Source organism: Thamnophis sirtalis, unplaced genomic scaffold (genome assembly GCF_051295495.1).
Source record: "Thamnophis sirtalis isolate CommonGarterSnake01/CBP01778 unplaced genomic scaffold, rThaSir2_p1.2 scaffold_1, whole genome shotgun sequence".
In the NCBI taxonomy this organism is placed as follows: domain Eukaryota; kingdom Metazoa; phylum Chordata; class Lepidosauria; order Squamata; family Natricidae; genus Thamnophis; species Thamnophis sirtalis.
This window is the reverse complement of record NW_028261381.1, coordinates 48,768,037-48,981,212: the sequence shown is the minus strand read 5'-3', so window position 1 is coordinate 48,981,212 and position 213,176 is coordinate 48,768,037. Positions and strand designations below refer to the sequence as shown.

The following is a 213,176-nucleotide window of genomic DNA, read 5'->3' as shown; positions in this document are numbered from 1 at the left end:
CTGCAGGGCGGTGCCTGTGCTGTCCCTCGACCACCTCCCCCTGCTCTTAAGCCGGCCTGCCCAGCCCAGCCCAGTGGAGCTCCAGAGGAGGTGGAGGCAGAGCGTCTCCTCAGCCCGGCTGGCCGCATGCACTCTCCACCCACCCCCATCATAGCGAGCCAACTATGGCCTTGCCAAGGCGGCTCTGACGGGGTGGCAGCGGCGGTGTCAGCCTGAGGCGCAGCAGGGCTGGGGAGCCACTGGGTGCCCCATGAGGTGGTGGCTGCAGCAGAAACGGTGTCTCTGGATGGGGCCGCGGCTGGTGGGGGCTGCCTCGCGTCCACGTCACCAGGGGTGGTTCCTTCCTCCTCTTCCTCCTCCTCAGGGGACGCCGGATGCATCCTCTGGCTGCCACCGCTGAGGGAAGTGGGGTCGGGGGCGGCTGCCGCCTCCTCCTCCTCTCCTCCTCAGCCTGGCTGGGCTGACGCCTGAGGGAGGCGTCATCAATGTCGGTGGCATTATCGGGCCTTCCTCCTGCCAGCCCCAATGCAGCAGCAGTTGCAGCAGCAGCAGCTTGACTCAGCAGCGGAGGCGCAGGAGAGGAAGAAGATGGTGAAGCCCGCAATGCTGCCTTGAAGGGCTGGCAGCAGCAGCGGAACCGGCTTGGAGGACTTCCTGCCTAGCCTGCTGGCCCAGCTGACACCGCCTCCCCCGGCCTCCACCTCCGCCTCGGTCTCCTCCTGCCCTCCTGGGGCACCTCCGCCGCAGAGCCTGCCGTTACTCTCGCAGGGAGGAGGAGGTGTCGGGGGTCCGGCGGGTGCCCAGTTGAAGAAGAAGGGCGGCTTCCAGATCACAAGCGTGACCCCGGCGCAGATCTCGGCCAGCCTCAGCTCCAACAACAGCATCGCCAAAGACATGGAGAGCTACAATGACCTGGACAAGTCTCACACCAAGGACTTCTCCTCTGCAGAGATCCTGGATGTCTCGTTCTCCCGGGCTACCGACTTGGGGGAGCCCAAGCGGAGCTCCTCCAAGGAGATGCTCAACAACTTCCACGAGGCTGACAGCCCCGGCGCCGTCTCCCCCAACCAGCCTCACCCAGCCCAGCAGCCCTGAGGCCCGATCAATGGCAGCACCCACCTGCTGCTCCACTACACCCATGGGGGACACCCCCAGCCTCCCTTCCATGTGGGAGCCCCCCCACCCATGTCCGGAGGGGCCCCATCCAGCCCATCATTCCAGAGGCTGCCCATCGCAGGGACCTTGGAGGGCACCAGGCTGGGGCCTGCGGGAGCGTCCTCCGTGATAGCTCTTGCAGGGGCCACTGTGGCTCACTTCCATGCGGGGCCCGCCTCTGCCGGGGGAGCTGTGGCCAGTGCAGCGAGTGGCAGGGCCCGCCATGTGGGCAAGACACTCATGAACCTTGCTGCTGCTGGCAACGGCATGACCCTGCCAAGAGGGAACCACCCTGGGAATGTTTCTTTCTTCGCATGCTTTTGGTAAATGTGCCCGTCCAACGTCTTTCCAGCAATTGAAAATTGTTTCTCACATGGACAATTATATGTTGCATGTTTTAGAGTCAGCAAACCAGACAATTTCTATATCTGCACAGACAATGGAACAACAAAAATATTGTATACCCACAAGGCATTGTGAAATTAAACATATTAGAAACTTGCGCTTTCTCTTTTCTTTCTTTTCCATTTAACCAGACTGGGCCCCAGCAATGTGTGGCCGGGTACAGCTAGTACATAATAAAGAAAAAGAAATCCCTAAACCCAAATAAGTAGTAACTAGCACACATTCCCATGTACATAATATTATGTTACACGGATATAAACATGTTGCACGTTGCGCTGGCTCTGCAAGTCTATCATATTAGACCTAATTATTGTGTTATGTTATGTTCAGAAGGCTGATGGCCCATGGATAAAAGCAATTTTTCAGCCTATTCATTCAGCTGGCTGTGCTTCTATATCTCCTGCCCAATGGCAGGAGAGTAAAGAAGTTCTGACCAGGGTGTGAATCATCCCTGAGGATTTTTCTCACTCTGCTAAGGCAAAGTTGCCTCCTGAAAAAGCACCTTTGGGACAACCATGACCTGGATGACTGAGAATCTCTACTAACATCTTAAGGTTGACATGGGCAGCTCTCTAGCTTCTATGAATAATGCAAGGGAAGTTTGCAGATGATGTCTCCATATGTCCATTAGGTTTGTATAAAGAGAGCATAGTCGACTTTTGTGCGTCACATTTAGAGCATTGGAGGCAACACTTGGGAATCAAAGCTGTATCCAAGAGAGTATCACCCTCATGGACATCAAGGCTGGGCTGAACTATCTCAACCAGCTACTTTGCATTGTGCTAGCCATATTCCCAAAACAACTGAAGGAAAACTTTGCTCAGTCCTAATACACATTGTATTTATTGTGCTTATGTGGGTAAGAATATTAGATGGATGGATGGATGGATGGATGGATGTGGACGGACGGATTGTAGTTATAATATGATATAGAAAACAACTCTTTGTGTTTAGGTTGTTGAATCACACTCTGTCTAAATCAAGAGATATGCTAGATGTACAATGTAGTTATATAATATAGATATAGAAATTCTGTCTAAAACAGAGTAATTGTTTCCAATAGTTACTTAAATCACACTCATGACATTTTATCCCATACTAGGAATCCTCCCCCTGTTCCTTTTCTCCTAGTAATCTGTTTAACCATATTTTTGCTTTATCGTCTAAACTTCCTTAAGCATTAGAATGCATTTAAACTGCAATCAATCTTGTATTAATATACAAATTGTACTGTACTGATTTTTATGTGTTCAGGCCACCCGTAGGAGGGGAATGTAGGTGACCCATAATTGTTCTACCCCAGACCCTTCTCTGTTTAGCTGTATTAAACTCCCCCCCTTCCTTTACCCAGCCTTGTAAAGAGATTAACTTAGTCTCGCCACCACAACACAATGGAGCGAAAACCGTTGGGCCTCCCTCTTCAGCCAAGTGAGCTAGAAAGCTGCCTGTTTCCATAGGAATGATGTAGTTCTGAATACCCACTGGAGGCTCCATTTATTACCACAAGGACTCACAGTTTCATGAGTCGCTGGTCACTAAAGTCAAATGTCTAAACTCTATGAGGCACCTAGGTATGGTTGAATTTGTATAGATTTGTGGCTTTAAGCTAGGCGGTTGACTTAACATAATCAGGAACAGTTTAATAACCCTGCTTGGCAAGAAAAATAAAGACTGATGCCCTCACTTGCTTGTTGTGCTGGCTTCCTTATTCAGACACTGCCAAGTGTCTGAATTTTGATCATGTGACCATGAGGATGCTGCCAGGGTCGTAAGTGTGAAAAATGGCCATAAGTCACTTACAGTCACTAAATGAACTGATGCTGTGCATACATATAGGGGTGAGCTGCTGTGGAGATCTTCTATTTAAGGATCTGCCCAATTAGGCAAATCCGCAAATCCCACCCCTGGCTGGCAGACTCCTGTTATTTTGACAGAATAATACGGTTGAAAGGGACCTTCGAGGTCTTCTAGTCCAACCCCCTGTTCAAACAGGAAACCCTATACCATTTTAGATAAATGGTTGTCCAGTCTCTTCTTAAAATACTCCAGTGTTGGAGCATTCACAACATTAGAGACAAGCCATTCCACTGAATAATTGTTGTAACTTTCAGGAAATTTCTGCTTAGTTCTAGGTTGCTTTTCTTCTTGATTAGTTTCCATTCATTGCTTCTTGTTCTAACCTCAGGTGCTTTGGAGAATAGTTTGACTCCCTCTTCTTTGGATCAGGCCCTGAGATATTGGAACACTGCTATCATGTCTTTCCTAGTCCTTCTTTTCATTAAACTAGACTAGTTCCTGCAACTGTTCTTTATATGTTTTAGTCTCCAGTCCCTTTAGAGACTTAAGGAATAGCACATGTGTTTTTGTACTCAATGTGCCCTTGTCTTGCATGTGTCTATGGAATAATATTATTTTACTTTACTCTGGCCTTCTCTATTTATATTTGGTTTTAAGAAAGGTGCCAATGCTTCTTCCTGCCATGATCCACACCCCTTTGACAAATATTGAGCCTCTGTTAGGAAAACTGCCTCTTCCTCACCCTCCTCCCCACCACGCCAATGTACCTCTTGCAAACGATAAGGCAAATACAGTCCTCAACTTACAACAGTTCATTTAGTGACCATTCAAAGTTACAACAGCACTAAAAAAGTGACTTATGACCGTTTTTCACAGTTACGACTTTTGCAGCATCCCCATGATCCTGTGATCAAAATTCAGATGTTTGGCAATTGGTTTCATATTTGTGACCATTGCTGTGTCCCAAGGTCACGTGATCACTTTTTTTGCATAAGCTTCTGATAAGCAAAGTCAATGGGGAAGCTTAATTCACAATAAATCAACAACAGGTTACTAACTTATCAACTGCAGTGACTCACTTAACAACTGTAGCAAGAAAGGTCGCAAAAAACCCCACCCTCACTTAACAAATGTCTTACTCAACAACTGACATTTTGGGCTTAATTGTGGTCGTAAGTCCACAATTAATGCTATTTAATTAAGTTTGGTCTTCCTAATAGCCCTGGTCCCTGGTTTTGCATTACTGTATCCTTGAACTAATGAAAATATTTTATACAAGCCCTTCACTGAGTCAGGAAATAGCTGATGAGCAACAGTCTGTGTGGCCCGGATGTAGATTCCCTTGAGTTATTTGAACAAGTCCTTCTAATCGCTGGTAGTGATGGAAGATCACCAATAAGCATATTGCTGATACTCTGGAGGTTTCAGGGGCAGGCTGAGAACAGCTGCCAGAGGCATAAACAGAAGAACTGTCCACATTCCAGCAAAACGATAGTACTTAAAAAGAGCCATTTGTCTTTATCCTGTAAAGGGTAACTTTTGAGAAAGGGGAAGAAAATGATGAGCAGATCCCAAATCTATATATGAAAACAGTACTGTCATCTTTCTTCTACATTAGTTTGGGGAACTGATTCTGGAAGCTCTAGATTTTCTTTAACAGATTTTTTTAGTAAAGGCTGCCCAGAATCACTGCATCAGTGAGATGGGCAGCATAAAAACAAACATACATACATACAGAGATACATATATGCATACATACATACATACATGTTCTGACACCTCTCGTTCCACACCCAAGCACACTCTGAGCCAAAGATAAGTTACGGCATTTAATTAACAGACAGACAGGTCCTTGGCAGCAAACTGGCACAGACAAGCTTGGGCAGCAATAAACACAGATAAGGCTTGGCAGCAATCCAGCCTGCCACGCTTCTAACAATGTTCTCCGACATTCGATCCTGTGTTGACTTCTGCAAAGAGGGCCGTGTGCACAAGTAGTCTTTTTATAGTCTGGAGAGGAGCCTAATGACCACCAGCTGAATGCAATTACCTCCTGTAACTGCACAACTGTTCCTGACGCCTATTAGCTCTTCGATGCCGTGCATCCAGGAACATCTCACTACTGGCGTCCAGCTCACTCTCCCTTGTCTCCCCCCCCACTGATCCAAGTCTCAGGTGCCTCCTGGTGGCCAACCAGCCTCTCTGCACCCTGCTCGGAGTCGGAACCCTGTCCAGGGTCCTCCACATCCTCCAGAGCCGATTCATAGGGCCCCTCGCTGTCGGAGTCTAGTGGCAGCTCCAATGGCTCCTGCTGGGTCACAACACATAGATATAAATGGCTCTGTGTGTGTGTGTGTGTGTGTGTGTGTGTTTGTGTGTGTGTGTATGTGTGTTCCAGCATAACTTTGGAACGCCTAGAGCAATTTCAACCAAACTTGGTACAAAGATGACTTACTCTCTGGAAAAAAATAATGTGGGGGTACTGTGTTAAGATACAGCCTGTTGTGCCTTAAAATGGCATCTACTGTACTGCCGTAAAGTGGCTTCTACTGTTCAGTACCGCAGAGTTGCTATGACAATGTCTTCACAGTACTCCACAAAGGGGCTCCTTCTGGTAAGGGGATAAAATCCAACATCAGAAATTACATTTAATCCAGACATTTCCCCCCTATAAATAATACCCGGGCAGCGCCGGGTTATCAGATAGTAAATAAATAAATGCAATTCTGCTTTTGAATTAGGGTACTGGAGGAGACACTTGAGAGTCTGTTGGACTGCAAAGAGATCAAATCAGTCAATCCCAAAGGAAATCAACCCTGATTGTCCTTTGGAAGGACAGATACTGAAGCTGAAATACTTTGGCCATCAAAGGAGAAGAGAGGAGTCCTTGGAAAAGAGCCTGAGGTTGCGAAAGATGGAAAGCAAAAGGAGAAGGCAACGGCAGAGCATGTGATGGTTAGATAGTGTCATTGATGGAATGGACATGAATTGGGACAAACTCTGGGAGACAGTGGATTGCGTTAGGTTGCCTGGTGTGCTCTGGTCCACGGGGTCCTGAAGGGACAGGCACAACTTAGTGACTGAACAACAACAAAATGCAATTCACAGTTCACAGGTGGAAGGGTGTGCATGGGTGAATGTTTCAGTATTATATACATCAACTGTCAAATATTATTTAGTCTGACATGATAAGTTTATTATCTGCATTTTCTAGCTATGCCTCCTTTTCTGTCTTAGTAAAGAAAAGCAGTTTATTGAGTGACTGAATTAAATTAGAAAAAGAATGTGAGCTTTCCCCCCCCCCCAAATTGATCAGGTCTCTTGTTCATGTAAAATATGGATGGGGCAGAACAGATTTTCTTTTCTCCAGGAAGAAGTTTTTCGATGGCTGGCTCAAGTTTTCCTCTTCTAAAGAGGACTACTAACAGAGGTGGTATAAAGCTGGTTCGGACCAGTTTGCCCGAACTGGTAGTGGAAATCACAGGTAGGCCTGCTCTATGTTGTCCTATTTAGGTACGTTTTCAAGCTGTGCAAGTCGCACGTGTGGTCAAAGTGCATGCACAGAAAGCCGAGAGCATGCATGGACATGCCTGCTCACATTTGCGAACTAGAAGGGAAAGTAAGTGAATACCACCCCTGGCTACTAAGCCTAAGCAGCTTTGAAGAACATGATATTAGTCCAAGTCCTCAAGTGTGTATATATCAGTGGTGGGTTCCAGGCCTGGTGTCCTCCACATGAACGTGGTGGTGCATAATGGCTTTCTGTCATGATGGTCTCTTGTGATGAGCTGATAGACAGAAAATGGAAGCAGTATGCTTCCTCCCATATTTGGGCATACCAGGGGTTGTGACACTAAATACATACCTATTTCCCTGGCTCAGCTGATAAAGGAGGAGAACCTTGTGGCTTAGTGGTTAACACAACTGCTTAATATGTAATACAGCACAGGTTCAAATCCCAGTAAGGGTATGGCTAGCTGATGAGAGCTAAATAGCTTGAAATAGATCTATACTAGTCTCCCTTTATTTATTTATCAGCACAAATGCAACAAACACACACACACACACACACGTGTGTGTGTGTGTGTGTGTGTGTGTGTACGTATGTACCTGCTAGCAGATAAATTGTCTTAGACTATTTAAAAAAAGATTCTATCCAAAATAAATTGAAGTGAAACCATTTTTAAAAAATCTATGTACAATACTTTGAAATGTTTTACTTCAACTTATTCTGTGTGGATTCTTTTTTTAAATTGTCTTAGACTATTTAAAAAAAGATTCTATCCAAAATACAAAATACCAGCTGCAGTTATTCACTTAAGAACTGTGGCAAGAAAGGTGGTATAGTGACCAAAGTTACAATGGCATTGAAAAAAGTGACTGATGACTATTTTTCACACTTAGCGACCATTTTCACACTTAGCGACTGTTGCAGCATCCTCATGGTCATGCGATCAAAATTTTGATGTTTGGCAACAGATTCGTATTTATGATGGTTTCAGTGTCCTGAGGTCATATAATCACCTTTTGACAAAGTCAAATGGGGAAACCAGATTCACTTATGCTACTAACTTATCAGCTGCAGTTATTCACTTAAGAACTGTGGCAAGAAAGATGGTATAATGGGCTTAGAGTCCAAAGTTACAATGGCATTGAAAAAAGTGACTGATGACCATTTTTCACACTTAGCGACCATTTTCACACTTAGCGACCGTTGCAGCATCCTCATGGTCACATGATCAAAATTTTGATGTTTGGCAACAGTTACAATTTATATTTGTAAATTGTAGTTATGTTGAAATAAAAAAATATTACAATACTATTTTTGCATTGTATGAAAAATTTTGTTGCTCCGTATAAATTTTTAATCAAGCCCCCCCTCCCCCCCCCGGTCAGAGGTGTCCCTCTTTACCAATCTGAAAATCTGGTCACCTTAAGCTTGGGGGAAGAGGGGAATGAAACTCAGGAGTGCCCCTCTGAATCTGGATCCAATAATTCTCCCCCTAGAAGAGGACAATCTCTAGATCCACTGCAACAATCTTCCCAATTGGCCATAGGGTAAATGGATCTTTTGGCACAAACTGAACCTGTGAGGCAGTTGCTTTATGAATAAGCATATACATCTCAGGTCTAGGACAACTTGCTATGGCCAACTTGCCGCGGCCATCTCACCATGGCCATCTTGTTGTGGCCATGTCATTGAGCAAACTTGCCACAGGACAACTTGCTATGGGACATTAAAAGTTATCCACCACTGTTTCTTTGACATTATTTCCATTTTTAACAATGGAAACAATGCCAAAGAAAGAGTGGCAGATAACATTTATTTTATTGAGTTATCCCATATGGAATTGTCCCATGGTGAGTTGGCCACTGAAAGTTGTCCTGCGATAAATTGGTTGGGGTGAGATGGTCGCATCAGGTTGGCCATGTTGAAGTGGCCATAGTGAGTTGTGCCCTTCTGTGTCTCTCTGTGATGGTCATTTTGTGAAGGTGCATGTGGCTGACCATGCCCATTGACCGAAAAGCTTGCCTTATTCCTGAGACAGAGCATATGGACTTTTCAAAGAAACTGAAATGTTATTGTATAAAGCACTTCTTTCTAATAAAAGTTTTAAAATATGCCTCCTATTCATTTCTCCCTTTAAATGATGCCCTGGAATCAGGGGTGAAATCCAGCAGGTTCTGACAGGTTCTGGAGAACCAGTAGTGTAAATTTCGAGTAGTTTGGAGAATTGGCAAATGCCACCTCTGGCTGGCCACAGAGTGGGGAGGGAATGGAGATTTTGCAGTATCCTCCCCCTGCCATACCCACCAAACCATGCCCACCAAGACCCACCAAGACACGCCCACAGAACCAGTAGTAAAAAAAACCTTGAATTTCACCACTGCCTGGAATGAATTAGAAATAGAGATCAGACTCTGACAGCTGCTCTTACAAATGGATGGGCACCTCAAAAAGTAATAGACAGTAGGATTCCAGAATCAGGTAGAAAGAAATGTGAAAAGAGGACATGATGATGCCTTGTAATGACACAAATGATCAAAAGCCACAGGCCAATTAAGCTGAAGTAGTATAATGAATCAAATAAAACCAGCACAAACACCTTGATATAGTCCATATTGATATCAGCCAACCCTAAATAAAGCAAGCTGAGTGAAATCGTGATTCAGTTTAAAGAATTGGATTGCTGAAATTGTAAGATCTTTTTAGGTATTTGTATCTTAGGAATTATTTATTTCATACAAAACCGAACACACCTATGTAAGAGACTTTATAAATCAGGGAAACACAGTTTTAGTCTGTAGGCTAGAATTGTAGAATTGTAGCTGAGTGATGGAGCACCATCTTGTGGATACAATATGACTAACAGTTTTTTCAAAACCATGTTGATTTAACACAGGGGTGTCAAACTCTATTTCATTGAGGGTTGTATTTGACCTTGTGTGTGTGTGTGTGTGTGTGTGTGTGTGTGTGTGTGTGTGTGAAGGGTGGGCATGGCCAGCTCGACATCACTCATGTTGGGGCACCTGTGGCAACCCAAGCTCTCTGCCAGAGAAAATGGCCTCCCGAGCTCCGTTTTCAGCTGTGACGGCCCCCTGCAACCCTCTGCCAAAGAAAATGGAACTCGAGCTCCGTTTCTGCTGGAAGAGGCACCATGGGCACCTCTTTTAACAAAAACAGAGAACCGGTTCGCTCTCTGTTTGAAGGCAGCACTACCCGTTCGGGAGAATGTGCAACAGCCAGCTGGCCAATGCGTATGCAGCCACAGGAATGTGGGAAAGGAGCCAGTGAGGCCATGCATCCCATGTGAGACGGCCTGTGCGCCATTTCCAGCATTTGTTCCATAGATTCGCCAACATGGACATAGGTGATAGAAGTCATGCTAAAACCATGACAATTTAGAAGGTTGCAGCAATTTCCCTCCCACTCATTAAAGGAAGACAGGAAGTAGAGCTGAAGTTCCATCAAACCAGCAGATCTAGAGTCGAATATCATAGATAGCTGTAAGTCCTTCTGAGATGTTTGCTCTCTTAGTGGAAAAGTGATTGGAGAATTCAGAAGCATTGTGTGTTGATTCCATGGCACGGCCCATGTTGACAGACGTTCTTATTTTTCCTTGCTCTTCAGCTGGACTCAGTATTTGGAAGGCATTTCTAGCCACTGATTATTTAGAAATGAACAATAAAACAAGGGAAATATAATTTAGGTAAGAGAACATGTGCCAGCCTTTTAAAATTATTATTACTACTACAAACTCTTGACTCCCCAGCCCCCAAAAATCATATATCTTAGTCCTTTGAAAATAATTCACTAAACTGAATTATCAGACTCTTCCAGACAAATAAATTTTAGACAGAATTATGCAAAATTATATGCAATGTTATTTAAAAACTACTTTATCATCCAAATTTCACAATCCAGTGCTGCTGGTTCTCTAAATTTCAGGAATAAATATTCCCTGTCAAGACTAGCTATAGCTCCTGAGGAAGTATTCTAATAGAGTTACCTATTTTTGCAAAGAAAAAGGAAAACTCAGAGCTGATTTCAGGACCCGCATTGAACAAGTAAGCAGCCCTGGACAAAAATTTACATTTTGATTTAATTTAGTTGTATCACAATTAAAATAATGAGGTTAATTTAAAATAAAACTATTATGGTGGTCATGGATTCCTATGATTAACAAGGGGGTTGGACTAGAGCAGTGCATGATGGTTTTAACATGTGTGTACTTCAAACTCCCAGAATTCCTCAGCCAAATGGTTGTGACAGGATCTTCATGGGTTTTTTTTTTCTTCAAGTTATATATTCAATGATTCTAGCAATAAATAGTCCCCCGTTGTTTAATTACAATTCCTATTTGTAGATTTGTGGGATGAGAACTAAGTCCTCCTGCAGGCCAAAGGTCTCAGGCTGTGCATCTCTGCAATACAATAAGTCAACCAGAAAATTTGCAGTACAAGGAAATCAGACATTTAGCATCTAGGACCATGATGGCAAACCTATGGCACGGATGCCACAGGTGGCGCATAAAGCCATATTTGCCGGCCCGGCAGCCCTCAGCAGCCCTCAACTCTGGTGCGCACGTGCACCAGCCAGCTCATTTTCAGTCTTCTGGAGGGCCAGAGGAAGCCATTTTCACCCTCCCCAAGCTTCAGGAAAACCTCCGGAGACTAGAGAGGATGAAAAACAAGCCCAACTGTCCAACTAGAAGTCTGGGAAAGCCTCCGGAGCCTGGAGAGGGTGAAAATCCCCCACACGCATGGGGGTCACTCACGCATGCACGGTGGGGGGTTCCTCTCATGCATGCACAGGTGGGGGTAGCTTGTGCATGCGCAGGTGGATGGGCACACAATTTTGGCACACTTTAGAAATCAACATCTCGGATGTTGATTTCCAGGTACAGCTAGTGTCCCTGTTCCAGGCATTCAGAGAAGTTTCAGGATGCTTTCTAGTCACTGAGCACAAAATAAATCCAAAGTGAGGGTTTTTAGTTACTGCTCAGAATCTGGGGATTGCCCTGTCAGTGGTAGCTCAACAGAGCAAGGACACAAGCATGACACAAACAGAACGTGCAGGGAGAATGGCCAAAGTGGCTATCTTCTAAAATAAACATACTTTCCATTTATTGGAAAGGTTGGAATCTGTGTTATCTCACCATGCAGATTTTCATATCACTGCAAAGATAGGAACCAGACTTTTTGAAAATTCTGCCTGTCTGAGAAAAAAAAAATTGAAGCCACCCACCAAGATTTTGAAGAGCCAAATTTAAAAAAGTTTTTGCACTCTGCAGAAGTCCCAAAAACGGCCTGTTTTTCGTCCAAAAAAAGAGCATGCATAGTCTTTAGGAGGCTTATAGATTGCGTCTGGGATCTGGGGGGAGGCACAAACGAGCAAAAAAACAATCTGTTTTTACTCATTTCTGCCCTCCCCAGCCCCCAGAAGCACTCTGGAAGCCTTCTAAAGGCTATGCACAGCCATTTTGGTGAAGGGGGGCGGGGTTTCAGGAGGCCAAAAATGCTGTATTCAGTGTATAAGACGCACCCAGATTTTTACCCTCTTTTGTGAGGGAAAAAGGTGCGTCTTATACTTCAAAAATACAGTATATGTTCATTTTATTTCAGCCACATTAATGTTTAAAGTTCACTGGAAACAGCCACTCACGTTATCATTGCTATGTTCTTGCTCAGGAAAGTAGCCTCTATTTGCAGCTCCTCCTTCATAGAAATTGGTTGGGTTCTCAGCAGTGGCTCTGCTCCATTGTGCCCCATTCGTAGCTCGGATTCTAGGGAAGATTATCCCACTTTCAGCTAAGTTTGTGGCAGGAGGATCTCCAAAAGGATTGTCCAGGGTTGAATACTCATTGCTTATCAATTCTCGATGTTTAGGGTCCTGTTTTCTTTTATATAAAAAGAAAGGGTGATCACAATGACATTCAAAATCTGTCTTCACTTTTTGTGCTGATCTTGGCTTTATCTTCTTAACAAAGGCCCCAGGAGTTTTGTGACAAGAGGCGACAAAGCTAACCATTCATATCAATTTGACTTTACAAATATGTGCCCTGTAAAAGGACATTTAGGGTTTCAATCATGTTAGTAAAGGAAATTTCATAAACCCAAGTCGTCATGTTAGTTCTGATCATTTTTGATTGCCATTTTAAACTCATTTTCAAACTCTGCAATATTCTTTTTGAGTCAAGGTCACCAGATTCCTAAGTTCATTAAGATGCTAGTTGGTACAATAGTATCATTGATTATTTCATTATTATTTCTCTTCATATCAGCCTTGAAGTACACAAGACATTTCTATGATAAAAGGAAAACACACTTAAGCTCTTTTTACTCTAAATAATGAGGGGGACCTTTCCTAATGATCCCCAGTTTGAAACTCACTTTTTCACAACCGCTCTGCACTCCCTTACAGAGCCTTGCCTACCACAGTCTAGTTTCTATTCAATCACCAGAAGTTTTAGCGTGTCTGTGGTTACAAATGTTTGTGGCAATGCACTTCAGTGTATGCTGTTGAACTTAACTTGCCATTTTGATGCTCATTCTCTTTCAATTTGGACAATCCTTTTGTTTCTCTTTGTTATCCTTTTTTGTCTGTAGACACTCTTGCAATTGAATGCGGTTGGCAAATCTGGCAACTTTACTGCTCAGCTCTAACTCCTTTTCTGAACAATTGAGAAGGATTAGTCCCAATTAAGAGTCCTGGAAGAGCCCTCTGGTTTCATCCTTTCCATGGAAGAAATGACTGTTTTTAATCTGCTTTTTAAATTTTTCATCAGTAACCGTTCAATAGAAAAAAGTCTTTTCTTATCCCACGATTACTGTACTGTACAACTGGGAATGTTGGAAAGAGTAATTTGACAACTAGTGGAAACTCGGGGAAAATTCTAAAATGCTAGCTATAACCATGGTGGGATTCAGCCAGTTTGTACCACTTTGAGAGAACCGGTTGTTAAGTTTCTGAGCAGTTTGGTGAACTGGTTGTTGGAAGAAATCATTAGGGCAGAGAACCGGTTGTTAAATTATTTGAATCCCACCACTGGCTATAACTAATTTTGCATGTTTTCTATATTTTATGCCAGGGGTCTCCAAACTTGGCAACTTTAAGGCTTGTGGACTTCAATTCCCAGAAGTCTTGGCTGGCTGAGGAATCCTGGCAGTTGAAGTCCTACAAGTCTTAAAATTGTCAAGTTTAGAGAGCCTTGTTTTATGTGATAGTTTCTTTGTGTAATACTTTAATCCAAGTGGACAATGAACACCTCTCCCATTTTTGTGACTCATGAACACTTCTTCGCAAGTGTCCCACTAAAGCAGGTCCTGAAATGGTTACTTTGAGTGTCACAATATTTTGTTCCTTTTCACAGTAAGGCTTAAAATCGGTGTGTTAAGGTTATTTTGATCTTAATATTGACTATTGCTTAATTTGTTTGAAAGGACCTGGGTGTCTCCCATGCATATGTAACAAGAGTAAGATACAGGTAGTCCTTGACATGCGACCGCAATTGAGCCCCAGATTTCCTCCGCTAAGTGACGCAGTTAAATGAATTGTGTCCCATTTTACCACTATTTTGCCACAGTAGTTAAAATAAATCACTGCAGTTCTTAAGTGAATCATATGGTCACTAAATGAATCTGGCTTCCTCCATTAATTTTGCTGGTCAGAAGCCGGCTGGGAAGATTACAAATGGTGATCACGTGACCCCAGGACAGTACAACTGTCATAAGTACATGCCAGTTGCAAAGCACCCAAATTTTGATCATAGGATCATGGGGTGCGACAACAGTCATAAGTGTAAAAAACAGTCATAATTCACTTTTTAAAAATAACTTTGGATGGTCACTAAATGAATGATGGTAAGTTGAGGACTACCTGTATTCACACTAAAGCTGAAGCTGTGACAAGATTGATATACACATTTAATCAATTGGTCCATTCATGCATCACCTAAAGCAGAGGTCAGCAATCTGTGGCTCTGGAGCCGCATGTGGCACTGGAGCTGCATGTGACTCTTTCATCCCTCTGTTGCGGCTCCCTGTCACTCAAAATATGTGTCACAACCACCACATGTGTGATACCTGCCGGCATGCAATTTATTGAGCTTTTTGACCCCCGGTAGGCCAGCCATGGATAAATCCAAGAAAAGTTTCAGAAGAAAACAGAATGTTTAATTCAACTACATATGCTAGTTCTGTGGCTGCTCAAGAAATAGTCAGGCATGGGAAGGGTATTGTTGCTCCCTGTGTTTTCTTTTCTGTGGGAAACGGGTCCAAATGGCTCTTTGAGTGTTTAAGATTTCTGACCCCTGACCTTTGATCTCCAAATTAAACTATGAAATTCAAACTTATCTCATGTCACAATTTTTTTAATGGCATCTGTTCATACACCCCCAAAAGTCATTTGTACCTGACTAAGACGTAAGTTGTAACACCAATTAAAGCCACCAGAAGAACGCCGCAGAAGGTAGATATTCCTATGATGATGGCCATGTAACCTGAGAAGAGATTTCAAAATTACCATGGATATCATGTCTTTTATGAGGTCCTCTACATACCCTTATTTTGCATGGTTGCAAATAAAAGGAGAATAGAATTTAATTTTCCCTGTCACCTACAGGGCTATTATATCTTGTTTTGTTTTTTTCTAAACTGTCCCCTATTATCTATTTCTTTTTTTAGTTATCCTTGTTTTCATTCTAGATTGTCTCTGTATAGAGAGGTTTTTTACTTTGGATGGAATAGGGAAAAAGTATCAGAGATTCCTCTATGTTTATCAAATTACATCTTGACAGGGAGACAATGAAGGGTGATTGATTGCTTGATTTCATCTGAATTGATTTAATAGCTGCCAGTGGTGAGTTTCACATTTTGTTACCACTGGTTTGCTGTGCATGCACCTGGCCTTCCACGCATGTTCTTTGCTCGCACACGTGCCTTCTGCGCATTCACCCAGCCTCAAAAACATGCCTAAATAGGAACAAAGAGCTGGGGCGGATGGGCGGGGGCGGGCCTACCCACGATTTCCACTACCAGTTCATGTGAACTGGTCCAAACTGGTTGAATACCACCTCTTGCTCCTCATCCCTAGGAATTTTTGGTTCTTCTTTTTCTTTTGGAAAAAGTGAATGGGAAAGAAATGAAGAAATAAATCATCTCTTGGGATACAATATAAGTGGGGGGGGGACCACCACGATTTGAAGACGAATGGAAGGAGAAGGAAATTCAAATATTTTATCATGCTGATAGGCATAAACCTAGATATCTTCATAGAAAGATTTCCTGGAGGCCTTATTTAATTAGCAAGTAGTAGCTTCTTGGGGATCAGGGAGTTTTGGGGGAGAAAGAAAGCAAGAGCCATGGGAGGGTAGGAATTTAATTGAAAGTGAACCAAATGTAAAGTGGGGAAAAGCAGAGCCTTGTGTTAAAGTGTAAAGTGTGAGTGCCAAATTCTGCCACCGAACCTGACGACATACAATTAACTGTGTTCTATAATATAATTTTTATAACATACATTCACCATGCTGAAGTGAAATAATATTCTATTTATTTCAAAATAACACTTCCTGTCCCCAACTCTGTGAGGGAAACAAGGAATTTTAAAACAAAATTAAAACAAGAAATAAACAAATATTTATCCCGGGGGGGGGGGTTGTTTTGTGGAAAGAGCTTCCGTGTTATGATCATCTTAGGAAACACAAAATACATTATTACATTTTAGTAGCAGGATTCTTTTTTGGAAAGCTTAGAATATCCCAAGTCCCTGTGCTAAATTTCAGCTGTGGCAATTGGGTATGTTCAAAGAATTTATTTGGTCCTGAGCAAATCATAAATGGTGACTACTTCTTTGAAGTTCTTCATAATATATATTTATGTGGCATTGCAACAAAGATGTTCTACAAAAATACTTGAAATGGTACAGTGCAGAGGTGGGTTGCTCCCGGTTCGGCCCGGATCGGGGGAACTGGTAGTAGCGGTGGCAGGAGGCTCCACCCACCCTCCCAGACTCTTCTGCGCATGCACAGAAGTGCCATGTACACAGGAACGTGTGTGGGAGCATGCGCGGGAGCGCACCTGAACCAGTAGTTGAAAAATTGGCAACCCACCTCAGGTACAGTGCAACATAGAGGTGTCCACAGAAGCTTGCTGCTTTCATTAGAAAGATAAGAAGCAGTAATATTGTGCTGCAAGGTGTGTGCCTCTTTTGTACATGAATATGGCATCACAAGGCTCCTCTTGTGCACTCCCCTAAACTCACATCCATTGCAAATGATGCTTATGGCAAATATAATCTTAAAAATGGCAGTTTTCAGTGTGGATCTGGTCCAGAAATGGTTCTATATGTATGTCTGTACTGTGTGTGATATTTCTCCTTATGTTTTCTCAAATAATAGAAGTTGCATTTCTGGGCTTTTTTGATACAATTTATATTATAGATGGTCTACCATATACATTTCCTCCCAGAAATAGTTTCCAGTTTTAAATAAAACATTCTCCTTGTAATACATACTGTCTTGGCAGTCTTCTCCAGAAAACCCAATGCCGCACCTAAAAGTAAACACAAAGTATCATTGTGAGTGATCGAATAAAATATACCAATGATGTACCAAGATTCCTCCTGTGCAGATAGCCCTTGACTTACAACTGGTTATTTTGTGACCACTCACAAGTTCTGATGGACCCTTACATAGGTACTTGGGGCTCAGAATCCACAGCTGCCCATCCCTGTGGTCACACCATGCCATTTACAACCCCCACTTTCACGTAACCAACTGTTACAAAAAGTGTTGTAAAATTGGATCAGACATGTGGGTGCTTTGAGTTATGAGCATCGGGACATACAGTGGAAATTCCAGGCTCCATTATGGTTGTAAGTCAAGGACTACCTGTAGAACGATCGTTTTATTTACAGTGGGAGAACATATTGTGTGTAACTTAGGAGCACTATGTTTTTTATATCTTAGATGAGCTTCTTTTTTTTCTTATAATGCATATTATTATCATGATATGATTAAACTGGCTCCCCACATCTCTCTATGCAGCTAATGTCTGCTTAGGAAAGACTTAAGACCACAAATCATCCCATGCAATCATATCAGTTTGGCACAGCAATCAAACTCTGGTCAGTACAAGAGGCAGCAGATAGCCAACCTTGGTCATTCTTGGGGAACAAAGAAGGCTAAAACTTTCTCTCACCTGGAGGCCAAAAGGGGAATAAAACAAAAGGAAGTCAGGGGGAAAGGGCAACAACAAACTGCTTCCATTTTGTTTTTACAAAAACAACATGGGCAGGTCCACCCATTCACAGAAATGAAGATAACATTGGAGGAGGGCAGCTTTCTTAATCACGTACTTACGCTTTACATTCTCCATCCTTTTCCTTGAAATTTGGCAGACATTGGCAACCAGGGATGAGATTTGCTTTTATGAGACAGAATCTATTGTTTTCTGCAGAACAGCTTTGGTTACAAACTGCACTCGGGAGGGGAGGAAGAGATAATAATTTAGGATTATTACTTAGGATTGACTGAAGATAGGTCATATCAAAGCGAGGCAATGGCAGTCCAGTGGTTCCTTTCAATATTTAGATCCAGCCCCCAGAGGCTCCATTTTGGCCTGGAACAGGCCGGGGAGACCCCCGGATGCTCCATTTCAGCCTGGAACAGGGCAAGGGAGGCCTGCAGGTGGCTGAATGGAGCATTGAAGGGCCAGAGTCGTCCCTCGGAAATTCCATTTCGGCCAGCAACCTGTCAGGCAAGGCCTGTGGAGACTCAAACGGAACTGTAGAGGGGTGCTTGTGGCTGATAGGCTGGAGAGGAGACTGCTTGCTAGACCTTCACAAGGTAAGTGACCCGGCTCGGCAGGTTGTGGGGGGAAAGCAATTGTGGGGAGCATGAGGTATTTCAGTGGGTTGGGGCGGCCTTGGTTGGTCTTCAGCAGGTGGCCTTATCATTACAAGACACACACACCCCATGGCCTTCCCCACCCTGAAATACCACATGTGCACTAAACGAGCCTTGCATTTGATTAGCAAATGCATGGGCGAAAGGAGGGAGGGATCGCATTCAAGGTATGAGATTCACTTCCACGAATCCTTGGGTTATGAATGGAATGGGCAGGTTCCATTCCATTTGTAACTCAAGGACTACCTGTATGCACCCTTTGAGCATACGTTGCATAAATGAACTGAGTGGAGATTCACTGATGATATTCTTACTTCAAATCATTTCATAAATTAGAACTTTCTTCGGTTAGATGTATTTCTTAGAACCTAATTTTAAATGTACTTTCTCAAGCATTTCTCAGAAATAAGAAGTACTGGGCTCTGTGGGAACTATACGTATGTAGACAACTCCCAGGTTCCCAGAGTTACAGCGGGAAGCTCCAAAATTTAGGATTCCATTTGTGACTCTTAGTATTTTATTAATGGCTTACTCTAAAATAATTCTTATGTCCCAGTGCGAGGGGACTTACAGATTGAGGCGAGACATTTTGTAAAAGCTAACAGTGTTTATTTCTAACAATTAAAGCTAATTGTGAGCGCTAGTTTAACAGCTGGTGCGGCTTCTTGGCTAACAGGAGCAGCGGCTGTCAGCACTTTTGACAGCTCCTTATATATTAGCGCCAGTTTTGCTTCAGCCAATCAGGGCTCAGCGGCTCTGCATCAGGCACGGACCAGAGTGTAGCCTGGATGCAGCAATAATGTTTCTTACATGCAACATACATGCATATATGTGTGCGCGTGCACCTACAGAGTGAATTCAGTAACTGGTATCATCTTAATTTTTAAAAAATTAGATATGCCCTCTGGCTATAAAAGGTTATGGATTCCCAAAATCATATTTAATAAGAAACTCTGGTTTGTGCTAGACAGCTAACCACAGATTTATCTCAGAAAATTGCCTTCAAAGTCTTACCTCGACAAGCTTTGTCTTCTGAGTTCACCTTATCCAGGCCATTTATACATTCACATTTTGGAATACCACCGTCAACATCCGTGCAGTTTGTAGTGTTTTTATCACAATTGAAAAATTGTATATCACAACCTGATATACCTAATAAAAAGTAGAACAGTGTGGATAAGTAGCTGGAGAGGAAGCAATACAGTGGAACCTCGGGTCATGACCGTAACCCATTCCAGGGCTTCGGTCGGCACCCAATTTGGTTGTGACGGGAAGCAAGACTGACTGCACATGCACACATACCCACACACACAAAATGCTGAAGGGAAAATTGCTACAGCAGGGGAAATCACTGAGGCTGTGATTGCCACCCAAGTATATGTTCTCGACCAGAGTGAAAAATTTAGCGGATTTTTTGGTCTGGACCCGATTTGGTCATGGTCAGAAGCGATCATTACCCAAGGTTCCACTGTACATCTCTCAATAGTAGACATTCAAGGACTTCTACTCAGTGGTAGAGTCCATGATTCTGCGTGGAGAAGGCCTCAGGTTCTGTCCCTGGCATCTCCAGATATGGCTGGAAAAATAATAAAATCTTAGGAAATTGGTGCCAGTGAGTGTGACTGGATTGTAACAGGATTTGGGTTCAGTTTCTAATGACACAAGGGGAGGTTTTTGGAAGGAATGTGTTTTTTCTCTCTATGTCTTTTGAAATTAATAGTAATGTCATTGCCTGGGAAATTTGATTATTTAAAATGCCAGCAGGTTGCAAATGAATGTCTCAAAATCTGATACAGTGGTTAAATATTGAAATATATAAATTCCTATTGAGTTGTGATCCTTAGACACACACTCCTGTACAGCCAAGTAGTAATGATTAAGTTATACAGTGGTATTTATTTTATTTAAATAAATAAAAGCCTCACGAATGCAGACTTTAAGTCATACATTTCCAGGTCTTTGAACTGTAATTCTTCCAAACCTGTAACTGTGGAAATCTCAAAGAGGCTTTTTTCAAGAGGCAACTGGACTTTCTTGTTTTCCTTTGAAGACATCTCACTTCTCATCCAAGAAGCTTCTTCAACTCTGACTGGATGGTGGGGAATTGACGGATTTATACTCCTTTCAGACATATTCTTGCAGTATAAATCCTTCCATTCCCCACCATCCAGTAAGAACTGAAGAAGCTTCTTGGATTAGAAGTGAGATGTCTTCAAAGAAAAATAAGAAAGTCCAATTGTTTCTTGAAAAAAAAACATATCTTTGGGATAACCATGATCTGGATGACTGATAATCTCCATACACACATATCTGTGGAAGCTTATTGCTTCCATTCTAGACATTGTATCTACCTGATATGGTGACTGATCTCTATTTCATTAATAATTATACCAATTGACCTCTGACTTTTGCCTAACCCTAACCCGCAACAATTCAGTTACATCTGCTACCTGTTTTAAGCAAGAACCAGGAAATGCAGCAATGTGCAATATTAAAAAAACCTAATCTGCATCACACTCACTCAATAGATAGAGCTGGATATAAATTACATTAAGATGTCATTGTTTATCTTTGTTTTGTTGAACATAGTTTGGCGTACGTACACACACACACACAGCCCAAGCCATAATTTACACACCACAATGATCTGGATTCGCATTTCATGTGAAACCAAAAATATGTTATGGCTTAGCTTGATGTGTGAAGCAACCTTTGAATTTGGAGGGGGGAGGGAAGTAAAGGAGTTATGCCAGCTGACTACTGCTTTTTAGTGCCCTACCTAGTAGATAAAAGAACTGAACTTAGATGATCCCAAGCTAAGTTGTGCTAAGTCATCTGAAGATGTATAGGTGCAGTCAGTTGATTGTGGTTATGTGATTTAGTTGTTAAAATAATGGCCTAAACCTGTATATAACAGAATAACAGAGTAACGTAATTGGAAGGGAAGGGAGGGCTTCTAATCCAATCCCTTGCTCAACCAGAATGTCTAAAGGCTAGCCATTCTATTGATTAATTGTTCTGTCAGGACATTTCTCCTTAGTTCTAGGTGGCTTCTTTCTTTGATTAGTTGCTTCTTGTCCTGCCTTCAGGTGTTTTGAAGAATAGGTGACTCCCCTCTTCTTTGGGGCATATGAACCAAGTGATAGTCTGATTGGTCAGAATAACTCTCTTCAAAGTAAAAATATCTGTGACTGGTTGGTTGACATGTCAGCTGGAGATAGTGACATGTGTAATCCCACACATTTGGAGAGTCAGCAACTTGGGGAATCTATAATAGTTTTAAATGGACTGGATTGAATCAACCTTTTAATTATATATACATACCTTTAAATGATATGATATTGAATTCATCCAAAAAGGTAGAACTATTTACAGCTTCTTGCCATTGGTTAACTGTCATATTTGCCTTTTCATCAAATGTAGTGATGAGCGTAACTTTAGTCTGATTTGTAACTGTAGTTCCATTTTTGTTTTCTACCTTATTCACGCTTTCTGAAGTTTCTGGAGATAATCTGAAAAAGTAATTTCACAAGGGCACTTGTATGTTAAGAAAGTTGGCTATGGATTCCAGTGACGTGCGGTGACCTTCATGGCCAGTGAAGCAAGCGTGGTGGCGGGGGAGGAATGGGCTGGGTGGGCTGGCTGGGTGGGGAGGGGGGAGCCCTTTAAAGCCCTGCTGCCGCGCCTTCCCAGCAAGACTTCCTTTCGGCTCGCGGTTTCCCTTGCCTGCCTTAACCAAAGCTTGGCGTCCTGCCTCTGCTTTCGCGCTCTCCCTCTCTCAGCTGTGCAGCAGCTTCGGCAGCAGCTCTCAGCCTACGACAGCAACATCGCGCAGGCTGTGGAAGGAGAAGGAGGAGGAGGAGGGAACCAAGAGAGGCGTTTAACGGGTGTGCGCCCCACAGCCAGGACCGTCATTGCCCCTCAAGCCGCGTTTCTTCCTGCAAAGCCCTTTGGGCATCAGGCGGAGCTCTTGGATTGCCCGAAGGGCTTTGCAGGAAGAAACGCGGCTTGAGGGGTAATGACGGTCCTGGCTGTGGGGTGCACACCCGTTAAATGCCTCTCTTGGTTCCCTCCTCCTCCTCCTTCTCCTTCCACAGCCTGCGTGATGTTGCTGCCGTAGGCCGAGAGCTGCCGCCGAAGCTGCTGCACAGCTGAGAGAGGGAGAGCGCGAAAGCAGAGGCAGGGCGCCAAGCTTTGGTTAAGGCAGGCAAGGGAAACCGCGAGCCGAAAGGAAGTCTTGCTGGGAAGGCGCGGCAGCAGGGCTTTAAAGGGCTCCCCCCTCCCCAGCCAGCCAGCCCACCCAGCCCATTCCTCCCCCGTCACCACTGTGTCCAACAGGCCAGGCGTCTCACGTTTATGGCGGGCATAAACGCGAAACACCTGGCCTGTTGGGACACAGCGGCGAGAACGTCCCTGCCACCTCCGCGCTCCGCCGCCTCGCCCCCCCTGCCTCCTCCGACCCCACCGCTGTGAAGAAAGAAAAACACACATACACAGACACACCTCACAATAAAAAAATTACAAATTAAATTACAATAAATTTGAATCCCCCCCCTCCCTCCATCCGATCCACCTTTTCCAGCTGTGGAAACTCTCTCAACTCTCGTCTTGTCCGCCCAATGTAAGCGTGCTTAACGTAAGTGTGCTCCTAAGGCATGATTCGCTGCTCCCCGATCAGGAGGCGGGAGAATCAGTGCCTCTTTTGCATATGAAAGTGTTCGCTTGTTAACTCCGCCTTAACTTTTAAAAGGCGAACAATTCCTTAGGCAAAAGAGGCCACGAGTTCTCTGGCCTCCTCCCATAGTTAACACTGAGAGCAGACACCAAGCCACTGTGACTTTGAATCTGGTAGCAACCACCCTGGCTTTAATTATTTAAAAAAAATTATTTAAAATTCTTTCTTTTCCCTTAGGAGACTGGTGAGGCCCCGCCTCCCCTGCCTCTAGTGACTGCACGTCCCTGTTGGATTCCAGTATTTTAAGTTTATTATGGTTAAAACCAAAGCAGCCATTACAAAGAAAATCTGCAAACTTTGGCACCCAACCAGAAAGAGCTGAGTTGCAAAGGGAAATAAAGATGGAACAGAATAGCAGACTTGGAAATGACCTTAGAGGTCTTCTAGTCCAGCCTCCTGCTAAAGCTGGAGACTATTTATAAGACATATTTATAAAATATAACTGAAGGGAGGCTTTCAAACCAAGACTAATAACGATTGGGATGCTAACTGAGAATACAAATTGATTGGAGCTTTGGAAGGAATATCCGGAGAAATGACAGGCTGCAACTCTTTACAGAGATCTTTTACAGGTAGTCCTCATTTACTGGCCACTTGTTCAGTGACCATTCAAGTTCTCTTAGCTCTGAATAATGAGACTTACGGCCAGCCCTTTGCAGCTATTGCACTATTGCTGCAGTAATGTGATCTCAATTCGGCAACCAATGCAGAGTTCCAGTGGCAAAGTAGCACCACATGATTACCATTTGCAACCTTCCCAGCCAGCTCCTGGCAAGCAAAGTCAATGGGGAAACTGGCAGAAAATCTTAAGTCACAGTCGCATGATTCCCTTAACAAGGAAACTGGAACTGACAAACTGCTACCCTGAGTCAGGCACAGTCATGTTGTATTTCACTTTACAACTCCATCCCTTACTGATGGAGATGCCAGTCCTAATTCCAGTGGGTAAGTCAGCACTACTTGTCCTTAAGAATTCAGCTTTTTTACACACACACACACACACACACACACACACACACACACACAGTATTAATATATATATAGTATACATATCAACAAAGCCATCACATTTACTTCACGCTAAGAATGCATACACACAGACAGACACACACAGAGAATATGTATTAAAATGTATAAGGTATACATATCAACAAAGATGCCAAGAATGTATCGGTGGTGAAATTCAACATTTTAAACTACCAGTTCTGTGAGTGTGGCTTGATGGGTGTGGTTTGGTGGGCATGGCAGGGGAAGGATACTGTAAAATCTCCATTCCCTCCCCACTCCAGGGGAAGGTTACTGCAAAATCCTGATCAGCTGGGATTTTGGAGGCAAAGAATAGATGGGGGCAGGGCCAGTCAGAGGTTGTATCTACCGGTTGTCCAAACTACTCAAAATTTCCACTACTGGTTCTCCAGAACTGGTCAGAACCTGCTGAATACCACCTCTGGAATATGTATTAAAATGTATAAGGTATACATATCAACAAAGCCGTCACACTTACTTCACGATACGAATGCTTACGCTTATGTTCTGAGACTCCACTTTAAATGTCTGTTGAAACTGTAAAAGTTTAAAACAACACAAGTAAGAATCAAACTGAAAATCGGGATTTATTTTTAAAAAATGAATGGGGATGGGAACACCTCAACAGATACAGATACAAAGGTGAATTACAGTACTTTAACAAAGGAGATGTGTATAAACATGGATATGAGTTTGGATGCAACACTTAAACTAAAACAAGGTTTAACATTAAGAGGAAAAGTTACCCTCTAGAGAGGAGTTCTGCTCTGTTGTAGTCCTGCCACAGCTTCTCATGATGTTCAAATCTAGCCAAACCAGGATTACTGGACCTAACTTTAAACTATGACTTGTGCAATTGGTTTAGTTCTACTATCCATATTTAAGAGTAACCATAGTCTAAGATTTGGACATAAGATGTTTCGGATTGCCTTTGCAATTCTTCCAAAGCATTAGAGGAGAGAGAAAGCATGGAGGCCAAAGCTAATACAAGCAGTCCTCAACTTACAACAGTTACAAAGTTAAAAAGGCACTGAAAAATGTGACTTATGACTGTTTTTCACACTTACGACAGTTACAGCATCCCCTTGGTCACACGATCAAAATTCAGACATTGGGCAACTGATTCATATTTATGACAGTTGCAGTGTCCCAGGGTTATGTGACCACCTTTTACAATCTTCTGACCACTAAACTCAATGGGGAAGCCAGATTCACTTAACAACTATGGCAAGAAAGGTCATAAAATGGGGAAAACACACTTAACAAATGTTTCACTTAACGACCTAAATTTTGGGCTCAATTGTGGTCATAAATCAAAGACTACCTGTAAGATGTTGTCTGCATAACACTAGAATTTAGTCTGGCAAAACTGGATTATTCCAAGATATAAAACAATTGATCTAAAAGAATAATCCATTTTAAAATGTTTCCAACTAAAATATGTGAATAGATAGACAGATAGAGATAGATGGATGATGAGAGAGGGAGGGAGGCAGGCAGGCAGGGATGGATGGATGGATAGATAGATAGACAGATGATAGATAGATGATAGAGAGAGTGAGAGAGAGATGAGAGAGAGAGAGAGAGAGAGAGAGAGACAGACAGACAGATAGACAGACAGACAGACAAACAGACATGGAGGCATTTTCACAAAGCTCTGAATTGGTCCTCTTCTGAATAATTTTTATACCAGGTCTAGCTTCTCTGGCATGAAGTAATAGTAATATTTCTGGAGGTTTTCCTTTTCACATAGATCAGTCCATTATCTAGCTCTAGATAATTGCTTGCTTTAACTGCATTCTAAAATGTTTGAAAACTATTTATATTATACAGAAATGTATTATTACTTTACAAATTTAATATGTGTTATTTTTATATTATAACAATGTTTATATCAGTTTTTGAATGTTGTATGTTTTACGTATTCAGGCACTGAGGAGAGGTTCAATCAACAGTCTTTATTATTATTAACAGGACACTTCAGAACGCGAAGAAGAACAGAACAATGCCCGCCTGACAGCTATTTATACTGACAGCTGTCAGGCGGGGAACCAATCGGGTGGCTGCATTCCTCCTGCCAGCCGGCAGCCGCGCCAGAGCCAATTGGATCTTCTTTCGGCTCTGGCTGCGGCTGTCGGCTGATTCCGGCCGGACTCAACAGTATGTGTTAAATAAACTTTTGATGATATGGGATCAATCTCAAGTGTTTAATATCATAGGAAAGCTAAATATCAATTAATCAAGATGTTAAAATGGCAACTCTGAGTATAATGAATATGACAAACGCCATAATCAGAACATTTTTTCCTCTGTATTATTCAGAGGTAGCTATGAATGGGCGCAAGATAGATAGATGGATGGATGGATGGATGGATGGATGGATGGATGGATGGATGGATGGATGGATAGATGATAGATAGATGATAGATAATTAGATAGATAGATAGATAGATAGATAGATAGAGCGATAGATTGATAGAGATAGAAATAGAGATAGACAGACAGACAGACAGACACACACACACACACACTGTATCTGCATCTATATTGAGAGTAAAAGAGAAGTCAGAAAAAGTAAACTTACAAAAGTTGTGAGATTATCATATAATATTTCATAACTTTCACTTCTTGTGTTTTCTATAGACTCATTATATGGGATCCGCAGAATCATCTCTCCTGGGAATACTTTCCCTGAAATTACAGTAGGAATTACAGATAGCTATACAATATCAGGACAATCAGATGCTAAAAGTAAAGAAATCATTATATAACCATATGCTTTGTTTTTCCCAGCAGTGGACAAGAAATGGAAAAAAGCAAAATGTACAAATTCAGGTCTTCTGAGATTCCCTAGAAACAACATTGGGTTGCTAGAGTTCAAATTAGGATTTACAATTTAAAACCACAATAGATCAAGCCTGAATTAAAGACATCTTTTCAGGTTTTTTTTTTAAATGAAGTTATTCTATGGTTTACAGTAGATGTCATCCAAAAGGCACATTGACATTTCTTGGCCATCAGGCAGAGGTGATTCCTTCTTTGCAGCAAGACACACCCAATCCCAGCTTTCTCACTCTTTAAAATGTTGAATTATGTTCTTACAATTCACTCTAGGTTCAACAGTCTGAAAACGAGGCTGTTAACTATGGGGTGTGGCCCTTTATGCCAGATGTGATAGTCCAGTGGTCCCCAACCTTTCCAGCTTTGTCGACTGGCGGCGGCAGCAATAGTGGCAGTGGGGGGGGGGACTGGAAAGGTGAGGAGTGTGGATGTTTTCTGTGTGAACACCGCTTGCACAAATGCAGCTTTGCCTGCTGCTTGTGCGGCCCAGTTCCCAACGGGCCGTGGCCCAATACTGGCTCATGGACCAGGAGTTGGGGACCCCTGTGATAGTCAAATGCATTTTGAATTACTCAGTTATATGGAATCTTAATGAAGAATTCAGCTTTAATGGTAATATGAATGACTATTTTGTCATGGGTTCACATACATAATCAAAAGTCTCTAAGAGTAGGTGTCAGGCCTGCAGCTGGTTCCTTTTAGGATCTTTGTCCTGCCACACTCTATTAGTTTACTATGTTTTTTCATTAGTTGGCAATTGGGAGGGGGAATAGTAAGGAGTAGAATAGTAAGGAGTGTTGTTGTCAAAATAAAAAATTCCTTTCTAGAAGCCCATGGTCATCTTTTGTCTCTGCACCTCTGAGCCTGACTGGAACTGGATGGGTGGAACTGCCAGCGTGGCAGTGGAAGATTGGACCATGTGATGGACTTGTAGGTATGGGGGCAAGATCATGAACTTTCAACTGGGTGGAAAACCCAGGAAGCTTTCAAATTTGGGTTTTCCACAGATGTGCCAACATGTCTCTCTTAATATATTGGAAGTTTGAGGGAAGTTCTGCCTTGGACTCTGATTTAATTTTGGGTGATATTTGGAACACTGACAGTAGGCCTGTGTTCTTACAGCCCTTACTGCTGTCAGATTAGGGTTAGGAACTAGTGTTGGGGTTAGAGTTTACTGCTGAAAGATTAGGATTAGGAGTTAGGAATTAGGGGTGGGGTGGGGGTTTACTGATGACAGATTAGGTCTATATATCTCCTCCACCAGAAAGGCTTCAATACTATTGGCCTTGACTAAAATTGAATATTATCCCAAAGTATAAAAGAGATCTCTGGAGCTAGGAAAGAAATGGGAAACATTTGAAACTATTATTAATGATGGGCAGATGGATATTCCAGGTCAGTCTTATCTAGAGAAATATTATTTTATTCTTGGCCTGCCATTCTAAAAGCAAGCTTCCTGATATTTACTAATAATGGTTAAAGTTTTGGCTTATTAACTTTCCAAGATTCCATATGCTAACCCTATATCGGTAGTCCTTGACTTACAACATTTTGTTTAGTGACCATCTAAAATGATAATGGCACTGAAAAAAAGTGACTTGGGACCATTTTTCAAACTTATGATCACTACTCACCTAGCCTGCAAGTTGATTTATAGTAGAATCCATAAGGACACTGGTAGATAATCTTGCTGTAGAGCTGGAGACACGTAGCACCATAGGTAGAGTTCTGATCACAATAGGATTCTAAAGGAAAAACAAAAATAAAATAAATGTATTAATAAGGTTCATCATCATTTGCCTGGACGGGTTTGTTTTCTTAGGCTTTGTGCTGACTCTGCTGAACAGGGGAATCACTAGATCTTCTCCTGGGTAGCAAGAACCAAAAGTTTCACTTAGAGTGCTGCACACCAAGACAACTAGATACAAGAACAGTTTATTCCCAAACTCCATCACTCTGCTAAACATATAATTCATTCAACACTGTCAAACTATTCACTAAGGTTGCATTACTATTACTATTAGTCTTCTCATCATTCCTATCACCCGTCTTCTTCCACTTATGACTGCAGGACTGTAACTTTGTTGCCTGTATCCTTACAATTTATATTGATATTGATTGTTTTCTGATTGCTTATTTGTACCCTATGACTATCATTAAGTGCTGTACCTTATGATTCTTGACGAATGTATCTTGTCTTTTTATGAAACTGAGAGCATATGCACCAAAGACAAATTCCTTGTGTGTCCAATCACACTTGGCCAATAAAGAAATCTATTATGTCTGTTCTGTTCTATTCTATTCTTTTTTTAAATTTTTAATAAATTTTATTTTGTTTGTACAAACTTCACATCTTTGCAACACATTACATTTTTTTACCTATCTGTTGTGTCTGTTTTATCTATACCAATAAATCTTTTTAACTATGACTTCATATATTTGTGCATTTACAATATTTCATACATTTTTTTCATTCTATATATAATATTCTATATGTTCTATGTATAGTAGTTTTTACTACATTTATGTCATTTTGTAAAGTATATAATATATTAACTCTTTTTAACTATGACTTTATATGTTTGTGCATTTACATTATTTCATACTTTTTTTCATTCTAGATGTAATATTCTATATATTCTATGTGTAACAGTTTTTACTACATTTACGTCATTTTGTGTAATATTTATTTGCTATAGTCTATTTATCTATATTTCAGTCTTTTAATCCTTTTCAGGTTTTGTAGTTGTCTATTGTTTTGTTGATCTTTCTTCCTTTCTTTTTTGCTTTCCTGCTTTTCCCCTCCTTTCCTCTAGCCAATTGTACAATAAATCCCATTTAGAGTAGTATTCAGATTCGTCTTCCTCTTTTAGTTCTTTCGTGAGCCTATCCATCTCTGCACATTCCAATATTTTTTTAATTACATTTTCTTCTGTTGGTATATAATTATTTTTCCAGTTTTGTGCAAATATAATTCTCGCTGCTGTAACGATGTGTAAAATTAAGTATCTAATATTTTTTTCATAATTTCCTTTTATAATCCCTAACAAAAATAATTTGGGTTTTAGTGCAATTTGATGTGTAGTAATCTCCTCTAGCCAATCTTTTATTTTTTTCCAATACTTTTTCGCGGCTGTGCAGGTCCACCACATATGTTCCATGTTGTTTGTTGCATTTCCAGCAGATAGATGAACACTCCAGAAACATTTTTGCAATTCTCGCTGGTGGAAGGTGCCATCTGTAGAACATCTTGTACATGTTCTCTCTATAAGCCGTTGCCATTGTTAATTTGTAGTTTATTTCCCAAATTTTTCCCATTCCGCCAATTCTATACTATACCCAAAATTTATCACCCATGTTATCATTGTTTCTTTCACAGTTTCTTCTTCCATTTTAAATTTTAATAAGTAGTGATCTATTTTTAATCAATTTTTCTTCAGTTCCTTGTAAAATTTTATCCAGCTCTTGCGGCTCCTTATAGAATCCGTCTCTTTCCCTGTCTTTTTTATACCTTGCCTGTATTTTTAAATAGGGCCACCAGCCAATATCTATTCCCTTATCTTTCAATTCTTGCCTTGTTTTAGCCTTTCTTGGTTGTCTAAGATGTCTTTATATCTTATTAACTTGTTTATGTCCAATACATTCGGGTATATCAGAACTTCCATGGTGGATAGCAAGGTTGGGATTTTATTATAATGTTTTGTTTTGATTTTTAACCATGTTTGTAGTAGAGCTTTTCTAATTAAATGTTTTTGGAAATAGCTATGAATCTTGTCTTTCCCATCCCAGATAAAGGCGTGCCAACCCAATTCCAAATTATAACCTTCTATTGTTAATAATCTTCTGTTTTTTAAATTGATCCAGTCTTTTATCCAGGTGAGAGCTGCTGCTTGGTAATAAAGCTCCCAATCGGGAAGTTCGAATCCTCCTCTTTCTCTACTGTCTTGTAACAATTTTAATTTAATTCATGGCTTTTTCCCTGACCAAATAAACTGTGCAATTAATTTATTTAAATCTATGGGGAAAAAATTCCCTAGGCTAATCGGCACCACTTGAAATAAAAATAAAAAAATTGGTAGTATATTCATTTTAATGATGGCAATTCTTCCCATTAAGGATATTTGTAGTTTCCTCCAATTTTCCAGATCTTTCTTAATTTTCTGAATCGTTTTAACATAATTATCTTTTTTAATCGTTGAGCATTTCCCTGTCAGCCAAATTCCTAGATACTTTACTTTTTTTGCTATTTGCATTCCCATGTTTTCCTCTAATTCTTGCTCTTGTTTTTTACTAAAATTCTTCTTAATGATCTTTGTTTTGTTCTTATTAATTTTAAGACCCGCTACCTTACCGAATTCCTCTATTTTTTGGATTAATTTAATTCCTGATTTTAATGGATCCTCTAATATGAATACCATATCGTCCGCAAATGCCTGTGATTTATATTCCTCTTTTTTAATTGTTAATCCCTTTATTTCTTGATTGTTTCTAATTTCTGCTAGTAGAACTTCCAGTGAGAGGATAAATAATAAAGGTGATAAGGGAACCCTGTCTCACTCCTTTCTATATCTTAACGTCTTCTGTAGTGTCACAATTTATTATTATTTTTGCTGTCTGGGCCAAATTAATTGATTCTATCATTTTTATAAATTTTTCTCCAAATCTCATCATTTTTAACTGTGTGGTTATGAAATGCCAATTCAAGTTATCAAAGGCCTTCTGGGCATCTAAGAAGACCAGTGCAACTTGTTTTCCTGGATTCTCTTCATAATATTCTGGTGTATTTATAATTATCCTCATGTTGTTTTTTAATTGACGTTTTGGTAAGAAGCCGTTTTGATCTGTGTGGATAATTTCATTTAATATTTTTTAATTCACTCTGCCATTATTGAGTGCTTCATTAAATAAGTCCAAAATCACTGTCCAAAATCACTGTTTCTGTCTGCTCTTGCATGGCTTTATAAAATTCTACAGGTATACTGTCTGGGTCTGGTGTTTTATTATATTTTTGTCTCTTCAATGCTTCCTTTAATTCTATTACTGTGATTTTTTTTGTTTATCGTTTTTCTTGTCTCTTCTTCCATTTCATGTAGATTCCTTGTATTTAAGTATTGTTCGATATTGTCTTGTAATATATTTTCTTTGCTGTACAAATTCTCGAAAAATTTCTGTACTATTTTATTCTATTCTATTCGAATTAGCTTTGCTTAAGCAACCATCATGTCTGCAGGCTGACTTTTGCTGCTTATTTTATTTCTTTCATTTTATTTCCTCCTTATTCCTGCCTCCAGCTTTCACTCCACCTCCCTCTCTAAACCAGAGATTCGCTCTGGGACTTCATTTTACATTTTTGTCCTCTAAAGCACTTGGCAAACTAACAACCAAAGTGGTATGCAATGATTTTACTCTTTTAAAGTTGCAGTCAAGTTTTGGGAAATAAAGAAGATGCAGGGCATTTTTTGATCCTCTCCTGTTCTCTCACATAAAACCTGCACATTGTGTTCATACTAAGTCCAGTTCTAATTTCAAATATCGTATCCAAACGTTGGGCTATACTTCTTCAGCTATCAGCTAAGAATTCACTTGCCTTCACTAAAAACATGGCAGTCTATGTTAAAGGCTATTAAACATTATAATGAAAAGTAAATTCTCAAAAGGGAGAACACGTGCACTTTTGGTAATCCCCCCTGAATTATGCAAATCTATTTGACAATGAATGTTTTTGGGGAGAAGGGGGGAAAGCAACTTTATAGATAGTAGATTCATTCAGTAGACAACATAACTATGCAAGCCCCAGATAAATAACTCTTACTTACCAGCACTAAGCTCGGTGTTGTATGTCAAATAGTCAGTCATGGTTTGGGAGGATGGCCTTATATACCCTGATAAGAAAACATAAGGTATAGATATGTTTCGGATAAGAAGAGTGTTGAAAACAAAGAAAAGAATAAGTACTGTTGTTTTTGTTCAGTCGCTAAGTCATATCCAACTTTTTGTGACCCCGTCCTGGACATGCCCAAATTCATGTTCGTTGCATTGATGATACTGTCTAACCATCTCATCACTCTGCTGTCCCCTTTTCCTTTTGCTTTCCGTCTTTCCCAACATCAGGGTTTTTTCCAAGGAGTTGTCTCCACTTATTAAGTGTCCAAAGTATTTCAGCTATAGCTTTAGTATCTGTCCTTCCAAGGGACAGTCAGGGTTGACTTCCTTTAGGATTTTAATCTCCTTGCAAATGGCAGCAAAAAAACTTAAGAAGGGGGCTAGTGAATTTAACTCTTTCCTAACACCAAAACGTAATTGTCTTTTCTCTGTAATTATCTCTGTTTGCTGGCTCATCTCCTCTGTGTTTTGCTTCCTCTTTCCTTCTCTTCCCTTCCCTTCTCTGAGTAGCTCTTCCATTTCCTGTGGGTTCCATCTTTGTTAATTTGTTAATGGCAAAACTTTTAGGGACCAAGTGCCCAAACTGCAACCCAAAACCCACTTATTGATTGCAAAGTGCCAACATGGCAAATTTAACCTGAATAATGAGGTTTTACTTCATTATTAATGATAATAGGATTAATGATAATAAAATAATGACAAATAAGGCAGACTTCAGCTAATTGTTCTAAGAAAAACGTGAGAAATACACTTTTATGCCCTTTCATTTTTTTTCTGCTTTTATTGTTTAGCAACAATAAAAAAGAAAAACTTGTGTACTATCATTTTTCCCTTCCCCCTTTCTCTCTATCTCTTTTCTACCCTCTATCTATCTCTCTTTTTCTCCTTCTCTCCCTCCCTTCCTCTCTCTTTCTCTCTCTCTTTCCCTCCCTCCCTCTTTTTCTCTTTCTCTCCCTCCCTTCCTCTCTCTTTCTCTCTCTCTCTTTCCCTCCCTTCCTCTTTTTCTCTTTCTCTCCCTCCCTTCCTCTCTCTTTCTCTTTCCCTCTCTCCCTCTCTTTCCCTCCCTCTCTCTCTTTTTCTCTTTCTCTCCCTCCCTTCCTCTCTCTTTCCCTCCCTCCCCCTCTTTCCCTCCCTCCCGATCTTTCCCTCCCTCCCTCCATCCCTCTCTCTCTCCCCCCACCAGGGGAGAAACATGATGGAGTTGGCTGTGGTGACGGCTCATGTGCCCACAAAAAGGGCTCTGAGTGTCACCTCTGACACACCTGCCATAGGTTCACCCCACTGGCCTATGATATGGCTGCTTTTGTGTATAGCTAGTCCTTGATTTACAACTGTTTACTTATGACAAGGCAAAGTTGCAATGGCATTAAAAAAGTGACTTATGACCAACCTTCACACCTCTGACAATTGCAGTGCCCGTGGACATGTGATTATGATTCAAGCGCTGGGCAAGTGAGATATATTTATGAGGGTTGCAGCATCCCAGGTCCCTTGATAACTTTAAATGACTTTCCCAGCTGGCTTCAATGGGGCAAGCCAGATTCTGTGGTTGTTTTTTTAATGACCATGGAAAAAGGGCCATAAAATTGGGTGTAACCCACTTAACAACCACATTGCTTAGCACCAATTAAGAATAATTAGCTTTGCCCCATTTTACGACCTTTTTGCCATAGTTGTTAACCGAATTGCTGCATTTGTTAAGTGAATAATATGGCTGTTAAGTGAATCTGGCTTCCCCAAGAAAGAAAAAGAAGAAAGAGAAAAGAAATACCTAAAGCCCTGACTTCAAACCTTCATTACAATAGGTATAAATAAATTCAGTGAGTCTTTGCCATCTTTAAGTGTACAAACATCTCTTCATCCCATCTTCCATCTCTTATCTATGAACAAATTCATTAAAAAAACGTCTTTTCATCCTTATGTCAACAGAATATCCAAAATGGATAGCCAGAAGTAACGACATACTTATTTTAACATTGATCAAATAAACCAACTTTATAAACCTTCCTTTTACTTCTAACATTCTTAATCTTTAGTTTATTCAAATATTGCTGTAGGATTTTATTTCTCTTCATTTCTTCTTTATTCAATCACACAGGTTCTTTGAGGCTTTTATAAGCCTCATTTATAAATCCAGTAGGAAAAGAATATTCTCAGAAAAAATTCTCAGAGCCATCTTCAGTTTGCCATACTTACCCCAGGAGCCACATTATTGCATATTACTTGATTTCATTTTAGGAATTTTAATGTTATGTATTTCTAGCATATTTTATTGTGATTATAGGGTATTGTTGAATATGGCTATGGTTTACATACACCTGCAATTGGCAACAGATATAAATTTGAATACATAAAAATACCAATTTGTAGCTTAAATATATTTTGTGGATAACTAGCTCTTGGTAATATTCACATATTTTGTAGTTTCTATTTAACAGAATAGAGCCATTAAAATAGTTTAATCCAAACTCTTTTATGTTTATTTTCTGCCATATTTATTAATGTCTTGGTGGAAAACTATTACATTCAAAATGGCCGAGATAAGAGTGTTGGTATAAAAAGTGATGGTATAGCATTGTACAGATTATCAAATTATGAATTGTACATCTAGTAAAGTATTACTAGGCAACCGATGATCTCGTTTGCAAAGTGGTTTAATATGAGATATCTTAGTTGCACTTTGAATATTTTCAAGAGATTTAATACAGGTCTTAGGAAAGGGGACATTACCTATGGTATTACCGAGTTTGAAATTTTGATATTCTCAAGAGAGCTGTCTATGCACACTGGAACTACCTATATGATTAAAACAACATGTTTTTTCAAGACTGGGCAATTTCTTTAAAAAGTTTGAAAAATATTTCCAAATCTCCCCCTTCAACTATTGAAAAGCAATTAGCAAATAGATTTCAATTACTTCAAAATCATCCACCGTTATCTTACTCAGACAAGTAATGAAAATCTTCTCAAGCTAAAACCTTTTGATTTGCTGTTGTGAAAAATGTTTTTGAAATGGAATTATACCCCATACAAACACTAACACTATCAAATGTAAGAAAGTATTTGGTCCATCAACTATTGTGGGATTAAAAAATATTGTGATTTCGATAAATTATCTAATTTATAAATAAATTGTCTAATAGAAAATATTTGAACAAAAATTAGAATTTAACAATGTCAAGCTGGAAAAAATCTAAGTTTACACTTGATCTGAGTTAAAAGGTTAAGCTTAGTTCAGGTTGGATCCAAAGATGCCCTTTCCATTGTTTTGGATTCTTTTAATGAGAAAAAGGATGTTTTTCTTGTTCTGGAAAGTATTTTCCTAAGGGAAAGATAGGCTTCTTTGAAAAACAAGAGAATCGTGTGTTTTTTAACTAACACTAAGCCAACTAAAGATGGTTGGCTTGATATGTACAAGAAGATTTGCAGCTATATTCAATTAGTTGTTATTCCATAGTTTCTCCTGCCGCTGAGAGTAGAAAAATGGGGGGGGGGGTCCATGCAGCTTCCTTTTCAGAATTCCTGAAGGTTGTGCCATCAAAATTCAGTAATAAATTATTACTGAAAATTATTCCTCCCAATAATTTGGCTAATGTTCCATCAATCAGGCTGGGGGGACACAATTTATACCCCTCAGACAGGGTCCGCAACTTGGGAGTCCTCCTGGATCCACAGCTGAGTTTCGACCATCATTTGTCAGCTGTGACCAGGGGGGCATTTGCTCAGGTTCGCCTGATGCGCCAGTTGCGGCCCTACCTGAACCGGGAGGCGCTCACAACAGTCACTCGAGCCCTTGTGATCTCTAGGCTGGAATACTGCAACGTGCTCTACATGGGGCTGCCCTTGAAGAGCATCCGGCGACTTCAGCTAGTCCAGAATGCGGCCGCGCGAGTGATCGTGGGCGCACCACGGTTCGCCCACATAACACCGATCCTCCGTGAGCTGCGCTGGCTTCCTGTTGGTCTCCGGGTGCACTTCAAGGTCCTACTTACCACTCACAAAGCGCTCCATGGTAGTGGATCTGGCTATTTGAGAGACCGCCTTCTGCCAATTACCTCCCTGCGTCCCATCAGATCGCACAGGGTAGGCCTCCTCCGAATCCCATCCGCCAGTCAGTGCCGACTGGCGACTACGCGGAGGAGAGCCTTCTCAGTTGCAGCTCCGACGCTATGGAACAATCTCCCCGTGGAGATCCGCACCCTCACCACCGCCCAGGCCTTCCGCACGGCCCTTAAGATCTGGCTATCCCGTCAGGCCTGGGGATAAAAATCTTAGTTCGTCCCCTCCCGAATGATGAATGAATGTTGTGCTCTATTTTTTAATATTATGTATTGTCTTATGCTTTTTGTCTTTGTACCCCCTTCCCCGTGTTTTTGTAAGCCGCCCTGAGTCCCCTCAGGGAAAAGGGCGGCCTATAAATTATAATAAATCTACAAATCTACAAATCTACAAATTTCTAAATAGCACAGAGACAATTTTTCCCTTTCCCTCCTACATGGATTTAGGCTTTAGGCTTGTGGATTTAGGCTTTAGGCTTGTGGAAAACAATTTAAACGAAATCTCCGACATCATGAAATCCTGGAAAGAAAACTCAGAAAAATCTAATCACAAGCACTTAGATGACTTCTCAGTTTCATCTCCATAGGCTCTGCTTGCCGAGAAAATAACTTTAAACTTTTCAACTGTCAAAAATGTGGTCCACCCATGGTTTAAACTATCTGGAAAGCCCTGTCCATGGTCTGTTTGCCACTGGTTGTGCATACCAGGATCTTTGTTTTGCCACTCCCAAATAAGGCATACATCAGAAACCAAGCAACAAACCTTGACTCCTATTTTATATTGCTATCCGAGAAGTGATCCTGGTTCAGCCATAATGCTGATAAAAGAAGCAAGATGAAACAGGAGCAGTTCAACATTATTGGAGAGTATTCACCACTTATTGGAGATCATGATATCTGTAGATCAATGGCTAGTCAGATGTGGATCTCTCTATATTGAATCATTTGACTAATAATATAGTTTTAGTTTAGCTTTTATAAATGAAGTGAAGGATATTAATCAGAATTTCCAGAAAAGGTTGCCACTTACCAAGGGCGAGCCATAGCACACCGAAAAATATGAAGCTTTTCATAGCTGCAGTGTCCCCTTGCTAATCCTACAAGGAAATGCTTCACCTCCTTCAATTAGTGTCTTTTAGATCACTAGACTGAGGACAGAGTTCACATTTAAATTGACGTCAGAGCTACAGGTGGATCATAGCAGTTAATGTATGGCTAAAGAAGCCAACCTAAACTGTGAAGTACAGTAGATACTTAATATATTTCTTGATTTGATCCAAGCAGGTGCTTCAATAGATAATTCTAAACACAAGAATGTCAGTTAAGGAGTATAATTTAATTTGTGAACAAATTAGTTGTGAACAGAACCCAGGGCTGTTTCTTGTGTCCCAGTTCTACTTCTGTTCTTAGATTCTCCTCTCCTAATATGCTCACAAATGCTGTGGGATGCATTTAATGTCACCAGAAGTTCAATGGGCCAGTTACCTCACTCGTATGGAAGTTCAAATGCCCCTTGGTATTCATACAGGGGCAAGCTTGAGATTTCCCATCTCTCTGGAAAGAATTAATAGAAATGGGAATTGTTTCTAGTCCAACTTTTGCTTCAAAAGGGCTGAGGTGGTTCCAGAAGCCCAAAAGTCACAAAACTTCACATCCTTCTAGATCAGGGGTGTCAAACTCATGGCCCGCAGGCCAGATGTGTCACGCACTGGCCACACACACCTCGGTTTAGCAAAGGGGGGGGGAGTCACACTATGTCACATGATGACAGTGTGATTCCATGAGTTTGACACCCCTGTTCTAGCTGTATAAGTCTGGATTTTAGCAATCAAAACATATCTAACCAGAGTCTTTTTCTCTACTCTAAGCAACTACAACCATCAAACATTCAGTTAAGCAGTCATTAAGTCTCCATGAATTAAGGAAAACACCACAGGAGTTACTTCTGATTAATTTTTTCAAATACAATGTAGAGAATGAGTACTTTTTACATGTTTTGTGAGATTGTTTTCTTGTTCATTGGAGAATTCTGAAAGGACTCTGAATGCCATCTAAAAGATGACACAGCTTATTTTTATTGTTGCCAAGAGGCATAGTTTTCTCTCTTTTTTTGCAAGTTTTCCTTTCTTCAGGTGGATCGATCCTTGAAAAAAGATGTTCTCTACTAGAAGTCTTCTTCCAGATGCTGCTGAAAAGTTCACTCAACAACTTGGACCTTCATAATAAAATCTATCTGGAAATGGTGAAGGTTGGCATTTCAGTAACAGAGTAGAGTGTTCCAAAGCCCTCCAATGTTTTATTGTTTCACTGCTGTATTAAATACCACCCTATTTTCTTCCTTTTACCCAATATGAACAGTCCCTGGACTCAAGTCTTTCTCTACTTTTACTGCTTCTTCTTGCTGTCCTCCTTGGATTGCTCTCTTAGAATGGTTTAGATTTTGCGAATACAGTAGAACCTCTGATCATGAATGCTTCTGCCCATGATCAAATTGGGTTCTGATCAAAAAAATTCACAATTTTTCTCCACGGCTGATTTCTCCTTCCACACCATTTTTTTTGTAAGCACCAAATTTCTAAAATTAGGTTTGAGTCACGACAAAATCGGTTTGCGACCAAAGTTATGGAACGAATTATGGTTGTGACCAGAGGTTCTACTGTATTACTTAAGCTACTTGTTTCTCTTTCTTTCTCTTCCCATTATTTATAGAAAATAGTATGTGAAAAGAGGACTGGATTAATTTTCTTTATTCCTACCTCAATTTGAAGAAAGGAAAAATAGTGGTGACTGAATGCACCAGTGGGTGTACTTCGTTAATTACTGAAATAGATTTAAAGTGTTATTTTAAAGGTCAATACTTATTTTCTGATTTATAGGATATCCAATGTTAGAGATACTATTAGATTTTGGAAATTCAAACTTTTTGACATAAAATAGGTTGTGCCTATCCTCTTGGCTGTATTTTTTTAAAAAATGGATAAGAATTTGGATCCGCACTGATAATTGTCTAATATTTTTCCTGTATTGCAGACATAAACTATGAATAAACCCTGATTTCCATAATTTCCCCCCACCATCCACAGACACTTATTCTCAGTTCACTCTTTTTTATCTCTCCATATTCAATTTCTGATGATAAAAAGGGAAAAACAGGGAAGTATTTATAGGTACGGAGAGGGAAAATTCTGTTAGATTGACCTGTTCAGAACTCAAAAGCTTTTTCTTCAGTTCCAAAAAAGAGAACTCTGAAACTTCCCCTATCCCTGGGACTTCCTCCCCAGGACAATTAGATTGAAGTCTAGTGGGATGTTTTTAATTCCCTTGTTATGTGATCTTATTTACTTTTATGTGGCAATTTCATTTGATGGATAACATGAACTGTTATTTTAAAATACATATTATTCATATTAATATAATTATAGAGTGTTTGTGCATCTCTATGCCTTTTTAACTGAGGGATGAACTTATGAAGTTTTTGGAAGGCGATTTTATTCTGTTTATGCTTTGATCTCACCAATTTTCCCATTGTTTCTTGGCCTTTAACCAAGTAAGATAAGATTCTGGGTCGGTCATTGAGATCAGAGTTTTAGTCTTTCAAGCTGTCATGGTCCCATCGGAGATTAATCTATAGAGGAGGATGAGCGAGAGGTGAGGCCAGGAAGGTTGAGGGGGCAGCCTCATTGGTTTCGGAGGAACGCTGGGGGAAGCAGGACAAGGCAGCCCTGGGCCCCTTGGGCTTGGGACAGCTTGCCAGCAGGTAATAATAGAGGCAGGATGATCAAGAAAGTGCCTTGAGGCCATTGTGCTAACATCATTTTGCTGGACTACTCGCAGCCAAAGGCTACTGGAGGTGTGTCTCGGAATACTTTGCTCCAAAACTTGCCATAAACCTGGGCGTTTGGGGGAAAGTTGGAACAATAAAAGTTGGACTCATTCTGGAGGCCATCTTCAGGGAACATCTCTCTAGTACTCTAACTTCTCATTCTGATAGGGAGAATTTCCTGAGGCTTGGCTCCAGTACAAGTCCAAAGCTTGGAAGATGAAACCTCTGATCCTGGTAACTGACCCAGATTGGATCCTACACAATTACTTGTGATAAACGTTTGTTCAGCTGAGTCCATGATCCCAGTATAAATCATTATCAGAAGTGAAATGATCTTGGATGATTTGTGGGAAACAAAGGTGAAAAAAGAGCATAAACTAATTAATCCTTCAACCTCCTTCAGCTAAACTCATAGTTTGAATTACAAAGCACTGTTTTTACCAAGATTCTAGATGGTTAATAATAAGTAGAAATATCTGACACATACATTCAGAGAAAGTGAGATCTGAAGATTCGATCATTAATTCTCTACATAAAAGTTGGATTTGTGGGGAAATGATGCTCAGTTACGTAACAGATCTGGTCTTTAAAAGAAACAGGTTTTTCAACCTGTCTGCCTTATTGTCAAACAAATTCCTTGGAGTTTGTTGCTCATTAATTTGCACACCGTCTATCATGACAGCACATCTGTATATGAAGTTCTTTAAGACAGATGAAATAGTAGAAATAGTAGATGCACACTCCAGATGTTCAGTTGGGTGGACTCAAGCTGAGGCCATATGTTGAAAAAAGCCAGAAGATGATTGAAAATGCATAGAAATAATCAGATTTCAAAGAAATGCTGTGTAAATCTGAAACATATTTAATAATTAAGAGGGAACTCAGTTCCTTAAGAAGTATTTAGATATCCATATCTAAGGTATACCTAAAATACAGTTTCCTTTTGATTATTATGTTCATTATAACTAATTGAGCCCTCACTGATTTCAGTGGTTTACTCCAAGTATGATTCATCTGGTTCAAACTCAGAATGGTTACACTGGGTATGCATGGTATAAAAACAAACTATACTAACATGTATGTATGTATGTATGTATGTATGTATGTATGTATGTACGTATGTATGTACGTATGTATGTACGTATGTACATACGTACACACACACACACACACACACACACACAAAACACACGTATATAAAAATTAATTCCTTGTCTTAACATTCAATTTATCTATTTCCGGAACGATATTTCACAATCTGTTGCAACTTTTATTACGAGCTGCACTATTTTAAGCCACTAATGGATGATGAATTGAAGTTTACTTTAGTTAGGACCTTGGACTTTATGGATTATTGTAAACAGGTGTTCGAGTTCATTGACATTATTGTCATAGATGTAATAGACCTGAGCTTATACTATTAAATATTTTAGATTATAGAGCTGACCAGAGTCGCTTTGATTAGTAAGATTTAGATATATGATAGAGATAGATGATATATATATATATATATATATATATATATATATATATATATATATATATATATATATATATATATATATATATATATATATATAGAGAGAGAGAGAGAGAGAGAGAGAGAGAGAGAGAGAGATGATAGATACATTCATAGATACTGTAAATAGCTGATAGATGAGATAGATAATGATAGATTCATAGATAGATAGAGATAGATAGATAGGTAGATTGATGAGAGGGGGGGGATGGAGGGGGGGATGGACGGACAGAGGAAGGGAGGGAGGGAGAGACAGAAAAAGAATTAATTTGCTATTGCTTGTATTGTCCCCCACTGGAGATAAGTAATTTTAATTGAGTGTTGGATTGTCTTTTGAAGTAAATATCTATGGAATATTTTTAATACAATGGGTATGTTATTAGTACAGGTCAAATGACCATAGTAAGCTTGTTATCCACTTTCTTAATATAGAGTTGTTTGGATTTTCCCTTTAGGATTGAGAGGAAGTGTTTCAACCTTAAGGAGAAATTCATAACAGATTCTTTTTCTTCTTTCCTTCCTTCACAGCATTCACAACTTCTTTTTTTCAGATGCCACAAACACACACACACACACCTCAGAGGTTTGCTTAGTGGGGCAAGGGCAGGGTACGAGAAGTTTTGGATCCAAAGCCTTTGAAGGGTCTGGTGATAGTTAATGGACTGAGAGCTCCACCCCATGTGCATTTTGCTCCCTTCCTTTCCAACTTCGATGATTTTCAGTCAATTTTAATGTTAATACTATTTTAATATTTTAAGGTTTTATCTTGTCTTTACTTGGTTGTAAGCTACCTAGAGCCTCCTCTTGGTGGGATAGGCAGCATACAAATTTAATGAATAAATAACATAAAGTTATTCTTGCCTAAAGGGAAATATAGGCCAAGTTAACTTAGGACCTCAAAGCCTATTTTTGCTTCTGCTGTACAAACGTAGAATTACGTTTGCTTGACCTCTACACATTAAAAAAAGTTAGACGTTTACTGGTTATGAACAGATTATATACAGTGTGGAATCAGGCTTTGGCCTTAATAGCCTGTATGGAATGAAGTCTTCTCCAGAAGCACCAAGCTGAACAGGATTCTCTGGACAACTCCTAAAATTCAGTACTTTGGTGCAAAAATGAACTTATGGAATCAAGCAAACCAAACCTTACTCCAAAGTCTCTAGACAAAATGAAGTCAATGTTGATCTATGATAGGTCTATTTTGCTAAATGATTTCCAGCTTGTTCTAGACCAGGGATAAATTAAAGAATTGCACAGTAAGTATTTATGTTCAATCCTGAGATGGCATTACAGGTAGTCCTCGACCTATTATCATAGTTGAGTCAATATTTCTGTTGCTATGTGAGACATCTGTTAAGTGAGTTTTGCCCCATTTTGCAACCTTTCTCGCCACAGTTGTTAAAAAGAATCACTGCAGTTGATAAGTTAGTAGCATGGTTGTTAAGTGAATCTGCCTTTTCCATTCACTTTGCTTGTCAGGTCGTAAAAGGGATCACATGATCTTGGGACACTGCAATGGTCATAAGTATGAATCAAGTACCAAGCCTCTGAATTTTGATCATCAATTTTGAATTTTGATTGCAGCATCTTGGGATGCTGCAAAGGTCATAACTGTGAAAATTTGTCATGTTTTTTCAGTGCCATTGTAACTTTGATTGCTAAATGAATTGTTGCAAATTGAGGACTACCTCTATTTTCACTTTCCTCAAACTGATGTAGAGACTACAGTTGACTCACAGGATGAGAAAGGAGGCTTTGTCCCTCAAAACCTCTGTTTATTTTTTACGATTGATGTGGCTATCATATCACCTTAGAAAGGGATACCTTGCCATGGCCAATTCGTTTCAGCCATCTCACCATGGCCAACTCAGTGGGACAACTTGCCAGAGTCAAATGATTGTGAGAGAACTCACTACAGGACAGTTCAACAAATACAAAAGTTTAATTAATTTCAATAAAACTGTAGCCAATATTAATAAAATAAAGCCAATCCAGAAATGCAAGAGTTATAATTTCAACCAAAATGTGGTCACCAAAAATAGAAGTAACTGAATGAAAAGATTAATATGTTTAATTGTCCCATGGTGAGTTGTCCCACAGCAAGTTGGCCATGTTGAGTAGTCCATGTTGAGTTGGCCACAGCAAGTTGTCCTAGATCCATATCAACTACACCTTACCTGGACAGATGTAGCTTGACTGCATCTACCCATCCTCTGGTAATCTCCTACTTACCTATTGCAATGCAGGGTAGAAGAGACTGTCTTTAAAAATTGTTCTAAAACAGTGGTTCCCAAACTTGGCAACTTTAAGACTTGTGGACTTCAATTCCCAGAATTCTCCAGTTAGCTCTTCTGGCTGGAGAACTCTGGGAGTTGAAGTCCACAAGTCTTAAAGTTGCCAAGTTTGGGAACCACTGTTCTAAAACATTACTGACTCTGACTAAGCTTGTCACTGAAGGTAACAGCACCTGGTTGATCTTGGATGGTCTGAAAGGTTAAGCAGGGTCAGCTTGGTTAGCACTTAGATGAGAGATATCTAAGAAATAGCAAGGATGTTAGCTAGACTGGGATGTCCAAGGTCAAGCTCAGTTTGAAGAAGCCTTTATCATATACCGTATATAGTAAACATATACTATATAGATGTAAATGCACACTCCCAAAGCCCATGCATGTACATAAAAAGAAATGTTATTCATTCATTGTGTGTTTATTAAACCTAGATTTAAATAACTGCAATTACATTTGATATATTATGGACACAATTTTGTGCTAATTTTAACTTTAAATCAGAAATGAATGACCTAAAGCCCTAGTCCTGTCTTGCTTGGACCATGCTATTAAATATTGGCAGAGTGTTGGTGCAGTTTTTTCTTCCCTCCCCTTTGTATTGAGAAAGCATAAAATATAGCATGAACCCTAAAATAGACTTAATTATATGTACAGAAAGGGAGAGACAAAGTCCTGGCCTCACCTCATGTTTATCCTTCGTAAACTGGCTTGCATAATTGGCTTGCCAGTCCATTCCTTCTTTTAAATATTAAACAACTTGGGACAAGGTTACATCATAAGCTACCATACTTCCATATATACATTCTATATATTCTTGAGAAGAACCTCCAATATTTTGCTTTACTCCCATCGGTAATGTTGCCACTTAGGAGAAAATCTTTATGGTAATGGTATTCCAGTTATTGTCCCAAAGATGCTTTTTCAAGAGAAACTGTACTTTCTGATTTTTTTTTTGAAGACCAGAGCTGAAGAAGTTTTTTGGATGAGAAGTGAAACATCTTCAAAAAATAACCAGAAAGTCCAGTTGCCTCTTGAAAAAACACCTTTGGGACAACTGAGAATCTCCATAGATATTCCAGCTATTGAACAACTCCTAGGAAAGTCTGCCTCATGCTGCCTTTATGGTGTTTTCAAATTCAAATGAAGGCCATTGTGTACAAATTCAATAAATGCGCCCATTTCAATGTATCTGCTAAGATTCCTCAACTGTCCCAGGATTCTAGAATTCTGGGACAGTTGTTACTTTTATACATGTGATCTCAAAATCCATAGCCATAGTTATTTGCCTATGTCTACTTAATTCTCCTATATGGAAGGGTAGCTTTGATTAATACCAATTGTTCCAATAAAAACGCATGTTGAGAATATTATTAATACTTTTATTGTAGCCTTTTAAAAACATACTGACTAGAACGCCAGAGTTCAGATATGTTGCAGGCTGGTATAAAAATAATCCAATTTTTAGAAATTATATTTTAGAAACTACATTACTGTATAATTAGTGAAGGTTGCAAATAAGGTACGATTTTAAATAACACTGTGTAGGAAAATTAAAATAACCAAAACAAATCAGAAGATGTGTTCAAAAATATGCAAAGCTGAACAATGTACAATACAATAATTACAAGCCATTGATGGTAAGTAATCCAGGGTCATCATGGAGAAAAACACAAGGCATGATTTATCTTTGAAGGTATCATATGCAGCTTTGAGGGTGGCCTAATAAAAGTGACAAATGTAAATTTTATAACAAAACAAAAAGAGAGAGATTTCATGTAAAATTAACACTAGGTTCAAACTTTTCACATACTCTCAAATTAAAATGTTAACAAGTGATATAAGATATTACATGCTTCTCTGGAGAACTTTCTGTGAAGCAAACTAATTTCATAGAAATCAGTGCTTATTATTTTCTTGCAAAAATATCTAATTTATATATTTCACAAAGAAAAGCAGGACTGGGCAGTTTTTAATGCAACTGAAATGAAGAGGGTCAGCATAGTTGATCACCCCTGAATTAATGTGTCCATATTTATAGATAATTATGTTATTATTGGAAGGCCAGGCCTCCAAGGGAAAAAAATGGTTTGATAGAACTTATTTCACATAAGTACATATATTCATAACCTTAAATATTTTCTCAAAATAGTCAAGCTTGCCCTTTGTAAAAAGTAAATAAATAAAACTCAATTAAGGTTTTTTTAAATATCAGTTTCAGCACACTGATATTAAATGATGATTCAAGACAATCACCTGGAAAAATCCAATTATTTCAGCTAAATAAATTAATAACTACTTTGGCGCCCCTTTATGCAGGGAATGGTTTTTTGTTGCTTGGCAACAAAATTAAATTCCACAGAGCTTTCACGGATATCATCTTTGAAGGATGCATCTGCAGTGGAAATGTGTGCCTATTTATGACAAGATAAAAAATTGTTATGGTTGTCCCCAAGGAAATACTGAGAATGATGGGTTGGCCAAAAGAATCCACCATATGAAATCTGTCCATCTAGTACAAAACCTCATTCTCCATGATATCTAATGGCAGGATTCATTCAATAGCTTGAGCGATGTAATTGGCACAGTGGTGGGTTTTAATTTATTTTACTACTGTTTTGCTTGTGCATGCGCGTGCACTTGCTGCTTTTGCACCTGCGCAGAAGCTTCTGCACATGCGCAGAAGTATCCAGCCAGGTGGGTGGACCCTCCAGCCACCACCACTACCAGTTCACCTGATCCGGGCTGAACCGGCAGAAACCCACCTCTGAATTGACATTAAATTAAGGAATTATATATTTTGTTTAAACTTGTGGTATAAATTGATGGCATAAGAAACAATTTGGTTGTTTAAATTAAGGGAATGATACATTTCTTGTAAAGTGAGCATAGACCATAGACCACCTTTGGTTTTTTTGCTGTTTAAAAACAAAGTCCTGCTTGAAACACTTTGACCCACCATGTTGTTTGTGGAGCTATGAAGTAGATGGTTAGTACGGGCAGCGTTGCTAGCTCATGGTAGTACTGACCCTCTCTTTGAGTGTATATGTGCAATCCTGATGCAGCACAAATACAATTTGGCTGCATGCTGGAAGGCTCCCCTGATCCCATCCTTTTGGCCCCAAGTTATTTTGTGTTGGATCCAGGAATTCACATTTACACTTCTTTTATATTCCCTATCAAGCAGGATCAGAATAACAGAGTTGGAAGGGACCATGTAGGTCTTCTACTCCAATCAGCTTTGGGGGGGGGAAATCTTCACATAATGGAGGGCTTTCTACAGTGTTAAGTTCATCCCTCAGAAAATCCCAATATAGAAGGCAGCAATCTGAATAGCACACAGTTAAATATTGTTAACAATTGTTAACATGTTGTTCCTACATCATTTCATAAATGGAGAAGTTACAGATTGAAACAAAATGGAAGAGACTGCTTAGTACAGTTTTTCCCAACCTGGTGTGTTCCAGGTGTTTTAAGAAAATAACCTATTATAGTCTCTGCATAGGTTGTGGGGAAACTACTTCATCTACTTTGATTGCATATATGCTATCAAGTCAAGTGCCAATCCTTAGTGACCATGTAGAGTTTCTGCAAGACGATTTGTCCCTAACTTGATCCTTCAAGTCTTCCAGTGGTGCACCCATTACTGACTCCATCTACCTTACTATAGGTTGCCCTCTTCTCTTTCCTTCCACTTTTCCCATTCCTGCCTAGTCTATAAATAGAAGAGGACCAATATATGCTTAGAAGTCCAGATGTGGCTGCTTTAGTTTTATCTTAGCCTCTTGAAACAATCAATTTCCCCATAAATACCTTGGACAATTATTATAATTTCTGGACATCCAACATTATGGCCAAGGATAACATTGTGCTTTTTGATGCCCACGAAGCTTTTCTTCCCTATTTTTATTTTTCTTCTGGATTTTAATTTGAAACAATGAATGTGAAGCTAGTCTGCTCTAAAGCAAAGTAGCACCTTACAAAACAACTTACATTTTGGAAAATCATCATACCCCAGAGGCATTCTTAATAAACAAATTGGTGAATGGATGTACCTCATTGCCTTGTCTTTCGTCTAAATGAGTATTTTATTACTAGGCACTTGCTATTTCATGGGTGCCATAGTAGTATGCCCCAAAATATCAATAGTGCTAAACTGTCTATTCCTCTGATTACAGAATTAGGCCTAATCATAGTTCCAGGCACTTCAAAGTTTATTCGATTTTGAATAGCCAATCCTGGAGGCAAACTGGATGGGGCAGCCTCTATTGTGCCTGTTTTCTTCTGATCATGGCATATCTTTCTGTACCATTTTGTGCAGTGTTACAAATAAGGAACTACCGCACAAGGTAAGCACAGTCTACTCCATTGTGACTCTGAAGGGCCAAAGTTGACCACATGATCTTCTGTTAAATTTGCTCACATCCTGTACTGTTCTAATACAAATCATCAATCTGCACATCTGGTCCTTTGCCATTCATGAACTTTTATGATTAAGCTCAAGTTCCACTCAACCATACCTATCAACTTGCCACACCTTGACAAAGATCACTTTTCAGAATACCACTTGTTTAGAACAAAGATCAAACTTCCCCAAAGGTGTTTTTTTTAAAAAAAATATCAGGAAATGTTATAAAGAAGTCTATGAGCAATTAAGTAATATACAATATGAGATTAAGCTGTCTTGCGTTATTTCTCTTTGTACATTTTGTGCATTTACTATTGTCAAATGATGTAGGAGCAACTTCACATACCTGGAAAACTTTGGCCAGGATCTGGACAATGTAATCTATTAGAGAAGATTGCATTACATGCAGATGACCTACAACCTCATCCCAAAGATGCCTTTTCCCCCCAAAAGCAACTGCACTTTCTTGGCTTTTTTTTTTCTTTGAAGAGGTTGAGACACTTTGACCTGCCATGTTGTTTGTGGAGCTATCAAGTAGATAGTACAGGCAGTGTTGCTAGCTCGTGGCAGTACTAACCATCTCTTTGGGTTTCGCTTCTCATCCAAGAAGCTTCTTCAGTTCTAACTGAACTTAGAACTGCTTCAGTTAGAACTGAAGAAGCTTCTTGCATGAGAAGTGAAAGGTTTTCAAAGAAAAAAAAACTAAGGAAGGTCTAGTTGCCTTTTGAAAAAAAAGCACCTTTGGGACAACCATGACCTAGATGATTGAGAATCTCCATAGACAGACCTACACCCTCATTAGATAGAGAAGAGGAAGAAAATCCACAGAACATAACTAAACGTAACTTTTTTGCATCTGGCCTGGAGTGCACAGGGAAGAATGAATAAGGCCAATGAGTTAAGCAGCACTGCTACAAACTTAGGCCATAGCTAAATAATGGGACATGGGGGGCATCACTTTTTTTTTGCCTTTTTGGAGAGAGATAAAACCCCACCTTGGATTCTGCATGAGGATCCCATATCTCTAGGCCCTATTCCCGTACCCATCTCCATCACTCGGTAAGCAACATGCTGTGAGTACCTCCTAGTAGACACCAAGGGGCAAGGATTTGCTCCATAACATTCATTCAAGCCAGCTTTGCATTAAAAAAAAAAGTGGGCAACACAAACCTAGCACACTAGAAGCTATCTGTAAACACAACACACCCTAATGGCATCAGATTTAGCGTGTCAGCCACAGTGCTTGTTAGTTTTGCTTTCACGATCTATTATTAGGTTCACATTATGTGACATGGTTAGTGGTGAGGAACATATGCAGAATGAGCTTCTTCCATGTCTTTCTGACAACCAGACGTATGATGGGACTTGCTTTTCACACCTGTCTTCTTTTTGCTTTTTGCTCAGCTGGAGGTGGCTCCTTGTGCGCAGCTCCTTCCGAGATTTTCCACAAGTTCAAAGTCCCCTTCTGTACACAGTTGTGACCGAGTTGTTGTCTGACGACTGCATACCCGGGAACATGCTGCACCCAAAGGTTCATTTGCCACCCAACTGCCTTTTTTCACCTGCATTAAAAATAATCTCTTCTTCTGGTGTCATCACTAATGAAGGTTGGGTTATATTGTCCAGGGTATATACAGGAGTGTCGAGATCCTGGAAGACCTGTGTAAGGCGGATAGATCCCATTTCTTTCTAGTTCAGGATTCCTTAGATTAGTTGGCTAAAGGAGAGAGATTTACACAGAAAAGAAGGAAAGAATCATTCAACACTTGCCAGTTTGTTGTTTTTTTACACGGACAGAGCTAAATATTGCACAAATGGGAGTGTCTCTGGAAGGCACTTTTCTCCCCAAGCCTTTCCTTATCTTTCAGCTTCGTATACTGCTAGAAACAGAGGGGATTATGCCTCTTCACCGTTCTTCTATTGGAAGCCATTCAATAATATTGAAGATTGCATTCCAATCCCATGGGATTTAAATATTAATATATACAGTAAGAGGAAAATATCATAGTGTCCAAAACAAAAGAGGGAAAAGTGGTTAAAGAAACAGGATAAATCCATGCATATGAAATCAATGCAACAGTATTCTTTTCATTATTATCTAACTTAGGGAAACACCTTTGGGAATTCAATAATGCAAAGGAAATACATTCCTGACCAATTATCAACAACCTGGCAACTCGTTTAAAAGATACTACACTTGATCTTAGCCAAAAGGCCGAGAAGCGATACTTTAAACAAAGTATTTTAAAGGAAGTATTTTCTTCTAGTATTTTCATAGGAAGAAATGAATTCTAATAGATTTTAGACAGAAGCAGTGGCTTCCTACAACCTGCAATACAGGTAGTCCTCGATTTACGACCTTCATTGAGACCCAAATTTCCATTGCTAAGCAAGGCAGGTGAGTTTTGCCGCATTGTATAATTTTTTTTGGGCATAGTTGTTAAGTGAATTGTTCCATTTGTTAAGTGAGTCATGCAGTCATTAAGCAAACCGGGCTTCCCCCATTGATTTTCCTTGTCAGAAGTTGGCTGGGAAGTTTATAAATGATGATCACGTGACCCCTGGGAGAGTGCAACTGTCATAAATATACCCCAGTTGCCAAGCACCCAAATGTTGATCACATGACCATGGGGATGCTGCAACAGTCTTAAGGGGGTATACCACTTATAAGTCACTTTTTTGAGTCCTGTTGTAAATGGACGCTAAATGAATGTTAAGTCGAGGACAACCTGTATATTGAAGAAGCTGCCATAGTCGCCCGTTCAAGTCGGTATGAAATACTATCATATGAACAATCTCATAACCTTTATTTTGTTCATTTCTCAGTGACCGTTTACTGTATTTTCATTTTGGGTTAAACAATTGATAAGAGAATCCTGCTTTTTTATTCTTACGCATCTCTGAATGATTGCAAAGTGCCTATCTTTCAGACATTCATTCAATGTAGGAATATATACCATATAGTAAACATCCGTCATCTGTAATAGGTTTTTAGTACTCCCGTTCTCTTGCATTTCAATGGTTTCTCTGCTCCAGTCCTGAACACGAGGGTTTTTGGGATATTCTGCATACGGTGACATTTGGAAGTCACCGCTTTTGAAGATGAGTTTGCTTATATCATTTTTATTCTTTCTGAAAAGAAAAATACATGTATTTTGAATATTATACTGCAGGCTAAATAGTGTGAAGTGGAAAACGTGGATTCGAAAGTGCCCACTTAAATATACATTGAGTACAGCTGTGGTGGTACAGTGGTTAGAATGCAGTACTGCAGGCTAATTCTGCCAATTGCCAGCAGTTCGATCGTGACCGGCTCAAGGTTGACTCAGCCTTCCACCCTTCTGAGATCGGTAAAATGAGGACCCAGATTGTTGGGGAAAATATGCTGACTCTGTAAACTGCTTAGGGAGGGCTGTAAAGCACTGTGAAGTGGTATATAAGTCTAAGTCCTATGCTAGAGGATGATAAAAAGTTATTTTCTCTTAACCTAATCTACCAATCATGGAATTGTGGCTAGGATATAATACATTGTTTGGACAGAAGGCAGGAAAACAAGAATATCCAGCTCTCTTCTTTAACAACATGTAATAATTATTCTCAAAAAAAATATTTCCTCTAGTCAGTATTGGAACATCTGCTTATTATAGCCAGCACAAGCTTCATGATATAGTTGAAACTGTTTTCTGTCAGCTTGGACCTTCCTGATGTTTGAAAAGCTAACTATTGTTTAAATAGGCAAAGCAAATTGATCAATAAAGATATAATCCATAGGTACCTTTTCAAAAATTTAAAACTACTTTTATTTCTCATTAATGTTATTTAAATAGTTTAAAAACATCAAAGTATGAGACATTTATGGTACTTACTGGCAGCATGTGACTATGAGAGCTATTCCCATAATGAGCAGAAGTCCCCCTCCAGCTCCTGCAATCACGATGGTGATAAGCTGGTATGCTAAAACAAAAAACAGGCCATTTTAAGCACTGTTCCTTCCCCCCCCCCCCTAGAATGATTAGCAACAAGTGGCTGTCAGCTTCCTATTCTCTGCAAAAAGTATCTTAGCTGGAAACTCTGACTTATGTTGTCCCAAAGGTGCTTTTTCAAGAGTCAACTGGACTTTCTGGTTTTTCTTTGAAGTTATTTCGCTTTTCATCCAAGAAGCTTCTTCAGTTTGCGACGAAGCTTAAAGAAGCCTCTTGGATGAGAAGCAAAACATCTTCAAAGAAAAACCAGAAAGTCCAGTTGCCTCTTGAAAAAGCACCTTTGGGACAACCTGGATGACTGAGAATCTCCACAGACATCTGACCTATGTTACAGTCATGGAATGTTTATCTCCATCCAATATCAGAAGGAAAGATTCAACCAATCCAGATCTTGGAGGGAACTGAACAAAAATCAGCTTATGAGGTAATGTTCACATTGCTGAAGCTTTAGGAGATGTTAATAAAAAAAACTAATTAAAATATTAGATTATTATATTGTTGTCTTTGCAAACTTCTCTTCAGGACAGTCCAAAACATTGGCTAGTTCAAAAGGCTGTAAGGCAATAAGATTTGGGAGTCAAATTATTTCAAAAGTCCTGCAAAGGCAGACATCAATCTCTGATCTCAAATAAATGTTTGGGTCATCTTTTAGAATATGAGGCAGGAGGGACCATAATCGTCAATCTATCTTACTCCTCCAATTTAAGATATCCTTGAAGCTATCATTTAATTTAGGGAGCACTAAAGAAAGGATTTTGAAACGACATTGGATTAGAATCCCATATTATGTTCTACCATCTTTCTAGAGTTCTGCTGAATTTATTTTTTTTAAACTGTGAATTCAGTAACTGCCAGGCTCCACTTCAGTTGAGAAATTTGGAAATAATGGTCTCACTGACATATCCCTCAACAAAGCATTTTGCTTCAACTTGAAGGAATTCTGCATTTGTACATAAGCTTATTTTCTCCACCACACTGAAAGGATGGCACCAGTCCTCCAATTAGAAGTGAGTGTGAATTTTGTGTCAAATAAACCTTTTGCATAAGCCTTTCACAAAATGAAAAAATCCAGATCCCTGAGTCAGTTGGAGTCAGTTAGATCCAAACTGAATGAGCAAATAAATAAATGCAGAAAGGAAGATAGATTCTATGGTTATAAATATATTATATTAAACACAATATAGTATACAAGTAGTCCTTGATTTACAACAGTTCATTTAGTGACTGTTACAATAGCAAAAAAGAAAAAAGAGACTTATGACCATTTTTCACACTTATGACTGCTGCAGCTTCCCCATGGTCATGTGATCAAAATTGGTAGATGCCTGGCAACTGACTTATATTTGTGATGGTTGCAGTGACTCAGGGTATTATGATCACTTTTGGGGACTTTCCGACAATCAAAGTCAATGAGGAAGCCATATTCACTTAACAACTGTGCTTTAAACTTAGCAACTGCAGTGATTCACTTAACAACTTTGGCAAGAGAGGTTGTAAAATGGGGAAAACTCATTTAACAAATATCTCACTTAGCAACAAAAATTTTGAACTTATGACTGAAAGAATTGTAAAATTTGAATGTATATTCAATTTAATTACATTTTATATAGATAAATATATAACCTTTGTATATTATATTTAAGATACCTAGGTTAAGATACTTTTGAGGTAAATATTTTTTAAATTGATTGGTTTCATATCATTATAGGTGATTTATCACAGATATGCTTATCAGTGATAATCTAAAATGGAAGGAAATCTTAAAATTAAGGAATGCAAATAAAACTAGATGGAATAGGTAAGAACATTGGACTGGATACGTACGATTCCTGCAGTTGAATCCCCCCAATCCAAATGGACAACTGAAAAGAAAACAGTGGAGATATAGTTTTAGTCTCTTATGTATGAACCCACAACTTCTTCAGTCTGAATCCATTCACCCACAATGAATGAAGTAAAAAAGGATCCCGCTCTTCTGAATTCTAATGCTAACACTCTGCCTCCCCCCGTGAACTGATTCATCTAAGAACCATTACCACCCTGGGATCCTGGGTCATTCCTCTAGGAGCAACAAACATTGTATGCTTTTTAAAATGGATTTATTTGTATCCCACTGTTATTATTTTCACAAATAACTCAGAACGATGAACATATCCAACACACTTTCCTCCTTCCTCCATTTTCCCCAACCTTGTGAGGTGAGTTGGGTTGAGAGAGCTTGACTGTCTCAAGGTCACCCAGCTGGACTTCTAGCTTGAACTTCTAGCCTGATCCTTAACTAGAACCATGATGGCGAACTTATGGCATGCGTGCCACAGGTGGCACATGGTGCCATATTTGCTGGCATGGCAGCCCTCAGCTCTGGCACACCGGCCAACTGTTTTTCGGCCTTCCGGGTAGCCAGGGGAGACCGTTTTCGCTTTCCCCAGGCTTCAGGAAAGTCTCTGGAGCCTGGAGAGGGTGAAAATCCCCCCCACGCTGTGGTCGCTTGTGCATGCATGTTGGTGGGGGTCTCTCGCGCATGTACAGTTGGGGGATCGCTCACGCATGCACAGGTGAGTGGGCACAGTTTTGGCACACCTTTAGAAAAAGGTTAGCTATCACTGAACTAGACCAAAGTGGAAGATAACCACCTCATTTCCTTTCTGACCTCTCTCCCCCACGCAATGGACATGGGCAGCTGAGGACACTTAGGCTTACATTCATAACAGCGTACTGGGGAGCAAAATAGCTCCTTATTTTTCATACCTCACACAAGTGTCATTTTCGAGTTTATACCCATCTTCACATGCTAAAAATCAAGAGAAAGAATGTTGATGAATAAAGTGCCAATGGATGAAAAATTACTTTAACTGTGCAATATAAAGGCTTTCTTTTTAAGAAGCTGCAATATTTTGTACAATACTTTCTCCAATTGCAAATACAATTCTCCAGTTTCAAATTGTATTTGCTACAAGACAATATTAGATTTTTTTGTATGGGTTCCGTAAAAACAACGGTGTCCATCTTTTAATTCCCAACAGTGGCTCTTAGAGAATACAATATAAGGATGGTTTAAGATCATTAAGAAGGTAAAAAGGTGATGGACTTTTATATATGTAAATAAAGGTCAGTTGGTAGTTAAATGTATTTAAACCAACTGACCAGTAGAGGTCAGTATTGTTCCACATAGTGGCTGTGATTGAAGACTCAGTAGAGAAAAATATATTACAAAGTCAACAGGAGTTCAGCTCAACTCCAAACTTCATATGAGGGGAGGGAGAAAGAGGTTTGAAGACCTAAAACCTCTATTTGCAGGGAGAAAAGCAGTTTGGATAATTATACGTAGGAAATAAACATAGATACATTATACGTAGGAAATAAACATAAATTATATGTAGGAAATAAACATAGCTAAAATAGATACATGGCCCAGACTCATATCTTTGCTCAGTTTTTCAATGGTAAAAATGTCATTTGAGATATAGGCACCTATCAGAATGGCCAACATTTGACAAGGAAATCTGGAAGCACTAAGGCAGACTGAAATAAATCAATGAGAAGAACAGAATCCAATCAGATAATTATTACATTTCCCAATTAAGTAGCTAAGTACAGTTATGACTATGTGGCCTTTGGTGCTCCCTCAGCTTGGTTGCTTTCTGGTACACATTTCATTAATGATGCACTGATGATGTTACTTATTTTGGATAATGAAACATCTGCAAGAAAAACAGCCAAGCACCAAAGATCCCTCATTTCAACCCTGAGCTACAGATATTCTCAGCACTATGTGACTAAACAGATGCTTTCCATTTCATTTGTTTTTTCTTCTGATCATTCCGAACATTGATGGTGAAATTGGGTAATGAAATGTGTGCAAGCAAAAAATACAAGCTCAGAGAGCATCAGGGACTCCACAGTTCAGCTGTGAGCTACAGATTGTTTTCTTCTATTGGCACTGATGCAGGGATGGTTTCTGGCAGGCACTATTGCTAGTTTGCTGGTGGGCATGCTGTGCACACACTCACACTTGGTGTGCGCTGCGTACGCATGCACAGTGCAATAAAAATTGTTCTGCGCATGCGCAGAAGCGAAAAACAAGATGGCGGTGCCTATGGCTCCGCCCAGAGAACCGGTTCGGGGGCATGGCAGGCCTGAGTTGCTCCCGGTTCCAGCGACCCAGGCCGCCAAAACACTACCTGTTTGTCCGAACCGGTCTGGACCAGTGGAACCCATCACTGCACTGATGGCAAAATTCATTTAGTTCCTAAATGAATTTTGTACAGTAGAGTCATTCGTTGGAGAAATTACCACAACCCACTGGAGTAAGAGACTCAAATTAGTCTATCATAATAGATCAATTAAGAGGACTCTGGTAGCACCCTTTCAAACTAACAACTTTATCTAGCCTTTCTGCTACCTACAGCTCACAAAAGCTCACGCTCTTTAATGATATTTGCAAAATCCTATCTACAGCATCATGACCAAGTTGCCAGAATTATTCATTGGAAACTTTGCCAGAGGTTTGGATTTGAATATTGTTGCATATTCAATATGCAAATACCAGCTGCGACCTGATTGGTTGGTCGTTTTGACAGTTGGTCTGAGTGCTAGTATAAATACCCTGACAGTTGCAGGGAACGTTTGAATCGCTTGTCATCTGGTACTAATAAAGATCTGTCTTGCACATGGCTCCTGCGTGTCAATTCCCTCACAACAACAACCCACACGAGATTACAATACTGGCGACGAGGGTGGGATTGATATGCGATTCCCGCAGAGCCTAACAACATCAGCCAACGTGAACGCAGGAAAAAAAAAATTTTCTTTCCTACATTGAGGGCCTGTCAGGGCCGCCGCTATGGCCAGCAAGCGACATCAACAGCAGCCTCCGGTTGTAGCCAACCTCAGTAAGCTCCAGGCGTGGCCTCCATCCGTCCGAGGGACGGGCTTCCTACGCTTAACCTCGACTGGAGCAGCCGCCGCTACTCAGGGACGAGCTATGGACCGTGATGGCTAAACTGCGCCAGCTGTGCCTGCCTGCCTGCCTGCCACCAGCTGTTCCTACGGCACTCCAACCGCCTCGTTCCAACCGCTGCGTTCAACAAAAGCCTCGTTCTCCAAGCTGCCACCTAGCACCACCGGCTACGCTCTCTCAGCCTGTCTAAAGCCTCTCCAACGCTAGCACACTCACAACATACACCAGACTGTCCTCTACACCATGAGCACGTCCGCTCCTGTGCAATCCACTTGCCTCCGCTGTGCCTCCCAAGGAGCCCAACCGCTGCTCTACCTTACAAAGCTGCCTGCCTCCCAAGGAGCAACTCTAGAGCAACTATAGCCGATCAGAAGCCTCTAGCCACTCAGAAGCCTGCCTGCTGCACGAGAGCCTCCTTCCGCTGCAAAGGCCACCGCTTGCTTCTCGAGCCTCCCTGCTGCAAAGATTCCAAAGGACCTGGTTTTTTTTCCTGGTTCTAAAATTTAGCTACGAAGGACTCACCACCATCTTGAAACAGCAGAACTGGGGGGAAGGAGAGAGATTGAATATGCAAATACCAGCTGCGACGTGATTGGCTGGTCATTTGGTCTTTAGAACTGGGGGGAAGGAGTGTTGCATATTCAATATGCAAATACCAGCTGCGACCTGATTGGTTGGTCGTTTTGACAGTTGGTCTGAGTGCTAGTATAAATACCCTGACAGTTGCAGGGAACGTTTGAATCGCTTGTCATCTGGTACTAATAAAGATCTGTCTTGCACATGGCTCCTGCGTGTCAATTCCCTCACAACAACAACCCACACGTTTACAATAAATATAGTAAAACCTACTGGGACCATCAAGAGCTGAGGTGGCGCAGTGGTTAGAGTACAGTGCTGCAGGCCACTTCAACTGACTGCTATCTGCAGTTCGGCGGTTCAAATCTCACCAGCTCAAGGTTGACTCAGCCTTCCATCCTTCCGAGGTGGGTGAAATGAGGACCCAGACTGTGGGGGCAATATGCTGACTCTGTAAACCGCTTAGAGAGGGCTGAAAGCCCTATGAAGCGGTATATAAGTCTAACTGCTATTGCTATTGCTATTGCTAAGTTGAGAAGGTTTTGGAAAATGAGTGGGTTAAGGTCTTATGTGAATCTAAGATCCAAACACACAGGCATCTTGTTCATAATATGCCTTGTAGAACAGTCATTGGAAAGAAGAAAATCTAGTGCATTGATGTTGCTATACTCCCCCATGCAAGGATTAAGGATTGGAAAGTTTTAAAAAAACCAAAATACTAGGACTTGCACATCAAAGTTGAACATGTATAGAAAATGAAATCTATTGTTATACCAATTGTGATTGGAGCCTCAGAGGTTCACTACTTGAAAGACTACATTGATATCTGGAAATATTGAATTTTTCAGACATGAATACCCTGATTTTTCAAAAAAAAAACCAGAACAAAACAAAATCCTACCCTGCATGGAACTGCCTATATTCTCAGAAACTACCTCAATAATTTTTAGATCCTGGGTCAGTACTTGAATTATGAAGTTTCCACCAGTCTTGGACTGTGAAGCTAACTGTAGATTACACTCATATAATATCCAAACTCAATTATAGTTTATTTAACAAATCAGACTTACAAAAACCTGGCTTTGCTTGATTTGTACACCCAATCAAAATCTATAATCTAGATCAGTGTTTCTCAAGCTTGGTAACTTTAAGATGTGTGGACTCCAACTCCCAGAATTTCTTGGCTAGCATGGAGGCTGCCTAGGGAATTCTGGGAGCTAAAGTCCTCACATCTTAAAGTTACCAAGCTTGAGAAACACTGATCTGGAATATTTATTTTAGACTGCATTTCTGTGAGTGTTTATATGAGTAATCAATGAGTTCTACGAAGTATTCTTAGAGCCCATAAAAATATTTTTAATGGAGCCCACAAAAATGTCTTCCCTAACAGACTGGATTAGATCCAATTTCATTGCAATATCTCACAAATATGCATTTTTCCTGATTTTCTGTTTTTGTTTGAAATTCAGATTAATAGAAGAGATTGCTATGGCTACAATTGCAAATAAAGAATGGGGTCACATTACTGAAATCTAGATAACATTTGAAAATTTATCTATATTATGGTTCAGTCAGCATAGAATTGAATGTCCCTGAAGATGCACAGAGCGTAAAATTTTGTTTTGCAGCAAATGGAACTTATCCTGATAGGAGCTTCAGTAAATGGCATTGCCTCCACTTGTGGATTATCCACTTTGTTTGGGGCCCAGAAACAATGATTGGACAAACAAGAGATTTGTCTCTGAGAGTATATGCACCAAAGACAAATTCCTTGTGTGTCCAATCACACTTGTCCAATAAAGAATTCTCTTCTCTTCATACTTTTCAGACAACATAAAGACCTGAGAATGAAGATCAATTAACTTTTTTTTTACTTCCCTAGGAAATCAGACAAAACAAAGACAGAAATAACTGCACAATGTACTATCTAAAATTTTAATTTTAATTACGGGTGTAGTGGACTCCTCCCTGGCCTGCTCCCTTTTATTTTATTTATTTTTCTGGCTGTGCAAAAAGATAATACGTATGATTGCTTCACAGAGAGTGGGTATAAGACAATATTCCCAATATCTCCACTCTAGTTAAATAAAAGACCGAGAAACCCAGTAAGCTCTTAATACTTTTTCAGAGAGCAGAGTTCCTTAGCATGCATAGAAAGGCAAGGAATTGTGTTGATCTGCATAAAATCCTTTGAACTGGAACCAAAAGATTAAAAAGACCAGTCCCAGCCACCTAGCTGTGTAAAGCACAATACCTCTGCATGAATGATCCAGTTTGTTATATTTGAAATATCCAAGTTTGCACTGGCAAACGGCAATGCCATCCAAGTCTACACACACAGAAGTCCCTTTGTCACATTCCGGATCTTTATGTTTACATAGACCACCAACTAAAAAGAGAGAAAGAGAGAGGGGGAGGGAATAATACATTTACAGTGTTATCACTTTGCTTGGGAAGGGGGGGGGAAAAGCACCTTTACTGGATTCCTGCCTTGCAAATTACAACTTTTACTTGTTTCTGTACTTAGCTTCCTTTCTGAGATGTCAAGGTAAAGGACCAAGAAAAATTATACTTCTTCATCTCTCAAAGAAAAAAATTAAAATAAAAATCATCTTGTTTTCTTTCGAGTAATACCAATAAAGCTAAAATCACAGCTGGGAGGGCAGAATTTTTGATGTCCCAAAGTGTCTTCTTGTCTTCATCTAAACTGTACGCGACTAAGAGTCCTATCCAAATAAAAGCAACTGTAAGAATATACTGACTCTGCTGCCAAGCAAAATAGGCATTTAAATAAGGAGCTTAACTGAAATGAACTTGTTCTCCATTAACACTTTTTCTGAGTTCTTCGCTCTTCGTAGAGTTGCTGAATTTCGGGGTAAAATTTAGCACACAATGCCAATTTGGTTACTTTTAGAGAATGGAAATGTTAAGCCTCTCTGCTTTTAATTTTTATTATTATATTATATACACCCCATGAGGAAAAACTCTTGCTAAAGATGTGGGATTTTCAGCTCTCTACCTTGGCAATTTTCTACATTGGTATTTGGGGTTTTTGTTTTTTTCTGACTTGTGTGTTTTTTCTGCATGCCTTTCATGAGGTGCCAAGCAGACTAAACCTTTTCATAAAGTATCTCAAGGGCAATTGTGTGATTACAGTAGTACTTTAATAGACTGTGGATCTCCACCAATAGATTAACACTCTTGAAAAAACTAACTAATCGCAATGTCTTTATAACTGCTATCTTTTTCTTTTTGTTTTAAATGCATCCTCCTGTTATTTGATTCTCAGAACTGTGCTCAGGTCATTTGGACCAGCTCAAATGTTGTATCTCTGAGATAAAAAGTCTTCCCATGTATAGAGTATTTTTTTATAATGAGACAAATTACACATGTCAAAACAGACTCAATCTTTGCATTCCAGCCTCTAGAGCAATGGTTCTTAACCTTCAAACTTCAAGACGAGTGGATTTCAACTCCCAGAATTCGCAGCCAGCACGGGTTAAGGATACACTAGGCTGGGGAGGTCTGGGAAGTGAAGTTCAACCATCTTAAAGATGTCAAGGTTGAGAAACACTGCAGAGGTTTTGAGACATTTCCAACTTCAACCAAGACAGCTATGAAGAAAATGTTTTTGTTTGTTGTAAATAAACTCATTTCAAAACACTTTTCTTTTCTTAGAAACTCTGCAATATTTACCTCTATAGAGTTGGGTCAAGTTAGAGATGAATTGGCAAGGTAGGGTGGGAGCTTTGCAGGCTTGGATCCGGCTTTGCACTGTGCCAATTACTTCAGAAAAGGTGATGTTGGAAGCCATGGAAAAGGTGCTCAGGATGGATATTTGGACAGTACCTTCCTGCCTGAAAAGAGAGTGAGCCATTTAAAGTTACCTGCTCTTCCTCCAATTGTGGAAACATAACACAGAATTTTAAGTCGGACCATTGGAATGTTGTGCCCACAGAAAAAAGTGTCCATTTCTTGGGAAGTGTCCTATTTCTGGGCTTCCCAAGAATGGGAGACGTTTTTTCTATAGGCACAACATTCCAGAAAGTAGATAGATAGATAGATAGATAGATAGATAGATAGATAGATAGATAGATAGATAGATAGATAGATAGATAGATAGATAGATAGATAGATAGATAAAGAAAGCACATACACTATATTGCCAAAAGTATTCGCTCACAACTACTTCTGATTATGTGGATGGGTGAGCGAACACTTTTGGCAATAAAGTGTGTCTATGTGTGTGTGTCTGTGTGTATACACATAAACACACATGCTCACACACACATATATCACATATATGTGATATATACCATGTTTTCCCCAAAATAAGACCCAACTGGAAAATAAGCCCTAGCATTTTTCAGAATGCTTGTAATATAAGCCCATTCCCAAAATAAGCCCCAATTAAGTTAGTCAGACAGACAGATGCATTTAGTACCATGTGTTCCCAAAATTAAGACCTAATAGGAAAATAAGCCCTAATGTGTGTGCATGCGCACATACACACAAACACCAGCCGTATCAAGAAGGAAGGGAGAAAGATATAAAATTATACCCCAGTTCTTTCACTGTGATATGCTCCTTACCTTGAGGCTTTAACAGTTGAAGTATAATAACCAGGAAATGCTGAAAGGGATTCATTCAGCTGAAAACAAAGGGAAAAATGTTCAACCAAGAATTCTAAGTTTGGCAATTATGCCTTGAACCCAAGACTTACCCAGGATATCATGCAGCCCACCCAACTGGCAATGGCATAAAGTTGCCCTCTTATAGTTTGCCCATTTCTTGCCTTTCTCTCTGAAGACTGAGAGCATCAGGATATTTTATTAAAATTTCCAAAAGTAGCCTCACCAGTTGTCATTATGAAAAAAAATATTTAAAGGAGGATTATTACACTTACCAGGTTTATGATAACTCCTTCAATTTGATGTAGTTCTGCATATGTCCCTCCAGTTGTGTTAAACGTTAGTGGAAAGTGACCAACAAATGTCCTTACTGTGGATGAGAGAACAACTTGTTAGCTAAGACTAAGACTAGACCCCCCACCTCTCTTTCCCTCATGCATACAGACATATTCACTCTTATGCCTTTTCTTTGCAAAATAAGGTAGAAACATGACTTTTGATATACAAGTCAGAGTTTTGAATTTATGGGCTAAGCTGCATTTGTAAAAAAGATGCAAAGACATAGAAATCATCTATAGAAGGATACAACCAAGAGTGGATATCATCTCATTATTTTGACTTCTAAACTGCCTTATGGCCCATTGGGCACTCCTGGCAGTTACTACCTTTTCCTTCTAATGGTATTTTCCCCCTTGCAAAATTCCCAGCTGCTCTCCCAACAGCAAAAAAAGATACTTTTCACAGCCACAAGAAAAAAAAAGCCACTAGTATGGATTTTTAAAAAAATATTCCATGGACTGGTGGAAGGACATTAAGGCAAGAGCAGCCTGATGCAACCTGGGTGACCTACGAGGATGTGGATTTCAATTGTCCAAATTCCCCCAAAGTCTAGGAATTAAAATTCTGGGAGGGTGCTTTAGTGTGAGAAGGTTACTAGAGAGGCCAAATAATTAAGGTTGGACAGACTATCGGCATTGGGGTGGGGAGGGGGAGGTGATAATCTATGGGGTAAGGAATGAAGGGAAACTAGAAAAAAAACTTGGTTAAGAATTGTGTGGATAAAAGGTTTTTGAGATAGAATGATTTTGCTATAAATACATGGAGAGGTCTAGAATCAGCAAAGAATCGAAGTCCATAGTCTATGGCCATGATCGTTTGCATTCCCTTCTTAGATTGACTAAGAAGACTCTTATCCCCTTTCTGAAGTTCAAAGTCAATTGGACTGCCAAGAATTCTCCTGACTATTATATAATCAAACTGACAATATCAGAAGTCTAATATATATGGTAATGTAATAGGAAATAGAGGGTCAAATTAAGGTCACTAATCAGCAAAATGAAGTTAGGGTTAGGGCTAAATACATTTTTGGTTAAAAATTTTTTTTTTACAATGACAATATTTTAGTTAATATTATTTTGCTCCTTAGCTCTTACCCAAGTTACATTTCCCCTTTTCCATCTGATAGCCCAAGGGACAAATGCATTGGAATGAACCTTGCACATGAGTGCACGTAGACATAGATGGACAAGGATTCGGCAGGCATTCATCTACATCTGAAACAGAAGATAGAAAAAGGAGTGAAATGGCCATTGCAGAATGACCATCTACGTCTTCAATAGAAAGCACTCTGTTCCAGGGTTGACAGAGAAACAGCTGAATTATGACAAAGTGAATGACTGGACCATACATACAGCCATCCAGAAACTCATGGTATAGAGGACACTGAATTTCTGTGGCACAATCTAAGGGATTGAGACTGGCAGAACCTAATGAGATATAGGTTACTTACCTTAGAACTAGCAAAAGGCCAGCTTAGGACTTAGCCTTCTTCCAGCTCCAGATAGAAAAAAAAACTTTAGAGGGATTAATCACTAGCAAAAAAAATCTTTATGCCAATAGACCACAGCTGATAAAGTTAACATCATTTATAGAAGAAAGGGCTGGGCCTGTTTGCAGCCTTGCACAATTATCAAATGATTTCCTTGCTAGTTGTGGCACTACTTTCAGCTTCTCCAATATTGGGATACCACAAGTTGTACTTGGTATCATAGGCATTTATTGTCTGGAAGTTAGTCTATGATATCTAGTAATATTATTGGTGACTTGATGTTAAAAACAAAGGTTCTCTTCTCAAACAATTGACTTGAAATAGCCCTCAAGTACTCAAAATTGTGATTTCAGATTACCTAGTGATTACGTGAATTCTGTAATTGCAAATGCCTATTGCAAACATTTATTAGGAGACTTGAGCACTTACACAATAAAATTATTTTCAGGAATGATAGATAATTTTGAAAAGGTGTCCCTGTGGATTTTACTCTGCTGGTTGTTGCTGACTATAGGGGGTAGTGCTCATCTCCATTTAAGACCATTGAGCCAGCATTGTCTGAAGATGTTTCCATAGTCATATGGCCAGTATGATGTCCCAGAGTGCTTCCCACTGTAGTGGTACCTATTTATCTACTCACATTTGCAAGCTGCTAGGTTAGTAGGAGGTGAGGCGAGGATGGGAGCTCACCCCGTCATGCTGTGCTTGGGTCTCAAACCTGGAATGTTGGCTCCTCGCCTCAGCTCCTGCTAACCTAACAGCTTCTTAACTGCTGAGCCACTGTGCTGCTGTATGGTAAATAATATACTTTGAGATTTCTTTTCACCTTCTTCCACTTAATTAAATTGCATATGTCTTTGTGATTATAGAAGAGAATCAACATTTCCACCATTACATATCATTATGTTTAAGTGTTTCTTTGCATATTTGCTGCTATTGTTTTTAAGAAATTGACCTACACATATTTTTTGTCTAGCCTTTTCATAGCTTAAAGATTTTCCTTCCCCATTTTCAAATAACTTTTAATTCTATATGGCATCTTTATGTCTTACCCTGATCTCCATGAAATTCAAATACTTTTTTTAATCTATGCAAAGTGCTCCCATTGCAGTATGCAATTATCTATCACAAGTTAAATTCATTTTTCAGGCCAATGTTGTTTCCAACATTTGCAAACAAAAATACCTTTTCCATAGACAGTTGGAGATATCTTTGTGTTTACTAGATTCACAGTTGTGGCTGGTCTGGAAGGAGTCAGTGAAGCAGGAAAAGACTGAATGGTGGTTTTTTGAGAAGTTAAGGTGTAAGGAGGAGAAGTAATAACAATCCTGGGCACTGTGGTTTTCACAGTAGTTATACTACTTTTTTCCACCATTTTTGTGGGAATTCCAGGGGAAGAAGATATATCAGTAGGAGAGGGCAACAGAACTTTCTGAAGCTTTGTAGTGAACAAATAATTCATGGTTGATGCTGAAGTAGGCAATCTTCCAGGTGTGTGTGTTATTTCTGTAGTTTTTCTGCCCATGGTTACTGTTGATGAAGGGAAAGTATCCTTTTGAGGGATTGTATGCAACAGTATAGCTGTAGTTGCTTTTGCTGGCTCAGAAGTAGCAGTCACTTCTTGGAAATAGGGTGAGGAGGTAGTTGTAATGGATTCATTCTCAATACTGATTCCTGGGAGAGTAAGTGTCTGTCCCTTAGTTTCCTCTTGGGAAGTGGTTCTTGGCAAAGAATGGTTGGCAGGCTGTTCAGTAATTTCAGTCAGAAGAGAAGTCCCAGTTGCCATCAGAATAGTGTTGTTCGCCAATGGATACACCGTAGTCAGATGGTTGTCTTCATCATGGGAACTTCTTGTCGTGTGTAGTTCTGCTCCAGTTGTTCCTTCAGGCTCAGTCATAGAAACACTGGTTTCAAGACTTTCACTAGGCTGTAACAATGAAGGTTTTGAAGAAAGTGAAGGCAACACAGAGGGAAAGAAAGGCGATGTGGGTGGTTTTGTGGATGGAGACATGGGCGAAAATGTCATTAGAGATGTGGGTGGAGATGATGATAATGGGAATGGGAATGTAGAAAAAGAGGATGGGACAGAAGACTTGGCTGAGGAAAACAAAGTGGATGGGTGAACTGGTGGAAGTGAATCCTGCTCTGACAGCCTTGTTGTAGAGGAAGATGAAAATGACAAGCTGTCAGTGGATGTAGATTCTGATTCTAAGTAATACTGAGTTGTGTGTGGTTCACTCACTGTAGACGAATACTCTGGTGTTTTCAGGGAATGAACTGCCAAAGGTTCTGTTGAATTTTGAGAAAAATTCATGTCACTTGGAAAGAAAGACTGAACTAATTCGGAAGCGCTGGATATCTCCGCAGAGAAAGTGGAACTTCCTGAGAAGTCAGATGATGTGCTGTTGTTTGGAAGAGACAGCAATGTCCTTTCTCCACCCTTGGCAAAGGTAGTTAAGGTGTATGTGCTGTCAGTATGAGAAACAGAGGTTTCTGTCCCAAAGTCAGTCCCACTCATTAGCTGGTATTCTGTTCCAGCGTCTGAAAAAGAAACAAAGCACAATTAACTATTGAGATAAACTTTCTATTCATAAAATAAAAATGAAAGAGATGATGGTCTAAGGCAGGGCTGTCAAACTTCCGGCCCGCGGGCTGAATGCGTAAACACTCTGGTCACACCCACGCCCAGTTTAATGAAAGGTGAAAAAGTCCTGATACGTCATGTGACACTGCCATGACGATGTGAATTTTACTATAGAGAATTCAAGATAAGAATTCACAAACTAGAACATAAAGAAGTATTAAATATTATATACATAACCAATATGGAACTCAGTGCCTATTATCCCTGTCAATTACTAATGGAATAATACATGTCATCATCAAGTAATGTTATATCTGAAAGTAAAAAAAAAAATCATAAATATATTCAGGTGCTTTACTGATTCACTTTTAGATACATCAAATAAAATATTCTCCAAGAAAAGCACAGTTCATTTACATATTAAGGGGGGGGGAACCAGATAGGAATTGGCTTTGATGCTGGCAAAAGAATATAATAGAAAACTAACCTGAAAGTTCACTTTTGGAAGAAGAATCAGTTGATGAGCTAAGTATTTGGAAAGCCTCAGTTGAAGATCGAGAGACATCCAAATCTTTTAGAGAGAAATGTGTCATTCTAGAGTATGTCTTGGACAAGGAAGGTTTTGATCTTGTGCTGTCAAAAGTTTCCATATATGATGAGACACTTTCAGTCTCTTCCATCACTGTAGTGTTAATTGTAGGTGGTGTAGTTTGCTCTCCACCTTCACTGAATGGGGCTGAACTACCAGTACTGATCGTGTGAAAAGGCAGAACTCTTGGCCCACTAGTTGAATTATCAGTGCTTCCAGTAGCTGAAATAGTAATTTGGACACATATGTTTAAAATGGAATAGTATCGTACGTCATGTTATTTATAATATTAAGCACAGTGAAATAGAATTGTAGCCTTGCATTTTGAAATGGAATACTGTACTGAAAGTAATTATATTTGATTGGTTCAGAATGTATTGTGGTTGCCCTTATCATACACATTTACTTCTGCACAAACTAAATCCAAACAAATGATATAGTTCATCACAAATGTAAGTATTTTGATTCTGCATACTGGATATGTCTATAGAAATAGACATGCATGCCAATTTATACAGTATATGCTGAATGTATGTACAATATGTTGTATGTACACATATTTACAATGTTGGACATGCACAATACAAACCATATTGATTACAATCTACATTTTTCCTTTGTTCTTAGCCATATAGCAAACTTACTTGCTGAATTATTTGGTGACAGGGCTGTAGTAACTCCAGAGGAATATTCCAGTGAATGCTCAGTTGAAGGCCCAATAGATTGCACTTTGCTTAGTGAGACATTATGCGTTTCTGTTTCAAGCTGTGAAGACAAAGTCAAGCTTTCCCCTGAAGATTTGGAAGTTTGGGGATTGTAAGGGTTGCTATTTGCTGCATCATCAGACGTGCTGTTATCCGGCAGGGATCGTAAAGTCCTTTCTGCCCCATGAACAAATGTGGTTGATAGATAGATACTGTCTGTTGAAGCCATCGAAAACCTTCTTCCCACCTCGGATCCCTTAATGGTTTGAAAAGGGTCTGTAGAGCCTTAAATAAGATTAAGAATTCAGATTTCATAAGCGCCACTTGTGCAATGTGTTCCAACACTATAAGTCAAATTAAGGGGCATAATAAAAGAACTGACTCTCAGCGATTTGAAGTTCACTCAACACAGCATGATTATTCTCTGTCCAGAGAGACATGCTGTGAATTAAACTTCTAGGCATAATCCCTATATCCTTGTTATATACACTTTGATTTTTTTTAAAAACTATTTTTTATTGTGACTTTGTGCTAATCTTATTACAGCTTAGTAAAAAAGGTGAGGTTTAGTTCATCTGTATTTTACTAGATAATGGTTATAAAGAGAGGTTTGTGTTTATGTAGTATCGTGTTTCCCTGAAAATAAGACAGGGTCTTATTTTCTTTTGACCTCTGAAACAAGACTTGGCCTTATTTTTGGGGAGGTCTTATTATTTTTCAGGTGCAGGAGGCGGTGAGCATGGTCACTTCATGGCTGCTGCTGTGTTGCAATATTTTCAGGGAGGGCTTATTTTCGGGAAAAGGCTTATTTTAGCACATGCGTTCAAAAGCCCAATTGGGCTTATTATTCGGGGAGGTCCCATTTTCAAGGAAACAGGGTATCTGATTCATCCAATAACTTCTCTGGGTGGATATTTTGTATGTGTGGTTTCAAGGCATTGTTGACTATCTGGACTAGCCCTTGAATATTTTTGGAAGTGTTTTAACCTTACATGCTTCCTAGGGCTGAGAGAGAGAGTGACAGGCCCAAGGCCATCCATTTACCTTTGTGCCTCAAGTAGGACTAGAACTCACAGTAACCTGATTTTTGGTCCAGTACTTTAAACACTACTCTAAACTCTCTGAGTGCATCACAAAGTTACTTTTGCTTTTCATTGCTATCACTATTTTCAATTAGTTTATAGTTGCATATAAAGAGACACATTTTTTTTAAAAAATGGAATCTTATAGAGAACATAGTTACCAATAACTAAGTATTTGAATTTTTTCCAGTATTATCATAAAATCAGAAACAATTCAAGTGTCACTTATCACAGTTAATAACATTTTATACTATAGATCCGTGGTGATGAACTTATGGCACTCTGTGGGCATGCAAGCCATTGCCCCAGCTCAGCTCCGCATGTGCGTGCGTCTCCCACCAGCCAGCTGATTTTCAGGTCTCTGCCGTGTATGTGCGGGAGGTTGCGCGGGGGGGCAGGGGCAGCGTGGATTGGTGCAGGTCCCCCGCAGCCTGTTTTTGGTCCCAGGAGGCTGCAGGAAGACCCAATAGGCCCAAAATGAGGGGCAGGGGGAGCAGGGGGGGTCACCCACACATGCGCAGGGCGGCTGGGCATACATGGGGGGGTATCGCACATGCATTGCATTATGGGTATGGGCATGCATGTGTGTACTGTCGTACGCGCACTTTCAGCACGTGATAACAAAAAGGTTAGCCATCACTGCTATAGGTACCTATACTATAAGCTGAAATATCAGTATCACTTTATAAAACCTTAGTAAGGCCACACCTGGAATATTACATCCAGTTTTGGTCACATTATAAAAAAGATGTTGAGACTTTGGGAAAAAATGCAGAGAAGAGCAACTAAGATGATTAAGGGCCTGAGACAAAATGGAAACATAAGAAGAGTTGCAGGATTTGGATATGGCTAGTCTAGAGAAAAGAAAGACCAGGGTTGACATGATAACTGTATTCCAGTATTTGAGGGGCTGCCACAGAGAAGAGGGGGTCAATTTATTCTCCAAAATACCAGAGGGAAGGACAAGAAACAACGGATGGAAACTAATCAAGGAAAGAAGCAACCTGGAATTGAGAAGAAACTTCCTAACTATGAGAACAATCAATCAGTTGAACAAAAGTTGTGGGTACTTCATGACTGCAAGTTTTTAAGAGGAGACTGGACAGCCACATGTCTGAAATGGTATAAGGTCTACTGCTTGAGCAGGGGGTTGGACTAGCAGATCTCTAAGGTCCCTTCCAGTTTATTCTGAATTGAAAGTCCTCGAGTTACAACCTTAATGGAGACTGCCCATTACATTCATAAGGTATAATGGTTGTAAAATCAGTCATGTGACTCACCCGATTTTATGTTTCCTTAACAACCATTTGTTAAGAAAATCACCGTTATACAAATGTCATGGTCATTAAATGAGCCAATGGTTTGTTACATATGTTATTGTGTTCCAAAAACCATCATACAATGCAGTCACGTGACTATGGGATGCTGCCAACCAATGTAAATGTAGCCATCTTTCCAACTGCCCAAAAGTCCAGTCACATGACTGTGGGGAACAGCCAATCACCATAACTTCAGATCTGGATCCTAAGTTCCCTTTTTGGGGCCTGTTGTAGCTTCGAATAGTCATTAAGTGGCAGGCTGTAAGTCGAGGACTACCTGCATTATGTATTTTCATCTTAAATCATTTCAATGAATGACTATTCGAAGAGGTACACAAGGAAGGCATATGCTTGCCCAGCTGAAAAAAGGCCTTATCTTTAATCAGCAGCATGTGCTGCTTCTAAATACATCATTTTACAGCACAATCTTGTTTTCCATATATTTATAAGAGCTTGTATTTGTGTGAAATAAATACAATTATTATATAATTTCAATGGGCAATAAAACTGCTATAATAAATAAAGCATATGTGAACATTTTTGTCAGATAAAAGCATGAGACCTTATCATTTGAAAGCTTCATGTCTGCAGTAGTATACATCAGTGAAAGTAGACTTAAAAAAAATGTAAATAGGAAGAGAAAAGAAAAGAGCAATTTGGAAAGCCTACAGGGAATGAATTAACAAACTGGTCTCTAGTGGATTTATAACCATGGCCATAAGAAGAATGAAAAAAACCTCACTTGAAAAATCTTTTGTAGAAGATGGATAACTTGAAGCTTTTGATGAAGTAGACTGTTTTAGGGTTTCTGTGAAATCCGTTTCAGTAGAGGGGGGATTTTCTTTTCTACTTTGCAATGTGGCAGACAATGTCTGGATGATCACAGAAGAACTAGCATTTTTCAGATCAAACCTTGACAATTCCGTTGTGTCTATGGATCTGCTCTGATTAGTTAAAGATCCAAAGGTCTCATCTTGGATCACAGTAGAAGAGAACGTATTCTCAGTCTGAGTGGCCTTCTTTTCTATATCAAAGTTACTCAAGGCATGTGGCCTACTTTTGGTGTCTGCAAAAGAAAAGGCAATTATTAGATATTTCTATGCATTAGAGCAGGGGTGTCAAACTGGCGGCCCGCAGGCTGAGATGCATCACGCACAGGTGATTCTCACCCCAGCTCCGCAAAGGGAAAAAACATTGTGAAATGTCACAAAACAGCAACGTAATGCTGCAAGTTTGACACCCGTGCTTTAGAATTTCAGACTACTGGAATATATAATGTATATGTTAGCATAAGAATCATTGTTTGTTGAGAAGTTCCAGTGCATTCAAGGGAGTATACTACTTGTTTGTATGTGTGTTTATATTGTAGCCTAATTTTATTTATATTATTACTACACTTTTCAATACAGTTGTCATGTCAGTCTCCATTCAAATACAACTTAAAAAAATAAAATAAATGTTAAGGAGCACTACTGGATTCATCTGGATGTGCAGGTGGTCTTCAAGTTATAATCACCATTGGGGCCAGAATTTCCATTGCTAAGAAGACAGTTGTTAAGTGAGTTGTGCCTCATTTTACAACATTTTTGCCATAGTTGTTAAATGAATCATGGCAGTTAAGTGAATCACGTGATCATTATGTGAGTCCAGCTTCCCATGTTGACTTTGTTGGAAATCACCAGGGATCTCTCTCCCTCTCTCTCTCTACACACACACACACACACACACACACACACACACACACACACACACACACACTGCTGCTACTCAAATATTGATCACGTGATGTTAGGGATGTTGTGACATCCTACACAACTCTATGGACTGTTTAAAATTGAAAAATTAATATTTCATTTTCATTTCTGTATTACTGTTTACCAAATAATTGAAAGCTCTACTATTGCATTTCATATTAAATCTGGCTACTTTACACAGTCAACATGTCATAATTAAACTAATTAATTTTCTAATAATAGTTTCAATTTTAGATCTCATCACATTAAAGACCTTCATGTCCTACTTCTCATGAATGTAAGGGCAGAAAACATCCTTGTGACATTCTGATAAATGATTGTTCTAATATATATAATATTCTATAAATGTATTTAAAATATTCTAAAATATCTGGATATTATCAGATTAGGAAAAATTGTTCTGTAAAATTGTTGTAACATTTGACATTGCCTTGAACGTATGCTAGAAAACAATCAGAATAGAGAATGTAAAATTTGGAAAAGAGAATGTAAGAAAAAGGCCAAAGCATTTTCATTCATAAATTAGTTTATGAATTAAATAAATTACAAAGTCCCCATTATTAAAATGTTTTAATAACAACCCCATTATTGGATTCTTAGAAAAGAAGCTGTTATTTTAATTAATTAAGAGCCAAGGTGGCACAGTGGTTAAATGCAGCACTGCAGGCTACTGCTAGATCAGCAGGTCAGCGGTTCAAATCTCACCGGCTCAGGGTTGACTCAGCCTTCCATCCTTCCGAGGTGGGTAAAATGAGGACCCAGATTGTTGGGGGCAATATGCTGACTCTCTGTAAACCGCTTAGAGAGACCTGAAAGGCCTATGAAGCGGTATATAAGTCCACTGCTATTGCTATTAATTCTTTTTCCCACAAGAATCTGGTTTACATCAACCAACTTAAAAATTACTGTGAAATCTGGCATAACGAGATATTCCTCTCTTTTACCTGTTGTTTCTGATGGAGCCTCAGAATATGTAAGTGCTTCTTCAGTGAAATCATTATTCCCAGATGATGATGAATTCATTTCTGTGGCGTCTTTTGGTGTAATTGTATAAGAAGAATCAGCAACACTGAATGAGCTAGTGATGTTATCATTCTTAGAACTGGATATTTGGGTTATATTAAAAACATTCTTGACTTGTCTTGAAGTTGATAGTGTGATCTCATCATCTCTGTCTGATGAGCCTGAAACAGATGCACTGTCCTGATCAGAATGGGAAAATCTGGTTTTTATATTTGAGCTGCTCCTTGGTGGATCACTGCTTCCTACATCTGAAATATAATAGTCAAATATTAAAGGCATTGTGTTCGTATGCTAAAGGAACACCACAGATAAGCTTCCACAATTACACTCATGCAGCTCTAACAGAAAACATTGATTTTTCAGGGAATAACTACTATGTTATCGAAGAAATGAACAATCAAGTTAGAACACTATAACTAAAGCAAGTTTTTTTTTTCATTTAGAGCTCATTTTTATGTTCCGCTATCATATGGCAGAATGTAAGACTTCAACTCTGTTACTTTAATCTTACTGAAATTAATTTAAAGGATTATATTTCCCCCCCCCAAAAATAAAAGTTTTCACTTTATCTTTTATTTGAGGTCATCTTTTTTAAAACAACTTCTCCATATTTTTCTAGGTGAGATCTTTTACTACTGAAGATCTCTTCAGAACTACTCAAATACTGTAATTGCATCATAAGAGAAAAGTCTTCTGGAATATACTTTATCTAAATGTGGACTAATGCCCCAAGAAAATGTTATTACTAACTAACAACTTTCAAGAACTTTATTGATATGGTCTAGAACTGGAGCTGCTTTTTATAAATTAAATGGTTCTCTTTTTTTTAATAAATTGACTTTACTAATTGAGCTGTGAAATATAACTTGGGAATTTTCTGCACAAGAAATAAAAAATGCATTAAAACAATTGTACACATATCATATTTAAAGAAACTAGTATCCCAACTTTTCACAAATATCCATAGCCATATTTTTATCCATCTACTATAATCCAAATCTAGAAATCAGCCCACATTTCTATGATATTCCCACCCTACCGTGTGCCCTGAGGATTCTCCTATGTATTAGATAACATATTTCCACATAGTTATCTCTCAAAATAATGATAATTAATGATAATGATAATTTTTAAATGATTTGAACCCAAAGGAATTATAACCATGACTCATTTTTATCTTAGCTTCACTTAAATAGAACTACATTGTAATTTTGGAACTGCTACATCTATTGTATTTTACCATATACAACCGATAGAGGATAAAAACACTTGCCTATTAAACTACAAAGAAAGGAGATTCTGATATAGACTCCAATACATGCTCCATTAAAACAAGTGGAATGAAATCTACCTCAATACTAGGGAAAATAGGCGAGCTTTTTTTTCTCACCTTGAATTCCTAGTGCCCTTTAGCCATGATTTCTTTCCTACCCATTGCTATATTAAGCTTACAATGGCAGGATGAAAGAAGGAATATACATTTGACATTTCCTTTAATATTGCAAAACCAAATGAATGGTCCAGAGTCAAATTTTGGAAAAAAACTACAGTATGTTTGGGGAGAGGCTGTGATAAGAGATGAGATTGATGGGCACTAATAATGTAGCAACATCAAGGAAGGAATCCATGGCAGATCATGTGACCAGCAAGAGCCCAACCAATAGAGCTCCTTTACAAGGCTAATGACTTTGACTGTGGCTTCCCAGTTTGCTACTGGTTTGTTTTCTAGAAGCAGCAAGAAGGCTTATCCCTAAATGTTATGTAATTAGTATGTGGACAAGGAAGGGAGAAGTAAGAGAATTTAGGAGAAGTAAGAGGATTTTCTATGTGGCTCTTTCTTCCTAGGAAAAAAGATTCAAAACAGTGGCAAATCATATGAATATACAATATTAATTCTAGCTGCATGGAGAAGACCAGGCAAGACTCTGTCTGCAAGTGCCAAGCAATAATGCAGATGGTCCTCGACTTACAACAGTTCATTTAGTGATGATTAGAAGTTACAACAGCACTGAAAAAAGTGATTTGTGACAGTTTTTGTAACATTCCCATGGTCACATGATCAAAATCTAAATGATTGGCAACTGGTTCATATTTATGATGGCTGCAGTTCCCCAGAATTATGTGATCATCCTTTGTGACTTTTTTTTGACAAGCAAAGTCAATGGGGAAGCCAGATTCACTTAGCAGCCATGTTATTAACTTAACAACTGCAGTGACTCACTTAACAACGATGGCAAGAAAGGTCATAAAATCGAGCAAAATTCACTTATCAACTATCTCACTTACCAACAGGAACTTAGGGCTCAATTGTGGTCCTAAGTCGAGGATTTCCTGTAGTGTAATGAAAACTGAAACCAAATGTCTTTCATTCTTACCTATTTTTTCTGAAGAAGCTTGAAAATGAGCGCTTGCTCTTTCAGTGAAATCAGTGATCTGAGGAGTTAAATCTGTTTCTACCGGAGTTAACAGGTAAGAAGAGCCAGTAAGGCCTGACGAACTAGAGGTTTCATTGTGCCAGGCTATGGATCCTTGTGTTACATCGTGAGCATTACTGACATCTCTCGGGGTTCGTAATGTCCTCTCCCCATCTAAGCCAGATAGAACTGAAGTGGAAAAGCTGTTCAGGTGATAAGTGGAGAAAATGCCTTCTGTACTTGAGCTGCTGCTGTGCGACTGACCATTCTCTTCAACTGAAACAGAATAGGAAGGAATTAATTTTAGTCCTAATTTTCTCATAAATATGTACATGAAAACTTTCTATCAATTTTCATATTAAAAACTTGCTCTTAATTTCCTTTGGAATATTTAAATCAATAAGTTTATAGTATAGCCTTTATTGTCAGTGTACAAAACAAATACAACAAAATTGGTTAAAAATTGCTCTCAACTTCCCTTGCAATTATGTTTATTCCACATGTGTTTGGGAATACTGAACCAGCTGCTGCTGCTGCGTCTGTTTTAAAGAAAAGGGTTCTGGATTCTTATTCAGGTAAAAAAACTGAACCTAACCAGAGATGCTGGGAGTCAGGTAGCATATAAATTATTTTTTATTTAACTTTCATGGCAAGATGTGGATTCTAAGGACATGTTCGTATGCGCCAGCCTGCTGCTCGCGCTGCCCAGTTCCAAATAGGCCACAGCCCATAGTGGGCTGCAGCCTGGGAGTTAGGGACCCCAGATCTAGTGGTTAAGATACCAGGCTAGAAAGAGGAAGACTGTGAGTTCAAGTCCTGCCTTAGCCATGAAAGTCATTCTCTCTCAGCCCAACTCAGGATTGTTGTTGTGGGGAAAACAGGAAGACGAAGCTATGTTGGATATGTTAACCTCCTTCAGTTGTTTGTAATAATAATTAAGGTGAGTTACAAATAAATAAACATAAAAATGGTGTAGAATTGTAGGATGAATACATGTCCTTGTTATACATCATTCCATGTCAAAAAGGATTGGAAGGTATTTCCATGCACACAGTAAGTTTCAAGTTGCTATTCTCTCAGTTTCTAGGGACATAATATTTTGCTTTGTTCTTAATTTGCATTGGACTGTTTAAGTTCCTAACAAACTTCCACTGACATCAGCATTAATTGGCTCTCAATTTCTGGCATCACTGGATTGCTTATGATAAACTCTATCACCATAATTAAATAATATTTTCTCACAACAGACCAATATGTGTCCAAATCTGTAAGCAAACACACTTATTGCCAAGAAAATTAGCACCATTCATTTTCATCTTAATTGCCCTATACTTGAGGACTGTTCTATAAAAAACAGCAGCATCTATCTATATACCACTAAAACTCTTGTGCTGGTTTGTTACCTTCAATTGGGCAAAACTGGAAGGTATTGAGTTAACAAGATAACCAAGATAACTCAAATGGATTAATTTACAAGATCCATAATTTCTGTGGGAATGAAATTTGGAAACATGTGACTGCTGCAGTACCACTGTGCCTTTCAACTATATTTCCCAGTAGATTGCATGGTACAAAGGAAGATGGGAGCCAAAAGATCCCTGCCAAGTTCCCACGAACAAAATCAATGCGGAAGTTGGCAGGAAGTCAGAGATTGCTCCCACTCCTCCTGCTTTTTTGCCCACCTGTGGTCATTCCATTGTTCCCCCTCCACCCAAAAAATGTACCAAGCAGTGATATTCTCCTGCTGAGGAAATACGGAATTCGCTAAAAATCAAACTACTTTAATACTTACACTGTAATCTAAACAAATTCATCATTAGAAAATGTTTTTTTTAATTTCTTTCACATATTAATTATAGGAATTAACCAAATCCATCTTTCTTATGGTCCGTAGATCAACAAAAAATATATGAACCTGTAAGATCTCAAAATGCATAGAAATCTCAGCAATTGCTGTTTCTGTGAGAGTTTTATCTTATCCTATCACTTTTGTATTATCTTTTACACAAACCCAAAACAAACAATTGGGAGGGGGAGAAATTGCCATTGAGTTATTCTTGACTGCTGGCAACCAGCTGGGCAAATCCTGCAGTTTTCTTGGCAAAGTTTGTTTTTGGAAGTATTTTGCCCTTATCTGTTTTCTAGGACTGAGAGGGAGGGCCAGGTCCAATGTCATCTAGCTGGCTTCATGTCTAAGCTGGACTAGAACTCAACCAATACATCAAACTGGCTATTCAAAATAATAAACCTAAATTCAGTCCTCTGAAAACTTTATCCTTTACCTGTTATTTTTGAAGGAGCCTGAGAAGGTGTAAGCATTCCTTCAGTAAAATCAGTGTCTTCAGGTGACAAATCTGGGCCAATCTCTTCTGGAGTTTTCATATGAAAAGAATGAGCAAAATCTGAATTGCTGGAGATGGTAGTATTGGCAACAGCAGATGTTCGTGTGTCACTTTCAAAACTGCTGACATCCCTTGCGGTTCGTAGTGTACTACCTTCATTTCTTTTTGATAGGCTTGAAACAGATACACCATCTCTCTGAAAAGTGGGAATGTTCTCTTTATAAGAACTGCTTTTCAAGTGGCTATCTTCTGCATCTGAATAACAATAGTAAATATTTAGATACACCAGCTGCCAGCATGAAGAATGAATAACCTATTGGTAAAAACTAATTTCAACTGGGAGAATATCTTTAGCTTGAAAAATACATTTTAAAAATTATTATGACAAATAAATGACTATATGTCTGTACATATATGTCTATATGTATACATCTGTTGTAAGGTTTTAGACCACTTTTTCATTAGATAAGTAGAAAGTCAATAAATGAATTCAGGTCCTTTTTTATTTCATAATATGCAAATTATTAATTTTTGGGGGGAAAGTGTTTTTCCCACAAATCATTTTCTCAATAACTGTAAATTTTTCTTGTCCTGAAGAACTGGACAATATGCTGTAGTATACAAGTTTAGATCACTGGGCTATATATAACATTATGCAAATTAATTTCAGTCCATCAGCAGAACTGGATGCCTCTGGTAACTTATTGTGTGAGTTCCTAACCTTCTAGAAGAAATTTGTGGATTGTGGTATAGTGATGAAGAGGATCTGATCCACTGGTTGCAGAAAATGGGCATATTCATATGCAACTTTTTACCTCAGAAATTTATTTTAATTATAATTAAACTCAAATAATTGTACGAAATGTAATGATGAGACATGTCCTATTTCCACACATATTTGCAAGCACTCAGAACTTTATTAACATTTTAATTCAATTTATTCTATGTTCAGACTCACATTCTAAAACCCCTAATGTTCTTACTAATTTTATACCAAGTTTAAATGATTAGATATAAGTATCTTAAAATGTTTTAAGATTGCTGTATCTCTTTACTGTAGTTTTAAAGAGAAAACTGTCAAGAAGATTAATAGTATCATTCATTTTAGCCCTAATTTCGCAATAGAGAGAAAGAAAGAAAAAACAGTACACTTTGACATTAAAAAATCAGTTTAGACTTTCTTTGGAATTATATTTTATTCATAAAGTGGGTATAATAAGAAACCATAAGCAATTGTTCCATAACAAGGAAAGGAGAAGAATCTAAATTATTACCACAGTGAAATTCCATCCAGTTAAAATAGAGTATAAGATAAAAACATTCCAATGCTAGAACGTCAGGAAAAACAGCATGATCCATTGAATTACAAGTGTGCTTGATCCTAATTTTCTACAACAGATGGAGTTAAATTTAGCTGTGGATCATGCTAGAGATGTCTGGTCTCCAAGGTACCTGATTTCCCTGATTCCTATAACCCACTTTAGTTTCCAGTCCTATGATTCTATGATTCCTCACAAGAACTGGATTCAATGAAGTATAGAATATGGTTAACAGAAGATATATTACAGCATCATATAAGGAAAATGGCAATCATCTAGATCTCCCAGTCTAAATTAAAATTATTTCAGATACAATGAAATCTATTTGGGATATATGTTTTCTTTCATCTCTTCTAGTTATTTATCTTCAGGTCTATGGTAGGTAGGTAGATAGGTAGGTAGGTAGGTGATAGATAGATAGATAGATAGATAGATAGATAGATAGATAGATAGATAGATAGATAGATAGATAGATATAGCAATACCGTATATGTATGGGTTTCTCTATGTATCCTAGAATCATTTGGGAATCAGACTGATGGACTATTGGACTACTGCAATGCAGTTTACCTGGAGCTGCCCTTGAAGAGCATCTGGAAGCTGCAGCTGGTACAGAATGCAGTGCTGCAAGCAATCATGTATGCCTCACCATCAGAACATGTTACACCTCTGCTCTGTGAACCGTATTGGGTGCCTGTATGCTTCCAGGATCAACTGGTTGTATGGTATGTAGCAGTGGTGGGTTCCGGATGCCATCACAACCGGTACGCTGCAACAGGCGTCCACCATGTGCACTCGTGCTGCATGTGCATGCGTACTTACCACCTGCGATGCTCCAGCTGCTCAGCGGAGCATCGCGCAGGCACCATACGCTCCGTGCGCATGTGCAAATGATCCAGATGGGTCAAATACAGGTAAGGACGGCCGGCAGGTAGGTTGGCCCTCCGAAGCACCATACCAGTATCTGATGCTCCCAGCAGGCACTGGTACGTCCGTACCAAGGCGTACTGGCGGTAACCCACCACTGGTATGTAGGATTTTGAATGCACTTTCCTGCATCTTTATTTATATTCATAGCTATTTGTTTTTATGGTTTTAAATGTTTTGCTGAACAATGTGTTGCCACCTAGAGTCACAAATGTGAAATGGGTGGCTACATAAAATCAATAATAAATAAAAATAAATTCAAGAGGCTGGGAGTGACCTTTACATTCCTTCGTCGCATGAGGCCAGGTTATTTAAGAAACTGCCTCTTCCCGAAGATGTCTACCCATTCCATTTGGACTGTTAGGAGAGGACTGCTCTGGATCCCCTTCATTAAGGAATGCCATCTGTTAATGATGGACATTTTAATTTTTTTTGCCTCAGCTATTAATTACATGTATGTTTTTATTACTGTGATATGCTTTATGGTGTTTTTAACTCTTGTTGGCTGGTCAGAATAATGAATTTTTTTCCGTTTACCCATCCCAACCCTTTATTCTCGTTTAATGTTTGATCGTGACATTTTGTTTTTATCTTGATACCAGACAAGATTCTGAAGCTCAGGGAAAAAAATTCTTTACCTGTTGCTTGTGAGGAATCCCAAGGATGTGTACTTTCTGCTTCTATGACATTGGTGAACCCAGGGGATAAATTCTTTTGTCTGGTTTGAACTGAAGTCAACACAGAAAAATAATCAGTAAGAGCTGAACTGCTGGGTATTTCACCCTCAGAAGCTGTGGATATTGACTCTGGATGGTAAGAACTACTGGTGTGTCCCAGAGTTTGTATTATCCTGTTCCCACTTCTGTCAGATCTGTTCTCTGTGTACAAATTAGAAGCAATACTCTTGATATCTGAACTGCTCAGTGGCTGACTGTTCTGTTCTGAAATGCAACAATAGAAAATTAACCCATACAGTTGCAAAGAACCCAAGAAATTTTTAATTTACATTTCAGATAGCTCACAATAATGCCACTCATTAAAATCCACATAAAGAAACAATTTAAGATCTTAAAGGTACCATAATTATATGATATATAACAAAATCAAAAAGGGATAGAATACCTTCTCGTACAAATATTACCTACTCAATGGTTCATCTTACTGCCAACCTCTTGTTAAGTTCTTTGGTATCTCTGTCTCTAATGCACTGGTCTGGTAAATATATGCTGTTTTATGATTGGTGGAAGTGAGATTTCCATCATACTTTAAAGAGTGGCTATCAGAATGATCACATTTATCTTTTTCAAACGCATGTAAGATTCTATGGTTGCCAAACTAGAGAATAAATAGAATAGCTTAGGAAACCTATCAATATTTTAAAAAATATGTATAAAAAAATAGAACAAGATTCTAATCTGAAAATAATTACTGTTGGGTATGGTAAATTAGTGCCAATTGTTTTGATCTTAATTTCACTATATCAACAGTACTAGCAACAGTTAAAGCGTAACATTTACATTATACAGTCTCTCTTTTTTCCCCCAGAATAGCTATTTTTAGTGAACTCTGCTATTTTAATAATCAATGTTACAGGAGAATTTGACAAGGTAAAAACATGTATCTTTTAAGCCAATTTAAGATTTAAAACGTCTTTCATGATTTACCTATAAACATATTTATTGAGAAGAATTAGTGAATGGATAATTTTCTTACAAACAACTATCAATATTATTAGTACAGTACTCTGATCTTTTATTACAGGTGAAATGTTTTTCTCTAACCTTATAAACAGGACTTTGTTTTCCTACTGTCAATTAGTATAGTTTTTATCCACAGTTTTTTAGAAGTTTTCCAAATAATCAATGCCATCACTTTCTAATTAAAACTTGCAATAGGAAATCTAATGTATGCATTAATATTATCTTTAATGTTTTACAGGATAATAATTCAGTCTGTCCCAGTGCTTTAAACTTTGTCATACATACTATTTTTGACTAGAGCCAATTTCAAACTAGATTTGGTTGTCCCATTAAAGAAGATGCAATTATTTCATTCATCTTCGTCTCCTAGTGACTTCCATTTATTGCATCTTTCTAAATAAAATGCTTGTTTTTTTATCTTGTTTTCCTGTTTAATAGCCACCCCAAATATTTTCATTTTATTTTTATCCCAGATAGCCTTAGCAAAGCTTGAAATCCAGAAGAAACAAGAGGATTTTCCTTATTTACCTGTAGGGGCCTGAGAAATTGTAAATGCTTCTTTAGTGACAACAAAATCCCTGCGCAATAAATCCATTTGTTCCGTCTTTTCTGATCTGGATGAAAGCCTTGAAAAGTTGGAAGTGTTAGCAGTGGTGAATGTTTGTGTTACATTCTTGGACTTCTCTTCATCTCTGACTAATACTCTTGAAACAGTTACACTGTCCAAGTGAGAACTGGATATTTTGCTCCCTGTGTTTGATCTGCTGTTCATGTGTTTAGTGTCTTCCATGGCTGAAATATATCAATGAAAAGATGAGATGAATCTCCTCCAGGCTGAATTAACATCATGCTTTTTCCCTAATGGATATTCATATATATTTAGTAGAAAACATTAGTTCTGTTGGGAATAGGAGTTTTATTGTTATATAAAAGATCAATGAGAACTTAGATGTAAAAGTTATAATGATGACAATTAAATGTTCCTCTACATAAGCTTTTCAGAATCAATTGATTATTGGAGCAGCATATCAATCTGTGAAAAATATAGAAACAAATAGATGAGGAATATACATACATAAAGAAACCAATCCAATTCTATGCCAAGCTATTGTCACAACTTACCAAAATATTTATTTGCATTTAAATCTCTTGTGGTTTTTTCCCCACATCAAATGGAACATACATGTCTTTTCAAGAAAAGTTATTCCAGATTTTAATATGTCATTTAATGTTTGGAGGTTTTGCTTGTGTTTATTATCTGATATAATCAATTTTTATCATATAGACCAACTCAACTTATCTCTGATGAATATTAACATTCCTAAAATTAAAATGGGGGGAGAAAGTTTCTTCTATTTCTGATCATATTAGAATTTAAAATTAGCTAAGGTAGATAAAATATAGTATATGGAACATATAGTATATGCATAGCACACAGGTCTGGCTTACATACTTTACTTAGTGCTAAATCAATTGCTTAATCATTTGTTGAATAAGCCGGGTTGGGTTCAATAATATTCATAAAGGTTCGTTTAGTAAATCACATCACCTGAGTTTATACAAATCAATACAGGTAGTCCTCAACTTATAACAGTTCATTTAGTAACAGTTCAACTGAAAAAAATGACTTTTGATTGTTTTTCACAGTTACAAGTGTTGCAGCATCCCTGTGGTCAAGTGACTAAAATTATTGGCAATTGACTCATAATTATGACGGTTGCAGTGTCCTGAGGTCATGTGATCACCTTTTGCAACCTTCTTCCAAACAAAGTCAATGGGGAAACCAGCTTCACTTAACAACCGTGTTACTAATTCAACAACTGCAGTGATTCACTTAACAATTGTGGCAAGAAAGGTCGCAAAATAGGCCCAAACTCACTTAACAAAATCTCACTTAACAACAGAAATTTTGGACTCAATTGTGGTCATAAATTGAGGACTACCTGTAAGGTCAAGCTAAAATTGAAACCTAGTATACCACTTTATGATCATAATTAAACGACAGAACACATAATTCAGTATTGTGATGTGGTGTTGGCCATTACCGCAATTTGGATGCCTTTAAAAAGAGTAGTGAGAATTCAGGGCCAGTCAATCTATTGATGGCTCCCCATCATGAATGCTATGTATTACCTCTGGCATAAGACTTGTGATGCCCGTCTATCTCAGTTGCTTGAGAACATGAGCAGAAAGGTGTTTTGCACTTCTCTCTAGTATGTGGGATTTCCGTGGACATCTGATTGGTCACTGAAAAAGGATGAGAATACAGAATGTATGCAACTTCTTTCATTTCATACATTTTTGACAGTACCATTTCTCACAACCTGGACTCTGACATTTAGTTATTTTATTCAACATAATGCAGTATAGATCTTCCATATCTTAACTGCAAACATCCAAAAACCACTAGATGATGGTAATGTGGTCTAGAAAAAGCTAACTCTTTCCTGCATACTAGCAGCTCTCTGTACTTCAGTGTACAGTTAAAATCTGAAAACATTTTTAGTATCCATTTTAATGAAAAGGTGCTTTTTCTACAAAGCTATTCATAGCCATAGCTTCTCGATTAGTTCATGTGAATTTTGTTATAAAGTTTGAACCTTGCTAATTTCAACAAATTATTTTCAACAGATTATATTATAAACAATGAACTTAACAGTTATTGTAGAGGATATACTCAACTTGACCAAAGATTAGAAATATATTTCAAGGATTAGAAATGCAAATATCTCTTTAAGATTGAAAAGAAAATACATAACCCATGGAGAGTTGCTAATAACTATTTATTTTAGTCTTAATTGCATGGAAAATAAAAATCGTAAGCATAATTAAATTAAAGAAAATAGTTTTTAAATTGTTTGGGACATCTGCTATATATTTTGTATAATAATGTTACTAAGGAAACATCAGCAACTGCTTGCATGGAGTTCACTTGTACCAGGTCTTTGAAGAGATTTCTTATACTTTTAAAATGTGCTGTTTACAATGTTCTAGATTTCTTCATTATTTAGACTCTGGACTTCATCATGAGAAAGGGTGCCATACAAATGAAACGGATTATTGTAATTACGAACATGATCATCATTCCATTATATCAATTTTATTTTGGAATGTAGTTCTTATAAGTTCTCAGTATTACCTTCCCTGCATTAAGATAAAGCCAGTGTTGGACATATCTAATTTTCTTAAGAGATTCCACCTAATATTCATATAATTTATTTAAATCCAATAGGATAAAAGGAAGATAATTTTGGCATCCAAATTATCTTTCGTGTTAACATCACTCAATAAAGATGCAACCTTCTGCAACATCTTTACCCTTCCTCAGTATTTGAAATGAAGATTTAATTAAAACAGTCATATATAAATTCTGCTGCTTTTTTTCCAAAATAACTTGTTCCCCTAAGGATAACTTATTTTCCATTTTCTCTTTACTTTTTTTTTTTGTATTCACCAAGAACACCTGGCTTTATCCCGACATGAATAAAAGACTACTTGTAAATCTTGATCAAATGCGAGATCCTTCTCCTTTACCTGTAGTTGCTGAAGGTGACTGAGAATGTCTATCTGTTGCTTTAGTTTCATCAGTGTCTTGGGTTGACAGATCCATTTGTTGGGAATCTGCAGGCACTATCATATAAGAAGAAGCACTGGGGTCTGAAGTGCCAGGCATTTCAAGGCTAGAGATTGTGGATACAGAACGTGGATTTTGAGAACTGCTCTCTCTGACAGTTCGTACCACCTTCTCCCCATTGGTGTACATTTCAGGATTAGAGACTGAAGATATAGAATATGGACTTTGAGAATTGCCGCTCATTCTGACAGTTTGTAGTATCTTCTCCCCACTGGTGGATATTTCAAGGTTTGAGACAGCAGATGTTGACTGTGGACCTTGAGAACGGCTGATGTCTCTGAGAGTTCGTAGTATCTTCTCCCCATTGGTGGACATTTCAAAATTTGGGACAGCAGATGTGGAACGTGGACCTTGAGAACGGCTGATGTCTCCGAGAGTTCGGAGTAACTTCTCCCCATTGGTGGACATTTCAAAATTTGGGACAGCAGATGTGAAATGTGGACCTTGAGAACGGCTGATGTCTCTGAGTGTTCGTACTATCTTCCCCCCATTGGTGGAAATTTCAAGGTTTGGGACAGCAGATGTAGAATGTGGACCTTGAGAATTGCTGCTCATTCTGACAGTTTGTAGTATCTTCTCCCCACTGGTGGATATTTCAAGGTTTGAGACAGCGGATGTACAATGTAGATCTTGAGAACAGCTGATGTCTCTGAGAGTTCGGAGTATCTTCTCCCCATTGGTGGACATTTCAAGGTTTGAGATAGCAGATGTGGAATGTGGACCTTGAGAACGGCTGATGTCTCTGAGTGTTCGTACTATCTTCCCCCCATTGGTGGAAATTTCAAGGTTTGAGACAGCAGATGTAGAATGTGGACCTTGAGAATTGCCACTCATTCTGACAGTTTGTAGTATCTTTTCCCCACTGGTGGATATTTCAAGTTTTGAGACAGCAGATGTGGAATGTGGACCTTGAGAACTGCTGCTGTCTCCGAGAGTTCGGAGTATCTTCCCCCCATTGGTGGACATTTCAAGGTTAGAGTTTGCAGATGTAGAATGTGAAGGTTGAGAGCTGAAGTCTCTTATAGTTTGAAATATCTTCTCCTCACTTCTGTTGGATATGTTCAGAATTGTCATATACTCCATATCAGAATTAGAAATTATTTTTTCTGTGTTGAAGTTTCTGCTTAACTGATGAGTATCTTTCATAAATGAAACATAGCAAAACAAAATTAGATATGCAACCTACATATTGGGCAGAATCTTTCAAATTCATTCATATAGTAATTATATTTCTGCAAATATAATAGAAGGCTAGTTAATTTCCCAGGCTTCTGATCTGACAAGAATTAGAAACATCTGGGAAAGAAGCAATGGTTCAGAGTGTTAATAAAAAACTTTAACCTTGAAACAGGTGCAAATAAAACATTGCTATGAAATATCCCAAATATAGTAGCATAGGAATGCAGAGGGAATGAGAGGAAGACCCAAACACATTGTCCCTTGTCCATGTTGTAATTAACATCAGAACATTCTTATTGCTCTGCTTCAACAAATTGATGCATCAAACACAAGTGAGATTAAGGTTTGAGTAAACTCCTGCATGCTACACATTTTAGGATTTTTTTTGCTGAATTAAAGTTTCACATAATCTATGAGTTGAGTACAAACCACACATAAATTAAGTTAAAATCAGGATATCAGGCAGAATAAGATCCACAGTCTGCTTCACACATCATGTTTGTTATGGCTCAGTATGATGTGTAACATCACCCTAAGAATAAAATCATAGTGGTTTTTCTTTCTATATTTTAGTCCATGAGCTGGATGCATCACGCACAGGCCATGCCCACCTCAGCTCCACGAATGGAGAAAAGGTCACGAAATGTCACGTAATGCCGCCAATTTGACACCCATGTTTTAGGGTAATTCTCAGTTAGCTTTTCTGGAACAATTCTATGCGATCACTCAAGGGTCCAAATACCCAACCCAAATCTTCAAATCTCAAATGATTTCAATGATCTCTCATTGAAACAGACATCCAGCCAGTGTTGGGGTTGAGGGGACATTGTGTTGCAGACTCCAGTATGACTTTTTATATCACTTGCTTTTCTTCTTTTAAATGCAGAAATTGAAATATTCAACAAATCAACTTAAAGAAAGCCAGTAGAAATTAATAAACCCAGAGCAACACACCTTCAGATTAGCTCTGCCCCACAAGTCAGATTTGTGCCAAGAAGTGCTGGCAAAAAACATTCTCATGCAGTGAACAAAGCTGGCATTGTTATTATAACGTTATCCATTTTAAGTTGTAAAGGCGAGTCAGTGCAAGACTAATATGTTCTGCATTGTCTTAATGATCTAATTTAATGGGATGCAATGCCCTAGCAGAAATCATTTGTTTATTTGTGGACTTCATGTATGTCCAAAGAAACTATTTCTCTGAATTCAGCAAGCTGCGCACTCAGACTTTTACAGTGAAGGTTGCCAAGCTACAACTCTAAAAATGCGAGTGAAATGGATTTGAATTATTTGACAACTATGTGGAGTAACTGCTAGCAGAAAAACCTTCACAATACTTTGTTGAAGGCCTCTTCAAGTCCTGATAGAATTTCTCTCACACAAACAGTGGAAAACAGATAAAAGAAAAAGCAACTATTCCAGAGGAAAGAGCAGCTGTAGAAACGCAAATTTAAAAAGATACGATACTTGCCAAACTGTGTTACTTGGCAGACTTATACCTGATAATTTCATGCTCCATTTTGAAAAGAATAAAAGAGACAGCAAGAAGAGCTAAGGAAAGGGAGCAGATCTGAGGTATATATATTAAATGTTGTTGTTCTTCTTGTTATTATTCCCAGTGAAGGTTTTCAGATCTGGGACCTTACATCAGGGGTGGGTTTCAACCGGTTCGCGGCGGTCCCTGCGAACTGGTTGGTCGGCGAACCCGGAAGTAAGTAACTTCCGGGAACGGCAAAGGGCGACCTGCCCACCCGCACTCCTTACCCAGTTTTGACGAGTTTTGCGCTTCCACGCATGCGCAGGACGCATACAGCGCCTGCACGATCCTCCAGGAGCAGCTGGAGCATCGCACAGACGCTAGTACACATGTGTGCGCCGCGCGCGTGCACGAGGACGCTGCCGGTCCCATTCCAACCGAACCGGTTGGAACGGGGCAAGAAACCCACCCCTGTCTTACATCCAATATCAGGAGTGTCAAACTCACAGCCTGCAGGCTGGATGTGTCATAGGCTGGTTTAGACCCCCCTGGTTTAGCAAAGGGGGGGAAGTCGTGATACATCACATGACAACAACGTGACATTTCAAGTTTGACACCTGTGCCTTAAATCAACAAAATGAAAGGCAAAACAGTAACCTATCCACATATGAAAAAAGGTAATCAGTTCTGCACTTTAAATGTATTTCATTTTGACATCTAGATTGAGAAAGTTTAATATTCTCCAGCAATTATTGAGACAAAGATTGAGACAAAGTTTACCTGATAATTATAGTTTAGTTTACTATATTCCATCCTACCCAGTCCATTATATATCAATTGAAGTTCAGGAGGACTGTCTTAAAGACATAAATCTGCATCAAGAAGATTATGGTAAACTATTTTTGACCTAAAGCAGACATAGGTAAGTATGATCTTAGATCACCAACCCAGGAATGACGGCATCTGGCACAGTAAAGACAATAGTGAAAAGTGTTTCACACCACCAATTGCAACATGGAGGATTGAGCATTTTAAACTGTGAGTTTACTCTTGAAGAGGAAATGCAGACCCAACTAGCACATATTGAATCTCTGATTGCCTACTGAACAACAACATATTTGTCTTGTCCAGATTTAATATCATCCTGTTCACTTTCATCTAATCCATTACAGATAGTCCTCAATTTACAACAGTCCATTTAGCGACAACTCAAAGCTACAAAGGCACTGAAAAAGTGACATGACCATTTTTCGCAGCTACAACTTTTATAGCATGTGATCAACATTCAGATACTTGGCAACTGGTTCACACTTATGACCATTGCTGTGTCCCAAGGCCATGTGACATCTTTTGACAGGCAAAGTCAATGGGGAAGTCAGATTCACTTAACAACCAGGTTACTAACTTATTAATTGCAATGATTCACTGTCACTAACTGTGGCAAGAAAGGTTGTAAAATGGGGCAAAACTCACTTAACAAATGTCTCACTTAACAACATAAATTTTGGGCTTAATTGTGGTCATAACTCAAGGACTACCTGTACCAAATTAGAGTTACGTTCTAGAGCAGAATTTTGATAAGTACCCAGCCCTATTATTTATAGTCTTTTTTTAACCATGCTGTCAATTATAGGTGGTAGTCTACCATTGTTTTAAGGCAGATAACCCAAAGAAACCTTTATATGAATTACGGAAAAATAGTTAAAGAAAAGGGGGGGGGGGAAATCTTGCCCCAAAATTGGTGTCACACCTCTATCCATTTGTATGTTGCTATTCTTGCAATCCAAGATTGCCATGAAATATAAAATGTAAACTCAAGGCCACCAAAAGTTTGCCCACCCTGCTCTATAGCATCACCTGCTTTTTCTGACAGTAAGGAATAGAAAATATGGAAAAATACATACTAGTTTGTGGAGAAGTATAAGACCGAGTAAGCATAATCCTTGTTAAAGAATCAGGCTGTTTGGCATTTGATGTCCTACTTTGAAGTATTGGAAATGTTACATGAGATGACCATTGGATCTGACCAGAAGATGTAGCAAGTTGTTTTTGAGTAGCTGGCTCTTTTCCAGTGAAGTTCTCTCTAAGAAAGCGGGAAGTCCTTTCTGAACTCTGACTGAGTGTTGCTGAACTGTCCATGTCTGGAATATGGAAACTGGACATTGTGCTGTCTTCATCCCAGGTATTAGCTGTATGGTAGTTGCTCCCAATAGCTGAAATAAGAAACAGGGTTGTTTCATTATCTCCTTCTTCATTGGTTTATGATTTAAATTTCTAGAGCTGGCCACTTATCAGTTAACTACTTTTCTGTGCCACTCAGAGTCTAGTGGAATTTGATGGCCAATGAATTTAAATACATAAATAATAATTTTTGAAATGATGCATGAATGCAATGAAATCTGTAATAAAAGACAGTTATTCCAAGGAAAGAAAATATCTTAAATGTAAATATAATAGTAGTACAATAAAAGCATATGAACTTTCTATTTTACTTGTTGTTTTTTAATGAAAAGCATTAAATGGAAAAAACATTAATAAACTTTAATCCTGGATAAACACCTTGCCATTGTTTGAGTAGAAGACTATAAGCAAAAAAAAAAAAAAGAATAAAAAAGATAGTGTTACTTAATTCTTTGCTTCTCACCATCATGTCTCCACTCATAAATGAAGCCTCTATCTTATGATTATGTCATCAAAATCAGTTTTCTGAATGAAGCAACATTTTTAAAGTTTTTATCCATGCCAATGCCTAGAGCAAGGGTATCCAAGCTTCGCAACTTTAAGATTTGTGGACTTTGGTTCCCAGAATTGATGACTGAAGAATTCTGGAAGTTGAAGCCCACAAGTCTTAAAAATTGCCAAGTTTTGTGACACCTGGCCTAGAGTATAAGAGTCTAAACACATGCATACAAGAATGGAGATCTGGTCTGTTTCTTTCCATTTGGGATTCAGGAAAACATTTAAATCCTGATTATGTTAAATGCAAGGAGGGGGACATGTTGGAACTGGAAATCTGAATTTGGTACACACATAGTTTTGACAGATTTGTTTATATTTTGTATTTGATTTATTTTGTGGGTGGATTTTTCTTTGGGGGGGGCAAGATTCTGATAATTCGGTACCATGTACCTTCTGGCATCATGGCATACAAATAAATAAATAAATAATTTTTTGTCCTGCTATGCTTAATAAGTAGCCATTTTATTTTTTAAAAAGTGTGTCCAGTTGTGGTATTGATATTATGAAAATATCCATAAACACATTTTCAAAACTCTCATCTGCCCTCTATGGTTGCCTAATCATGTAAAACATTATATTGTTTCAGTGTCTTTCCCCCAACTCACCTGATTTTTTCCCCTCCAAAAATGGAGAATTTGCAGTCTTGGAAAAATGCTTCCCCAAAGTCACTGATTCAGATTCGGCAATATCTGCCATATTTTGTGAGGCACTTGCTCGTTTGGTTTGTATTATTTGAGATAACTGTGGTGTCACAGATCTGATTATTTTGGTGTAAGATGTGGTACTTCTTGTTGCAGCTACAGATGCTGAAGCTAAGTTGGTCCACAACGTCCTTACTTTATTATTTCCAGATGTACTCGTTGCATCTAGATTCCGTATATAAGAAGTGGAAATCTTTGCTTCAGTGTTTGGACTTTCTACATTCTTTTGTCTAGTCAAAACGTCTGAAGATAAAATGAAGAAAAAGAGAACAGAAACAAGGTTGAGGTGAAATCTAATGAGTCTAAGCAAGTCTATGTTTATTGATGGATGTTAGATATTGAGCACATCTGCATTTGAAGCCTAATAAATGACTGCGCCAAAGGAAGTTTGACGGAAAAACCTGGATGGAGACTTATCAAGGATGGATGGAAACTGATCAAGGAAAGAAGTAACCTGTAATTAAGGAGAAATTTCCTGACAGTAAGGACAATTAACCAGTAGAATAGTTTAATTTCAGAAGTTGTAGGTGCTTCATTATTTTTAAGAAAAGACTGGAAAATTACTTGTCTGAAATGGTATAGGGTCTCCTGCTTGAGCAGGGGATTGGACTAGAAGACCTCCAAGGTCCCTTCCAGCTCTATTCCGATTGATATAAGTGTAGCTGTATGCCTGTGTATAAAGGGCTAAGTTTGGATAATAGTTTGCATATATGCTCATGAATGCTAAAAAATATAAGATCCATGTTGGCTATATGCATGTTGGTGGCATAGGATCTACTAAGTCCCATCTTATGCCTTCCCTGCCTTAGCCCTTTGAGTGCGAAGTTCAGTTTACAAAAGTCTCCCATTTATGGAAAGAGTTTCTAAAGTTCACTTAGGTAGCAGATTGATATTTGTAGAGTTTCTTGGGCTTTCTTTTTTTGGCTCTGCTTCTGCTACTATGATCTCCTAAATCTTGACTTTGGTTATGCTCAAGCGCCTTCTTATTACCCCATTTTTCTCCATGTTCTGGTTCTTTTGCAGCTGAGTGCTGGCTGACCTACTAAGCCCCTTAAACCAGATTATATGAACAATATAAATGATTGTAAGTTCCTGTTTGTTTCATATTTCTCATTTCTAGAACATCCATTGGATTAAACAAGCAGAACATACTGGGCTCTAATTAAGTTGATTTTTTTCATAACATACCAGCATGTCCCCCCCCCCAATCCAATAAATACATACCCCAACATCACCAGATCCTTTGTTTTTGTATCTTCTGCATTCTGTGAGAACCCTGACAATTCATGAATGACAGGACTTTGGAATTTATCTTGGTTTTCTAATCTCTCTCTCTCTCTCTCTCTCTCTCTCTCTCTCTCTCTCTCTCTCTCTCTCTCTCTCTCTCTCTCCCTCCCTCCCTCCCTCCCTCCCTCCCTCCCTCTCCCTCTCCCTCTCTCTCTCTCACACACACACACACACACTTAATCTTTAAATATTTTCCCATCCCTACAGAAGGGTGGTTAAAGACCACTTGAGGCAGTCACCAGAAATGGGCATGCTTTGGCAATACTGAGAATTAAAGGTTATCTGATTGGAAAACTGCCTTGACTTCAAACACAGAGGCAGGAAGATGAGCATCCAAGCAACATATTCTCAGAGTCACAAATGTTCAACTCTGGGAATATGTTGCTTGAATGTGTGTCTTCCTGCCTCGGTGTTTGAAGTCAAGGTAAATTTCCATCTGGCCAACTTGGTGTTATGGATTTCCATCCTCCTTTCAGAAGGAGAGGAACACACAAAAATGATCTCCTTGCTCCTCTAAGTCGACATTCTGCAAAAATGACAAAGTAGTTTTATTCCACTGCATGCCTGGTCCTTAGATTAAATAAGTTTAGTTTTAAAAGCACCTGACATATTATCAATGATGAGGGATGACGTTTTATTTTATTTTTCTTGGAGTTCTTTGTCTTTACTATAGCTAACCCAGAATCCTAGTACTGCTAGCACTGATGATGTTACCTAGTTGGAGTAACAAAATCTCTTCAAGAAAACAACCAAGCTCAGAGAGAGCAACAAGGACATTTCATTTCAACCCTCAGAACAAATATTCTCCTTTACTCAACCCAGAATCCATCTGGATTTGGGTGAGTTACAAATACTATTAAATAAATAATTGAAAAATAAAACACATCCCCACTTAACAAACACTGGTTGGGGTCATCTTGAACACTCAGGAATTTGCCTGATACCTGAATCTGGAGCTTAGTATCTGATGTGCAGAGAAAACCACTAGTCCTATCTGCACTCAAGCAGAATCAAGTGGCTATATGGGCACATGCAAAGACAAAACATACAAACCCTTCTCAGGGGTGAAATTCAGCAGGTTCTGACAGGTTCTGGAGACCCGGTAGCAGAAATTTTGAGTAGTTCAGAGAACCAGCAAATACCACCTCTGGCTGGCCCCACCCCGATCTATTCTCTGCCTCCTGAGTCCCAGCTGATCGGAAAGGAATGGGGATTTTGCAGTATCCTTCCCCGGAGTGGGGTGGGAATGGAGATTTTGCAATATCCTTCCCTGCCACGCCCACAAAGCCACGCCTACAGAACCGGTATAAAAAAAAATGCATTTCACCACTGACCCATCTCCCTTCGTTTTGAGACAGAACCTTGATCTCAGTCTGCCTACTGCCAACATCCAGAATGCCTTGTTCCATTAAGTCTTAATAGTATGGTTTCATTCATTTCATTTCATCAATTAAAACCATCTAAGTGGTTTTTATGCAGTTCTAGGGGAGGGTACATCTAATTCAGTATTTTGCCAAGGCTCCAGAATGCTAATGATATTATATACACACCAGCAAATCTACATATCTATCACTAGATTATTTTGTAGTGTAGAACCTTATATTTCACAAAAAAGAGAAGAGTAAAGGTAGCTGGAATGCAGTGGCTCAGTGGCTAAGATGCTGAGCTTGTCAATCAGAAGGTCAGTAGTTCAGCAGTTTGAATCCCTAGTGCCACATAATGGAGTGAGCTCCCATTACTAGTCCCAGCTTCTGCCAACCTAACAGTTTGAAAGCATGTGAAAAATGCAAATAGAAAAATAGGGACCAGTTTGGTGGGAAGGTAACAGCACTCCCTGTGCCTTTGGCGTTTAGTCATACTGGCCACATGACCATGGAGATGTCTTTGGATAGCGCTGGCTCATTGGCTTAAAAACAGAGATCAGCACCACCCCTAAAAATGACTAGCACACATGTGAGGGGGAACCTTTACCTTTAAAGGTAGCTGAGGAAGTCCCCATTTTTTCAGAAGTATAAAAACAACCTAGGGTAGAAGGTGTCAACAGAAAGGAAGTCCCAACCACCATCACAACCATCACTACCCAGGGAAGTTGGTATGTGCTCAATAGCCACATAATGCTGATTAAATGTTGTGAAAGAACAGTAGGGAATTTTTAAAAAGGATATGAAATGGACTGTCCTTAAAAAAAGGGCATGGCTGATCGACAAAAATCCTGAACAGAAGCATTCCATAGGGCAGTATGTTGCTGCATAGTCCAATTTGGTTTGCAAATGTATTTCAGGTTTATACATACATGTTTTATGTGCGTCTCTCTCTTTCCAAGCATAAGAACTGTAACCTATACAACTCCATTTTATTAGTATTAGTTTTCCTTATCTTTGGATTAATGACTTTTATGTGTGCAGCTAAACCAATGGGAGAATTGTAAGATTCAGTGTGGGCCAATTATTTTGCATTTTGCCAAAGCAAATTCCACATGAGTTCAATGATGCATACACTGAGGTTAGTGCTGGGAGATTTTAGTCTTAATTCAGGGATGCTCAACTCACAGGTTACATTTCCTTCCTGATGGTGCCACTTTCATCGGAAAAGAGATACGTGGCCCACCATATCAGATCAGGAAGCTGAAACTGGAGAATGTGCTACAGTGGCAAAATTGAAAGTACATATTCTAGAAGTTTTACCATATTCAAGCAGGAAGGGCTCCCGTTGTATACAATTATCACAGAGCAGGTCAGATTTAGACATCTGGAATATGGTCTTTAGGATTTAAATAGAAACCAACAACAATTACTGTTTGATGCAAAGTTGAAATGTTTAAACTGTGGCTAGTGGTTAGGAATACAAATGAAAGGGAGGACATAGCCCTAGAATGCAATTTATTTTCTCTTATTTTATGCTTTTAAAAACATAAATGTAGTTGGGTTTTTTCATTTTTTGCTTTATCTTGCTTTTTCTTACTTTCTTCGTACATCAATATTTTAACAATAAAACATAGGGATTATTTAAAGACAAAGAAGAAGAAATTGCCACTCTGCGGGCTTCCAAACCCTTCCCTGAGCATGCCACCAACAACTCTGCAAAACAACATTTCTTCACCTCTACTGGCATGCTAGCAAAGTAAATATCCACCCAAAAAAGATCTTTCTCCAAGATTAGAAAAACCCACTCGTGATATCAGGCTTAATTCCAAATCAGGACATAGGATTCTTCAACATTATTTCAGCTACAAAAACTGTTCAAGCCTGATCCCCTACTTAACCCTCATAGAGAAATAAATGGACTCACATTCTGGATCCTGTTCCTTGTTAATCTGTTGCAAAAGCTCAAATTAACTTTAATAAGCAACATTCCCCAGAGTGGGATTACTGAATGGAGGCAATGGAATGCAGCAGTTGTTAAACAGAAACATCACAAATATTTGAAGAACGTTCAACCCTACTTTTTTTTTAAAGGTGGCTTTTTTTTTAAACCACAGAGATGCAAGTATCTCGTTATGAGTAAACTGCTCTTTAGTTTTGCAAACCTAGCAGCATTATTTTCAAACTCCTTTCTGGCCTCTGTGGACCTATCACCTGCCTGCCTTTTGTCCAAACCATAAAATATTTTCTTATTCTTTTTATTTTTATTTATTACTCCTATTTACAGATCATCCCTGCTGCAAAGTTTCTTGCGTGTTGCTTTCTGATATATGATAAAATTGCTGAGCTTCTCTGTTTTTGTTTTTGCTTTGCTCGTGTACACTGCTGAGTTGCCCTAGAGTTTTTGAAGATAAATAATAAATGTGTTACATAAAGTGTTTCTATTACTGTTAGAATATTGTCTTTTTAAAAAAAAAAATTTGTTACAAAGACCAAAACATGAAATAATTTTTATTAGACTAAAATATGAAATTCAATATGGAACAAGGTATTAGGAAAGACAACCCATGCGATTTTAGCTAAAATAAATAACTGCATATATAGTCACAATCTTTAAAGTTTGTATAAGCTAATTATCTTCAGCACCTATCCATTAACAATGAACTTCCCAGGTAAGCATTTAAGGACAACATAGAATCCAAATTGAGTACATTCCTTATCAGGTTTTTTTTTAAAGGGTATAGGAGGGCTTATGGCTGGTGAAACAGCAAGAACCCTTTCCACCTCCTTGTCCTTTCATAACTACTTTCCATTCTAGAAAAAAAAAAAGCAAAACTGTTATGATACCATTATACATTTTTGCATGTAGCAATTCATTTGGCGAAAAGGCAGAATTATAGGGTCAAAGAACAAAGCACCAACCTCCCACCCATCTATTATTTTATGGAATTACATTAACACAAGGATAATACAATTTCAGCAGTCTTATTTGCTTATCTAGATGTCTGTCCAATTGAAAGTACAAGATGCATTTAAAATATTTTTAAATATTTTTATTTTAAAAATATTTTTAAATGCGTTTTAAGAGATCAAATTCATATGAAGTAAACAAAACAACCCAAGCTAGAACAACCATTTTCACAAGCAACTTCAGCCAAAAAATAGGCAAAATCAGAACATGTTTCTAGAAGATTAAGAATTCTGAGAAAATCTACAGAAGAGAGAACTGTTAACAGAGGTCTTCAGAAGAGCCGTTCATGAATATATGATCATTTCCATAAAAGGGAAAAACTTGAACCAACCTTCCTAATTGCTCTCTATTTTTGCATTTTGGTATCAGTGGAAGACAACTGCAAATGTCTACTGAATGGTATTAGCTGGGACGTGGTGGGTACGAGTTTTGGTACTGAGAATGAAGAAAACCTATGTGACGTTTTGCCTTTAAAATACAAAATGATTTATCTGAATCCTTTTATGTAGCCAATTTCTCACTTAAATTACCACACAGATGTCGACTATTGGATTACAAAATGATAGAACATAAGAAGAAAGAAAAGTGGTGTGGGGTGTATTTTATAGATGGGTGTTATGTTTGCCATTAAGACAACATCTAGTTGTGTGGGAGACGCCATTAGAATGGCCTGTTTTATCCTCTGGATCCACGATTTAGGGTTAGGGTTAGGTTTAGAGCGTGCTTCTGTCGGCGCGCTGTTGTCGGCGCGCTTCAGTGCTCATTCGTCGGCGTGGTTTAGAACTCACGGTTTTGTCACCGCGGTTTCATCGGGCGTGCTTTTGTCGGACGCCCTTTTGTCAGTGAACCTCCATGTGACCCGACAAATGCGCGCACAACAAAAGCGCACAGACCAAACCGCGGCACGAAAACTGTCAGTGTGGCTTGTTGGGCGTGGTAGGGGATGGATACTGCAAAATCCCCATTCCCTTTCCACTGCAGGGAAAGGATACTGCAAAATCCCCATTCCCTCCCCACTCCAGGGGGAAGTATATTGCAAAATCTCCATTCCCACCCCTCTCTGGGGCCAGCCAGAGGTGGTATTTACCAGTTCTCTGAACCACTCAAAATTTCCGCTACTGGTTCTCCAGAACCTGTCAGAACCTGCTGGATTTCACCCCTGTATAGCCCTCAATAAACTCAGAAATGGTACAACCTTTCTAAAATCCAAAAGGATCTTCATATTTTGTTGTCAAAAGATCCATATTTAATTTTTAATATGTAATATATATTTAGACTGGCAACTGCTTCATGACCTGGAACCTGAAAAAGCATGCACTACACTACAGCCAGTGGTGGGATTCAAATAATTTAACAACCGGTTCTCTGCCCTAATGATTTTTTCCAACAACCAGTTCACCAAACTGCTCAGAAAGTTAACAACTGGTTCTCCCAAAGTGGCGCAAACTGGCTGAATCTCACTACTGACTATAGCTGAGTCTGAAATTCTTAGGCCTTAAAAATATATATCAAAAGAATTGCCATGTTAGATAAAAATTAAGAAATACTGACACCTCATTTCCAACAGGAAGATACATTTAAATAATGAGAAGGCACATTACTCAACCTGTCAGAGAATCACTGAATTGTAAAGAGCTATTTGCCTGCTCAAGCTGGCATTTTTTTCACTGCAAGAATCCAAATTAAAGTGTTCCAGGCAAGATAGATGGTTTTCTGTTCTCTATTCGAACATATTCAGGGCTGTTGCAGTTGTTCTTTCTTTTTTAAAAATCCATTTCATTTCTATCCCACGGTTTCTCCCAGAGGAGCATAAATTACAATAGAACAGTAGTGCAGTTCTTGTTAGTCTTAAATAAAATCTGTACAATGACCAAAAATAAAACCAGGAAGCCTAACCACATTATATCAAATTTAGCTATTATTTACAGGCATTTCCTCTGCCACCCCTCCTACCTTCTCAGCCCCATGTGATCAATGCAAATATCCTTTAAGTGCTCTCCCCATCTTTAGAAGAGGAGACTCCTGGGGATGGGGGTGGAGGTAGAGCAGGAAGGGAGGAGAGCTTGGAGAAGTCACTTTCCACCTTCTCCATTGAACAGACTTCTTTACCCTTCTAGATTCTAAAAAAGGGAAGTGTGTAGGGTTTAATGCAGTTCCTGCAATGCTGTAAAATTGTTGCCTGCATCTTTCAATCGGATCCTTTGAAAAGAATCCTTTTAATGTTGTAAGCCGCCCAGAGTTTCCTCGCATTGAGATGGGCAGCAAACAAATTTAATAAATACTTTCTCAGTAAACAGATGTCATCCTTTAGAACAAAGATGTCAAACTCAAGGCCTGTGGGTTACATCCATCCCACAGGATGCTTGGATCTGGCCCATGGGTCCACCCTGGAAACAGTGAAGGATCGGCCCATGATGCTTCTGCCAGTGAAAATGAAGCTCAGGAGGGCCACATGAGTGCATCCTGGGCTCCATTTCTGGCCACATCGGCTTCCTGCACCTCTCTGCCAGTGAAAACGGAGCTCGGGAGGGCCACACACATATGTCCTGGGCTCCATTTTTGGCCATGATGGCCTCCTGCAGCCTTCTGCCAGTGAAAACTGAGCTCAGGAAGGTCACACGCATGCATCTTGGGCTCCATTTCTGGCTACGACAGCCTCCTGCAGCCCTCTGCCAGTGAAAAGCCCTGTTTTCACAGGCAGACGGCTGCAGGAGGCTGTCATGACCTGAAATAGAGCCTCAATGAATGACGTTGACCTGGCCACACCCACCTAGGCCACGTCCACCCAGTCCTGTCCCCCCCCCGAGGTCAAACATAACTCTGATGTGGTCCTCAATTAAATTTAGTATAACACCCCTGCTTTAGAACAAACATATGAGTCACTAAAATAAATCTGGTTCGATGAAAAGCTTTGCTCCAATCTGGGAAGAAGAAGATAAAATCTCAAGAGGAAAACCAATGAAAACCTGATGCTGCCCAGAGCATTTGCAATCTGGAAAATCAGCTCCAGTGTTCAGCCCCTGAGAGACCCAGTGCTAGAGGGAAATCTCAACTCCCTCATTCCTGAGTCTGTTCAGGAAGTCTTTAGGAGTAAGATTGAGGCTGAGAAAGAAGAATAACAAAAAGGCTCAGCCTATCCTGCCTCACAGAGAGGGCATAGTCAGCCGGCTCCTTTATCAGCTACTAGGGAAGCGTTTCTGAGCTGTGTTTTTCAAACATTGTTGCGGATGTAATGATTATGGGTGGAGGCTGTTTGGGAGCCAAGGGAGTTTATCCGAACAAAAACTTCAGTCCTAAATCTGGACTGCTTCAGTTTCCTTCCTTGTTCTTTCCCTGAAAAGAGCAGCTCTGAGAAGGGGGGGGGGAGGAACCCCTCAGAGCAGAAAAGCAATTCTATTTGACTGTTAACATGTGGTTTATAATCCATTGTATTCATTAGAAACCAGAAAATAGAATTAATCCCTCTGTTTTTGCCAAATCAACAACATTTTTAGCTGGGCAAAACCTAATCAGAAGATAGATAGGCTATATACAAGTATTTTTATGTGTATGGAAGCTTCCAAATGTGGTCTCATATCTGGCTTGCACACTTATAAACACAACATTTTGTAGTAGTTGCCAATCTAGGATAAAGCTCAAGGTAATGCTATTGCCATTGCCACACAAATGAATACTGTGTCACAAACTGGACGTTGACTCCGGTGCCTTGTGCCTTGTCCAAGGAGCTAAAAGTCATAAAGGTACTATCGCAAAATGTATGTTGTTCCAAGAAAAGAAGTCTTTTGCAATAATTAGTAGTGATGAATCCAGGAAATTTAAAATTTCTAAATATTTGGTGAATCCTTTTGGTATTGCATCAAGAATTCCAATTACGATGAATATACTGTAACAACTGATTTCCCCCGCTCCCCTCTACAATCTTTCCACCTTGGTTTGCAAATCACAATATTTTGTTGCTTTATCTAGTGACTTTGAATATCCCCCGCAACTGAATACATTAAAAACTGCCATGGTAGTCAATCTTTCACTGCTTCTTTGCAGCTTTCATTTGATTTTAAAAGGACAGAGAGGTATTATGCTCTCACTTGAATCAATACCTTCTTTCTTTCTTTGTTCCACACCCATCTCACAAAATCATCCAAGCCAGTTATGAATTTAGTTGTGCTTTTAACTCTTTTTTAAATAATTAAAGAGTGATAAGGTATAAATCTTTATTACAGTCAAAGACCAGCAATACACATTACTTTTTACAATATATTAAAAAAGTACTGGCATTAAAATATATTTTAAAAATATTGACATTAAAGGTGGATAACATACATGTTCTCAAACTGTTCGGGTCACTCCCTGGTTTACGTGGATGAAAAGCCAATAAGTATGGGAGTAAATACAATGATCCAGAAATTGTTAGAGATATGACCAAATAATTGGTGCAAGATGGCAACTATAATTCTGTAACCAATTTTTTTCTTATGGACATTGCAGCAACACAGAATTTTGCCACTGCATATGTGGTAGCCAGGTTTGTGTCCTGGAGGAGAAAGCCTATATAAAAATTGTCTGCCCTCCCTAAAGAGTCCCTCCGGGAATAGAGCGGCATATAAATGTAATAAACCTTGAACCTTGAAAAGTGAAAAAGAGTCAACTTTTCCTGCAACCTGGGGAAAGGGCTTAATTTTGCCCCTCCTCATGGTCCCTACTGAAATCTTCCCACACACATCTGCTGTTCCTGCAAAGAGAAACATGAGTTCCAACTTTCTTGCTTTGCTATCAGAAATCCCATTTCAACAATTATCTAGACATTGCAGTAGCAACTTTATAATACGGGATAAAACGTAAGGGATGAATACTGAGTGGGTGATGCAAGTAGCATTTTTCAAACTAGTGCTTTCAAGATAATTTGATCAGGAATTCTTTGATCTCTCCCAATTCCCAGTTTGCCCAGGAACCTTGAGAATGGGAGTTGCAAGTCCTTATACTGTATATCATATCTGGACAGCCCAAAATTAGCGGCGAAGGCTATCTGAAAACAAACAGGGGGGGGGGGGGAATAATCATGTTGGTAAATATAGTTTCACATTTGTTTGAAGTCTTACCCACTGATTTATTACTCCTTTTTGGAAGTTTTCTGTAAATCTTTCCCTTCTTGGAAAAAAAGGAAAACTGGTAATTTGGGCTAAAAAAAACAACACCCAGTGCTGATATGGGTGTGGCTGGGTGGAAATGGCTCTTGAAAGGGAGAGACCCTATTTTGTCCCAGCCTCAATTCCTGCTCTCTCCTGATGGCAGCCTGGTTGGAGTCTGTCAGACGGCTTGGAGAGGAAGTCAGATTCCACTGGTGCAGAGTTGCTAGGTCACTGGAACAATAAAAAGGCAAGAAAAAAAACATCCTGGCTGCAACATAGACCAGCCGAAATTATAACTGTGGATGTGTATGCATGTATATCTGCATGTGTGTTGGTGCTTTGATGGGTGCTTCATCACTGGAGGTTTTTAAGAAGAGATGGGACAGTCACTTGTCTGAAATGGTATAGGGCTGGGATGGCAAAGCTATGGCATATGTGCCAGAGGAGTCACGCAGCACCCGTTGCAGCATCTCCCCAGTTCAGCTACACCGCACATTCGCCCGCACCTCCCACTGGCCACCTCGTCTTCGGGCCTCTGCCACACATGCATGTGTGGTGTGTGTGGGCGCGTGTGCATGCACGGGGATGGGTACGTGCAGGGACTGTCTGCACATGTGTGGAGGGTGGGGCACATGTGGGGCCACATGCATTCACAAGGGGTGGGGTGCATGCATGGGGGCCACATAGGCATTGCATTTTGGGGGTTCAGCGAGCTTTGGGCACTCAGTCCGGAAATGGTTAGCCATCACTTTTATAGGGTCTCCCACTTGAGCAGGGGGTTGGACTAGAAGACCTCCAAGGTCCCTTCTAGCTCTATTCTGAGTTAAAAATCAATATAGTTCCTTGAGTGTGCAGGGAACAGGTTGACTGGAATGAGAATACCTTCAGGCCTGAGTACACTAGAACATTGACAAGGTACAAATTAGCCTTACAAGTGATCTTGCAAGGCTAATTTGTACCCTGTCTGACTGGGATAACAATAAAGGAATACAGGTACTCCTCAACTTACAACAGTTCATTTAGTGAACATTCAAAGTTACAACAGCACTGAAAAAAGTGACTTAGGACCATTTTTTACACTCGTGACCATTGCAGCAGCCCCATAGTCACATGATTTACATCCCGATGCTTGGCAACGGGCTCATATTTGTGACGGTTACAGTGTCCCAGGGTCCTGTGATCACCTTTTGTGACCTTCTGACAAGCAAAGTCAATGGGAAAGACAGATTCACTTAACAACTGGGTTAGTAATTTAATAACTGCATTGATTCTCTTAACAAATGAGGCAAGCAAAGTCGCAAAATGGGGCAAAACTCACTTACTTAACTGATTTCTCACTTACCAGTAGCAACATAAATTCAGTTGTGGTTATAAGTCAAGGACTACCTGTACACATCTGCCTAGCATGTTCTTTGTCATGAGGAGATGTCTTTTGGAGGCATGCAGGGAAGCCTAAGGGCTGTTAGATGATTTTCAACAGATGAAGATTTCCACTGTCATCCAAATTCCAATCATATCATACTACACTGAGCCTGAGAGTCTGCTCAGGAAATGTCTACATTCTCATAATCTGTGATTGGCAGGAAGACTGTCATTAAACAGGAACAGATCTGAACAATAACAGGGAGCAAAACCTTGCGAGGGGCTCCAGGATCAACCAGATGGCATGCCAAGGTATTCCAAAATTGGGTATTTCAGCGTTCACATTTGGCATGATGAGAGATTCATAATTTTGATCAGAGATCTCTGTGTCACCATACTTGGTGAGAGTGAGGTCCTCATTTAGAATGGAATTGGGCAAACTCCTATTCAGGATCCTGGGAAATCATACCATTGTCCAGAATACTTCATTTTCTTTCTCATCCCAGCCTTACGCTCTATCTTATCCCTTTGAGAGAGTTTTACAATAAGAAAATGAAATTCAGATTAGAAAGCATACAAACACAATTCAAACACTGGGGAAATAACTGTCTCCACTAAGTGGCAATACAGTAACAAAGTTGGTTTGTTTCTTTCTCTTGTTATGGAACTGGGAAGCAAGTGGAAGAATTTGGTCATTATCAAGGAGGCCCAAGGATGGTCCGAGATGCTGTCCTCCTGCCAAGCGCCACCTTTCCCCCATGTGCGTCATTATTGGTCCTCGTCTGCTTTGAAGATAACCATTTCCTCCAAAGATTGTGGATCTGCGCTTGTGTTCTGTTTCTTCTTGGTCATTTGAAAAGCTTGTATATTTATTTTATGGTACTGCTTTTCTTCCATGAACTGATATCCAGACTAGTTAATAACACGTATATCAATAAGACAGCCCGGGGAAAAAACAAAGCAAATCTAGCATTACAATGAACAGAAGCTTAAAAACAAAAATTAAGGCAGCTGTCCACACCCAGGCATACTCCAGATGTGTTGGGAACATGGATTTAAGATTTTCAAGCCAAGAGAGCCATCCAGTACTTGTTTGATATTTTCTCTCCAAAGCAATGGAAAGTTATGTCACTTTTTTTACTCCTGGCAACTGACTTGGCAAATTCCTGTAGTTTTCTAGGCAAGATGTTGGAACTAGTTTGCCACTTCCTGGGACTGAGGGAAAATGACTGGCTCAGGATCATCCACGTTTTATTCCTAAGGCAACAATTGAATTCACGGTCTACAGGTTTCTAGCCTGATGCCTCCATCACTACATCAAGCTGGCTCTCTAATACAGTACACTTGGTACAGAGGGGGGTTGCAAATTCTGGCGCTACTGGTTTGCTTGTGCTTGCACGCTTGTGTGCATGCTTGCATGCACACATGATGCTTCTGCGCATGCACAGAAGCTTCTGTGCATGAGCAGAAGCATTCAGGCAGGTGGGTGGAGCCTCCCACCACCGCCACTACTGGTTCACCCGATCCAGGCCAAACTGGGAGGAACCCACCTCTGACTTGGTAATACAATTCCAGAAGCTTCTGGGAACCACAAGCTGCTCAACATCATCAGGATCACTCTTGCACTGTCACTGATTGGTGGTTTATTTATAATGTGCACATTTATCAGACTTGTTAAGCAGAACAATAAGCTCCCCTGACTTCCAAAATCCCCCGATTCTTTCCACCAACAACTCTTTGTTTATACATAATATGTACCTTGAAGTAAATAATTTGATGCTTTGTTGATATCAACAAGCACAGGACCTATTCACACAATTTTGACTGGGTTGGTGTGAGTCAACTAATCTATGTAATTTTAAATTTAGCTTTAAACAGGCCCAGTATGGTCACAGATTCAATCAATTGTGTCGTGGGGGGGGGTCTTCTAAACCAGTATTTCCCACTACTTCTCTCTTTTTTAGTTTGTTTTATGTTTATTTCTATCCCCCCCCCTTGTTATTTTTACAAATAACCCATTCAAACCTTCCTCCTCCTGTTTTCTCCGCAACAACAATCCTCTGAAGGGAGTTGGGTTAAGATATATGAAGCTTGGCTCCCAGAATTCCCAATTAAGGAATTTGGGGAAGTGGTATCTCTACATCAAGAAGTTATCAAGAATGAAAAACAGGGACCTAACCCCAATCAACTGACCCAGTCTCCAAGGTGGGGCATGGGAGGAGTCACTGTATGGGCATTGTTACGGCCCAATTGCCTGGAGACTGAGGTAAATCTGAGGACACTCCCTTTGTTCCTCCTGGTGACTCCCCAGATTAACCTCAGTTAGCTATTCAGTGACTCTCCAGTGAATAGTGTTAGTTAGGATATTTTTGTAGTATTTTTTTCTCCCATTTTGCATCCACAGGATTTTCTTACAGCTTTTATTTTATTTTTAAATTTTTTCCCATCTCTCCTACCTCAAATTTCGTGCCCTTTCCTGCCTGCCTAGGCGCGATCCGTGCTCGTGCAGATTTGAAGGCCCCACAGCACTGACTCCCAGTGAAAGGGGGGGCAAAAAAGCCAAGCCTCGCAGCAGCTGCCCTCTGGAGGTGAAAAGGAAGCCATTTGAGCTACGAAGACTTCGGAGGCAGCGAGAAGAGGAAGGAGCAGCTCAGCAGAACCGCTCTAGGCATCTGACCGTGTGGTCGGCAGTTGCCATCTTAGAAGCAAGGGCGCACATGCGGACGTGCGCAGAGCACTAAGGAGACTGTTGCAGTCTCCCAGCTCACCAGCACCGCAGGGAACAGCTTCTTCGGGTCCGATTCCTTCGGCCATCCGTGGAGGGCCTGCGCAGGCAGTGCAGCAGCCTCCGATCGATCCGCAGGTCGGCGGGTGCCTAGGAAGACCGCGGAGCCAAGAGGAGCACCGGATCTGCGAGCAGAGGCCTTGTGGAGGTGGAGAGAGAGAGAGAGAAGGACTCACAGTGAGTACTGCGATGGCGGGTGCCACAAGGAGCAAGGGAGCGGTAGCTCCCAGCTCTCCAGGGCCTGCTGATCTGGGCGAGGGAACCTCTAGGGGGGTAGGCCCCAGGCCCAGGGGGAGATCACTTCCCAGGAAGTGTTCTTCCAAATCTTCTAGAAGGGAGAGACCTAGGCAGGACGCCCCATCTACCATGGTGACCAGTAGGAGGGCTAGGGATTGCATCAGCCCCTCCCCAGATAGATCTCGCTCTCCCTGCAGGCTCCCTTCCCTCTCCCAGGAACCTGGATCCTCAGGTCTAGTGAGGCACTCAAGGGAACACAGTCCCTTGTCCCCCCCCACTCTATCTCCTTCCCACTCTCCAGGGGCACGGGGGGATCCGTTTGGGTGCAGGGCAGTGGGCTCTCTCAGGCGCCTTTTGGCCCCGCAGGCCCCAGAGTGCAGGGACAACAGGGGACCTTCTACCCTTTCCCCTGCCTACCCAGAACTGCCAGAGGGCTTCCAGAATGTGCTGGCCAGGGCAATTGCAGATGGCATTGCCTCAGGCATGCAGCACCAATTTCAGGAAGCCAGGCCCCAGTCTGCCCGTGGGGCTCCACGGGATCACACAGCCAGGCCAGACTCTCCACCCCCGAGGGACTCCCGAGCCTCATCACCTTCCACTGCCAGCGAGGGATCAGAGTCAGGGGGTGAGGAGCAGAAGGATTTGGGGTTTTCAGAAGATGAGGACTCCTCAGCCTCAGAAGCTCCCTCCATTGCAGGATTGTTCCCTCGTTATTCAGTTCCCTCCTGCGCTAGGCTAAGGCCACAGCAGATCTGGATCCTCTTCCAGCTACTAGCCAGAACCCCACCCCTAGCACTAGTGGGGAGAAGAAGAAGAAGAAGAAGAAGAAGGAGGAGGAGGAGGAGGAGGAGGAGGAGGAGGAGGAGGAGGAGAAGAAGAAGAAGAAGAAGAAGAAGAAGAAGAAGAAGAAGAAGAAGAAGAAGAAGAAGAAGAAGAAGAAGAAGACGACCACCGAGCGGCGCCATATGCCAGAAGGGCTTCATACCGACCGCCAGAACAGGACAACCATACACACAGGTACTCTGCACCCAGGTACTCCAGACAGGGGGACAGGCAGTTCTCCAGGGAAAGGTTCAGACCCCAACAGGCCGGCAAGCGGCCCTTTTGAGGAGGGGGTGGCCACTCCTTCTGCAGGGGTAAGTGATTTGGGATCGAATCTACCCATCGGCAGTCGCCTTTCCTTTTTCACAGCTCGCTGGGAAGGCATCACCTCAGATGCCTGGGTCCTCCAAACCATCAGGTCGGGGCTCCATCTGGAGTTCCGCTCCCTTCCACCCAGTAGATTCCGCACTTTTCCCTCCTCCAAGAACCCAGCTAAGCGGGCTCTCATGCACGAAGCCATCAGCCACCTCCTGGACATTAGTGACATAAAGCTGGTCCTGGAGGAGAAGAAGGGATCAGGATTCTACTCACACCTTTTCCTAGTTCCCAAAGGTTCAGGGGGATGGAGAGTCATCTTAGACCTTAAGCTCTTGAACTCCAGAATAGTCTACCGGAAGTTCAAGATGGCCTCCCTCAAATCCATCTTGGAGGGGGACAGGGAAGGGGATTTCCTAGCCTCCATCGACCTCACGGAGGCCTACCTGCACATCATGATCGCCCCTGACCATCGCAGGTTTCTCAGATTCTCCTACCAGGGAGACCATTACCAATATAGGGCCCTTCCCTTCGGTCTGGCCTCTGCTCCCAGAACCTTCACTAAGGTAATGGCCGTGGCCATGGCCTACCTCCATTCCTTTCCGGTCTGATTACACTGTTATTTAGATGACATCTTCGTCCTAGCCCCCTCAGCTCCCCGCGCAGAGAGAGATTTAGCTACCACCATCAGTACCTTGTCACCCCTGGGGTTCTCAATTAATTTTGAGAAAAGCCACCTAACTGGGTAGGATCTTCCTATCCCAGGAGCATAGGGACAGCATCGTGGAATTGGTTCAGGAGATTCGCAGGCTCCAATCTGTTCCTGTAGCACTTCTCTCCAGGCTCCTCGGGAAGCTCATATCCTGCATCGGGATCGTCCTCTGGGCTCGCCTCCACGCCAGAGACCTGCAGTGGTTCCTCCTTCCCCACCAGAGGAATGGAACATCCGACGCCAGCTTCAAGGTCCTAGTGACCCCACAGGTAGTGCTCTCCCTCCGCTGGTGGAGGTCTTCCTCCCTGGTGAAGGGGTCTCTTTTCAAGGAACTGGACAGGCTGGTCTTCACCACGGATGCAAGTCTGTTCGGCTGGGAAGCCCACCTGCAGTCTGAGCTGGCCCAGGGCCGGTGGACGCCGACAGACCTGCGGAAGAACAGCAACTGGCTGGAGCTAAGGGCAATCCACCTAGCCCTTCGCCGGTTCAAACAGACGGTCGCCGGGAATCACATCCTGGTTCTCACGGACAACGTGGCGGCAAAGGCTCACATCAACAAACAGGGGGGCACTCACTCCGTGGCTCTTTGCAATGATGCAAAGCACCTGGGGTGCTGGGCGGAGCGGAGCAGAACCTCCTGTCGATTTGAGCGGAGCACATCTCTAGAGTGGACAACCAACAGACAGACTGGCTCAGCAGGGAGATGGTGGACCACGGGGAGTGGCAACTTCATCCCAGCATCTTCGCCCAGATCAGCCAGAGGTTCAGTCATCTGACGGTGGGCCTCTTCGCCACTCCATCGAACGCACAGGTTCCAAAGTTCATATCCCGGTTTCCCACATGGGGGGTGGTGGACACCGACACTACATTGCATGTGGCCAGCAGGCCTCCTGTATGCCTTCCCCCCTCTCCCCCTCATACCAGGGGTCGTGAGGAAGCTAGTGGCAGAGAGGGCAGAGATCTTCCTAGTAGCCCCTCACTGGCCACGGCGACCCTGGTTTGTGGATCTGGTGGAGTTGTCAGTCCTCCCTCCTTGGCGTATCCCACAGGAGAGGGTAGAGCTGTGCCAGGGGAGTCTGATCCACCCAGACCCGGAGTGGCTCAATCTAACCGTCTGGCACTTGAGCGGGAGCAATTGAGGGTGTCCCAGATCTCTTCCAGAGTCATCAGCACCCTGGAGGCTTCTAGAAGGAGATCCACTACCCGCATTTACAACGCGGCATGGACCATCTTTGCCAACTGGTGCCAACCCAGGCAGGTAGAGCCGTCATCAGCCTCCGTCCCTCCAGGATGGCCTGGATAAAGGTTTGGCTCACAACATCCTACGCAGACAGGTATCGGCTCTAGCCACCATACTCCAAGGGGAGGGTTCCCAGTCCCACTCCCAAATCCCAGTCATCAAAAGATTTCTCAAGGGGGCAGCCAACCTCTGGCCTCCGGTGATCCACCGGTTTCCCTCCTGGGACCTTCCCACGGTTCTCCAGGCACTCCTAGAGCCAGCCTTTGAACCCCTTAGGGAGCTTACCCTTCAACTCCTCACCCTCAAGGTTGTTTTCCTTGTGGCAATCACCATGGCCAGGAGGGTTTCCAAGCTTAACACTCTTTCCTCTAGGGCCAGCCTCTGTACCTTCTACAATAACAGAGTCGTCCTCAGACTCGACCCGGCTTTCATGCCCAAGGTCAATTCCCTTCCACAGGGGACAAGAGATCATTCTCCCGGACTTCTGCCCTCACCCTTCCTCCGAGAGGGAAAAGTCCTAGCACTGCCTACATGTAAGAAGGGCCCTGCGCATTTACCTCAAGCGCACAGCCCCCTTCAGACGGTCAGAGGCACTCTTTGTCTCCTACCATACGTCTGCCAAAGGAGCCAAGATCTCACCTACCACCATCAGCAGGTGGATTAGGTTGGCCATATCCAAGGCCTACGAGGCCCGAGGGCTGCCCGTGCCACAGGGCATTACTGCACACTCCACCAGGAGTGCAGCCACCTCAGCGGCCTGGGCTACCCAGGCCCCCATCGAGGACATCTGCAGAGCTGCAGCCTTCACCATTCATCAAACATTACCAGCTAGATACCTATGCCTCAGCTGAGGCATCCTTCGGGAGGTGGGTTCTTCAGGGTGTCCTGGACACTCAAGAAACTCAGGCCCAATAATTCCTCCCATGGACATCTAGCTTGCGTATGTCCCATACAGTGACTCCTCCCACGCTCCACCTTGGAGACTGTCAGTTGGTCCTACCTGAACTGCATGTCTCAAGGGTGGGCGTGGGAGCAGTCACTTCCCACCCATCAGGCGCCTGAGTAGTCAATCACAAACCATTCACACTTCAGGAAGAGAAGCTGCCATTGGTTTTGTTTTTCTTCTCTTCCCTTCCAGGTCCTTCTTCCGAATCATCGGTTAATCTGGAGAGTCACCAGGAGGAACAGGGGGTGTTACCTCAGATTTCCTCAGTCTCCAGGCAATTGGGCATTAACAATACCCATACAGTGACTGCTCCCACGCCCACCCTTGAGACATGCAGTTCAGGTAAGACCAACTGACATTCTACTTACTCATCCAGATGTGCAAAGTGGCTAATTTCTAGGTTTCTTTTACAGAAGTCATATTACTAACCCATACATATTAATTTTAATTACTTCTAGGCTGGTCTGTGACTGTAATAAAGATTTTTATTTAATTACTGAAAAAAATCTCAGAGATCATGAATATCAGCTTTGATGCATAACTAAATGGAAGTCAATAACTATGAAAAAGTATCTGTTTCAGCTGCTACATTCCACTGGAAAAAATGTACAATTAAAAAAAAAGAGCAGCTTCTAATCATTCACCGCTTTACTAGTTTACATTTCCCATTTTTCTTCACAGCTATTCCAAACTGAGATCATGTTGCTGCTTTTCAAATCAGTGGCTGAAAAGACCCTTTGTTATCTGCCAATTTAGCTCCATATCACATCCCACACTGGATAAATGAAGAGATTGTATCACCAAGGACCAGAATTTAGCCATTTAAGCTGGGAACAAAAAACGATGAAATTTAAAAGGCACCTTATAATCTGGTTCTCATTCTACTGAGCAGGTTGGGGGTGGGTGGGCTGGGGTTGGCAGGGTGAATGATGAAGCTGTCAACAATAGCCTGTCCTTCACCTTTGGCTGGCAAGTGCCTGAGCACAGGTGCAGCCTAGGGCAAGGGTGGAGGATTGCTGTGTGAACCTGTGGTAAGGTCCTGTGTATATGGTTGCATGTCTGTGTTGTTTCTGATAAATGTATTTCTTGGGTAATTGGTGGATGAGTGCGGTGAAAGAACCTGTTGGCCTGGAAGAGGTGAGCAAGGGATCAAAGAGGGATGTGGGCAGATGAGAAGTCAAGCTGGAAACAGGATGATAGACAGAGGGAATGCAGGCTATTAAATCTTTGGTGGCCTTGGACACAGTGACCTGTAGTGGTATCACCTTCCTAGAGTAAGGTGGTGCTTCCTTGGCCATTGAAGGAAGGAAAGGGAAGGCAATGAAGAAGACAGTTGAGCTTCAGCTCTATAGAACCTGAAGAAAGAAGATTATCTGGACCTGTTTCAATCAGGTTTCAGGCCAGGGTTTAGTACGGAGACATCATTGAGCATGTTTGTTGATGATTTGTGGCATAGCCTGGATAGGAGCAGTGCATCCACCTTGGTGCTCTTAGATATCTGCGGCTTTTAACACTTTTTAACACCATTATATGCCTTAGGACTGGCATTAAGGTTTGGAGATGGGATGTACCATTTTGTGTGGTTGGCTTTTCTCTATGAGTAGTTTCAATCAATGTTGACAAGTGTGGAGATATCATAATCCTAGCTCCTTATTTTGGAGGTATTGCAAGATTTGATGCTCTTTCCCTTCTGTTTAACAACTACATGAACCATTGGGTGAGGTCATCTATCAGTTTGGGGTCACATATTTTAATGGGTATGTTAAGAAATTATCTGGAAAGTCAGAAGGAAGAATGGCTACCAAGGCAATGGCCAAATGAAAGAAACTTGAATCCAGAACAGAATTATAACCCAAGAAAACATCTCAGACAAGTTCCTAGTTTTAACAAAGATAAGAGACCAGGGAAGCATATTCAGACTTTTCAGATATTGTTACTATAATCTTATAATAAAAATAATATTTTATTAGCCTGCATTATTTTGAATTCCTAGTTTGGTTTACCTCAAATATCAGACATATATTATTAGTATGCTGATCAGTATATACTAATATATATACATCTCAACCCTTGGGCTGGTCAACCAACACTGCCAATATCCTAGCCTAGGGACTGGAACTATGCAGGTCTGAATGGGCAAGAAGAGACTCAGTCTCTTTCCTGACAGGACTAAATGGCTGTACTTATTTGGTCCACCTGGTTCCATTATAACAGATTGAAAGTGTCCACAGAGAAAGGAAAACTGCTACAAAATGGTACACTATTAACTCTCAGTGAGATTGTACTTCCCTGTTGGAGATTGGTACACAATCTCGATCTGGGGGACCTCTTGAAATCCTGCTTTAGGAGAGCAGGAGAACCTGTGCACAGGTAAGTGTACTGTGCCACTTATACGATTTCCTAGACTGGGAGACCCTTCAACAATCATATATGTCCTGGTCTCTTCACTGTTGAAATACCACAATGTGCTTTACATGGAACTATCCTTAAAGATCCTCTGGACACTACAGCTGATCCAGAAAGCAGTAACATAGTGTAAGGAGTGTTGCATTCTATTATACTGATATAAATTTAATATAATGCAGTGCAATTATCAGTCAGCTTCCTAGTGCTGGCTATCACCTTTAAAGTCATTCATAAAGTCTCAAATTGCTCTGTAAACCAATCAACTTGTAATGATGCTATAGAGCATTGCACGCCAAAACAACTAGACTAAGGTGACCAGATTTTCAGATTGGTAAAGAGGGGGGCAGGGGGGGGGCCTTGATTAAAAATTTTGTATTTTGTCAAAAGCTCACAAAAGGCGATTAATGACTCCAGGACACTGAAACCATCATAAATACAAATCTGTTGCCAAACAAAATTTTGATCACGTGACCATGAGGATGCTGCAACGGTCGCTAAGTGTGAAAAATGGTCGCAATGGTCGCTAAGTGTGAAAAATGGTCATCAGTCACTTTTTTCAATGCCGTTGTAACTTTGGTCACTAAACGTTTTCCCCCTCCTCGAGACACCTCACTTCTTCCTTCCTTCATTCCTCTTGCTTATCTACCTTCACCTTATCCGTCTTCTGCTCTTTCCCTCTCTTCCTTCCTTTCCCCTTCCATCCTCTCTTCTTTCCTCACTCACTCCCTTCCTCCTTTTCTCTTCCTTCCTCCTTTCATTCTTTCAGCTTCCTTTCTTTTGCCTATCTACCTTCTCTTTCTTTCTGCTCTTTCTCTCTCTTCCCCTTCGCTTCTGTTCCTTCCTCCTTCCATCCTTTCTCGTTCCCCCCTTCCTATTTCTTCCTTCTTCCTTCCTTCTGCCTATCTACCTTCACCTTCTCTGTCTTTCTGCTCTTTCCCTGTCTTCCCCTTTCCTCCCTCCCTCCCTTCTTTCCTTTCTAGTTCCATCTTTTCTTCTTTTCTCTCTCCCTCCCTTTTTCTTTCTTTCTTCCTTCCTTCCTCCTTCCTCTTGCCTATCAACTTCATCCTCTTTGTCTTTCTGCTCTTTCCCTCTCTTCCCCTTTTCTTCCTACCTCCTTCCCTCTTTTCTCCCTCCCTTCTTCTTTTTCTTCCTTCCTTTCTTCTTCCATCTTCCTCCTTCTCCTTCCTCCTTCTTCCTTCTATTCTTTCTTTCCTTCCATCTTTTCTCCTTCCATCTTCTCCCCCCCTCCCTTCTTCTTTTCCTTCCCCCTCCCTCCTTCCTTCCTCTCCTTCCCACTCTCTCCTTGGGAGGGGACAAAACCCAAGGGCTAATGGGAGTGGGGGTGGGGGGGCAGCAGAGACCAAATAAAGTCAGAAGATCTTATTAAAACTTTCCTATTTGTTGGATCGCATTGCTGCGAACTTATAAACCAAATCAGGGGAACATTTTGCAACCGAGGGTGCTGGAAAGGGGGGAGGGAGGCAGCCCTGCCGTTTCCCCAGTTTTGCCTCCTCTTCCTCCTTTTTAACGAGGCGATCTTTTTAACCAGGCGATCTTTTTAACCAGGCGATCTTCGGCTGCTGCATAAGCCCATGGGCACGCGCTGCGCTCTTCTCTCTGATAGCCGCCTGGTTAAAAAGGAGGAGGAGGTTCCGCTGGTCTGGAGCCCATCTGCAGGGGGAAGGATCCCCTTTGCATTCCTCATCTTCCCGGATAGGCTCCGGACCAGCGGAGCCGCCTCCTCCTTTTTAACCAGGCGGCTATCAGAAAGAAGAGGGTAGGGCATGCCCGTGAGCTTGTGCAGCACCCGAATTCTCGCCTCCTGTTCTTCGGCTGTTGCACAATCCCAAGGGCACGCGCTGCCCGGTTTGCTGAATCTGGCATGGCTTCAGAGAAAGAAGGCATGCGAGAAAGCCCCCCCCCCATCCCCGCTTCCTGAACGTTTGAATGAAGGAGGCTGCAGGCTCCTTTGTCCTCGGCTATGCAATTTTCTTTCGTTCTCTGCTGCTCGAACAAGTGAATGAGGCAGAGGGAAAATGAAAGGAGATTGTGTCCCTTCTGTCTCCCCGTTGCTCAGATAAGCAACTCTGGGAAGGTCCTTTGGTGGCGGCAGGCGTCCTAGAACCTGTCTGCTAGCAAAGGACCTTCCTGAAGTTGCTTTTCTGAGCAACGGGGAGACAGAAAGGACAAAATACCGGCCGGCCGTGATGGATACACAGGGCTGGGGGCGGGGCAGGCTTACTTCCGGGTCCGGTCACAAAAATCGGGACTTTTTAAGAACACCCCAGGACGCGGGACAAATTGTGCAAATTCGTGATTGTCCTGCCAAAATCGGGACGTCTGGTCACCTAAACTAGACATAAAGACAATATTTTCTCCAATGCCATCACTCTGCTAAACAGACACTTTCTTATGCCCTGGGTTGTCAAACCACCTAGTAGGGCTGTATTACTATTATCCTTCTCATCTTTCCTATTACTTATTTCCTACTTTCTTATGACTATAACTCTGTTTTCTGTATCTTATGAATTATGTTGATTGCTTTTATTAGTATTCCATTATGATGTATGTTGTTTGCTTATTTAGTATCCTGTGATTATCATGTTTGAGATATTGGCAATTGGTTCACCTTATTTACTGGTTGCAGCATCTCATAGTCACATGAACAATATTTGCATCTGTTTTGTCAAAGAATTTCCAGCCAAAAGCACACACTTAGAAGAGTGGGTTTAAACCATTGGTATTTACTAAGCAACCACGGATTTGCTCAACTGGTGTAATCCTCTTCACAATTACCACAAAAAATGCTGTAAAATCAAGCCCTCTAATTAAAGCACCAAATTAAAACATCCATGCATTATGACTCTTGTGCAGAAAAAAGTGTTTCTGGGATTTTCTGCCCCAATGGCAAAATAACTCACAGATGATGCACTATGACATTGAGGAGAAGGGCTTCACAGTTACTTCTGCTTGCTTGAACAGTTGCTTCAAGCGCTGTTACTGCTGCTTGCTGCTTTTGGAGCAATATCATGGCCAGGTTTTTAACAACGGAACTGATCAAAATGACGATCAAAACTCCCTGTGATTCAGGTAGCTAAAGGACTGAGATCTGTCCTTTTCCTTAGCCAAGGTGCCTCAGAAAAATGGGAGCTACGTGGCTCTAATGATGTTTGGGACAGGTGAGAATCCACCTTAAAATCATGAAACAAATTCCAATTATAAACTGCAGGATGTAAAAGATGCTTACACCCTCACCTGACAAAACTTGGACTTGGAAGTTTACAACAAGGCTTTGTTTTCTGTTTTAATACTGAGCAAGCAAGCCCCATGACATTTCAGAAGCCTGGATCTGAAGACAGATGGCAGCCAAACAAGCAACAGCTATTTTAATGTCTAAGTGGAATGCTATAGCTTGAGAACTTCCTCACGGGAGATGCATTCTTCTAGGATTATATTATTTCTTGGGCTGACTGCCTCAAGACTACAGCCTCCCATTTCCCTTTTGGGTGGGAAAGTTTTTCTTCTTGTTAAGGGACTCTAATTCTAATTTCAGCCTGAACAGCTAAATTAGACATTCCAACAAGACATGCTAGCTAGGAGTTGTGTCAAATAAGAGGACACTGTGATACAGCATTAAAGTTGTAATCATACATGCAGGGTCGTTTTGTATGCATTTTCGTTTTGTATGCATTTTCACAATTTGTCTATCCACAGACCTTTGCCTGAGGATCTTCCCCATTCACAACCCGTGGTTGTAAACAAGATTTTACATGGGTCACAACTCCAGAATTCTCTAACTTTTGCTCTGTTCTGATTAGAAAGTTATGGGCAGAAAACTCTGCTGCATTTAATGCTCATATCCTTTCTTCAAGAAGACGTATCAAGTATGTAAATCATAAAACAAATCACATGTATTATACTATATCACACAAACATCCAAAGTAAAATTTTCCAAAGGAAGGAAGGGGAAAGTGCTGGCATCATTCTGGATGATAAGATTCAATGCAAATAAAGAATGTACAAACCCAGGGAGAAACCACAAATTGTTACTAAAAATAATAAATGAATTACCCAACATACTTCAGTGAAACATCACCAGCCTTACGGGCATCAGAAACCAGATTCTTAATTTTTTATTCTGGTAATGCAACATTATCCATAAAAATTAAACACAATTAGTTGAGCCTGTGTGATCATTGCTGTGATAGAGACTAGTCAAGTGGGGTTCTTAAACTGGAGGTAATTATCCCCCAAAAGGTAAATTGGGCATATCCTGGAGAAATAAAGCAATTTGTAATTACTTGTTTGCAACTCGATGATCCAGTGTGACACTGTCGATGGTGAGACATTTCTGTAAAACAACAGAGTCTGGTTTTTTTTTGTGGAGGTAATGACACTATTCAAGACTGCTGAAAGGAGTAATTGGGTCAAACAGCTTAAGAACCATTGGACTAATCCTTAAAAAGAAGAGCCTGTGCGCTTTAGCTCTCCACAAGACTGCAATATTGCTGGGCAAGCATAAATTGGTGGTCATAGGGGGGGGGTCAGCTATTCCCCATCGAGAAGGCCACTCCTGGCCAACATGCCTTGGCTCATGTTCCTTCTGCTATGTCTCTCTCATGTGGAACAGAGAGACACAACATGTGAGAAAACAGAGACCTTAAGCACTCTCTGCTCTCAAGTCTTTCCTTCTTCCTCTATATAATATTAGGATTTGATAAATATGAGTGAAGAAGTACTTGGCGGCAATGACTTTTTCTTCCTGATGTGAGACAGTGGTGGAGGGAGCAGTGTTATTTGGGCAGATGAAAAGTACCAATTCATCCTACCGGTATTCTCAGTTCAATCCTAGCGTTTTTGATGGACAAAGAGTAAAATTCCACATTCTAACCAGGAATTCTTCAAACTCTGCTAGCTTCACATATTGTGCTTGCTTCAGCAGCACATATACTAAAATTGGAGTGATACAGAGAACGTTAGCATGGCCTTTGCGGAAGGATGACACACAAATTCGTGAAGTGTTCCCTATTTTTATAAGAGCCGAGGGGGTGCAGTGGTTGGAGTGCAGTACTGCAGGCTGCTTCAGCTGACTGCTAGCTGCACGTCAGCAGATTGAATATCACCAGGCTCAAGGTTAACTCAGCTTTCTATCCTTCTGAGGTGGTAAAATGAGGACCCAGATTTCATCCTTTATTTGCCAAACAAACTATAATACAGGTAGTCCTCCACTTACAACAGTTGTTTAGTGACCATTCAAAGTTACAACGGTTTTGGGGGGAAAAGTGACTTATAATGACTGCTGCAGCATCCCCAGAATCAAAATTTGGACGCTTGACAACTTCCCTGTATTTATGACAATTGCAGTGTCCCAGGTCATATGATCACTTCTTGTGACCTTCTGACCAGCAAAGTCAATGAGGAAGCCAGATTCATTTAACAACCATGTAGTTACTAACTTAACAACTGAAGTGATTCACTTAACAACTATGGCATGAAACTGTATAGTGGGGCAAAATTCACTTAACAAATCTCTCTCTTAACAACAGAAATTTTGGACTGAATTGTGAATGTAATTTGAGGATTACAGGTTCACAACACCCTAAACCTCGGATTGATTTACCAAGTCCATGTGCAGAGTGACTTTTCCTGTTGGAGGAAGAAGATAAATCTTTTCCTGCAGAGTTTTTGCACAAAAAGCTCATCTCCTGACGGATATTATATAATATTGCATAAAGATTTTCCTACTCATGAAACTAAAACCGTGGCTTAAATATGTCTTGAAGAATATTACAGGTAGTCTATTTTTCCTTATTGAAAGAGCAACAGAAGATAATGCTAACATATACATTAAACTCATTCATTCATTTCTGAATCTCAAAGTACAGAAGCTGAAAGAGTCTGCTAAAGTCTGAGACTAAACTGGATCTACAGAATCCTTGCTGGTCAATAGAACAGTTGCTAGTAATATAACCATGTTTTGTTCTTTTTTATTTAATTCATTATATTTAATCTTGAAACACGTGGCACGTAGAGGGTAAGAGCATTTGGTCCACCATCATGTCTTAATGTTGGGACCTACTTTCTTTCAACCTTGAACTGGGATGCATATTCAGTAAGTCACACTTGATTACAATTTCTCTTAAACATCTTTTCCATCCTTTATACATGGAGACTAACACATGTTGATTAAAGTGAATGAACCATACTTATAAATAGAAACAGTGTGTGGGGAAAGCCATTTAAAGGTAAAGGTTCCACTCGCACATATGTGCTAGTCGTTCCCAACTCTAGGGGGCAGTGCTCATTTCCATTTCAAAGCCGAAAAGCCAGCACTGTCCAAATAAGTCTCCATGGTAATGTGGCCGGCATGACTAAACGCTGAAGGCGCACGGTACACTGTTACCTTCCACCAAAGATGGTTCCTATTTTTCTACTTGCATTTTTTACGTGCTTTCAAACTGCTAGGTTGGCAGAAGCTAGGACAAGTAACAGGAGCTCACTCCGTTATAAGGCACTAGGGATTCAAACTGCTGACCTTCTGATCAACAAGCTCTGAGCCACTGAGCCACTGCATCCTGTTTGATTCTTCATTCAATCATGACTTGTTTTATCAGGCATTGTAAGTTTTTGGTCAATTCAGTCATTTAATATGAAAAGTATTAATAATGGTCACCTACCAAATGACTGACATTGATTGACTCACAGTCAAGTATTCCAATAAGCTACAAATATTCCTAAAACAGTTGCAGCCAACATCCAGTTCCATCCTGATCGTCATACAGAAATGTTCTGTGAATCTTAGACATAGTTAAGAGCTGGTTGTGTACTTGATGTATGCAATTTGTGATATGTTAGGGCACAAAAGAATAATTCCTTTAATGTTCAATGGAACATATCTACTAAATGTGCTTAAGAAATAATGTTAAAAACAAATTATTTTTATGTGCTGACAAATGAATTATGACTTCTTGATCATTATGGATGTTTAGATCAGTAAATTACCATTTAATGATATAGTATAATACTTTAGTAGATTCCCAGGTTATTCAATTAATAATATTTTCATATACTTTCTGTGGGCTATATGCTGAGGGACATTTTCAAATGTTTGAATGCATTTAAGTATATCTTCATTTGTGGATGTTAGTATTTCAAATTACTTGTCATACTGATATAAAAAATGAAGAAAAATACTGATTTTCTTATATGAAGAAAAATGAATAAAATATGAATATTAGTATTGGTGAAATATTAGTACTGATATGGATTCCTATATGAATATTTTAAGGTGTTTTAAACATATTGATAAATTATTAAGAAGGTTTTTATAGAATGATCTAAGTCCCAGAATTTATATATCTAAGCTACATTTTTCATATGGTGATGGGGAATTTAATTCTTCTGATTTTCAGCTTAATTGTAGTTTTACTATTATTTCTTTATGGAATTCAAGTGTTTAAATTCGCATTTTAGTCAAAATTGTATTTCCAGCATTAAATGCCATAAGACAAATTAGAAAGAAAAAGGTTACAATAGCTTTCTAGTTTTGACACTTGTTTACATTAAAAACTTACATGATATAATCATCCCAATAGAGGGATGATACATAGCACTGGAAGGTTACACCTTATTCAGAAGAAACAGACTCAACAGAAAGGATGAGATTTATAGTGTATAAAAAATAATCAGGAATTCGGGAATCAGGCATGGAAATCCTGTTGAAAGAATCTGGGTAAGTGATACCATGGGAGTTTATTGCTGACACTTGGCAGGCAGAAGATGCAAATAAAACTTTCTGTGTTAAATACAACAGTAATAATGAGAGAAATTCATTTCGTGAGATCATTCATTCTATTGGCAGAATAGTTTTCTTTTCTATTCTCTTGTTGATAACTCCATGTGTCAGCAGGCAGAAGAAAAACAAAGAATATGCTCTCCTGGCCCCAGTCCTAAGCAATAGGATGGAATTAATTGAAGAAGTGAAGGTGACTGAAACCTTGTTGTATAGTATTCATGTTGTTCTTGATTTTGTGATATCCACTGAAGGAAGAACTGAAAAGATCTGCATACCGGACTTCAGAAGATTTTGATGAATTCTAAGGGAAAGTAGATTGGACTCAGTAGTTTCAAATGCTTAAGGAGGAAATTATCCATGAGGATTCAGGAATCCTTTGAGATATTGACGGCATAATTGCAAGCAAATCTTACAATAAGGAATGATGAAGTTTAAAAGGAAAACATGGACACATAAAGGGCTTTCTAACAAGCTGAAGCGGGGGGGGGGGGGAGCCAAACAGGTATAGGAAATAAAATGGAGGAAACAAAATCAAAGAAAAATACAAAGTTATGCTCAGAAATTGTGGGAACTGGGACAGAAAGGCTAATGCTATGGCTTGAAAATAAAACAAAAATAACAAAAGGATGCAGGCCCATGGTGAGGTAAAATTAATGAATGATGGCTGATGGTGAGTTGATAGTAGATTATAATGAGAAGAGATCTTCTTATCTTAAGAAGTTAACTCTATAACGGAGCACTAGCTGCTTATTATAATATCACTGGAAAAGAGGGAACTGCATCTTAGAAGAGACAAGGAAATATTTTAAATGAACTTAAGTCTCCAAGATCAGATGAATTACACTGGAAAGGTTTGTCCCATCGTTGTCCCATTCTGTTATGATATCCATATACTTCTTAATAAAATTTAGAGAAATGGAGTTAAATATATTGAACAATACTGTACATTAAAAATGTAATGAATTACTGTGTGAAGAAGGTGGATTTATTAAGCATGGTCCAGGGGTAACAAAAGATCATCCTGTTGTGATGGAAAGATGGTGCCATCCCCATTTTAAGAGTCTCTGACTGATCCTGTCTTTTTGCTCTCTGTTTATAAATTGTTTTTGACATAATGGAAATATTGACCAATATTATTTTAAGTGGTGAAGGTTGAACACTACCTTTAAAACTTACATTTGGTAATCAGTTTTTTTTCCTTTCTCTTTCTGTTGGCTGCTGCTTTTCTAATATAACTTTTTCAAAGTAAGAACATTACCTGGATGGTCTTTTTCATTAATTTAATGGAAACCTAAGGACCAACTTTTCATAAGTGGTCCTGCACTAGTTCCAATTTAATATTGTTCCACTCAGAAGACCTCTAGTCCTCCTATAGAGTTTGTTGCCACTTTCTACATTCTGATACCTAAAAGTGAGTAGAAGAGGCTGTGAGTGGAGAAAGCTTGTGCTGCAAACTTATAAATTTTCTTTTAAGTCACTGCTATTCAAATCGATGGAATGCAAATGCGAGCAAAATTCAAATTAAGTGTCCTGATTCTATCCACGGGTCCCATCCTGCACCACAGAGACATACAGTATCCTTTTCTAGCAAAATCATACTCTACCCTTCTGCTCTTTCTACATTTAGGTAATTTTTGGTTCTGAGTTAGAGATCATTTACTACATACAGAAAAATCATTCTTTCAGAGCCATAATCTTGGCAAATTAAAGAAAATAAAAGCAAATTGATTTCATAGCCTTCATCTAGTCCACACTTGTCTGCTGATTTTAGCTTGGAACCCAAAGAATTAGTCAGAAATAAGTCTCACTTAATCGATTGGATTTGACTCCTCCAGTCAAATATATTGATGCCTACCAGATATGCCTCATCTATTGTAATTCAAAAGAATATTATCTGAGTTTGGCCAATATAGGACTGTAGTGGAAGCCCAGAGGTTCAAACTACAAATCCAAGTATTCCATGATGGGTAGATGTCAGCTTGCTCTGCCAAAATGGGCATTGACCTTAGTTTTTGTTTTTCATGATCCATCCTCTAGTTTGGCTGTATCTAAGCACAGAGCAAGAATCTGGAAATGAAATGTCTATTTGCTTGCCATATTTTGGTATATTTGTATATCACAAATGCTTAAAAAAACAATTTTGTTGAAAATACTTTGGTTATTGTAAAGATATAAAGATTGGAACAATAATGAATAAAGCTGTTCCAACAGTTTATAAATTGCCATTTTGGCAAGCAAAATATGTAGCAAAATTGTTTTCATTCCATTGCCAGCATCAATTTCCATTCACTTAATTGCAGAGGTATTAATGAGAGGGGGGAGGGAGAAGGGGAGAGGGAGAGGGGGGAGAAGGAGAAGAAGAGAGAGAAATGTAGTCTAATTCAGTGATAGAAAAAATGATTCCTACAAAATGTTAGGTAGATTTACTCAGAAGCAAAGTTTTACCAAGGACTGGTAAAGTGAAGGGTACAAATAAACTTGAGCAAGTTGCTGTATGAGTAGATTTAGTTCTTCAGATTTCACATTAGCAATAGAGTTGGACATATTCTCCCCAAGAATGTTCATACACTGAATATTATTTAATCATCTATCAAGAACACATCTAGAAATTCAACAAACACCACTTTGCCTTTGTAAGCCATATGGAAAGTGATTATTTTACTGGAAACAAAATGATTTGTTTGATGTAATAGTGACATGAAGAAGTCAGCTTGTTTGGGCACTTGATCCTAATTAACCAAAACTTATTAACCAAACTAAAATCAGTTTCTACTGGGAATCTGCTGGTGGACTGACTCTTCAGGTCCTGTAAACAAATCCCCTCAAATCATTTTGCCAAGTGCATAATGGCACTAATCTGGAGTTAGTCGCCCTCCCTCATCCTATCTCCCCTATGTTCCTCTCTTAATACTTTGCAGTAGACAATTGATGCTAAGAAAATGACATATTCCCAATAATCTCTAAGGGGAAAATCCCCTTTACATTGTCTTCTTTCCTAAAACCTACTGAAGAGGGAGAGGGGGAATTAATATTTCAAATGATGTGTGTGATAAACTATATATACATATTTGGTGTGTGTGTGTGTGTTTGTATTTGTGTGTATATATACAATCAGTAGAGATGTGCTTAATATTATCAGCTTTCTTCTAAGCACAAGCCTTACTGGGCAGATTTACAGGTTGGGGGGCGGAAGGAGGGAGAGGGAGGGAGAGAAGGAGGGGAGGGAGAGAGACTTTCTATTGTGGGGAAACTGGAAAAGGGAGGGAAAGGGAGAGAGAAAGGAGAGAGAGAGAGAGGGACTTTCTATTGTGGGGAAACTGACGGAGAAAAGGAGAGCTCTATAGCCGTTCCTTTTGACAACCTGCAAGGAATTCCCAGTCCAAAATGGGATAAAATATGCTGCACCGGTGGACGGATGGATGGAAGGATGAAGCAGAGCATTCTCCAGCAGCTGCTGTTGTCTGTGCACTCCACGCATACACGGACACACACGCAAGCACCGACACAAACACAAGAGTTTCCCTCCTCCCCGCCCTTTCCCCCTTCCTACCCTTTCACTCACCCGGGCTGTCGCTGCCGCCGTCTCGATCTGCCGTCCGATCCCAAACGCTGACAGATGCGGCGAAAGGCTGCGGGCTTCCTTTCTCCTTCGGAAGTAGCGAGGAGGAAGCCGCAAGAAAAGCGGACGCCCCCTGAATGGTCGCCGCTGCCCGAGACCCCGCCGTAGCGACGGAGGGACGCTCGGCGGGCGAAGGAGAGGAGGCAGAGCCCAGGGAGAAAGATCCCACAAAGAGATGCGGCCCCAGCAGCAGCAGCAGGAGGTTGAAGGGACGGAGCAGAAACAGGCGCGTTGCTGGCATGATGCTTGGGATTTCACATGCCCGGCGTTGGTGCAGAGCAGTAATCATAACAACCACTCCAAACATCATCACCACCACCATCATCATGAAGCAGTTGCAGGCAGCGCCATGCCCGGCAGGAGGGAAGGGAGCGGGCGCTTCAGAGGAGCAGAGCCGCGGACGCGCCCAAAGTTCCCCGGGTCAGCGGCGAGGCGGCGGCGTTGGCGGCCGGCCCCCGGGACGGCATGGTCGAGCGGGGCGGACGCAGCTCCGGCAGTGGCCGCTCGCGGAGGCGCGGAGCCTGAAAGTAAAAGCGCCCGCAAGGGCAGGCTCCTCCTCGCGGCCGCTGACATCACACCCTGCCGAGGCTGCTCTCTTTCCCCTCAAGCGGCCATCCCGCTCCCCTCCGCCCCCGCAGGCTACTCCTCGGGGCATCCCCCAGTTGGGACCCGGTCCTATCTGGGGAGGGGCTGGGAACGGGCCGTCGGGTACAGAAAGTGGGGGTAGGAGAGACGCGTATGAGAAACCCCAAAGGCGCGAATGTAGACACGAAGCACGAGGGAGACCCTGACGCGCCTGTTTGAAAGGCCGGGAGGGAAGAAGTCAAGCGTGAAGTTTGCTGGCCGACTCAGAAAGCCAGAAAACTGTCTGTATGCGTGTGTGTGTGTATGCGCGCGTATGTATGCACTCATTCCCACATCGCGGATCTCAGCTGAAGAAGAATCCTTGAGGACTAGAAACCTGGTGGTACTTTGCTTCATTCCGATGAGCTAATGCCCACCAATGGATTTTTGTTTTTTCCCTTATCTCCTATACATAGACCGAGGCAGCCAAATTGTGACTTGTGGGCTGTGGGGATTCTTAAATCAGAGCAGAGAATTTGGCTCCAAATGTGGAGTGGAGCTGTCAGAAATGTGGATGTCCTGATGTGGACTTCCAGACACACACTTCCCTACCTACACACATCTCTTTGGATATTTTCAAGCATATCAATGCATTTTTTTTTCCATTTCCTTTCTCTGTAATTCAAAAGTATGTTTCATGCAATTTATTTTCAAGCAATGGTGAAAGTACTACGAAGTGATATGAAAATCATAAAAAAGGCATTTTGATGGTTTTTATTGAGGTAACTGACTATCCTGTAACAAAAACCTCAAAAGTATTTCTAGCTGAACAAACACATTTTTTCAGAGATGTGATGACTATCTACTATTATATTCAAAATCCCAGAAACAACAACAACAAAAAATCAATGCATTTACAAACTGCAGCACTTGCATAAAAGCGAGTTAGAGAGTTTTTGGAAAAGTTTTAAAATATTGGTCTGATCTTCATCAAATCTACACCCCTTAATCCAGGAATAATAAATCATATTTATTTCTCTGAACAGTTATTTATTGTCTGCTTTTTTCTAAACTATACTTCAACATTGTTCTATTTACTGCCTAATATTCACAAAACTGTGACTTAAAGATTTAAGCAGAGAAAACAGAGGGGAAGGGAGTGTGTGGTATTCATGCCAGGTGCAAGGGAAGAAAGGAGTAAGGGAGTGGATGTATTAATTATGAATAAATTAATGCAGAAAATAATTTTTAAAAAGTAAACTGCAAGATAACCATTTTAGCAAAAAAACAATGATCAATCAGTAGTGAAAATTAATGAAAATCAATGATTTGGAAAATGAACCTGTGAATTAAACAAGCCAATTAACTATGGAAAAAATGTTAGCATTAAGTGGAATGCAGTTCCTATTTTTTCAAATGTCATGGAACCAAAATAAAAATTAGCAACAAAGATAGAAAGCATTTATTAATTGAAATTACAATATTACCCCTATGAGTCCATACAGTTTAGAATATGATCGTCTAATGATAATATAATTACAGTAGTAGTCACTATTGCAGGTCACTGCTATTTTCTACTAATATGTAGATATTGTAGCTGTGTAATATTTTATTTTTCCACCTTTAATAAAAAGTAAATCATTAGAAACCTGGATATCAGCTTGGTTTGAAGGTAGAAGTGGGAGGATTGTCAAGAAAGCCAGAGAACAATGGCTTCATTTTTAATTTTATGAGTACCTTGAAGTTTCTCCTAAGTGGTCAGCAAAATAATACCTACAAGCATTCATGAATCCATGATCCCTAAAATGATATTCAACGTAACAAAAGTAGGATGAGAATAAATCTGGAATCTCATGCGATGAAAAACACTCATATCTTGCAAGATTCGTAAATGGAAATTACCAATGATTCAGCACTAGGACTATTACGTAAGATTGTATAATGATGCCTCTAGATCAGAACTGATTGATGCCACATTAAGATAAAGCAATCTGCATTAATATAATTTTTTCTCAAAATTAAAATTATGTTGCAGAAGATAGTCAAAACCTTCACCTTCCATTTGCTTCCCACTTATCACATCCATCTTCCATCCTTGCAATGTGAATTCCTACTTAGAAGCATTAATGTGCTGCTGAATCATGAATTTAAACTCATTGCAACAGCAATCTGATATAACATTAAAGATAATCACTTGCAAAGAAAAAAAAGCCCACAGGCATAAATGATTGCTATTTGCAGTTTTTGGGAGAAGATAAAGTACCACTGCATTATCCTCAAAATATTACACTAATGTTTACTACTGAAAATGTTCTTTGTGGATAGTTAGGAGGCTGGAATATTTTTTTTAGTTTTTTTCCACTATTATTCTCCTTACTGCTACAGAAATTACCATGCATATCCTTATTTTCCAGCTTTAAAGAGGTTTATTTATTCATTCATTACATCTGTATAAAATGTAAACCACCAACAGTATAAGAATTATCTGTGATTCCTTATGCAGTTGTAATTTCTGCATGAATTTAATACAATTCCACACTAACAGTAACAATTGTGTTCAGTTGTGCTACTGTTGGCTTACACCATTTCCATCCCTCTCCTTTTACCTCCAGAATTTTATTTCCCTTAATTTTATCCTTATGATGGACTTATACAGTGAGATATATACAGGTAGTCCTCAATTGAGCCCAGAATTTATGTTGCTAAGTGAGAAATTTGTTAAGTGAGTTTTGCCACATTTTACAACTTTTCTTGCCACATTTGTTAACTGAATCGCTGCAATTATTAAAATGAGTAACACAGTTGTTACATGAATCTGGCTTCCCAAATGACTGCTTGTCAGAACGTTGCAAAAGATCCAAGACACTCCAGTTGCCAATCATCTAAATGTAAATCACGTGATCATGGAGATGCTGCAATGGTCATAAGTATGAAAAACGATTGTCACTTTTTTCAGAGCTTTTGTAACTTCAAATGATCACTAAATGAACCGTTGTAAATCGAGGAGTACCTGTACTGAGATATAAGATAGCTTTCGAGACTGGATAATCAATTGTCTCCCAGGGTCATCATATCATGATGTTGGCTATGTATTATGGACCATGTAGCTGTCAAATCCAAGATCCCAGTTATGGAATAAAATCAACTGTTCTTAAGTTTATTTTTCACAGGTAGAATCTGACACAAGCAATCATATTTTCAATGAAAGGAAATGAAGGAGCCAGCAATGAAAAAGTGCTTTGACTTTTCTGCATTTTTTTCTTTCCTTTTTATATCTTGTCCTATATTTGATGCTCTCATTTCTTTCAGTTCTTTGCACAAGTAGGATACCCTGAATGCCTTAAATCTAATATTCTAAAGCATGTAGTCATCACACTTGAATTAGCTGGGTAATTCTGACATAAAATTTAGGTATGGCATGCCTTCCTTCTGTCATAAACATTTTATTTCAAAATAAAAATCACATATTTCTTCTTTCTCGGTCACAGAAACATGCATAACCTAGTTTTGGTGATTAACAAGCTTCAAATGCTTTTAATTATACAATTACACATTTATCCAAATATGGAATAACAGATCATCAAACCAAGTAGTTCAAAGGAACTATTTAGACCATCACCACTCAACCCTCTGTTTGCTGTACAAATCTAAATTAGGCATTCCTCACAATGGGTTATCAAGCCTCTGCTTGATCACATCTAGAGAAATGGAATATACTTCTGAAAGTAATTGATTCCACTTCCATTCCACACTGATTTTTATTGTTGAGAAGTAGTTTAGCTTATTTGTTTTGCACACTTTAAGCATTAGTATGTAAACAACAAAACAGGAACGTTATAAGCTATTTTTTTCCTGATTTTTCATTGGCATAGTAAGCCCCATTACAATCAGTAGCCCATGTATGCGGCAGTAGAATGTGTGCGGTAGCCACATTCTAATCTGAAATACTCACATATAATGGATTTACCCAATGATTAATTTATTTAACACAATTATTTTTTAAAAAACAAGAAATTTGGATACATAAGGCCAGTTTTTTAGGATCTAAATGCCATCTATAAAACATCTTATAAGTTTTCTCTCAAATTTTGTGTAAATTTTACATTTCTTACCCAAATCTTTTCCCATGTATCCAACATTATTGGTTCTTCAAAATTTTGTGCCCACTTTATCATACAGTCTTTAACTAATTCTGTTTCCAAATCCATTTCTATTAATGCATTATATAGTCTCTTTATATGCATTGGACTTTGATCTCTAATTTGTTTAAGTAAATTATCCTTGTCTTGCATAAAACCGATTTTTTAAATCTTTTTTCCATCTGGCCTGTAACTGCCCATACTGAAATCATGTTTGAATTGCCTTTTCCTCTTTTAGTACATTTAAGGGTTTTAATTGTAATACATCTCTTTCTAAGGTAAGAAGCTGTCTGTATGTAATTACATCCTGTTTTTGTACTATATTTATGTTTTCTATTGCGTGTCTAGGAATTGCCCACATAGGTATCTTATCATTTAGTTTGTATTGATATTTTTTCCAGACCCGCAGTAGAGCATTCCTTAAAATATGACTTTTAAAGTTCTTATCTACCTTTTTGTCATATAGCAAGTAAGCATGCCAACCATATACCAAATCATGCCCTTCGATATTAAGTATTCTATCATCTGTTAAATTAATCCAGTCACTAATTACTGATAAAACTACTGCTTCATAATATAGTTTTAAATTTGGTAATTTCAAACCTCCTCTCTCACACACATCTTGCATTATTTTTAGTTTTATTCTCGGCTTCTTCCCTGCCCATACACATTTATTAACGCCCTCCTGCCATTCTAGCAAATTTGCATCTTTTTAAAGTATTGGTATCATTTGAAAAGGAAATAAAAATTTAGGCAGAACATTCATTTTCACTGCTGTTATTCTTCCCAACAAAGATAATTGTAATTTTTCCCAATTTTTCATCTCTGTCTGTATGCTGCACCATAATGGGTCATAATTATACTTATATAGTTTCCCATTTGAGGTTGAAATATAGACTCCTAAATATTTAACCTTTTTAACTATTTCACATCCTGTCATTCCTTCTAATTCTTCCTTTTGTTTAGTGTTTAAATTTTTAACTAGCATCTTTGTTTTCCCTAAATTTATTTTAAATCCAGACACTTGGCTATATTGATTAATCATATTCATTAAAACCTTACTAGATTCCTGTGGTTGGGTTAATGTTATAACCAAATCATCCGCGAAAGCACGTACTCTATATTCTTGATGCCTAATCTTGATTCCCTGTAAATCATCTGATCCCCGTATTTTGTTCAACAATGATTCCAAAGTTATGATAAACAGTAATGGGGATAGGGGACAACCCTGCCTTGTACCTTTCTCGATTTTAAATGGATCTGTTAAGCTTCCATTGACTATGATTTGAGCTGTTTGTTCCTGATATATTGCTTTAATTGATTGTAAAAAATGCTCTCCTATTTGCATTTTTTGCATTATTTTCAATAAAAATTGCCAATTCACTCGATCAAAGGCTTTCTCGGCATCTAGAAATATAAGCGCAGCAGGGATTTAGTTATTCTTTCCCAAATATTCCAATATATTAACAATTTGTCTTACATTACTTCTCATTCGCTACTATTTTAGTAAAAAAATTATAATCTATATTAAGTAATGATATAGGTCTGCAATTTTTTGGATGACTAAGATCTTGATCCTCTTTTGGTGTCAGGGATATATATATGTATCCGAATTTACAACCTAAATGCTGGAGATGTGATTGTGCTGATGCTACATACTATCATATATGGTGGACTTGTAAAAAGGTTAAAGCATTTTGGATAAAAATATGGTGGATTATGCAAAATGTTCTTTAAAAAAGGATAAAGTTTACCCCTCCGTTATTCTTGTTAGGTATAATTACTGATTGTACAGTTATAGAGACTAACCTGATTTTGCATTTAATAACTGCAGCAAGACTGCTGGTGGCGCAATATTGGAAGAAGGAAGATTTGCCTACTATTCAAGAATGGACATTAAAAGTAACAAACCTAGATGAGATGGCTAAAATATCAGCATATCTCAAGGACCATTCCAATGAGAGATATAAATTGGAGTGGAGAAGATGGATTGACTATACTCAAAATAAATATGGGACTAAGAAATTCCAGATAGCTTATGATTGAAGAAACAAGGAATGACCTAATCTGTTTAGAGCTAGCCTAGCAAAGAGGAGTTAAAGCTCAAATGAAAGATGATACTAACTTTTTTTAAAGTTTATTTTAGAATATTTTTGTTAAAGATTTATACCCTGTTCTGGGAAGTCGGGGAGGGGGAGGTTGGAGGGAGTTGGGTGGGGAGGGTAGGGGGAGGAGAGTAAACATTTGTAAAAGTTTTTTTTTCAAAATTTTCAATAAAAAAACTTAAGAAATTAATTCAGTAAATAAAATGTAACATTCAGAAAATGAAATTTAAGAAATTAAAAACTGAACTTTAACTGTAGAACAAATTGTAGAAATATTTTCAGCCTTTAAAAAAAATTAAATTGGCAAGGTTTTGTATTTTTCCAGCATAAAATAAAAGCAGATTTATTTCACTTACGTTAAAAATTTGAAAAGGATTAGCAGTACATCTCTTTTTTCATAGAACATAAAACTAAAGCACAGTTCTCTTAGGCCGCACTGTGCAATCAAATAAGAAGTGCCATTTATTATTTGTTTAACAACAACACTTATTATTCATCAAATAAAATAAAGGAGGAAAATAATGAAAAAAGATCAAGACAACCAAAACAAAAAGGAGGAAATAGATAATAGTAATTTTTGAAAACCTTGTATGTAAAACTCGTAGATATATTATACTTAACATTAGAATTATTGACTTTATCACAGTTTCTCAAATTGTAAGGGAAGGAAATGAATAAGTAGCTTTTAATCTTTGTATAATATGACAATTTATTAATCTTGAGGACCCTTACTACAGGATAAAACATGTTTCCATAGTGTTTCCAATTACTTAGAAATCCAATTTGGCAATGTTACCTTACTGGCATCAGATTCCAAGTCGCTTTACCAAGCCCATAAATTCTTGTCTCAAAGGTGCTTTTTCAAAAGGCAACTGGACTGATTTTTTTTCCCCCTGAGGAAGAACACTTTTCGCTTCTCATCCATTGGGCTCAATTGTGATTGTGACTACCTCTACGGCATCCTGGGCAAGACCTAGAAGGCATGGAAGTCTGAAAACTAAAGTGCAATTTAAGTTCTATGTCACAGTTAATTATTCGTGCCTAACTTTTGAAATATAAAAATAAGGAAGAGTCAGTATGAGTTTAATGTATTGTTCAGGACAACTGCAAGATTCAGAAGAGTTTGATCCAATCCCAGAGAAGGTATTAAAAAACTTCTCTGTTCCACCCATACTTGCATTGATTGTCTGTAACATCTTTTCTCTCTTTATATCCTGTAACTCAGGAGGTCCCTAAATTCTTCTTCTATTCATTGACCTCTTCATTAAATTTCAGATTGCTCATCAACCCCCAAACATTTATTATATGAAAATAATTTAACAAACACTAATTAATAGTACTACAAATAATAATATTAACAACAAAACCAATGGGTAATTGATCTTTGGTGGTCAATACCAACCACTTTGGAGAAGCCTGGGGTAATTCTAGATTTCAGAAGGACCTGCCTGTGGAATTGAATTTGTTCTCTAAAAAATACAGGTAAGTGCTACAAAACCATGTTCTATTTTAGATTGATAGTTATTGCACAAAAATATCTGATGCCCTGGAATGAAAACCCAAATCCTCTTTTTTTAAAAGCAGGTTTTGAATTTGCCTGCCACTCCTTCTCCCTGACTACCCTTAATTGGAAGTTTCAGCATTCATTAAGATCAGTTGTGAAAAGGGCAAGCCTTTTAATCAGGTGGTAGTCTGTAGTCAGTCTTTAATTGGCTGGTAAAGTGAATGGCACATAACTCTCTCATTGGAACTGATGGACCAACTCTTCTCGGGTGATGAGAGAGGAATGATGGTAACGATCTCGGGAAGCAAAATCTGTATTCTCTTCAGTGAGTTGAGTGGTCTCCATGCCAACTGTTGCAAAGGTCGGTGTCACAACAAATCGCTCCTCCGGGGATGGCCTTCCCCTACAAAACAAAAGAACACAAAAACCTTCAGATGCCCCATTGTTTCCCAATAGATCTGCAGCTGCCCTCTGAGCTATGTAAATAAAACAAAGAAAGAAGAAGAATGCATTCTGCAAAACACCCCAAAACTTCATTCCAGAAAGGAATGCCAGCTTTTTCTTATGGCTCTAGCATTTGGCTGGAATTCTTTCTTATGTAACAGCTATTCTAAAAGAAAATGCAAGTCAAAACTTTTTCTTTTCCACACATATTTTGCTTCTTCTTATTTTTTCCCAAGTACTTTAGCTGCTCTGATCCATGCAATTAGAAGATGGAGGTTTGTTCCTGTTACAATGTACGCTTTATGGCAAAGGACCAATCTCTTAACATGATGCCTACCGCTTCCAAACATTCCTTGTTAGCAGACAACTGTCCTGAGAAAAAAGTGGGAGGAGGAAAATGCTTAGAAAACTTATTGCGTACAATCCACACAATGTCCTCCATCTACTGTAATACAAATCCTCTTTTGAATAGAAATGTTGGAGATACACGTTTAGACTTTCATATTTCTCTTTAATTTTCAAAGTCTATATTGTTTTTAATTTGACTGTTTTGCTCCTTAATAGGTTGGTCTTTTGTTTAACTTTTCTGTTCTTTTAAAATAGTTTTGTTAATTCTTTATTAAACTATTTTTTTTAAAAGAACCTTAGCATAATGTTCAGTTACATTCACATATGTCTAATAGTAAAACAGATTTTACCTTACTATATATCACTTGATAGAGTGTAAAAAAAAGAGAGCTGTAATTAGCCATTAAGGTCTTTTTCAAAAGTTTAAAATGACATACATTCATATGCAATCCTTAGACAATTTGCTTCAATAATTTTGAACAAACACAGCTGCTAGAGAGCTTCTTTCACTTGCCATTTTCCCCAAGTAGTGTCATAGCAAGATAGATGTAGCAAGATAGTAATGTATTCCTGGGTGTTCCCAGATCACCAGCCATGGTCACCCATGGCTCCATCTCGAGTGAACAAAGCACTCCAATTAAAAACTCAATGTGATGTCTGAAAACTAACTGTGGAAACCAAATTAACCAGCATCTTTTTTACAGTTTGCTTTGAGTTAACATTCAGTGGTAAGGTGCTTCCATTTTGTTTTCTTTTTTAATGGAAATTTGTACACACATTTTATAAGTAAATAAATAAATAGACTCTGATCCAATGCAAGCACATATGAGTGAAATTGGGGATGAGTAAGGTAGGTTAAGTTGTCTGTTATCAATGTCCTGAGTTCATATTCAGGCAATGATTGTCCAGGAAACATTTTCTGCTGCTCTATAGCTAAGAACTATATTTTTATAGACACAATACAGTCTAATGAGTACCCAGATTGTTGAGGGCAATATGCTGACTCTGTAAACTGCTTAGAGAGCTGTAAAGCACTAAGATATAAATCTAAATGCTATTGCTACCTCCCACATAGATACAATTTCTGAAAGGGGAGATATCTAAATTTTTATTTATGTATTGGTTCAATTTCTTGTGACTCTTGGGTAATTAATAAGAAACTTCTTATTCATTCTTTGTAAACAAGTATTGATTACAAATGCCTTAAAATATAGTTTCCAGACATACATAGAAACACAAAATTAGTAGGATGATTAGAGGCACTAGAAAATAACACTTTTAACACGTGAGGAGATAAGTGAATTGGCAGATGTGTCCAAAACTTTTTAAATATCTCTATAAAGCTACTAGAAGAAATAATATAAAGCTCTGAGCCAAATGGTTATCCATATGCGGATGATTTCTCTGTCCTTTTACATTTACTTGCCTTGGGAAACCACACAACTTTCCTGTGAAGTAAAGTTTGTGCTGCATGAGAAGGAATAATGATGGAACTTTGTAATTGCTCAGTGTTGGCTTAGATTGACCTACAAAATAAGTATGCAGTTTAAGAGTTCTTTTGAATTCTAGGTTAATCGACAGCTCTCAAGGGGTACCAGAAGATTAGAGTGCTTTTTAATTTTTGGTTCAGTTATCCTCCATTTCTATAACCCAGACCAAACTATTCTAGTGTGGCATTGTCTTTAAAAATGATTTGGAACTTCAACTGATATGGCAGTCTGATTATTTGGTAGGATTACAGCAATCAGAACATGAGCACCACTATTGCACTACTGGTAGTCCTCAACATACAACCATTCCATTTAGTGACCATTCAAAGTTAGAACAGCACTGAAAAAAAGTGTGACTGTTTTTCACACTTACAATTGATGCAGCATCCCCACGGTCACATGATAAAAATGTAGATGCTTGGCTACTGGCCTGTATTTATGACAATTGCCCTGTCCCGGGGTGATATAATCATCTTTTGTGGGCTTCTGACAAGCAAAGTCACTGGAGAAGCCAGATTGACTTAATAACTGTGTTACCAGTTTAACAATTGCAGTGATTCACTTAACAACTGTGGCAAGGAAGGTCTTAAAATGGGCAAAATTCACTTAACAACTTTCTTGCTTAGCTATGGAAATTTTTAGGCTCAATTGTGGTCATACGTTGAGAACTACCTGCAACAAGTACTGTCTTGCACTAGACTTCTGAGCTCTATGTAATGTTCAGTCCTTTAAATCAGGAGCCACAAGTTACTGGGTTTTTTAAGTTTAAAATTTACAAAATTCACAGAGAAAAGAAATGGAGTTGTGGAGATTCTCAATAGGGGCAAGGTGCTTCCAATAGGTATTAGCATGTATTTAGTTAGTTCAGAAATGGCTTTCACTGTTAAGTAAGGCTTCACTTAATAGGTCCAGAAGGCAAGAGAAAAAGCCACAGTGCTGAATTTCAGTGAGATGGTCCAGGGACAGTCAAAAGCTGTCGGTTTCCTACCCCTGCCTAAATCATATATGGCTGAGCTGTTGAGAAACCAGATTTTACTAATATTACTTCATTTCTCTTTTGACATTAACAGCTGAAGCCCTGCTCCAATGCCAGAATAACTCTAAAGGCACTGCCATTTTGAAGAAATCTTATGATTTTTTTCTAATTCCTTTAAAGGATTTTTAGAGCTAGGAACAGTTAATATTCAGTGTTCAATATTTTAGTAGTGCTTAGTAATAGGGTTTTGTACCATAATCAATCACACATTTAATTTTGGCTTTTTATTAAGTAATGTTCCAAAACTTTTAGCTCAAATTTATTATTTCATAATTGAAAGTGAGTCCTGTAATGCACTAAATGGGGTATTTTTTACACAAGGGCTTTAAAGTACAGGGATTTTATATTTCATGACAAAATCATTTATGGCTATTTAAAATCATGATTATCAGTGACCGATGCTAAATTCCATTAGACTCAATGTCAATTGCTTCTCAGTTTTTCTTAGTCACCAAGACCAACCTGCAGGCATTAAGCAAAAGGAGTTTAATCCACTTGAAAAGGCTGAAATTAGCTGCCACACCTGTAGGAACAAGAAACAAATGCAGATGGTTACAACTGGGCAAAATGTTAAAGAATGGTGCTAGGCAAAACATGTTAGCACAAGGGAAGTTTCTCTCTTCAAAGTATTAAAGCAGCTGTATATTTTAGAGAATTTGAACACCTGTTTTGTCCAAAAGGAAGTCTCCGAAGGGAAGAGTTACAAAGAGTCCTTAAGAGTTGTTTCTTAAGCCTTAACAATTAAAGTTAGTTTGAGCAAGTTTAAACATGTAACCATAAGAGAAATATAGTTATCCAATGTTCTTCTTAAACTAAATTTAATTAAGCAATGCAGGCTCTAAATATTACCTATATTGGGAGACTTTCTAACTTTTTCTCCATAATGCAATGCTAAGTTCCTAAAGTTGAGAAAAGCTTAACCTTTATTTTGAACTGCAACGTTCAAGAGCTGGAATAAATGTTTAGTATAATTCATTATACCTGCATAGAAAGCAGCAAAAAATAAATTAGTTGCTCCCAAATATTTTTAAAAGCCTTTAAAGATTCTGCTGTCAAATATTATTTGCAAGCTACCTGAAGCTGAAAAATGGAAGCATTGTCAACATTTCTGTTCACACCACTGGAGGAGGACCAAATTAAGACTGATAGCTTTAGTTCTGTGATTCTTCAGGACCTGTGTCAGTTTTTATAAAAGACAGCCACTGAGGTTATAACTGGGAAAGTGGAAAAGATCCACAATCTTTTCAGATCAAATGTGATATTCCAATCTGCTGTTATTATATTTTGAATGCATGGTACTTTTTCTAATCTGCAGTGCAATAATTAATTTCCAGTAATATAAAAAGTGTTCTAGAAATATTTAATTTTCTTTACTTCCTACCTTAGGTTTTAACAATAACATCATTTTTAAAAATAGGTTATTGTCCTAAAACCAAATTGACAATTAAGAATAAGCAACTTCATTTTCATATCCTCAAACGTTATTCCACATTCATTGAGTATTGTAGCTTTAATTTTTACAATTTTCAATAACTCAGAATAAAACTAATTTATAAGTGGAAGTAAAGACTTTAAAGGACTTAAATTTATCTAGCAAGTGAGATGAGGAGAAGGTCAAAGAACATGAGGCAGACTCAGAAGAAGATGGAGAGGCAAAAGCCATAATTTTGTATCTCCCTTAGGAAGAAGAGGAAGGAGTTGGGGGGGGGGGAGAAAAAATATATTTACCGGGTGGTAGTCCTGGACTTGCTTTGCCAATGTAGAAATACAAAATAATTGCTAGTCCCAAATTAACAAGGGTATAAATCCACTGAATAACGAACATAAAGACTAATGAAACTATTGCCTGTAGGAAAGATGATATTTATGATTAAGCTGTGATCAATTAAATTTTGCTGTTTTTCTTATTAGAATGATAATTTCTGTGGGGGAAAAGGTAAGAACTTTACATTCAATTGCAGATAAGATGTTTTAGTATCTTCTACTTCTTGCCTCATTATTGGCAAGTTTCAAAGAATTTTTGGTACAAGTAAATTAATTTAAAAATTATTTAAGTGATTGGGTAAGTAAGCCTTGGGGTCATGAAATCTTTAACATCAAACGCTATATAACTTTTAGAGCCAATTCCTGTAAATTTGAACTTGTTATTAGACTGAATTTCCAAAGTTGAACCATATGGGAAAGGCAGAATCAGCTCTCAAATTTAATCTGTTTTGTTTAGTGGACAGGAATGTAAAGATACGAAGCGAACAATGTTGCAACAGATTAAAGGTGCATTTAATCCATCTGATTCTAGAACTGACCAACATATGCTTCTAGGAAATTTATCCAGCCAGGTATGAAGATATTAGCTGTCTCTCCTAGCAGTTAGTATTTAAATGCAGAATGTTTCTAAAAATATAATGTCAAGGTAGTTATTAAAAGTGAAATGCTATTGACAGAGTCCCCCATTATTTATATACAGTACAATAATCATTTTAAGTATTAGAATTCTAAATGTTAAGATATCTCAAGTGATAGGCGTAGTCAATGCCAAGAAAATTAATCAAGTTACCCACAATCTGTGGTTATACGTATGAACCTTTTCATCTTGACCTTTATACTCAATCATGCTGCATCTCATCCAATCAATGGATAGACTTCTTATCATGATATGTTTAGTTAGCCACACTATCTGGAATCATGTATGTTGCAGTCCCACATATGCAGGCAACATAAAATTAGAGAGATCTAGGACAGGCAATTTATGTTAATTTTCTAGTCTAAATTAACCATCTAAATTACATCAGCTTGCTGATCTGAAGCATTGCACCATGTTGTGATTTATCCTAATTCTAGTTTCCCCCATCCCCCATGCTTTTTAAAAAATTAGGTTAGGAAAGCAAACTGCTCCCATTTTTTTCAGCTACGTGCCTCCTATCTAGAAACCCTGAATGTCTATGGAGATTCTCAATCATCCAAGTCATGTTTGTACCAAAGATGCTTTTTCAAGAGGCAACTGGACTTTTTGGTTTTTCTTTCAAGATTAGAGCTGAAGAAGCTTCTTGGATGAGAAGCAAAACATCTTCAAAGAAAAAACAGAAAGTCCAGTTGGCTCTTGAAAAAGCATGTTTGTATCTAGAAAACCACTTTCTTGTTGTTGTTATTATACAATTGTATCACAGCGGCCAGTTGTTTCACTGGATTTGGCATTGGTTACTAGTCGGGCCTCACCCAGGGGCCTAGGACGTCGTAACGTATTTTCGTAATATACGTGTGGATCCAAGCAGTGCGGCTTTTTGCATTTAACTGATGATGATTTTGTCAATTTTTAACTGTTTTAAATGTAATTCCAGTGCTTTTGGAATAGCACCCAGTGTGCCGATTACCACTGGAATTACCATGCTGGTTTGTGCCATAATCGTTGAATTTCGACTTTTAAATCCTGGTATTTCATGATTTTTTCATATTCTTTCTTGTCGACCCTGCTATCACCTGGTATTGCGATGTCTATGATTGTAACCTTATTTTTCTCAACCAATGTGATGTCTGGTGTATTATGCGCCAGTATTTTGTCCGTTTGTATGCGAAAATCCCACAAGATCTTGACCATCTGATTTTCGGTGACTTTTTCATGCTTATGTTCCCATCAGTTTGTTGCTGTTTTAATATTATAATTTTTGCACAAATTCCAATGGATCATTTGTGCTACTGAATTGTGCTGCAATTTATAATCAGTCTGCATGATTTTTTTACAGCAGCTGAGTATGTGATCAACAGTTTCATCAGCTTCTTTGCAAAGTCTGCATTTGACATCATCAGAGGATTTTTCGATTTTGGCCTTAATGGCATTTGTGCGGATAGCTTGTCCTTGCACAGCCAGGATTAGTGACTCTGTTTCTTTCTTTACTGTACCTGTTGTTAACCATAACCAAGTTGTTGTTGTTGTTGTTGTTGTTGTTGTTGTTGTTGTTGTTGTTTTATACTACTTTGGATTCAGAGGCAAAAATATGTTTTGAAGCATGTTGGATTGCATATTTAGCACCTGTCTGTAAGTCCCTAAAGAAGATTCTTGTAATCACATAGCTCTCTCCATAGTTGTTACACAATACTCAGAAAATATGTCTTCGTTTTGGTTTGATTTGAAAAATTGCTCTGAAGCATCCTTTTGTCTTTGAATCCAAAGAGCTGCAAAGTCCTAGTATTCTATACAATACAATACAATAGCAGAGTTGGAAGGGACCTTTGAGGTCTTCAGTCCAACCCCTGCCTAGGCAGGAAACCCTACACCACTTCAGACAAATGGCTATCCAACATCTTCTTAAAGACTTCCAGTGTTGGAGCATTCACAACTTCTGGAAGCAAGCTGTTCCACTGATTAATTGTTCTAACTGTCAGGAAATTTCTCCTCAGTTCTAAGTTGCTTCTCTCCTTGATTAGTTTCCACCCATTGCTTCTTGTTCTACCCTCAGGTGCCTTGGAAAGTAGTTTGACTCCCTGATTGATTCTATGTATAATGATTTGAAGTCTACTACTGGATGAATAGTAATATTTATCATTTCTTGCCTACCGTGTTACAAAGAGATTTGAAATATTAGAAGGTGACTCACACCAAAAAAGGAAACCCGATGATCACAAAGCTTGGAATAGAAAGAAACTGGTATTTTTTGAATTTCTAATTCTTGATTTTGTTGTTTTACATTTAAATCTGCAGAACAAGAGAGAAAAGAAAGGTTTCAAAAAATTATAAGATGGATACATTCAAAAGCATCATTTGCATTCTTCTAAAACAAATCAAAATCCATTATAGACTGAATAATTTTCCTGAATCAACAAAAAAAAAATCAATTCTACTTGTAATTCGGCACAATTTTACCTTCAATTCCCTTTCAAAAATTAAGAGTTGAAGTCCTAAAACTCCTAGTTCCAAGTCACCCAACCCTCGTATCTTTTTCAGAAAATCCTGCAGATCTGACTTTCTCCCTTTTCTAATTGGAAAAAATCTGTGTGTCACGTATTCTGCTTTAAAAGATACAGGGCTCATGAAGATTTAGGGAGGTGGCTTTGCAGAGTAGTGTTCTATAGCTGCAAGCAAACATTTAGGCACAAATTTGTTTCCTCAGTAAACAAAGAGATTCAACATTCCACAATATAGCAATACCACTTAGACTTATATACCTCTTTACAGTGCTTTACAGCCCTAAGCAGTTGACAGAGTCAACACATTGCCCCCAACAATCTGGGTCCTCATTTTACCCACCTTGGAAGGATGGAAGGCTGAGTCAACCTGAAGCCTGGTGAGATTTGAACTGCCAAATTGCAGGCAACCAGCAGTCAGCAGAAGTAGCCTGCAGTACTGCACTCTAACTGCTGCACCACCATGGCTCATGGCTTAATATGAAATTAAATGTGACATCTTTCTGCATATTGAGATGCATATTACTTTGTAATCCTCCCTTTGGAAATATTTCCAAATGTTTCCTGTAGTCAGCTATGAGTCTCTCCATTCTTGTGTTTAGAATTTATTCCCACTCTTCCTTGCAGAACTCTTCTAGCTCGGTGTTAGGAGATTAGGAGATATTTCACTTTAATATAGTTACTGGGTGGAATTCTGTGTTCTGAAAGCAAACTTCTGCCTATGCAGTATTTCCTCTCTTTCCATCCCCCTTGATAATCAACTTCAGACAGGGAAGGAAATTTGGAGCATATTTTGAAGGAATATAGGGGACCTCTACTAGCTCTACTAATGAAAGAACTTCTAGCAATGGAAATACCCTAACTGGATTTCACCCAGAGAATGCTGCAGGCCTCAGATTCTTTTTATACAATTCTATGCACATTTCAAATATATAATAAAAAATATCCAGCTATGCAATATAATAAATTCCATTTTTAACACAGAATTATTTGGTGTAGAATACCACAGCCATTTGTTCTTACACACTTTGAATTAATGTTCTGAGTTTTAACATTTGGAATGTATTGCCACCCATGTAAAGATAAAAATAAATGCATCTCACATTGCTGTATGGATGAGAGATGCATCTGTAGAGCACTGGAAAAGAGACAGTAAGCAATAAATTATCTCGTAGTGAATTAACACTGGGCTACTTTTCCATTGGCAAATTAAATTAGAACAGTCTCTGTACTCAGTTGTAAAAAAAAACAACCAACAGTTTGTCACAAGGGATAACAGCCTGAACACATATAAATGATCACTTCCCTTACTTAGAAAAACAAATGAGCATTCTTCATTTTCAAATACATAATAATTTAATGCGCTCCAAATCTTCTTACCCTCCATCTGTGGACTGGAGGCTTTTCGCATTTCATCCAAATGTTGGTCTTCATCTTCTTCCTTCTGATTGTTTTTTCTAGTAACAGATGGAGATGCATCATTTCCATCCACGTCTTGGCAATTTGGCTGTGAAAATTTTTGCACATTTTCAACACTGGATCTTAGGGAATCATTGCAAGGCTCCTGAATATGAGCAATGTTGTTGTCAGGAGCCAAACAAAAGCTTTCTTCTAATGTTTGCTTGGCTGCCTTCTTTTGCTTTCTCTGCTTGATCACTTGAATGGCATCCCCATTATTTTCTTTTAGTTCAAGATCAATTCCTGGATCTTGACTGACAGGCTTAAAAAGATGGCTCATATCTTTTGTGAATTCCAGCAAAGTTCCATCTGACCTACACTGATCTGTTCCATTTGATCCATAACAAGTCGATTTGCTGAGCATTAAAGGTTGAGAGCAACTTAGCCCAGCCCTGGCATCCTCTTGCCGCATCCTTTTGGAGTTCTGCTTAAGATTGTAGCTCATGGAGACTGAGAAATAGGAATAATCCACAACAATATATGTAAGCATGAAGTTGATTGTAACTATTGGAGCAAGAACATTCACTTGGCCAACGAAAATGAAAGCCATGGTGATGAGGCTTGTTAAGCAGATTGCAGCCACTGGAGTTTTGTTTGGTCCTTTCTGCATTAAGAACAAAGGGCTAATCACATATGTTACATAAGGAAAATAATCTGTCATAAAGTATATCAGGATAATATTTAAATCATATATAAATCTACTTGACTGGGGCATCCTCAGATGAATCATCATCTAAGGAAGAACAACAAATAAGGTTGCTGATTGACATCCTGAAGACCCATGTACTGAATAGAATAACAGTAGCAGTGACTGTCACTACCTTTGACTCTTTGAATCTAGATTATAATATTTATGACATTCCTGAATAGCCTGCATTTTGTTTCAGGATAATTAGTACTGTTGGTTTTAGAAGAAAATTAATAGCTCTCAGCAACAAGTTCATCTTGTATCCATTGAGCCATGAACGTAAATTTGGTAAAAATGTTCTGCACAAGTGACCTTTACAATTGCTTTGATCATAACTTTTTATTATATCCTTTGAACTTCCTACTATTACTTCACCAGAATATAATGAATTTTGGGTTGTTTCTTGAATATTTCTGTTGTGCCAAATCAATGGTGAATAATTTGATAATTCAACCTTATTTGAATATTTATTCATGTTTGTTTGTTCATCCATCCGTTCATCCATCCATTCAATTTCTATAGCCATCCATCTCAGTCAATGGCTCAAAATTAATAGTCTGAAGTTTATTGGTCACCTAAAATAGGGCAGGATTGTTAGAAGAGTTAGTGTGAAAAGGAGATGAGAGAGGAGTGCTTGCAAGTCTAAGAGTCATTATATCTACTTCTGTTAATGAGAAACTATAGTTGCCATTTACAGCATGAACTAAACTGAGCCACATTAAACATGTTTTTATGTAAGGTATTAATAATGTGTATTGATACCATACACTTTAAACAATCTCTTTAACTTATACTTGAAGATAAGTTCAAAAGTTCTAGAGAGAAGCAAAGCAAAGCAATGACATTCAGTAAAAGACCCTGGGAAAATATTACACAAAGAGGACAGTGTATGACATTACAGTAGATTGTTTGTTTTAAAAATTAAACAGAGATATGTTGAATGGTATTAGCAGTGTGGAAAGAAAGTCCATTCTAAATAAACTTCATGATTTGGAAGTGTTTTTCAGTATAATTTCACAGCCTTTCTTATTCAGAACGGCCAAAGGTCTAAATAATGCTTATCAGACAGCTGCCTAGGGAAATCTATCATGGATGACAGAATCTATACATGGAAAATAAACAGAAAATGCCTTCCTTGTTTACTAACCCCGTGTCCAAGAAATGCAAGAAGAGGTATCACTTTCTCTTGAGCAAGGCATTGAAGGATTCGGGGTGCTCCATAGAGACCTCCCATGCAAGATGCTAAGGATGAAATGTACAAACCAAGTAAGAATAAGAAGCCCACCAAGGATACCTAAGGAAAAGAGAGAGAGAGAGAGAGAGAGAGAGAGAGAGGGAGAGAGAGAGGGAGAGAGAGAGAGAGAGAGAGAGAGAGAGAGAGAGAGAGAGAGAGAGAGAGAGAGGGAGAGAAACAGTTTTTCTTGATTAATATTTTGAAGGCACATTTGATAAAAAATCACTGTGGCTTAATGAACTATTGATATAATACAATGATTAAGAACATGAGTAAGATAATCTGATGCCCATATCTCATCAGCCATTAGTAGAAGCATAATATTCTTACATCAAATTAAACCATCAGTCCATCTAGTTTAATACAGTACTGTCTACATTGATGATTGGTTGATTTCCTAGAGTTTTAGTCTGAATGTGTTCCCAGTCCTATCTGGAGATAATGAGATAGTCTGAACAGGAAGCAAACCCCATACTCACTAGCATTGATGATGTTACCTAATTGGGTAATAAAACATCTGTACGCAAACAACCGGGCTCAGACAACTTCAAGGACTCCTCAGTTCAGCCTCGAGCTTCATTTATTTTTATAGTCTAAATGCACGAACACTGAACTAGAGCCCCTTCCTTAGTAGATTTATCTCAGTCTCATCCCCCATCAGAAATAGGGGAGTGACAGCATATTTTACAATGCTGGCATAAAAATTGTTAAGATAATGCATGTACAAAACTGTGTTTAAAAAATGTCCTAATCAGCCACAAACCAGTGAAAAGCACTTTGCTATAAGATTGGCATTCTGTTGGTATTCTGTCCCTAATTAACAGCACAAAGGAATATACTTCAGTTTGCTTTGCCCAGAGTAAAGCAATCCACTGGGAAAAGCTTAATTTAGCAGCAATTTCAGAAGAAGCATGCACATCTTACAGAAAATGAAGGGAGTAACAGATATTTTATACCATTTACATACTAGAACAGAGTTGCAGTCCAGGAAAATGTATTTATGTAATTTCACATAGACTAAATTCAGATAATATACTTTAATTAAATAACATGGGTTTTTTCTATGACATGTTTCAAATGAGATCTTCCAGCAAATAATTTTGGACAGCAATCTAAAGAGGCAGTTACTTCTGGGTTACTTTAGTGGGCAGGCAAATTGAATAATTGAATTTTTGCCCTTACTTTCCTAATTTAAATCTACAAGATTTTACAGCCCTATACTTTTAACTGGTTGTAAGTCATATTGAATTCATTGGGTGTTAATGCTAAGTAACTGCACAAGTTGGAAGTGTTATCAAGATATTGTTTCCAATTCTTGAAATCTTTGATTATAATCTCTCTAGGTAATTTGTGCATGTTAACAAATAAAGCCTAATATACTATTCCTTTTTTCTCCTCCTATTCTCTTTTTTCAGATCATAACTGAAGGCTTCACCTTGGCATCCTATTCTGCATGTTTAATTTTTCCTCCTAGACAGTAAAGCCACAAATCCTGATGCAAAGGAAAGTAGGTTATATGGAATGTCTGTTAGTTTAAAATAGCTAACTCCAATCATATTTGCCCTATTTTTCAGGGATGATAAATTTGCCTTCAGTCCCTAGCTACAAATTTGTACTGCAAATAATTACAACAACCATAATTAGGAATGCCAAACAGTAACTGAAAATTATGGGATATATTATAACACATCCTCTGAAGCTTTACTCAGAAGTAATTATCACTGTGCTCTACAGGACTTAGTTGGTAAGTATTATAGCTAAATTTTGTTTCTGATTAGGGCAGCAGTCTACAATGCAAGGAAGGAGTACTGGAACTAATTTAAGAGGTCAGAATTCATCAAGTCCCACCAAACCAAGCCAACTTTATTTTTAAAAAAAAATAAAAAGTGTGCCACTAACTCATACAAAGTACAGAGAAGATGTGGCAATTGGTGGGGAATATATGGAAAATAATCAAATAAAATAATTTCAATAATTTCAATAATTTGAAAATGGCATTGTTGAGTAATGATAGACTTTTTTGGTGCACTCAGAAATACTATGACCAGATTATGCTTTGTACATAACTGAAATGGCCTCATTCAAAGTGTCATGACATTCCACTTATTGGGGAAAACGGCTTTTGCATCGAGACAGTCAAAAGTATATTTGCAGGTGCAATGCCTAACATATAGTACTGACAAATTTTTCACTGTTGCAGCTTAATCATATTCCTTTTTTTCTCTGGATCAGGCTGAAGGTAAACCCTGAAACTGAGTTGGCATGGATACTTATGCTGCCAAAAGAGTTTTCCCCTAACCAATAAGTCCATCAAGGTTCATGAAGAGGAGGGGTCCTTCTAGATTTATGGCTCTTGCTGGAACAGCAGGTAAAAACTTGGCCAGAGGACCCTATCACCAGCTCTTCTTGGTGCATCAGTTAAAACCTACCTGGAACGCTATAGTAATTATTTAACACTAACTGGTTGTACTATTGTACTATAATAAACTTCTTGGCTCTATCATTAAAGACAATTAGAAAACTACAGTTGGTCCAAAATGCAGCAAGTCACGAACTCCTAGCTATCACTGTTGGGAGCAAATAGCACTGCTTTTCTGTATTGGCTGTCAATTGGTTTTTCAAGTACAATTTAAAAAGCTATCTTGTTTTGTTTTTCTTCCTACAGTATTGCTATCAGTACTTTACTTGACTAATTCGACCAAGTGAAGAGAAGCTACTACTGATCCCATATTTTGGAGATATCTGGAGAGGTGCTGGTTTTCTATTCTGTAGAACAGTTTCCTCATTAAGATCAGGCTTGCTTCCCCTTGATAATATTTCAAAAAATTTTAAAGACCAAGTTATTATGGACAGCTTTCTCCTGGTTTTGTCAGGCTATTTATATTCTTTTTTTATGGGCTGTAATTTTTGTTTTTGGGGGACGTTGTTTCACTGTTTATAATTGTATTGATTTTATCTGGTTTTATCCTGCCTGTAAGTTGGCAATTGCATTGGGGTAGAAATGGGATTAATAAAGAAATATAAATAAATAAATATCCAAATTGCATTTAAAAATAAAACGCTCCCTAAAAATAATGACATACATATCCTATCGATGTGTAGAAATTGAAATTCTCCTACGCATGGTGAAATCTAATTCTGCCGGAAGCAAATTTTAGTTTAATCCCCTTGTCACATTAAAGCAGTTTGTTCTGCACAAAATGGAAATAAAACTCCTGTTTCTCATTTTGTTTCATGATGCACAAAGATGGATGCAAGAATTCTATTGAAAAGAAATTGTTAAATATTTGCTTTCTCCAAAAGAAGAGTGTAGACCGACCTTCCAGGTTGTCTGTATTCCCTCTGTTTATTTATTTGAAGTAACATCTATGCATATGTCTTATTATATTGGTTAAATACACATTCTTACAACAAGATTAGCTAACACACAGTATAATAGGTGCTAAATTCTCAACTAGGACAGAGAACATAGTCTCTCCATATAAAGCTAGAGAAATCCATCAAGAGTAGCTTCTGCCTATAAACTGAATGCAGGACTACCTAAGCACACAATGCGATGCACTTCCTGGTTAGCTATGCAATTTATTGGGTGAGTAAGTCATTTTTTGTCAGCTTAATTTGTTAATTTGTTAAGACAAAAATGAAACAACTCCACTCTTCTTGTTCTGAAACACTGGCAAGAAAGGCAGGTTTGCAGCTCATGGCAATGGCTGAGGAGATGAATCTTTCAGTCAAAAGATTTTTAAAAGCCTATCAGCTACATGCAGATGCCCAGGGCACAATCTGGTATTCTCAAATGTGTATTTGAGAATTTGGCAGGCTGTTATAGAGTCCACGGGCCACAGATTAATAACCTATGGTTTGAAATAATTTTTTTTTTGTCGTCTGTATGAGAAAGAATGTTTCATATTAAGCAACCTCTCTCTCTGTGTTCCAGTTTAATGTTATAAAATCTTATTTAAGGCTACAGTGAAAAATAAGATGCAAAGCTCAGTTAATACAGTGGTAAGAAAGTAAAAAGGCCTCATGTCATATAAAGCTAAAGGCTCCCCTCACACATATGTGCTAGTCGTTCCCGACTCTAGGGGGCGGTGCTCATCTCTGTTTCAAAGCCGAAGAGCTAATGCTGTCCGAAGAAGTCTCCGTAGTCATATGGTTGGCATGACTAAATGCCAAAGGTGCACAGGATGCTGTTACCATCCCATAAAAGGTGGTCCCTATTTTTTGGCATTTCGAATACCTAGCGCCGCATAATGGAATGAGCTCCTGTTCCTTTCCCCAACTTCTGCCAACTTAGCAATTCATGTCATATACACATACTGTATGCATAGTCCTTCAGGATTGGGCGGCCTATAAATTTTATTAATAAATAAATAAAATAAATAAATATTAAGACAACTGAGTATGTTTTTTTTAAAAGAAAGAGTAAAGAAATTTCATTTTGGGAAAGAACAAAGGTTGATTCTTAGGTGGTAAGAATAATCTCTTCACCCATTACTGTGATAGCACAGAATCACGAAGCAGAAAATGCCCTGGAATGCACACAATCAATTCTGTGGCAGGCTGTCACTCAAGGTGCTTGCCAGCTATGTTGAACATTAGTTTGGAGCATCTCTCCAAGTAGTAAATGCTTTTAAAGTACTTCCCACCTATCCAGTGGCTTTTTGCTTAGCAGGACTTTCTTTGGCAATTAAGGTCTTTTAGTTTCTGACTCTACGTTTAGATAAAATACCAGGGATTGATGGACAAACATTTGAAAAAAGTCATGGAATTTTGTTTTTATACATTATAAAGGCAGCAAAGATAAGTATGCTTAAAGAAAACTAAGATGTGGAAATTTCCAATTTTCCAATTTAATAAAATTTGTATGCCACCCACTCCCTAGGGACTCTGGGTGGCTTACAGACAGATAAAAAACATTTAAAAATTTAAAAATAAAGGTACATAATTAAAATTGCACATCATCCATTCAGTGTAGGTGGGGCTGGACATTGATCAACAGCCCCAGGCCTGCCGGAACAGCCAGGTCTTGGTGGCTTTACCGAAGGCCGGGAGAGTAGTAAGGGTCCGGATCTCTATGGGTAGATCGTTCCACAGGGCCGGCGCAGCTACAGAGAAGGCTCTCCCCCGGGGAGTCGCCAGCCGGCACTGTCTGGTCGATGGCACCCAGAGGAGGCCCAACCTGTGAGATCTAGTTGGTCGTTGGGAGATATGTGGCAGGAGGCGGTCTTTCAGGTAGCCAGGTCCTAAACCATGTAGGGCTTTAAAAGTAACGACTAGCACTTTGAAGTGCGTTCAGAGACCAATAGGGAGCCAGTGCAGCTTGCGGAGGATGGGTGTAACATGGGTGTATCTAGGTACACCCAATATCGCTCGCGCAGCTGCATTCTGGACCAACTGCAGTCTTTGAACACTCTTCAGGGGCAGCCCCATGTAGAGCGTGTTACAGTAATCCAGTTTTGAGGTGACGAGGGCGTGAGTGACCATTCGAAGTGCCTCCCAGTCCAGATAGGGCCGCAACTGGTGCACCAGGTGAACCTGGGCTAAAGCCCCCCTGGTCACAGCCGACAGATGGTGTTCTAGCGTCAGCTGTGGGTCCAGGAGGACACCCAAATTGCAGGCCCTCTCTGGGGGGTGTATAATTTCACCCCCCAGGCTAAGAGGTGGAATGTCTGGACTGTCCTTGGGAGGCAGCATCAATAGCCACTCGGTCTTGTCTGGGTTGAGTGCAAGCTTGTTTGCTCCCATCCAGACCCTGACAGCCTCCAGGGACTGGCACATCACTTCCACTGCTTTGCTGAGTTGGCACAGGGCAGACAGATACAATTGAGTATCGTCCGCATATTGATGATATTTGATCCCGTGCCGGCATATGATCTCACCCAGCGGCTTCATGTAAATATTGAATAGGAGGGGGGGACAAGACCGAACCCTGCGGCACCCCATATTTGAGGAGCCTAGGGATTGATCTCTGTCCTCCAACCAACACCGACTGCAACCTGTCCGAGAGGTAGGAGGACAACCACCGTAAAACGGTGCCTCCCACTCCCACCTCCCGTAACCGCCGCAGAAAGATACCATGGTCGATGGTATCGAAGGCCGCTGAGAGGTCAAGAAGCACTAGGATAGAGGAATGTCCTCTATCCCTGGCCCGCCAGAGATCATCGATCAGCGCGACCAAAGCAGTTTCAGTGCTGTAACCAGGAAAGAGACCAAAAGCAGGGAAAAATTATTCACGTACTATAGAATAAAATCATGATGATATGCTCCAGACTCAGAGTGAAATTCAGTGTTGTATTCTGTAACTGGTTCTTTTTGTGTCCTTCTCTCTTTCCGGCTCTTTTAGTCACAAAATATACCCTAGAGGGTCTCCCCTAACCATGGGAACAAATTTGGAGCATTTCCAAGGGGCTATAGGAAAAAGGACTTACAGTTGATTCTGAGAAGCAATTTGGCCAATAGGTAAACATCATTGTTCTTCATCATAACCAATTTTGTTGTATTTATTTTGTACAGTGACAATAAAGACTATACTATCAAGAAACCACATAATTTAATTCAGTATTAAAAGATTTGCCTTATGTATTCAAAGTTACCTTTTCTGCTATCATAAAATTAGAGCGGAGTGAGTCCCGGGTACAAATAGCTCCCAGTAAAAAAACAAAAACAATGTATAAAAACCACCTGCAAAGAAATAAAACAAATCACAGCTTTTAAAAAAAAATAATGTCCTTAATAGCATAAGTTAGTTCAGTAAGCAGTATTTTTCCTTTGCTCTGAAAATGTTTTAATCATTTAAGGTACATAGTGTTTCTCATCCTTAGCTGCCTTAAGATGTGTGGACTTCAACTCCCAAAATTCACCAGGCAGCTGGTGAATTCTGGGCATTGAAGTCTAAACATCTTAAAGTGGGCAAGGTTGAGAAACACAGTGTGTTGTGGATGCAACTGAAATATATATACGTTTGAATGCAAATGCTAGAGGAACATGATTTCAATCTCACTCTGCAAGAATGGAAAGGAAGGGTCCAACTATGAAATAGCAGATCCAAAGTTGGAAATTCTACAGTGGTACATCGGTATACTTGACTATTTTATAGCATGTCGAATTTGGTTCTCGATGCATTTTGACGTGAAAATATTGTCCTGGTACTTGTTTGTTTGGTATTTGCTGCAATAGGAAAGGGGGGGTGTCCAGAGAACAGACAGGAAGTTGCCTATGCTGGATAGGTTGCTGCAAAAGAAAGTGGGGGATGGGCACAGAGGGCAGACAGGAAATTGCCCATGTTGGGAAGGTTGCTGACATAGAAAAGGAACAGACAGGAAGTCTTTTCTGGCTGAAACAAAGGGTCATGTGGTAAGTCACATGATTTATTTGGCCCTTGTCATTTTTAGTACTCGTTGCTCCTCCCAGAACCAATTAATGATGAGTACCGAGGTACCACTTGTACAACGTAGTTCCATTGAGGAAAAGAGCCCAATCTACCTTTTAATGGGCAGATGTAGGAATATCAATTGTTCCTCTACTATCCAAATCTAACTCCTAGAATAGATCCTCAATTTATCAGTCTGGATCTATTTGCTTAGGACTAAGGATACATTGCTAAAACATTTCATAATTTTATGAATTAGGTTTATTATAGTTTTTCATGACTAACAAAAATGATGCCTAGGAACTGAATTCAAATTAAATGGATTTTTCAAAACAACGATATTCCTCAAAACAATTAAATCAGAGTCAGAAAGGTAAGGAAGCTATTTGTATTTATATTTTATTCCGATTATTGTGAAAGAGATAAATCATTGCCATCATGCATGTACCAGGAACTGAATTGAGCAGCCTAAACAAAAAGACAGGATAAGCCCACTCAAAGATGCAATATAAAAGCTGGAGAATTGAAAACAATACTAAAAAAAAATGAGGAAGGGAAAAAGAACATGAATGAGAAAACAGTAAGAAGGTGCTACAAATATTCTTCTTTATTGGAATGTATTCAGGCTAATATTACACAGTTTGCAAGAACTGTAAATGATTATAAAGAGTCATATCTTTATTTAAAAATGTGAATAGCTAAAAGGTAGTTTAAAGGAGAGAGGTGACGCCATATAATGAGGCAGGGGAGTTTCCTACGAGTTTGTTTTCTTTTTTCTTCCTGAAACCATGCTCTGGCTTACGAATATAATATGATTAAGGCTGATAATCTTCTTCCCATGTTCACAAATAGCATACCATTCAGCAGTTGGATCTAACTTCTCTAAGCCTACAAAATATTAGATCCTGATGTTTAACTACTGTGTTAGGAAGTAGCTATCCAGCAAGGAATGTAATCAAATAATTAACTCCTGTCCCACATTCTCTGACTACGACTGAAATCATTCACTTGTAAATGAAAATGAGACTTCATATAAATATCAAGGTATCCCATTTACTTTGTGGCAAGATTGGCAGCAAAAAAATTTAATGAGTTAATAATGAAGCCACAGGTAATGGGCCTGCTTTATTTAAGAATTCTTCCTAAATTCTTCCTAAAAATCAGTGTGCTGTAAAACGTATATAGGAATTTGTAGGGAGCATAAGGAAAGGCAGCTCATACCTTACATGTTGCTCATAGGATATTTCCTACTAGGAAGGAGAGCTGATTATTTATTTATTATTTATTTATCAGTCCTATAATTATTCTGAAAAGGTTTTATGTTCACTAAATTTGGAAAAGTGAAAAAGATGGAAGGATATTAACTCATTTATCTCTTTGTAATGTGTCCGGGACAGAAAGTGATCAGGGATAAACAGCTGAATCCCTGCCAACTTTGATACAAATGAGAGAGAAAGGAAAAGTTATTATAATAGGAAATGGACTGATTGCAGAACAGAGGTGAGCAGAAAGTTAGTCTGAGCAGAAACATTTTTTTCCCCCAAGGAGGTGTTCCTCTTTATTTATAAGCACTTACGAAATGCCAATGGCAGATAAAGATCCTAGAGGGATATTCGTTGCAGGTTTCCTGAGATCTCCACTCATATTAAACCCAGCCATCACTCCTGCAATTTGAGCACAAAAATAAACACAACAGAGTTAGTGGTCTGTAAGACTATGACCTTTTTTTTTAGGGGGAAAAAAAATCCCAAACCCGGTGCACATACTGATATCGGGTGCCATGTATACAGCTTCGTGATTAAGCAACTAGGTATCCACTGGCAACAGGATGCTAACCACATACCCACAAAGAGATTCTTTGTTCTAAATTGGACAATGTACTAGAAAAAAGGCACGGATTTAGACAAAAACAGCTTATCTGAAAACTATCACTTGAAAACAGTCCCTTTCCAAATGCCTGCTAACACTGAACTTGGCAGACCTTTTAGCTAGGCTCCACATTACATGAGTGATTATCTCCATATACATGACATATTCTGACACTTTCACAGGAAACTTTTGTTCCCTGTTTTTTTTTAAAAAACAATAAGCCTTCAGATTGTTAATGTCTGTGGACTGTTGCCCACGCCTTACCTTTCAGATCAGGTGGCTCTTTATGCAAATAACTAAATTTTTAAAAAGTATTAAATTGAATTGAATAGTCTTCAGCTTACGACCACAATGGAACTCAAATTGTCTGTTGCTAAGGGAGGCAGTTAATTGAATTTTGCCCCATTTTCGACTTTTCTTGCCACAGTTGTCAATTGAATCACTGCAGTTATTAAGTTAGTCACATGGTTGTTAAGTGAATCTGGCTTCCCCATTGACTCTGCTTCTCAGAAGGTCCCAAAATGTGGCCACATAACCCGGGGGACTGCAACTGTCATAAATATGAGTCAGTTGTTAAGCATATGAATTTAGATCAGGTGACCACAGGAATGCTACAATGGTCATGTGAAAGACAGTCATGTCACTTTTTTCTGTGCCGTTGTAACTTTGAACGGTCACTAAATGAACTGTTGTAAGTTGACGACTACCCGTATTTGTGAAGTCATACTCACACATTTAATAGGAAACGGAAATAATTATTCAGCAACTCTAATACAATTTTATCTTTCAGTTAAAAGACCATACTTGCAGCCCAAAGTCAATTAATAGGATCAGTATCCACCATTTATTTAAGAGCCATCAATCAGTTAGATATGTCTTTGCTCAAATAGTGCTTTTCCTTTGTTTTAATTCAAACTAGTTCCAACCAGGAGATAATCCACAATGTTTGACGTATTAAATATAGTTTGATGCTTTCTACATTGACTCTCTGTTGAAGCAATTAAGACCTCCATTGGAATATTGCAGGGGTGGGCTTCAAAAATTGCAGCAACGGGTTCGCTGCACCGTTGCTGGGTGGGCGTGGCCTAGTCAGCCTCCTGCACCACGGGGGGGGGGGGGCGTTTTTCACCCTCCCCGGGCTCCAGAGGCTTTTCTCGAGTCTCTGGCAGTGCGAAAATTGCTTCCTCGGGCTCCAGAGGGCCTCCAAAGGCTGGACATAGGCCTGTTTCTAGACTTCCAGAATTTCCAGTAGGCCCGTTTTTCGCCCTCCCCAAGCCGCCACATGGGCCCTGCACTTATCTGGCATGAAGTGTGAAGACTCCTGGGAGGGGCAGGATGGGGTGGGAGGGGAGGAACGGGCAGGGCCAGCCAGGGGTGGCATTTGGGGGTTCACTGAACTGGGCAGAATCCCAGCTAGAGGATAGGCTGAACCCGTGTGAACCCCCAGTAGCCCACCCCTGGAATAATGACTATCAACTATAAGTTTATGAGTCTTTTTATTAATACATAAGCCTTCACAGTACTAATCATATTTATACAGATCACTGAATTCAGTAGGCCTTATTTCTGAGTAATTAAGCTAAGGATTGTTACACAAGCAAAATACGTCAGTCAAAAATCATCAGACAGAGGAACATATTCTAGTTCACTGAATAAGTACATGGTAAATATTTGTATACATCCAAAACAGCTTAACGGTATTTTAAAAAATCCCCTATGGTTGTGACTGATCTAACTGAAAAATTAACATATCCCAGACCTACAAATTTTCATACAACTCATTTAACAGTTTTATTTGTTTTTAAAAAGTCAGTACTTAATTATCACATGACAAAGTATTTGGGAAGAAAGCCAGAGGTTTCCTCTGAAATGCTTTAAGTACCAAGTACCAATTTCTAAGAAATGAGCTGTTTTGTGTGACAGTCTTGCTTATGTAACTATATAATAATATTAAATCGTTATCCATGTGTCACTGGGGCACATGGAGGGGTGGGTTTCAACCGGTTCGCGGCGGTCCCTGCGAACCGGTTGGTCGCCGAACCTGGAAGTAAGTAACTTCCAGGAACGGCGAAGGGCGCGCCCGCCCGCCTGCGGTCCTTACCTGGTTTTGACGAGTTCTGCGCTTCCACGCATGCGCAGGATGCATACAGAGCCTGCGCGATCGTCCAGAAGCAGCTGGAGCATCGCGCAGACGCTAGTATGCATGTGTGCATCGCGCGCGTGCACGAGGACGCCGCCGGCCCCGTTCCAACCGAACCGGTTGGAACGGGGCGAGAAACCCACCCCTGGGCACATGGCAAGCAAACATACAAACAAAGTACAAAGGTATTCAGGAAAAAAAAATAACAGAAACACTTCATAATAGTCCAATTATTTCCTGTCAAGGAAATTCCAAGCCTAGTTTAACACCACTGGAGCAAAGAGTAATTTAGTTCAGCACTATGGATTAGCATCAATGAGACCGAATCATGACCTTGAATTCTGGTATGGTGCAATGAGAACTAGACAGAGCTTGGCCTGTGCAGCCAGAGATCAAATGGTTTCTGTCACACCATCTAATTTAGTTAAATTCTCATCCACTTTTATAGAGTGGCTCTCTTACCTACATTACTCGTGCTGTATACTCCCTTCCAGGGCATAAGAGGAAATTTAAGTTTTTCCTTTTTTTTTCTAAAATGAAAAGCGATGAAGCAGGCAGCAAACTACAGGAACAGAATCCACACCCCAAAAAAGCTTTTGCTGATCAGCAAGCACAGATTTATAGAACTGTGTCAGCAGAAGGTGGTGCTAAAAATAATACCAATGCAGTTGTGGCTCCTGACACTTTTGTGGGTTTCAAAAAATTTTGGAACCTCTTCTGTAGGTGTGGCCTGCTTTCTGGGTCCACTGGTGGAACCTCTTCTAACTGGTTCGATAGATTTGACAAACTGGTTCTACCGAACTGGTGCGAACCTATAGGAACCCACCTCTCATATACATACATACATACATACAGACAGACAGACAGACAGACACAGACACAGACACAGACACAGACACAGACACAGACACAGACACAGACGTTTTCTCCCTGTGCATATGAACACGAAGTAACTTTCATCCATTGCATCTTTTAAATTCATTATAGAGCTTTTAAAAAAATGGAATAATTTGCTGACTACCAGTTATCTGGTGGATGCACAAATCAAAACATTTGCTCTCTTTTTAGCCACTGCATATTCTTTAGATTCTGATAACCCCAGCCTTACTCCCTCCTATTATCATTATTGTACCTTTGAGTCAGTATTTATTCCTGGCGACTGCCTGAACAAGTCCCTGAAGTTTTCAAAGTGGTTTGTCCTTGTTTCCTCTTTCCTGCAGCTGAGAGAAACAGACTGGCCCAAGGTGACTCAGCTGGATTTGTGCCAAAGGCAAAGCTAGAACTCATGGTCTTCCAGTTTATAGCCAAATTGATTCTTCTAACACTTCTAATCAGTTTTCAGTGTCTTCTGACTTTAACCACTGCATAAATACCTATCTTGATATCTACTAAATGCATTGTAATATGCATGGGGATAAACAAACTATTTTATTTTGCACTCAGTTTTTTTAAGATAATCCTGTAAGAAAAACTAGCAAGGCCATATGTCTGAAATATTTTCAACAAAATGGTGCAAGAAAGCCATGAATCATTTATCTCAAAAGCAGCTAGAAAAAAATATTCTAGAGAAAAAATAAGGTAAGAGGATAAATCAGAACATGTTTTACATGCTCCATAAGCGTGGAAAGGACTAGGGGTTTAGTCTTCCAAGCATTTAGACTCATTCCAGAACTCATCCTTAGGGAACATCTCTCTACCAGAATGGACCTGCAATTCTAACATGGTTACAGGTGCCAAAATCAATATACAGAGACAATCTGTATACAACAAAAGATAGCACAAACACTTAGAGGAGGAAACTGACTTTCTACTAGCAGTCCAAAAGAATATGCTGGATCTAGAATAGGAACAGGAATCTAAGAGAAGGAAAGAGCTTGGTGGAGAAATACACACAGGAGATTAAAGAGTTAGAAAAGAAAATATTTCTTATGTAGTTCAAGATTAAGTTGCAGAATTTCAGTTAACAGTCAAAGTGATAAAAGGTAATTTGGATACTTTTAAAAGGACATTGGATAATTTTATAGAAGTGCTGGGTATGCCTAGATGCTGAATCTTAAGCTGCCTGCCTGTCTTAAGTATTAATTGCAGAGAAACAATAGTACAAATCTAGATTTGCAAGTTTATCAAATTCCTTTAGTTGTCCCTTGCATGACACAGAATGCTAGACTAGATGGATCAGTGGTCTGATTTAGCAAGCTTCTTTTTGTTTTCTTATTAATCAAAAAGAAGCCAGGTGGAAACCAACATTATGTGTATGAGAAGGGAATGCAAGAATCCTTTTGTATTAGACTGGATAACTTTATTTCTGATGCTTGTTTGGGATTATAAATAAGAGGGGCACAAGGCTTGGTGGGTATCTTTTGTTGGTTAAGTGAGGCTTAAGCTGAGAAGTTCATGTAAGATCATTTTATTTGACTACTTCATTTTTAACTTTCATTATTTCCCCAGTTTTCCACAGAATTCAGAAGTATCCAGAGCCTATCAGTTTATAATCAATTTAATGATATTTTTAACACTCCTATCTCTTTTAGAATTTTTTTTTACATGCCGCATCACAGAGACTCAACAGGAAGTTGTTTTTTAAAAAACCTCATGGGTTCAACCTGCATATAATGAATGAATGAGAGGCATATTAAGTTAAATACAGGTAGTCCTCATTTAGTGACAACCAGACAGTGACTGTTTGGAGTTGTAATAGTGATAACAAAGTAACTCTACACCCAGTCCTTGTGTTTATGTCCTTCACAGGTCTGCAAAGCAAAGGAAAACTGAGATAGGATTGTAAACACAATCACAGTTTCACTTAATGACTACTTCTTTTAACAATCAATCATCAGTCCCAATTCTGATTACTAAACAAGGGCTGGCTGTCCTATGATGGAATATTACATACGTATACCTATATGTGAGGCTCAGTATTCAGGAACTTTGCCCAAAGGGAGCTGCTTACAAGACACAATCTGAACACCTGAAAAGAGTATGGCAAAATAATACATCTATGAACAGCACTGAGAAGAGAGTGTTCCATGAAACTGATACTATTCCCTTCGAAAAAGGCACTTTCTTAGCTCTCATCTGATTGACATTGTGATGCTTAGACAGACCTAACAGTTTTTAATATTCTTGTTCAGCCTCCAGAGAGCAAAGGTTTAACCTGCATTTGGCAAATTGTTATCTTCCATACCTAGAGAAACAGTACATGCTTTATCCCCTCTTCTTTAAACAACTGGAGAAATTTTTCTGCTTCCAAATTTAAAAGAGGATAAATAATATTTAGAAAAAAAATGACTTCTGAGCAATACATGAGGCTTGCACAAAGAGATTCATGGGAAACATTCCTGCCATGCTACTTTTTTAAAGTAACTGATCCTTTTTGTGTCTACTTCTAAAAACTAAGTGACCACACAACCTCACTCTATGTCTGTAAACAACTTGTTTATAAGTCGCAAGAACTATGAGATGTTCAATCCGCTGAGTAATTGGGATTACAAATTTATTTTTCAAAATGTTGTCACTTTTTGGTCATTGTGGCTAGTATGGATGCCTACATGTGAAGACTGTTTCTAGTCTGGCCCTCAGCCTCCAGATAATTCACTGATTCTTGCTGATATTAAAAAACAAGGGGGGGGACAGAACCTATGGGTACTAAACACACAAACCAGAGGGTAGAAATCTTCCATTACCATTTTTCAATGTGGTTCAGAATAGGAATTCATGCTTAGGAAGCTGGATATTCGTCTATCACAGTGTTTGAATGCAAAATATTTTCAGAGTAAATCTTTCTGGCAACCTTGTAAAGTGAGCTTGTTTTAATGGCACTGGGCCTACATCTGAAGCATTCTGCATGATGGTGAAGCCTCCTCTGAATATCCAGTAAACAGCACAGTTTCTCCACACATGCTTTAGAATATTCTTACACCGTTTCACACTGAAAGTCTCTTTCTGGCTCCTGGATTTTCTGGAAAAGGCCGTGGGAACAACATGAAACTTATAGAAGACAGGCCAACAATTTGTAAATAGATTTAGTAGATTAAAATTTTTGGGAGTGCCTGTTTTGTAAGGGGTGGGAACTATGTTTTAGTGATCAGTATTCAGCTGATTAGGGGATATTATGTGTGTATGTGTTGGGGATGGGTGGTTTGATGCATTTTTAAATTTGTTTTGTGTTTTTTGTCTTTCTTTTCTTTTAGATATTTTTTAAGGTCTGTATTTTGTATTTTAATCTTGTTTTGAACAAAATAAAAATATATTTAAGGGGAACAACATGAGACAAAACCACAAAGCACTTTCATATCATTCTTTTAGAAGCAAAGAGCTGTGCTGTTTCATGAAGCAACTACAAAGGATGCTTTGTTTCAAGAAGTACCAAAGCAGCCCTCTAAAAGTGTGTAAGCCAATAAAATGCCTATTGTAGAAAAAAGTGAGAGGGTTTAGGTATTGCATCAAGGTATAATTATGGCTTATTTTGTTTTAATCTAGTATATTTGGCAAATCCAACCACATTCAAATTGTTTAATAAATCACACTTAAGTAAACTAATGTTTGGTGTACTATATGAATCCTGCTAGCAACTTGGCTGATATCATTCAAGGCTGGACTGGGAGTGTTAGCATCCACTGGAATCTCATGTATCAGCTGATAAAAAGGTAGGAACACTGCATTTCCCATCTCTTGTTAATTTGGCTTCACTAGTTAAGAGAAGATATACTATCCCATTTCCTGAAAAGGGCCAGGGCTGATCTATCCTGCAAGGATGAAAGGATTGGTTTGAAACTTACAGCATCTGAGACAGTGATGGCGAACCTTTTCAGCACCGAGTGCCCAAACCAGAACACACGTGCATGTATTTGCGCACGCTGGAGTGCCAGAAACCCAAAGACCAGCTGGCCGGCATGCATATGCCTGTTTTTTGGGCACTCCAGCGCCCACGAAGACCAGATAATATGTGCGCCAGAAACTAGAAGAGCAGCTGGCGATGGCGCGCATGCCCACAGAGAGGACTCTGCGTGCCATTTCTGGCATGTGTGCCATAGGTTCACCATTCTGGATCTAAGGCATTCTTGAATGCTCTGGGAGATTTTCCAGGTTTAATGCATTCCAATTCTATTGAAGCCCTTGCCAAACCGTAAGATAAGAAGGAGCACTTTGTTTGTTTAGCATATGGCAAATTTAGCATATGGAAAATTTGTTTAGCATATGGCAAGTAGCACAAATTCTAGGGCTTCCAATAGTCCTCTGTGGTTATGGGAAACCTGTAACGCCCACTATTGAACATTGAATCAAATGGTTACAGTAGAGGTGTAGTAAATCTTGAGGAAAGTACAATCAAACACCAATTAAAGTACACACTAAATATACACCTATTTAATAAATGTGGTGGAAACGTTTTATTCTCATATCTGCCTCAAATTAGGTAGGATGTTATTACAGAATCGAGTAAGTTGTAGTGGGATTATCTGTTTAGAGTTTGTTGGAAGATTTTCAATTATTCCGGCCTCAGAAAGTAGAAAAGAAGATTGTGGATTTAGCCTCCTACTTATTCTCTCTTAGCTGCTGGACCACCTCTGGAATGGTTGGACAACTTGGACTGTTGCAGTCCAGACGAAGGGCAGAACATTTCAGCTTTCTCTAGAATATTCTGTTCTTGGAGAAATAGGTATTGTACAAACACAGTTATTCTCCTCAGCACCTTTGAGAATTTCCTAAATGTATTCTTTGCTCAGTGTAGGATAATGAATGCTAAACTAGATGGCCAAGTTCAGGTTCTTTCAAAATTTTGCAGTACATCCTCTAAAACTCCCATCAAATTACATGGTACCTGTGGCAACTGGGAAGAAGACACCAAACACAGTGAAGAAAGATTCCCCTGGGTTGTAGTCTGGCAGTGTGTTGTTCAATAGAAGCTCCTCTGAATAGCCAATGAAGCCATATTCTGTGGGTATGAAAATGGAGGTGAGCACAACATTAGCATCACAAGCTGTTCTAATTTTTTAATTCTCCTAAAAGCACATTCAAAAGGAAACTATTGTTATACACTAGTAGTTTGGAAATTAATAGGATATTCTGTACTTAGAAGATTGAAAAAAGTTATTAAGAGTTCACTGAAAGATAAGGTTTTCTGTCAATTTATAATCACTCATTTACCAACTATTTAAAGTTAAAACAACAATGAAAAGGGTGACTTATTATTGGTCTTCATACTTATGACCATCACAGCATCTCCACCATCACTTGATCAAAATTTGGGTGCTTAGCAACCACCATGTATTTACAATGGTTGTCATGTTCTGGGGTCACATGATCATCCTTTATGACTTTCCCAGCCACTTCCAACAAGCGAAGTCATTGGGAAAGTTGGATTCTCTTAATGACCATTTGTTTCACTTAACAACAGCAATGATTTGCTTAACTATCATGGGAGAAAAATTGTAAAATTTGTCAAGAGTCATTTAACAATCATGTTGCTTAGAAATAGAAATTCTGGTCCCAACTGTGGTCTTAGGTTAAGGACTACCTATATGTAAAACACTCCAAAAAATTCATTTTTCTATAACTTGAAAACTTGGTGAACTATTTAGAAATTCAGATTGTACATACACTTCTTTCTCCATGTTCTATTGTTAAATAACCTGGTTTAGATATAGGTATTTTAACTGTATAACACAGTGTGACAATATATAAATTCTAGCTTGTTCAGCACAAAAGAGATGCACATTGCAGTTTTTATCTCTACTCTCTTCATTCCCTATGCCTGTTCTTATTTTTAGTCTTTACACGTCTTTGAAAATGGCCCATTTTCCATAAGCTCACTTGAAGTCAACAGCATCATTCCTAATCTTCAAGGAACATTAGGTCTTACACTGAATTATAGGACATCTATCAGGCTTCTGGAACACAATGTTTTAGAGTAATAACAAAACTGTCTAATTGGCTGAACAAACACCTCCAGTGGTTATTAACAAATAGCTCCCCATTGCCTTGGAAAATAGCACTCAGCTGATGTCACAGAGATATGTTATTTAACTTTTTTGTTAGTGACCTGCCTGAAAAGACTGAGGGAATATTTAGCCAACCTGCAGCTGCCAAGAAACTAGGAGGAATAGAACAGGTTCTTCAGAAAAGAATGAGAAGATTCAATACATTCTAAACAGGCTTGAATGATGGACTGAAAAAAACAGGATGAAATTTAACTGGGAGAAATGTCAAGTCCCAGATTTGGAAGTAGGGGAAGGAAAGGTACATTTATTGAATGGTGCGGGGATGGGGTATGTTGTGGTATATGGAAAATAGTGTGATTGTTCTAGTGTAGGGTTCCTTCAGCTGGGTTCTTCAAGGACTGGAATAGTTTCTTCAGAGTTATGGGAACCAAAAACAAACTTATTGCAAGGGAATAAGAATGGGAGAGGGAGGAGAAATCCTGTGTAGAGGGTTTTTTCCCCTCCCTTAATCTCTTGAAAAGTTTCTAACCTTTCTAATTTAAAACCTATGATACAATGGAAAGGATAAAGCTTGTCAACTGATGTTCAAAACCCCACTCCTACTAATCAAAAGATCTAGTTTCATTTGCTGGTTGAAAGTTTCAAACCCCAGTTCTAGTTGATGACAAGTTAAACATGAGGCAAGAGTGCAATGTGACTCTTAAGCAGGCAAACGCAATTTGGCATGTAATAGCAAGGCCATAGACTCCACATCAGCAGAAATTCTTGTTCCATTCAATTCTGCCTTTATTGGGAATATTATTACATCAGTTCTGTAGTTTAAAAACAGCATCAATAAACTGGAATGAGCTAAGAGGAGATATACCGAGTTGGTGAGAGGACCAGAAGCCAGGGTATTTTGGGGAACAATGAAATAAACTGATATGTTTAGCTTTGGGGGGGATCTATTTGGTTGCTCGGGGTTGAAAATGACTTGAAAATACATAGTTAATCAATGTTTCACTTGCAAAAGAAGAGATTGATGGAAAAATTATTAATAGTCTTCAGAAAGCTAAAGGATTGTCACATAGGGAGGAGAGCGAACTCATTCTCCCTTGTTCTGGAAGGTATGATCAACAGCTCCCTGTTGAAACTGCAGGGAAATAGAGTCAGGTTAGATATTAGGAGCAGTTGCCAAATGACAGGAGCTATTGCATCAACTAGAGGAACAGATTGTTCCTTGAAATGATATATTCACTGGAAAACCTCAAATACAGGCTGGATATTTATTTGCCCAAGATGCTTTAGCAGATTCTACACTGAGCAGAGGGTTGGACCAAATGATGTTTAAATCTTTTTGAACTGTGTGATTAGATGAAACAGTTGAAAAGAAACCCACATGTACTATGCCAGAGATATTTAACACAACATTTTAAATGAAACATAGCAGTAAAATTATATATTTAGAAACGGGAAGTGGATATTCTGGAGTTCAGATACTGCTGAAATAGAATTTCCAAACTTTATCACCTTAGGGAAAGTTCCTCTAATGGCAAAGATGTTTGGGCGATACCATCACTTTCCTATCCAAGTAAAGTTGGCCTCAGTTGTCTGGGCCTGTTGATATCTGGCAGAGGTCAAGAGAATCACAGGGGTCATTTCTATCTCCATTGTTAGACATTGCAAAAAAAGCACCAAAATTGTCCCTATTGTCTTAAATAATGATTACTGAGTCATGGAACCTGAGGCATAGTGACTATTATTCATTTGTGAAGTTTGAAGAAGGGAAACACAGTAAAACTTTATTTTTAGCTCCCTGGGCAAAATTATTAGGATCATACCTCCTCTTGATAAAATATGCAGAACAACTATATTTTATCCCACAGATGTCATCACATCCCAAATCAAAAGCATGATGGGTTTCATTAAAAAGAACACAAGCAATGAGAAATAAACATCCATAATTCCCACTAGCTTTCCTAAGTAAATAGAGGAACTTCCTATTCGTTCTCTAAATCTTACTGGAGGTAAGATTTGTTTTTGCACATATTTAAGAGCCCATATGTGAGGGGGAGGAATGTTGTGTTTTAAAATTTTAGAAAAGTTAGCATTGTGCAGAATAAGTCAGATCTCCAAACTTTGGAAAAGTATGAGATTTCTGTCTACTGATTTGAGAACTTGGAAAATACTTAAGAGGTGAAATCGCTGGCATTGAGCAATGGTTATATGGGGAGAGGTGTTATGTAACTGGAACAAAGATATCCACCATGGTAAGTTCTGTGAAAGCTGGACTTCATCACAGATTACTCAAGTTTTGGGTTGAATTCAAGATAAAGTCAGTTCAAAAGTTAAAGCTTTGCAAATCTTGGCACTGGGGCTATAGTGCGAAACCTAATAACACAACACTGAAAATATTCTGAAAGGATTATCACCATGCCAAGCTGTTCTTATAATGGGTACTTGTGGGGTGGGAAAACGTTAAAACCAAAAGGGGGGCTGTATAGGAGCTTAAATCAAAATTCCAGAGACTGAAGGATAAATACCTGACTCAAGCTTTAAATGTTTTCAGATGCTAGGATGAAGGGATTTCAATTAAAATTGGCATTCAGTATGCATCATATTGGATTTATTTTGTGCTATTCAGCAGTATAATTTCAACTCTTTACAAAGCAGCTCCACAATACATAAGATATTGGTAAATAGAAGTATACCTATGTATGATGCTCATGTCTCTATAACTGAGTATTTTGTTATGCTTTTGAGGGCAAGCAAAGGGTTTTTTATTATGGTTTTCAAATCTTTTGAGATCCTAAATGAGTGATGGAATTTCTGGGCTCTTATATATTAATTAGCGTATGTATTTGGAAACAAGCTTCATAGTGAAGTATTATAATTTTAACCCCACAGTCTGCAAATCAGTGTACTGTGCTACTTTTATGGTTTTGGACAAATTTCCAGGGAAAAGATGATACAAAAGATAATACTGTTCATAAAATCACAATCAATGGGTCAAACCAAGGCTCATCTTATACTTATTTCCTGTTCTACATCTTCAGCCAGATGTTTCTGGGGGTGCTTATAAGCAGAAAATGATTATTACAACATGGCACATTAAATACAAAAACCCCATTGACAAGAATGCAAGATTGCCAGTTCTGTGCACAGATACAGCACTGTAATTAATTTGTCGTAAGAGGCAGAATTTTGAAAGAGAGTGCAGAATGAAGGTTTCTCTTATTGTTCACTTCTGTACAGCAGTGAATTATTCAATTAGTACAGTATTGATTTTGAATTCCAGAGGCCAAGCCGAGCAAAAGAAAATGCATAGAGTTTAGCTAAAATGGCTTATAACAATCTAACAAGGCCGAGCCGTGAGAATAGCAATTCAGCCGCCTCATCTATTGATGAAAAAGAATGTGCTCCCTCAGATGAATGATGTGTTTACCTAAAAGGAAATCTCCACCCTTCTGAAGTACTGACTATTTTTTCCTTCCAAGTTACTGTTTGCTGATTCTGACTGGATCTCCCAACTCTTCCCATTTAAAGCCAACCTCCCCACCCCCAACAAAAAATACACCCCCAGAATCCCTAAAGCTGCATTTCAGGGGGAAGATACTTCATGGCCATCTCAGTTTCTGTCAGTGTGGAAGAAAATGGGATACAGTTGGCTTTGGAGGTTGTTTCTGCATTATTTATATCCAGAGAGGCAATTATTTGCAGCCTTTTCCAGGAGCATCTACGGCTTGCAGTTCAAAGGGAAAACAATCTCTGTACTGTACACAATCCCAGTAGAGTAAAAATGAAACACAATGTTGCTGCATCTTAATTTAGTACATGCAATGTTGTGGATGTGCCCTCCACTTGTTAATGATTGTTTTTCACAAGCACAAAAACTAGGCTGAGCACAAAACTAAAGCATCCCAATAATATCAGACTGCAATCCTATATTCACTTCAGGCAGGCAAGGATAGAGCTCCAATTATGGATTCCATTAAAAGAAAGCAAACTTAACCCTTAGGAGAAGGGACATCTTTCATTGAGAGAGCATGTGCTTCCCTGCAAAAGCACCCAAGCTAAATCCTATGCATATGTCTTCAGGCATATAATACTGGCGACGAGGATGGGATCGTGATTCCGCAGAGCCTGGAAAACAACGCGGAAATCAGAAAAAAACCACATCGGAGAACAAATGGCCAGCATGCACTCAGCAGCAGCAGTAGCCACCGTGAAGCCTTCCATCTACGCCAACTTGAAGGACGAGCCACGCCAACTCCAAGGACGAGCCAAAGACCGCGAAGGCCAACCTCGGCTGGAACTACCTGCCTGTCTGCAGCCGCTGCTGCCATCCATCTCCTCACAGCTTTCTATCTGCCTAATACAAACTGTCTGCAGCTGCTGCTGCCTGGAGCCTCTGCTGCTCCACCTGCATTACAAGGCTGCCTACCTCCCAAGGCCACCTGCCTGCCCAGGAACTTCCACGCTGCTGCCTCCAGGGCCAGCTCCGCTCTCAAACTACCAGCTCCGCTCAGAAACCGCTGCTCCACCAGGGCCTTTTCCTAAGCTGCCTGCCTCTCAAAGAGCAACTCTAGCAACTCTAGCCGCTCATAAGAACACACACCCCCGCAGAAACCACAATTTCAAGTTACCAACAGGCTTGGACTTCTTTGAGTTTCCCTCCATGTACGCTCTCCAGCCTCCTTGACCGGAAAAATCTTCCCTAAGGTCTTGCCAAGCATGCGCAGAGGATGAATATGCAAATAACTGGGGGGGAAGGAGTGAATTGTAAATGTGAACATGGACAACACAAAAAAAAATGCAAATAAATAACACACAAAGCAAATAACTGGGGGGAAGGAGTGTTATATATGCAAATGTTCCCTGTTACCAGCTCTCTGATTGGCTGGTCATTTGACAGTTGCTTTGGGCTCGAGTATAAATACCCTGACAGTTGCAGGGACGTTTTGAATCGCTTGTCATCTCGCAATAAACATCTTACTCTCTGATTCCATGGCTCCTGCGTCTATCCCTCACACATATTTAACAATATGTCTTCAGGCAAGGCAGGAAGACATCTAAGTTCTCAAGAGCTACTAACAGTTGATGGAGATTGGGGTCACAATCTTGTTTCTGTGCAAGAGCCAAGGTGGCGCAGTGGTTAGGGTGCAGTACTGCAGGTCACTTCAGCTGACTGTTATCTGCAGCTCAGCGGTTCTAATCTCACCGGCTCAAGGTTGACTCAGCCTTCCATCCATCCGAGGTGGGTGAAATGAGGACCCAGACTGTGGGGGGTGATATGCTGACTCTGTAAACCGCTTAGAGAGGGCTGAAAGCCCTATGAAGCGGTATATGTCTAACTGCTATTGCTATTGCTAACTCAGTTACTGTTCAATATATTGCCTTAAGTCATCAAACGGACTTTACAAACCACAATGGCTAGATTCATACTAAACCAAAAGCAACCAAGCCACATTACAAGGTAGCATGTGTGAATCCAACTTATGTTTGGCTGGAGTAGAATGGATGTGGTTATACATGTTATGAGTTACAGAATTCAGTTTTTCCACAGTTCTGAATTTGGTATCAGCAAATTAAGAATATTTCATTTATTTTAATTGGCTTATCCAACTAAATATTACATAAAATGTATGGCTGCTAGCAAGGGCAACACATTTTACATTTCTCTTCTATAGTTCGTTTCTTTTTAAATATGTAATAAGTCCTTTCATTCAACTGTTTTGCAACCCTCAGTTCATATCATTGTAGTGACTTGTAAAGGGGAAAGATAGATGAAAACACCATTGATAGAGTGAAAGAGGCAATCTTTCCATTATTGAGTTGTTTTGAATGGTGAGATGAGCAGCAAACAAATTTAAAGTATTGAGAACACAAGAGGAGGCATTTAGTATGTTCCATGCAAAGTAATCGTCAACTAAGAGATAGATGAAACTATAAAGAGGAGTTGAGTTTTGTTTGAAGGCATATTTGTTGTTGCTATCACTAAGCTATGACAATATCTGTGCATTATGCCATAGGTTTCCAGGATAATAAAGCTTTTAGAAAAGCTGAAGAGAGTTTGTGGGCAAATCTGATCATGATCCACATGTTCTGTCTGGACTGTTCCGCCTTTCCTACAATATCTGTAGACCCCTTGAAACCACTCTTCCTTCCTGTTGTTGCTATGTATAAAAAACTATTAGACACACAGAAGCGGGGGCAGTAGTATTACTTTGAGTTGTAAATATGGTGGAAGCATGGAGTCAATAGCACATACACCTATGATGGACAAGAGTTAAGGAACTAAATGTTTCCACATCGCTACTAGATTGTACTGTTTGTGTCATGCTTGCTCTCTTAAGTTAGAGAAATCCAGTCACAATTTTGTTGCACAGAACACTGCATTTGCCAACTGGTCTGCTATTCCCATGGCGGGAGGCATGAGCCCACCACAACCAGTATCATACCACAAAGAGAATTGAAATAAATTATGAAATAAGATTTCATGCCTCTAGATTTGTCCACATATTTCCTTGACTGCGTCAAGGGAAGCTTCATTACATTTGGAATAAAATGTAGCTACTCGATGGATTCTAGAATAGCATGCTATTACACAGATTTTGTGTTTCTTTTTGTGAAATTGCAAAAGGGGAGGGGAGGAACAGTCCACATTGCATTGAAAAAAATGTGGAGTTTGTAGTACTGAATTTGGAGGAGGGGAAAAGTTGGATGAGGAAATGTAGTAATAAAAAAGTGCAAAGAAGTAAAACCGGAAAGGAACAAAACTTTTCAAAGTCTAATCACAGGGCAGTACAGATGGAAAATTTCACAAATACAGAAAGAGATAAAAGTTTAATCAAAACAAATGAAAGAAGACTTAAATGCCAGCTATTTGATCAGCATGATGTAGAAGGTCATAGCTTGAGAACGATAAGGAGCTTTAAAGATATTGTTTGCCCAGCTTAGTTAACTGGACAACTCCCATCCTATGACCAAAGTCTTTTTTCCCCCTAATAGACTTAGCTATCTCATTCCACATCCTTTGAACCTCCCAAATTCTTCTATAAGAGAGGACATTGAGTTCCCATATTTCCATCAAGTCAAATCCCATTTCTACATGAAATGTATTTCTTCAGTATGATTTACAAAGGGAAACATAGAAATTTAAACATATTGTACTGAGTCAATGATGTGATTCTTAGACACATCTTTCAAATGAGGAGGTATGGCAAGCTATTATACATATATTTCTCATATATTTATACAGTAATTATGCAAGCATTGTACTAAAGAATGATGCAGCAATGGGATTCATCTGTTGTATCCTAATTTGTTTTAGTAATTCCTCCAGGACATTCAAGGGAAACTCTACACACTGCACGAAAGTCTACTGCCCTTCATTTATGTTCCCATTCCCATATTCCCTTTCCAGAAAAGGAGATTACTGTAGCATCATCTCTTTTACCATCTTCTTGGGCAGATCCATCAGGCCCTGGTTCAATTCTTTCTACAGAGTTCAAACTACAGGGACATTTTGTAGGCTACACAAACTTTTACTAAAACTCATCCTGATCCTTGAACATTCTTCTTTGTTATTTCATTGTCTTCTCAGTGAGCTTTGGTCCACACTTTTGGCATTTTTTTCAAGATGTCCCTTGGCATATAGCAACATCACTCTGAAGTGTTCCCCTCAAAATAACTTCATAAGCATATTTGGAATCAGAGCACTCCCTAGGTCCACAGGGACAGCATTGTGGAATACTGTATGTTCAAGATTAACCACAGATCTGTGACTGGGTGATATAATAAACTATGATTGATCAAAAGCAGAATCCTCTGAACCTGGTCCCAAAGGAAGATAGGAAAGTTACAGGTACATTATTTCTTGAGTCATTTAAAAGACTTGTATGGCCTCCCATCCTTGAGCGATAACTCTTGACAGCTCACAAAAATAATACAAACCCCAAAAAATCATACAAAAAGTAAAAGCAAAATCCAACAAAAACAGAAACAAGACTGTTGTTTCCAGAGACCAGCTAACCATGGATTGGTGAGACTTCAGAAAATGAATTTAGAAGACATGGACAACATAATGTTGTCTTACTCACTAGTTGTCCTTTTCTGATCCAGTTTTCCAATGTCTTCCAGCACAAGCTATACCAACTTGTCAGTCTAAAGTACATCATATAAAGATGAGGGTACATATGGGGCTCAACCTGCTCTATTGGGCATCTGATATTGCTGCAGGTAGGCAGACATTCCTCTTTCCTGTTAGTGGCCTCTTGATTTTCAGGACCATTTTGTGGGTGAGCAAGTCAGGTCTCTCCCAATGCACAAAAAGTCATTTAGTTCTCTTGCCTAACCTATTGGTGGTAAGAAAAATAGAGACAGGGAAAGAAGCATGCCATCCCTTGTCCATCTGACCTTGGTCTGGTACTTTGCAGTATATGCTTCTCTGGACGTCCCTTATTTTCCTGAAGTTTCTTTACTTCAGAAAGAATTTAACCTGCCTCCCTATTAAGTCCAGAGCCCAATTTAAGTTTTTGATACTAGCATTTAAAGACTATGGTTACCCGTTTCCACTACCTGTCCCAGCTCCTATCTTGGCACAATCCTTTTGTTCAACACAATCAATCAATCAATCAATCACTGTGAAGTTTCTTTCGTTCTGAATGAAAGAATGTATACATATAGAATGTAGCAACATGTGAAGAGGGTTTCACATGTTGCTCTATTCCATATGTCATACATTTCAGAATTTGTGTCCTGGGTTATAGAATTCTCTTTCCACCACTATTCCAGTTACACAAAGGTTGAGGACCCTTAAGAGAGATCTGAAGAAAAAAAAGACAGATGGAGAAAAGCAGTTGTGATGAAGGTTGAGGACAACAATTAGTAAGATAAGATGGAAGTGTAGTTTTGTGGTAGACGGGGACGCTGGTGCCAATTTTCTGATCTATCAAAGCACTCTTAGCAGGAAACTCACTTCCTTGTCATTCATGGCAACAGAAGCTAGAAGGAAGAGGGAAGTCTCATCTAATGAAGAGAGGAGGAATGTTGAAAGATGTGCTAGAGAATGGCTTCTTTGGTTCTAGTTCTCCCATCCATGGAGAAGCATCAGCAGAAGACCTGCAGGCACCACAGAAGATCCCCTCCCCCTCTTCTCCATCCCCACCTTTCTTCTTGTGCAGATAGCAACTTTGCTTCTAGTTTATTTTCTGCTGGCTCCAGCACTCACTGGATAATAGCACTCCACAGCTGCCAAGCAGAAAAACATTATGGCCATTTGCACAAGCTTTGGGTAGATAATTTAAAGGTCTATTATACATTCAACTTAACCAGTAGAAGTTCACTTAGCAGCACTAGTTTAATCCGGCAAATTTTGTGAATTATGATTTGCCTTGATTTCCAATTATGCAGCCGATGAAATTTTACAGACGCTGCAATTCCCATTTTTGCTTTTGATTACAACTACTGTAACAAGATCAAAAAGCAAAATGATAGACAAGGCTAATCAGTAGTAGTAATGAGAATGATACATCACATTTTAATATTTTGGCCAGCCAAAGATACAGTATTATGATGCTGGTAAATTACACTCATTAATTCTCCACTTTCATCCCTGCTACTTCATAAATAGGTAATCAGGGTTTTTTTCAATGTTTCTTTGAACTATCTACTCCAGACATTCTGCAGGTTTTCCTAGGCCCGTTGTTGTAAGCCCCCCCAACAATGTTATCATTTTAAAAAAAGAATAGTCTGCATTACAAATCGGACTCCAGACTTATTGGCAGATAACCAGTTAATAAATTTCTTAGCCAGACTGTTGAATAGACTGGCCTATGGTCAAGAGTGATGTCACATCAATTCAATGCACTATAATTGGAAAAATGTGGGTGGAAGCAAGCAGGGTGGGTTTTCATAAATAAAAGATCACATTAGCAATCTCCTGATCTGTTCACCCATAGTGTCTACTTTATACAGTCGTTGGGTGGAAATTCTGCTGCTGGTTGGAGTCGATAATTTTGTAGCACCCATTTCCAGATGCATTTAAGCAGAATAGCAATAGCACTTAGAATTATATGTTGCTCAATAGTGGTTTACAGCATTCTCTGAGCAGTTTACAATGTTAGCATATTTTGCCCCATGGCTGTCTATGGAGATTCTCAGTCATCCAGGTCATGGTTGTCCCAAAGTTGCTTTTTAAAGAGGCAACTGGACATTCTGGTTTTTCTTTGAAGGCGTTTCACTTCTCATCCAAGAAGCTTCTTCAGCTCTGACTGGATGGTGGGGAATAGAAGGATTTATACTCCTTGCAGACAGCTGCTCATTATGACAAATAATTATCAGCTTTTGGAAAACCTCATAATAAGTTTAGAATAAAAGAGTCTCCTGATTATTTCAAATTGACCTATGAAAACATAAAATAGTCTCATTTCTTTGTATCCTTAAGATGGCTTTCTTTATAACCATAAACTTCCCAAAACTTATTTCCATCTCTTAATGTTATTTTCTTCATTGCTGTAGAACACTCGTTATACCAGCTCTCCTTTTCTTCTTCCTACCACTAGAACTTAACTTTTATGTGTTGATTCCCAGGACAATATTTGAGCCTTTTGGGGGTCAGTTCAACATGCCACTTTCAGACACAAGGACATTCAGCCAATTATTACTCAGAGTTTCAAAAATGTCCTTCCAATCACTTGGCCAGTGACTGGATTCACATGTCACACTATGTCTGTGATTTTTATCACAGTTAACTGAATAAATTACAATTTGCTGACTTTATATAAGTTAATCATACTTTCCAAGTGACCATTCAGAATATTTAATTTTCACCCAATGTACTGAGACACAAATAAGCGATCATAGTATGGATTCTCACAATGGTAAACCAGATACATTTAGACCAACAAGGAGATATTAATGTAGCTCCAGTTATGAACTGCTGAATACATCCAGATGGGTGTTAACATGCAATCTACTAATCCTTAAAACAATACAAAAATATGCTGGAATAAAATTTGTGGCCCTGATTATCGATCTCTTTTCTGCCACAGTATCAGTAGTTTTAATGCAGGACAAGATACTGTAAGGTGAATTCTCCTGCGTTTGTTGCCTCTCCATTAATATTAGCCAGTGGGGAATAAACCATTTGATAGCTCTGGTTAACTTGGGGCTTAAACTAGACTCTGCAGGGGTGTTAAACTGGTGGCCTGCAGGCGAGATGTGTCACATACAAGACACGTCCACCCCAGCTCCATGAAGGGAAAAAACATAATGAAATGTCATGTGACAGCAACGTGACACCACGGGTTGACACCCATGACCTAGAGGAAGAGGCCAGTTTGGGATCAGAGTTACACAGGTGATTTGTGGGTAGATGTGAGCTACCTGATGAACACAGAAGAGGCAATCCTCTTTTAACAGGCAGACTCTACCCTATCTTTGTGAAGAAGTCGAATAGTGTCAAATTATGTGAACATCATGAGAAGGACATGGCATATAAAATGGTTCCCAGGAATGAGAGGATGAACCTTAATTTTAAAAAGTCTCGTGTTCTTTTAAATATAAATATGAAACAGTTTGCTTAGGACAGGGGTGTCAAACTCGCACCGTCATGTGACGTATCATGACTTTTTCCCCCTTTACTAAAATGAGGGTGGGTGTGGCCAGTGTGTGACGCATCTGGCACGTGGACAAATTTGACACCCCTGGTTTAGGATGATCAAATATGTATATAAAGCTACGCCAAGTTATGTAGAAGAGAAATTGCATCTATTTGTGAAGAATGTTGTTCCTTTTATATATAACTCCTTCTTTTCAGCAGAAGAATTTAAACTTTGCTTTATCCCTATGACTTAAAAGAAATTTCCTTTTTTTTAAACAGTATATAAGCCTAGCTTTATAAGGAACCTGGCTCAAATTCACCGTGCTGTTTTCTGCAGAAGCTTTTCTACTTTTTCTCCGTCTTCCTTTTCAAGTGTAACCTTCAAACAGCTTAACTGAAGTACTGTTGAAACAAATATCCTACACTTGCTGTTTGCACAAATTCAATATTCTCCAGACGTTCACTTAATCTGGGGAATGGGCTTGATTTTTGCTGCTGCTGGTAGCTATTATAAGGTCATAACCACTGCTGGAAAAGAAAGCCCTGGAGCTTTCAAAATTTGCCTTCCCGGGTCCAACCCTTATTCAGGAGAATATCTAAGTTTTTCCATTTATTTTTATTTTTGTCCCACTTCTAGCTGCTGCTTTTCCAAAACCAGACTACCTTACAGCTAAAAACATGAGGAAAGTTGTTAAAGTGTGCAGCAACCAATAACAGAGTCTGCACCTAAGCATAGCCTGTCTAGCAATCACAGAAGCTGACACAAAATACAAACAGCAAAACCAACAAAATCTCTTGTGAGCACGTCACAACTACTCAATGCACCAAGAATGAACGTTTGATGACTAAATGTTTCAGAGAGGCTTATAACATATTGAAAGTAAGGATCATAAAGTTATGTATTATGTATAAAAGTTCAAAATGGTCTGCAGGAAGATAATAAAGAACTGTCTCCTAAGGGTTGTTGCACCACTCATTCAGGGGTGGACTTGTGTTCTTATGCTCCTCCAATTCTGAACCCACTGAAAAAAGAAGTAACAATGAGTGAAAAATGTTAACATTTAAAGCCTGGGACACAAAGTCTTCCTCCTGAAAAATGTTTTCCAACAAGATCTGGAGGAATTACCAGTACTTTTCACACACAATATGTGGAAAAATGTACATATCCCAAGACATGATCTTGATTCTTTCCTATTTATTCTATGGAATAGCCATGCCATCATTTCAAGATATAGCAATCCGAGTCAGACCTATTACTAAACAGCAAATCATGGCTTACAATCCACAACTATTGGGTTCACCTATCATGCTAAATGAACATTAAAGCCAACTCAGTAGATGTTTTGTTTTGAAATGGACTAAGAAGGTAGCTGTGTGGAGATCTGTATTTACTCTAACATGCCTTAAAACAAGAATCATTTAATTCTAGATCTCTAAAGCTACAAAGTTTTGAGACTGAGGAACTTTTATAGGGAGCCAGGGAGACCCCATCAGAGAATAAACCTACAATGAAAAATATGTGCTTGACTTCAACTTCTAAAAATAAAAATCAGCAAAGGGAAGGAAGTGACTGAATCTGGGATAATACTGATGTGTGTGTGTCTGTGTGTGTGTGTTGTGTTTGGGGAAATGGGAGTGATACAGCTAGGAAACTCCACCCAAGCCTAATCACGTAGCGAATTTCATTTGAGATCTATAAAGGGGATGTGTACAAGTTTGTGTGCTTTTTGACATATGAAGACTAAAGGGAGTACTACAACATGATTGTTTTAGGGTGATTAATTTTAATCTACCACATTTCTTTGTGCCTTAGATATAACCTGATTATCAGTTACAGCTATACAGGGTTTTTTCTTTCTAAAGAACACCACAATTTATTTATTTATTTATTTATTTATTTATTTATTTATTTACTTACTTACTCACTTACTTTTTATTTATTTATTTATTTATTTATTTATTTATTTATTTATTTATTTATTTATTTATAACACTTCTTAACCACCTTTAATACTTTTTATTAGTATTACCACATAAGCCATAATGCATTTTTTTTCTAAAACAAGCAATAGAAAACTACTGCAAATAATTAAAGCCAAGAATAACAACATGGGGAGAGAGGACAAAATTTTACTGTATTATAGCAATCACTCAAGCTGTATATCACAAACTTTTCTCTCGCATTGGTTTCTGATATTTTTTAACATTTCTTGCACATTTGATCAAGATCTTTTTCTAAAAAGTCTATATATGTTTAATACCTTTGACATTCAAATGACATAGAGAGAAAAGGTAAGGTATGTATTAAGAATGTTTTCAAATACCCATGAAGAGCATTTATATGAGGTATCTGAAAATCAATACTTAGATACCGCATAGAGGATGTTTCTGGTATTTCAGGACTTCCCAAATCATAGTTTAGGAACAGTAGAGAAAGAATACTTTGAATGGGAGGAAGAACGGATCTATGAATTACAATAGAATCTCATGTTTTAAAAAATGAAATTTTAGACAATCAGTCAACTAATCACTGCCTACATCCTGATCAAAGGCAAATTAAAAGGCTATTTAGTCCATGAAATTATGTGAAAAGCATCATAAGCATCTTCTTGTTTACAGTGGCTTAACACACTAGAAATCTTTAACACAGTCAGTCCCTTTTGGTGGTGCTATATTGCCAGTTTTCAAAAATGTAAAGGTTGCATAAGGATGTTCTTGCTTTGTTCTATTGTATTTCTTACTTATTCTTTGGCTTAGTTTCAGTTTACAATGCCTGTGGCATTCTTAGTTTCTGGTTTAAGGATGCTTCTCAGAATTATTTTTTTAAGAGAATGTTTTTAACTATCATAGCCAAATCATAGCAGTAATAGTTGCAGCAGTAGAAGAAATCAGTTCTTTTTTCATAATTTTCCATTCTTCAGCCAAATGAAACTGAGGCTCAAACTCCTTGAACTTATAAGTTATGTACATTCCAGGTGCATCATACCTGCTGGAGGGGTTCTGAACCAACTTAAAAAGAACTTGGTGCTATCCTCTGGGCATCCTTTCTGTAATCTACCATTTAGGACTAAATCCTGTACAGAGCATAATGATAATCAAGACTGATTAAAAATTCTAACTGCAATCTGAGAAGCACAAGAAATAACCAAATGTATTTAACAAGACGACGAAAAGCAAGCAAGCAAAAAGAAAATGGATCTTGTGGGAACACACTGCAGCATTTTTGGTCTCAGAGCTACTTTCAAAAGTTCTAGAATGAAAATTAGTTACAGATATGTATTCCGAGTTGAAATTCGGTAAATTGAGCAATAAATGATCTTAGGGGGATATGTAGTCAATATTAAGTGACCTTACATTGGCAAAGAAATTTCAGTTATGCTCTCATAGGAGAACATAATCTTTATTTATCCAAAAATAAGTCTAACTGTGCTCAGTGGGCCTTATTCATTAAAAATGATTAAGGTTACTACCTAAGGAAGCAAATACCTCAGCTGCCTTTTAAAAAATGTAAACAAGTGTTAGGTAATTCTAAACTATGTGATCCAGGCTACGATGCCATTGAGATTTTCTTCTGAGTTGACTCACAACATATGCATTGTTAAAAATTCTCTCCAGATGAAGAGATGAGAATATTTGCAAGTGACTCATCGTCCTGTCCTAGTTTTTAGATTTTTATATCAGTGTAGATAATAAATGAATGCAAAGCGAAGAAAGAAAGAACATTTCACTGTTAAAAAGCTGAGGTAAAAGAATTTGAAGATAAAGTGACACCTTCTGTTTAGTTGTGTAACTACATTTACTTTTACATGTTTGAATTTAATAACTAAAAACTGTATATATAGTTGTAATATGTTTTTCAGAATATGCCTCTTTAAATATACCAATGCTCCCTCTTCATTTTGCTTGACCATGATAAAGAAATAAATTCCAATTGCATAAATGGAACTGGTATGATTAGAATAAATAATAAATTGCCACTTAAGCATAAACAGATTTGTAGCAGTGAATCTGATACTAAAGCAATCAATCTATATACATTTACTGATGATTAAATCCTATTGTTGGGGATTTACCTAGGAAGAAGTTCTCTGAATCTGGACAACAGATTTTCAAGTTGGTAAACACTGCCATATATGATAACCTCATTTGCAGCAGCTTAACTAAAGGCTGAAAACTAATGCTCTGCTTTTTGTATAGTGAGAAATAGCCAGCTTTAGATCTACTAAGTCAAATGCTAACTCCCAGAACAGCCTAAGTTGAGCCTAGAAACAATGTCAGTCTAGATCTGATATATTGCATCAAAAGTGATATATTTTACATTCCAATAGAAGATAATATGTGGACTCAGGATTGAGTCCTCAGTACCCTGTGAATCTGGTTTGATTGCTTGCACTATCTGACTAGGTAACATCATCAATGCTAATGAGTGTAAGATTTGATTGCTGTCTATATATTGTAGCTTGCCCTGGCAGTGTTGTTTTCTTGGTGAATGTAGTTCCTTGATTATTATTTTCTGCTCGATTATTTATCTGATGTTAATCCCTGTTTATTTGGGTGTAGGATGCTGGAGAGCATGTGTTCAAGTCATTTTGTTTCCTTCTTAGTTTTTTTATTGTCTCTTTTAAATGGTGTGTTTATAAAATGAAAACGTGTTGGTCCAATTACCATCATTAAGCGAGAACTATCTACACTTTAGTTGATGCATTTCCAAATCATATTTCCATTCTTTACAGTCACATATTGCTACCTCATATTCAGTTTGCAATCAATTACTATTCTGTGATCTTTTAGAAGCCACATATCCTTCTCTAATACTTGTGGACTTGATCTTATCAAACAATCACATTTACACTGTCAACTTTATTTTTCTTATACAAAATTCCTCAGCCTCATATTCCCAGCCAACAAAAGTACTATGCAGCTTCCTTTAGTTTTTCATAAGTAGAATTTATAACATTATGATTCTGAAACATACAGTGCTCAACAATGCTTGGAAAGGCTATGGGGGGAAAAACCAATTGGGAAGTGACTTTTGGGGAGAAAATAGAGCCAAGAAGACAGGTTGCAATATGGAGCAGGTACAATTTGCAAGTGAAGCAGTTAATAGGTTGACCAGATGAAGTGTCTGGATAGATCCAGCCCTGAGTTTCATTAGGCCAAAACAGCTGTGGATGGGTGTATCTGTTTAAATAACCTTCTGAGTCATTCTGTTTTATAATTTTCTTCAGCTCTAAATTTCTCAAGCACCCAATGAAACTCATAATAATTTACTCTGAGTATTTAGACATAATCATTTCATCCAAAATTGCTAGGAGGGGGGTAGTCCTCGATTGGTTATTTTCTTCCATTACTTAATTGCATGGCCACTTCAATTCAAGTGAATTGATTTTGGTTCCTTTCTGTATAGTAATACGTCAGACTGAATTGTAAAATACTTTAAAGATTACAAAAAATATATTTATTAATTGCCCAGCACATTTTTAAAAAATCACTTTCAATCAGTTATTTTAAAAAACCTGAAGATGGTAAACATATTTACCTAATACACTATTTATTATTACTTAATAAATAATAAACATGTGTACCTAATGCATAGGAAAACGTCTATTGTAAAGGTGTTCCTTTGTGATTGTGAGAGGGAGACCATAAACCAATCTCTCTTTCCCTCTCCCTCCCTCCCTCCCACCCTCTCTTCCTCTGTGTGTGTGTGAGAGAGAGAGACCATAAAAATATATGTCTTGTGTAAACTTAAAGAAAGACAGACTGTGGCTTTAGAAATATTTTTTCATATTAGTATATTTAATCAACAGATAAATAGATAAACACTTATTTCATTCATACGTTAAGATGGTTATCTTGATTTGGAAGAGTCAGAAAAAGGTTACCTGGACTGAGGTGTGTGAAAGATCCAATGACAAAATCCAGTGTGGAAACAGCCAGGAGAAAGAGAAGTAGCAGCTGAAGTCGTATTATCCATTTCACCCCAGCCAGGTTAATTCCAAGCAAGGCCAGCAGAACTACAAGGGAGATGCCTCTGATTGCCCAAATGTTAGTGAAGTTCAGGAGGCCAGAGATGGATTCAGCAAATCCAGTAATATACATAGCACCTGCAACACACTGAATAACATTTTTATCTGTGAAGAGTCTAAACTGTTTGAACTGGAGGATAATGAATATGTTATTTATTTTTATCTAAAAAAACATTATTTGGAAGCTCTGCCACTCAGGCTTCAATAGGAAGAGAAAACTCAGAAGAGGATACAAGATTCTCAGGGAGGTCAAAGGTCTAATGTGGGTTCTATTAATAACAACACTGAGAAAATATAAAAACTAGAATGTTAACAAGATAAGCCAACTAAATCTGATTTTCTGTATTTTTTTTTCATTTAGGAAAGAGATTTGTGTTTTGGCCATTAATAACAATTACAAAAGTTAATTCCAGATTCTGACTCAATTATATCCCTCTATCAACTTACATAACCCATGGACAAGTCGATTTCTACCCTCATCCCCAAATGGAATATCCAAAATATTGTTTGTACAGTAGGAAGAAGAGGAAGCAAACAGTAAGTACTGATAGTTCTTAATAATAATCATTTGGCATATAGAAGGTTTTTTTTTAAGCGATACTCTTGGAGAACATAGTATATATAGTCTGAAAGTTGACTCTGGCTAAACACTGAAACAAACTGAGAAAATATTTATCTCACTGAATATCACTCACAACATTGAATGTTGTAAACCAGGGATGTCAAACTGGCAGCCCAGGGGCCGGATGCATCACACACACAGGTCACACCCACTCCAGTTCCGCAAAGGCAAAAAATGTCACAATATGTTATGATACATCACATGACGCGATCAAGTTTGACACCCGTGCTGTAAACAAAGGCATCTAGTGGGGATGAACTATCCAAGGCTAATCAGAAACTTATTTTAAACAAACAAAAATCTGAAAAACCCATTCCTTGATAACCTCCTAGGTGTAGTAATATTTGAAAGATGTTGATGAGTCAGGTTGATTCACTTGTAAAACTAGGAAGTACCAATTAATAAAGTAGAATGGTTTTCAGAATATTTTAATTATATCTATACATAAAACATTATGATGCTATGGACAACTCTTCTTCTGGTGACTGCAGTACATTTAAATTATGGCACTAAAATATTTTCCTAAAATTCTTAAACTCTATAAATCTACTTCCAAAGTTATGCCAATGGTGTTTTTAAAGATAAATACAGCAGCATACATGTGAAAAATATTCTAGTAAAGAGTCACATCTTGCATAAACTTTTGTCATCTTTTAAATTGTTAGTCATATAGTAATCAATGGGTGGCACTAATAAGAACTGTTTCTGCATTTAAATATTATGATGAGTATTAATTTCATGCTCGGTGCTGATCAAAATTAAGGCCTCAGAATAAATAGACTAAACTGGCTGAAACTAAACAAGTATAGGTCTCATCTGTGGTATGAATGGGAAACCAGAGTAAAAATGTATCCTCATCTAGGTTTTTTGATAGAAGAAAGATGAAGTATTAGACTACTATGAGACTGTCTACCACAATTTTTTTGAGTGGGTGGTTACATTTGGAGTTTTAACAGTATGGTATGGCAATGGCTACCATGTAAGGATTGCTTCTCCTCAAAAAGGCTGCTATGATGTTACAACATTAAAAATTTACCAAAAGGCATACTAGTGGGACTATGTCCTAGTTTGACCGAGCACTCAGATGAAGCTAGCTAATGACTGGTAGTGTATTCACAGAGAAAGGACATCAACAAGCTGTAAGAACAACAAAGCATGGCCAGGACCCTGGAGAGCTCACTGCAGGAAGTTAAAAGCTAGGTAAAAGCAGTTGTTCCATACATTCCCAACATGTAATTAAAGGATTAGAAGGCTGGAAGTGTCATCCTTTGCTTGATAAAGAGCCCCTGGTTCTATCTGACATCTGAGAAACATGCACATCAGGTGAGTCAGTGTAGAAATTTGGAGCTTCTTCTGAATTGGGCTGACACGGAATTCATCATCATACTCAGTAGCTTCTTAAGAATCTTGCTGGGAACCTGATTTTGGGGTTGCCACAGATTATTCCTTTAAGCCCTGGATATACTGTACATTACCAATGAATATTAAATTATAGCTGCTCACTGTTTTTATTTTAAAAAAATTAGATGTAAGTGAGGCATTCAAATAAATAAAAATTAGACTGAAGGTTAACATTTTGCAACATGCTAACTTCCTATTTTTCTTTAATTGAATATTTTTTTAAAAAAAATCAAAGTAGAAAGAAGCTGGAACTGCCAATGAAAATGTCCACAAAGAATATATTATATATTAAATAACAGTGTACTAAATAAGAATGTTGACTAAATAGATTCAGTTTTTAAGCAGATCACCAACGATTAGAATTCTCAGGTGAAAAATTACAAGTTATGGGGATACAGTGTAATTGTTAAACATGGTAATTTGGATGTGCTTCATTTCATTTGAGTTTTAATGTTTACATTTACTTAAATTTCATTTTGTGAAAACTTTGGGATTTAGTAAATAATGTAATATTCTTTAAAGTTTTTCAAATGTTCTTTCGGGACATTTCTTCGAACAATACCTGGTATCCAAGGCTTGGAGTAAGAATAATCTTAAATTAAAAGACATCCCATGCATAGATCATATGCAAATCCCCACTTTACTTTCCAGGCTTTCAAAGGGCAGGTAGCATTCGATTCATATTGCATCAAGTTTTCCAATAAAGAAAAACTGTATTTTAGAAAGTCACAATTAAGCAAGATTAATTTTCATCACACCCCAGAGTTTTCAAATCAGAACTCTCTCTCTCTTTTTTTTGGGGGGGGGGGTATCTGTTCAATTAACACAAAACGTTTGGATATTATTGCCCTGAAAGGAAAATTTAATGGGGCGGGGAATTACATTAATATACATATATTCAGAAAATAGCATTCTTACCTGACCAAAAATATAAAGTAGGCCAATAGTCCCTCCAACCTGACCTCCAAGGACAGTGGAAATCATTGAATAGACTCCTCCATTTCCAATGCTACATCGTTCGCAAACTCCAATGCCAGACAAGACGGTTACTAAGGCGACCATGATGACAAAGGACACCAAAAACATGCCCAATAGAATTCCAGTGTTCCCCTGAAATGGAAGGGGAGGGTTGAAGCAAAAAAAGAATACGATGTATAAATTAATAACTACAGTACACTAGGAGCAAACCATTGGGGGAAGATGGCTGATATATAATCCATAAGTGAATTCACTGAAGTTACTTCAAAGAGAAAGACTACTGTTTGTTATCAATGAATTAATGCCCAAGATTAGTTTGCACACTGATCCCATGCCACTTCTCCCTGTACTGAATTGTACTTTCATAATGAATCAGGATATCCAAAGTGGTAGGGATTCTTTTAAGACTAATTGAAAAACATGTCCTTTGCCGCAACTATCCATAAAAATTAGCTTTCTTGAGCAAAGTAAGAAAGGTTAAGCATGAAGGGTTTCTAACATGCAACATTTAATTCTCCTGAAAACCATTCTCATGACCAAAACAAATGCCTAGTTTTTCAGAAATAATCAGATAAGACTCTCCCTACATGTGCATCTTTCACAGACATCTACTTATAAAATTTGGCACGGCAAAGATAGAGTTTTACATCGTGATCTTTGGATAAGGAAAGGAACAAGTTCCTGTGTTCTTATATTTCCACATTTGTATCCTCAGAGGGACTTCCAAGTATTGCCAGCATGTAGTTTAGGAACAGTAGAGAAAGAATACTTTGAATGGGAGGAAGAACGGATCTATGAATTACAATAGAATCTCATGTTTTAAAAAATAAAATTTTAGACAATCAGTCAACTAATCACTGCCTATATCCCGATCAAAGGCAAATTAAAAGGCTATTTAGTCCATGAAATTATGTGAAAAGCATCATAAGCATCTTCTTGTTTACAGTGGCTTAACACACTAGAAATCTTTAACACAGTCAGTCCCTTTTGGTGGTGCTATATTGCCAGTTTTCAAAAATGTAAAGGTTGCATAAGGATGTTCTTGCTTTGTTCTATTGTATTTCTTACTTATTCTTTGGCTTAGTTTCAGTTTACAATGCCTGTGGCATTCTTAGTTTCTGGTTTAAGGATGCTTCTCAGAATTATTTTTTTAAGAGAATGTTTTTAACTATCATAGCCAAATCATAGCAGTAATAGTTGCAGCAGTAGAAGAAATCAGTTCTTTTTTCATAATTTTCCATTCTTCAGCCAAATGAAACTGAGGCTCAAACTCCTTGAACTTATAAGTTATGTACATTCCAGGTGCATCATACCTGCTTGGAGGGGTTCTGAACCAACTTAAAAAGAACTTGGTGCTATCCTCTGGGCATCCTTTCTGTAATCTACCATTTAGGACTAAACCCTGTACAGAGCATAATGATAATCAAGACTGATTAAAAAATCTAACTGCAATCTGAGAAGCACAAGAAATAACCAAATGTATTTAACAAGACGACAAAAAGCAAGCAAGCAAAAAGACTTCCAAGTATTGCCAGCATGTAGATGTAAATAACAAAGTGATCTCTTAAACTTTTCCTCTGAGCTTTAGAGATCCTTATTGTGAACAAATCCAAGCCTTTTGCTTCCTTCAGCTCTTCTTCAAAGCACTCTCTGTGTTTCTCTTATCCAGCAGGCGTGGTGTTCCTTCCTGTAGCAGCTCTCCAGAAGGGGAAGTGATTTTAAGCTTTTTGGCTAATTGTTGCTTTGTGCAGAGTATATTAGACTATACTTATACCATCAACATATTTAAGTAGCACTCTAGGTTCATTGCCCATTTGAAATATATATCTAGTACACATAACTTAAAAAAAACATGATGCAAGCTGCAACAATGCATTCCTTTTCAAAAATAGCCCTTTAGGGAGGGAGTATAAAAGGACTAGATACCAGCAGATGTGAACATGCTGAGTCCTGGCTCCAGTTCTCCTTGATCTTCTACAGCTGTCATCGAACACAGCAGGGCAAGAAATTGAAATAGAATTTCATGAATGCAGCTGCATTCTGAGTAGATATTGGTTGGCAAAAAAGATACAGAAAAATAAGATGGGATTCAGCAACAGAATAAGTAATAACGTTGAATGGAGGCTTATCAGAAAATCAGAAAAATGACTTTTATAATGAAAGAATATAATTGGGCCCATGCATTTGCTAAGTAATGGTTGCTTAACTATGGTTCATGGGGAAAACCACAATTAGTTGGATTTAGAAAACACAGGACACGATAGGTAGAAAAAATAGTAAAACCATCCAAGCTGGAAATATTTCAATTAAGGATGAGTCCACTCCATCTCAGCTTCTGCCACTTGCAGTGAAAAATGTGTGATCTTTTCATAGAGTCCAATGTATAAACTCACATGTTCTTGGAAATAGGAGTCTTATATGAGTTTATCTATTTCTTTACATTTATTTTGCATAGCAGCCAATTATTAGTAGAATTTTGAAAATTCAATTTCCACCATCAACAACAGTGCTCTATTAACACAAACCCTACTTTATTCAGGGTTGCATTGCATCCATTAATTTCAACAGATTGGCCTACCTATCAAACCAGGGGTGAAATTTGACCGGTTTCAGACCAGTTCAGATGAACCAGTAGGGATGATTTGAATCAGTTTGCCAAACCGGTAAAAAACACCCTTGATTGGCCCCGCCCATGCCTGCCTGGTCACCCACTCAGTCGCCCAGTCGCCACTCACCTCTTCTAGCCACTCGCTCAGCCATTCCAGCCACTTGACCCACCCATCCAATCTGAACATTTCTCCCTCCTTTCACAGCGGAGCTCTTGCAGTCTGTCCCTCTAAGGTACTTTGACCCCTGGGAGGGAGGAGGCCAGTGGGGAAACATAAAGGGAGCAGCAGCTCCGCTGTGAATGAAGGGGAAAAAGTTCGGCTTCTGTCTGCCACAGCATTCACTTCGAGCCCTTCTCGCTCTCATACAAACATTTTTTCCTACTGGGTTCCGCGGGCATGGCTTGGGGGGGTGGGTCATGTAAGTGAGTGAGCATGGCCATGAGTGACATCGAGTTAGTCATGCCCACTCAGTCACAGAACCCACCATCACCACCAAGCCATGCCCACATAACTGGTAGGGAAGAAATTTGAATTTCACCCCTGTATCAAACTCATATGAATGTTTCAACTTTTGAATGTAACCCATGTGTCTCAATAATTCTGGCAACATATTTAATAAAATCAGGAAAAATGTTGCAAAAGAAATATATTTGATTTTTAAAAATAAAAAAAGAATAGGATTACTGTTTTACAGCTGTTACCTGAGATGATAGATAATTCCTTAAGGTTTGGGAGAATATATCACTATGGTAACATGTTTCACCTGAACAGTTATTTTTAATCAGCTTCATTATAACTAATCCAAGACACTTTATTGCTATTTTTACATTCATAGAAAAACAGAGAAGAAAACAAAATATTAACACAGCTATAAAAACTTTATCGTATTTTAATTGTGAGTGTTTAATTATTGAGAAAAATGTACATTTCACTTTTATCTATAAAGTTTTGTAAATGAATATTGGAGCCGCAATATTATGCAGCTTATTCTGAACTAGTTTTGAATTATTGCAGCAAGGTTGATTTTTTTTAAGAAAACCTGGTAAAGAACTAAAAGAAGGATACCATACCATACTCTGTTTTCTGATCTTGGCAGTTTTTTGCTCTCCAATCATGTTTTGATTTAGTTTCTGAACTTTTTGTTACCAGACTAGGTAACATCAGCAGCAGGATTTTCTTGTTCTATTCTTCTTAACTTATAAATGTCTTATGTACCAGTTTGGTCAGTTGGTCGTGTGGCTGGTTGTTTGTTTAGAGCTATATTTAAATTCATAGCAGCTGACTGGTTCTCTTGTTGGTTGGTTATTCGAATGGTAGCATTAAGAATTATTTTCTGACATACCAGGCAAAAGCCATTTTGTTTTCCACAACTACAGGTCTGCAAAAAAAAATAAAAAAAATTCCAGAGCTGTTTTGGTTATTCCACATAATCTTTATGTTTTTTGGTGCGCTGAATCCAAAAATGACCTCCATTTTGTCATAGAACATCAAGTTTCCTGACAATTTAGGTAACTATATTAAATAAGGCAATACCTCAAAATAAATTGAAATAGACTTATAAAATGAAAGTTTTATTACAATATTTTCATGAAAATCCTTTTTTTAACTGAAATAAGCTCACCTACAAACACTAAACTCAATTCTTCTTCCTTGTGAGGCTCCTCTTGGTGCATTTACATTTGTGAGTAGCATCTGGAATGTCTCTCTAAAGCATCCAACAGTAGTCTGCCATCACTGTAATGCTCCATTTTCCCTGGTATCTCCTTTCCATCTCTTTAATGTCTTGATGGAATCGTTCACCTTGTTCCTCGGGCTCCCAAATTTTCAGGAAAGTAGTCAAGATGGGACTGGAGGAAATGCACTTTCAAACTCATCAGGCAACCTAAAGCTTGAAATGCTTTCAGCATTCTTCTGACAATCTTTTTGTAGTGAGGATCTTTGTTATTGCCTAAAAATTTCTGTACGACTTCTTTAAATGCAATCCACCCTTCTTTTTGAGGATCCATCATGGTATTGACAAACTCTTGATCAACTATAAGCCTTCTAATGTCTGGTCCGATGAACACACCTTCCTTCAATTCTGCCTCCAACAGGCATGGAAATTTGGTGACCAAGTATTTGAAGCATTCTCCATCTCTTGGAAGTGATCTTACAAATTGCTTCATCAATCCCAATTTTATGTGGAGAGGTGGTAGAAGAACTTTATGGAAAGGTACAAAGTTTCTCGGAAGACATTTTTTTTCACCGACTGATATCACCCTCGGCTGCCAACTCTTCTTGGTCCAGTGATTTTGTCGGTCTCGACTGTCCCATACACACAGAAAACAAGGGTATTTGGTATACCCAGCTTGTTGCCTGAGCAGCATGCACAAGACCTTCAAGTCCCCACACACTTGCCAACCATGGTCTTCATATTTAAGTTTACGGAGAACCAATTCCAAGTTCCTGTTAGGTTTCCTTCAAGTGTATGGAATGACTTACAGGTATGGAAGCGTAAAAACCGTTGTGGTGTAAAACTACTTTGAGGCTTCTTTTTGAAGAATCTATAAAAAGATGCCATTGCTCTGAATCATATTGGATTTTAAATTGACCCATCAGACCTTCGACATCGATGCAATAAACCAACTTGTCTTCCTGGGCGAAGTAAGGAATGAACTCCTTTTAACGATGTTTGAACCATGAAGATGACACTCCTAGCAACAATAAATTCCTGCTTTTTAGCCTTGATCCGAGTAACTCAGCGGCATCTTTGGGAAGATTCAAGTCTCTTACCAAATCATTCATCTCCTCCTGAGAAAACAATTTTGGTCTTGTATCATCTTAAAAGTCAGAACTTGATTCATCATCTGGTTCAGGTATCACTTCACCTTCATCGGAGCTAGGTATCTCTTCCAAGGTAGCAGGGGGCTTGGGTACTGGCATATCTGTGCCATGGGGGATGGGACGAATTGCTGAGTGAAGATTGAGGTAATGAAATGGAATGCTTTCATTTGGAATTAAACCTTTTCACATCGCATGAACAAAAGTAACAGTCATCACTATGGTTTTTTTGCTCTTGCCATACCATAGGAATCCCATAACGGAAAGATTTTTCTTACCATTGAACCAGTTTTGGAGGTCCTCAACACACTGTTTGCACACTTTATGAGGCACCCAAACTTTATCTTGATCTCCAATTTTTAGTCCAAAGTAGGCAAGGTATATATTTTTCACAAAGTCTGTAATATTCTGCTGTTGCTTCAACACTGTATATTCACCACAAATGAAACAGAAACTGTCTGGTGAATTAATACACTTTCACGGAGCCATAACGTAACGGTTGAAGAATGACGAGCTAACATGAATTGCGATGAAAAAGTGTGAACAGCCTAGAACCAAGAACCTGATGATGATTTGTGCACAAGTGTGGCATGCAGGAGAGAGTGTCTGTACACAAGATGTCACAGTGCTGGCCACGCCCCCTGCACTGACCAGAGATGCTGCTATCTGCCCTATGTCTCCCTCCCACTGGATTCTTCAGGAAAGATTAACCCCTTCTACCATTAGAAGCACAGACTTAAAACTTGCTTAGCTTATGTATATATTGCTGACCATCAGATTTACAGTGCTATATTTTTTTAACATAACTCGGACAAACCCTTAAGGTTTTTTTGGCATTTTATATCTTAATTGCACATATGTGAATTAATTAATAGTAATTTGGACTTTAAATTTGGTTAAAAACCCATAATATAAAAAAATACCAATTTGTTTTAAAAAATGATAAATTTGAAGACAATTTTGCATGTTGTGGCAAATCATAACGTCTAGGAGTTTTTTCAATATTTTATTTGTTTTCAGCACACCAAAATACATGGAAATTAGATGAAAATAATCAAACAGCTTTTTAGTTGCAGACCTGTAGCTGTATCAGTGGTAGAAATATATTCTGCTGACGTATCACCCTTGTTGCTACTAAATATTGAGAATTTAGAAAGTTATTACTAACCAAATGAACTCAAGATTTGGTAATATCATGCCTGGGGTGTTCAGGGACAATAGAGTTTTGCCATTTTCAACACCTGAAATGCTGTTGTAGTTAAGTCAGTGCAAACCACTCTTGGTTTTAACACAATGAGCACAATTCATTACATGGGAGATATATAAAAAGGGTTTTTATTCCTTGCATCTTATTGACAAGCGGGATTGTTCCTCCACTTACTTCAACATATGAATCCTTGACATTCACATTATATTATAGTATAGTCCAACCAAAGATTAAGTAAATAAAATAAAAGCCATGTAGAGCACAAATTATGTCTGGGATTCTTGTGGGGACGGGACACAATCCTATTTGCCTCCAGGGTAGAACCTGGATGCTCACAGCACACTGATCTACAATTATCTAATTCTACAGGCAAAAGCAGTAAGAAAAAAAATGTTAATCACACAGCTCATTGCTTTGACAGTCTTCTCCCATTGCATTTTTAATTTGGTTGTAGGATGAGCTGTTTGCCAGTATTCTAATGATATATCTCTCCTCTTCATTATGCATTGGTTAACAAGCTGTTTAAAAAGCTAACAATAACTGCAGATGGAGCAGCTGGTAATAGTTCTGCAGAGCAATATGTATTTGATGCTTTTTTTAAAAAAAGTCTGAGAAAAACCCTTTACTTGAAAAGATACCCCTTGTTCTGGAATTTGCTTTTTTATTTTTTTTAAGGGAAGCAATTTTTATAGAAGTACTCCTCCCCTTTCATGACCATAATTAACTTCATAATTTCCACCCCCAAGCCAGGGGGCGCACAATTTTATGATCTTTTTTTGGCTGTGTTTTTTAAGTGAATCACTGCAGTTGTTAAGCAAATCATGTGGTCATTAAGCAAATACAGCTATTCCTATTGGCTTCACTTGTTAGAAGCCAGTTAGGAAGGTTGCAAATGGTAATCATGTAACCGTGGGTTGCTGCAACCAGCATAAATGCATACCAATTTCCAAGCACCTGAATTTTAATCACGTGATTATGGGTTACTGCAACTGGTATAAGTGCAAGAACTGCTGGTAAGTCACTGTTTTCAAGTGTGTTGTAATGGTTGCTAAATTAATGGTCGTAAGCCAAGGACAAGTGCATGCATTGTTTTTAAAACATCAGCAAAAATGAAACCGCACAGCAGAATAACCACTATGAGTTATTGCTTAAGTCCATATACTTACAACCAGCCAGCCTGTCCGTAGAAAGAGAACTACTCCAAAGATGTTAATCATACAGGAAGTAAAGACACCATCCCATGTTCCAAAAAGCACTGGTTCCCAAACAAAAAGTTGTATTTTCCACCAAGGTTTGTTAGGCGTCTGATAACTCTGAGGAGAAAAAAAACTTGCAAGTTACTTTTAATTTATTAGCTTCCTAGTTGTGGCAGCAAAGAAGTAGAAAAATCCAGGCATGCCAAATACTTTGTACCAGAAATGCACATCAAAGCTTTTTATATCTAAGTTTGCATATAAGCTAGGATTTAATCATAGCTTATTGAACACCCAATAGTGACTGGAGATACACTAGGTCTCCGCAAAGCCTTTGAATGAGACATTTGCAACACATGGAATCACAGAGGAACATTTTCTTTCTGAAGCATTAAGCAGCTCTGGTTTTTACATGGTTTTCACATGTGAAACAATTCATACAAATGTTTTGCACAGCTTTCAGTCACAAAATATGTACTAGATGTAACCATTGTGCAGGTAGTCCTTAAGTTATGACCATATTGAAGCCTGCCCATCATGATCGCAATTTGTGATGGTTGTAAATAGGGTTGTCAAAAACCAGTAGTAAATGCTACTGTTGGGCCAAACCATTATAAAATGCAGTAATGTCACTGTGGGATTCTACAAACAGCTACAATATAGCCTAGCTGCCAAAAACACTGAACTGTGGTCATGTGACCATGGGTGGAGGACAACCATTGGAAGTACCCCCAAGAAGGCCCTTCTTAACTTCAATCACTAAGCAACCAGTCAGAGGTCAAGGGCTATCTGCTGTCTAGAACCACCTGTAAATCCACTCTATTTCAAGAAAAAATTTGGATAAATAATATTGGAAGTTTCTATGGATGGCTATTGCACTGGAATTCTGTCACAAACACAAGATGACTTCCTTGTGAGGAAGGTCATTTTGTTCATCATTTGCACTTGTCACACTATGAGTAAGCAGAATGCTCTCTTGGTCTTAAACAAGGAAAATAAAATATTGTATAATTAATCCTTTGGGTGTGATTGATGACAACCTATTTTTTACAAATATTCTTACATTGATGATCTAATTATTTTGTAAAAAGCTAGAAATTAGTATGAGCCAATTTCATAGTATATACAAAAAAATGATACGACATGATATGAGAAAATATTTATAGTTAGTCCTTGACTTAATGGCCAGTTGTTTAGCAAACAAAGTTACAACCAATTTGAAAAGGGGGACTTAATGACTCATAGCTGAAGTGCTGACAGAGTCTGAAACTTGGCAACAGAAATACATTTATGGCTGTTTGCAGCATCCTGCAGTCACAATTGCATTTTGCAACGGTTTTGCCAGTTCTGGTTGACAGCAAACCAAGTGCTCTTAGTGAACAATGGATTTGCACTTACGACTGTGATGTTCCCTCGACAACCATAGCGTTTACGTAACAACCATTGGAAAATCAAGCCAATCATGTGACCGACACATTTTATGCAAAAGACCATAAGGAGCAGCTCTCTTATAGTCATATGGCGAGGTCTAGCTGTAATCCATTATGCCCTTCGTCCTGCAAGGTCTCAGAAGGCAGAACTCGGTTGATAAATAAAAGATAAGCCTTCTTAACATACCTGTTTGGCTTCTTCAAGAAAAAGTTCTTGCACATGCCCATCACTTCTCATGCTGGTCCTGATTTGGGGCAGAAATGTTCTACTTTTCGCATTGGATGGTTCTGCCATGACAAAGACAAGCCACTGCAGGGAGTGTTCCAGGTCAACTATCATGCCCAGATGAATCCCTGTAGGAGTAAGATGTGCCCAGCAGATATTTCATGGCTTTATGGTAGCCAGCCTTGGCAGAAACACAGGTTACTGTCACCTCAACACATGTTGACACAACCAGGTGTCACTGAAGTGGAGGAATAAAACTGGAATAAAAATAGCATAATATAAATTGTTTGTGCTATATGATAGCCTGAAGAAGACATTAATATTAAGGCTTATGCACCCACAGTATCTGAATGCTAGATCTGGTTTTACTTCTCCTCACTGCGCTGACTTACTTCCCTAATGCCTTGCAATGCACCAGCATGAAAAATAAATAGATCTTCAAGTCAAGCTTGATAGCCATGAAGCATTCTTGGCAGCAGCGTGGGTTTGCTATGTGCACTTTTTCCAGGATGTTTTTCAACTTCCCAGACTTCTCAATAGCTCTGAATTCCCTATGGGAGACCAGAGAATTGATCTATGCAAGAATTAACCAGGTCTAGCCCTACTTAGCTTCCAACCCCACATAAAGTCAGCTAAGAGCTGCTACATGTGGAGACACCCAAAAGAGAGTGATAAAGAAAAACACTGCCCATCAGTTAGCAGATAAAAGGAATGTAAAATAGAACATTCTTAATTTTAGGAAAGATGGACAGACTTTGTTGATCATATAGTTACAGTAGAACAACAATGTTTTCATTTATTCTTTTTTTACACCTGGAAAAGGAGCTTATGATTTCCAGATATTAACTAGAACTGCCAATATCCCTCTCCAGGCTATCTGGAGTTGATCCATTGCTCCACTTCAGGAACAATCTGATCATCAACTTGAAGCTCAAATCTTGCCACCTTGCCTTCTCATTGGGGCAATATTTTTCCTTATCCTTTCTGTCTTATAGCTGCTTTCCTACATATTTCCCACTGAGTATATCTAGGGCACTAAATTGTGTTGGGTAACTGGGCTCACAAATCATATTGGCTGAGTTCAGGCTCTTCTCACATATTGTTAAAGGTATTCCTGCACTCTGTGCAAACTTGCCATGAAGCCAAATTGAAGCAGTTAAGATTCATTGGTTTCCCAGTGCTTATTCCCCTCCAGTGGAAAGAAAGAATCTTTGCCAGCCACCACCACCCTTGCTGTTTTTTCAGTGTTACTGTGGCTTCACACAGGGAAGAGAGCAGCAGGGAATGATGAACTTACAACACAAAGGGAAAAAATTATGCAAATCAGTAAGGAAAGTAAAATGTCAGACTACTTTTAAAAAGAATCCAACAGAAAGCTGCAAGTAGAAATTTTATTTTGCAAAAGCTTCACCGTTATTTTCCAACATTCATTTTGCATGGTGAAATGCTTCCAAGAAAAAGCAAAACTAAATTGAATATTTCTAGGACGTCCATTTGAATGCTTTATGTTCCCAAGGGATTTGTTTACTGTAATGATGTGGCATTCAGAAAAAGAAGTCTAGTAACACATGAAGAGAAATGCATGTACAGAAAGCAATTATTCTAGTATACTGAAAAATATGAAAAACTGATAGCAATTTTCAAAGGATGGCTGAGAAGTCCAAAGTGACGGATTCTCCTTTAACATTCACTTTAATATCTGACTTCTTTCTCTTTCTCTCCCAACTGTTCCTAGCTGCCAGGGAACAGATAAGACAGTTATTAAAGGTGTAACATGATTGCTTGCCAAGGGCTTTTGATCTTGGAGCAAAAATTGTCTGTGAGGCAGTCTTCTGATGCCGAGCCTTTCTTTAACAGGATATGCACATGAAGTCCATATGAATTTAATCTGAAACAGGATTTTTTCAGAAAGATTAGCTGCCCGACTCCATATATTAGGTACAAATCCTATAAAACTCAGAGATGGTTCACATATTACGCTAGATTAAGCTATATTGTGAGGTGGATTTTGTAAACTACCCTGAATCACTTGTGTGAGATGGGTGGTTCTATAAATCATATAAATAAAGGAGTTATAGCTAATAATGGCTTACAAATAAGTTATAAATGGCTGGTTCTGCTATACTGAAGCAGTAGGGGTTACTGTGATATGCAGTGAGCCTTCCTCTGAAATGAGTGTGCATTCAATTGAATTTGACCGTGTTTACTTATTATCAATAAACTTTTGGAAATCTTTCAAAACATCTGTGGAGCTCTCATTGAATTGCTGATATTTTACAAATGTTCTCTTTTCACACAAGGTTCCTTTTTTCTCAGGACTTCATCAGACAATAGTTTTACACAGCTGTATTAAAACTTGTTTTCTGTGTTCAAACTGTTTCAATCTTCTATTATTTAGTTTATCTTTTATGTGGGTTCAGCCACCAATTTGGAAATGTTGCTGAAATTTTTATTTGTAGAGGATTTCCCCCAATTTTATGTATGTATGTATGCATGTATGTATGTATGTATGTATGTATGTATGTATGTATGTATGTATATACATATGATAATTTATCACTGCTGTTCCATTCACATATAGAAATAAAAAAATATACACATCTGCATTTAGCTTTATTATAATACTCTTCTAAAGTCCCAGAGCCAAACTACTAGCTGGTAAAGACCAGATTGCTCTGAGCAACTGATGGGGAATGAGAGGCCAGACTTTCATTTTTGGCAATCTCTTTTCATTTTCATCCTTAATAATTTTTTAAAGTTTGTTCCATAGTTTCTCTGTTTGTCTATCAAAGAGATTCAGAATGTCAAAGCAATTCCTGCGAATACAGCTTAAACATACCTATCTCTTTAACTGTTATTCAAATAACTTGGTTTCTGATCCTCTCACCATCTTGCATCCCTCCTCTGAACTCACCCAGTTTGTCACTGTCTCTTTTGAACTACAATACACAGAATTGAACGCAAGGGACTGATCAAGGCAAAGCACAGTGGCATAATTATTTCTTGTGATCTGAATTCTGTTTCCATTAATACCTCCTAAAAAAACAAGTGCATCACACTGGTGGTTCACGCTTACCATGTGATCTCCTAGAACACCCAGATTCTATTCATTACTGCCAAACCAGATCTTTTCTCCCCCCCCCATCTGTACTTGTACCTTTATTTTTTTCTCATCACATCCAAGATTTTATATTTATCTGTGTTAAATTTAATCCTGTTTGCTTCAGCCCACTGTTCAAACCTGTCTAGAATTTTTTTAATCTTCTCCTTTTCTTCTAAAGCATCGGCCACTTCTAGTTTTATGTCAGCTGCATATTTGGTAAATATTTATTCAACCGCTTCCACCAGGTTATTAATAAATCGTTGAATAGCACAGAGCTCAGGGCTCAGTCCTGTTGCATTCAGCACAGTAGAATTTTCCAATGTCAAGTCATTTGTGAGTATTTCTGAGTGCAATCATTCAGCCAATTATGAATCCGTTACAGTTCTATCATTGGGACCGTATTCTACCATTTTATTAATGTCAAATGCTTTGATGGAATGAAGATGTGCTTTGTCCACAGCACTTTCCCCAATCTAATAAAATAATATGTCAATCAAAAATGAAGATAAGGTTTACGTGGCATGATTGTTTATGCAAAATCCTTGCAGGTGCTTGTTAATTGTTGCATTACTCTCCAAGCGCTCATAAAATGTGCTCTTTAAGAGTCCATTCAAGGACCTGGTCCACAATGGACTTTATATTAATTTCTCTTTCCTGTTTACAAAGTGGTAGCCTAGTGAGAGTAAGTCTGTCTTGGTTTCTCTACTGCTGAGAAGCAAGCATAATCTTGATAGGCCATTTTATCATAATCTGGTCCATATAGTTATTAGATCTATTGTTTAAAGGTAAAGGTAAAAGTTCCCCTTGCACATATGTGCTAGTCGTTCCCGACTCTAGGAGGCAGTGCTCATTTCTATTTCAAAGCTGAAGAGCCAGCGCTGTCTGAAGAAGTCTCCATGGTCATGTGGCCAGCATAACTAAACTCCAAAGGCACCCGGAACACTGTTACCTTCCCACCAAAGGTAGTCCCTATTTTTCTACTTGCATTTTTACATGCTTTTGAACTGCTAGGTTAGCAGAAGCTGGGACATGTAACGGGAGCTCACTCCATTACATGGCACTAGGGATTCGAACCACTGAACTGCCAACTTTTCTGATTGACAAGCTCAGCGTCTTAGTCACTGAGTTACCACGTCCCTTATCTATTGTTTAGGCATGAGCAAAAATAGTATGCCTATTTATTACCTGATGCTAGGAGTATCACCTGACCTGAAAGATGTATCTCTCTGCTGCTATCTAATGGTCTTAGGGATTTTTGCAGAGTCTGAATAGGATAGCTGTATCAGAGATAGTCAGGTTGTCAATATTTAATTTATATTAAACAACTAACTGGATCCAAAATTTGCAATTCTAGAAATATGCATTTTAGAGACTACTTGTGCAGTAAAAAGTTCAGGTAATATAAAAACTGAATTAAATTAATTAATAAAAAACTGGCCAATCTCCAATGTGAAAATGATTTCACATCCATATAGTGATAAAAGAAAATGGTCTTAGAAACAAGATACAGTAATCGGTGGCTTTTCTGATTTGAGTTCCACGAGGCCTTTGCAAAGCACACCATAATACTAATGGAGGACTTTAACTACCTTGACATCAACTGGGAAACAAACTCTAGTGGAAGATCAAACAGATTCCTGACAAACCTAGCAAACAACTTTGTCTCCCAAAATACAGAGAAGGCAACGAGAGGATTAGCCATACTGAACTTATCGCTAACAAAATTCTCAGTAACAGAAATAAAATTATAGAAGGGATTGAAATTACAGAAACCTTGGGAGGGAGTGACCATGTGATATTGGAATTCAACTAATAACGCAAGCACAAGGGAATAGAAAGAAGTCAAACTTTAAGAACGTCTGGAGAGATGATCCGCATAGGCAATACTACGTAAGCCTGAGAGATCTGTCCCAGTTATAGAACCTAGAAACCCTATCCAATAAAGTTGCCAAAATAATGAGGAAAAAATGGCAAAAAATAAAAATCCTAAATCTTATGTTCTGTATTTGCTTGTAGTATGTGATCATAGGCAAAAGCATTCACACAGATGAGCGGTCATGTCTGTTAGAGACACAGTGAGTGCACAAAAGGTAATCATGTTCTACTCACTACATTCACAATACACCTCCCAAATTTTTTTTCTACAGATCTCTTAAATTCCCAGTTTAAGGGGTGCCTGCAGCCTTGTTCATTTTAAGGCACTTAAATAATAAAGCCTTTAATAAAATCTTCCAGAGACATGGTTACTGCACCATTTCTTAACCTTCGCCGCTTGAAGATGTGTGGACTTCAACTCCCAGAATCCCCCAAGCTAGCTGTGCTGTGCTGGCGAATTCTGGGAGTTGAAGTCCACACATCTTCAAGCTGCCAAGGTTGAGAAACACAGTGTAACAAAATACCGGCTAATTTTCGAAGTGGGCGTTTGAAAGGGAGACTTTTAAACTGCGGGTTCACACGACCCGTTCTCATTCGCGCAGTCAACTTGCTCCAGCGCGCTGCAGACGCGGAGAGCGTAGCCTTTCCCGTGTGGGTTGGAAGCCACTTTGGGAGGGCTCGGCTCCTACCGACCGTGACGAGGCAGCCTGCCAAGAAAGAGACCCAACCCACGCTACGACGTCGGCGGTGGCGGCGGTTTCCTGGATCCGGGAGCCACCTGTCTCGGTTGCCCAGCTTCCCTCCCCTCCAGTTTCAGACGGACCCATTCGGAGCCTTTTCCGAAATGAGGGAAACCTGCCTCTTCTGAAGCTTTGCATGAGTCTTTCCCGCTCTTGCCCCCTTTAGACCTTGGCTGCCCACCCACTTCAGACGGGCGCGAGAGGCGGCTTTTCCTCGCCGCCCCTTTGCTTGACCCGCTCCCACCTGCAATCGCGGCGGCCGAACCATCCTAATCAGGGGTTCCCAGCGCTCACCTGTCTTCTTCTGCGCCGGGTGCAGAAAAACCCGAGGCAGCCTCCTCGCCTCATTTGCTGGGCAGTCTGGATTGCCTCCCTCCTGGCTGCCACGTGGGTTGACCTGTGGGTGGCTCTTTATGGGGCAGGAAGGGCGATTTCCAGGATGTTTGCTCTTATTTTGGGCCTCCTCTCTCTCTCTCTCTCTCTCTCTTTCTTTCTTTCTTTCTTTCTTTCTTTCTTTTTCTTTCTTCCTGCTTTTCCCTCTCCTTTTTCCTTCTTTCCCAGGAGAAATATTCAAGTTCCTGGAGTTGCTGAGGAAAAGAAAGACTAGGGCTGACTTGATTAAGGTGACCAGATTTTCAGATTGGTAAAGAGGGACACCATTGACCTGGTGAGGGGGGGGGGGTTTGATTAAAAATTTTGTATTTTGTCAAAAGCTCACAAAAGGCAATTAATGACCCCAGGACACTGAAACCATCATAAATACAAATCTGTTGCCAAACAAAATTTTGATCACGTGACCATGAGGATGCTGCAACAGTCGCTAAGTGTGAAAAATAGTCGCAACGGTCGCTAAGTGTGAAAAATAGTCATCAGTCACTTTTTTCAATGCCGTTGTAACTTTGGTCACTAAATGTTTTCCCCCTCCTCGAAACACCTCACTTCTTCCTTCCTTCATTCCTATTGCTTATCTACCTTATCCGTCTTCTGCTCTTTCCCTCCCTTCCTTTCTCCTTCCATCCTCTTCTTTCCTCACTCACTCCCTTCCTCCTTTTCTCTTCCTTCCTCCTTCCATTCTTTCAGCTTCCTTTCTTTTGCCTATCTACCTTCTCTTTCTGCTCTTTCCATCTCTCTCTTCCCCTTCGCTTCTGTTCCTTCCTCCTTCCATCCTTTCACCTTCCCTCCTTCCTATTTCTTCCTTCTTCCTTCCTTCTGCCTATCTACCTTCACCTTCTCTGTCTTTCTGCTCTTTCCCCATCTTCCCCTTTCCTCCCTCCCTCCCTTCTTTCCTTTCTAGTTCCATGTTTTCTTCTTTCCTCTCTCCCTCCCTTTTTCTTTCTTCCTTCCTCCCTCCTTCCTCTTGCCTATCAACTTCATCCTCTTTGTCTTTCTGCTCTTTCCCTCTCTTCACCTTCTATTCCTACCTCCTTTCCTCTTTTCTCCCTCCCTTCTTCTTTTTCTTCTTCCTTTCTTCTTCCATCTTCCTCCTTCTTCCTCCTTCCTTCTATTCTTTCTCCTTCCTTCCATCTTTTCTCCTTCCATCTTCTCCCCCCCTCCCTTCTTCTTAATAAGAGCTGAGGTGGCACAGTGGTTAAATGCAGCACTGCAGGCTACTTCAGCTGACTGCAGTTCTCCAGTTCGGCTGTTCAAATCTCACCGCCTCAGGGTTGACTCAGCCTTCCATCCTTCCGAGGTGGCTAAAATGAGGACCCGGAATGTTGTTGGGGGCAATATGCTGACTCTGTAAACCGCTTAGGGCTGAAAGCCCTATGAAGCGGTATATAAGTCTAACTGCTATTGCTATTCTTTTCCTTCCCCCCTCCCTCCCTCCTTCCGCTCCTTCCCACTCTCTCCTTGGGAGGGGACAAAACCCAAAGGCTAATGGGGGGGGGCAGCAGAGACCAAATAAAGTCAGAAGATCTTATTAAAACTTTCCTATTTGTTGGATCGCATTGCTGCGAACTTATAAACCAAATCAGGGGAACATTTTGCAACCGAGGGTGCTGCAAGGAAAGGGGGGAGGGAGGCAGCCCTGCCGTTTCCCCAGTTTTGCAAGGAATGAGAAACGGTGCTTTAATCTGAAGGAAAGGATGACTGCAATCGGAACCGCAGACAGGGAAAGAAAGAAAGAAAGATCCTTGTAGCACAAAATCCACCTTTGCATGGTTGTGAAAACATAGGTAAAACAAAACAAAAAAGCACAGTGTCCCTCCACCCTCTGAATGGGACTCAGCGTGACTCCGATTTGAATTCAAGGACATGGAGCCGGGCGGTGAGATAAGCACCTTCATTTGCATTCTCTGCGACCATGATGCTTTGCGAGGAACAATCCCAGGGGCTCCCCGTGACTTTTTGCAGATTTTTCCTTTTATGCTTAAAAAAAAAGGGACTTTTTAAAAACACCACAGAATAAGCTGTCAGCCTGACAAAATGCAACCCCTTCCTTCGTCCTCCTCCTCCGTCACTAACAGCTGAGGGCTCAGAAATCGGAGCGAAAAGTCAGTCCTCCATCTCTTCCCTCTTCCTGGATTCACTCCGAAGTTTTTAAAATCCCCCTTCTGTGCATAAACACTCCTTCAGCCTCTCTCCCTCCCTCCCTCTCCCTCCCTCCCCCCCCTCTCTCTCTGTATCTGTTTGTCTCTCACTCTCTATGTGGCTCTTTGCCTCTATCTCCCTCCCTCTCTGTCTCTCTCTCTGTCATTCTCTCTTTGTGTCTGTCTCTCTGTCTCTGTCTCTGTCTCTCCTCCCTCCCTCTGTGTGTGTGTGTGTGGGTGTTTCTCACTCTGTGTGTGTCTCTCTGTCTCTGTCTGTAAGCCCCTGTCACGCCTGTCGTCCTGGATCAGACTGAGCTGCCTGTCCTTGTTCAACACCTCCCGGGGTGCACATCCATCGTAAAATCCATCAGGTCGTCCAAAGTAGCGGGCTCAGCAGGACCTTGGCTGAATGTGTGAAAAGGTTCAAGTCCGCTGCTCGCTGCTCCTCAGATAGTTGCAAAGTTCTCTCCAGAGATTCTGGCAGGCGGAGGCAGCGCTTGCCTCTCGAGCTTCGACGAAGGGGATTTTTTTCTGCGGGACGGAGCCTGGACATCAGGGAATTTCCCCACCGAAGTAGAAGGCGAGGCTTTCAAACTAGTCTGATCCTGCTTGAAAAGGTTGCTGTGGCGGAGCAAAGGGTGCCCTGGCTGAGGATTCCCTCCTTCAGTGGGTCTCTGGAATTCCCCCCCTTTTTTTTTCTACAGAAGGAAAAGGTTTTTTGACTGGGCAGCTCAACGTGATTAAGGCCGTTCTGCTCTTCCTTTGTGCTTCTTGCCCACGTGCACGCGCTGCCCTCCTCTCTCTGATAGCCGCCTGGTTAAAAAGGAGGAGGAGCCCATCGAGGAAGACGAGGAACGCGAGGGGGATCCCTGCCCCCGCGGATGGGCTCCAGACTAGCGTAGCCTCCTCTTCCTCCTTTTTAACCAGGCAATCTTTTTAACCAGGCGATCTTTGGCTGCTGCATAAGCCCACAGGCACGCACTACCCTCTTCACTCTGATAGCTGCCTGGTTAAAAAGGAAGAGGAGGTTCCGCTGGTCCAGAGCCCATCTGCGGGGGGGGGAGGGATCCCCCTTGCGTTCCTCATCTTCCCGGATGAGCTCTGGACCAGCGGAGCCGCCTTCTCCTTTTTAACCAGACGGCTATCAGAGAGAAGAGGGTAGGGCGTGCCCTTGGGCTTGTGCAGCACCCGAATTCTCGCCTCCTATTCTTCGGCTGTTGCACAGTCTCAAGGGCACGCGCTGCCCAGTCTGCTGAATCCGGCGCAGCTTCAGAGAAAGAAGGGGTACAAGAAAGCCACCCCCATCCCCGCTGCCTGAACGTTTGAATGAAGGAGGCTGTAGTCTCCTTTGTCCTCGGCTATGCGATTTTCTTTCGTTCTCTGCTACCCGAATGAGTGAATGAAGTAGAGGGAGAATGAAAGGAGATTGCGTCCCTTCTGTGTCCCTGTTGCTCAGAAAAACAACTCCAGGAAGGTTCTTTGGTGGCGGCAGGCGTCCTAGAACCTGCCTGCTAGCAAAGGACCTTCCCGAAGTTGCTTTTCTGAGCAACGGGGAGACAGAAGGGACAAAATGCCGGCCGGCCGGGATGGGTACACAGGGCTGGGGGCGGGGCAGGCTTACTTCCGGGTCCGGTCACAAAAATCAGGACTTTTTAAGAACACCTGGGATGCGAGACAAATTGTGCAAAATCATGATTGTCCTGCCAAAATCGGGATGTCTGGTCACCTTAGACTTGATAGCCGTGTCCCACAAAGAGGAGGAGAAGGTCAAACTATTTTCCACAGCATCAGAAGGAAAGATGATAAACAATGGATGAAAGCTAACCAGAAGTGGTATTCAGCAGGTTCTGACCAGTTCTGGAGAACCGGTAGCAAAAATTTTGAGTAGTTTGGAGAACTGTTAAATACCACCTCTGACTGGCCCCGCCCCCATCTATTCTCTGCCTCCTGATTCCCAGCTGATCAGGAGGAAATGGGGATTTTGCATTAACCTTCCCCTAGAGTGTGAAGGGAATGGAGATTTTACAGTATCCTTTTCCTGCCACGCCCACCAAGCCATGGCATGCCCACCAAGCCACACCCATAGAACCGATAGTAAAAAAAAATGAATCCCACCACTAAAGCTAACCAATGAGAGAAGCAACCTAAAGTTAAGGAGAAATTTCCTAACAGTGAGAGCAATCAACCAATGGAATTGTTTGCCTTCAGAAGTTGTGGTTCATGGGTGGCTTTCAAAAAGAGACTGGACAATCATTTGTCTGAAATGGGGAGAGGGGGTTGGACTAGAAGATCTCCAAGACACCTTCCATCTTGAATTTTGCTCCATTTTGCGACCTTTCTTGCAGCAATTATTAAGTGAATCACTGCTTGTCAGAGATGATCACATGACCCTGGACAGCGCAACTATCACGCCTGTTGCCAAGTGCCCAAATTTTGATCACATGTCCAAGGTGATGCTGCAACACTCATAACTGTGAAAAACAGCCATAAGTCATTTTTTTTCAGTGCTGTTGTAACTTTGGTCACCAAATAAATGGTTGTAAGTTGAGCACTACCTGTATGTACAGAAGACCAATTTCAAACAGTTACCCTTGAACACAGTTCTTTAGAATGTGTAATGTTTTTTATACTTAAGAAAGGAAGGAAGGAAAGAGAAAGAAAAAATGAAAGTGAGCCAAAATAAGAGCCAACATCCTGGAAATCTGCTTTAATTTGCTTTAAATAAATAAATCCTGTTATTAAATATTTTGTGGCAAATAATGTTCATTGAAGTATTATTAACAACTGAGCAAGGGCACTGAATATTGAATATTTTCAAATCTGATTCTGTAATTTGGTTTTGTTTTCAAGGGTGCGTATGGGGATATTTTCACAGCTCTGGCTGTGTATGGAAAGAAAGGAGGGAGACAAAGGAGGCCAAAGCAGATAAAATATGCAGTTATGTAGATTTCTTTTAGTAAATCACTTAATAGAAACTGGATTTTACATTTCAATTATAGGTAACCAAAAAAACCACCAGAAAACCAACATAGAGAAAGGGATCACACTTTGACACTGTCTTGGCTATTGTGATAAACTTTTAAGAACTTTATTGATTAGTTAATCAACTTTTTTGTTGCTGTGAACTAGCTGTAAATCTTGAAATTTCTGAATCATGAAAAGATAGAGGCAAATTCACTATATTTTATTCTTAATTTTCACATCAATTTTTGGAATAGTTCATTTATAGCACAGAAAAAGGAGAATTGGTAACTTGCCCTTAATGAATTTATCCAGGCTGTTGCCAAAGTTAAGATATATAAAATAAGACTTCCAGCAAATGCTAGCTTTTATAAATATATTGTGTATCACAGACAAATATTATCTGAAAGAGACATGGTTGGTCAAATATTTCCTAACATAATGTTTTCCAAATGCTGTTAATGAATACTTTGTTTTGCTATAATGAAGTAGAAAAACAGTATTTTGACATTATATTAGAAGCCTTTGGGAGAAAATACATCTACCGGGCCATTAATAGTTCTTTTTTGTCTCTTTACAAAATATTAGCTATCTTGCTGAGGAAATTAGTTTACTTGTTCTTCAAACAGCTTTGCAGTTTGTTTAGCTTATGCGCTAACAGATTGTCCAATCTTTCCCCCCTATTGCATTGAGGAAACTGATTTAAGCACATCCTGATCTCATGTAAATTGTCTCCTGGAGCAAAGAATGCTTCCAAGGCATTTTAAGGGTCTAACAGGAACTGTGGAAATACTAAGATGGTTTGCAGTAGGAAAAAAATAAAGACCACAATCAGTGTGTCTAACCACAGACAACATAAGGCACACCCACTTTGATTTTTTTTTTAGAATCGTGAAGAGTGCAATTCACAGTTCTAAGTGATAGTTCAAGTTGATCTGAAACTTTGATGGCAGAATATTTGACAATAGTGATATCCAGATGGCATAGAATTGTATTGTGTTCATTATTTATTACAGTTTTCCTATATTCCCCTCTACAGTCCAGATTTTCAGAGCATGTTGCCAAGTATTTCTAATCATGACAAAATAGCAGTAACTAGAAAGACAACACACACCAGCTTAAAAGCATTAAAATGGTAAAAGAATTCATCAGAAAACATAAAAATTTCTGGCAAGTGAAAATATCATCCCCTTCTGGGGAAAAAAATCAGGATGAATGAGGTTTCTTGGAGAGGAAATTATGTAACTGCAAAGGTCAGGAGAAAACCTTGTTATTTTCTGCCACCAGCCATTTTCTCTAACACATCTTGCTCCTTTTAACTCATAGTTTCCTTGTGACTTTCCTGTCTCTTCATAACAGCAACTAAGAAAGACAACTCTTAGCAATATCTAATTTCAGTACTGATAGACCTTAATTTACTGAAGGGTTCCATTGGCTCATTCCCTTAAGGCAGGGGTGTCAAACTCAGGTCATCACAGTAGTGCTGTCACGTGATGTATCGGGACTTTCCTCCGCCTTCGCTAAATGTGTGGGTGTGGCCAATGCGTGATGCATCCAGCCTGCAGGCCAGGAGTTTGACAGCCCTGCCTTAAAGTAACCTGCAGCACCTTGAACTATGTTTCAAAATAAAGCAGCAGGCAAGATTTGGAACTTCTGCCACTGTAATTTACATTCTGGAGGAAAAACATTACAAATTAAAGCATCACAGATTTTTTGTCTGTAAATTAATCTTGTTAATCAACCAACTACTAAGGGCTCTCAGTCATTTACAGGTCAAAACAGGGGAAAAATTGTTAGAACCGGATGTATTAATAACAAAGGATTAGAAATATTAAATGTGAATGTTTATGGTCTTTTATAAAGTCAGAAATAGTTCAATCCCCTCAATTTTCACAAACTCACAATAGCCAGAAAAAAGACTTAATTCTGAGTTAAAGTACATAAAACCTGCAGCAAGTGTGTGTGTTTGTGTGTGTGTGTGTGTGAGTGTGTGTGTGTATGTATATGTATATGTATATAATTAATAAAGTTCTACTGCTGGTGACTATATGAATTTATGCCATTTTCCTGGCAACTTTAAGGAAATGGTAGTTTTGCCTTCCTCCAGATTTCAGCTTTTCATTTTAACCTATACAGGGAGTCCTTGTTAACAACCACAGTTAGAAGCAGAATTTTCATTGCTAAGCAAGTGAGTCTTGGCTGAGTTGACCACCTTTTTTCGTCATGGTTGTTAAGGTAATAATTGTAATTGTTAAGTGAATTATACGATGCTTAAACAAATCCAGATTTTCCCATTGATTTTGCTGGTCAAAAGCTGCCTAGTAAGATCGTAAATGGTGACCACATGACCTCAGGATGCTGCAACTGTCAAAAATACATTCCAGTTTGCCAAGCAGCCAAATTTTGATCATGTAACTGTGGGAATGCTGCAATTATTGTAAATGTGAGGACCAATCGTCAGCCAACTTTTTCAGTCCTGTTTTAACTTTGAACAGTTACTAAAAGAATGGTTGGACGTTGAGGGCGACCCATGACATTCCCCAGGACTCTTCTATCTGAGCATTAAATAGGGCTTACCCTTCTTCTGAGCCCAGACAAAAGAGTTCAAATACTGCCACAGCTGAGGCACCTATTAATAACATGAGTATACTATTATAATATCTGGAGTAGTCTTCCCCTATGTCAGTTTCATACTGTGAAGACAGAGCACAGTGACCAGGGTTCAAAACTGCTTAATTTCACATAGGGAAGCTATGATAACCAAAGTAAATTTTTTACTTTCTATCATGAATAGCTGATTTCCAAAAATTGGATGTCCTGATAACTAGCTCTTGACCAAAGAAAAATGGTGGTTGAATTGAACAGTATGGTACTGAATTGAACAGTACCAAGCAGACAAAGGGGAATAGAAAACGTGGCTACAAAATGTTGCAGCGAAACTCCCTAACAGAATGCAGTATTTTTAGGGCAGCAAGTTGCTACAGCAACAGCCCGTCTTTCTTGCTAAATTAGTGAGAAGTTTCACAGTAAAGTAGGCATCCCACAGGATCCTTGAATCCTGTAAATGGGAGGCATGGAAGGGGGGAGGGAGTCAAAACCTTGCAAATGTTAAATAACAAAACAGAACAAAAAAAGAGAGATGGAAAGCTGTTCCAAACAATTATTAGCATAGAAAGAGCAATTATAATAAATAGAAAATAGCAATTATGATAAATAGAAAAAATATATAGTTCCAAGAGAAAATAGTGATCCAAGGAAAGTCCATGATTTTTAGTTTACTTTATAAAGACCATCTCCAACTTGGTGCTCTCTAGAAGTGCTGAGCTACAACTTCCATTGTCTATAGACAAAATGGCCCTTAACTAGCAATGCTTGGTGTAGGTGATGAGATTTGTGTTCAGTGCATCTAGAGAATACTACGCTGAAACTTTTGTATAATAGATACATTATATCTGGTCAGTTTAAAACTATCAACCTTTATTTTAGGAACGAGAAACATGTGGTCTAAGGCCATATGCCATTCTTGGCTCATTTTCAAAAGTCCGCTGGAAGCAATTAGATCCGCCCTTTGACCAAAGCTATCTGTCCCTTCCCTCTCCCAGTCTGCAGCTTGGGAGATAGAACATGGCATCTGAAAGAGAATGAGATACAGAAAAGGGAACAATTAAGAAAGGGGAACAAACAAGAAAGAACAGGTGTCAAAAAAGGCACAAAGGAGGAGGGGAATAGCATCAGCTGTTTTACACAGGATTACATCCTGTGCTGGATTCATTTCCACCTCCCAAAGCCCCCTGGGTAATGTGACCGGAATGTTTTTTTTTCTCTTAAGTTTCACCTCTGCTTCAAGATAGCTACTGATAGCATCGAAATGACTTCAATTACTACAATATGCAAAAGAACAAGTTGTTTTTTTTAAAAAAACCCATTAGGGACCATTGTTTCTTAGATTTCAAATAATTCAGATTTTGGATTGATTTGATTTTGTTATGAATAGACTTTGACGAAAGAGTCACCTGAGGATAAGAATAATTCTGAAAGACATCTGAAAGTATTGTTTTCCAGTAATTCTGTCTTTTATATAGGTAGTGTCAGGTGCAACTTCATTTAATAATCAGGAAAGAAACCACTCAACTCCATTTGATTGAAATTAAATGTACTTTTACTAATTACAAATGAACAGTAGCGAAGCTAAGCTGAATCTGGTTAATTAGGCGCGAAAGCAAAGAATATCATGTATAATTGAATCCCCTCTCCTTGGCACCCCATAATCCAATTATAATTCACCCAACTGTCAGGTGGGAGATATCTTCAAAAAACATCACCAGGATGGAATGCTGGACAGTTAACCTTGGTGGGAAACTCCCTTCCTCCGCATGCGCAATGAGATGGTTAGACCAGCATCTAGAATCTTCCTCTAGCACATAATGATTCCCTTCCCAAATACCATGCCCCCCCTCCCCGTTTCAATGGCAGCCAAAGCAGCAGCAAAGCAGAGGCTGACAGGTAGATGCTTTGGTACCTAATCCTATGTATATCCCCTTTGCCCTTGTAGTCATCCATTTGTAGCTCCCAAAGCATTCTTAGATTGTGCTGCCAGATTTTAGTGGGGAAATGGCCATTTCTCAGTGATGTAATTTTTAGTTCAAAAACAGCAAATGAAACAGCAAAGGAATGGGAATATATATCTCTGGGGAAGTTTATTGTTCTTGTTCCTATTTTTTGGATCCTATTCTGGATCCAAAAAATCAATTTAAAAATGGCCTGAGTATTTAGCCCCACTCTTTCTAGCAAAGTCACTGGCTCCTACAGCAGGCAAGTGATTTTTATGTATTTTATTTATTAAACTTGTATGCTGTCCATCTCGCCAGATGGACCATGTTGAGAGGAAGAGAAATATGCAAGCTTGCTGGAGATAGACTATCCAGGGACAGTTGCTTTTTTTTTAATATAAGAGACAAATACACAGCTACTAAATTTGCCTATATTCTGCTTTGAAGATATAATTTCTAAAAGGAAATAAATAGTGATGGCTCTAGAACAGGGCCCAATGACTCTAGAACAGGACCCGATGACTCTAGAACAAGGCCTGTGTCAAATTCCCAGCCCGTGGGCCAGATGTGTCACACACTGGCCACGCCCATGCCTGGTTTAGCAAAGGGGGAAAAGTCCCAATACATCATGTGATGCCGCCGTGAAAACATGAGCTTGACACCCCTGCTCTAGAATGTTGGGGCACAACTGGACAGAGCAGCAGTGAGTAATACAGATTAACACTGCAATAACTATAGCAGTGAGAAACTTTCTTGGGAAAGGTGTGTAGATGTGAATAAAGAAGTAAAACTGTACGTATTCATCACCGATAGGAGTCGAAATATTGCAGGAATTCAAGGGAGACTTTAGGAGGCTCAAGAGCAGGGGTGGGAAATTAATTTTCCCAAGGGGCCAGATCAGAGGTGGTATTCAGCAGGTTCTGACTATTTCTGGAGAACCAGTAGTGAAAATTTTGAGTAGTTCAGAGAACTGGTAAATACCACCTCTGACTGGCACCACCCCCATCTATTCTCTGCCTCCCGAGTCCCAGTTGACCAGGAGGGAATGGGGATTTTGCAGTAACCTTCCCCTGCCATGCCCATTAAGCCAAATCCACCAAGCTATGCCACACCCACCAAGCCATATCTATAGAACCGGTAGTAAAAAAAATTAATCCCACCACTGGCCACATAACAAACTGGGATTATTGAGGAGGGCCAAACCAATGTAACCTGATTTGATGTCCTCAAACTCCATCACCTCAACTCCTCAGGCTGCACCAGGGAAAGGGAAAGTACTGCACAAAAATGCTTTCTCTCCTCACCCTCATCCAGACACCAGCCAACTAAAGGAGCCCAGGTCAACTATGCAGAGCTGGACCTGACTTCCCTTTTCTTGCCACCTGTGGTGCGCTTATTTACTTTTGATTTCTAATTTCCGATTGACCTCATGTGGGCTGGACAGGAGCAGCCAAAGGGTTGGATGTGACCTGAAGGCAGTAAAATGCCTAGGTCTGCTCAAGTGTATTTTTTTCCTCCAAATTAGTTCATCTTCTTGCCCTTATCAAGGCAGTTTGTTTCCTTCTGGCACCCTTTCTCTAGAGTCAGTTCACATCAGTGCTCAGATGAAAGTTGAGGCAAAAGAGATTAAGGCAATTGGAGGCTGTGTTCCTTCTTATTCCCTGCAAACTTGAAGAATGCAGATAAGCAGTCAGCAAGATGAATGGCAGAAATGTTGATGGCCTCTGGATTGCAAGATCGGGTCAACAACATAGATGAGATTGGAATATGGAAGTATTGGAGCATAAATATGTTCCATTAAAAATATTCTTTGTTTCTCTAGAAACCTGCCAAGAACATATCCTGGAACTGGCAGTTTAAGAAAAGAAACACAGCCAGCACATGGAAGGGCTTGAAGGATACCAGACACAACATGACTTACAAACTCTTCCTTGCCTATGAGCAAACTGTGGCTATGTTTCTATGACATGCTAAACCAAAAAGGTCATTTAATCTGCAAGGGCATCACCATTTTACTTCCTGTTGCCTGTGCATTTTTTAAATAAGTTTTGTGGTTGACCATGTTTTCCAAGCCTAACTTATCCTTCCAAATTTTTGAAAAACAGGGCTTTTGCTCAAGGATTTTTTTTTAACTTACAAACTTAATTCTAAAAGGGTTTGCTTTCAGCTAAAGAACTGCATGTGATCATGGATAAAATAGCAGTACATGCAGACTCATTTGTGAAGGATAATTCCATCAGACATTAAAACCAGACTAAGCTATAGAACATACTGGGCAATGACACTACACTGTCTCAGACATTGGGTGGTGGCCCCAAACTTGCATTCAACTTGAAGCAGATTCTCACAAACATCAAGAAACAACAGGAGAAAATGCCAATCATGGGAACCAGACTCCGCAACAAATCCCAGATATTTCCTTTGTCTCCACATCTATGACAACAGCATCAACACAGGCCCCAACAAGCCTATAGGATTAGAGGTGTTTCTCCTCCAATAACATTTTCTCCTCTGGATTCTACTTAGGATAGACAGGAGAAATTTTGTGCAAAAGAAAGAATGACACGAGGTTAGCATCAAAATCAGATAAGGTAATGTCAAAGCATTCCAACCTCTGAGGAAATCCCATAGTGACTGTTTTATAAAATGGGAACTTTAACAGCATCATCAAGTGAGAAACTGTTGAATACAAAGACACTTCAAATGTTCAGGCAATCTCAGGAGAGCTCAACAAATGCAATGGGTTTTAACAAATTACAACAGTTAATTAATAAAATCATCTAATGTGTGACATGAGCTGCAGATCACAGAAGCTCATCTCTTTAACAAATATTGTTAGTCAGAAAAGATGCTATCAGAGTCCAGATTTCATAGGTGGGAAACCAACAAACAAAGATGTCCCAAAGGTCCTCTTTTTTATCAAAAGGCAACTGGACGTTCTTGGTGTTTTCTTTGAAAACATTTCACTTCTCATCCAAGAAGCTTCTTCAGTTTGGAACAAATATACAGCATTTGTACTAAAATAAAAGTCAGTGAAATCCAATTGACTCTGACTGCTGGAGACAATTGACAAAAGAGGTTACCCTCTTTCTACTACACATTCTGTGCCCTTCAAATATATTCCTGAGGACTTGAGGAGAAAGGAAAAAAAGGAAATGAAGTTATCATGCTGCATTGGATATCACCAGACTTGTTCCAGACAGTCCTATTCCTTAGAGAGAGAAGAAAAAAATAATAATGGACTTGCATTAGTAGAAATAATCAACATAAATATTTCATGAAGATTCTGAAATAATTA

At 39.2% G+C, this 213,176-nt stretch overlaps 3 protein-coding genes, 1 non-coding gene and 1 pseudogene across 4 annotated transcripts; 1 reads left to right on the top strand and 4 right to left on the bottom strand.

Moving 5' to 3' along the window:
* Positions 1–10,274: 10,274 nt before the first annotated feature.
* Positions 10,275–38,416, bottom strand: MUC13 (mucin 13, cell surface associated). The gene is made up of 12 exons (XM_087711708.1): positions 38,338–38,416; positions 33,183–33,248; positions 29,001–29,111; positions 27,110–27,216; positions 25,004–25,062; positions 22,089–22,276; positions 19,779–19,916; positions 18,219–18,333; positions 17,372–17,409; positions 15,272–15,359; positions 12,524–12,758; positions 10,275–10,522 (listed from the first exon to the last, which is right to left on the bottom strand). The coding sequence occupies exons 1-12, from the start codon at positions 38,378–38,380 to the stop codon at positions 10,496–10,498; spliced, it is 1,215 nt and encodes a 404-aa protein (XP_087567834.1). The 5' UTR covers positions 38,381–38,416; the 3' UTR covers positions 10,275–10,495.
* A 7,882-nt stretch (positions 38,417–46,298) lies between these two features.
* Positions 46,299–126,317, bottom strand: HEG1 (heart development protein with EGF like domains 1). The gene is made up of 24 exons (XM_014059132.2): positions 125,738–126,317; positions 92,715–93,053; positions 91,275–91,583; positions 86,615–87,853; positions 85,214–85,327; positions 83,609–83,872; positions 82,019–82,321; positions 79,075–79,389; positions 76,754–77,068; positions 74,300–74,626; positions 72,344–72,667; positions 69,141–69,485; positions 68,395–68,718; positions 66,509–67,864; positions 64,929–65,048; positions 63,771–63,865; positions 63,457–63,515; positions 62,561–62,721; positions 61,119–61,253; positions 56,077–56,119; positions 55,153–55,190; positions 53,212–53,299; positions 52,303–52,477; positions 46,299–51,062 (listed from the first exon to the last, which is right to left on the bottom strand). The coding sequence occupies exons 1-24, from the start codon at positions 126,120–126,122 to the stop codon at positions 50,913–50,915; spliced, it is 7,323 nt and encodes a 2,440-aa protein (XP_013914607.2). The 5' UTR covers positions 126,123–126,317; the 3' UTR covers positions 46,299–50,912.
* On the bottom strand, positions 51,393–51,572 carry LOC148049394 (U2 spliceosomal RNA; annotated as a pseudogene).
* On the top strand, positions 119,307–119,413 carry LOC148049393 (U6 spliceosomal RNA). Its single transcript, XR_015695319.1, has one exon. It is a non-coding gene; the product is annotated as a U6 spliceosomal RNA (small nuclear RNA).
* A 6,348-nt stretch (positions 126,318–132,665) lies between the features above and the next one.
* On the bottom strand, positions 132,666–200,198 carry SLC12A8 (solute carrier family 12 member 8). The gene is made up of 14 exons (XM_014073421.2): positions 200,131–200,198; positions 194,080–194,375; positions 192,436–192,582; positions 184,574–184,765; positions 181,489–181,720; positions 162,900–163,013; positions 154,649–154,736; positions 152,297–152,384; positions 145,614–145,760; positions 143,701–144,382; positions 142,014–142,111; positions 139,153–139,270; positions 137,887–137,947; positions 132,666–134,509 (listed from the first exon to the last, which is right to left on the bottom strand). The coding sequence occupies exons 2-14, from the start codon at positions 194,230–194,232 to the stop codon at positions 134,344–134,346; spliced, it is 2,286 nt and encodes a 761-aa protein (XP_013928896.1). The 5' UTR covers positions 194,233–194,375; positions 200,131–200,198; the 3' UTR covers positions 132,666–134,343.
* Positions 200,199–213,176: the final 12,978 nt, after the last annotated feature.

Excerpts from the sequence above, each read along its gene's own strand:
- MUC13 (XM_087711708.1), bottom strand. The coding sequence starts at position 38,380 with ATGAAAAGCTTCATATTTTTCGGTGTGCTATGGCTCGCCCTTG. Across the intron at positions 22,277-25,003 it reads GTAAGCATTCGTATCGTGAA|ATTATCTCCAGAAACTTCAG; the intron begins GTAAGTGTGACG and ends TTACTTTTTCAG. Across the intron at positions 15,360-17,371 it reads TGGAGAAGACTGCCAAGACA|GTTACATGGCCATCATCATA; the intron begins GTATGTATTACA and ends ATCTCTTCTCAG.
- SLC12A8 (XM_014073421.2), bottom strand. The coding sequence starts at position 194,232 with ATGATAGTTGACCTGGAACACTCCCTGCAGTGGCTTGTCTTTGTCATG. Across the intron at positions 145,761-152,296 it reads ATTTTATGATAGCAGAAAAG|GTATCCTTGGTGGGCTTCTT; the intron begins GTAACTTTGAAT and ends TCTTTTCCTTAG. Across the intron at positions 139,271-142,013 it reads ATCGGGTTTCCTTTTTTGGT|GCAATAGTTTCATTAGTCTT; the intron begins GTGAGTCACCTT and ends TCTTTCCTACAG.
- HEG1 (XM_014059132.2), bottom strand. The coding sequence starts at position 126,122 with ATGATGATGGTGGTGGTGATGATGTTTGGAGTGGTTGTTATGATTACT. Across the intron at positions 69,486-72,343 it reads TTCTACAAAAGATTTTTCAA|GCTCTACAGACCCTTTTCAA; the intron begins GTGAGGTTTTTT and ends ATCTTATTTAAG. Across the intron at positions 55,191-56,076 it reads GAAAATGACACTTGTGTGAG|TTGTCCATTTGGATTGGGGG; the intron begins GTATGAAAAATA and ends TTTTCTTTTCAG.